General features: G+C 46.2%; 15 protein-coding genes, 1 long non-coding RNA gene, 1 other non-coding gene and 2 pseudogenes across 33 annotated transcripts; 13 read left to right on the top strand and 6 right to left on the bottom strand.

Moving 5' to 3' along the window:
- The first annotated feature begins 2,455 nt into the window (after positions 1-2,455).
- On the top strand, positions 2,456-6,494 carry Hjv (hemojuvelin BMP co-receptor). 2 transcript variants are annotated; one of them, XM_005084241.4, is made up of 4 exons: positions 2,456-2,638; positions 3,736-3,906; positions 4,309-4,856; positions 5,337-6,494. In XM_005084241.4, the coding sequence occupies exons 2-4, from the start codon at positions 3,822-3,824 to the stop codon at positions 5,952-5,954; spliced, it is 1,251 nt and encodes a 416-aa protein (XP_005084298.1). In that variant the 5' UTR covers positions 2,456-2,638; positions 3,736-3,821; the 3' UTR covers positions 5,955-6,494. The 2 variants fall into 2 exon arrangements, with proteins under 2 accessions (XP_005084298.1, XP_012979218.1); XM_013123764.3 differs by having other exon boundaries at positions 3,718-3,906.
- On the bottom strand, positions 5,114-8,384 carry LOC110343559. Of its 2 annotated transcripts, XR_005879409.1 has the most exons (5): positions 8,327-8,384; positions 7,494-7,612; positions 6,496-6,534; positions 6,079-6,225; positions 5,114-5,840 (listed from the first exon to the last, which is right to left on the bottom strand). It is a non-coding gene; the product is annotated as an uncharacterized LOC110343559 (long non-coding RNA). The 2 variants fall into 2 exon arrangements; XR_005879410.1 differs by lacking the exon at positions 6,496-6,534.
- A 17,658-nt stretch (positions 8,385-26,042) lies between these two features.
- LOC101842562 (thioredoxin interacting protein) lies at positions 26,043-29,999 on the top strand. The gene is made up of 8 exons (XM_005084239.4): positions 26,043-26,562; positions 26,998-27,070; positions 27,175-27,322; positions 27,421-27,523; positions 27,651-27,907; positions 28,018-28,174; positions 28,266-28,417; positions 28,544-29,999. Exons 1-8 carry the CDS (start codon positions 26,313-26,315, stop codon positions 28,586-28,588), a joined length of 1,185 nt encoding a protein of 394 aa, XP_005084296.1. The 5' UTR covers positions 26,043-26,312; the 3' UTR covers positions 28,589-29,999.
- A 15,707-nt stretch (positions 30,000-45,706) lies between these two features.
- Positions 45,707-62,366, bottom strand: Polr3gl (RNA polymerase III subunit GL). 2 transcript variants are annotated; one of them, XM_040752199.1, is made up of 9 exons: positions 61,974-62,366; positions 52,589-52,650; positions 50,212-50,379; positions 49,800-49,929; positions 48,821-48,889; positions 48,462-48,518; positions 47,792-47,865; positions 47,593-47,706; positions 45,707-46,271 (listed from the first exon to the last, which is right to left on the bottom strand). In XM_040752199.1, the coding sequence occupies exons 3-9, from the start codon at positions 50,335-50,337 to the stop codon at positions 46,185-46,187; spliced, it is 657 nt and encodes a 218-aa protein (XP_040608133.1). In that variant the 5' UTR covers positions 50,338-50,379; positions 52,589-52,650; positions 61,974-62,366; the 3' UTR covers positions 45,707-46,184. The 2 variants fall into 2 exon arrangements, with proteins under 2 accessions (XP_040608133.1, XP_040608134.1); XM_040752200.1 differs by lacking the exon at positions 52,589-52,650 and having other exon boundaries at positions 61,974-62,365.
- Positions 47,239-47,338, top strand: LOC121142485 (annotated as a pseudogene).
- Positions 62,367-63,208: 842 nt separating the features above from the next.
- Positions 63,209-67,082, top strand: Ankrd34a (ankyrin repeat domain 34A). Of its 2 annotated transcripts, XM_013123760.3 has the most exons (3): positions 63,209-64,126; positions 64,229-64,292; positions 64,660-67,082. In XM_013123760.3, exon 3 carries the CDS (start codon positions 64,776-64,778, stop codon positions 66,261-66,263), a length of 1,488 nt encoding a protein of 495 aa, XP_012979214.1. In that variant the 5' UTR covers positions 63,209-64,126; positions 64,229-64,292; positions 64,660-64,775; the 3' UTR covers positions 66,264-67,082. The 2 variants fall into 2 exon arrangements, with proteins under 2 accessions (XP_012979214.1, XP_005084295.1); XM_005084238.4 differs by lacking the exon at positions 64,229-64,292.
- A 1,487-nt stretch (positions 67,083-68,569) lies between these two features.
- Positions 68,570-87,621, top strand: Lix1l (limb and CNS expressed 1 like). The gene is given in 7 exon segments (XM_040752198.1): positions 68,570-68,770; positions 68,772-68,952; positions 78,415-78,578; positions 81,821-81,961; positions 82,537-82,632; positions 83,482-83,559; positions 84,948-87,621. Coding segments are annotated over 7 exon segments (1,014 nt in total). The 5' UTR covers positions 68,570-68,659; the 3' UTR covers positions 85,191-87,621.
- Positions 87,622-92,596: 4,975 nt separating this feature from the next.
- Positions 92,597-95,314, top strand: Rbm8a (RNA binding motif protein 8A). Of its 2 annotated transcripts, none has more exons than XM_005084237.4 (6): positions 92,597-92,718; positions 92,979-93,038; positions 93,154-93,228; positions 93,651-93,787; positions 94,053-94,189; positions 94,277-95,314. In XM_005084237.4, exons 1-6 carry the CDS (start codon positions 92,652-92,654, stop codon positions 94,320-94,322), a joined length of 522 nt encoding a protein of 173 aa, XP_005084294.1. In that variant the 5' UTR covers positions 92,597-92,651; the 3' UTR covers positions 94,323-95,314. The 2 variants fall into 2 exon arrangements, with proteins under 2 accessions (XP_005084294.1, XP_005084293.1); XM_005084236.4 differs by having other exon boundaries at positions 93,151-93,228.
- A 3,653-nt stretch (positions 95,315-98,967) lies between these two features.
- Pex11b (peroxisomal biogenesis factor 11 beta) lies at positions 98,968-109,229 on the top strand. Of its 3 annotated transcripts, none has more exons than XM_013123762.3 (4): positions 98,968-99,228; positions 100,145-100,260; positions 100,604-100,805; positions 108,438-109,229. In XM_013123762.3, the coding sequence occupies exons 1-4, from the start codon at positions 98,993-98,995 to the stop codon at positions 108,835-108,837; spliced, it is 954 nt and encodes a 317-aa protein (XP_012979216.1). In that variant the 5' UTR covers positions 98,968-98,992; the 3' UTR covers positions 108,838-109,229. The 3 variants fall into 3 exon arrangements, with proteins under 3 accessions (XP_012979216.1, XP_005084291.1, XP_040608130.1); XM_005084234.4 differs by having other exon boundaries at positions 98,983-99,232; XM_040752196.1 differs by lacking the exon at positions 98,968-99,228 and adding an exon at positions 99,321-99,413.
- Positions 109,230-110,610: 1,381 nt separating this feature from the next.
- On the top strand, positions 110,611-129,767 carry Itga10 (integrin subunit alpha 10). Of its 4 annotated transcripts, none has more exons than XM_013123751.3 (30): positions 110,613-110,812; positions 112,203-112,314; positions 112,506-112,615; positions 112,820-112,911; positions 113,116-113,230; positions 114,133-114,260; positions 114,608-114,756; positions 115,494-115,644; positions 116,170-116,335; positions 116,443-116,516; positions 116,767-116,911; positions 117,072-117,220; positions 117,431-117,574; positions 117,718-117,921; positions 118,519-118,649; positions 119,320-119,486; positions 119,575-119,717; positions 120,112-120,225; positions 120,419-120,504; positions 120,792-120,933; positions 121,110-121,202; positions 121,771-121,847; positions 121,994-122,080; positions 122,551-122,635; positions 122,791-122,904; positions 123,062-123,142; positions 123,223-123,336; positions 126,390-126,485; positions 127,145-127,258; positions 127,555-129,767. In XM_013123751.3, exons 1-30 carry the CDS (start codon positions 110,761-110,763, stop codon positions 127,624-127,626), a joined length of 3,507 nt encoding a protein of 1,168 aa, XP_012979205.1. In that variant the 5' UTR covers positions 110,613-110,760; the 3' UTR covers positions 127,627-129,767. The 4 variants fall into 4 exon arrangements, with proteins under 4 accessions (XP_012979206.1, XP_012979205.1, XP_005084290.1 ...); XM_005084233.4 differs by having other exon boundaries at positions 110,615-110,812; positions 121,991-122,080; XM_013123752.3 differs by lacking the exons at positions 127,145-127,258; positions 127,555-129,767 and adding an exon at positions 126,975-127,138 and having other exon boundaries at positions 110,611-110,812; positions 121,991-122,080.
- Positions 129,768-134,395: 4,628 nt separating this feature from the next.
- Ankrd35 (ankyrin repeat domain 35) lies at positions 134,396-154,953 on the top strand. 3 transcript variants are annotated; one of them, XM_040752192.1, is made up of 15 exons: positions 134,396-134,460; positions 134,744-134,859; positions 142,327-142,457; positions 143,501-143,589; positions 143,955-144,019; positions 145,204-145,261; positions 145,396-145,466; positions 145,729-145,835; positions 146,443-146,627; positions 147,214-147,251; positions 147,392-149,377; positions 153,012-153,101; positions 153,266-153,331; positions 154,144-154,248; positions 154,748-154,953. In XM_040752192.1, the coding sequence occupies exons 2-14, from the start codon at positions 134,821-134,823 to the stop codon at positions 154,201-154,203; spliced, it is 2,985 nt and encodes a 994-aa protein (XP_040608126.1). In that variant the 5' UTR covers positions 134,396-134,460; positions 134,744-134,820; the 3' UTR covers positions 154,204-154,248; positions 154,748-154,953. The 3 variants fall into 3 exon arrangements, with proteins under 3 accessions (XP_040608126.1, XP_040608127.1, XP_040608128.1); XM_040752193.1 differs by lacking the exon at positions 134,396-134,460 and adding an exon at positions 134,502-134,520; XM_040752194.1 differs by lacking the exon at positions 134,396-134,460 and having other exon boundaries at positions 142,327-142,461.
- Positions 140,111-141,106, top strand: LOC121142391 (40S ribosomal protein SA). Its single transcript, XM_040752195.1, has one exon. It carries the CDS (start codon positions 140,153-140,155, stop codon positions 141,038-141,040), a length of 888 nt encoding a protein of 295 aa, XP_040608129.1. The 5' UTR covers positions 140,111-140,152; the 3' UTR covers positions 141,041-141,106.
- A 6,351-nt stretch (positions 154,954-161,304) lies between the features above and the next one.
- On the top strand, positions 161,305-170,441 carry Pias3 (protein inhibitor of activated STAT 3). 3 transcript variants are annotated; one of them, XM_040752190.1, is made up of 14 exons: positions 161,305-161,445; positions 163,933-164,350; positions 164,492-164,576; positions 164,736-164,786; positions 164,981-165,071; positions 165,763-165,897; positions 166,081-166,186; positions 166,721-166,794; positions 166,903-167,063; positions 168,033-168,166; positions 168,245-168,413; positions 168,564-168,697; positions 168,813-168,850; positions 169,318-170,441. In XM_040752190.1, exons 2-14 carry the CDS (start codon positions 163,936-163,938, stop codon positions 169,582-169,584), a joined length of 1,860 nt encoding a protein of 619 aa, XP_040608124.1. In that variant the 5' UTR covers positions 161,305-161,445; positions 163,933-163,935; the 3' UTR covers positions 169,585-170,441. The 3 variants fall into 3 exon arrangements, with proteins under 3 accessions (XP_040608124.1, XP_040608123.1, XP_040608125.1); XM_040752189.1 differs by lacking the exon at positions 161,305-161,445 and adding an exon at positions 161,970-162,112; XM_040752191.1 differs by lacking the exons at positions 161,305-161,445; positions 168,033-168,166; positions 168,245-168,413; ... (1 more) ...; positions 168,813-168,850; positions 169,318-170,441 and adding an exon at positions 161,970-162,112 and having other exon boundaries at positions 166,903-167,067.
- A 112-nt stretch (positions 170,442-170,553) lies between these two features.
- Nudt17 (nudix hydrolase 17) lies at positions 170,554-172,915 on the bottom strand. The gene is given in 8 exon segments (XM_040751468.1): positions 170,554-170,952; positions 170,955-170,986; positions 171,361-171,416; positions 171,572-171,624; positions 171,627-171,669; positions 171,913-172,029; positions 172,173-172,466; positions 172,615-172,915. Coding segments are annotated over 8 exon segments (1,017 nt in total). The 5' UTR covers positions 172,885-172,915; the 3' UTR covers positions 170,554-170,800.
- Positions 172,916-176,048: 3,133 nt separating this feature from the next.
- On the bottom strand, positions 176,049-192,707 carry Polr3c (RNA polymerase III subunit C). Of its 2 annotated transcripts, XR_005879408.1 has the most exons (16): positions 192,403-192,707; positions 191,171-191,336; positions 189,767-190,022; positions 189,483-189,668; positions 187,784-187,869; positions 185,808-185,912; positions 185,590-185,682; positions 183,888-183,968; positions 183,617-183,668; positions 182,668-182,728; positions 181,951-182,101; positions 180,390-180,491; positions 180,242-180,291; positions 179,603-179,752; positions 177,545-177,756; positions 176,049-176,109 (listed from the first exon to the last, which is right to left on the bottom strand). XR_005879408.1 is itself a non-coding variant. In XM_013123815.3 (15 exons), the coding sequence occupies exons 2-15, from the start codon at positions 191,315-191,317 to the stop codon at positions 177,675-177,677; spliced, it is 1,602 nt and encodes a 533-aa protein (XP_012979269.1). In that variant the 5' UTR covers positions 191,318-191,336; positions 192,403-192,707; the 3' UTR covers positions 177,304-177,674. The 2 variants fall into 2 exon arrangements, 1 of the variants encoding a protein (XP_012979269.1); XM_013123815.3 differs by lacking the exon at positions 176,049-176,109 and having other exon boundaries at positions 177,304-177,756.
- Positions 190,260-190,395, bottom strand: LOC121142503. Its single transcript, XR_005879546.1, has one exon. It is a non-coding gene; the product is annotated as a small nucleolar RNA SNORA5 (small nucleolar RNA).
- A 235-nt stretch (positions 192,708-192,942) lies between the features above and the next one.
- Positions 192,943-246,019, top strand: Rnf115 (ring finger protein 115). Of its 2 annotated transcripts, none has more exons than XM_040752187.1 (9): positions 192,943-193,171; positions 215,173-215,231; positions 218,841-218,898; positions 234,191-234,402; positions 238,834-238,905; positions 240,010-240,082; positions 240,961-241,054; positions 243,487-243,602; positions 244,815-246,019. In XM_040752187.1, exons 1-9 carry the CDS (start codon positions 193,070-193,072, stop codon positions 244,944-244,946), a joined length of 918 nt encoding a protein of 305 aa, XP_040608121.1. In that variant the 5' UTR covers positions 192,943-193,069; the 3' UTR covers positions 244,947-246,019. The 2 variants fall into 2 exon arrangements, with proteins under 2 accessions (XP_040608121.1, XP_040608122.1); XM_040752188.1 differs by lacking the exon at positions 192,943-193,171 and adding an exon at positions 215,970-216,009 and having other exon boundaries at positions 215,207-215,231.
- Positions 210,007-210,106, top strand: LOC121142489 (annotated as a pseudogene).
- Positions 246,020-258,148: 12,129 nt separating the features above from the next.
- Positions 258,149-271,633, bottom strand: Cd160 (CD160 molecule). Its single transcript, XM_021235460.2, has 5 exons — positions 271,529-271,633; positions 265,335-265,475; positions 262,815-263,141; positions 260,038-260,169; positions 258,149-258,529 (listed from the first exon to the last, which is right to left on the bottom strand). Exons 2-5 carry the CDS (start codon positions 265,411-265,413, stop codon positions 258,522-258,524), a joined length of 546 nt encoding a protein of 181 aa, XP_021091119.1. The 5' UTR covers positions 265,414-265,475; positions 271,529-271,633; the 3' UTR covers positions 258,149-258,521.
- Between the last annotated feature and the right edge of the window lie 8,306 nt (positions 271,634-279,939).

Below are 279,939 nucleotides of genomic sequence, written 5' to 3'. Positions count from 1 at the left end.
AATTCCTGGCCCCAAATGGGGATGAGCTGTTTCTCCAAAGCATCCTGGTTTGTTTCTTTCTATCTTCCTTTTTTGGCTTTTGTTTTGATTTTCTAGTCAGACTTTCTCTGTGTAACAACCCTAGCTGTCCTGGAACTTGCTCTGTAGACCAGGCTGTTCTCAAACTCACAGAGATCCATCTGACTCTGCCTCTCAAGTGCTGGGATTAAAGGCATGTGCAACCACCACCCGGCACCTTTATTGATTTATCAAGACAGGGTTTTTGCACTTATTTTTGGTTTTTGAGTATATTGTAATACAAATTATTTTTTTCTGGTTTTTCAAGACAGGGTTTCTCTGTATTGTTTCAGAGACTGTCCTGGAACTCGCTCTGTAGACCAGGCTGGCCTCGAACTCACAGAGATCCTTCTGCCTCTCCCGAGTGCTGGGATTAAAGGCGTGCACCACCAACGCCCAGCTTTGTAGCACAAATTCTAATTAGTATTAATAATAAAAACCCAGAGACAGATATCGGGGTTAAAGCTGAAGATCAGAGAAGCAAAGCGACAGCCATTAGAGAGTTCTCACCTGTACCAATGCGCAGACTGAAAGGGCGATGCTGTCCTCAGACTGCATCTCCAGACTGCATCTGTCTCCTCCAAACCTCAGACTGCACTGAGCTCCTGACTTATATTCCCCTCTCCTACCAGCCATATCACTCTAGTCTCCACCTCCATAATGATGGGAATAAAGGTGTGTGATCCCAAGTGCTGGATCTCTGTGAGTTTGAGACCAGCCTGGTCTACAGAGCAAGTTCCAGGACAGCTAGGGCTGTTACACAGAGAAACTCTGTGTGAGCTCTATTTCTCTTCTAGACAGATTCAATCTTGTGTAGCCCAGGGTGGCCTTGAACTAACAGAGATCCCTCTGCCTCTGTCTCTAGAGTCCTGGGATTAAAGGTGTGTACCACCATTGCCTGGCCTCTATGGCTAAATAGTGTGGCTAGCTTTGCACTCTGATCTTCAGGCAAGCTTTATTTGTTAGATCATAAACGAATATCACCACAGTAAATGCCACTTTGCATATTATAGACAAATTATTATGTCTTAAAGTCACCTGATTAGTTTAGCTGGGGGGCCTTTCATAGAATAAAAGTTCTTGTGATGTACACTTGTGAGATGGCTCAGCAGATAGAGACACCTGCTGCCAAACCCAACATTCAGTCGCTAGGACCCATGTAATGGGAGGAGAGCTGACTCCTCTAAGTTGTTTTCTGACATCCACATGGGTGTACACACACACACACACACACACACACACACACACACACACACACACGGTGCTAAATCATGTAAACATTTATGGTATAGTCTTGTGTAGTTGAAAAAACTAAATTTATTGTTTTATAAATATGCCTGCATGTTCCCCACACCTTCTGCTTTGTAGACTGTATGCTTATAGTAGTATCTGGACCTGTAGACTGACTGAATTGGGTGTAGAGCTGACAGGGCCAGAGGCTTTGGTGACACAATTTGTGAGCAGTCCTGTGCTGCTTTCCCTTGGCGAGTAATGAGGGGTGGTGACCCCAGAAATGCCAACAGGTGCAAAAACAGGACACGAATCAATTCCTTGCTTCTAATAATATCTTCAGGAAGTCAGAATCTTTCTACAGAAGTATATTCTTGACTCTTCTTTCCCCATCCCCCCCACCATGGATCAGTAGTCTTCAAAAGTTTCTCCTCCAATTCCTCGCCTTTGCCTCTGTTATTGTCCCCCGACTCCCTGCTTTGCCTCTGTTATTGTCCCCCTACACCCCCCACACACCCCAGAAGCTTAGGATTTTTGTGGGTATTGATGAGGGGGAGGGAGGACGGATTGTTGCATAAACTAGCATCATGGAAACGGTGGAGATGGCGTAGACAGCTGCAGAGATCCCTGCTGGAGAGACAAAATAAACCCTCCTCCCAAACAATTGTGCTCTCAGATTTCTCCTCCGGACAGCTGAGCCTTTCAGCTCCCGCGATACTTGGCAGAGACAGGGAGGGACCCTGAATGAGGCTTGCTGTTCATCCTCAAAGCCAGACACCTCCACATACCACCCACAGCAACTCAATGGGATACTCAGTATAGAAAGGACAGGGACAATACCAAAGGCAGTCAACAACTCCCTGCCATTCCTAAAGGCCAGGAGCGCATTACTGAGGATGCAGGAGGAGCAGAGCCACGGCTAAAGGAGATAATACGAGTTGGCTATCTGACTTGGCTGTCATGTTTCTTTACGCTCCCCCTCACTTGGTACCCAACATCCTATACTTCATCCATTCTGCTTCTCGTCCTCGCTGCCTTCACTCCCACACCCTACTGTCACCAAGGTTCCTGGAATTTTGGACTTAGCTATTTTTAAAACTGTCAACTCAGTGGCCACCTCCCTCCTCCTCTCAGCTGTTGAGTCCTTGGACCAGCCTTACCCGCTCCCTTCCCCCTCTCTCCACACCAAACCTTCTCTGGCTCTCTGACCTCAGTGAGATTACAGCCAGTCTGGGGACCCAGGAGAGACATGGAGAAAGAGATGGGGGACCCCTGGCTGGAACAGACCAACAGATTAGGCAACTATGGCTGGAGAATCCGGTATCAGAGTAATGTTTGACCTCGGGAAACAGTAAGTCCAGACGAAATTGCAATTGCTTTGATAAGCTTTGGGTTGAGGCTAGAATTTCATGAAAGTACAGACATCTGTTCTGAAAACTCAGATTTCTCCTTACCCCATCGCCACTCCTCCTGCCTCATTGTTGTGGTCTCCAAGCCATGTCTGCTTGGGGTTTAATGCTGCCTCTCCCCCGCTCCTCTCATTTCCCTCTGCATTTTATCACACTGAGACTTTGGAGTGGGGGTGGGGATAGTGCTGGGGACTGAACCCTTGAGCATGGTAAACACTCACCTACTACTGAGTTACACTCCCAGCCCCTAACTGAAGGCCTCTCAGACCTCCTGCAGGACTCTTGCCCAATTATAGACTTACTCCAAAGAGAGGAGTTTGACAGCAGAAAGGGAGACAAACCCTCCCCAATACCTGTCCTCCCTAAAAGACCAGGAACTTCTGGATTTGCAAAGGTGGGGAGGGGGTACACTCTTCAGGTCTGGAAAAACACATGGGCTGTTGACCAGGAAAAATAATACTAATTTGAATGCTTGGTTTGTATCCTATGCGGTGAGAGAGGGATCGTAATGTCAGCCCTCTAGGGTGGCCAAGAGACTGGTTTCCTTTTCACTGGAAAAGCGACATTCTAGAAGTCACTTGCCTACAATATTTATCCTTTGTGCCCTTCTAACACAATGAAGAAAAAGAAATGGCAGATGGTTGGCCTCTCGTGGTTGGTAGTAACACATAAGAGGTGTGTTTTTAAAGCAGTTTCAGGGGAACCCGCTAAGATGATCCGGAACTTACTTCCCCCAGGAATCCCTATATTTCTGACACTATTTGGTAGTCAGGATGGGGCAATACTGTGGACTCTGCCCACTGAGGTCATTCAACCTTCCCTCCACCCCCACCTAGGGGTATTGCACAAGGGATCTGAAGGTGGCCACAGGAGCGGGGCACAGAGGCTCACCAGCCGCGCTCCCCATCTGGAAGCCTCCTGCTTCCCAAACTCCAGTCTGTATAGTTCTTGTCTCCATCTCCCCAGATTCTCTCCACGCCATCTTGACCCGTCTTCAACCTTTCTCTTTCCCCACACCCAGCCAAATTTCTTTTTCCAGTCACAGAACTGCCTGTCGAAATTCACTAAGTAGGAGGTTCATCAGCTGGGAAGAACCCGCGCCTGGGGGAATCTGGCTGGATAGGTATGGGGGATCTTAGTCCCTGGCCCCCCCATGGCGGTCCCCCAACTCTAAGCATCCTCACTCTACTGCTGCTCCTCTGTGGACAGGGTAAGGAAGGGTTAGGGAAGGGTTGGGCACATCTAGAGGTTAGGCTGCCGGGTAGGGGTGGGCAGGCGAGCATCAGTGAGTGAGGGCGAAGGGGTGCTGATCCCAGTCACTTGCCAACTCTGTAAGAGGCCTGTCTTGTTTCCCGTTTAACTGGAGGAAGGACATATATGGAGTCCTTGGACCCTAGGGAAAAGAGGTCCGATTGGATTACACGCTTTTTAGTAGAGAAAAAGAGGGAAGGGGGCAAGGAGTCGGGCTGAAGGTTGGGGCTGAAAAAGCGCCCACGCTGAGTGGCAGGAATGGCTGGGATGAAGGATGCCTTTTGGCAATTAGGCGCGTACTGGACTTGGCTAGAACCTACATCTGGGCACAGTCTCACTGTCCTCTCCCTTCTATCCTCAGTTCACTCCCAGTGCAAGATCCTACGCTGCAATGCCGAGTACGTCTCGTCCACTCTGAGCCTTCGGGAAGGGGGCTCTCCGGGCTCGCCGCGTGGAGGCGGCCGTGGTGGGCTGGCCTCAGGTGGCTTGTGTCGCGCCCTGCGCTCCTATGCGCTCTGCACTCGGCGCACAGCCCGCACGTGCCGCGGGGACCTCGCCTTCCACTCTGCGGTGCACGGCATCGAGGACCTGATGATCCAACACAACTGCTCTCGCCAGGGCCCCACGGCCCCGCCCCCGGCCCGGGGCCCCGCCCTTCCCGGAGCTGGCCCAGCACCCCCGACCCCAGACCCCTGTGACTACGAGGCCCGGTTTTCCCGGCTGCATGGTCGGGCCCCGGGCTTCTTGCATTGCGCCTCCTTCGGGGATCCCCATGTGCGTAGCTTCCACCACCACTTTCACACGTGCCGAGTCCAAGGAGCTTGGCCCCTGCTGGATAACGACTTCCTTTTTGTTCAGGCCACCAGCTCCCCCGTGGCATCGGGGGCCAACGCTACCACCATCCGGAAGGTCAGGGAATCAATTTTCCTCCTAATCCGCCTTCTGAAGTCCTCTCCGGGTCCACCCGACACACCTCTCCTAGTTCTCTCTCTTCCTCCGCCACCCAGTTTCTGGTTCTTTGTCTTCCCTAAATAGTCCCTCCCATCTTGAATGGCTTCCTCCTATCAAACATTGCTCCTGTAAATCAATTCCTCTTGATGGGGACTTTATTCAAATGCAGGTAACCCAGAGGAAGAAGCCGGGGTGGCACCCAGAGCTACAAGAACTGAGGAGTCAGAAGGGACACTTTATTTCCTTGGGAGTCGCTGTGATTGAGAAAAACAAAAGACCAAGGGGTTGAATAGGGCTCGGGTGCTATTGGAAGGTCGTAGGGGATGGGATCAAGGACACTGTGCATCTGCTGGGATCAGATCCCTGACAATATATGCTGCTTGACTGGGGGGGGGTGCATTGAGTCCTAACGAACTATTTTCCTCTTTGCCCGCACAGATCACCATCATATTTAAGAACATGCAGGAATGCATTGACCAGAAAGTCTACCAGGCCGAGGTGGACAATCTTCCTGCAGCCTTTGAAGACGGTTCTGTCAATGGAGGCGACCGACCTGGGGGCTCGAGTTTGTTCATTCAAACTGCTAGCCCTGGGAGCCATGTGGAGATCCGAGCAGCCTATATTGGGACAACTATAATCATTCGACAGACAGCTGGGCAGCTCTCCTTCTCCATCAGGGTAGCTGAGGATGTGGCGCGGGCCTTCTCCGCGGAGCAGGACCTACAGCTGTGTGTTGGCGGCTGCCCTCCGAGTCAGCGACTGTCCCGCTCAGAGCGCAGCCGCCGTGGGGCTATAGCCTTCGATACTGCCAGAAGGCTGTGTAAGGAAGGGCTTCCGGTGGAAGACGCCTACTTCCAGTCTTGCGTCTTTGACGTTTCAGTCTCTGGCGACCCCAACTTTACGGTGGCAGCTCAGACAGCTCTGGACGATGCCCGAGTCTTCCTGCCGGATTTAGAGAAATTGCATCTTTTCCCCGCAGATGCAGGGCCTCCTCTCTCCCCAGCAACCTTCCTAGTCCCACTCTTTTCGGGCCTCTTTGTTCTATGGCTTCTGTAAGTAGGCCAGCAACCCCGTGACTAGTCTGGAACCGATTTGAGGGTAGAGCTTGGCGTGAGAAAACACTAAGATGTGCCAGAGGAAACAGTGGGGACAGGGAGATACAGGAGACAAAGACACTCACCTAGAATCAGATGGGGCCCCGCAGTCAGAGCTGCCATGATCCCAGAATAAGAATTCTGGGCCATGGTTTTGCATTCCGGACCGTGGTAGGAGCTCGTCACCATGAACTTCCCCGGCCTTACATACATCTGAAGTCACTCCTACAAACCTAGATTGTAAGAGTGCTGGTAATCAGCAAAACACTCAAGGGTTGGGATCTCTTAAAGGCAGTAACTAAAAGTAGGAAGATGAGATTGTCTTTAAGAGAGTCCAAAGAGAAGAAAATAATTAAGGAGAGCTTTTGGATTCAGAAATTAAGCGGGCATTGTGTAGCTCTAGGACAAAGGAAGTCAACTTTTGGAGACTAGTACCAGTACAGAAACTGGCATCCCCACCCCCTACCAATCTGTTATTAAAGCTATGAATTCTCCACACTGACCTCTGTCACCTGTGTTGAATCCCTTTACGGATGTGTGACCTGGGGTTGAGACAATGAAAGAAGTCTCAGAGTTACCAGCTATCCTACCCACACTTTTGGAGCCCACGGATTATTAGACAAAACTGCTTCACAGGAGGGAATCATGAGTATTATTATTATTTATTATCATTTGCTTTTTATTTTCAGTGGAACCTCATGTAGCCCAGGCTACCCTTGAACTGCTGGTCTGACTGTCTCTACTGTTTTTTTTTTTTGTTGTTGTTGTTGATATCTTCCTCCTTTAGACACCAACCAAAGTCTTGGTTTTACCAAGAACACCCTGGGGAACTGATGGATTTGTAAGGCTTGCCTACAGAGGTTACCTGGGGCATTCAGGACAGATTTAGAGCTGCTGTATTGATTGGGAATTCTACCTAGTATTGGTTTTTGTTTTTGTTTTTTGTTTTTTTTTTTGTTTTCCGAGACAGGGTTTCTCTGTGGCTTTGGAGGCTGTCCTGGAACTCACTTTGTAGACCAGGCTGGCCTCGAACTCACAGAGATCCGCCTGCCTCTGTCTCCTGAGTGCTGGGATTAAAGGCGTGTGCCACCACTGCCCGGCGGCCAGCTCTTTCTTAATTATTAACCCATAACTTCTAATCTACATATTTCTACATGGCCCTATTTTACCGGAGAATACCTGGCGAGTCCTATCCTTCGGGAACCTCCATGGTGACTCTCTCGTTTCCTCTCTGCCCTCCTTCCCCAGAATTCTCCTTTCTCCTAGCGCCACCTATCTCCCTGCCTCCATTGGCCAAACAGTGTTTCATCAACCAACAAGAGCAGCACTTACACAGGAGGACGTCCCCCTTCACTCTGGCCTCTGAGGGGAGAGCGCACAAGCCGTGCACAGTCAGGCACGCAGACAAAACACCCATAACATAAAATAAAGCATAAAACCTGTAAAGGTGAAAAACTAGATTAAAAATAAAGAAAAGGTGGTGACCTAGTGAGAAAGTTACCTGACAACAGCCTCTGGCTTCCACAAGTGAGGAGAGACGGGCAGATCTCTAGAGCTTTGGAGCCAGCCTGGTCTACATAGTAAGTTCCAGGTCAGTCCAAGCTGTACGTGAGACCCTGTCTAAAACAAACAAAAAAACAAAAAAACACTACAAGCTCAATATTTTATTAAAAGTCTGACTATTCTAAGTATGGTCAAGATGTTCCAGATTTGGTCGGAATGTAAAGTGATGAACTACTTTGTAGAAGAAAAAAAAAATCCACTTTGTCAGGTTTTGGGAGATTTCCAGTGGGGAAGGGTGCATTTGTTGGCTGGAGGCTAATCTGATGGTCCTTTCCCCAGGAGCTGTCCATCCTGCTTTGTTTTGTCTTTGCTTTAGTTTTGAGACAGGACAGCCTCACTCACCGGCCTAGAGCTCACCGAGTACCAGGCTGGCTGACCCCAGGGAGATCTGCCTGTTTCTGTCTTCCTATCATGTGGTTACAAATTGCACCAAATTCAGTTTTTAGAACAAATGTTTGTTTATTTAATGGGAAGGGCCACGTGTGTCAGCATATGTCACAGCCCACACACGGAGGTCAAAGAACAGGGTGGAGACCGTCCTGACCTCCATCGTGTGGACTCTGGGGATCAAAGTGAGGTCATCAAGTGTTATGAGAAGCTATTTCCTTGAGTGAAGCCGTCCCGCCAGCCTGGTTCCAGAGCCACATTAGTCCCAAATAAACACACAGGAGGCTATATTAATTATGAAGCTGTTGGCCTTGCTTGTCTCTTACTGGCTAGCTCTGCCTTAAGTAATTACCCCATAATTGTTAATCTAAGTATGTCTCTTACCGGAGAATAGTTCCCGGCTTCCTTCCCCATGGCGTCACATCTCGAACTCTCTTGTGTTTCTCCTACCCAGAATCCTCCTGGATTCCTAGCCCCACCTATCTAGATTCCTATTGGCCAGCAGTACTTTATTGACAAATGCACAGGCATATAACAGGACTTCCCCAACAATCAAGTTTGCTGTCAAGTGCCCTTACTGAGCTATTGCAAACCCCCCACCTATTCTTTGAAATTCAATTTTTTATTTCTATCCAGCTTTTTTGTTTTGTTTTGTCTTGAGACAGGGTCTCTATGTAGACCAGGCTGGCCTCGAACTCACAGAGACCCACTTATCTCTGATGCCCAAGTAGTGGGATTAAATGTGTGTGATACCTAGTGCCCTGCTTTTTGTTGCTGTTTGTTTTTCGCTTGTTTGTTTTTGTCTGTTTTGTCAACTTGACACAAGCTAGAATTATCTGGGGAAAGGAACTTCAATTGAGAAAATGCCTCCTACAACCTGTACACAGGCCTGTAGAGCATTTTCTTTCTTTCTTTCTTTCTTTCTTTCTTTCTTTCTTTCTTTCTTTCTTTCTTTCTGTTGTTTGTTTTTCAAGACAGGGTTTCTCTGTATTGTTTTGGAAGCTGTCCTGGAACTCACAGGATCCGCCTGCCTCTGCCTCGGAGTGCTGGGATTAAAGGTGTGCGCCACCAACATGGGCTATAGAGCATTTTCTTGATAAATGATTAATGTGGGGTACCACACCTGGGCTGTAGTCCTGAGTTAAATAAGAAATCAGCTGAGCAAACCACGCATGAAATCAGCTCCAGCCTCCAGGTCCCTCCCTGAGTCGGTGCTCTGACTTCTCTCAGTGACAGGGTGTGATCTGGACAAACCCTTTCCTTCCTAAGTTGTTCTTTGATTATGGTGTTTATCACAACCACAGATACACTGCAGATCCTACTCAGCCTTTTAAAAGATCCATTTCTGTTATTTTTAATTGTGTGTGTGTGTGTGTGTGTGTGATCCTGAGTCTGCAGATGTGTGCATGCAAATGCAGGGTTAGTTGGATCGCCCTGGACTGGAGTTACAGGCAATGATGAGTTTCTTGACATGGCACTGGGGATTGAACTGTCCTCTGGAAAATCTGAATGTGCTCCCTGCCCAGGCTTTGGTTTTTAGATTTCCTCATTTTTATTATATGTGTGTGAGTGTTTTGCCTGCTTGTATGTCTGTGTGCCAGATCCCCTGGAGCTGAAGTTATGGATGTTTGTGAGCCGCCCTTGTGGGTGCTAGAAACCAAACCTGAGAACTTCCTCTAATTCTCCTGTGGGCAGAAAGATGCCCACTAAGGTCCATCTCTTACACATCCCCCTCTTCAACACTGCCACAGTAAAGACCTTCAACATTCAAAAGACAAACCACATCAAAGCCAGGGCAGAGAGTCGGGCCAGCCGTTCTGGAGGCTGAAGCAGAGGATCTCAAGGTCCAAGGTCAACCTGGACAACTTAGACTCAATAATTCAATTAATTCAACATGGCCTGGTCAGCTGGCGTGAGTCTATAATCCCAGCACTTGAGAGGATCATTTGTTCATTGACAGCTGGACTACAGAGAGACATCGGATGTGAGAGTACTATTGCTATTTTCTTCCATGTATATAAAAACAGAAGATGCAAGCTGACATGTAGTTAGAGAAGATCAGTGGATGCTTGGAGATGACCAAAGAGAAGGAAGGAAGGGGGAAAGAAGATATTGATATCATAATAATTTCATGAACATGTATATGTACATACCTACTTTTTTGTTGTCTTTGTTTTGTTTTTTTGAGACATGGTCTCAATATATAGTTCTGACTGTTCTGGGACTCTGTAAACCAGGCTGATCGTGAACTCAGAGATCGTACCTGGCTGTTGAACATACATATTAAAACTCATAAAGTTGGCCCGGCGTTGGTGGCGCACACCTTTAATCCCAGCACTCGGGAGGCAGAGGCAGGCGGATCTCTGTGAGTTCGAGGCCAGCCTGGTCTACAGAGCGAGTTCCAGGACAGCCTCCAAAGCCACAGAGAAACCCTGTCTCGAAAAAACCAAAAAAAAACAAAACTCATAAAGTTATATCCTTTGGATGTGTGAAACTTATCATAAGTCAAGCACACCTAAATAAAGTTGGAATTCAAAAGGGGGAGGTGCTTGGCATGGTGGCTTACTCCAGCACTCAGGGCTACACAGAGAAACCAAGTCTCAAAAAACAACTAAAGCCCAAACAAATAAAAAGGTAGTCCACATTTTCCTCTTCCCCGGGCAAATGCGATGAGAAGCATACATATTTAACCCTGTGAGTAGTTCCTGCGGTCCACAGGTCAACAGGTGGCACTCATGACTAAAAGTTACTCAAAGATGACTCAAGCAATTCTTCAGAGGGAGGAAAACCAATTTTTTTTTCTTTTTGTTTTTCAAGACTGGATTTCTCTGTGTAGCCCTGGCTGAAGTAGAACTCACCTGATTGCTTCTTGAGTGCTGTGAGGGAAATCAATTTCTTTTTCTTTTCTTCAAGACAGGGTTTCTCTGTGTAACAGCTCTGGCTGTCCTGGAACTCACTCTGTAGACCAGGATGACCTTGAAAGAGATTTGCCTGCCTCTGCCTTCCCAGTGGGAAATCAATTTCTTTTTTTAAATAATTTATTCTTATTTTATATACATTGGTGTTTTGCCTACATGTATGTCTGTGTGAGAGTGTCAGATCTTAGAGTTACAGACAGTTGTTAGATGCCATGTGGGTGCTGGGAATTGAACCGGAGTCCTCTGAAAGAGCAGTCACTGCTCTTAACCACTGAGCCAGCTCTCCAACCCTGGGAAGTCAATTTCTAAAGAGCGTCTGAGGCCCCACCCCACCCCAGCAATACAGGCTGATGTCATTGCTCTTGGTTGCACAACATAACTAGGTTTCAAGATCCTACTCCGGAGGACATCACGAGTTTCAGTTGCAGAGAGCATAGAGAAATCAGTCTTGCCAAGTCCTGCTTCAGCAGGGTTCATGTCTCAAAGAAGATGGAAGGGACGAATGCACATCCGAAAGTCCAGCAGCAGCTCCCTCTCCCTCTCCCTCTCTCTCTTTCTCTCTCTCTCTCCCTCTCCCCCTCCCCCCTCTCTCTCCCTCCCTCCCTCCCTCCCTCCCTCCCTCCCTCCCTCCCTCTCTCTCTCTCTCTCTCTCTCTCTCTCTCTCTCTCTCTCTCTCTCTCTCGTGACTCTACTTTCATAGCACACTGACTACACCGGTCACTGACAAGCATCAAAGCCCCGGATCTCTTTTTCACTTCCCCATTAAATGTCCAGGGTGAAAAAAGCCGATTACAAAACAGACAGCCTTATCTGCAACATCATCCTTGGACAGTGTCAAATCAGGAAGTTACAAATTTCCCGGGGTCTGCAAAGCCTAGGACCCTCTCTTTTCACACACTGTGTCTTGGCTGGCTGCTCAAGGTTACAATATGTTAGACAGTCTGATATTACTTTTACCTTAACCAAGTTATGTGTAGAATCATTTGATGTTTTCTAAAATGCAAGCTTTACAAGATAACTCACAATAAGTATTTAATTGGCTGATTATGGCATTTTTCCATTCCTCAGTTTTAGCAGTTTTCATATGCTTCCAGAAAGGCTGATTCTGGTATCTCATTCTTTTTCCATCAGCCCACACTATTCCTTTTTTTTTTTTTTTTTTTTTTTTTTTTTTTAGACAGGGTTTCTCTGTATTGCTTTGGAGGCTGTCCTGGAACTCGCTCTGTAGACTGGGCTGGCCTTGAACTCACAGAGATCCACCTGCCTCTGCCTCCAGAGTGCTGGGATTAAAAACTTGCATCAACAATGCCCGACAGCCCACACTATTCCTATTCCCTCTATATAGGCTCCAGTATAGGGCACTAGATATACTTGTGACATTCTTGTATTCAGAGCTGAGCAAGAAATTTCTCAGAATCTACCCTATTGGTACCACAATCCTTGGGGCACAAGGAAGACTTTCCCTACTGTGACGTTCATTTCACGCTATAACCCCCCACCCCCCATCTTCAAAGTTTCCCTTGGCAACAACATGAATCTACTCCCCCTGGGGCTGTATTAGCAGAAAACTCACCTTATGCCAACAACTGTTCCTAAAAGTGAGGGCAAAAGCCAGCACGCCAGCTACTGAGTCCCTTGGCGAAGTTTCACTGGAACTTTGTCAAGCAGCACACCCCCACACTCCTCAGGACTCAAGCTATCCCTTGTGCTATGGCCTGCGTCACAACCTGCAGCTGACCAGGAAATTTCTAGCTCTGATGGTGCCAGAGGGTGCTAGGCAGGTCACTCTGGAAGAAAAGACGTTACTCTGTATCTACAACATTGATACAACAGCGGCATGGCTGCTTGGGGGTAACCAACAGCTTTCTGCTTGGATTTGAAGGCTGCTCCTCAGGAGGAGCTCATGACTGACGTGGCAGTCATTTCATGGAGACACATTTTTTTTCTCATGAAGCTATACCCTGTAAATATGTGCTCTTCATTGTACATTGAGTATTCTGAAATAAAGCTGTCATTTTTAAAAAGTGGTCTACTAAAAAAAAAATACTTCTTAGCCCTGTCAAACATCCATTGATTTCCTGCCTTAAACTATGTATCAGTTTGAATCTTTTGGTTTTATATACACAACAGAAAACAGTATTTTCCTTCATTCTATTTCTTTCTTTCTTTCTGAGACAAGATGTCTCTGTGTAGCAGAGCTGTAAACCTGGTGGAAAAACTTGGAGCTGGGAGGTCCTAGAGGGAACTTGTAGCTGTTGGCTGATGGATAATGCTGTCAAACTGCCTTCTAATAGTTACCGCAGATCTGTGCACTCGCAGGCTCCCCATGCTTCAGTGGATGGCCACAGGCCCATGTGTGTATAGACAGCACTAATCAACTCATGGGTTATTGGAGAAAAAAAACAGTCATAAAGCTGTGTGTGTGTGTGTGTGTGTGTGTGTTGAGGGTTGGGAGTTGGAGGGAGGGAGTGCAAGGATGAATGTCATCTAAAAAAATTAATACACACATTATATTCTCAAAGAATAATTTTTAATAAAATTGTCTGGCCAGCCGGGCGTTGGTGGCGCACGCCTTTAATCCCAGCACTCGGGAGGCAGAGGCAGGCGGATCTCTGTGAGTTCAAGGCCAGCCTGGTCTACAGAGCGAGTGCCAGGACAGCCTCCAAAACTACACAGAGAAACCCTGTCTCGGAAAAAACAAAAAAAAACAAAAAAAATTGTCTGGCCAGTTGTTGGTGGCAAATGCCTTTGATCCCAGCATTTGGGAGGCAGAGGCAGGTGGATCTCTGTGAGTTTGAGGCCAGCCTGGTCTACAGAGTGAGTTCCAGGACAGCCAGGGCTGTTACACAGAAAAACCCTGCCTGGGGAAAAAAATATTATGTGGTGCTGGCTGTCTCTGTAAGTGACCTGAGCTGATCTGTGAAAATGGTTCAGTACAACCAAAAGGCCCTACAAGATTATGTAAATCAAGGGGTTTGAATCATTGTTCACCTCAAGGACACTTATATTACTGCCTGGGCTGTCAAAGGTATGCATGTCCCAAAGCCACCAAGTACCTGAAAGATGTCTTAAGGAAGCATTGTGTACTGTTCAGGCAGTGGAAGGTAGAGTCGATACATGTGCCCAGAGCAAGCAGTGGGACTGGACAGGGTCGGTGGCTGAAAACACTGCTTAACAGTGCAGAGAGTGATGCTCAAATAAGGGTTTAGCTGTGGATTCTCCAGTCATTGGACGTTCCCAGGTGAGCAGAGCACCCGCTATTGGGACTCGTGACCATATTAACTCACATGAGCTCCTCCTGACACATAGAGGTGACCCTCATTGAAAAGAAACAAATTGTTCCTAAGCCCGAAGAGGAGGCTGCAGGGAAGAAAGAGACATCACAGACACAGTAGTTCTCAACCTTCCTAACGCTGCAACCCTTTAATACATTTCCTCATGCTGTGGGGACCCCAACCGTAAAATGACGTCATTGCTACTTCTTAGCTGTAACTTTGCCACTGTTATGAATCATAATGTAAATATCTGATATTCAGGATATCTAATACGTGACCCCCCCCCTTTAAAGGGATCATGACCCACAGGTTAGAACCACTGTCCTAGAGGAAACTGAAGGAACAAAAACTTACAGCCTGGGAATAAATTCAACAAAAAATAAATGCAAATAAAAGTCAAAAAAGATAATCTGATATATTTTTACACTCTGTCTTCTGAAGAAAACAAGAAAATGGAAATATACATGTATATAATAAAACATGCTACAGTTTTATTTTATAAAGCCAAGGTGGTGGCGAAGCCTTCAGTCCCAGCATGAAGAAGGCAGAGGCAGGAGGCTCTCTGTGAGATCCAGGCTACATAGTGAAACCCTGTCTAAAACAAACAAAACATATAAAATCAGAAAGATTAAGAAACAGAGAGCCGGGCGGTGGTGGCGCACGCCTTTAATCCCAGCACTCGGGAGGCAGAGGCAGGCGGATCTCTCTGAGTTCGAGGCCAGGCTGGACTGACAGCCACCAAAACAATACAGAGAAACCCTGTCTCGTAAAAGAAAAAAAAAAAAAAGAAAAACCAAGCAAACAAACAAAACAGACATAGTGGTTAGTTTTTGCCGACTTGACACAAACCAACGTCAAACCGGAGGGAAGAACCTCAATTGAGAAAAGGCCTTCATCAGATGGTGCTGTAAACCAGTCAGTGGGGCATTTTCTTGATTAATACTTGATGAGGAAGAGCTCAGCCCTCTGTGGGCGGTGCCGCCCTGGGCAGGAGTAAGAAAGGCATTTCAGCAAGCCGGTCAGCGGTCAGCAGTGTTCCTCCATGGCCTCCCTCCAGGTTCCTGCCCTGACTTCCGTCGGTGATGAACTACAAGTGTAAGCTGAAACAAACCCTGTCTTCCCCAGTTGCTTTTGGTGAAGGTGTTTATTGCAGCAATAGAAGGTACACTCAGAGAACTGACAACGAACTACTCAGGAGAGAAGCTTCGGGACAGCCGCTTTCTGAACACATTTAATATAGCGTGATTTTAAAAGATTTTTTACTTTTTACTTTGTATATTTATCTTGATGATTTTTGAAAGAATTTAAAGTATTTTCTTTAAAATTATGTGCGTCTTGAGTGTGGGTTTAATCAAGGTGAATGTGACTGCAATGCCTATGGAGGCCAGCAGAGGGCACTGGTCGGATACTGGAATAACAGTTGTCGAAAGTCCACTCGATCCTCTGCAGGAGATGCTGTTTGTGCTCTTAATCCCTGAATCATCCCTCCGACCCCACATAACGCAATTCTTAACTACATTACATTTCATTCGGGAGCGAGACATTTCCACCTTGGCTCGAACGTTCCCACATAATCCCCGTAGCCAGCAGCGGGGATAAACTCTGGCTCTTAGCTTCAGGCCTGCTGGGTAAGCCCAGCACCACTGCAGAGCCACATCCCCAGGCTACCCCAGTCACCACCACTCCCTACTGTGGCCAAGGCTGGCCTGTAACGCATGACATATACTAGGCTATCTTAAATTATTCTGCTACTACGCCTGACTCCCTTTCTTTTCTGTTTGTTTGGTTGGTTTTTGTTTTGAGGCAGGGTCTCCCTATGTAGCCCTGACTGTTCTGAAACTCGCTATGTAGACCAGGTTGGCCTAGAACTCACAGAGATCCGCCTGTCTCTGCCTCCTGAGTGCTGGGATTTAAGGTGTGCGCCACCAACGCCCGACCCTTACTTTTTAAACTTCTGACCTCAACCATTTTACAAACCAACCTGAAACATCTCCCTCCCTGCCCCATCCACATGTACAACATGGCAAGTTTCCTCCCCCATCTCAAGGAGAAAAGATAATTTCCAAAGCCAGGTAATTGCAGTTCTCAAAATCAGAGTCAGAAAACTGGAGCAGCCACAGCGAAGGGAGAGAAGACTGAGCATTCAAAACCGACACTTTGCCCAGTTTCTGCCCATTTTCAGGACAAAGTTCATCATCACTAAAACAGTGAAATTACATGCTTCCTGAAATTAAACTTGTGTATGCCCTCTCATATATGCAATCCGTGTGTGTGTGTGTGTGTGTGTGTGTGTGTGTGTGTGATGACTATGCGACAAGTTAAGGTGAACCTGTGTAGCAAAAAATAAAAAAATCTTTTTTTTAAACAAACAAGCAAAAACAAACACCCCCCCCCACACACACACACACAGACTTGTGTGAATGAATGTAAGCGCTGGGAAGCTGGGAAAACGAAAGAGAACCGAGGAAGAATAGTTAAAGCTGGCTTCATTGTGATGTTAACTGGCCTCATTGTAGCTTTGCTGCTCTCACGTGGACTAGGCCGTGCGAGGTCTTCCCTGCTAACTGTTAGCTCACAGAACCAGTGCTCCAGTACCAGGGTTTCATGTGCCTGTCTTCAATATGGAGTATCTCCTACCTTCAGGCAATTCTTCAGCCATGTGAACATACTTGTGTTTTTGTGTGTGTTTGAAACAAGGTCTTACCCTGTAGCATAGATCAGCCTAGAACTCATTCTCACTGTGTGGCTTAGTTTAAGTTTGCTGTGAACAAGAGGTGATCATCCGGCCTCTGCCTCCTGACTACTGCGATTACATCTATATGTCACCTTGAGAGTCTTATTAATTAAATTCTCTCTCTCTCTCTCTCTCTCTCTCTCTCTCTCTCTCTCTCTCTCTCTCTACCTATCTATCTCATTCTATAAACCAAGATGGCTTTGAACTCACAGAGATTTGCCTGCCTCTGCTTCCGGAGTGCTGAGATTAAAGGTATGTGCCACCACTGCCTGACTTAAATATGCATGTTTTAAAATTGGGTTAAGTGCTAGAAAGATGTTCAGTGATTAAGAGTACTTGTTGCTCCTACGCAGAACCTGGGTTCTGTTTCCAGTACCCACCTGTGGAAGCTCATGATTGTTTATAATTCTAGTTCCAGGGGATCCAATTCCCACATACCTAACCAATTATTTTTTAATTAATTAATTATTTTTAGTAGCATAAAAACAGTAGTTTCTCTAGGCACCAGCCATGCACATGGTATACATACATACATACATACATGCATGGAACCAAAATACTCATACACATGAAATAAAAACAAATCTTCCATTTTAAAAATTAGGTTTAAACAGTCTTTCCACTCACTCTTCCCTTCACCCCACTGCAAACAAGAGCTGAAAGTCCTTGTGCTAAAATTAGGTCATCTGAAACAGAAAGAGGTCCTGTCATGGTTTTATCTTCTCTTTGTGAGGAAATGCATTGTCTTTCTTCTGTCACAGCCACGTCTACAGACAGTCAGAAGGGTCTAGATTGGGTTAGATTAAAAAGCAAACAAACAGCAACAGCAAAACCAAATGTGGCTTACACTGCAATTGTAGTAGTCAGGAAGTGGAGGCAGGGGAATCACCTCTTGTTTGAAGCCAACCTGAGCTACATTAGCTGATCAGGCTAGAAGCCAGACTAAAATATTTCATGGATTTTGTTTTTTGTTTATTTGTTTGTTTTAAGACATGTTTCTTTCTGTAGCCCTGGCTGTCCTGGAACTCACTCTGTAGACCAGGCTAGCCTCAAACTCACAGAGATCCACCTGCCTCTGCCTCCCGAGTGCTGGGATTAAGTCCAGGTTGGCCTAGAACTCAGAGGATGACCTTGAACTTCTGATCCATTGCCTTCCATCTCCCCAAGTGCTAGGATTACAAGCGTGCACTAACAGGTCTACTTAGGCACTGGAGATCAAACCCAAGACTTCATGGATGCTAGGCAGTGCTCGCCAAATGAGCTACCGTCTCCCTGGCCTGTGACCTGTGCTAAGATAGGGTTTCACTCTGTCCCAAGCTGGCCTTGAACTCCTAGTAATTCTCCTTGCTTCAACCTTCAGGTATAAGGATTGCACTTATTCTTTAAGTAAGATTTCTGACGGCCCTAAAGTTAGGCCATGTGATAATACAGTTTGAACCTTTGAGGGCGTCCATTTAGTGAGGAGAGATAAGACAAACCACTACAAAGTTGGTAATCAATACACACATGAAAGGTGCTTAGCCTGCTTCTGGAACAGAGAAGGTTAGGGTTGAGTCTGTTTGGATAAATCACAGGAAATGACAAAGGAGGTGATGTTTTACCATTTAAAGGATCAGAGAGACACTAGTTTAAAAAGTTTTTGATCCATATGTCAGTGGTGACAGATGATTCCTCTGAGAAAAGAATATTTTGTTTTTTGGGGACAGGGTTTCTTTATGTAGTCATAGCTGTCTTTGAAGTCAACTATCAACCAGGCAGTGGTGGTACATGACTTTAACCCCAGGAATTGGGAGGCAGAAGCAGACAGATCTCTGAGTTTGAGGCCAGCCTGGTCTACAGAGTGACTTCAAAGACAGCTATGACTACATAGAGAAACCCTGTCCCCAAAAAACAAAAATAAATAAATAAAAGTCAACTGTCTTGCCCTTTTTAACAGGGTCTCATTATGTAGACCAGGTTGGCCTAAACCTTACAGACATCCACTTGCCTCTGCCTCCTGAGTATTGGAATTAAAGGCCTGTGCCACCACCCCCAGTTTACAACTATTTTTTAAAATTATTTTTGTCTTATTTTTATGTGTATTGGTGTTTTGCCTGAAGATATGTTCAAGGGTGTAAAATCACTTGGAGCTGGGTTACAGACAGTTTTGGGTGCTGAGAATTGAACTGTGGTGCTCTTAATTGCTGAGTCATCTCTCCAGCCCAGAACACAAGCTAAGAAAAAAAAAGTGCTGCTAAATGTCACCTTTGTGGAAAAGATGGGAAACTGCTTTAATGTATAGTTTCTTCCTCAGCCATGAACACTGTTTCCTTCATTTATTCCTTCTTTTCATGTTCAAGAACCATCTCTGCCCTTCAGGGGAATGTTCTAGACCAAGTGTCAGGTCGCCCCAAAAGCGCCCGTGTTACAACAATTGCTAGAGCAAGAGTCTTGCTAATGCACCTAACCACCCACTGGGTGGCAGGGCTGAGCCAACCGAATTCCAGAACAAGTGAAGAAAGAATTTCTCAGAAAAGGGCAAGTTTTCAGGAAAGGCTAGGGACGTAGTGTCCCGTCTCCCTGGAGTGTTTACATCAACACAGTGCAGCTGATCAACACACCATTCTCCCCCGCCGCCTCACCCCTTGTTCTGATACATAATTGATCTATCCGTAGAAATTGAGTCAGGAAGAAGTGGAATTGAGATTTTTAACGATGACAACAACAACAACAATAAAAAAGAGTAAAGAAAAAAAAGAAACTAAAGGCCAACCTTGGCATGAAACAACACCAGGTTCCGAGTCGTGGCACAGCCTCCTCTAGAGGGGTTCCCCATGCCATCAACTCAGACGCTGTGAGTCGCACACTAACAGGCACTTGGAGACCGCAAAGCTACAGAAAGGACAGCCGTGCTCTCTAGAAACTCATTATCTAGGAAAAAAAAAAAAGGCAACTTACCTGTGAATGGACCTGAGAAACATAAACAACACACTAAGGAGTATTTAAAAGATGATAATAAACTAGTATTTAGTGATAAGCCAAAAATGAGACTCAGGACTTGGACTCAGGACTTCAGAGAAGTCCAGCTGGCAGGGAGAGGGGGCGCAGTGTCGAATTCCAAACCCCGGGGCTGGGGCGGGAAGGCAGCTGCTCCAGGTAGAGAGAAAAGCATAAGCAAAGACTTCACACAGGAAGGGAAGATGTAAGAACACTGAGCTCCCAGGTATGCCCAGGTATGCCACGGTGTAGGCTGTGAAGATCAGGAAGCAGTGGACAATGAGACAGGCGGGTTTGGCCAACCATTTTGTGAAGGCTTTAGATACCAGGATGGAGCATTTGGGTGAGCTCAGTAAGCACAGGGTTTTAGGAAATCACAGGAGCCTGCAGGAAAGAAATCCTCTTGGTTTACTCTAGTTGTGACCTCTAGATTATAGTGTGGAGGTTAGACAAAGAGTCTGAGGTGGTGCTTGGGAGATGGAGGTAGGAAGGTCAGGAGATGGAGACGCCCCCCCCCCGCAGTGTCCTGCCCTCTCCCCCATGTTTTAAAGGAAATATGCTAATGAATGGGGCGGGGAGAGGGTATGTATTAATTATGGATAAACTGAATTTGAGTGGCTGCCTAGAATGCTGGAGACTGGCTAATAACACTGCACAGTACTTTTCTGTTTATTTTTAAGTTAAGCTCTCAAGTCATCCCTGAAGGCTTTGCCTTGAACTTCTGATCTTTTTTTTTTTCCTGGTTTTTCAAGACAGGGTTTCTCTGTGTAGCCCTGGCTATACTGGAACTCAGTCTGTAGACCAGGTTGGCCTCGAATTCACAGAGATCTGTCTTCCTCTGCCTCTTGAGCGCTGAAATTAAAGGTGGGAGCCACCAGCTGCCTGGAGTGCTCCTTCCCTCGCGTCTCGAATGCTGAGCACACCTAAGGCTTCGTGCACGCTGGGCTGAAATTACATCCCCAGCCTCGTTTGGGGGTTTTGGTTTGTTATTTTTTTTTATTTATTACCTTTATTTTATGTGTATGGGCATATGCCCATGTACCATGTGTACACAGGTTCTGATGGAAGCCAGAATGGGGGTCAGACTCTCTGAAGCTGGGGGCATAAGTGGTTATGAGGCCCACGTTGTTGCTGGGAATGGAACCCTGGTCCTCTAGAAAAGCAACAAGTGCTCTTAACCATTGAGCCATCTCTCCAGCTCCCTGCCGCCCACAGAATTAGTGTTATTTACAGAAGAATAATGTACACAGGGATGGAATGAAAAGCAAAGAGAGAAGAAGCCCAGTGGACTGGAGAGTTGGCTCAGTGGTTAGAGCACCCGTTGTTGCAGAGGACCCTGATTTGGCTCCCAGCGCCCACATGGAGGCTCACCACCTCCGGCACCAGGCACGCATGTGGCAAACAGATGTGCATGCAGGCAAAGCACACATAGACGTAACATAATAAATACAAATGTAAACATGAGAGAGAGAGCCAGGACAAAATCTTTAGGAAAGGCTGTGGAAGTGTAGACAGAAGAGAAACAAAATTGAGTTGCTAGCAAGGAGAATAGAATAAAGTCCAAAAGTTAGGATTGATGCCTCATTCTTTAAATGGTGGTTTTTAAACTATATAGTTGTAAAACCAAAACAAAAAACACTTTCGTGTCTTTTAGAAGCCTAAAAGAAAACTTTCTACAACAGTGGTTCTCAACCTTCCTAACACTGCGAACCTTTGATACAGCTCCTCATGCTGTGGTGACCCCCAACCAGAAAACTACTTTGTTGCTACTTCATAACTGTAATTTTGCTACTGTTATGAACTGTAATGCAAGTCTCTGTGTTTTCCAATGGTCTTGGGCGACCCCGTGCAGAGTTTGTCCAATCCCCAGGTTGAGGACCACTGTTCTCGAGGGAAGAGAAGAAGCCAAACTACAAAGGGAGAAGTTTAGTCAAACAGACAAAGTTGACTTAAGATATTCTCTTCCAGGTCTCAAGCCAGCTGTGGTGTAGCTTACACACTTGGCACCACTTGGGAGGTGGGGGCAGGAAGATCAGCTGTGCTCCGGAACTTCCAAACTAGCCTGGGCAGCCAGGCCAGACCTTGTCTCGGGTGTCTAAAGGAAAAGGAACTCAGTACCTCAATAACCCGTGTGGACTCCCAGATGAGGGGTTTCATGCAGGAGTCCTCCCATTCCAGGCACCAGCAGGTCCTACCAGACATTAGCTGGTTGTCAGAGGGGAAACCATGTGACCAAAATAAGGGAACTATTTAGAGTCCTCTTTAACTCTAAAACTCTCACAGTCTTGCCCTGCATCCTTTACAATGTCTTTACAAAGATCCAACAAGACGCATGTCAAAGCACCGAGAAATAATGTCACACCATAATCCAGGCTGGCCTGCGGCTCACTATATAGCCCAGACTAGTCATGAAGTGGTGGCAATCCTCCTGCCTTACTCTCCTAGTGCTGAGAGTGAGTCACCTGCCTGGCACAGAACAAATAGACCCAGGTTTAAGTTCTGGATATAATTACAAAACCTGTGACCTCAAGCAAATCACTACGCCTTTCTGTGCCTGATTTAATTAACCCCCAGCCACAGCCACAGGGTTATTGTAAGAACTAAATGAAATAATGCAACTTCAAATTCTGTTTAGAACAAGATGATACGTGGCCTTGCAGGTAAGTAGCCTTGACATAAGCACCAAGAGAACTGGTCCTTGGGCTGGGGCTGAGTCTCAGTAGGGATAGTGCTTGATCATGTATTCAGTTCCAGTGTTGGGGAGGCAGACGCAGGTGGATCTCTGTGAGGTTGAGGCTAGCCTGACATCCATAGTAAAGTCCTCTCTTTAAAAAAAAAAGTTTGAAGTCATCCTTGACTGCAAAACAAGTTTGAGGCCAGTCTGGGATTCATTCAACCTTGTCCAAAAAAAAGTTTCTTGGAATTCTTAAGCTATCATATAATTATTTAGGTATTCTTATTTATCTATAACTTGGAGTCATGTATGCATCTGGGCAAATCCCATAGTCGCATTTAACGTTTTTTTTTCCCCTTCTGAACTAACATTCCTTAGGAAAAAACAAATTTACAGAGTGAAGGGTCCTGACAAGAGATTAAGAAAACACGTAGTTTTGCATTCCCAGCTGAGTCCTTCAGCCCTAAAATGTCTGTAATGCCAGAGGTGAAAGAAAAGAGACTCAGGGTCCCGGCCTCGCCTCCTTGCGGCCCCTGGGGCTTTCGGGCTGCCATCCTTGGCTATCAGGTCACCTAGAGTAAAACAAACACAGGACAAACACCACTGGCTTCCTACTGGCACCAGGAAGAAGAGGGTGGGAAAGGGGCAGGTAACCGATGACCTCACTGGCAAAACTCCCGAGCCAAGCCCCACCTTTCTGTTCCTCCTGGGCACATCTGTCCTTGTCCTTGTCCCCAAAGAGTTAGTACGGTTTGTAGGGCAAGAGTTTATAAGGCTTTTCTTTTTTCCATCCAAGAACTGAGGTGTGTGTGTGTGTGTGTGTGTGTGTGTGTGTGTGTGTGTAGGGACAGATTGTTATCAGAATACCAGGTGAAAGGTCATAAACAGCCTGTCCAGAAGACAGCCAATTCAGAACATGCCTTGGCTATAGGCCCGGGAAGCAGCTGCCACTGCCAAACTTGAACAGATTTTTGGCCTAATGCAGAACAAACAAGTGGTCTGCACTAACTAAGTGTTGCGAAAACGAAAAGAAATGACAGGCATACAGGCAGCAAGACACAGAACTGTCCACAGCATTGTTTTTGCTTTTGCTTTTTGTTTGTTTGCTTGTTTTTTCGAGACAGGGTTTCTTTGCGTAACAGTCCTGGCTGTGCTGGAACTCCGCTTTGTAGACCAGGCTAGCCTCAAGCTCAGAGATCCACCTGCCTCTGCCTCCCAAGTGCTAGGATTAAAGGCGTGCACCTCCACTGCCCGGCACACAGGATTGTTTTAAATTAAAAAAAATTTAGTACGCCGTAGACAACCTCAAATAAATACCAGCATTACCTTTTCTCTAAGGCGTCCTAAGTCAACACCCTGGGGCCTGTTAACAGCCACTCTTCCTTTCTTCTGATCTCCTCAAATCTTAAACAACAACAACAACAGTTGTTTACATTTCATTTATTTTGTGTTCTCTGGGAGTGAGTAGTTGGGTGGGGGAGATCAAATTGGTTCTCTTCTACTTCTGGGGTTCTGGTGATTGAACTCAGATTGTCAGGCCTGGTATCATCTCCTTGCTTCTCCTCAAACTTACGTAGCTGGGGCTGAAGAGATGGCCTGGTGGTTAATAGTATCAGAGGACCAGGGTTCTAGTCCCAGCACCAGAATAGCAGTTACAACTCTGTAACTCCAATTTCCAGGGCATCTGATGCTCTCTTCTGGACTCTGCCTACAGCAGGCACTCATGGGGCAAACCACCCACACACACAATAACTTTTAAATCCCATATTGCTACATACCATACTATTTAACAATATTGATATATACACTTTTGGTAAACATTTTATGTTTTATAACATCAAGCTATTTTTTTTCCCGAGATACCTGCTACAATTTGGAACTAAAATTAGTGAGAGTCTTATCTCCTTTGTTCTTAATCAATACTGTTAACTCGAACCTAGTTACCTTTCTGGAACAAACACACACCCCCCAAGGATCAACATGTTCCTAGGCTTTGGTGTTGTGTATGTTTTTCAGCCCTGTGATGTCCAACTCTGAGCTTGCTTAACACTGAGGTTGAGTTGTAACTTGTTAGCCTGAGGATGTTAACCCAGTTAAGGCTTGTGAGCAAGGGGAGGGTGCTGTTTATTAAGAACAGTGAACAGGCTCCCAATTGTGCAGAAGGCAGAATTTTATGTATGCAAAGGCTTTTTACTTCTCCATCTTAAAATTCAGGACCATTGTCTTCATTTTCCAACACAAGGAACAAGGTGACAATCTCCTAGTAACTCTGCCCAAATATGGAAGGAGTCTTAGGACTCAATGACAAGGCGGGGGTTGGGGGAGTGATCCCTCTTCTACACACAAGGTTTACTTAGCACATTCAAGAGTTACTTCTTGAGTCAGCTCCTGGAGGCATCTCTGTCAGCCTGGTCTACCAGATAGCCAATACAACCTGAGCAACAGGCTTAGGGATATGCATTTCATTTAGTGACTCTGGAGAATGAAGACAAAAATAAATAAATAAAAAGTGACAGGAAAGTTATGAGTGATGGGTCTTCTCTTCTTCTTCTTCTTCTTCTCCTCCTCCTCCTCCTCCTCCTCCTCCTCCCCCTTCTCCTCTTTCTTCTGTACTCCTCACCCCTTGTTTCCTTTAGAAACAGGGACGGGGCGGGGGGGGGGCGGGGGGGGAACAGCAGTGTATAGTACACACCTCATGAAGGCTGCAATGAGGTAAATGAGGGAACATATACAAAGTGTTCCCTAATTTCACAGGTAGACTGAAGAGACAGGGGAAAGGCAGCAGGATGTGGGCACTCCCTTACTGCTTCCGTTCCAGAGAACAGAGTGTACATGGGTGAGGCGCAGTCGCAGCCCATGGGGCCTGAGAGGAAGGGGACACCCAGAACAATGTACCGGCTTTCCCACGAGGACTGAAAGGGGACGTAAAATATCTGACACACACGTTTTGTTCTTCAGTAGACATGCAACGGGAAGACACTGGGGTGGGCTTTCTCACGAACACATCTGCACCCTCACCCTCCACCCAATGCTGAAGAATCCTTGGGGCAATGGGATTGTTTTTCACAGACTTGCAAATTTGGAAGCCAGGAATAAACAGTCGCCTCGAAATTAATTGCGCTGGCTAAAACCAGGCACGAAATCCTCTCCTAAGCACATTTTCTTTTCCTAAAAAAAAAAAAAAGAAAGAAAGAAAAACACCGACACACCCAAACAACCCTGCACCCAGGCCGAGTCCCTGGATGGGGTTCAGGGTCGCGGGGCCAGCGCCTTCGATCTCCGGGGGAGCCGTCCGCGCCCCGAGCCCCGCCCCTCCTCCCGGCGAGGCTGCACACCCGAACAACAACCGTTTTCCCCGCTAGAGCACACCGTGTCCACGCGCCCCTGCGGCCTCGCTGATTGGCTGGAGGCCTGGTAAACAAGGACCAAGCAGCCAATGGCAGAGCTGTACACGAGGGCTGCACGAGCCTCTGAGCCAGCGCTCGCGTGGTGCCCGTGGCAGGCAGCTATAAAAAGGCGTTTCCGGCTCCCGATTGACACTCTTCCTCCTCGCATCTCCTGGGTTTCCTGCGCTGCTCCTGCTGCCGGAGCGAGACAGCTGCTGTTGCTTTCTTCTTGAAAGCGTTTGGCACAGCCAGAAGGTGGAAGCTCTCAGGCACCGTTTCGAGAAGTTGTTAGGGCTTGTTGAAGGACTTGTTTAAGTTTTTATTTGGGTTTTCCAAACCCTGTCTGTCTTCATTTGCTCACTGTGAAGGGCTCTCCGAGTTTTATCTTGAACCCGCTGAACCCAATCATGGTGATGTTCAAGAAGATCAAGTCTTTTGAGGTGGTCTTCAACGACCCGGAAAAGGTGTACGGCAGCGGGGAGAAGGTGGCCGGCCGGGTGATAGTGGAAGTGTGTGAAGTGACGCGGATCAAAGCCGTCAGGATCCTGGCGTGCGGAGTAGCCAAGGTCCTGTGGATGCAAGGGTCGCAGCAGTGCAAACAGACCTTGGACTACCTGCGCTATGAAGACACGCTTCTCTTAGAAGACCAGCCAACAGGTGCAGACGTAGCTCCAGCTGTTCGGGTGGGGGTGGTGTAAAAAAGCCTCACCAGGTGTTTTGAGTCGTTCATTTAATAGTTTGAATTGTGTTGGTCCCGATACATTTAAGTTTTAATTCGCAAGTATTTCACTACACCGGCCCCCAGGCCAGGGTGATTTGCAGTTTCTGAGGTGCTGTTGGCTGAAGGTGTTTGCCTTAGCTACTTAGAGATTAATGTATTCACAGTCTGCACGCGATTCCTGAGGCAACTGTGCTGGATGGGCCTTTTAGTAATTGTGGGCTTTGCAACTTTCTGTCCAAGAAAGTTGCATTGGAGTCCACCGGGCCAGATATGGAAGTAAAATAACCTTCCCTGCTGCCCAAACAGTTTTCACGGATGCCTTTGAAATGTAACAGGAAACCTAATGGACCCTGGCCTTTGTTTCCCTGCAGGTGAGAACGAGATGGTGATCATGAGACCTGGAAACAAATACGAGTACAAGTTTGGCTTTGAACTTCCTCAAGGGTAGGCATCCGCCGAGTGCATCTTGGACTCTATTTCTAAAAGCACCCCCCCACCTCTTACTGTTCTTAGAGAGCATTAATTTTTTTTTTCATTGTTTGACACAGGCCTCTGGGAACATCCTTCAAAGGAAAGTATGGTTGTGTCGATTACTGGGTGAAGGCTTTCCTTGATCGCCCCAGCCAGCCGACTCAGGAGGCAAAGAAAAACTTTGAAGTGATGGATCTAGTGGATGTCAATACCCCTGATTTAATGGTAAGGTTTAGTTTAAGGTTCTGTTGTCCTTGGTCGGGGATGACAAATTAGATGCTTGGGGCATGGAAATATCTCAAAACATGTGTTCTCCTGCACAGGCACCCGTATCAGCTAAAAAGGAGAAGAAAGTTTCCTGCATGTTCATCCCTGATGGGCGTGTGTCTGTCTCTGCTCGAATCGACAGGAAAGGGTTCTGTGAAGGTAATATCCTCATGCTTAAAATATAGCCAGGGTAGCCAGAGCTGTGGGCTGGGACGGGGCGTGGAGGAGAGGAGAGGAAGTGCCCTTAAGTTAATGGATGTTCATCCCTCTTCCTCCTTAACCCCAGGTGATGACATTTCCATCCATGCCGACTTCGAGAACACGTGTTCCCGGATTGTAGTCCCCAAAGCAGCCATTGTGGCTCGACACACTTACCTTGCCAACGGCCAGACCAAAGTGTTAACTCAGAAGCTGTCCTCCGTCAGAGGCAATCACATCATCTCGGGGTCCTGTGCATCATGGCGAGGCAAGAGCCTCCGTGTGCAGAAGATCAGACCATCCATCCTGGGCTGCCACATCCTGCGCGTGGAGTACTCCTTGCTGGTGAGTGTCACTTATAGGGGCTTGGTTCTAGAAGAGAAACAATTCTTGTGTTACAGTTTCAGTGCTCTCCCTACACCCATCTAATCTAACCCTGCCACCTTCCTTTCTAGATCTATGTCAGTGTCCCGGGCTCCAAGAAAGTCATCCTGGACCTTCCCCTGGTGATTGGCAGCAGGTCAGGTCTGAGCAGCAGGACCTCCAGCATGGCCAGCCGAACGAGCTCTGAGATGAGCTGGATAGATCTAAACATCCCAGATACCCCAGAAGGTGGATGTCTTTGCTTTCTTTGACCTGATCTGGCTTGTGAGATTGTGGTCATTTGGCAGGTCCTGGCTGACTTCTCGTTTTCTCTTTGTAGCTCCTCCTTGCTATATGGACATAATTCCTGAAGACCACCGGTTAGAGAGCCCCACCACTCCCCTGCTAGAAGACATGGACGGTGCTCAGGACAGCCCTATCTTTATGTATGCCCCCGAGTTCCAGTTCATGCCCCCACCCACCTACACTGAGGTGAGATGTGCCATTTTTACCATTGACTTTTTGTCTCAGGCCTCCTGAAGGAAGGGAGGGTTATTAAATGCGTGGTTTTTCTACTACTTACCTAAAAATGCTCTTTTCCCCCTCTTCCTCCGCCAGGTGGACCCCTGCACGGTTAACAACAACAACGACAACGTGCAGTGAGCTGTGGGAGAAGAGATGTGTCTGTACTCACTCCTTTCTTTCCCTCTCTGCTTGGACGCCAGTGTTTCAGAGACTTAGTCTGGAGTGGAGAACGGGTCCATCCAGCCCCTGACTCCACAGCTGGGTGCTGATCAGCAAGCCAGTCCCGTCTTCAAGTGGCGCAGACGCAGCCCCTGCCCGTGCTGTGGTATAGGAGCGTTTGCTGGGTGGATAGAAGAACACTCTAGAAAAATTCAGAACCGGTCCACTTTCTCTCAGATCTTGGAAATGAAGACATTGTCGGCAGTTTTTGAGTCTGTAAACGACCTTCTGGCATGGTCTTTCCAAGGTTTTTTTGTTGTTTGGAGGAGTTCTAGATTAACAGCAGACCATGAACTTCTGTGCCCTGGGGGACAGAATTAGTTTCACATACTAGAAAAAGGAAAATCATGGCCAAATTTTGGAAAAGGTGTTTTTTATTATTTTTATCAGTGTTCCCTTTTTATGTCCTTAAAAGGAAAAGGAAAATCTTGTAAGGCTGGTGTGGTTTAGGTTGGGAGATGGTGGGCACCCTGTGACTTCCAGGGCAGCTGCTCCAGTGAACTTTACCCTGGGCTCAGCAGTTGTGGCTGCGCCCACCAACAGCCATAAAAGCCATTTTACAGCCGGGTGCACTGTGTTCTCCTGTAAACTTAGCTGGGAAAATCTGTTGTTTGTGTGACTCCTTGGAATTGATTCTAAGGTGATGTTCTTAGCACTTTAGTTCCTGTCAGTTTTGTGTTATCTCGATTGCAGATGTAAACTCTACTAGCATGTGTCTTAAGGGTTAATCCCAATGACAGGGAAAAAGGGTTTGTTTTTTTTGAGACAGGGTCTCTAGCCTCTGTTAGCCTGGAACTCTACATAGACCAGACTGGTCTCAGAGATCCTCTGTCTCTGCCTCCTGAGCGCTGAGATTGGAGACTCAGCTTGGTTATTTGAGACTTTGTCCCAGTGTGCAGAGTTGTGTGATTCTGATTTGGATATGAAGGGTTGCCGCCCTGTGTGTAAGCCTCTGCATCGAGATGCCCCAGCACTGATCAGGGCCTCCTGGCATTGCAATGAGAATTGCAGGGTTTCACGAAAGCCCCAATCCCATTTTCTGTCCAGTGTTAGGAGAAAGGACTCTAAACTGCTCTCCCTGTGGCCACTGGTTGCGCTCGGCCATAGCACTTTGTCTGCTGTCCTGTGTCCGCACTGAGTTCCAGTCTTCCCTGAGAACTATGCATTCAGGAAGCATGTGAGCTGATGGTGGTTTCACTTTTGTTGTTTTTGTATTTTGTGTATCCTTTTTGTATGACAAAAACTATATTTTGTACTTACCCAAATATATTTTCACCCCAAGGTGGGGATATCCTTTGTAAAAAATAAAATAAAAAGTTTTTTAATGACATGTTTTTTTCTTGTCTGTGAAATGACATGAGAAAAGTTACTATTAAACAGGTGTGTCTGCATACTAGCTTTCCTCTGCTTCACAAGGCTGAAATCCCTGTGGAGAGAGCAGTCCCTCTAGACCCTAACGTTGGAGTTGAAGAGGAACAGCAGCCCTGTCAGCTGTTTTGGTTTCCATTCAGGCTAAATTGGTGGGATCTGGTGATGGAAGCTAATTAACACACATCCCCCAAATTCCTTCAGACTTTTCCTGTAGCTGAGGATGACTTTGAACTTTGGTCCTGCCTCTCAGGTGCTGCTGGGACTAAAGGCATACATTGCCATGCCCAGGTTTTTCTTTTAATTTGTATTATGTTGTATGTGTGTGGATGCAGGCAGGAATGTGGAGCTTAGAGCCCACATTGCAAGAGTCTGTGGGGCCCAGAGCCCAGGTCCTCAGTTTGAAGAAAGTCTCTACCTGCTGAGCATCTCAGGAGACAGTGCTCCATGCTCACTCAGTTTTAGGGATTCTTGAAGGGAAAGGATTTCTTTAGGGTATTTACTTTTTAACCAGTGTGAGCAGCTTTTTACACAAAGGCAGGATCTGGGGAGAAGGGACTGGAGACTAACGTGAGGGAAATAAACAGGCGTTACTGGGGAGGGGGGAGGCAGGACATCGGTGCTGGAGCCCAGTGGATCTCCTTATGGTCCCTACTGTTCAGCGGACACTAAATCCAGAGTGAGAATGGGTCCGCAGAGGCCTCATCCACCTACCCTAAGGATGGTTTGTGGCACTGGAGTTTTGTTGAGACAAGTCCTCTGTAGGTCAGGCTAGTCTCAGCCTCCCAGACACTGGGGTTAGACTCACACACCGCTGGCGATTCCTGACGGACATTCTCTTTCATAACTTGGTTTTTATTGTAGAAATGCACCCCCAATATCAACCTGCTTTATACGCTGAAAAGAATAACTGTTTGGGACGGAAGACTTTTAGTGCCAGCTGTTGGATGCTTTAGAGGTAGCTACAGTTTCCTAATTTACAGTTCTTAACACAGAACTAGAAGGGTTGTTGACTATTTAGCCTCATCCTTATTCCTTGGGACCTGTTTTGCTTAGGCAGTTTATTTCTCTCAGGGAACTGATGACTGAGAAGCCGTTTCACAGCTAGCTGAAAGCGTTTTGTTCCCTAAGAAGTCACACGCTGAGGAACAGAGTGGCGGAGGGTATCATACCGTTCTTCCTGGGTTCGGGTTCATCTAGTGCTTTTTCTTTTCAAAATGGGGTTTCCATTGGCTCTCTCTATATTAATACAGTCCTTGAAGCCCTGTATGAGATGCCAGGGCAAAGCCTGCTGCGGTGGGGCGCACCTAAAACCCAGCATTTGAGAGGGAGAGGCAGAAGGATTGCCAAAAATTCAAGGCAGCCTGGGTTTCAAGCACCACCAGGTCTGCTAGGACTATGTGGTAAGAACGGGTATCCCCCCGCCAAACCAAAGCCACAAAAAAACCTGTGAACCCTGAACTAAACAGACAGTGAGAGTGACCACGGAGTTTTTTCTACTCCAGTAATTGACCTCTATCATTTATTCTCTCTGTCTCCTTACTTTTCTGCCTCACTTAAAAAAGTATCATATGTGTTGGTTCTCTCCTTCCACCTCTATGTGATTCCAGAGATCCATCAACCTCAGGTCACCAAGCTCACACAGCCAGGGCCTCTATCCACAGCCTGACGACTTTTTCCTGGTCTTTTGATACAGGGTTTCCTTTAGCCTAGGCTGTGTCCTGAGGATGACCTTGAATTTCTGATCCCCTTGCCTCCACCTTCCTAGTTCTGGAATTACAGGCATGCCTGGGTTACCATGCCCAGTTTCCATACCATTGGCGGCTGTTCTGGCTTCTGTCTGTTTACAGTGTGCCAGTACCTAGCTCTCCCTGTTGCTATCAAGACTCTCACCTGCAGGCCTTCCCGGTTTCACACCTGTTCAAACGTTTGGTGGCTCCTCCCCTTTAAATTTATGATCAGGAAAGTAGGTCAAAGTTGGCAGAAAAGTTGTTTTTTTTTTTAATGCAGCTTGGTATTCAGGGACTTGAGAGGTGGAGCAGGGAAGAGGGAACAGAGTAGGGGGTGGAGACATGGGACAGGCCTGCAGCCGGGTATTTGTGAACAGTCTAATTACTCAGACTTGATATGAGTGGCCAGGAGGAGATGACCACAGCCCAGGCCACTTAAGAAGACATTCGCACTTGGAAGAGGCGGAACAGACGCACCCCTTCCTGATACCCTAACCCCCCATTCCCACCCACCTAGCACTGTCTACAAGATTTTAGTTTCTTTCGGAGATTGGACTCTGTCACCCAAACTAGCCTGGGACTCATTGCTGGCAATCCTACTGCCTCAACCTCTGATCAGTGGGCTCACAGGTGTGAGTCACCACACCTGGCCAAAGGAGTTTTCTCTGGTGATGGAAGTGCTGTGTGCGCCTGTGCTGCAGAGTACAGCAGCCACGAGCCACGTGGAGCTGTCAGACCACGGCTGGAAAATGCCGTTTTTAATTCTGTGTAATTAATTTAGACTTAACTAGTCAGCGCCGCCCTATCCTGCCTGCAGCACCGCTAACTCTGAGGAAGGAAGTTGCCAGAGGAAACCCGTCCCGCTGAGAGCTCAGCAGGCTGCACCCCACTTCCTTTCTGCCTACACAGCTTCTGCCTGGCGCTGGGACACCGTGTGCCTGCAGGCTCGCTGAGCTGGGCTTCCTCAGCACTGCTGCAGCTGTTTCCCCACATAATACTGCGTCGCCTTTGCCAGGCTCATCTCAGAAGCTTTCAGTCTTTAAAGAACTACAACCTGCATGTCCAGCTCTGAGTGCTACTAGGTCTAAGAAGAAAATTAAAGAAAGAGAGGAAGAAAAATACCCTGAAGAAAACAAAATGAATAGCAGGACCCTGTGGCACGAGCCTGCAATCCTATCCCTTGGTAGACTGGGGCAAATGGATCAAGGGTTCACGCTAGGTTGGGCTACACAGCCTACACAGCAAGCCTTTTTTGTTGTTGTTGTTTTGTTTTCCGAGGCAGGGAGGGTTTCTCTGTGGCTTTGGAGGCTGTCCTGGAACTCGCTCTTGTAGACCAGGCTGGTCTCGAACTCACAGAGATCCGCCTGCCTCTGCCTCCTGAGCGCCACCAATGCCCTGTGACTTGTTTTTTTTTTTTTTAAAGACTAGTGATGAAGCCCAGCTGGTGGAGTGTTTGCCTAAAATATGCAAAGCCAAAGCCTTGAGTGTGACCCTCAGTTCAGTATAAGAAGGCATGGTAGCCTCACACCAGTAATCCCAGAACTTTCCAGGCAGAGGCAGAAGGATCACACATGTTCAAGTCACACTCAGCTATATAGTACCTTTGAGACCAGCCCAGGACACATGAGACCCTCTCTTAAAAAAAGGGACAGAAGGACCAGGAAATCCAGGCCATCCTCAGCAACATAGTAGGCCAGCCTGGGCTACAGAACAACAGCTACAGGTAGTTACTTCAAAGACCAAGGGCCCATTTTGAACATAAGGAAAAAGCAAGGATTCAACTAGAGATGGGGGATGGGGCATTGAGAGAGAAAATTGTGGAGAGAGGATGTAATATGGTCTGCAAGAAATGGGTAATGACACTGACTAATTGTGTGTGTGTGTGTGTGTGTGTGAGAGAGAGAGAGAGAGAGAGAGAGAGAGAGAGAGAGAGAGAGAGAGAGAGAGAGAGAGAGAGAGAGAGAGAGAGAGAGAAAGAGTGCTTTGGGTGCTGTTACCTTGCCCACAGGTTTTTTTGTTTTTGGTTTTTTGGTTTTTTGAGACAGGGTTTCTCTGTGGCTTTGGAGGCTGTCCTGGAACTCACTTTGTAGACCAGGCTGGTCTCGAACTCACAGAGATCTGCCTGCCTCTGCCTCCCGAGTGCTGGGATTAAAGGCGTGCGCCACCACCGCCCGGCTTGCCCACAGTTTTTTAAGACAGGGTGTTTCAGATAGGGGGCCCCAAGGATCCCGTGTCTCCACTTCTCCCCCACTGGGATTACAAACACTAGCCACGTCCTGTTTTATAAGTAGGTTTTGGGGAATCTAACTCAGACACTCATACTTGTGTGGCAAGCATGTTACTGACTGAGCTGTCCCCCCAGCCAGCCTTTGACTGGTTCTTTGAACAATCCAGAGTCCTGCTAGTTTTTTCTTGAATCACCTCTAGGTGACAGATCACAGAAAGGAGACAAAGAGTGCATTTAACTGGCCCTCCTGTTCTAACCACCTGACAGAAAGATAGTACACACTATTTCTGAGGTTGAAAACTCCTTCCAGAGACGCTGCAGATCTAGGGTTGCAGGCCTTGGCCCAATAAGCAATGAATCTAGAACATGGAAGAAGTTTAATGAGGAGTCTTCCGGTACAGCCCATCTTAGTTTGTCTCCTGTTGCTGAGATAAACACCATGACCAAAAGCAACTGGGAGAGAAAAGCTTCTATTTGGCTTACGTGTTCAGAACACAGTCCACCATTGAGGGGAGTCAGAGCAGGAGCCGAGGGGCAAGGACTGAAGCCATGGAGGGTGCTGCTTATTTCGCTTGCTTTCTTATAAATCTCAGAACGGCATGCCCAGAGATGGCCCCACCCACAGTGGGCTGGGCCTCCCACATTAATCATTAATCAAAACGCCCCACAGACTTGCCTGCAGGCCAATCTGATGGTGGCTTCTCCTCAATTAAGGTTCCCTCCTCCCAAATGACTTCAGTTGGGGTCAAGATGACAAAAATACTAAGCAGCACAAATGCTTAGGAGAAATAGTTATTAAGAATGCGGACCCTAGAGCCAAACTGAATTCTCCACCTCCTGCATCCCCTGCGGGCCGCGGGCCTCTCCATGCCACAGGCAGTTCACCCGCTATTACTTAGCTTTACATTTGTATCTGCTTGCTGTGTACGGCTGTGTCTGCATCTCTGTGCTCTGTGTGCCTTCCTGATGCCCTTGGAGTCCAGAAGGGAGCCTCAGATCTCCAGACAGGAGTTATAGATGCTTGTGAGCTGCCATTGGGAACTGGGAATCCAGGCCCGGTTAGCGCTCTTAACTGCTGCCCCATCATTTGCCTTTTAAAAAACACATAAGGTGGCTGGGCATTGGTGGCGCATGCCTTTAATCCCAGCACTCGGGAGGCAGAGACAGGCAGATCTCTGTGAGTTCAAGGCCAGCCTGGTCTACAGAGCGAGGTAAAAGACTAGAGAGGTGTCAAATTTTTTTTACATTCCTTTTAATATATTTATTTACTTACTGGTTTTTTGAGACAGGGTTTCTCTGTGTAGCCCTGACTGTCTTGGAATTCACTTTGTAGACCAGGCTGGCCTTGAACTCAGAGATCCACCTGCCTCTGCCTCCCAAGTGCTGGGATTAAGGGGGTTCATGACCACTGCCTGGCTTTAAAAATTTCTTTATGTGTATGTTTACCTGCTTATATGCCTGAAGAGGTCAAAGAGAGCCTGGAGCTGGAGCTACAGATGGCTGTGAGTCACCGTGTGCATGCTAGGATCAGAACGGGGCCTCGGCAAGGCCAGCAGGTGCTTTAGCCTCTGAATCCTCTCTCCAGCTGAGCTCCTTTTCCGAATGCACTCTGATCTTTTCCCAGAGGTGGACTGATTGGGTAGTCCAAGGTCAGCGATATCGAGACTTCTTTTGGGGCCCAGGGTAGTTGGTCTAGATTGTTCTTGTCCCGTCCTGACCTTTCACTATTCTTTCCTATTCTTTCTTTAGCCTGTTGCGAGAGGAGAAAAGACTGAACAAACTCAGTGTGCTGGGATTTTTCTGCGTACTGATGGCTTGGTCATCTCTAGGCAACAGGGCGATGGAGGGAGAAAGGCAGCACATGGGGACAGGATTGTGAATTCCGCGTGACCTGCGTCTTAGGCTGTCAGTGGAGGTCCGTCCTGTCTTCTTTGGAGTGACGGAACTGCTGACTAGACATCTTCGAGTCCACCAAGCGGTCAGTAAACAGGTTCTTGGAAATGTCTGGCTAGGTGCTTGCGGTGGCTATTTTTAACCTCTTGGACAGATGGAGACAGGAAGGGTTTCAGTCGCTGGGAGAGGAGGGGAACTGAGGGGCTTCTTTTATGACTCTGTGGATGAGGACCCCTGACATCCTCCTCCACCCTCCCGGACTTACTCCTGCTCCGTCCCTTTCTCCCCGTGGTCTTTCACCCCTGACCCACCCTCCAGCTGCACAGACTTTGCTCCTGTTCCACACGCAGATTCTCTCCTCCCCCAAGTCAGTGAGAGTGGGGCTGGGCAGGGAGCAAAGACTTAGTGTGTGTGTGTGTGTGTGTGTGTCCCGTGGAGGGAGAGGTAGCCTGGCTGGTACGTCTGAGTTTTCTATGGTCTGGCATCTGGGAGGGCTCCAAAGTCTCCTGAAACCTCATGGGCCCTACTGTCCCTATTTCTGGGAACAGAATTTAAGACTGAAAACCCAGGTTTGGGCTTTATATACCTGTGAAAGTCAGAGAGATTGAAAATGGTGACATTCGACACCGCGGCCTAGAAAACCAGGAAATGGGACTTGGGAGGGCTGAGAGAGCAGTGGATCAATGCAAACCTAAGAGATCCCGTTGGCTGGGGGGGAGGGGATCCTGGAAATTGGGCATGGATGTGAGGGGAGGAGAGAAAGATTATGGAACTTTTCAATGTGACCCTCATCTTCTCTTGGCCTTCCTTTTAAACTGTCCACCTGCATCCTCCCCCCTTTGCTCCTTCCTGTGTCTGAGTGTCTCTTCCCATACTCCCTACCCTGTAAAGAAAGGAATCCTCAACATAGATGCTCCAAGTTTTCTGGGAAGCCTGCAGGGAGATAGAATTTCAGTTTGTGATAGAATCCCTAGCACAAACACACTGTGTTTCTCTTCCTGTGTCTTGATTTTAGCTGAAGTCGACAAAACGGAGCACAAACAGAGGAAACACTAAGCCAGAGGCAGAACACTAGCCAAAACAGCTTGCCGATGTTTAGAAGCCTGTATGGTTTTTCCCCTAAAGGTCTGAATTGGTTGTAAATATTTAGAAACTATATTACTAAGTCTTAGGGGCCTGGTGTGGCATTGCATTTCTGAAATCCCAGCATTTGGAAGCATGATGAAGGAGGATTAATAGTTACAGGCCATAATTGGCAATGTATCAAGCTGCTCTCAGATGCTATTGAAGGGGCTGGGACAGGAAAAATGGTGAGGTGGCTCAGAAGTAAAGGCACTTGTCACATGAGTCTGGTGACCGAGTTCAGTCCCTGGAACCCATGTAAAGATGGAAGGAGACAACGGAGTCCATAAAGTTGTCCCCTGAGCTCTGTGTATACACTGTAGCATAAATGCACAGGTACCTGCACTTCCTTAAAACACACACACACACACCACACACACATACATACATACATACATGCATACATAACACACACACATACATACATATATAACACACATACACACATCACACATACATACATAACACACACACACCACACACACACATACATACATATATAACACACACACACCACACATACATACATACATAACACACACACCACACATACATACATGTATAACACACACACCACACATACATACATACATACATAACACACACAACACACATACATACATACATAAAACACATACACACACCACACATACATACATGACACACACACAACACACACATACATACATGACACACACACACCACACATACATACATACATACATAACACACACACCACACATACATACATGTATAACACACATACACACACACCATACATACATACATAACACACACCACACATACATACATACATACATAAAACACATACACACACCACACATACATACATAACACACATACACACACACACCATACATACATACATAACACACACACCACACATACATACATACATAACACACATACACCACACACACATACACACATACATACATAACACACATACACACACCACACACACATACATACACACATAACACATACACACACACCACATATACATACTACATACATACATACACATCACACAAACATACACACCACACATACACATATACATACACACCGCATGCACACACACACCACACATACACATATACATGCACACCGCATGCACACACACACCACACACACACCACACATACACATATACATATACATACACACCGCATGCACACACACACACCACACATATACATATACATACACATCGCATGCACACACACACACCACACATACACACCGCATGCACACACACACCACACATACACATATACATATACATACACACCGCATGCACACACACACACCACAACACACATATACATACACATCGCATGCACACACACACACACCACACACACACACCACACATACACACCGCATGCACACACACACACACCACACATACACATATACATACACATCGCATGCACACACACACACCACATACACACATATACATACACATCGCATGCACACACACACACCACACACACACACCACACATACACACCGCATGCACACACACACACCACACATACACATATACATACACACCGCATGCACACACACACACCACACATACACATATACATACACATACACCGCATGCACACACACACACCACACATACACATATACATATACATACACACCGCATGCACACACACACACCACACATACACATATACATACACATCGCATGCACACACACACACGTATACATACACATCACATGCACACACACACACACACACACACACACCACACATACACATTTACATACACATCGCATGCACACACACACACCACACACACATATACATACACATCACATGCACACACACACACCACACACACACCACACATGCACACCGCATGCACACACACACACCACACATACACATATACATACACACCGCATACACACACACACACACCAAAATCCGAAGGGGAGGGCTTTGGGGGGGAGAATCTCAGCACTAGGGCGGCTGAGACAGGCAGATCAGGAGTTCAGGGTTATTCTCCGCTGCACAGCAAGTTTCAGGTCAACCTGGGTTGAATAAGATGTTATCTGTCATAAAAATAAACAAAACAAGAGGAAAAGTATTTGAAGTACCCCGAGGACTGCAAGCATAAGTCCGAGTGAAAAGGCCTTTCTGTCCACAGCCATCTCGTGGCCAGGCCCGTACTTCTCCTGAGACGTCGGTAGACAGTGCTGACACCCTGGACAGGTGCGAGAGTGGCGAGCTGGACTGGAAAACAAGACTCAAAGCAGGATCCAGGCCAAGTAAGGGAGAGGTGAGGGGCTGAAAGCCGCCAGATCCAAGTATGGTCAGACAGGAAAAAGTGCCTGGGTGCCAGGAGAGAGGCCTGGGGAGGAGATGGACTTTATGAAGCCCTGCTTCTCTCTCAGAGAGAGACTGGCCTCTCCCACAGAGCGCCTGCCCGCCAGTGTTCGCTTAACTTCCTTTTACCACGCTGCCTGGTGAAAGCGTTAACTGGAGGAGGGAGTTTCCTTTCAAAATGGTTGCATCTCTGGCCACAGCAGAACAAAAGGACAGCAAACATCAAGGCTTTTTCCCATGTCCAAAGGGGACTGGAGGAAAGACCTCTAATTTAGAGGTTTGCTTATTTCCTTCCTTTCTTTTTTGTTTCTTTTTGAGACAGGGTCTCTTACAGCCCAGGCTGACCTCAAACTCACCATGTAGCCAAAGATGATCTTGAACTCCTGGTTGGCCTTTGTTCTACCTTTACCTCACAATCACCTACCCTTTGTTAGATAGGTTTTACTTGCTGGGTGTGGTGGCCATGTTTTTAATCCTAACCCCAGCACTCAGGAGCCAGCCTGTCAAATTTGAGACCAACTGGAGTGGAGATCCAGTCTCAAAAATAAATAAATAAAGAAACAAACAAATAAATAAATAAATAAAGCTGAGAAGTCTGGGGAGATGGCTCAGTCAGAAAAGTGCTTGCCATGCCAGCCTGAGGACCCCAGTGTGGTTTCCATTCCCTGCAATCCCAGGGCTGGGGACATGGGCACAGGCAGATTGTTGAGATCAGTGTCCAACCATCCTATACTACTTCAAAAGCTCAAAGCCTGTGAGAGATCCTGTCCCAAAACACTAGGTGGATCATACTCGAGGAACAACACTTTGGGGCGACTTCTACCATTCATATATAGACACACATGAGCTCAGGCATCTGTACACATATATGAATACGCACGCAAACAAAACTTCAGCACACCAAGACAGGAATAAACCAAGTGTGGTGGCACAAACCTATAATCCCAGCACTTTTGGATGTTTCTTTTTGTTGCTGTTTGCTTTTTCTTGCTTTTAAGACAGGGTTTTTCTGTATAACAGTTCTGGCTGTCCTAGAACTCCATCTGTAGACCAGGCTGGCCTCAAACTCAAAGAGATCTGCCTATCTTTGCCTCCGGAGTTCTGGGATAAAAGCATGATCCACCATGCCAGTCTTGTTTGTTTTTTTCAATACAGGGTCTTTCTGTGAAGCTCTAGTTGTCCTGGAACTCACTCTGTAGACCAGGCTGGCCTCAAACTCACAGAGATCCACCTGCCTCTGCCTCCTGAGTGCCGGGACTAAAGGTGTTGGTTGAGTCACTACATCTAGCAAACCCAGCACTTGGGAAGCTGGGTCAGAAGAATTATTCCATGTCTGAGATTAGCCTGAACTACACAATGAGCCCCAAGTCTCTGTCTTAAATAAAATAAAGCAAAAACAAGCCAGAAACAGTGGTGTGCCTGTACTCTCAGCATTTGGGAGATGGAGGCCCAAGCATTATGAGAGTAGCAGTATTTGGATTTTTTTCTCACTTCTTTACTATAAACTCAGAGGGGTAGACTCACAGGATTGTTGCCACTCAGGGACGGGAAGGAGTCTGAGCTGTAGGGAGAAGTCCCTAGTTGGTGATCCTGGGGTAAGAGGAGGTTTGAGAATGTAGTCATAGACCCTGTGATCATGGAAACGTAGGGTTAAATCAGCGTGTGTCTACTAACTCCCTCTGGGTGACCCAGTTGACAAAAGAGACACCTTAATTCCCATTGGATTAGGCAAAGTGTTCTCCGTGATAATACTAGAAACTAGAATTCCGCACTGGGATTTCAAATTTCTATATTTGTGATTTCGGGGAGGGGGGGATATGGGTCTCAGTAGGGGAAAAGTCAGTGGAGAAAAGGTCATTGCTAGTCTGGTCAGATTACCTAACTGAACTATTCCTGTCTAGCCCATTTATCTCCCTGGCCTCCAGGCCAGGCACATTTGAGGACAGACAGGAAGGACTGGTATCAGCAGTGCCTTCTTTGGTCTCATCTGTGTTGTCGTTGCTGTATGGCCTGACGTGCAACTTGTGACCTTGACTTTTCTGCTGCAGGGGTCTTCTTCAATCTTACTATCTGAAGGAATTGCTGATCCCCAGCTACTCTGGCTGAAGAGGTTCTTGGAAGCAACTGGTGATATGCCTGATTTATCTTTAGCCTGCCTGGCCGAAAATAAGGCGGGGAGATCAAGGGGATCGAATGAGCTTGGCAAAGTAGGGACATGCCCCGACATTTGGAGGACCAAGGTTGGAGTGGCCATTTGGAGTCAGTCGTACTGCCTCAAAGACAAAATATCATAAAAATCAGGTCATGTTTGAACTCTGCCCTGCCTGGAGTCTTGCTTTTCTTAGCAGGTGACCTTGCTGGACGAAGCCAATAACACCACTTGTACCTTTGCAAGTGGATCTACATCAACTCTATTGGGTAGTAGGGTTCTCTGGAGACATCTAGTCCAACTTCATATGTCAGACAAGAAGAAACTGAGGCATGGAGTCTTGGCAGGACTTTCTGAAGGGTACAAGACTATGGAGTAGGGAAACTAAAGCAATGAGATGATGTTTGGCTTATCTGAGATGACAATTATTCCCCTTGACTAAGCTTTTGTTACTGCCCCCCCCTCAAGTCTTTTGAGACAGTGCCTCCTATCAAATTTTCCATGTAGCCAAGGGTTGTAGGCATATGTCACTGTGCTCGGTTTATGTCCTGTTGGGGATAGAACCAAGGACTTCGTGCATGCCAGGAAAGTGCTCTACCTACAAAGCTAAACCCCAGTTCCCCACACCCTGCTTTGTTCTTGACAGCCTACACTCTTCTCTTTTTTTTTTTGAGACAGGGTTTCTCTGTGTTGTTTTGGAGGCTGTCCTGGAACTTGCTCTGTAGACCAGGCTGGCCTCGAACTCACAGAGATCCGCCTGCCTCTGCCTCCCGAGTGCTGGGATTAAAGGCGTGCGCCACCAACGCCTGGCTCTTCTTTATTTTCAAAGGTCAAACAACCATACAAATGAGTTGCAGAAACCAGCTAGTTCTTCATCCCCAAACCATAGGTGCCTGCCTAATCACTCTATTTACCTGCCTCCTGGCTTTCTTGGTTCTCCATGCTCAACCAAAACTGCATGTTGTATCCAGCTCTCTGTTTGGGCCTCCCTCAAACTACTGGAGTCCCTGCACCCATTTGCTGATGTCACATGTCCTGCTCAAGTAGGAGAAGCCTGGGAGGGTAGGGGTGAGGCATGGGTCAGGCAGAGTAGGTTTCCTGCCAGAGAACCTACTGTGCAGTCCAGGCAGTGGGCACGGGGACAGTTTAGACAATAAAAACTGTCCCTAACGGGTATTATGTACACAGGTGACAAGCACTGCCTGGGTCTGATGTAAATGTTTGTAAGCAGGGCCTCAACTGTTAGGGTGCCTCTCCATGAAGAATGGCTTGGCCCTGGCTCCTGGACCTAGCCTCCAGCCTCTGTCTGTTTGCGAGTGCTTATAGGAAGTTGGGGAAAGGTCAGTGGAAAAAGTTTAACTCATGCTTGGAACAGCTTAGGAATCTGGAGAAGGTGCCGGGTCTCGTGTTATCGGCTTTGTCCAACAAGGTCATCTGCCAGCAAAGGCCGGCGTCCAGGCAGGCAGAGTCCAGGAATGGCCTGATCCTTATGACACTCTGTGTTTGAGGCAGTACAACTGATCCCAAGTGGTCACTCCAACCTTTGTCCTCTGTTCTCTCTATCATGGCGAAGGGACGTGAAGGAATGTGAGTGTGGAGAGCTGGCTGGAGATTTCATTTCCTGCCCTTCTCTTCCACCGCTGTCTGTCCCGTTGCTCTAAGAAGTCAGAGAGGACCGTGAGATGGCCCAAGGATGCCTGCCTGCAAGCCTGAGGACTTGAATTTGAGTCCCAGGTCCATATGGTGGAAGGAGAGTACTGACCCCTCAGGTAGTCCTCTGCTCTCCACACACGTGGTATTCCTGTCCACCCTCCCAATAAATGAGGTTTAATAAAAAGGGAGTTTCCAGGGGAGCACTCGGTGGGCTAGCAGGGGCAGTGCTTACCAACACAGCTCTGAATTTAAGTGATGAAGTTAGGAGAGTGTGTTCCCTCGTGTGTGTGTGTGTGTGTGTGTGTGTGTCTGTGTCTTTGTGTGTGTCTCTCAGTGTGTTTGTGTGTCTTTATCTGTGTCTCTGTGTGTTTGTGTGTCTCTCTGTGTCTGTGCTTGTGTGTATCTTTGTGTCTGTGTGTTTGTGTCTCTGTGTGTGTGTGCATGTGTGTGTCTGTGTATGTGTCTTTGTGTGTGTGTCTGAGTGTCTCTCTCAGTGTGTGTGTCTCTGTGTGTATGTCTGTGTGTATCTCTGTGTGTCTGTGCTCGTGTCTTTGTGTGTGTGTCTGTGTGTGTGTCTTTGTGTGTGTGCATGTGTGTGTCTGAGTGTCTCTCAGTGTGTTTGTGTGTCTGTGTGTATGTCTGTATCTCTGTGTGTGTCTGTGCTCGTGTGTCTTTGTGTGTTTGTCTCTGTGTGTGTGTGCATGTGTGTGTCTGTGTATGTGTCTTTGTGTGTGTGTCTGAGTGTCTCTGTGTGTGTGTCTCTGTGTGTGTGTTTGTGTTTCTGTGTGTGTGCACGTGTGTGTCTGTGTTTGTGTGTGTGTCTGAGTGTCTCTCAGTGTGTTTGTGTCTGTGTGTGTGTTTGTGTCTCTGTGTGTATCTCTGTGTGTGTCTGTGCTCGTGTGTGTCTTTGTGTGTGTTTCTCTCGGTGTGTGTGTGTGCAGGGAGCACCGGGGGCAGAAGGGGTCTTAGTTGGGAAAGACAAAAGAAAACCTGTCAGGATCTTTCTCTTGTTTTCTGCTGTCCCCTCCCTAGCTACAGTCACCAGCTGTATAACTGTGGGAAACCCCGGCAACAAGTGGCCTGGCTCCACCCTTCACTCGGGGAGCTAGAAAAGGAAACACATTAATCATCACAAATTGCTCAATAACTCTGGAATGTTCCTTTCTATTCCTGCTACCTTCTCGTTTCCTTGGCCGGGCTTCTCTCTAACACTTGCTCCCACATTTAAACGAGGCTTTTAAGGGTGCTTCCCCTCCATGGAGTCCAAGCCCACTTCTCCATGTACAGTGGGGTCAGAAACACCTGATTGCGGGTTTTGCGTCTGTAGCTCTCGGTGCTGTAGGAAATTCAGTCAATCTGCCTAAACGCAATGGAGCCATTTGTTGCCACTTCTCCCACATTGCATCTTACGACTTTTAAATACTCAATGGGGTCCCGTAGTAGCGCCCCAGATAGCTAACTAAGCAGGCCCCACTCCGTTTCTATACTGGACACGCAACTTACTCGTGGCTGTGGCATGTCAAGTGCATGCAACCAATCAGCTTGAGGAAGGCTTTCTCAGCAGCCAATCAGAGCGTAGGGAAGTGACCTCAGCCAAGGGATTGCTGTGTGGGCGAGGAAGCATCTCTTAGAGCTCTGTCCCTGAATCACTCCCTTCCTCCCCACCCTCTTTACTTCCTGTAGGATAACACCGCCTACCCCTCCCCAAAGTAGAGTGAGAAAGGCCAACTAAATTCCACAGAGGAGAGAACCAAAAGAGAAACTGCAAGCCACACACTGACTCTGGGTGTGGAGACGAGGGTACATACGTAGGGTAAATAAGCCTTACCAAGTGGGCTCCCCAGGTCCCAGAAGAGACCTGTGCAGCTGAAAAGTTTGCTCTCTCTGGCCCCTGGCTTTCTTGACTCCGCACAAAAATAGCTGCAATCATTTGTAAATAAGGACACAATCAAGGTCAAGTGCGAGAAAGAGAGGTTTGTGTCCTTGAGAGCATGCCTGAATATACTGCACATACAGGGGCACGTCCCAGTGCGGGACTTCCCGCCAAAGGCCGGGGTGGGCAGCTGGTCTGGGGAGACCCCGCGCTTTCCCCCACTGCTTCCAGGCAGCACTGCGGATGAATCCCTGGATGTGCCCCGCTTGTAGGGCTGAGAGGCAAAGAGCAAGGTCCCAGTGTCACACTGGACAAGCCGAGGGTTGACCTGGTGGCACACGCCTGGCATCCCAGCGCTCTGGAGGCTGAGGGTGTAAGGCCGGTTTGGGCTACAGAGTCAGTTCAAGGCCAACTAAGGCAACTTATCAAAATACTATCTCAAAGTAATATGTAATATATAATACACACACACACACACAAGAGCCGAGGATACGGCTCAGTGATCCCACACTGGTTTAGCATTTGTAAGGCTGTAATTTCAATCCTTGGGGCAGGGTGGAGGGTGGGGGGTGTGGGAAAGACCTGACTGGACATCCCCTTCAGCCTCTCCTCCACCCCCACCCTTTCCTGGTAGACAACACTCTGAGACAGATACAAACATTTTATTTAAAAATACAAAACAGGCCTTACTCCTCTTAACTGTTTCCACCCCAAGGACGTCCATAAGGGCTTATAAAAATCAAGCAGAGGTGTACACAGCTGTCTCCATGCTAGCAACCCAGCTGCACTTCAAGTCTTCTTTCATACTAAGATGCCAGCCTTTTCCCCGAATGGGGGAGGTGACACAGATTTGCCATTGCTGCTCGGCAGGTCCCCTGGACTCTGACTGATTTTCCCCCACAGGGGTAAGTGATAGGAAGTCTGCGGTGATGGTGCAGGAATCTCAAGACTTGGACGCTGGAGGCAGGAGGGTAAGAGTTCAGGAAACCTCAGTTACTTACTGAGTTCCAGGCCAGCCTGAGCTATGTGAGATCCTGTCTCAAAAACAATAATAACAAAAACAGGAAAAACCCTACATAATTTTAGATCCTATATCGAAAATCAAGGATGTAGGGGCCCAGATTTTCAGTATATAGCCTCGTCCATATTGTCATCACTGTCACCTCCAAAGTCCTCTCCATTGTCAAAATATGACATGATGTAATCAGTTTCCTGAAACGTAGAAAGAAGCAAAGATCAGCAATGGTTTCAGAGTTTTTCTTTCCCTTTTTTCCGGGTCTTTCTTCGAAGACATACCTTTCCCAGTCTGGACACCCAAGCAGCTGTTAAAAGTTTATTTTAGGTGTACAAGTGTTTGTCGGCACCTACGTCTGTGTGCTGCTTGCATGCCTGGGACCCTCAGATCCCCAAAAGAGGCATCATATGTTCTGGAACTGGAGTTACAGGTTGTGAACCACCACTTGGGCACTGGGAATGGAGCCTGAGTCTTCTGGAAAAGTAGCAAGTGCCCTTAACCATTGACCGATCACTCCAATCCCATGCCATGCATTTTAAATTACGTTTGTTTACTTGTTTGTGTGACTATGAGTGTACGGGTGTGTATGTATGTGTGTATGCCCTGATGTATGTGTGGAGGTCAGGAGACACTTGCAGAAATCAGTTCAGTCCATCACGTAGTGGGCTCCAGGGATTGAATTCAGGTCAAAAGGCTTGGCGGCACACACCTTCACCCTCTGAGCCCTCGCACCTACCACGTTACAGGATTCGAGAATGGGCCAGAAGCAGAGGAAACGGAGCCATTGGTGGCACTGTCACTCTAGGCCCTGGTCTCTGAGAACATCTCCTGTGTAAGAGTTGAGAGCCAGGTCCATGGGATGGCTCAGCACAAGAAAAGCTTTCTGCCAAGCTGGAGGACCAGAGCCCAATTCTTACAAGTTGTCTTCTGATCTCCACACATATGCCATCATACACACACACACACACACACACACACACACACACACACACACACTAAAGAACAAATTAAAAAAACCTCTTTTCTATGATAAACCTGGTGGTGTACTCCTGTAATCCCAACATTAAGAAGTAGACGAAGGAGGATTTCTGGGGAGTTCCAGGCCAATCTAGTTTATATAGTGAGGCCCTGCCTCAAAAACAAACAAACAAACAACAAAAAAATGTGCTCGCTTTGGCAGCACATACACTAAAATTGCAATAATTATAGCAAAAATTAGCATGGCCCTTGTTCAAGGATGACATGTAAATTGGTCCATATTTTTCCCACTTGAGCATTTAAAACAAACAAAAACAACAACAAAAAAATATTTAAAAGACAGAGAGAGGCCGTCTCCAAAAAGCCAAGAGAGAGAGAGAGAGGGAGAGAGAGAGAGGCAGAGAGGGAGAGGGAGAGAGAGAGGGGGAGAGGGAGAGAGAGGGAGAGAGGGAGAGGGAGAGAGAGAGAGAGGGGGAGAGAGGGAGAGAGAGAGGGAGAGAGAGGGAGAGGGAGAGGGAGAGAGAGTGCAGATGCCCTCACCTCTTCATGCTCTTCCTCGTCGTACTCCTCTTCTTCCCCCTCTTCCTTCTCTTCTTCTTCTTCCTTCTCCTCATCCTCCTCTGAGGTCACTTCCTCCTCCTTCTTCTCTAGAGTCTCAGGTGAGGGTGAATAGGAAGAGAAGCTCACACTGGGCTCTAAGGGACCTGGAGCCCAGCTGTCTACCACACCTCCTCCTCACCTCCAGCTTCTGTATTGTTTCCTCCTTGTCATCCGCGGTCTTAGGGGGCCTCTTGGGGAGTATAATGGTGGCCCCTGTTTGGAGGATCAAACAGCGAAGCCTTAGGGAGCACATCTCCTGACTAGCTTTCCTTCCAGTTTTTAAGTTTGGGGCGTGTGTGTGTGTGTGTGTGTGTGTGTGTGTGTGTGTGTGTGTGTGTGTGTAAGTTAGAGTAGGTTCTCTCTACCGTGTGTGTGTGTGTGTGTGTGTGTGTGTAAGTTAGAGTAGGTTCTCTCTACCGTGTGTGTGTGTGTGTGTGTGTGTGTGTGTGTGTAAGTTAGAGTAGGTTCTCTCTACCGTGTGTGTGTGTGTGTGTGTGTGTGTGTGTGTGTGTAAGTTAGAGTAGGTTCTCTCTACCGTGTGTGTGTGTGTGTGTGTGTGTGTAAGTTAGAGTAGGTTCTCTCTACCGTGTGTGTGTGTGTGTGTGTGTGTGTGTGTGTGTGTAAGTTAGAGTAGGTTCTCTCTACCGTGGGTCCTAGGAATTGGTGGCAGGTGTGTTTATCAGCTGAGCCATCTCTCCCTCCAGCCTAGCTCTCTATGCATTCCGGCAACAAACATGCTACTCTGCTGCCCCCATGTGGTTATTATAGCATCAGCAGGTGAACCCTCATCCTTTTCTAGGTTCACTTACGTTCCTTCTGTAGTTTCCGAACTCGAATCTTGAGCTCTCTGGGTAGACGCCTCCAATCTGGGAACAGTGAGAGTGTGAAGGTCAGCAGGACCTGGGGCCTCCCTGAGTGGGGACTGGCACTAAAGGGAAGGTGGGGGCTTTAAAGGACAGGAAGGAGGGGTTGGCTTCAAGTTATTCAGAAACAAGACTGTTGACTGGATGCCTCTGGGAGGTGGCACTGTTAGTAGGTTTCTGTTGAGAGCACATCTAAGACTCTTGTTTCTAGATGCTGTACAGGAAAGGGAGGGTTGTGGTTCATGGCACCCAAGCAACTCACGGCCCCTCTGGGGAAGGCCATTCAGTGAAGTCCCGTCACCTACCAGGGTTCCAGTCGATGGCATTGTCCATTGGCCCAGACATCTGGTACTTGTCTGAGTACCGTTCCACATCTGAGGGGCCAGAGGTCACGAGTCAGAGTTTTATCCACAGAATAAATTTGTTCCTAAGAGTCTACCCCTCTTAATTCTAGGGAATTACTGATTGCCTCACTCCAAACCCAGAGCCCAGTGGTGCCAACCTCAGTGAAGACCTTGTCCCCTCCACCCTGCCTTTTTGTTACTCTGCCCTTCTGCTCCTCTGAGAGGCAGGGTCTTCCCTGGACAGTATATGCCAGGATGAAAGCCAGGCTTCGCCGGGTGGTGGTGGCGCACGCCTTCAATCCCAGCACTCAGGAGGCAGAGGCAGGCGGATCTCTGTGAGTTCGAGGCCGGCCTGGTCTGACAGCCTCCAAAACAATACAGAGAAACCCTGTCTCATAAAACCAAAAAAAAAAAAAAAAAGCCAGGCTTCAGGCTTCAGTCTCCTCTCTTCCTCTTACTAATGGGGTAAGGTTGGTAAGTCTCCCATCTCTGCAAGCCCTCGGCTCTCAAGGCCTCCATATAAAAGCATTAATTGTCAATACTAAAATACTGTACTTCCTCACCATGGGTAAATATCTGCTATCCCAAGTCTGCCTGTAGCACTGCCCTCTCTAGTCTCCTGCTCTCACTGTGGAGGGGAAATGCTCGGCGGAGGTGGGGTGCTCAGAGACCTAGCTAGATCAGGGGCCCTCCAGTCAGCTACGAGGCGCTCAGGTGTGGTAGAGTTTGTTCTGCGCCCCACTTATACATACGAAGTAAGACGCTAACGCTTTAATGTCAACTCAAACCTTGAATAAGGTATACTTTTGGGACACAGACGGGAATTTTAATGCTCCCTCCATTAGACAGTAACCTTCCTGAGTCTCTCTGGTCCCGAGGATGCTGAGCACGGGCGCTGCGCACAGAAGGTTCTAAACACGATGCTCGCCTTTCCACTGACCTCTCTTGGGGACAGCTGGCCGGATGAAGTACGGCAGCTGCCTCATGGCCCCGCGCAGCTCCTGCTTCAGTGCCAGAACATACTCCCCTTCCTCTCCCGCGGGCAGAGGCACCGGGTGGAACTCTAAGGGCTGAGAGGCACAATGGTTAGTTTAGGACAAAAATGCAGTAAGAACCTTAAAGGGCCGTTCCCCTAAGCTGAAAGCCGGAGAAACCGGAGGGTAACGCAGCATCTTTTGAAAGCTGGGGAGTGGGGGGGTGAAGAGAAAAGATAAACACTTGTCTTCTGTGGGCCGGAACTCTGGAGGCAGGGGTCAAGATGAGGGTGGCTTAGGACGGGCCAGGAGGAGTCTGTGGCCACATGTAGTCAGTGAGGGGCACATGGGAGTCTTAGGGAAGGAGGGGACACTCACAGGAAAGAGTGGAGAAGGCTGTAGAGTGGGCGGGGGTAAAGCATCACCCTTCCCAATGCCCACAGCCTCCATGTTGAAGGTCAACTGGCCTCGGCCACGACCCCGGCCCCCACCCCGGCTGGCCATGGTGGAGGGGGCCTGGATACTCCGAGATCCAGTGAGAAAAACCTAATAAAGACAAAAACAAAGAGATAAAGATGTAAAGGAACTACATGACACCCGGTATCCTACGGCTGGAGACATTTTTCTCAGTGCTAGGGTTCAAACCCAGGGTCTTTCTCATGCTAAGTAAGTACTCTACCTCTGAGCTATATTCCAAATTGTTTCTCTGTGACACTTAAAAAAGCCATTGGTGCTGGGCAGTGGGGCATGCCTTTAATCTCAGCACTTGGGAGGCAAAGGCAAGCAGATTTCTGAGTTTTAGGCCAGCGTGGTCCATAGAGCAAGTTCCAGAACTGCCAGAGCTATGCAGAAAAACCCTGTCTTTAAAAAAAAAAGCAAAATAATAAATAAAATATATAATTAATTAAGTAAAAATAAAATATGAGGTTAGGAATGATGCAACAAAAGTGTAATCCCAGCACCACACTTGGAAGGCTGAGGCAGGAGGATTGCAAGCTTGAGGCTAGCCTGGTCTACATAGAGTTTGAGGCTACTCAGAGCTCAATAGCAAGATCTTATCTCAAAAACAAACAAGCAGGGATCTGGAGAGATTGTTCGGTGCTTAAGAGTATGCACTGCTTTTGCAGAGGCATGGAGTTTAGTTACTAGTACTTGTGTCTGGTTGCCCACAGCCATTTGTAAACCCAGCTACAGGGAATCTAACACCCTTGTCTGGCTTCCATGGATGCCTGCTCTCCCTCTCTCTCTCTCTCTCTCTCTCTCTCTCTCTCTCTCTCTCTCTCTCTCTCTCTCTCTCACACACACACACACACACACACCACAAAATTTTAAAATATTAAAATCTTTAAATGCATGTGCATTAGTGTTTTGCTTGCATGGATATCTATGTGAGGGAGTCAGGTGCTCTGGCACTGGGGTTACAGACAATCACGACTTGCCACGTGGGTGCTGGGAATTGTGCCCAGGTCCTCTGGAAGAACAGCCAGTGCTCTTAACTGCTATCTCTCGAGCACCCTGTAAAGTTTTAAGAATATTTTTAACCAGGCGGTGGTGGCACATGCCTTTAATCCCAGCAGGACTGGCTTGGTGGCTAAAAGTATGTGCTGCTCCTGCAGAGGACCAGGGTTTGGTTCCAATTCCCAAGCCTTTTACAGCCTCCATAGACGTTTCATATACACGGTACTCCTACAGGCAAGCAGGCACACACAGATAAGTAAAAATAAGTAATATTTAAAAGACTTTAAGGCACTAAAAATAATAAATTTTGGCTACAGAGTTGTCTCAGCGGTCAAGAGTGGGCACTGCTCTCCCAGATGACTTGAATTTGATTCTCAGCACTCACAAAGGGTGGCTTATAACCACCTGTATCTCTAGCTCCCGGGGATCCAATGCCTTTGGCCTTCATGGCACCTCAATTCATGTGCACACACAGACACAGACCCATCATAATAAAATAAATCTTTTTTTTGAGATTTTTATTTTATGTATATAATTGTTTTGCAGACATGTGTACATGTGTGTAGTGCCCACAAAGGCCAAACGAGGGCACTGTTTTGCCCAAGACTGAAGTTACAGATGGTTGGAGCCAGATGAGGTGCTGGGACTTGAACAGAGCTCTAAATTACAGAGCGGTCTCTTTGGCCCCAAGTAAAACAAATCAACATTAGGTTATAATCCCAAAGTATGAAGTAAATGTCCATGAGTACATAGCAATAAAATGACTGGGAAAAGACAAATGTCCCATGCAGAATTCTAAACAAATTATGCAGACAGTCCAAGCTAAAACATAAGCTAAAGCATGCAGATATCCCTCCCTAACGGGACAGGAGCATAATTCCTGCTTCTTAAGTATCAGTTTTATAGGAAATTTTGTCCCACATGCTTTTGGCAAATTGGAGGGTATGGAGTAACTTTCTAACGGACATCATGCCAGTCAGGGAACCAAAACCCATGTCAACAGCGGTAGCTCACGTGGGCAATATGTCTTCTTAACACGATATAAAGACACTGCTTCTTTTCTCGTTCTGTGGATGTGGGATCTCCTGTAACCCAGGCTGGCCTGAAACTCACTATGCAGCCGACAGTAGCAGTGACCTGTGACCTTCAGACCTGCCCACCTCCACTCTGGAGTGCTGGGACTGCAAGCCATGCACCGCCTTCCCTTCTCTCTCCTCTCCTGTCCTGGAACGCTCTGCCTCAGTTTCCCAAGTGCTAAGCCTCCATGCAGGTGCTAGACTTGAAATGGTTATTTTACCTCTGTGTCATCATTCCAGAAGAGGGCTAGCCTACAGCATGTCTGGCCAGTTCTCTTCAAAACTGTCAAGATTATAAAAAAAGAAACTGAGACACTGTCACAGCTCACAGGAGTCCAAGGAGATAGGACAAAATGTAGCAGGGAATTCTGGATGGGATTGTAACACATGAAAAGACCATTATATAAAAACTAAAGCCGGGCGGTGGTGGCGCACGCCTTTAATCCCAGCACTCCGGAGGCAGAGGCAGGCGGATCTCTGTGAGTTCGAGGCCGGGCTGGACCCACAGCCTCCAAAGCAATACAGAGAAACCCTGTCTCGAAAACAAAACCAAAAACAAAACAAAACAAAACAAAAAAACAAAAAAAACTAAACTAAAGAAATATGGATGGAATATGAACCTTGAAAAATAACAATATGCCAGGCAGTGGTGGTGCACACCTTTAATCCCAGCACTTGGGGGGCAGAGGCAGGCGGATCTCTGTGAGTTAGAGGTCAGCCTGGTCCTCAGATCAAGTTCCAGGATAGCCAGGGCTACACAGAGAAACCCTGTCTGGAAAAACCGAAAAGGAAAAAAAAGAAAGGAAGGAAGAAAGGAAAAAATAATGTACCAATAGTGGTTCACTAACTGTAACAGATTCATTATAGTAACATACATTAATAATAGGGAAACTGTGTACCGGGGATGTATGGGAACTCTGGGGGTTATCTGCCCAGCTTTTCTGTAAATCTATTTTTGTTTTATTTTATCTTGCAGGACTGGAAGCTGAATCCAGGTTTTTCCACATTCTAAGAGAGTACTCAGTTACTGAACTACAACCCTGTAACATTTACACCCTGTAAACATTGTTTTCATTCAGGTGATGGACTTTCATGATTGTTCCTCTTTTTTCCTTTCTGTGTATTCATTTCCCCTATAATGTATGAATACTTCTTTTTATAATAAGAGAAAATTATTAGGTAGGCTCTGTGGCTTGAGCTTGTAATTCCGGCACTTGGTGGGGGTTGGGGCTGAGGAAAGAGGATGGCCAAGGAGTCTGGGGTTAGCCTGGGCTACACAGGTATTTCCAAACTCAGGAGCCTCCTTGCCTTTACCTCCCAAGTTCTGAGATTACAGTTATGAGCCAACATGACTAGCCAATAAATAAAATCACTGATTTAAGATTTTAACCACAGGTCCAAGGAGAAGTCTCAGTGGGTAAAGGCCCTTGGCATACAAGCTGACCACCTGCGTTTGAGCCACAGAACCGACGGGAGGCAGGAAAACTAACAGGAGTTTATAGGCTGGCTGGCCTGAGGTTCACTACTCAGTGGTTAGAGACCCTTGCCTCAGCAAGGTGGAGATCAGGGACAGACCAGGTCAGAGAACTTTGGGGACTCTCTCCCCCCACCCCCCCCTCACACACACACATACTAAAGTAATAGTTTAAAAATTGAACTAAATGTAAATATATTATGTTTTATATACAGGATCCTATACAAGAATAATCTATAGCAGGAAAAAGATGGAGGTCTGAGGAGTTAGGAGCGTCTAACTACCATGAAAAAAAAATGGAATGAAAAAATTGCTGTTGAGACTGGATGTTTGACAGTGACTTAGCAGAGTAGCTTGTCATTAGTCTTTAGCTCCTTTCAAGGAAGAGGACTACGCAGCCGGCTGAGGTCTCCTTCCCTTTGACAGATACGTTCCGGCTGTGGAGGAGAAAGTGGTTCTGTGGGGAGCTAAGGAAAGGCCATGAACTTGGAGGATAGACAGTGCTAACCCCATTTCCACACACTCATGCATGAAACAAGTGATCACCAAAGGGCAAAGACCACAAATGCCCCTTAATGCAGGCATCGAGCTGCGGCTCAGAAACTGGACAGCACGGGTCTTGTCCTTTCAGCTTGGGAGTCTGTAACAAATCCATTTACGATTGTAACAAATGGTACTGTAAACGCACTCAAAAGCTTCCAGCTATGGAGATCAAAGGTCCACATGGGAAGCTACTGCTGTTGCTCTGCTACACATCTTCTCAGTAACTGTTTCCAATCATGGATTAGTGCTGTTGTCAGCTTTGGCAGAGAAGCTTCTGTTTGTTACAGTCAGCGGTGACACTAGAGACTGGTCAAAGTACAGAGAATACAGGACTGCCTGTTGTCAAGCCATAAGACACCAGTGTCGCCCCCTCTAAGGTTTCAAGGACTTCACAGAGGGGAAAGGTTGGTGTGCGTGGCACACTGGTTTCTGGACATGGCATGGCTGCCGCCCGAGCCTTTGTGGTTAACTACACAAGACTGGGTCTGTTCACATCCTGTCACTGAAGGAGGGGATCGTGGGGACTACCCCTTCCGAAGAACTTATAAGATCTTAGCAACTGATGGGAGAGGGAGAGGCATTTTTTTAGTGGTGTAGCCACTGATAAGGTTCTCAAGCTGCTATAAGGAAACCCTCCCTGAGCCCGGCCTGTGGCGCACACCTTTAATCCTGGCGCTCGAGAGGCAGAGGCAGGTAGATCTTTGTGAGCTTAGGCCAGCCTGGTCTACAAAGGGATCTCACATAGTGAGACCTTGTCTCAGAAAAAAAAAAGAAGAAAACAAAAAAGAAATAATTTCCTATGCTCCGTAAACAACGCTACTGAAACTGATTGCATCACACACTGAAAAGACGCAGGAGAACAAGGGGCTCTAACTGGGAAGAAGGGGGTCAGCAGGAATGGGACAGGGAGGAGAAAGGGTAACTGTGTGTGTGTGTGGGGAGAGACAGACAAACAGAGAAACAGACAGACAGACAGAAAGGATATGATTGCAATTCACTGTACATCGATGAAGTACATGTATGAAAATGTCATAAGGGAACCCATGTTAGGTAACACGCACTAATAAAAGCATTAGGAAGAGACTCTTGTGGACGTTTCAAGTCTCCTATCGTGTGGCCCAGAGCCGCTCTATTACATCAGCCCTCCCTAGTGCTCATCAGCGCACTGCTGTCCCCACACACCAGGTCACGCACCCGGGCCCGGCTTACACAGCTCTGTGCTGCAGTGAAAGCTCATTTCAACAACGCACACAAAGCCCACCAACAAGCACATGATGTTCAAGCACGGCAGAGCTGGGTGTGGGAGCCAAGCCTGTGATCCTAGCCCTTGAGATGTAAAGACAGGATGCTCCGGAGTTCAAGACCATCCCAGGCTACGGAGTAAGTGCCAGGCCCTCCTGGGCAACACAAGTCCCTGTCTCAAAACACCAAAACCAACCAACCAACCACACTAACAAAAGTTCAGTTTTGTCATTTTTCTAGCGACATAAACCTTGGTTCTTTGTCTGTAAAATGAGAATAATGGTAATAATAAACCCACCATCCTAATTACTTTTAAATTGCTTTGAAGACACACTGTGACCAAGCAACTTGTAGAAGAGACTTTATTGGGGGCCTACAGTTTCAGAGGGTGAGTCCATGACCACCATGGCAGGGATGGCAGCAGGCAGGCAGGATGGCACAGGAGTGGTAGCTGAGAGCTCACATCTCATCCATAAGCATGAGGCAAAGAGAGAGAGAGAGAGAGAGAGAGAGAGAGAGAGAGAGAGAGAGAGAGAGAGAGAGAGAGAGAGAGAGAGAGAGAGAGAGAGAGAGAGAAAGCCAACTAGGAACAATGAGGGCTTTTGAAACTTGAAAGCCCACCCCCCAGTGACACACCTCCTCCAACAAGGCCACACCTTCTAATCCTTCCTAAACAGTGCCACCAACTCGGGACCAAGAATCCAAATATATGAGCCTCTATGTGCCCTGAAGTTGCTGAATGCTGATGATAAAGCAGAGGGAAAAGTAGGCAAAGTAAACAAAAACTAAACTCGTGTGCACCCCTGGAGCTTCCTACACAGAGTATATACTGGGGGGGGGGGAGTCATCAGCTTACAAATAAGAGTTTAAGCCACAGAGTAGGCGAGGTCCTGAAAGGAGATGGTGCAGTGAGCAGTCCTGGGGCACTCTAATTCTGTATTTGTAGTAAACAAGGTAAGAAGTAATTCTATGTTAGAATTCTTGGAGATCTAAATGGAAAAAACTTCATTCTCCACAAAAGAAATGATAGCTGGGGATGCGTCTCCGTGATCTATCCCTTCCTCAGGTGTAGGGCCCCAGGATCAAACCCTGGAACTAGAGGGGGAAAACAGCAAGTAGGATGGGCCTGTTGTACACGTCTGTAATTGCAGCATTAGACAAGCTGAGACAGGGGGATTGTAAACTCTAGGCAAGCCTAGGCTCCACAGTAAGATGTTGTCTCAAAAAAACCCAAACTAGACAAATAGAAAACAAAATACACAAAGGCTGAACATAGTATCAAGTACCTTTAATCCCAGCACTTGAGGCAGAGGCAGATGGATCTCTGTGAGTTCAAAGCCAGCCTGTTATACAAAAGAGTTCCACACCAACCAAGGCTACATAGTGAGACCCTGCCTGCCTCAAAACAAATAACAACAACAAAAAACGGACAAAGTATATGAACAGAAAATTGACAAAAGAATGGCCAATAAAACCACATTAAGATATCTATCTATCTATCTATCTATCTATCTATCTATCTATCTATCTGAGACAGGCTCTCTTTACAAAGCACTGGTTGTTCTAGAACTATGTAGACCAGGCTGGCCTCACACCCACAGGGATCTGCCTACCTCTGCTTCCCAAATGTCTGGTCTCTTTCTTTCTTTCAAGACATATCTACCTATCTATCTACCTATTTATCTCCAAGATAGGGTTTTTCTGTGGCTTTCGATGCTGTCCTGGAACTCGCTCTTGTAGACCAGGCTCACAGAGATCTGCCTGCCCCGGTCTCCAGTGTGCTGGGATTAAAGGTGTGTGCCACCACTGCCCAGTATTTTTAATTATGGGTATTGTGGATTTGTGGATTATGCGCATGTGAGTCCTGGTGCCCATAGAGGTCAGAGGGGTCAGATTCCCCTGTAGCTGTAGTTGCAGATAGGCACTGGGACATAAACTTAGGTCCTCTGTGGGGGCAGTATACTCTCCTAACCCTGAGCCTCTGCTTTAAAACATATGTTTGCATGTTTGTGTGTGCATAATGTACACATGCACATGTGTTTGTGTATGAAGGTGCATGTGGGCTGTGATGAGTGTAGAGGTCAGAAGACAACTTTGGGTGTGGTCTTCACCCTCTGCTTTGTTTCAGAGGCAAGGTCTTTCTTGTTGACCATAGCTGGCCCGAGAGCTTCTGTGGTATTTTCTGGTCTTCACCTCACATCTCATCATAAGAATGCTGGTATTACACCACAGGCCACCATATCTGTCCAGCTTTTATGTAAGGGATATGATCCTAATTTTACAGCTTGAGATGAAAGTATTTTTTTATGGATTGGGCCATCTCCCTAGTCCAAAAAAACCATTTTCTACCTAACAAAGGAACTAACAAAGATGTAAATGTAAATGTAAATGATAATAACCAGGCTGTGGTGAGATGCCCCTCAAATGGACCTTGGCTGCGCTGGTTAGTTTTTTGTCAAATTGGCACAAGCTAGGGCCATCTGGGAAGCAGGAATCTTAATTGATAAAATGATTCCATGAGATGGGGCTGTGGGCAAGCCTATGGGGTCGTTTTCTTCATTGATGATTGTGTGGGAGGGTCCAGGTCACTGTGGGTGGTGCCATCTCTGGGCAGGTGACCTTTTGTTGTAAAGAAAAGAAGCTGGGAAGCCTTGGAGAGCAGGTCAGTCAGCAGCATGCTCCTCGGCCTCTGCTTCAGTTCCCGCCTCCAGGTCCCTTACTCTGGGATGTGTAGGCCAAGTGAACGCTTTTCTCCCAGGTTGCTTATGGTCATAGTGTTTCATTGCAGCAATAGAACGCCAACTGAAACATGACCACACCTCAATGGAAAGACAAACAACCTCTCAAGGTTTTGAATGTTTTCTTCTCAATCTAGAAATCCTCCCGCTGAAATGTGGACTATTCCTTTACACTGTGTGAATGTGTGTCACTGTGACTGGGTTAATAAAGAAGCTGACTGGCCAATAGCTGGACAGGTAGAGGTTAGCTGAGACTTGCAGACAAAGAGAGAGCTCCAAGAAGGGGAGGAGTCTCGCAACCGCAAGGCGACTCAGAGTGAAGGAGATGAACTTGCTATACGGAGAAAAGGTACTGAGCCATGTGACAGAGGTAGATAAGAAATATAGGTTAATTTGCCGGGCAGTGGTGGCGCATGCCTTTAATCCCAGCACTCGGGAGGCAGAGGCAGGCTGATCTCTGTGAGTTCGAGACCAGCCTGGTCTACAAGTTCCAGGACAGCCTCCAAAGCCACAGAAAAACCCTGTCTCGAAAGTACCTCCCCCCCAAAAAAAGAAATACAGGTTAATTTAAAATGTAAGACTTGGCTAGTAACAAGTCCCAGCTATTGACTGAGCATTTATAATAATACATCTCTCTGTGTGGTTATTTGGGAACTGGCTGGTGGGACAGAAAAGTACATCTGCATAAAATCCATCCTAAATAATCACATATTCTGCAATAAAAATATCCACATGTTTGTTAAAGAGCTATTTATGGCAGCAAAAGTTCTGAAATAAACTAGGTATGGTGATGAACCCCTATAATCCTTGCACACAGGAGGCTAAGGCAGGAAGTGGTCAGCCTGAGGCATATAGCATTCCAAGCCAGCCTGGGCTATATAGTGAGACCTTGTTTCAAACAACTAATTGTGAAATGATATAAGTGGTCTAATAACATATGGTTTAAAAAACAAACCACTTTAGAGCATTATCTGTTATCATAAATGTCATGACCAAGTTAAATAGAGGCAGAAGGACGTCCATAATATGGAATGTGAGTGGTGAGGGGGGAATATGACAAAAAGTCACGTTTATTTGTTATTTTATTTTTGTGTTTTAATTCTTGGTATAAAGTTGAATTTATTGTGTGGTCTTATTTACTTATAAAACACACCAATTTATGCATAAATACAGAATAAACTAAGAATATAAATCCAGATCCTAGTAACGGGCAGGCAAGATGGCTCAGCAGATAAAGGCACTTGCTGCATGACAATGCAGGTCTGAGGACCTGAGCTCCATCCCCGAGCCACGAGAAAGTGAAATGGAGATATGGCCTTACAAGGCTGTCCTCTGATTGTGACATGCATGCTGTGGCATGTGTGTATACATATAATAACAATAAAGTTTAAAATTGCAAAATACTAATCAGTAAACACTACGTTAGGATTATGGAATAATGCACACTGTCCTTATATTCCTATATTTGCAAGTTGTATGGAATAAATGTATATCCTAATGAACAAGTAAAAAGGATGTTTTGTTTTCAAGAATGCTAGGGAGGGCTAGAGAGACTGTTCAGTGGTTGAAAGCACGGACTGCTCTCCTAGGGGACCTGGGATTAGATTCCCAGCCCCCACACAGTGACTCACAATGGTCTGTAACCCTGGCCCCAGAGAATCCAGCACCCTGTTCCGCTCTCCGAGGGCTTCGGGCACACAAGCGGTGCAAAGACATACATCAGACAAAACGCTCACACACAAACAAAAAAGCAGAGGGTGGTGTTACACCCTTACCTAGCAACTCATGAGGTCAAAATCCAATCTTAAGTCTATATTTTTAAAAAAAGGTCAAAATCCAAAATAATTACAAATAAAATCCCACAACAAAAATACATAAAAACTTGCTTAGAACAAAGCCATGGGCCAATCCTGTCATTCAGAAGTTTGAGTTCATCTTTGGCTCTAAAGTGAGTCTGGGGCCCGTCTTTGGGGGAGCCTGAGCTCTATGAGACCCTGTCTTAAAAGGGGGGCTCATCAGTTAAGAGCATGGTGGCTCTTCCATAGGACCCTGACGGGTTCCCAGCACCCACATGGCGGCTCACAACTGTCTGTACTCCAGTCCCAGGGGATCTGATGCCTTCTTTTGGATTCTGCAGGCACTGCATATACAAACATGCAGGAGACATAAAAAAAGAAAGTGTGATGTTGGTGCAACGTTCCTGTTGCAACCTTCCAATGGAAATGTAGAGCATACTTCATTCCCCTGTCCTCCACGAGTGGGCCCCACCCACAATAAAGTTAAGTTGAACAAATATAAAGAAAAAATTAAATGGTGGGGTAACCTGAAAAGAACTAGTGAGTTCTTTTATTAAAGATGCTGGCACAGGGGTAGGGGTATAGCTCAGGGACAGAGTTATTGCTCAGTGTTTGTAAGGCTGGATTTACTCTTCACAGTTTTTTAAAATTTGGAGTGCAGTGGTGAAAGCCTGCTATCCCAACCTTTCAGGCAGTGGATCAGAAGTTCGAGGCCAGCCTGCTTGCATAGCAAGAACCTGTCTCAAAATATTTTTCCACATAACAATTTACTGGGTAGATTTCAGTAGAGGGTTCGCTGTGATCCTCATTGTCCAGCATTGTGTCCGGCATGTAGTCGGCTCTCAGTAAATAGTTGTTGCTTGAACAAATGGCCACATGAGTCTACAGACCTTCTACACTTGAGGCCTTGTGAGACATAAAGCCTGCCTTCCCGTTCTCTTTGCTGTTTTCCTTCTCTGGTCTGAGAGTAATTATAAAACATTAATGCAATAAACCACCAACTTAAAGGCCCTTAATTATATACCATGCTGTCTTCTATTCTTCCCTAATTATATTAGGAATTTAAATTTGTCCTCCTTGACAAGAGCACTGGTTCCCACAAATCAATTCCATTCAATTAACTTTTATTGAGCACAATGTATTAAGTACCACAGTCTGTCCCCCCAAAGCTTCCATCCAAAGAATAGAAACTTCAAAAGAGAACCTGCAATCCTAGCACACAGGAGTCTGCCAATAAAAACGATGGGAGGGATGGAGGGACAGTGCGGGCCTCACAAAACGGTGAATGCTCTTGCGGCCAAGTGGCCAGGAAAACTGACTCAAGTTGTCCTCTGATGTCCACGAGCAAGCCGTGGCGCACACGCCCACACACAAACACACAAAGAATGTGATTTTAAAAATTTAAGAGATTCCAATAGTGCTGAACAGGCAGGGTCAGGCCGGGGCTCAATTAATTCAAGAAAGGAGGTGGGTAGGGGAGAGCGTTTCAGCTGACCTGATGGCTAGCAGGAGTCGGTCAGGCTATTGCCGGGGGCTGATGTTAACAGATGCGCGAGAGGCTGGTACTGTAATAGTCTGAGCTACAAGAATGAGCCTTCCCCGCCTTCTGCTTTAATGTCTGTCCCCAGGCAAGCCCTGTCTGTGATGCACAGTCAATACAGCAATGGGAGCCCAGGGAGAAAGGGAAGGATCCAGAAGGGGGCTGATCCGACAGGCTGACGGGAAGCGTCGTCTATCCTGCTGTAGGCCACGGAGGACTAATTCGGGAAGTACCGGACCAAACCCGGTCAGAGTCACCAAGTCGAAGCCTTACCTGCCGTCCCTCCCCCACTCGGGGCCCACGCAGCGGCCGACTTGAAACGCGCTTTTCTTCCTCCAGCCCGCGTTCTAGACCCGCCTCCCCGGGCTCCCCATTGGCGGGTTTCCCGGCCAATCTTGGCGAGCGGAGGAGGGTGAGGCAAGGAGGAGGGAGAGGCGAGGAGGCGGAGGGAGCGGGCTAACCGGAACTGAGGCTCGGCCCGTGGGGCGCGCTGAGACCTGCGGCTGCAGACTCTGGATGGCAGGAGTCGGCCAAGGGGGCCTGCTCCCCAGAGCTCACGCAGGCACGTGGCTGAGCCCGCCGAGGAGAGCCGCTGCTGGGAAACGTCCTCCTGGCGGGAGAGACTAGACTGTTCCCAGCACCCGCCTGGAGGCTCCCAACCGCCAGACTCCAGCTTCCAGGGGCTCTGGCGCCCTCTTCCGGCCTTACGACGTGCGCGCCAGTCTCCCACCCCCACTCGCTCTGTCTTTGGGTGACTTTCCGACCCTCTCCTTAATCTTATGCAGTCTCCAGAACCACCAATAAATAATTAAAAAAAAAAAAAGACGGTCTGGTTACCCAGTCTAGGGTGGCCTTGAACTCATGCTCTTGCCTCTGCTATTACTATGTACTAACCAAACTCAGCCCAAAAATGCCCTCCCCAACACCCCGTGGATTGCAGCTGTGTCTCAGAAATGGGCTTGGGGATCAGAGAAGTCGTTGGGGGAGAGAAGGCAGGAACCCAGTGCCCTTCAAGCCCCTGGTTAAAGGTTGGGGAGGGTGGGTGTTGTGCTTTCACGCAGTAGAAAGAGGGAAATGCTTCAGGATGGAGAGAAAGCTATGGGCAGTCAACAAGAATATGCCAGATGTCAGAGGACTTGCTTCTCGTCATTACCGTTTATTACAAGAGACAATAGTTCCCACCTTATAGTTGTGAAGGTCGGAGATGATGTATGCGAAGCAAGCCCTCGACACACATCAATATCGAGTATAAGTGGGTGTTTTCCCTACAAACATTTCTCTTCCTTTTCCAGTAGCATTTTGTTTTATCTGTATACGGTGGCCTCCATCATTTGAATTCTCTAGGATCCTTGGTAAGCCTTCCAAACCCTTAGTACCCATTCAGTATCCCCGCTTCCCTTGCTACCTTCCAACTGGACACAAACTCATCCCTAAAATATGTAGATGGAAGCCTTGGTAACCATGGAGACAGGGCAGGTGGCACGGAGAGGCAGAGGCAGTGAGAGCAACAGATAGGAAGAGACGAGGAGTGATTCAGGCAGGGCCCTTCAAGCACGGGGAAATGGAGTAAAGAGGTATAATGAGAGCACCCTGTAACAGGCAGGGTTCAGTCACCGCTCTGCCCTTTCCTCTCTCCTGTGGACATCCCTTGAAATACGGAGGCGAAGGGAATCCGAGAGTGCCCCTTGCCTTAAAAATGCTCCGGGAGAGCCACCGACCGTCCTCATATTCCTAAGGGACTCGGGAACTGAGATCCAAGTGTCCTTGAGGTGTGGGATATCCTGCTGTCTGATTCCGGCTATACTCTGCCTGACAAACTACGGGAAGAGCTACATCTCCTGCCTCTCTCTGATCTGTGCGGACGCCACTGCAGATCCCAACCGCCTCCCTACACCGCTCTGCACAGTGTGCCATATGCCGTGTGTGGCAGTCAGGTCTGGCATACTGGAGATCATGTAGGTCTGCTGAAGCTCAAAGAAGAATCAGAATCGGGATGACGGTTCCTGAATGGGTCGCGAGAGAGTCCCCTAAGGAGCGCTTAGGTTTGCTGGGGCTGGGGGAGGTGGGTTAAGAAAGGGACGTCAAGATTGGAGGCACCAGATGATTTTTTTTTTTGCTTATGTGTGTGCGCATGGGGGTGGGGAGTGGCTTGGTGCCGGACGCCCCCACCCGCAGAGACTGGGCTATAAATAGCACAGCAGAGCTCCGCCCCCACCCCCCCTTCTCTCCTCCGGAGCCGGCGCTGTGCCCGGGGCGCACCGGGAGGAGGGACCAGGATCCAGCGCTGGGGCGCAGATACTGACACCAAGGGAATCCGGGTGCCCCCCCACGCCATGTGGGCCCCCAGGTACCCGGCTCCTCCACCCCGGAGGCCCCCATGGTCCCGGCCTCAGTCCTGGCCAGGCAAAGATTATGCGGACATTCAGGTATCTATTTGGGGGTACAGCCTGGGAGGGGGGAAGAACAAGGAGCAACGGGGAACAGAAGCAGGGGCAAAAGAATCCCTAATTCTTCCTCCACCCCTTTAGGTCCCAAATGCAAGCTGCTTCCTCCCCCCCACTCAATTTTTGGGGATGTGGCAATCTAAAAGAGGTTAGGAATAGAAATATGTGTATGACTGTACGGGTGCATGTGTGTGGGTGGCGTTCAGTATCCCAGAGAGGGGGATTCCAAGCGTGGATAAGAAAAGGGGGATGTTGGAAAGGTCTGATAAGCCGTGGGGTGCGGATGGGGGGTGCGAATGTCTCTGCGCGTGCATGTACGTATTTGCACGAGCCCTCATCCTTCAGTGCGGATGCTCCCTTCCCACCACCTCTGGCATGCGCTGGGGGGGGGTGCTCAAAGCCAAGAGTCTGTGCATTGGAGACGACCACCCCCCCCGCCATACACCAGGCACCTTCATCGGTGCCTCAGTTTCCCTGCTGAACCTGTCAATAAGCTCTCTTCCTCTTTTTCACAGGGATAGGCTTTACCACCAAGACCTCAGGCCTCTCCCAACCCCCACCCCCACACTCCTAGCCATCTTCGGCAGGTCCCATTCCCGGCTCCATCGGTGCTTTCGCCAGAGCCGCAGCTATGCTGCACACTGAGGGCCACGCTCTTCTTCGGGCGGTGGGTCAGGGTAAGCTACGCTTGGCCCGTTTGCTTCTGGAGGGAGGAGCCTACGTGAATGAGGGTGATGCCCAGGGGGAGACTGCGCTAATGGCGGCCTGCAGGGCCCGCTACGACGACCCTCAGAACAAGGCGCGCATGGTACGCTACCTCCTGGAGCAAGGTGCGGACCCCAACATCGCAGACCGTTTAGGACGCACGGCGCTCATGCACGCTTGCGCCGGGGGTGGGGGAGCCGCAGTGGCCTCTCTGCTCCTTGCCCACGGCGCAGACCCCTCAGTCCGAGATCACGCTGGCGCTTCGGCGCTTGTCCACGCCCTGGACCGTGGGGACCGCGAGACCCTTGCCACGCTGCTGGACGCCTGCAAGGCCAAGGGCACGGAGGTCATCATCATAACCACGGATACCTCGCCCTCGGGCACCAAGAAAACCAGGCAGTATCTCAATTCCCCACCGTCCCCGGGGGTAGAGGACCCTGCACCCGCTCCTCCTAGTCCGGGGGTCTGCACGTCGCCTTCGGAAGTCCAACTGCAGACTGCAGGAGGGGGACGGGGCTTGTTATCCCCTCGCGCCCAGGAAGAAGAGGAGAAAAGAGACATATTTGAATTCCCCCTTCCTAAGCCCCCTGATGACCCTTCCCCTTCCGAGCCTCTCCCCAAGCCTCCTCGACATCCTCCAAAACCACTCAAAAGGCTCAACTCGGAGCCCTGGGGCCTTGTGGCTCCTCCTCAACCGGTCCCCCCTGCTGAAGGGAGGCCGGGGATGGAGCGCCTGGCCGCTGAATTTAACGGCCTGACCCTGACGGGTAGACCGCGTCTTTCTCGGCGTCACAGCACTGAAGGCCCGGAGGACCCGCCTCCGTGGGCGGAGAAAGTGACTGGCGGGGGTCCTCTCTCGCGCAGAAACACAGCGCCCGAGGCTCAGGAGTCTGGTCTGCCTTCAGGGCTAAGGCAAAAACTGAGCCGCATGGAGCCGGTGGAGCTCGATATCCCTGGACATTTTTGCCCTGACTCTCCCGAGGCCAGCCGATTAGCCCTGGAGCGCCGGCGATACAGCGCCTCTCCGCTGACACTCCCTCCAGCGGGCTCAGTTTCTTCCCCACGCCAGTCCCAAGAAAGTCTGCCCGGTGCTGTCTCCCCGCTCAGCGGACGGAGGCGGAGTCCCGGGCTGCTAGAGCGCAGGGGCTCCGGGACCTTGCTCCTGGACCACATCTCGCAAACACGACCCGGTTTCTTGCCTCCTCTCAACGTCAGCCCCCACCCTCCCATCCCCGACATTCGCCCCCAAGCCGGAGGTCGGGCACCCTCACTGCCTGCCCCTCCTCACTCTGGGGCACCAGGGTCTCCCAGGACCAAGCGCAAGTTGGTGAGACGCCACTCCATGCAGACTGAGCAGATTCGCCTGCTAGGGGGTTTCCAGAGTCTGGGCGGGCCAGGGGAACCAGGGCGCTGAGAGAAGCCAGAGGCATCCAGGATGGGGAGGGTCAGGACCCTGATGGCGGGAGAACCAGCTGATACCTCGGACATGGGATCTCTTGCATGTGCTCACGGCACTGTGCACGCACACATGGGTAAGCATGTGTCCACAAGCACAGTACATTTACTAGCGAGGATGGATACATACTGTGTTTACTGGGCATATAGACCCACGCATTCGAGTCCTGGTCATTTCACACGCACACGGCATTACTTGGGTACCCAGAGGCACAGCACACCAACAAACAGAGGACCACTTGTGCTAGGGTCCCAGACTCACTGGCATTTGTTCAGAAGCAGCAGGGAGCCCCCGCTTACGGCTGCTCTCCTGTATCTTGCTCTCCTGAAAAAGCAATCCCTTGCTTTCTGTGTACGCCCTGAGAGGTGGCCTATCATACTTTCGCATACTCTACTTCCTCTCCGTGAATATCTCCTGCCATTCTGCAGGTCTTGCTTCTCCATGCCTGGCTCCTTGCTCACACCCGGCTTCCATCCGCTTTTCAGGATGTCTTCTTCACCTTGCTTAGGGTTCCTGCGGCAGCTCCCAGTCTGGGTTCTGTTGCTTGCCTCTCATGCTCTCAACTTCCTGCTTTTTATCCCCACCTTGCACCCCCCCGCACCCACACAACACACACCACTACAAATCATCTTGTTTACCCCAGGGGGTGGGTCATGGGCTCTAAGTTGCTCCTTTGTGTGTGTGAGCTTATGAACACCCCCTACAGGTAGAAGTGGGGAGTAAGCCCAAGTCAGCCCTCTTACCACTTGACATGTCAAATAAACGTGTTCAGAAGTCTCTGTCTTGTCACTGCTCCCTGAAGGTGTGGGGTCCGGGTAAAGAGGAAGGGGATGGGGAGGGATTGCTAACTTACAATTACAGCTACCCAGGGAGGGCATCTAGAGGTTATAGCCACTTTCTTTCCAGGAGACCAAATGACCGATTGTGGTTGTAGAAGAAAAGACAAGTTCAGGTTTTGAGACCTTCCTTCCAGACTTCCCATGCCTGGCCTTTAGTGATTTAAGAGTCTTCTTTTTTAGTTAAGTTACTTTAATTTTATGTACATTGGTGTTTTGCCTGCATGCATGTTTGCATGAGGGTATTGTATCTTCTGGAACAGGAGTTACAAGAAAAGTGTGAGCTGCCATGTGGTTGCTGGGAATTGAACCCCGGGTCTTCTGAAAGGCCAGCAGTGCTCTTAACCACTGACCTATCTCTCCAGCCCACCATTTAAGCATCTTACAGGGTGCCCCCTTCTCCTGTTTCTTAGCATTTCTATAGTTTTAGTTTTTTTAAACACAAAGTTTAATTTCATTTTACCAGGTTTGGCTCATCTGTTTTCTTTTCGCCTCCATGTTTAATCTCTGAGTCACCCTAGGAGAGAGGGTGGGGCTAGTAACTTCACCCAAGAAAAAATAAGGATTGATAGTCAATCAGCAAAAGGGTGTCATAGTGTGTGAGTGTGGATGTCTGTGTGGGGACGATGGTTGGGACGCAGCCTGAGGAGTTCTGTGAGCAAAGTTACCCTTTCCAGTCTAAGTCCTGGATTTCTCAGTTTGATAGGTTTCTGCATGTATCCTAGCTTTCTTTCTGTACGGTGATAAACACATTCTGCTTTATCTCCCTTAGAGAGTAGCAGAAGTCAGAAAGCCATCCCTAAAAGTAGCACGGTGTTGGATCAGAACACTTATGTCCAAGTCCCCCTTACCAATGAGCTATTTGATTTGGGACCGTGAGCCCAACCTTCCTGCACATAACTTTCCTTGTTCGTAAAATAATAAAATCTGGTTTGTGCTTGCGGTTATTAAAAGGACACTGCACTAAAGAATACCACATAGCATGTTCTCATTAAAGTCAGCATCATACTCCGTTTTAGCTTCCCCACCAATTGTTATGAATTGAGACACAAGTCATCTCTCTTCTCTGAACCGCGTCTTCATCTAGAAAGTGAAGTGACCAGACAAGGGATCTCTAAGAATCCTTTCCAGCTACAAGTCTGCCCAGCCTTGCTTCCAGGCCTATTTTTCCTTCAAGCTCCGCCCCAGGGGTCTGGCCGGATTTCTAGCGTTTGCCACAGGATTCCTAAAGATGCTCCGAAGCGCTCCCTCTTAGACAGTATCGCCTTTTCTCTTTGTAATTGGTTCCCGCAGCCTCCGCCTTCCTCAATCATTTGCCTAAGGTGGCTCAGGGGCCCGCCCCTTCCCTCCCTCTCCACCAGTGATTGGCATGGCATCTGGCTGGTCCCCGCCCGCTCTTGACTGACAGCTGAATCCCGGCACCGCCCTCAGTCCCTCGGCTCTGGCTCACTAGGGTAGCTGGGACCGTTAGCTCGCCAGGCTGGCTAACAGCGGGGCCCCGCTCTGCCGTCTGCCGGGATGGAGACGATGCGAGCACAGCGGCTGCAGCCCGGCGTAGGTGCCGGCGGGAGAGGCACTCTGCGAGCGCTGCGGCCGGGGGTGACCGGGGCCTCGACTAGCGCCGCCACACCCCCCCGCGGGCCCGCCGCCCGCCCCGCCGCCCCCCGCCCCGCCCCCGCCGCCGTTGCTCCTGGCTGGGGCCCCGGGGCTGCCCCTGCCCCCCGGCGCCTCGGGGAGCCCTGCCGTGCTGCGCGAGGCCGTGGAGGCGGTGGTGAGGAGCTTCGCCAAGCACACGCAGGGCTACGGCCGAGGTGAGTGTGGGGGGCCGGCCTCCTGCGGGACACGCTCGAGGCAGGAGGCTGGCTCCCACTGTCCTCCCGGTGGCTCCGCTTGGCATCCAGCCCTCGCATTCATTTCCTTTTGGGGAGTTTCCTTCTGGACACAGACACACACACACACACACACACACACACAGACACACAGATACACACACACACACACACACACACACACACACACACACACACACACAGTGAGTTATTCATGTATTCCCCAGGAGCTCCTTTTTTCAGATGCAGTCCTCTTTTCTTTTCAACTTTTTCTGTCAGCAGCAGACCTCCTGAAGGCTGAAGGTTGTAACGTCTGTCTTTTTCCCTTTGAGAACGGGACCCTATTGTGTGGAATCCTGCCCTTTATCTCGGTCCCAGGGCATGTCTCATATCCACCCTTCTCCTTTCCCCTTTGACTTCGGCAATTCCTGTACTCCGGCTCCTACGCCCTGACTTTGTAATTCTTCACTTACTTATCCACCCCACCCCAGTCCCTCCATGAAATTCCCACCGTGACTTCAGATCTGCTGGGGAGTGCTTTCAAAAGTCACTCACAATAATCTTTCTTTGAATCTGGACGCACACACTGGGGCGTGCCAGCTTCCTGTGACTTGGTGCTCACTTTAGTGTCTTTCAGTTTGGAGCCTCACAACTTGGGCCTCTGTCTGTCTGGCTCTGTGTTCCTGGCCCCTGCCCAGGAATTGAGGATAAATCTCAGGCCTTGGCTCTCTCAATGCTAAATTCTGTGGAAACGAGCCAGAAGCAACCCTATTTTGCTTAGAAATCTCCAGCTTAAAGATGCCTAGTTTCTGGGAAGAGGGATGTGAGGATTTTCTTTGTTGTTTTTGTTTAGGCAATGTTAACCAATTTCCTGTCAGAATTCTGGTTCCAAATTCAGTTTAAGTGACAAGGAGCACACAGTGAAGGGTGTGTGACTCAGACTTTAAGTCTGGAATTTCAAACACATCACTTCTGTTTGCTTGATCGGGTCCTCCTTGGTCTGAAAGCAACTGTATCCTTTCTCTTTTAACGGGAGAGAAGTTGCACAGCCTTCTCCTACCCTCCTCCAGCTCTCCCTGCTTCCCCCTCCTCCCCTTCCTCCCTTCCTTCTTGAGGAAGCTGTAGTGAAAACAGCATCAACAGGCTTTGGAGACCTGCCACTTACCAACTCTATCTTTGGGGGAAAGGATTCCTAACTTCACTGAGCATCAGTTTCTTCAAGGGTTGTGCTATGGATTAATTAAGACTCGGCTACTGACAACATAATGGGCACTTAAAATGATTGCTGGCTCCGATTTTCTGGTTGGCTCTTCCTTAAGAGCATGTTTCATTTTCTCCTACTCTTAAATATTTGTATTATAAAACCAAAGATTTCAATGGAAACAGATGTTCAGATCCACTTTGCTGCATGTCTGATGGTTCGTTTATTATTAATTTCCCTACACTCTTTAACCAGTTTGAGCTCCAACCATGGCTAGGACTCTGTAAGGCTCTGAGGATACTGCTGGATACATTTCTGAAACTTATGAGCCAATGTAGTTACTTCCCAGATGGTTTCCTAGGTTAAGGAGGTTATATGACAGAACTGCCATCAACTCTACCCTGCTGCTTTAGGTCTTTTACTTCAATTCCGAGGGAAACATTTTGCCTTGGAGTGGAGTAGCAGCCAGTAGTCATCCTAATTCTGAAGAGTTCCTTTTGGAAATGTCCGGACATTCCATCACCAGTATAGAGAAGTGTACCCTTTTTTCTTGCAGTGTTTCTCTGCCCTGAAGAGCCTGTGGCTTGACTTCTAAACTGGGTGTCTAGAAACCCTTTTTAGTGTCCTTATAAAGGATGAGGGAACAAAGGGACTGCACTGACAAAGAGCAGTGAGCTAGGTTTCATACTCTGTGGTGAGCCTCTCCTTAAGTCTCCCCACCTCCCAGAACAGTCTTATTATTCTTGAGTTTCTTGTTTCCAGTTGGGGTGTCCAGCTAGTGCTGTAGGAGAATTTGGCTCTGCTGATTTGGCTCAGAGTCCTTCACCACATGGAACCATTTACTCTGCTTCAATTAATAGGCAAAGCTCCCACTGGCATGCACCCATATGCCCTTGTGACTGATGGCATGATAGTCAGGGGACGGCTTGACTGCCCTGAATGTAGTTTACTTTGGTCTCTGTCCAAGTCACTCTTTCAACTAGCAATACCTCACACATCATCTTCCGTCCACATCCTTCATCTTCTTCCCGACGACTCTAAGCACTACTTGCTTCTTAGATTTATCTCCACCAGTATTGGATTCCAGCATACACACACACACACACACACACACACACACACACACACACACTCTTCCCTCTTCTGCTGTTTCCCTTATCTTTCCCAATCCCCATTCCCCTACCCATACCTGCTCAAAAGCTACACTATTGTGCTGGCTATTTTGATTTGGTTTTGGTTGTTTTGGTTTGGTTTTTGAGACAATGTCTTGGTAGATAGCCCAGGTTGGAATGGAACCCACTGTGTAGGTCAGGCTTTTGAATTCATGGTGATTCCCCTGCCTCAGCCTCCTAACTTCTGGGATTAAAAGCATGTGCTATCATGCTTAGCTTGCTGTTGGACCTCAAGTCACCTCACAGTATATAGAATTTGGATTGGGGATCTGGCCCTGTCACACAGTGGCTGTGATCTTGACAATATTGCTTACTCTCTTTATGCCTTGTCCGTTTCATTTATTCATTTAACAAATATCTACTGCTCACCATATGCAGTGGTGAATAAGGCACATATTTAGTCTCTTTCTTGATAGAGCTCAATCCACGTTAGAGCATGTGTGAGGATTAATGGTGCAATAAAACAAAACAGTACAATAGAAAGAGGGCTTGTCTTGAAGCCGAGTGAATTATTATTTCTTGACCCTGGTTCTGATACTTCTGGTCTGTTCCTTAAGTTGTATGCCTTTGGCAAAATGGGTATTATAGTACTTGTCTTAAACTTTCAGTGTATATTGGTGTTTTGCCTGCATGCATGTCTGCATTCTGTGTTCATGCCTAGTACCCACAAAGATCAGAAGAGGGTTACAGATAGTTCCCAGCCACCATGTGCATGCTGGGAATTGAACCTGGGTCCTCTGGAAGAGTGGCAAGTGCCTTAAATCAGTGAACCATCTCTCCGGCCCAAGAATAAATGAATTTTGTGTGTGACATTTTCTGCTTAGATACTCTTTGTCATCAGAATCACAGACAGATTATTTTCCTAAGAATGTCACTGGAGCTAAATTGGTATGTGTGTTTACAATTTTAGGAAATATTGGATCAGCACCCCTGTTAACTTCTTGTGGCTATCGTAACAAAGCATCACAAATCGTGCTGCTTAACACAACAGAAATGAAGTGGGCGTGGTGGTGCACATTCTGTAACTTCACTTGGGAAATGGAGACAGAAGGGACAATGGGAATTCATGGCCATCTCTGGCTACATGGAGTGTTTGAGGCCAACCTGGGTTATGTGAGTCCTTGTTTCAAAAAAGTGAAATAAAATAGTGTGTGTTTTACAGTTCTGCAGGCCAGATGTCAGCATCAGTATCACTGGGTCAAGCGGGTGTTAGCAGGATCCTGTCAGAAAGTCTAGTCTCCCTTGCCTTCTCCAGCTTCTGGTGGCAGCAATGTTCCTGAACCCTGATCGTGACCACATCACTGCCTGCTTCTATGCCTTCTCCTCTCCTGTGTTTTGTCAACTCTGAGCACCTCTTGACAATTTTGTTGTTTCTTTTTTGTTTTTTTGAGACTGGCTCTTACCTGTGTAGCTCTAGCTGGCCTGAAACTCATAATGCAGATCAGACTAGTCTCAAAGTCATAGTGATCTGCTCGCCTCTGCCTCCCCATGCCACCAGTATAATCCATGATTTCCCTGAGTCAGATCCCTTAAACACACCTGCAAAGTCTTTGTCCCATGAGGCAACATCCACAGGCTCCAGGTACTAGATAAGTGGGATGCACTGGTTAGCTTTACTATGTCCCTACCAAAGTCTCTGCTACTTCACAGTGCTGCCCTTCCAAAAGGTCTGTGCACCACAGCCTAGCCATGGTCAAAGGAAATCGTAGATCAAATACTGTTAAGCAGCTTCCCTATTTTCCATAATATTTTTGATGAGCCTCTGCCAGCTTATTCTTACAAACCTGTACGAACAGGGAACACTCCTTACCTTTCCATGTCATTACCTATTTGCTATCTTTTAATTCCTTCATCCTTGCCACCATACTGTCTTTATTCTTTTTTATTTGGGTTTTTGATTGTCTTGTTTTGGGAGGTAGGGTCTCACATAATCCTGGCTGACCTCAATCTTGCAATCCCTTGGCTCAGCCTCCTAAGGGCTAGATTTATAGATGTGTGCTTCTGCCCCGGCCCTGTAATTATTCTTTTATTACCACTGCTGCTGTTCCTATGTTACTCCTCTCATCCACCATGTGTTTGGGAATGAAACCCAGAGCTAGAGCTCTGTGCATGTTAGGCCAGCGCTCTACAACTGAACTGAACTACATCCTCAGTCCCTGATTTACGTCCGTTTTATGAGGTGGGCGTGTGTGTGTGTGTGTGTGTGTGTGTGTGTGTGTGTGTGTGTGTACACACGAGTACCTCCGTTCATGAGATCCCTTAGAGCTAAAGCTACAGGTGTTTACGAGACATCTGGTTTGTTCTGTGGGTGCTGGGATCTGAACTTCAGTCCTCAGCAAGTGCTCTTAACTACAGGGTTATCTTTCCAACCCCTCTTCTTAGTCTCATGATTTCACGTGTTATTTAGTTTCATGGTTTCCTCGTGGAGCTAAAGGAAAGATTGGAGCTGAGGCTTGTACCAAGGTTTCAAGGAGACTAAGCACACTCTTAACAACTGAGATACAATTCTAGCCCCAGCATGTTATTTTAGTCTCTATCCTTGTGGATATTATTTGTCACTAACATTTTATTTACTGTTTTATTGCCTACAGGTAAACCCCTAAGCACCCCCTTAGTGTTCTCACACCACAGTATAAGGATTTAAACACTCTTCACTGCCTTGGACGTTAGCTCAAGCTAGTGTCTGTCAGTAACTTCCACGAAGCATTGCATCTGTCAAATATGGGTTCTGCTTGGCACTTCTTCAAATGCCTCATAGAAACCATCATGCCCATGATTCCTCACTAAAAATCTGATTAAAAAACAAAAACAAACAAACCTACCATTCAGTGGGAGCACATGCTTGTAGTCCCAGTAGTCAGAGGCAGAAGCAGGTGGATTTCTTGAGTTTGAGACCAGCCTGGTCTACATAGCAAATACCAGGACGGCCAGGACTACACAGAGAAACCCTGTCTGGAAAAACAAAACAAAACAAAACAACCAACTAATAACAAAACAGAAAACTTATGGGCTACTTACTTATACATGTATAAGCTCACACAATACACACATAGAACTTTTTTGTAAGTTTCAGTGGACTTGTGAGCCCCTTTGAAGTTCAAACATGGATTGGATCTTGGGTTAGGTTTCCCAAGCTGGAAAGAACATCAGTTTTAGGATATACAGATTCATGCTGCTACTCTGTCAGGCTCTGAGTCCTGGAGTAAGTCATCTGCCCTTCCTTAAGCCTAGCTGAGATACTCAGGCTCCGGCTTCCCCCACTGACAGCATCACTCTTTGAGCATTTTCAAATGTAGAACACAATTGCTTTAAAACAAAACAAACAAAAAAGCCTCTTCCCTAGTCTCTCATTTCAGACTCAGTATTTATGGAGTTAGCTCCCATTTGACTTTGAATAATCATTAAAGAAAAAACAGCCCCCTGCTATAAGACAGTGATTAGTTTAACTAGATAGGGGCAGACACAAGCTTTTGGATAGGCCCTTCCCCACGGTGGCCTCTTCCTTTTCTTTCACTGTGTTCCCTGTCATTTGCATGTTAGGGGAGCTGTCACTTGTCTCAAAGAGGGAGCAGAGACCGAAAAGATCTCAATGGCAAACACAAAGCTACCAAAGCTCTCTGGGCAGGAGACTGAAGAGCCTCGCCAAGCCAGGGACGTTCCAGGGAGAGAGCCTCTCATTTTCACGCAGTCTTTTGATAGAGGAATGAACATTCTATGAAGTCAGTGACCTGTGGGATACAAGAAAAGGAGTCATGCTGCTTTCCAAGATGGCTGCTGGCAGTTGTGGGGGGTAGGGGGTGTCTTTGTTTTAGTTTGCCGAGTTTGCAGAGCAGGTAAGAGCTGATTTATTGGCTGTTTGGTTGTGATCATCTTGCTAGCCAAAGTTATGCGCTATTCTTTCCCTCCTTAAAGACAAGTTTTACTTAATGGAAATGTTTAGGTCAGATCCCTCTTCAGAAGCAGAACTGACTCCCAGCGTGGGCCCTGCCCCCTCCAGGTCCATCACCACAGGCTGTACACAGCTCCTGTCAATATCCCAGTCAATGACTGAGCAAGACAAGGATGTTAGTGCAGGCACCTGGTGTCAGGTACGGAATTCCTTTGACATAAAGATGCCTTGGCTTGGCCAAACCTTCCTTGGAGCTGCATTGCAGTCTGAGTATCTGAAATTAAGTGAGCCTCTTTCTTCCCTTCCCACGTCAGACCGGCATTGTGATCTGAAGGCCGTCCCTTCCTCTACTTCTCCAATGAACCTCTCTCATGGCTTTTTGTTTCTTTTGATTCTGCCAAGACAGGGTTTCTCGGTGTAACAGCCCTAGCTTTACAGGAACCCACGCTGTAGACCAGGCTGGCCTCAAACTGCCTGCTGATGCCTCCTGAGTGCTGGAATTAAAGGTTGTGCTACCACCCTGCCCAGTTATCTCTTGAATGTTTATCTCATCTTAGTATCCTCTTACCGGACCAAAACCAAGACAACTGGAAAAAATGGATGAGTTTTTGTGGTGTCAGGAATGGGAGAGTGGGTTAGGCTGTGAAGTGACAGAAGGCATGTTTGATGATTTATGAGGCTTCAGTTAAAGCCATTTGACGTGTTTGAAAGCCTGGAGACCAAGTGGTTCATTCCAAAGCTGAACTGACAGGATCCGCCTTTCTATAAGAAATCCATTGCTTTGAATCTTGCCCTAGCAAGGCCCTGCTCAGTCTGGTCACTGCCTCCTTTTGCAGCTGCACCCTGCATTCAGATGCCCTCACGTTCCTGTAGCCACAGTGGTCTCTTATTCTGCATGTTTGCTATGCTCCATTCTTGCTCACAGCCTTCATACCAGCTGTTCTGTGTACCAGAACCATCCTCTTACCTTCTGCTCATACTTCAGCCTAGCCATCACCCCCTCAAAGTGGCCTTTTTGATCTTAACACAAGATGACAGCTGGGTGTGGTGGTGCACATGGGAGACAGGACTGGTGAGTCTGTGAATTTGAGGTCAGCCAGGACTATACAGTGAGACTCTGTCTCAGAAAACAAAACCAACCAACCAACCAAAATCCCTCAAAAAAACGAGTCAGAAACACCCACTATCACCCTATAGTACTTGTCAGAGTTGCAGTTGTCTCAAACACTTGAGATTATCTGGCTAATGCCTTTCGCCTTCTTTACCACGCTGCCCAAAAGAGAAGGAGCCATTATCTCAGCCTAGGTAGCTCACCATCAGCCACAGGTCAGACACTCAGTAATATATTTGTGGAATTATGGAGCCCAAACATCAAGGAATGGAAGGGAATGCCCTAGAATACTGTGTCATGTCTGGAGTTTGATATTACCCTTCTTACAACTAATAACTTTGCCAGTTTCTAGCTAATGAATGCTAGAAGCACACATTTCTGAATCAGAGATAATGGATTTTGACTCCTAGCACAGCAAGAAGCATCAGCATCTTAGGTGCTTCAGTTTTCTTTCTTCCTACATCTGAACCAGAAGGCTGGGTGGGGGTCTCATCATGAGACCAGAACACAGCTCGGAGAACCTCCATTTTATAATAAGCACTAAGTAACCTTGTTCTTTTTATTTATTTATTTTGTTACCATCATCATCATTCATTTTGTGAGACAGGTCTCCCTCACTCAGTAGCCCAGGATTGCTTGGAACTTACTTTGTCTAATGTCTCCCTGGCTGGCCTCAATCTTGAGGCAGTCCTATTTCCTCAGTCTTGCGAGCCCCTGTGCTGGCAGCAAGCTTGCTCTTCCTTGTGGGAATCATTGCATCGCTCTTCCTGCAAACACAGCCCTGAGAAGTGGCCCACAGAAAAATTAGGCAGGGCTTTGCAGGGTTGCCACAAACCCAGCAAGGTGTGGAGGAGCGAAGAGACCCACAGGGAGTGTTGCCCAATAAAAGGTTCCTCAACAACAAACAAACGCGAAAAACCATTTATACCTAGACAAAGCCTCAGAAGAGCACCCATCCCCTCCGCTCCCTCTCATAATATACAGAGAACATTCTAGAATAGAAAGAAACTGATCATTGGTTTACTCATTTGAAGCATAAGTTTGAGTGTCTCATTTCCTTGAATGGCAGTTTTACCTAAAGTTTTAAGAACACCATAGGCTAGGTTGGCTATGCCTGTAATTCCAGAATTTAGGAGCCCAAAACAAAAATATCTCAAGCTCTGGGCTAGCTTGGGTTACACAGCAAGACTATTTCTCAAAAACAAAGAGGCTGGAGAGGTGGCTCAGCAGATGTGGGTCCCAGTACCCACATGGTGGCTCTCACCATCCGGAGTTCCAACTCCAGGGGATCTGATGCACGCTTCTCATACCTCACACATGTGCACAGGCATACATTTAGGCAAAAACACTCACAAACATAAAAGAAAATGAAGTTAAAATTCAAATGCTCTTAATGGCCAAACCATCTTTTCAGCCTCACAAAACATTTTTTTAAATTAAACATTGTAACAATACAATCCAAAAATACACTAATTTTATAATTACGTGCTAGGGACTTATGGGAAAATATTAAGTCTTTGTTTTCCACAATTAAACTGTTTGTTCCCATAAGATCTGAAACTCTGTGTGACAGACACATGTTGTGAAGTTCGTGCCATGCAAGGGTCTCCAATCTGAGTAGAAGTGTTTCAGCCATCTTTGTGGCAGGGTGAGGCACCAAGGCTGCAGTGCCCTCCCTGCAAGACTCTCCACCAGCAGCCTTGTCACAGACACCTTGGGTTCACTTCACATTTGATTTTGAATTAATTTTTGGTCACAGCACATAAGAAGCCTTTTACTCTTTTGTTTTCCACGGTCTCATTTATTTACCTGGCCCCATTTAAGGTCACATCCCCACTGTTTAAGGAACTGGGGCTGGAGAACTGGGGAGGAAGGACGCCCAACTTCGGTATGCCGGGTTACCAGTCTATATTTACTAATTTGTTTTTAAGTGGCCAGCAGAAGAGACCTGATGCAGGCATCCAAGCCCATCAGCTTTTGGAGCTGTCCTCATGCTGAGCCCAGTAGCTCTTGGAGCCCCCCTCCCCCCCCCCTCCCCTCCGTGCTGAGCTCTCTGCCTCTCCTCCTGCAGTGAATGTGGTGGAGGCCCTTCAGGAGTTCTGGCAGATGAAGCAGTCCCGGGGCGCCGACTTGAAGAATGGGGCTCTGGTGGTGTACGAGATGGTCCCTTCCAACAGCCCTCCCTACGTCTGCTACGTCACTCTGCCTGGGGGAAGTTGTTTTGGGAGTTTCCAGGTAAGTTATAAGGCAGCAGCAGTAAGGATAAGTGCGGAAGTGCCAATGAGGACTTTATTGCTTTGGCCATTAAGCTCTGCCTGAAGTCACAGATTTGAGTCACCAACTCCGGGAAAATCCTCCCGGCAAGCACCTGAGTCTCATGGGATCTCCGGGGAACCTCATCTGCACACTTCTTTCAGCCTGCAAGAACTCAAACCCATCTCAAATCCAAGCAGTTACGATTATGCCCTTTCTTAATGTGTTGGACTCCCGCACCTGACCTTTGTAGGCGATGCTGGAGCCTGAAGATGATGGGAGATCCCCTGGGGTTAGTGTTACAGGTGGGCGTTATCCTTGTGACGTGGGCTCTGAGAACTAACTCGAGTCTTCTGGAAGAGCAAGAAGTGCTCATAATTACCCAGCCATTTTTTTCCCCAGCCCCTCTTCCCCACCTCCCTGCCCCAAAGAAAGAGTTTCATGCAGCCCAGCCTGGCCTCAAACTATATAGCTATATAGGGATGGCCATGCTGAACGTTTGATCCTCCTGCATCCATGTCCCAAGTGCTGGGATTTTCAGCACAGCACTATCACTTGCTGTTTATGCAGTGTTTAGGGGCTGATCCCAGCGCCTCCTGCATACTAGGCAAACACTACAAATGAGCTCCATCCAGCTCTGTCCCCAGGTGACACTGTTCTGAAAGTTTTCCTATTGCTAACATTCTATATAGATATGAAAGACTGACAGTGGTGAAAAGAACAACTACTTCAGTAGGCTGGTGAGAAGTTACAGGGGCTGAAGAGATGCTTCAGCCATTAAGAGCACTTGCTGCTCCTTCAGAGGTCCAGGGTTCAGGACCCAGGACTCGCATCAGACAGTTTGAAGCCACCTGTAACTCCAGCTCCAGGGACCTGACACTCTCTTCTGGCCTCCACAGGCACTCACACCTATGACACACGCAAACAAGTAAAAGTAAAAACAAATTATAAAAACTTTAAAAGAAATTATTGTGGATTGATATGAATATAACCTTCAAGATTTGACCCCCCCCATTTCAGACAGGAAGGCAGTTGTCCAAAATGTCAACTTAAGAGTCTGGATAGGAATTTAAAGAAGATGATAGACCCCTGTGGTTAGTTTTCATGTGATTGTGCCATCTTTAGATAAGGCTGGAATTCTGCTGTTTCCATAGCACCTTAGGATTCCCTATCATATAACTTAACAAGGAATCATTACTGATTGTTTCTTCCAGGGTTCCAGGGTGTGTCTGTTTTTTTTTTTCTTCTGGCTCTGTGTATATGTATACTTGTGTGTATAAGATAGGATTGGACCCAGGGCCTTGCAAACTGTCTTCTTTCCTGTTCGGTATTAAACACCTGCCACCCACTCAGACCCCTAGCATAGAAAATTTATGAGTAAGAGCCTTTGCAGCTCTCAGTTCTTGCCTCAAACAGAAAGTCCCAAGGAAACCTTGCTTTATTTATTTATTTTGTTTGTTTTTCTGAGACAGGGTTTCTGTGTAGTGCTGGCTGTCCTGGAACTCCCTCTGTAGAACCCATGGAGATCTATCTGCCTGCCTCTGCTTTGGAGTACTGGGATTAGAGGCATGTATTACCACACCTGGCTTGGAAGCTTTGTTTTAAATCACCGTCTAAATTTTTTTGGTTCAGTATTTGAGCCATTTCAGATAAATAAATATAAGCCAAGGATGACTAATGTTTGCATTTAGCTTTCCATTTTCATGTGTGTGGTGTGCACATAGTGGGTGATATACATGTTTATGTGTACATGTGGCATCCTAGGTTGATGTGGGCAAACATGATCATTATCTTCCTCCTTACCCACTGAGGCAGTCTCCCAGTCAAACCCAGCTTACCGACATGGCTAGTCTCAGTAGCCAGCCTGCTCTAGGGATCCCGTCTCTGGTGTCCCAAGGCTGGAATTTCAGGCAGGCATTCTGTGGGTTCCAGAATCCAGGGTCTCAGTTCTGGCTTTCATACTTATGCAGCAAGGACTTTAACCACTGAGCCCTCTCAGCCCCCATGTTCCTTTACTAAAGGATATGGCTCCTCTTTCTCACCTCGTCACAATTTGAAGGGCAGCTAGAACTTTATGATGCTCATTAAGGAACCGGGTTTGTTTGTTTGTTCTTTGGTTTCTTATTTTCTGAAAGTGAAATTATCTGTTCTTGGCCTCTTTTAGCTTATGATTTTATATCCACCTTGGCAGGTGAAATTCTCTCAGGTGGTTTTCTTCACGGCTGACTTTTTCAGTAGTAGTATTATGGGGTAAAGTGGTAGAAATAGGGAAACTACAGAAACAGAAAGCGTTGATGTGATTGTATCAGGCTCCACATGCTGTCTCAGAGGGAACTGTCCACGAAAGGAAATTAGGAGTAATCAGCAGATAGTTCAGTGACAAACCTCGCCCGCTCTATTAAAAGCTGAAATATCAAGCCAATGCAGAAGCACCATGTCTTTAACCCCAGCACTTGGGAGACAGAGGGATCTCTGTGTATTCAAGGCCAGCCTGGTCTACATACTGAGTTCCAGAACAGTCAGGGCTACAGAGACCTTGTCTCAAAAAGCAAAAAACCACTCCACTCCTGTTAATCATGAATGGCAGAGGGTCCAGAGGCACTTGATAAGAAGACTAATTGTACCAGAGCAGCGTGATGGCAGGGATCTGACGTTGGGATGATCTAAGATTTCTGAAAATCAAATTTGCTCTTGATTTCCTCAGCCTGTCTTCCTTGCATCTGCCGTGGAGGGAAGAGTCATCTTCAGACTTAGAGCCCATTGAGGTAGCTCCTTTGCCCTGCCTGTTTACAGCTAAGAGTGAAGAGCAAGAATCCCAGACGGGTGCTCCTAAGGGCTCATGGCAGGGTCTTAATCTTGGGTTATCTAGAATCCAGACACCTGGCCTGAAAAGCTGGCCACGAGCTGGCTTTTGAGTAATTAGTTCTGTTGACAGTTTAGAGGCATTTTTCATGTCTTCAGGTTATATGCTGACTTCAGCAGCCTTCCTCACTCTGCATTCAATTTGGTATGAGTTAATCATCTCCAGTTCTTTAATTACTTCAGGATGTTGAGTCAAAGTTCTGTTTTCAAACACCCCAGCCATTTCACAGCAAAGTTCCGGAAATCGTGATGAACGAAGCTGATTCATCCATGGTATCCAAACGTCGTCGTCCTCAGTGGCTCCCTTCCTGCTGTTTCTTCTCTCCTTAGATCACATGTTGTTACTCTTTCTCCCTGCCTAGTTTTGCCCCACAAAAGCCGAGGCCCGGAGAAGTGCTGCAAAGATTGCGCTAATGAACTCCGTGTTTAATGAACATCCATCCCGAAGAATTACTGATGAGTTTATTGAGAAGAGTGTCTCAGAGGCCCTGGCATCTTTCAATGTAAATAACTTGGAGACGGGAGGAGGGAGAGTGGGGGGGGTGAGCCAGGGGAACCCATGCGTTTTTGTTTTTTTTCTGTCTGCATTTCTATTCTGTTTAATCTATCAAGGGGATCTGCTACTTTCTTCTGGCCTGTTGGCATTTATACATCACACACATACACACACACACACACACACACACACACACACACACACACACACACTCACACACTTTAAGAAGGGCTGGGGGGAAGGGTTAGCAGGTAAAGCATTTGCCTTACAAGCAGGAGGTCCTTAGTTTGATCCCCAAAGGCCATTTAGAATCCTAGTGTGGTGACTCACAAGTGTAATCCCAGAGCTGGGTATCCCTAGGGCTCTTTGCCAGCCAGTCTAGCATAATTGGTGAGCCTCAGGCCAGCAACACTTCTCAAAGGGGTGGTCAGTGTTTCTGAGGAGTAACAAACACTTGAAGCTATCCTCTGGCCTCCAGACAGAACACACACACGAAAATGTTACTAATTTCTTTTGGGTAATGCTGGTCAAAGTGATAATTCTGATTGAAAACCTACTTGTCTTTTTCATTCCTGTCACCAGGGTAACAGAGAGGAAGCCGACAACCCAAATACAGGAATTGGTGCTTTCCGATTCATGCTGGAATCTAATAAGGGCAAGTCAATGCTGGAGTTCCAGGTACTGTCCCACCTACCTCCCTGACAGACCACCTCCTCATCACTACCTCAGTACTCTGAAAAACAGATGGAGGGGGACATGGTTAGATTTTCTTCCCAAAGGGCACACCAGAATTGGTGATTGGCTATTAGATGCTTCCACAAATACATTTTGTAAGAAGTTTCCCATGTTATTCTGCTGCAGTCAAACTTAAAAGCACTGTCCTGGTTGTATTAGCCAGATTCCCTAGAGAACCAGAACAGGTAGAACTCACACTCTCTCTCTCACACACAAATTATTAGAGTGGCTTATAGGCTGTGGTCTGACTTTTCCAGCAAAGGCTGTCTCCAAGAATCCAGTAGTTGTTCAGGCCACGAGGCTGGATGTCTCAGCTGGTCTTCAGTATACATCGGATTCCCAAAGAAGTCGGCTGTAATGCCAGTGAGGGAATGGACTCCTGGGGAAAGCAAGCTTCCCTCTTCCTGTCCCTTGTATTGGCGGCTACAAGTGTGGCCCAGATTTAAGAGAGGGGTGTGTGGGCTCGTCTGCTGTCTTCCCACGTCAAATTATTATTATTATTTTTTTTTTTTTGGTTTTTCGAGACAGGGTTTCTCTGTGGCTTTGGAGGCTGTCCTGGAATTCGCTCTGTAGACCAGGCTGGCCTCGAACTCACAGAGATCCGCCTGCCTCTGCCTCCCGAGTGCTGGGATTAAAGGCGTGCGCCACCAACGCCCGGCCTACGTCAAATTATTTGATCAGCAAAAGTCCCGCACGGTGTACCCAACAGCTTGTGGGTTAGTTAATCCCAGGTGTGATCAAGTCAACAGCCAAAATCAGCCATCACACTGGTATTTCATCTTCTTCCCTCAGGAGCTCATGACAGTTTTTCAGCTGCTGCACTGGAATGGCAGCCTGAAGGCCATGAGGGAAAGGCAGTGTTCTCGACAGGTAAGAGCTGCGGGAAAGGGAGAAGAGCTGCTTTGGGCTGAGCTAGCTGGGTACCAGGCTGTAACTGCAGCCTCTTTGCTCTTGTATTCTTTTGTTTCTCTAGTTTTTAGTGTTTGTCTGTGTAGCCCTGGCTGTCCTGGAACTCACTCTGTAGACCAGGCTGGCCTTGAACTCAGATCCGCCTGCCCCAGCCTCCTAAAGGCACCCAATCTGCTCTTGTATGTTTTGCTGCCTGAATGTCATTGTGGTCCTTTCACCTTGCTTCCCCACTATAAAGTTTCCCTTAAAAAACTCTTGGGCTGAATTGGGCTTGGTAGCTCATAACTTTAATGCAAGGCACTTAGGAGGGAGAGGCAGGCGGATCTGAGTTCTAGCAAGTTCTATGCCAGCTAGTGCTACATCGTGAGACCCTGTCTCAAAACAAGACAAAATAACCCACCTTGTTGGCCTGTTTCCTAGTTGCCGTGACATGAACTAGTCTGCCTTGCCCTGGCTCTCTTCCAAGATGAGCTGACAACTCTGAAACTGTCACATTCTGGGTGTCCTTCTCACTAAGAACCAGAAAGGACCAAGTCTATCACATTAAATCATGAATCAGCCTTCAGTGTTCCATGGAGGCTTCTGTTCCTTCTAGAACAAAGAGCTGACTGGAACAGAGGAGATGAAATAATCATTGCATTTGTAACATAATTTTGCCAAGTTATGGGTGTTCCTACAGACCCTTGAATACGTGTTTATGGTGACTTGAGTGTGCTGAGGTTTTCACACATTTAGGAGATTTTGTTGTCTTTAAAAGATGACCACATTTTGGGGCTGGAGAGATGGCTCAGAGGTTAAGAGCACTGACTGCTCTTCTAGAGGTCCTGCGTTCAATTCCCAGCAACCACATGGTGGCTCACAACCATCCATAATGAGCTCTGGTGCCCTCTTCTGGCCTGCAGACATACATTGAGACAGGATGTTGTATTCATAATAAATAAATAAATCTTAAAAATAAAAGATGACCACATTTCCCACCTAAGTTGACACCTTTTGTATGCTGCTGGGTCCTGAAGGTGTTCCAGAGCTCAGAGACTTGCTGGTCTGAACTTCACTGTGCTCCCCATGGCATAGCCCCATGCCTCCCTGATCTGTGCATATATTCAACCCCTCCCCCCTCTAATCTACTTAAACTCTTATAAAACAGGGGAAAACAAAAACGAATCTTTGTAGGTCATATGCTAACTTCAGTTCAGACATCAAGGCTATGTAATGTGTATGGCATGTACCTGTCTATTGGGGTCCCTGTGCATATGGTACACATGACATGTCTTTAGCCATTGGGGTTCCTGGGCTGTATGGTATGTTTTTACCTTCTCAGTGATCATTGCATTCCTCTTTCTAACCAGGAGGTGTTGGCTCATTATTCGCACCGGGCTCTGGATGACGATATTCGCCACCAAATGGCTTTAGACTGGGTGAGCCGGGAGCAGAGTGTGCCAGGGGCACTGTCTAGAGAGCTGGCCTCCACTGAACGGGAGCTGGACGAAGCCCGGCTGGCGGGCAAGGAGCTGCGTTTCCACAAGGAGAAGAAAGACATCCTCATGCTGGCTGCTGGGCAGTTGGGCAATATGCATCCTTCCAGCTGCTGAGCACATGCCCTCTCCTGCCATGCTCTGCAGCCCTTTTTTGTATGTCTCCTTTCTAAGACGTAGGATGATTTCTGTATATACTTTCTCAATTTTATACTTTAAAATATAGACATATATGTATAAATTCTACACCTGAATTCCTATTTGCTGGGATCCCTTTTCTAACTTCCAGTTTGGGGATGTAGTTACCTTTGAAATATCACTGTTCCATTTTAGAGCTTTGTTGGCACTTAACCCTTCATTTCAGTAGTACAGTTCAATTTACCAAGTGTTCATGTCTTTTTTTCTTAAAATAGCAGTCACCCAGCCAGGCAGTGGTAGTGCACATCTTTAATGACAACACTTGGGAGGCAGAGGCAAGTGGATCTCTGTGACTTTGAAGCCAGCCTGCTCTACAGAGCTAGTTCCAGGACAGTCAAGGCTATACAGAGAAACCCAGTCTCAAAAAGCCAAAACTAAAAACTAAACAAAGCATTCGGATGGGATGACTCACAGCTGTAATCTCTGCTCTCAGAAGTCTGAGACAGTATTGCTGTGAACGTGAGGCCAGCCTGACCCACACAGTGAAATTACAGCTCAGCATGGTCTACAGGGTGTAAGACCATCTCAGATCCCTCTTTTCCTACATATAAAACAACAGTCAGTAATAAGGAGTATGGGCCCCACCCTCATCCATATCCTTGCTTTCTCTAGACTAAAACAGGGTATGGCCTCTGGCTTGAGGTGGACCTTCTCACACTCTTCTGCTTACTGTCCTCCTTCCTTGCCTCCACAGGCTCCTTTGTTTGGGGACTTCCCTACCTTATCCAGAAGGCACAGGAGATCTGGCGTCTTTTTGTTTTGTAGGACATCTTACTAAGTAGATATGGCTGGCCTGAAACTCATTCTGTAGACTAGGAGGACTTCATACTTGTGGCCATATTCTTGTGGAGATCATAGGCATAGGTCAGCAGGCCTGACCTGGTTTTTATTTTGAAGTCACTCCTGAGAAACTGCCCAAGAACAAGAGAATTCATATGGAGGGTGGGGGGTAGCACTACCGACACTGCCTCTGGGATTAACGATGCTCTTCCAGCCGTCTAGATTTCTGGATGCAAGATCGCCATTCCCTGCCATCATTTCTCTCTTGCTCACCATACTTAGTAAACACACACACACAGACACACAGACACACACACACAGACACACAGACACACACACACACACACACACACACACACTCTGCATTTCATTTCGTTTATGTAGCCCAGGCTGGCCTCAATTTCTCCCTGTGGGTGAGAATGACCTTGAGCCCCTGTGCCTTCCATGTGCTAGGACTACAATGGAGCATCATTCATCTGTCTGAACTCTTCCTTCAGTGACGGGAAGAAGCACTCTGTTCTTTAGAAACTGCATCTGTTCTGGTTAGTGAGAACCTGAGAGGAGTCTTAGGCCCACCGAGTTGTAAATGTATACACCTTAGCTTCTCATTTCCTGTGTCTTCCTTCTCTTCCTCCACATTGACTGTGAGAATGAGTTCATGAACCGTGGATGAGAATGTGGTTCTTCCTAAGCGGCACCTGAGAAGCCTGTACAGAGGGAAATGACCTGGAGGAAGGCAGAGCTCTACTTCCCCCTTGTTTCTGTGACGGCTGCTATACTTTCTCTCAATACACTGCTACTATAACTTGACTTCCCATTGGACAGTTGCAGTTCGCTTCTAGATTAGGAACTGGGCCTTGGTGGTGCAGGTCTGTAATCCCAGTTGCTCTGGAGGCTAAGGCAAGAAGATCAGAAAGTCAAGGTCCATCCTAACTAGAGTGAGTTTAGAGGCAACCTGGGTAACTTAGCCAGACTGTCTCAAAAATATAAAATAAAAACAGGGCTGGGGATATAGCTTAGTGGTAGGAGTTTGACTGGCATGAGGCCTGAGTTTAATCTCTACTGCAGAAAGGGTGGGGGGGGGGGAGTGGAGATTTGGAGGGAAGAGGAGAGAGAGGGAGTAGATTAGTTAAATTAGCTCACTTGGTAGGGGAAAAGCAGCTTTCTTGCTTTTTGCAATTATCTTTGTGACAAGGACACATGGGATCAGGTAGTGAGCCCAGTTACAACAGTGTCAGTGCTTAGAAAAGGGTTCCTTGATCCTGCTAGCCTCCCCACCCCACCCCCGCCCCGCAAAGCACACTGGGTTGGCAGAGAGGCTCCCACGAACCCTCCCCTTTCTCCTGTACTCCTTCTTCATGTCAGACCTGTTAAGGGGTATGAGTTTGGGGAAGAATTGCCCTTGCACCTCCTGTATTTACTATTTTTCTCAAAACCATACAACTCCAAAGAACATAAGAAAAATTGTTCTGTCCACTTTTGATGTTGAAGATTTTAGTTACCTTTTTGGTACTTTGTATGTATTTTATATGTAAAATTTTACACAATTAAAATGGGTTTTGTCTAGTAAGCCAGAATGCCTTTTTTTTTTTTTTTCCTGCGATAGGATCTCATGTAGCTTCCAACTTGCTATGTGTCTGGAGCTAGCCCTTGCTATGTGTCTGGAGCTAGCCTTGAACACTTCACCCTCCTACCTCCACGCCCAGGCCACGGGATCAGGGCCACGCGCCACTCAGCTGATTGGTGCTTTTTCTGTTTGGTGTTTTGAGGCAGGGTCTTACTACAGAGTCATAGATGATCTGGGACTTGCTATGTAGATCAGGATGGCCTCAAACTTGCAACAACCTTTCTGCCTCTGCTGCCAGAATCTGGAATCACAAACACGTGTCACATCCTGCCAGAATGACTGAGACCATCCATTATCAGAGGAGCTCTAACATGACCTCAAGCACCCACACACTGACAAAGGTTTTGAGGCTTGTGGGAACAAGATCATATTGCTGAGGGAAGGCAGCTGTTCCCCTTCTCCAAAGAGTGAGGCAAGCCTGGATTTTATCCAGGGCCCTTTTTTTGTTTTGTTTTTCAAGACAGGGTTTCTCTGTGTAGCTTTGGAGGCTGTCCTGAAACTCGATCTGTAGACCAGGCTGGCCTCGAACTCACAAAGATCCACCTGCCTCTGCCTGCCTCTGCTGGGATTAAAGGTGTGTGTCACTACCGCCCGGCTTGTTTTGAGTTTTTATATCTGTATTTCTACATACTGGCCATCACGATCTAGACATGACAGGAACACTGTGAACTTACATATCCATGATGCAATCCATTTCTCCACTTGCTCCTCCTTGACATCCTAGATAATTATGAATTATTATTCACCTAGCTATTTAAGGTCCCTCCTCAACTCTTCCCCATCATCATCCAATTATTAACTGCCTGTTGGGTTTGCATTCTATGTGAACTCCAACCTGTTTGGTCTGTCTTTCCTGCTTTATTCAGTCCGTCCTCACATCTGAACTAGACCACTGTAATCACTTCCTAACTGACCTTTGCATTCAGTCCTGTTACTCTCCCCGCATGATGGTTTTACTCCTTGTTTAAACCATCATTAAGCTATCTTTACCTGTAACAGCATTTCCCAAAGTTTTATATGTGAGCCTGGGGTAGAATAAGGTAGGAAAAAAACAACTAGTAGATACTGATTTACTAGTGACTTACTTAAAGCACTGCTTGTACTGCCTATTTGCCAATCATGACTTCATTTGCTACCCGATGACCTGGAGAAATAGCCAAAACAACCTGCTGACTGCCTGTCCACTCCTGTGAAGTCCTGCTTGCTTGCCTGCCCATGTGTGGTTTTAGAGCATAAAATGAGAGTACAAACGGGACCTGGGACAGAGTCCTTTCAGGAACTGTGCTGGCTGCAGTCCCCTGACGACATCTCCATCCCACTCTTACTGGTGTTGAAATGCTTATCCCATAAGATTCAACATTGTATTCTTCAACAAGCTCTTGGTGTCAGCTGAGATGATTTTAGTAGTAGACCAACACATAAAAAAAAAAAGAAAAGAAAAGAAGAGAAAAGAAAACCCAGCCGGGTGGTGGTGGCGAATGCCTTTAATTCCAGCACTCGGGAGGTAGAGGTAGGCGGATCTCTGTGAGTTCAAGACCAGCCTGGTCTACAAGAGCTAGTTCCAGGACAGCCTCCAAAGCCACAGAGAAACCCTGTCTCAAAAAAACAAAACAAAACAAAACCACAAAAAAGGACAACAACAAACCCACTTAAGCTTTTAGTATATTGGAGGATGGTCTTGAACTTGTAAGCCTTCTGCCTCTGAGACCTGGGATTAGGCATGCATCAAAATACTAGGTTTATGTGGCCCTGGGGACCAATACAAGGCTTCACACATGATAGGCAAAACACTTTTTACAGTATATTTTTGTGCAAATTTACTGTAGAAAATCTTGCTTTTCCAATTATAGTAGTGTGATTAAATGTCCTTTTAGAGTAAATTTGTGTTTAAAAATCTGTCTTGGCATTAAGAAAAATAATGCCAAGCAAAAAATAATTTAGAATCTATTGGGGTAGGGAGTATTTCCAAATGTTAAAAGTCTTAAGTACAGAGCTGGAGGGAAGATGGCTCAGAGGTTAAGAAGCCTGGGAATCTGATAGCCTCTTTTGACCTCTTCAGGAACCTTACTCAGGTTCCACCACCACAAAGACACAAATAAGGCAGGTGAGGTGGTTCATGCTGAGGCATGATCACTGTAAGTTCAAGGCCAGCCTAGTCCACATTGGGTTCCAGTCAGGACTACATAACTTGTCTTAAATAAATAAACCTTAAAAAAAACACAAACACTCAAAATATTTGAGGAAAAATTTCTTATTTTAGGATTAAACTGCAGAAAATCCTTAGTATGGCAATATGATCCTAAACTGTCATTTACAGATTTATTTCCCAGTCACATAACTTTAAGCATACAAAATTCCTTCTCATTCTGAAATTCATTCATTTCTTCTCTCCCATTGGGACAAGCACCAGATACAAGTTTTGGAGATAATTGCAAAGAAGCATCTTTACATCATAATGAGTGGAAAACAAGTTAAAAACAAAACAAGATAATTAAACATCTGTTTTTAAATTCTAAGGAGGAAAGAAACAGAAAAGAAGGATAATAAAAATGCCTTCAGTAAGCCCGGGCAATGGTAGCGCATGCCTTTAATCCCAGCACTTGGGAGGCAGAAGCAGGTATCTTGGGATACATAGAGAAACACTGCTGAAAAACAAAACAAAACAACAACAAAACCAAAAAGGCCAGGCCGAGCCCACACCTTTAATCCCAACACTCCAGAGGCAGAGGCAGGCCTCTGAGATCCGCCTGCCTCTGCCTCCCGAGTGCTGGGGTTAAAGGTGTGTGCCACCACTGCCTGGCTGGTAAATCCATTTCTAGTCCAGACCATTGAGGAAAGGCACACACCTTTGATCCAGATCGTGAGTTGGGAAAACACACCTTTAATCTGGGCCACACCCTCTGCTGGCAGCATATATAAAGACCTAGGAAGAGAAAGTCTTTGCTCTTTGCTGCTTGCACAGCCACTTGCCAGACAGCTACTAGAAGTTTGGACGTCCCACTCACAGCTAACCACTGTTTGCATTAGCTGGACTGCAGCCTGTAAGTCATTCCAACAAATGGTGTGTGTGTGTGTGTGTGTGTGTGTGTGTGTGTGTGTGTGTGTGTGTGAGAGAGAGAGAGAGACAGAGAGACAGAGACAGAGAGAGACAGAGAGAGACAGAGAGAGAGAGAGAGAGATTCATTCCATAAGTTGTTGACTCTAGAGAACCCTGACTAAGGTGCCATACTATCATCAAGGATGTTAAAACTGATGCCTCCTTCCCTTCCTGTCTAGCTCTGATTTGTGCCATGCTGGGGAGGAAATCTGGGGTTTCATGAATACTATTGTAAATATATTTATCAATTAAGCTCATTCTCAGCTCCAGGAGACTAACCTTTAAAAAAAATTTGAAGCTGGGTGTGCTGGGGCACATCTTTAATCCCACTACTCCAGAGGCTGAAGCAGACAACTCTCTGTGCATTTGAGGCCAGCCTGGTCTACAGTGAGACTCAAAACAAAAAATTTGCTTTCTGCCTGGCCAATCAAATTTCAATGTCCTCATTGAATATTTCCTTTTTTTGTTTTTCAAGACAGGGTTTCTCTGAATTGCTTTGGAACCTGTCCTGGAACTCCCTCTGTAGACCAGGCTGGCCTGGAACTAGAGATCTTCCTGCCTCTGCCTCCCGAGTGCTGGGATTAAAAGTGTGGGCCACCAACACTCAGCCTGGCCTTTTTGGTTTTTTGTTTTGTTTTTCAGCAGGGTTTCTCTATGTATCCCTAGCTACCTGCTTCTGCCTACCAAGTGCTGGGATTAAAGGCATGGCTTGTCTACTAGTTTCCCTGAGATTCTGTGCCAGGCTTGATTTAGCTTAGTTTTTAATGTTTCCTATAAAGATTAAATGGCTTCTTCAAACAGTGTATATATGCTTAAATTACTTTGTAGTCTTAATTCTGCCCCCCCCCAGGGTTTCTCTGTGGCTTTGGAGGCTGTCCTGGAACTAGCTCTTGTAGACCAGGCTGGTCTCGAACTCTCAGAGATCCGCCTGCCTCTTACTCCTGAGCGCTGGGATTAAAGACGTGTGCCACCACCGCCTGGCAGTCTTAATTTTTCTTAACATTAACTTGTATGTGTATATGCATGTGTTTACAACTTGTTTGAAGGCAGGCACGTAGAGGTCAGAGGACACCTTGTAAAAGTCGTTTCTTTCCTTCCACCTTGTGGGTGTTAGGGATCGAACTCATGGTGTCACACTTGGCAGCAACAGCCTTTCCTGCTGAGCCATCTCATCGGTACTAACTCGCGTTTGAGATTAAAAACAAAAATTTAATTCAACTGCCATTTCCTAGCATGGAGTGGGGAGAAGGAAAACAAGCCTCTAATAAGGAAACCAATACGGCTTTATAATGACTTCTTGTTAGTTGAAGGTTTTAAGAGAAAGCCAATGACTTCACTCACCCTTTGAATTTGTCCCAACGCGGAAGCGCTCGCGACCTGCTCAACATGGCTGGAGGAGCACTTCCGGCACCGTTTTATTTTACTATAGTTTGTATTCTTTGTAGGCTCTCATCCTGTAGCTTTAGAGCTCGACCTGGTGGCACATGCCTTTAATCCTAGCACCTGGAAGTCCGAGGCAGGTGGGTCTCTGACTTCGAGACCAGCCAGGACTACATAGAAAGACTGTCACAAAACAAAACACGCCAAACTAAGTAGCCTTGGCTGGTCTGGAACTCACCATATAGACTAAGATGGCCTCGAACTCAAAGCGATCCACCCGTGCTGCCGAGTGTTGGGCGTAAATCGCGCAGCCACGCCAAATTGACAGCTCCACTTTAAAGTAGCCCCGCCTGCCTTTGAGACTTTTCACACGCCGAGGGCGGGGCTTGGAGCCAATCTTTGATTGGTTAGCCTGACTGTGACGTTTATCCTCTGCGACAGTTTCCCGAGGTGCCTAGCTCGCTGCAGCGCGGACGAGAGCTCGGAGAGAAGCAAGATGGCGGACGTGCTGGATCTTCACGAGGCCGGTGGCGAGGATTTCGCCATGGATGAGGATGGGGACGGTGAGGAGAATTGAGGCGGCTGCGGGAAGAGGGGAAGGAGCGCGAGAAGAATGTAGTAGGAGGGAATTTCCTGGGATGCGGGCTCACGAAGTGGGTCTCGACTGGAGACTCCGCCCCCCTGGGAAGGAATTAGGGGCGGAACCGGGAAGGGACTGAAGCTGAAGTCCCTGTTTTAAGCTTCCAGATAGTCTTGGGAACGAGACAGTTTTTTTTAAAAAATGACTTATTTTTGTTGCTTATTTTCTCTTCTGGAACTCTAGAGAGCATCCATAAACTAAAAGAAAAAGCGAAGAAACGGAAGGGTCGCGGCTTTGGCTCCGGTGAGTGTGGGGAACAGAATAGAGTGGTCTAATAAGAAGTGTGGGAACTTTGTGGTCTGATGGGAATACATATGAAGGACAGTTTTCGGTGATCTAGTATGTGTTCTTTTAGAAGAGGGGTCCCGAGCGCGGATGCGAGAGGATTATGACAGTGTGGAGCAGGATGGCGATGAACCCGGACCGCAGCGCTGTAAGTAAATAGGACTTCTGGGGAATCTGTGTGTACTGGCACTTAAATGGGAATAAAGTAAGAGACAGTTTGACCAATCTCTCGCTGTCTGTCTCTCTGTCTCTTGCTCTCTTTCTTTCTCTCTCTCCCTCCTTCCCTCTCCCTCCTTCCTTCCTCCCTCCCTCCCTGTCCTAGAACTCTCTTTTTAGACCAGGCTGGCCTCGAACTCTCAGGGATCCATCTGCCTCTGCCTCTGCCTTCAGGAGTGCTGGGATTAAAAGTTTGTGCCACTATGCCCCTGCCTTTTTTAGGTTTGTGATAAGAGTCTCACTGTGTAGCCTTAGTTGACCTGGAACTCACAAATCTGCCTGCCTCTGCCTCCGCTTTCTAAGCACTGGGCTTTTTATCTTTGTGCTCATACAACACCCTCCCTTACCCAACAGCTGTCGAAGGCTGGATTCTCTTTGTCACTGGAGTCCACGAAGAAGCCACTGAAGAAGATATTCATGACAAGTTTGCTGAATATGGGGAAATAAAAAACATCCATCTCAACTTGGACAGACGTACAGGATACTTGAAGGTAGATTTTCCTGCTTCCTTCAATAACTCTACGTTGGAGGTTATTTTGTATTTGTAGTGGTTGTCCAAGAACAGGGATTAAGTGAAATGACATTGAAATTGATTTTGTTACCTACAAGAATGGAAACAAAATGGGCGTATAATGGGGATGTATGATGTAATTGTCACTATATAGAGCTGGTAAATTTTTCTGGTTAGGTATGCAGTTCAGGTTTAAGGAAGGGGTACTTGACGGTTGGTGACGTAGACTTTTGAACTTTCCACAGGGGTACACTCTAGTTGAGTATGAGACATACAAAGAGGCTCAGGCCGCCATGGAAGGACTCAATGGTCAAGATCTGATGGGACAGCCAATCAGCGTCGACTGGTGTTTTGTTCGGGGTCCTCCAAAGGGCAAGAGGAGGTAAGACAGAAGGGAGGGCAGACATGAACGAGATAAACAAGGGTTTTGTATTGTCCTTTGGTGAATCCTTCTTTTCATTTTCCTCAGAGGTGGCCGAAGACGAAGCAGGAGTCCAGACCGGAGACGTCGTTGATAAATCCTCTGTTGCCCAGGTGGTCTCTCCACGAGTCCATTTGGTGTTACTGCCTTGCATAAATAGGGCTAGGGTGGAACTTGTGTTTATATTTAATTTCTTACCCTGTCTACTTTGTATTGCTTTGAGTTAAAAAGTAATAAATGTTTTGTTTTCTACATTTAAAGTTTTACTGTTCTGGAGACTGAAGAGGTTTACAGTAAGGCCTTCTGAGTCACTGGGAAGACTGTGTCTGGAGTGGGATTCTGAGTTTCTAGAGGCTCCAATAGAGACTGCTCACATTTCTTTTTCTTAGAAGACCAGAGAGCAGGGGTAGTGAGGTTTTTGTAGCATTAAGGAATGATTCTTACTCTTGTGAGCAGATACTGTATTAGTGCTTCTCTTCTCACACAGTCTGATGTAGCCCAGGGTGGCCCAGAACTTCTGTTACTTTGCCTTGGTGTCCCAGGCGCTCAGATTCCAGGCATGGGCCACCATACCCAGTTTATGTGGTCCCTGTGACTAAAACTTGGGGACTTTGCATGTGCTCAGCCAGCTCTGCCTTGAGTATGGTGCTGAACATAGTTTGTTAGTTCCTACAACACAAAAGAAACCCAGCTTGATTACTATATAACAGTACACTTCTGAGAAGGACATTGCAGCCTGGCAGTGGTGGCACACACCTTTAACCCCTGCACATGGGAGTCAGGGGCAGGTGGATCTCTGAGTTTGAGGCCAGCCTGGTCTACAGAGTAAATTCTAGGAAAGCTAGGGCTATACAAAGAAACCCTGTCTAGAAAAACAAAAATAAACAGAAAATCACATTGCTAGCCCTTTCTCATAGTTTTTAGTTGAAATGATTTTTTGATATGTCTGTAGTAACTTTGTGGGATTATTTTTGCTGTTGCTTTGAAGTCTTATGTGGGTCACTATGTGACTCACATTGGCCTCAGACTTAAGATACTCCTGTTTCTCTGATGTATAATGGCAAATATTAAACATTTTTTCAGATATTATTGGTTGCCCTGTCCTTCTTTTTGGTAAATTGCTGGGGTTTTGGATTGAATTGGTTAAGAATATATTTTAGTTTATATTTGCAGGGTTAGAGTGCTTTGGTTCTTTTTGATAATGTAGATTGAATAACTATTAGTTTGACAAAAGATTTCTAGATTTTGAAGTATTTGAGAGAGTAAGTTGAGCAAGCATTAGGAATTTTAGAAAATAGTATCATCCAGAGAGACATTAGATGAACTGCTTAGATATGACTTGGCTATTTTGAATCAGTTGGGAAGATCCTCTTCTATAACTGATGTTCTTTTTGCTTTGTTTGAGAAATATAAAAATAGCTCAGAGGGGTAGGGATGTGGTTCAGCTGGTAGAATGCCTGTCTAGTATGCACAAGCCCTGAGTTGTGTTGACCAAAACCGCATAAAATGGACATGGTGGCTCCTTTCTGTGATCCTAGCACTAACTTGGGAGATGAAGCCTGAAGAAAGTTGACTTCATCCTCAGCTACATAGGTGGTTGTCAGTCAGCCTGGGCTATATGAGATCTGTCTCTGGGGAGAGGAGTTGGAAGGGGAAACTCACTGGTTGATTTGTATGGCTTTCTAACTTTCCTTTCTCCTACAAACTTAACCATGTGCAGTAGCAACCCTCCTTTTAACTACTACAACTTTGAAACTTGAACTTACATAAATAAGTAATTTCCTGCTATTCCTAATGTCATTCTTTATACCATAAAAATTTTTGTCTTTGTGTCTGACTGTATGCCACGTGTCCCAGTAGTCTTCTTTTAATATGTAGCTGTTTATGAGTGTTTTGCCTGCGTGTGTCTTTGTACATCACATATGTGCCTGTTGCTTGAGAGTCAGAACAGGGCTCCAGATCCTTTGGGATTGGAGTTACAGATGGTTGTGAGCTACCATGTGGGTTCCCAGATTGAGTCTATGTCCTCTGAAGAGTAGCCAGTGCTTTTTTTTTTTTTTTTTCTTCTGAGACATGGTTTTTCTGTGTAGCTTTATAGACCAGGCTGGCCTTGAATTCACAGAGATCCCACCTGCCTCTGCCTCCCAAGTGCTCTTAACCACTGAGTCAACTCTCCAGCCCTAGGTGCCTTTTTAATAATAGGTGGTGGAGATCTTGTTTTCCTGCCTTAGAACTATAAGTCAGGCTTTTGCTGTGGCTGCTGCTACTTTTTAGGCAAGGTCTTAAAACTAATTAGATCAGGCTAGCCTAGAACTCAGCTAACTGACTGCATTTCCCTCCATTACTGGGTTGAGATAGGTCAGGCTTGTGTTAAATTTCTGATTTTTATGATTTGAGATTAAGTCTTAAGCAACAATGTCTTGCTATATCGCCCTTTTGGCCTGAAACTTCTGACAGACTACTAGGCTGACATTGAAATTGCGGTCCTCCTACCTCTTTCTCCAGTGCTGGAATTACAGGCATATACCACAATGTCCAACTTACTTTCATAGCTATAAAGTTAGAGTAAAAGTCACAAGCTTAATATGTCACCCTCCACCTTGTATGTAGTGTGTCTGCTCTTGCCTCAGGACAAACAGACTCTGACCCACCTTTGTCTTGCACATACTCATTTTCTAATCTTCAACTTTATAAGTAACATGTGAGACTCGCATGCACTTGTAACACCTGTCTTCAAGACTTTTCCTGGATTTCAAGAGTAGGTTAGATATTCCACTCTTGTGTACTGCTAACGTGGCTGGGCATACCAGGCTGGAAGTGCCCATAAGTACCTGTCAAGTAGAGTATACTCAAGAGTTGATGGACATTGTTTCTTAATGGAATAAAAAACTACAGAGGTTAATTCACAGCTCCAGATTTAAAAAAAATATGAATTGTGTTTTGCTTTACATGTTTGTATCACTTGCATACCTGTACCTACTGAGGTTAGAGGAGGTGTCAGATCCCCTGGAATTAGTTACAGGTGGTTGTGAGCCCTTGTGTGTGCTGACAATTGAACCTGGGCCACCTCCAAGAACACGTGCTCTTCTAGTCAACTCTAGTCAGACCTTCCCTCCCTCCCTCCCTCCCTCCCTCCCTCCCTCCCTCCCTCCCTCCCTCCCTCCCTCCCTCCCTCCCTTCCTTCCTTCCTTCCTTCCTTCCTTCCTTCCTTCTTCCTGCCTTTCCCTCTTTCCTTCCAGACAAGCAAGGTTTCTCTGTATAGCTCTGGCTGTCCTGGAACTTGCTCTGTAGACCAGGCTGGCCCTGAACTCAGAGATCCACCTGCCTCTGCCTCCCAAGTGCTGGGATTAAAGGTGTGTGCCCACTGATGTCATTCTTACTGACCTCCTCTGCCCTGTAGTTCTTATGTACCAGTGTCTTAGAGGAGGTGATACCAGGATGCAAAGAGGTGGGAATCGAGCACTGCAAAGCTAGCCTGAGGGAAGAGACAGATGCAGATAATAGGCTACTGCGTTTAAATAACTGTTACGTGTATTAATGTCAGCTTGGTGTGTACACATGTGAACCACGTGCATTCCTGGTGCCCATGGAGGCCAGAAGAGAGCATCGGATCTAGAACTGAAGCTAGAGACAGTTGTGAGCAGCTATGTGCGTGCTGGGAATTGAACCAGTAAGCACTCTTAACTACCAAACTAGCACCTGCCCCATCTCTTAAAAGTCAGGGTCCAGCTCTGTCTGGACCGAATGGAGCTCTGTAAATAAAATAATTTAAACTTGCATTGGTCTCCTGCCTCTGCTTCATGAGTGTTGGGATTTCAGGTATTTGCCATCATACCCAGCAAAATGTAGGTCTCTAGCATGTCAATAATCTTCCCAGGAGGGAGCAGAGTCTCCCTCCCTGAAGATCCATGACCTGCAGCCTTCGAAGGATGCTGTGCAGTAACTTCCCAAGCACCTACTGTGTAGCCAAATACCTTTTCAGCCCAGCCCGCAGCCCTGACAACTCACCTAAGGCAAGCAAGAAGCCAAGGTTTCCTCCATACATTTCATTTACACCTGTTTACACCTTTCCACCTGAACGCTGGGTTAAAGCCAGTCGCAGGAAAGCCACCCACATGACAGTTTTTAGAGGTATGGGGTCTAACATGCGACGTCTCCAACTAGATACTGGACAAGAATATTTCAGGTAACATCTAGGGGCATAACCGCAGAAATGACCGTTAAGTTGGCAACGGTTAACGAGTCAAGAGTAGCGGAGCTGGGAAGGGATGGAGCTGGCTGCATTACTGGTGCACAGCTAGGTTTCTTCCAGCAAAGTCACTCAGAGCACAATGGTCACTTGCATTCGGACCTTGCTACCCCTGAGAAAGTGGGCATCTCTGACCTATTTCCACTCCTGTAATTTTGCCCAGCCGTCCTTCACTACTGATGACCCCGAAAGTGTGCCGGGGCCTGCAGATGTGGTAGCCTGTGAATTTCGTCCACTTGATTCTGCCCCTGGATTCTACATCCTATCTATTCGGGAGGAGTTGCCAAACGGGATCTCATCACCCCCTTTTCCCTTGGACCCTTTCCCTTTCCCTTTCTGCTGCCCTGGGCTCTTCGTTGCCCCCAGTGGGATAGGGATAGGATAGATTGCCTTGGTCGACATCCTACAGAGCCTCCGAGTTCCCGCAGGCCCCGCCCCTTGCTGCTGAGACTTTAAAGCAGAGTGTGCTACTGAGAGAGCGTGCTTAGAGGCTGGAGACAGTCCCAGAGGGGGCGATGTGCCGGAAATGCACCCACGATCTCGCTTCGAGCCTTGAAACTCCGCCACAGGGCCGGCTCCGGCTGGTTGACTTTCCTGCCGCCGTTTGTCCCTCGCGAAGCCCCGTTGCTCGCCCGGGAGGCGTGACTAGGGGCTGGAAGCAGGCGGGCGGCGGCGCCGTGGGCCCGGGCTGCCGCTGTCATGGACGCCTGGGTCCGCTTCAGTGCGCAGAGCCAAGCCCGGGAGCGGCTGTGTAGGTGCGGCCGACGGAGGAGCGCGGGCGGGAGGGCAGAGCAGGTGCCCGCGAGGCAACGGGCGCGCTACGGGGTCCCTAAGGGTCAGCTGTGGGTACGGGGGCCCGCGCGGCCCGGGAGGCGCACTCTGCAGCCGGTTGTGAGATGATTCTTTCCTGCTCACGGGAAAGATGGGGAAACTGAGGCATGAGTGGGCCAGCGGGGAGGCCGCCCAGGGTTACCGTGTCCACAAAGCGCAACAGTTTCCTCACTGCCGTGGTGGCTTGAGGGGCGATCTTCCCGGTTCTGCGTCCTCTCACCGGCTGTCACCTAGGAGAGCGCTGTCTCGGCTCTCCTTCGAGTCCCATACGGGTCAAGGACCTTAATCTCTTAGTTCACCTATCCGGAGGAATAATCCGCCCCTCAACTAGCTCGCCCTCTGTGGTGTTTCCTATATAAACCCGCGCGTGGACGCTTGTGATGGATCCCGGCTGGTTTCTGGCCCCTTTAGGCCTCACCATTTTACTCTCTTAACCCCAAATAGTGCTCTCCACCCTCTCAATAGGCTACATTTCCCCCTTATGTCGTTCTCTTCTCCTGGCTTTGAGGAAAAACGGAAAGACTGATGTAAAAAGGAGGAAATGTCCCCGGCGGAGTTTTTGTTTTTGTATTACTATTTGTCTGAGCTTTTGTCCGCAAGTGTGTATGTGCACCGCATGTGGTGTCTGGTGCGTGAGGTCAGAAGAGGGTGATTGATCTCCTGGAACTGGAGTTACAGACAGTTGTGAGCCACCATGTGGGTGCTGGGAATGCAACCGGGGCTCATTGTCCTCTCCAAGAACAAGTGCTCCTAACGGCCTCACCGTCCTGCTGGAGGGCATTTTTGGCAGAGAGGTTAGTGGGCCAGCCCCTTACTTTTCCTGTCCTCCCCTCCAGGGCTGCCCAGTATGCCTGTTCCCTTCTTGGACACGCTTTGCAGAGACATGGGGCTAGTCCCGAGTTGCAGAAACAGATTCGACAGCTGGAGGGTCATCTGAGCCTCGGGAGAAAGCGTAAGTGAACCAAACCTTTCTATTAGCCTTTGCCTCTCCTTCCAGTACTTTCCCTTTCTGCTGGTTTGCCATAATTTGGCTCTTCTGCATGCCTCCAGCTGAGATAAGACAGCAGGTAAAGATGGTAAACACGGCTTGGAGAGAATGGGGCAAGTGGGAAAAAAAACTAAACTGGGACAAACATTAATTACAATTTGATTTTTTTAAAAAGAGCAAATTATTTTTACTCTTTCTTATTGTATGTTGTTCTTGCTTCTCAACTTTTGCTTTTTTCTTTCTTCTCCACCCCCACCTTTGCCTCTGTACTTCAAATCCCTTGCTTTCCCGCGTTCTTCTCCACCAGTGCTACGCCTGGGTAACTCGGCAGATGCTCTTGAGTCCGCCAAAAGAGCTGTGCACCTATCAGATGTTGTCCTGAGATTCTGCGTCACTGTTAGTCATCTCAATCGAGCCTTATACTTTGCCTGTGACAATGTTCTGTGGGCTGGAAAGTCCGGACTAGCTCCCCGTGTGGACCAGGAAAAGTGGGCGCAGCGTTCATTCAGGTTTGATTTTTGTTTTCTCCTACAACACTATTTGTGGCCTCCGTTCCTTATTGCACACGCGTGTGTGTGTTCGCGCGCACACACACACACACACACACACACACACACACCCCAACATTTAAATATTTTACTTTATGCGTGTGGGTGATTTGCCTGCATGTCTGTGCACCATTTGTGTGCCTGGTGCTGGCAGAGGCCAAAAGAAGGCACCAGAACTGGAGTTACAGATGGTTATGAGCTGTCATGTGGGTTCTGGGCATCAAAACCCAGGTCCTTGGGAAGAGAGGGTTGCTTTTACACACTAAACCATCACTCTAGCCCCGAGTGTGTGTGTGTGTGTGTGTGTGTGTATGTTTAAAAAGAATGGACTGGAGAGATGGCTCAGAGGTTAAGAACCCTGCTTGCCCTTCCAGAGGTCCTGAGTTCAATTCCCAACAACGTGGTAGCTCACAACCATCTATAATGAGATCTGGCGGCTTTTCTGATGTGCAGACATAAATGCAGGCAGAATACTGTGCACATAATAAATAAATAAACTGCATCACACATGTGTAGGTCAGCACGCAGTGGGCTTTCTCTGGCCACTGTGAGTCCCAGGTACAGACTCTGGCCATCAGGCCTGTGTGGCAGGTGCTCCCACCCCTGAGCCGTTTCCCCAGCCCATAACTTGCTGTTTACAAGATGGAGGTAACTCAGGATGTTCTGAGTATGCAATTGGATTTTCACAGCTATTGTTTCCACTTCTTTTGATTCAAGCAACCACAGATTGAAAATGTCAAGGGGAAAAGTGCATCTGAACTGAATGTGTGAAAGTGTTTTGTGTCATTATGCCATAAACACTATAGTTGCATATATATTATATTAGATATTTTAAAATATCTGGAGGTGGATACAGAGGATTGTGTAGGTTATATATAAATGCAATACCATTTTATCTGCGGGATTTGAGCAGCTGTGGATTTGGGTAGGATTTGGGTGATTGGGCTGAGTGCAGGATCCTGGAATTAATCTTCCATGGATGCAAGGACAATATATTATTAATTTTTTGTCTGTTTTTTTTTTTTTTGGTTTTTTGAGACAGGGTTTCTCTGTGGCTTTGGAGGCTGTCCTGGAACTCACTTTGTAGACCAGGCTGGCCTCGAACTCACAGAGATCCGCCTGCCTCTGCCTCCCGAGTGCTGGGATTAAAGGCGTGCATCACCAACGCCTGGCTTTTTGTCTGTTTTTGAGACAGGGTCTTACATATATATCCCTGGTTGACTCACTATATAGACTCTCCTGATTTGGACTCACAGAGATTTACCTGACTTTGTTTCCAAAGTGCTGGAATTAAAGATGTGTGCCACCATGCCATGACAAATATCTACCTTAATTTACCATTTGGTTTCCAATCTTCATTTGTATCTTAAACATAAAAGAGTAACACTATCAGATGGATGTTAGATTTGCTATACCATAATAAGTGGCTGAGATTGGAGATGATAAATATTGTATTAGTTTAATTATATCTAAACCATAGATAGTCTACCCTCATTGCCTTTCTACTCATTTATTCATGTTTCCTCTTAAAATTTTTTATTTATTAGTTAGGTGTTGGTGGCACACGCACCTTTAATCCCAGCTCTTGGGAGGCAGAGGCAGGCGATCTCTGAGTTCAAGGCCTAACTGATCTACAGAGAGAGTGCCAGGATAGGCTCCAAAGCTACACAGAGAAACCCTGTCTTGAAAAAAACACAAATTTTAAAAATGTGTTATTAGCGTGTGTGAGGGGGCAGGTGGCATTGCCACACTGTGTGGAGGACAGTTTGCAAGGGTTGGTTCTCCCCTTCCACCATGCGGATCTCAAGGTTGAACTCTGGTCATCACATTTGGTGATGGAGCCTTTGCCCTGCTGGGTCATCTTGCCTGTTTTTTGTTTGGTTGGTTTTTGTTTTATTTTATTGTTGTTATTTTTGAGATAGATCTCACTACATAGCCTAATTTAGCCTTGAACTCAGGATTCTCCTGCTTTAGACACCCCCTCCCCTTCCCCAGTTTAGGAGAGGATTATGTGATACCATGTCTAGTGTCCTTTCATTTCATGATCTAGGGTCTCATAGGACTAAGATAATACAGTTCTACAAGCATGAAGACCTGAGTTTGGTTCCCAGAACCCCGCCCATACACACACAACCCCCAACACACACATAAACCAGGGATGGATGCACTCTTATAATCCCAGCAGTGTGGAGGTTAATCAGGAGGATTCCTAAAGCTCTCTGGCCAGCCAGCCCAGAACAATGAGCAAGTTTCAGGCCAAGTGATAAATCCTGTCTCAAAAAACAAGGTGGGTAGCACCTGAGGAGTGACCCCAAGGCTGAACTCTGGGCTTCACGTGTATGTGCACACATATGCATACATAACCACAAATGTGCACCCACACACGTGTACTCAGGCTGGTACAGAGTTCCTGGGTTCAAGCAGTCCTCCTACCTTAGCCATCCTAGTAGCTGGGACTCCGTGAGCATGTGCCACTACTGATGTGCTTGGCTTTTACAAAAATATTTCTTAATTTCTAACTATGGGTCAGGACATTAGGCAGAAGCCAAACAAATGTGGTTCCTGATCCATGAACTTAAGGTCTGCAATGAGATGACTTGATGAGTAAAAGCAAGCAGACCAGATGATCTGAGTTGCATCCCTGGGACCCAGGTAAAGGTAAAAGAAAAGACCCACTCCACAAAATTGTTCTTTGACTTGAATATGCATACCATGCACTTGGGCCCCCCATATCCGTACTACTACACATAATAGTAATAAATAAAGCAAATAAATTTAAAAAAAGAACCAAGGTTCATTACTGTGTAGGTAGGGATCCAGTTATTATAACAAATAATTTTACCAGTGAGATGGTTGAGTGGGTCAAAGGTGCTTGCTGGGTGAACCTAATGGCCTGAGTTCAATCCCTAGGGCCTGTGATGGGAGGAGAGAATTGAGTCCTGCAATGGGCTTTCCAGCCTCCATACATGAGCCATAGCATACCTGTACCTGCACGTACGCACGCACGCACGCATGCACACACACACACACACTTTTAAAAAACAGGAGGCTGCAGAAATACTTCAGTGGTTAAGAGCACTGGCTACTCTTCCAGAGGACCTGGGTTTGATTCCCAGCCCCCACGTGGCAGTTTAGAACCATCTCTTAATTGACTCCAGGTCCAGGAGAATCTGATACCCTCTTCCACTGGCAATGCATGCACATGGCACACAGACATATATACAGGCAAAACAACTATATATATATAATAAAAATTAGCCGGGCAGTGGTGGCCCTCCAGAAACAAAACTGTCCTTTGGTCTCTCAGACACATGCATACGCATCTGCCCACACTTTCATCTGCACACACACATACACACACACACACACACATACACACACAGTTATGGAAAGAATGATACAGGGTAAAGTTAAGAGGGGCTGAGGATGTAGCTCACTGGTAGAGTGCTGTCTAAGGTACCTAGGTTTCACTGTCACTAGATAAGAAGAAAATGAGTTGATAGTTTAAGAGCAGATGTAATGATTTACACTCATGCTACTACTAGCTACTTTATTAAACTCAATGGTTGGGGAAGGGACAAGAATGACCACAGAGAGACTGGTTAAAAGACCAAAGTGAGCTGGGCGTTGGTTGCACACACCTTTAATCCCAGCACTCGGGAGGCAGAGGCAGGCAGATCTCTGTGAGTTCAAGGTCAGCTTGGTCTACAGAGGAGGTTCCAGGACAGCCTCCAAAACAATACAAAGAAACCCTGTCTCAAAAAACAAAAAGCAAACAAAACAAAATAAAACAAAAAGACCAACGTGATAGTCTAGAGATGACTGTGGCTAACACTTGGTGGTAGAGAAATATCCTTATATTTTATTTCCCAAAGGGATAAAAAAGCCCAGTCTTTTAAAACATTTATTTATATTCATTTTAGTTATGTATTTATCTGTGTTGGCATGTATACACATGAGTACAGAGGCCTATAGATGCTAGAGGTGTTGGATCCCACTGGAGCTGGGTTTACAGGTGATAGTGAGCCACCATAGGTGCTAGAAACCAAACTTAAATCCCCTGGAAGAGCAGTACAGACTCTTAATGGATGAGCTGTCTCTCTAGCCTCTCAGAATAGGCTTTAAAACTAGGACAATTTATTGCGCGTAGATCACTGTTGCTAGAGTGGATTAAAAACAAAACAGACTGTAGAGATATCAAGTCAAGTGGTTGCATGTAAAGATGAAGACCTGAGTTTGGGTCCCCAGCACCCACATAAATCCCTGTCTGGGAGGTGGAGACAGGAAGATCCTGGGGTCTTTGTCCAGGTAACCAGTCTAGCCAAGGGGAAAGCTCCAGCTTCAGCAAAAGACCCTGTCTCAACACAGGTGGAGAGCAGCAGGGCAGTAGTAGAGTCGACCTCTGATCTCTGCAGGTTCGTACCTTGTAACACACACACACACACACACACACACACACACACACACACACACACAGAGCCAACATGACAAGAACAACAAAAAAACTCATAGGTTTTTGTATTTAAGACTTAGCTATGTATGCCTGTAAATCCAACACTAGGAAGGTTTAAGCCACATGGGGAATTCATAACCAGCCTGGACTACATAGTAAAACAAATCTTGTCTCAAAACATAACAAAAATGAGCCAGGCATGGTTGCACATGCCTTTAATCCCAGCACTCAGGAAGCAGAGGCAGGTGGATCTCTGTGAGTTCAAGGCCAGCCTGGTCTACAAAGTACATTCTGGGATAGCCAGGGCTACACAGAAAAACCCTGTCTTGAAAAAAGAAAAAGGTAAAAAAATTGTTCTGGGCTGGGTATGGTGGTATATGCCTTTAATTTCAGCACTTGGAGACAAAGGCAGAGGAATCTCTGTAGGTTTGAGGTATGCCTGGTCTACATAGTAAGTTATGACAGCCAGTGCTACAGGGTCAAAAAGAGTATTTTTGTGCTTAAGGAATTTATAACCTAACAACTCTAGCAGCCAATATCTCTGGGCCTATTCTTAGGGAAGGGGGTCTTTGCTTTTTTTTTAAAGATTGAATTTAACATATGTATAAATTTTTTTTCTTCTCTCTTTCTTGAGACAGGGTCTCATGTAGCCCAGGTTGTCCTTGAACTCCTAAGTGTTGGGATTATACGCATGAATCACCACTTTAGGCTATATGTGTCTCTTGAGCAACTAAATTTGTTTCTTCAAAATAGTTTGCATTATTGGGGTCAGGTGAAGTATGGTGTGTGTGTGTGTGTGTGTGTGTGTGTGTGTGTGTATTCACAAGTGTGTGTGAATGCCTGGGCACATGTATGCACCTGAGGCCCACACTTGGCTTTGGAAGTCTGTGTGTTTCTCCACCTTAGTCATTGAGGCAGGTCTTTCAGTGGAATTCAGAGTTCACCAATACAAGACTAGTCAGACCAGCCATCTTGTTCTGAGATATTCCCTATCGTCATGCCTACCAGCATTTACATAGGTTCTGGGGATCTGAACTTGGGTCCTTACCACTGACATCTCTCCAGCTCAGTGTGGTGTGTTATAGGGATTGTCTCAAAAATGAAATTTGAAGTCAATCTTGGCAGGTTTCATAACACTTATGAATCCTAAGCCAGAATCTTAAGGAGTATATAAACACATAATAATAATAGAGTAGTAGGAGAGTTCTTTCTTCTTTATTGTTTTTGGTGTATAAATATATGTATTTAAGTATACAATGTGAAATAATCAAGACTGTTAATATAGCTATAATGAGGCTGGAGAAATGACACAGCAGTTAGAACTCTGCTTGTCTGTCTTAGTTTGGGTTTATTACGGTGAAGCGACACTGACCACGACAGCTATAAAGGAAACCATTTTACTGGGGTGGTTTACGGTTTCAGAGGGGCAGGACATGGCGGCACGCAGGCAGACATGGTGCTGGGAAAGGAGCAGAGAGTCCTGCTTGACCCATGTGCAGTAGGAGGAATCTGTGTGCTGCATATGCAGTAGGAGGAATCTGTGTGCTGGGGATAGCTTGAGCATACATGAGACCTCAAAGCCCACCCCCATAGTGACACACTTCCTCCAACAAGGCCACATCTCCCAATAGTGTCACTCTTTATAGGCCAAGTATTCAAGCACATGAGTCTGTGGGGGCCACTCCTATTTACACCACACTGTTTCTTCAGAGGACACGGTTCAACTCCCAGTGCCTACATGGCAGCTTACAACCACCTGTAACTCCAGTTCCAGGGGATCTGACACCCTCTTCTGGTCTTCTTGGGTGCTAGGCATGCACATGGTACACAGACATGCATGTAGGTGAAACACTCAAATATGTAAAAAGAATACCTTAAAAAATGATCATAACCTTATAGTGACAACTTTCTAATTAAGAACACCTGATCTGATATCTAGCCATTTAGAAAACTTCAAGTATATGATGCAGTTGTATTAGCTGTAGTAACTAACCATGCTGTATACTAGATGTACAGAACTTATTTTGTAGAACTCAGTGTTCACCTTGTTGGCTAATGTCTTCCTGTTTCTCATACCTTCCAATCCTGGCAACCACCATCTTATTCCATGCCTCAGTGAGTTAGGCCATTTAGATTTAACATGTAAGTGAGATCATGTGTCTTTCCGTATCAGATTTATTGAACCTAGGGTATTGTCCAGAAGGAAGGACAGTTCTGTTCTTGGTGTTGCTGAGATTGAACTCAAGGACTCATGCATGCAAGTCAAATATTCTTACCAGTGAGCTATATCCCAACTTCTAAAGCAGTATAAAGTTTTTTTTTAAGATTTATTTATTTAAGCCGGGCGTTGGTGGCGCACACCTTTAATCCCAGCACTTGGGAGGCAGAGGCAGGCGAATCTCTGTGAGTTCGAGGCCAGCCTGGTCTACAAGAGCTAGTTCCAGGACAGCCTCCAAAGCCACAGAGAAACCCTGTCTCGAAAAACCAAAAAAAAATTTATTTATTTATTACATATACACCAGATTGAATTGCAGATGGTTGTGAGCCACCATGTGGTTGCTGGGAATTGAACTCAAGACCTCTGGAAGAGCAGTCAGTGCTCTTAACCTCTGAGCCATCTCTCCAGCCCCCAGGATAAAGTTTTAACTTAAAAAAATTATTTATTGCCAGGTGGTGGTGGTGCATGCCTTTAATCCCAGCACTCGGGAGGCAGAGGCAGGTGGATCTCTGTGAGTTCGAGGCCGGGCTGGACCAACAGCCTCCAAAACAATACAGAGAAACCCTGTCTCGTAAAAAACCAAAAAAAAATGTATTTGTTTACTTATGTTGTGTATGTGGGTACATGCATGTGCCATGGCGTCTGTGGAAGTCAGAGGATAACTTGAGGACAAAAGTTCTATCTTCCATGTGGGTTCTTGGGGTTGTACTTAGATCTTCTGGTGTGGTGGCAAGTACTTTTACCCACTAAGATGGCTCACCAGCCCAGAGCGGACATTTCCAGTGGTGGGTTATAGCATTTGTTTCTGATGTTCTAATGGGGAATCCCTTTGCAGCTCATGAAAAAAGTGTTCTGTTTGTGTAGGGTATGCAGAGCGGATGGAGTGTCTTCCTAACCTGTGCATCTGTCCTGTCCATGTCAGGTACTATCTGTTTTCCCTCATCATGAATCTGAGCCGCGACGCTTATGAGATCCGCCTACTGATGGAACAAGAGACCTCAGCTTATGGCAGGAGAATGAAGGTTTCTGGAGTCCCAGGAGGAGTGGAGACTGGGGGACCTGGGGAGCCAGGGACTCCAGGGGCATGCCTGCCACAACTGGCTCTCAAGTTTCGACTCCGAGTCCTGCTCCTCGCTCGTGTCCTTCGAGGTCACCCCCCTCTTCTGCTGGACGTGCTCAGAAACGCCTGTGACCTCTTCATCCCACTGGACAAACTAGGCCTCTGGCGCTGTGGCCCTGGGATTGTGGGCCTCTGTGGCCTCATCTCCTCCATTCTGTCTATTCTTACCCTAATCTGTCCCTGGCTACGACTCAAACCCTGATATTATAATGCAGGATAAGGAGGGGGCCTGGAATTGTGAGATGGAATATTAGATTGTCCCCCATGTGCCAGCCTCATTCTAATTCGACTCCCTAATTGAAGTCACAATCCAGATACTCAGGACGAAGGGAAGAACCTTGCCAAAGACAGGTCAGGAAGGCGATGCCAGTGGAAAACTCAGACAGGCCTCAAGAGGCATTTGGTCTTCTCTGTCAATGCCAGAATCTCTTTGCCCTCTTCCTTGTATCTGTCCTGAGTCTGGTTACGAATTCGTCACTATGCGACAGAATTGTCTTTCTTAGTCCCCTGACCAGATACTTAAACAGAACTGCTTTTTGGTAGGGGAAGTGTAAGTTTTGGGTGGTAAAGTGCTAATTGTATTCTTTGTCTGAAGCAGCATGTAGCATATTTTTTCCTTCACACTCCATAATTTTTGAGGCTTTATGTCATGTCCCAGCAGACTCTTCCCTCACCTGTCTGCACGCATGAAGGCCGTTTGACTCTCCTCCTGCTGTGTGCACCTCCCCAGTCTCCCTCCTGATTTGTTTGACTCTCCTCCTGCTGTGTGCACCTCCCCAGTCTCCCTCCTGATTTGTTTGACTCTCCTCCTCCTGCTGTGTGCACCTCCCCAGTCTCCCTCCTGATTTGTTTGACTCTCCTCCTCCTGCTGTGTGCACCTCCCCAGTCTCCCTCCTGATTTGGCGCTGCCCCTTCTCTCCTCCTCCTGTGTGCACCTCCCCAGTCTCCCTCCTGATTTGGCGCTGCCCCTTCTCTCCTCCTCCCGTGTGCACCTCCCCAGTCTCCCTCCTGATTTGGCGCTGCCCCTTCTCTCCTCCACACTCTCCAGTGTCGGCTTGGACTTGGGGATTAGCGTTCCCTCCTCCGCTGCCTCTTCCCCTTCCCTTCACCATCCACATTGATACTGTGTCTGCCTCTCGCTGTAAATACTGCACAATGAATCTGTAAATAACTGTGGTCCATGCCCACAGTACAAGGAAGCCTTCCGGGTCAGCAAATTAAAGACGAGTTTGCTCACTGAGTTACTTATTCAGTTTCAAGAAGGGGTCTCAGCTGCTACCCAGGCTGGCCTGAAACTGAGTTCTCTTGCCTCAGACTTTAGAGCGGCTAGGAGACCAGGCATGCGCCACTCTATCCAGCTGGTCACTGACCTCTGGTCTGGCCTCTCATGCTCTGGTCATTTTAAGCCTTAGTTCCTATGACTATGGATGGGTTTCTATGGTATTGGCAACTACCATCATTACTACAGGTTTTCATTGAAAACTTCAGTGATAGGGGAAATTAATTGAATAGTGGACAATAAAAAGTACTAAGATGTTTCTACCAATTTTGAGACATTTATAGCCTTCTTAAATTGGGGGTGGGATATCCTGAACCAAAGCAATTATATTGACACTACACAGACAAAGACTCTCCAAAAGTTATAAACATGACCAGAGTTCAATGGACTGGCAAGGTCACCCGGTGGGACTACCTTTCACACAGTAGGCAGGAGAACACTGCTGTCGTGGCTGTCAGCTTTTATTTTTGCATATCTCAGGTTCAAATTAATAAGGCAAAAAGAATTTGTCTCTAACTTCTACCTTCCTTCCAAACGGGAGGAAATCACTATTAACAGATAAACAGAGGGGAAAGTAGCCTCAGAAACGGTCAAATCTGTGTTCTCATTGAGTGTTAGCCGAGACCTCTAGGGGGCAGCACCGGGGCAGAGACCTGGACTAAGATCCCTCTGTCCTCTTGGTCTGGGGCTCCCCACAGTTCCCCACCACCACCCCTCCCATTCCGTTCAACTTTATTTTTAGCTGCCAGTGGGAGGGGGCAGGCTAGGAGGGAAAGTAAAGAAAACAGCCAAGGCGAGGGACAGAGAGGCACAGAGGACTTCTTGGACAAGACAGCACAAGCAGGCATGGGACGCCTCTCCTTCCCTCACCTGCTCCTGCCCCTGGCGCTGCTGGCAGGTGAGGGAGGCAAACTTCCTGGTTTCCGTTGGGGATGGAAGATGTGTGCGTTGTCTAGAACTGGGACATGGCGGTTAGATTATGAGGGAGTTCGGGTCAGAGGTTAATACTGATACGACATTTCGTGTGTGCGCTCATATTTGTGTACTCCCACCCAAATGACAGGAGTTGAAGATGCCTAGGGCTTGAGTAAGATTTGTACCTATTTATCTAACACCTTTGCCCTAAACTCCACAGAAATGAGGATACAGGATAGAAACACGTTTCTCCTCTTCCGTGCAGTGAGTCTGGTCCCTACTATTACCGTTGGCGCTCGCCGGTGCCTGAGGCATAATTGCCTTACTATGTGGTCAGAACTCTGGGTTCATCTAAGGAGTGAGCTACAGTTCCCGGTCTTATAACCCTGCCAATTTCCTGGATGCAAAAAGGCTCACACACAAAATACCTTTCTGAAAGGGAGCAGAGTTTGAGTTAGAGTTACAGATGCAGGGGGTGGGGGAGCAGGGCTGAGAGAGGGTTGCTTGGATGCAAGGGCAAGACAGTGGAGAGGAGAAGCATGGGGGGGACAAGAGGCCTGGAATTTTCCCTGCCGGTACCCTATAATCTTTGTTTCCTAAAATACCAGCTCTGATTTTATGGGAATTGGGGTCAGAAGAAAGGGATCAGCAGGACACAATTGGGGACCCCTTAGAGTGGACTAAAGTTGGAGGGAACTATGGGAGTGGGCGGGGGTAGTTGGGAGGTGGAGGAGATAAGCAGCAGGTTATGGGCAAGTATTTTGGGGGGTTGGTAGGACCCTTAACCAGGATAGATGGTAAACTATGTGTGTGGGCAGGCTGGTGGTTCCACCCAGTTAATTGGCACTGAGGTTTGAAGGGCTGGAAGCAACCAGCGTCCTAGGCCTTGGAGAAAGAGTGCAAGTGTGACAATGTCAAGAAAGAATGGAAAAAGGAGACACCCAGACTCCTCGCCCTCCGCTTCTTCTCCCCATGGCCCTGGGTTTGGGAAGAGTTCGGAAGGGGTGGCGATTGTGTGGCTGCAGAGAGGTCCTCTCCCTTTCCTGACTCCCATGGCTTAGAGGGTGTGTAGGAGGACCGCTGTGGAAAGAGTAACTCAACCTTTCCAGATGTGTCTGTGAATGAGATTTCAGGGGTGAGAATCGAAACGCAGCTGTGCTTCAGCATGGCAGAGGCCTTAGGACCCCCACGCAGGAAGAGACTCGGCCCATCTGGGGCTCTGAGTACAGGACATTAACAAAGACCAGGAGCACTTGCGAGTAGTCAGGCAGACACATCGAGATGGAAGTGCGCCCTCCTCTCTGCGCATCGCGCACCTCTCCAGGCCTGCTTCAGTTGACCAACTGATGCTAATTATGGTCCTGGCCTCCCAGGTCTCTGCTCCCCGTTTAACCTGGATGAGCATCACCCACGCCTGTTCACAGGGCCACCAGAGGCTGAATTTGGATACAGCGTCTTACAGCATGTTGGGGGTGGACAGCGATGGTGAGAAGGAACCAGAGGACCATGGGATTGGGACTGTGGTAGAACTGGTAGAGAGGGAGGCGGCAGATGGGTCTCTAAGTTGGTCTCTGAAAGTCCCTAGGACTCTAAACTTGCCACCTCCGTGCACTGTCCCTCTTGCCTATAGTAAGAGTCATGTTCACCTGATGCCTTTATCCATATTCCTCTCCCAGGATGCTGGTGGGCGCCCCTTGGGATGGGCCTTCAGGTGACCGGCGGGGAGATGTTTATCGCTGCTCTATAGGGGGATCCCACAGTGCCCCATGTGCCAAGGGTCACCTGGGTAAGATGTCTGACCCTTCCCTGCTAATCCCTGACTTTGACACCCAGAAACCGAGTCATCAGCTTCTTTGCTCCCATACCCTGCACAGCTCTTGCCTTCAACTTGATACGGACTCCTTTTCACTCTCTTCCCTAACTACCCTGAACTAAAGCGCCCAACCTTTGACCCCATGACTTCATTTTCTTCTACCCCTCCTCCAACCAGGTGACTATCCACTGGGAAATTCATCTCAGCCTGCTGTAAATATGCACCTGGGCATGTCCCTGCTGGAGACAGATGGTGATGGGGGATTCATGGTGAGCTAAAGGGTCTCAGAAGTTCAATGGCAGGGAAAAGAGCATTAAAACTAGTCTATACAGAAGAGTTATAGGAATGGGGGGAAAACCCTAGAGAACAAGATAGGGCGCCCATGGAGAGAGCTCAGTGTCTTTTTTAACTAGATGCATGTTCTCAGGGGCCCCTATCAGGCCTGGGAATAACTGTTTCCCCTGCCCTCCCAGGCCTGTGCCCCTCTCTGGTCACGTGCTTGCGGCAGCTCTATCTTCAGTTCCGGGATGTGTGCCCGTGTGGATGCTTCGTTCCAGCCCCAGGGAAGCCTGGCACCCACTGCCCAACGTGAGCCAGGCCTGAGAACTCAGTTCCCAGATGGGGGCGCTGGGTGGGAAAATGGGACCACGGCTTGGCAGAGGGCCTGCATGGCTGTCCTCATTCCCAGCTGTGCTTGAAGCGGGGTCTGCTGTTTGCTAACAGATTAGAATCCAGAATCCTTTCCAGAGCCTCAAGGAACCAGAAGCTGGCTTAATCAACTTAAAAAACCCAGCTTGTCCTCCCCACATCCTCAGCCATCATGCTTACATTTTTATTCCTCTGTGTGTTATTTCTTTTTGGACCTCTATTTTCCTTTGCTTATAATGTTCTCTACCCCAATGCATTTTCTCGGAACTTTCATTACCTTATTTTTGTGGATCTTACGCATGCCCAACGAGCACTCGGCCATTGAGTTCTCTTCCAGTCCTTCATATACCTTCTTCTTTGCCGTCTTTTAGGGGATAGCTTCATTATGTAGCCCAGGGTGCCCTTGAACTTGGGATTTGCCTGCCTCAGCTTCTCAAGTACCAGGATAATAGACATGTACTGTCACGGGTGGCCTCTGCTGCCTCTTTGGTTTACCACTATCAGAAATGACCCTCTGGGCTGGACCTGCCCCTTAGTGGCACATTGGTAGTGCATGAGCAGACCCCTTAGTTCAATTCCTACACACACATACCCATACAAAAGCGATGCTCCCTCAGTCTCCCATGTCATAGAGTAGTGCCTATTTCCTTCTCCACACTTCCCCATCTCTTCTTTCATCCATTTCTACACTTAGGCCTGGCATAGTCCTTTCCTTGCATGTAAGAAAGAAGTCCCTAATAAATGCTTACTTTGAAGCATGCTCCGGTGACATTTTCCCTTGTGGACTCCACCCCAGCATCCTTCCATGTCCTCATTTCCCATCACTATATTCCCCCTTCTAGGCTGTCCTACATACATGGATGTCGTCATTGTTTTGGATGGCTCCAATAGTATCTATCCCTGGTCCGAGGTCCAGACATTCCTTCGGAGGCTGGTAGGGAGGCTGTTTATTGATCCGGAGCAGATACAGGTAAGAGAAGGATGCATGGATGGGCTTGGAGTGAAAGAAATAAATACTCACGGTCCTTCAGTGTAATCCGGCATGTCCAACCTCTTGACATCACACCAGGACGCTGCCTTCCCATGCTCAAGAAGAATTGTGCAGTTAAGTTGCCAAAAAGTCACAAAAAGCTCCTAATGTTTGAAGTGAGTTTTTGGTTTTGTGTGGGCCGTACTCATAGCTGTCCTTTGCTCCATGTGGTTGCCTGGGTCCCACAGGCTGCAGCTGGGCGTGCCTGAGAGGTGTTCATTCCCTCCATCCTTTGTTCTCCATCCCCTACAAACATCCCGTTTGGGTACACAGTTTATTGTTTTCAGGTAGGACTGGTACAGTATGGGGAGAGCCCTGTGCACGAGTGGTCCCTGGGAGATTTCCGAACCAAGGAGGAAGTTGTGAGAGCAGCGAGAAACCTCAGTCGGCGGGAGGGGCGAGAAACGAGAACTGCCCACGCAATAATGGTGGCATGGTGAGGAATGGGGAAGAGGGTGTGGGGCATGAAGGACCGAGGGGCTGCGAGAGGGGCTGGGGTGTAGCGTGTACATCACAGGATGCTCTGTGTACTGATCTTTACCTTTGTGCCAGAAGCTCGTGGAGGAAGGCTTGGTCAGCTGCTGCGGTCGCTGCCTCTCCATTACTGTATTTTACCATGTCTGTGGCTGTATCTCTCCTTGTCTGTCTGATTCTGTGACCAGAACCCCATTTCTTTTCCTCTACTCCTGTGCCAATTCTGATGCTTGACTTTCAACCACTAATGCCCTGGCTTTCTTTCCAAACACAATCCTAAACTAACTTCTGGGGAGATTGCCTGACCTGAAGTGTCCATTCCCTTGATCTTGTCAACCCAAATGCAACGTTTGCTGAATAAATCTATGGATGAATAAAGTGTGTTCTTATTTCCACTGATGGTAACAGTGTAACATAACACTATATGTTATGTGACATTCAAGTGGTGGCTTTGTGCCAGTTTGCATGTTAGACACCGTTGGCCTGGAAGACACAGCATCTGACTTCAGTGAACTGCTGACAGTGTTAAATGCATTGTGTGTGTGTGTGTGTGTGTGTGTGTGTGTGTGTGTGTGTGTGTGTGACAGTGTGTGTGTGTGTGAGTGTGTGTGAGTGACAGTGTGTGTGAGTGACAGTGTGTGTGTGTACTCACATGCATGCTTGTTCGCATGACCGTATCTCGTTCTTTTCTCTTCTTAGCACAGAAGGGTTCAGTCAGTCCCGGGGGGGCAGACCTGAGGCTGCAAGGCTGCTGGTGGTTGTCACTGATGGAGAATCCCACGATGGAGAGGAGCTTCCAGCAGCACTAAAGGCCTGTGAGGCTGGGAAAGTAACACGTTACGGGATTGCGGTGAGACTTGACTCTGGCGCTTTTTGGTTTTGTTTTGTGTTGTGTGCGTGTTTGTATGATGTGTGTGCATGAGTGTATGCCCATAGCATGGTATGTATTTGCAGGTCAGAGAACAACCTCAGATGTTAGTCCTAACCTTCCACCTTGCTTGAAACTCTATACAATAAGTGAGGCTAGGTGGCCCACAGGCTTTGGGCAAGTCTTCCGACTCAGCTTCCTGTCTCCTGGTAGGGGCATGCTGGGATTGCAGATAGGCTTGCGCTACTGTGCCCAGCATTTTATGTGAGTCTGGGGATCTGAACTCAGGCTTGTGTGACAAGCACTGTACTCACTGAGTCATCTTCCCAGACCAAGAACCAACTCAATCTAGAAAGACAGATGTGGAAAGGTTTTCAGGATGTGAAACATAGAAAATAGTATTGGCTACTGCCTAGACATCAGTCATTATTCTCTTTTCTTTAGTTGGCTCTGCTCTGTATCAGTTCTAACAACTTACTTCAAGATACACCCCTATCTTGAACTCAGGTCCTTGGTCACTATCTCCGGCGACAGAGAGACCCCAGCTCTTTTCTTCGGGAAATCAGAGACATCGCTAGTGATCCAGATGAGCGATTCTTCTTCAACGTCACAGATGAGGCCGCACTGACAGACATTGTGGATGCACTGGGGGACCGAATTTTTGGTCTTGAAGGTAACGGTTATCCTGGTGAAATGGAAGACTGGGGTTAGGGGCATCCTAGACTGAGTTTGGTAGAACGAGCTCCCCTGAGAGTGCTTTGCAATTTTCGCATGCCTAAGGGTCCCGTGGAGAAAATGAAAGCTCCTTTGGACTAGAAATGTCTGAGATTGGCTTCTCCACGCACCGGTTGCAGGTTGGACAGACCCTGACCCTCCACAATATTCCCAAGCCCTTGATTTCTTTATAATCCTCTCCAGTCTCTGACTCAGATAACTTCAGTCCTAAAGCCCTTCCAAATTTCTCCTTTTACCCGCCTGCTTCCCGGCCTTCCTTGCTTTTCTGACCACAGTGGACTCTTAAGAGAGCACCTTACTCCTGGAGAGTACATTTTTCTCCTATTTCCCACTGTCTTCTCAGTGTCCTCATTTGGTTCTGCCCCTCAGGATGGGATTCTCTTTGGGATGGTGGGGGCCTATGACTGGGGGGGCTCAGTACTATGGCTTGAAGAAGGTCGCCGCCTTTTCCCCCCTCGAACGGCCCTGGAAGATGAGTTTCCCCCTGCATTGCAGAACCACGCAGCCTACTTGGGTAAGTAACAGAGCTGCAGGAGGGTGGGGGAGATCCGGTAGCGGATGTGAGGCACTCCCTCTTAACTGGGCAGTTTTCCCCTGGACTCTGAGAATTTGCCCACCCTCCACTCTCGTCTCATCCTCTTTCCCTTTTACGTCTGACCCCTACTCGCTTCTAGGTTACTCTGTTTCCTCCATGCTTCTGCCGGGGAGACGTCGCCTCTTTCTCTCGGGGGCACCGAGGTTTAGGCATCGAGGAAAAGTCATCGCCTTCCAGATAAAGAAAGATGGGGCTCTGAGGGTTTCCCAGAGCCTCCAGGGGGATCAGGTATGACCTCAAGGGAGGGTGGGACCCTGGGCTCCCCAAGACTTCCAGGCTGAAGGAGAAGAGTGAGAAGGGAAAGGGCGGAATCTGGTGGGCAGACTGTCAGGGACCTAAGGACCAGACTGGCAGAGTGGAGAGTGCTTCCTGCTGAGTCCAGCGGTCCTCAGTGACCTTCCCTTTTCTTTGGGGTCATCACCATCCCTCTACACCCAGATTGGCTCATACTTTGGCAGTGAGCTCTGCCCGTTGGATACAGACAGAGATGGGATAACTGATGTCTTACTTGTGGCGGCCCCCATGTTCCTGGGTCCCCAGAACAAAGAGACAGGACGTGTTTATGTGTATGTGGTAGGCCAGGTAAGAATTGATGGGACCCCCTAGGATGTGTGTGGGGTGATGGGGGGAGGAAGGGAAGAGAGAGAGACACATCTATTTGAGAGCTTGCTAAGGGGTGAGGGTCACCAGATAAGCAACTCCTTCTGTCTCCTCACCACTACAAGCAAATTTTGCTGATGCTCCAAGGAACTCTTCAGCCAGAACGCTCCCAGGACTCTCGATTTGGCTTTGCCATGGCTGCTCTTCCTGATCTGAACCAAGATGGTTTCGCTGACGTGGCTGTGGGAGCACCCCTGGAGGATGGGCACCAGGGAGCACTATACCTGTATCATGGAACTCAGAATGGAATCAGGCCCCATCCCACCCAGGTGAGCAGTGCTGGAATAAAAAAGTGTGGTTCCGTGTGCCTTTCAATCCAGAAGGCGCATCTCTGTGAGTTCAAGGCCAACCTGGTGCACATAGGGAATTCCAGGCTAGCCAGGACTACATGGTAAGATGCTGTCTCAAAAACAAGACGGAAACGGACAGTTGAAAATGGGGCACAGTGGTAGAAATGAAAGGGAGTTATTTTCTTTGCTTATTTATCATCCACTTGGCGTAAGAGTCAAACCACGTCAGCGCCTTATTTATAGGTTGAAAAGTGAGATGGTGAATGAGGGATTCCCAAGAGAAGCAATTTTTCTTATTCTCTTGATGGATGGAAATGCTAGAAATAACCTGGCCTGGGCGTTGGTGGCTCACGCCTTTAATCCCAGCACTTGGGAGGCAGAGGCAGGAGGATCTCTGTGAGTTTGAAGCCAGCCTGGTCTACAGAGCGAGTGCCAGGATAGGCTCCAAAGCTACACAGAGAAACCCTGTATCAGAAAGAATAAAAAGGAAGAAAGGAAAGAAGGAAGGAAGGAAGGATGGAGCTGCAGAAGAAGCAGGTGCGAGCCCCTCCTCAGTCTTTCTCCTCCTCCTCTCAGCGGATCGCTGCTGTGTCCATGCCACAGACCCTCCGCTACTTTGGCCGAAGCGTGGATGGCCGGTTAGATCTGGACGGAGATGATCTTGTAGATGTTGCTGTGGGTGCCCATGGAGCAGCCATCCTGCTCAGGTGAGGGATTCAGCTTGGGTAGCAGTGAGCTGTAAGAACAAGGTCACAGATTTAGATTTGCGTTTCTTGGCCAGCTACTCTGATGCCCAAATTCCTAGTTCATAGAATGAAAGTAACTGTCACTGTCTTACTGGTTTAGTGTAGATATCAAACAAGATAATCCACATAAAGATTTTTAGTAGTGCTTATTTATTTTTATTTATTTTATGTGTATGGCTGTTTTGCACGGTGTCTGTGCACTGTGTATATGTGCAGTGCCTGCGGAGACCAAAAGAGGAACTGGAGTTTTGTAGCTGGCCTTGACCTGCCTTGTGGGTGCTGGAAGTCAAACCTGGGCCCTCTGGAAGAGCACCCAGTGCTTTTAACCACGGAGCCATCTCTCCAGTGTGACATTTGTGCTTGTCAAATCGAATGTATTGTTGTGTGACTTCTGTCATAGGCTTCTGGGAAGGGTGACATATTCAGACCTTACCTTTTTCACGTGGGGAAGCAAGTACTAAGGCTGCAGCTCCTGTCTTTTTCTTTGCTTCTGGTTCTGAAGTGCAAGCTCAGGTCCTTGAGAGCTCTACCACTGGCTGCACCCCCAGTCTAGGGCTGTCTTGGGGGTGGGGTGGGGTGGGGGTGGGGCTTACCTACCCCTTTTAGCATTTCGTTCCCACCTTACTCCCAGCTCCCAGCCCATCATCCACATGCTTCCAACCCTGGATGTGGCACCACCGCACATCAGCGTGGTTCAGAAGGACTGTAGGCGAAGAGGCCAGGAGGCCGCCTGCCTGACGGCAACCCTGTGCTTCCAAGTGACCTCTCACACTCCCGGGCGCTGGGATCGCAGGTTCTGTGAGTGACTGCAGAGTATCCAAGGCAGCTCTCAAGCCCACCCGATGTCTGCATCTGCCTCCTGTCTCACACTGGCCTCTCCCTTCAGATATACGGTTCTCAGCATCTCTGGACGAGTGGACAGCTGGGGCTCGTGCGGCGTTTGATGGCTCTGGCCAGCGGCTGTCCCCTCGGCAGCTCCAGCTCAGCGTAGGGAATGTCACTTGTGAACGGCTGAACTTCCACGTGCTGGTGAGGACGGGGCAGGCACTGCTTTGCATCAGGCCTGAGAGTGAGGGGAAACCTGGGTCCCAGGGAGTTTCAGTCAGATCAGCAACAAAACTGAAGTAGAGAGATTGAGACCATTCACATTCTGGGGTCAGGGTGATAACCCTGGCTCTATAGTTTGTCACTATGAACCCTTGCCAAGTCACTTGGCTGCCACATCTCGGTGTCCTTGACTGGAAGGGATGGTATATACTGATAGCTGTATCAAAGGAGTTGTATCATACTGTGACAACCTTGGGACAGTGCCCAGGACACAGAAAGTGCTTCATGGATGATCACACTTAATGTATTCTGCAGAGGCCTGGTGTCTGCTCTGATCCTGGTTCCCTGGGATCTGTTCTTCTCTGCTTCCCCATAGGATACATCGGATTACCTCCGGCCAGTGGCCCTGACTGTGACCTTTGCCTTGGACAACACCACAAAGCCAGGGCCTGTGCTGGATGAGGGATCGTCCACTTCTGTACGAAAGCTGGTGAGCAGTGCCGTGTCCTGCTCTGTCTAGGGTCCTGGGCTGCCCTCCCAGTATACTTAAAAGAAGGGGGTGTCACATACAAATGGTGAAATCTGATCCAGGCTCTGGTGATAAAAATATACCCTCTCTTCTCCTCACTTTTCCCCAATTCCAGTCCTTTCTCCCAGCCCTCAGACCATTAACTCTCTTCTAGGTCCCCTTCTCAAAAGACTGTGGCCCTGATGATGAATGTATCACAGACCTGGTGCTTCAAGCTGACATGGACATCAGGGGCTCCAGGTTAGACAGAGATAAGCTAGGCAAACCAGAAGGGCCTCCAGGGAGCTAGAGAGTTGTTTTGTTTTTGAGACAGGTTCTCCCTATGTAGTCCTGGCTGGCCTGGAGCTTGCTGTGTATACCAGGCTGGCCTGGAGCTTGCTATGTAGACCAGGCTGGCCTTGACTTCACAGAGAGTCACCAGCTTCCACCTCACAAGTGCTGGAATTAAGAACATGTGCCACCATGTTGGAAGTAAAACTTCTGACTTTCTTTTACCTCTTAGTGTTTCCTTTGTCTCCCATTCTTAGGAAGTCCCCATTTGTGGTTCACGGTGGCAGACAGAAACTGCTGGTGACAGCAACCCTGGAGAACAAGAAGGAAAATGCCTACAACACTAGCCTGAGTCTCAGGTTCTCTAGAAACCTCCACCTGGCCAGTCTTACTCCTCAGGTACTCTTGGGGGAAGGGCCACGGGCAAAGGAGATGAAGGAGGAGGAGGAGGAGGAGGAGGACTTCAGCACTGGCTATGGGATGCTCTGGAGAAAGGATCAGTGTTAGCATCTCAGGGAGTGGAAGAGCAGCCCCAACCCCAGCTCTGACTGCCATCTCCATCCCTCTGCCTTCAGAGGGCCAAGTCAGTGAAGGTGGAATGTGCAGTGCCTTCCTCACATGCCCGGGAATGCATCGTGGGCCACCCAGTCTTCCAGGCTGGGGCCAAGGTGAGTGTGGGCCCACAGTGAGGAAAAGTTGCGGTGTGTGGCCGTGCGCATGCACGCGCGCGTGTGCGTGTGCGTGTGTGTGTGCGCGCGCGCGCGCTGTGGTGGTGGTGAAAGTTCAGGCATCATACTAGCCTGCCCCTCTCACCTGGCAGAATGCACTCAGGCAGCACTCAGGCCAGACCCGAGTTCCAGGAGTACAGCCTGCATGCAGGTGCAAAGGACCCCGCCCACTCACACTCTCTTACACTCTCTACAATGTCAATTCTCTTACCCCTTCTTCTCTCTACCCCCCCTCTCTCTCATGTCTGTCTCTCCCGCTCTCGCTCTCCCGCCGCAGTAATAAACTATGGCTCCATCGCACCGGTCCCCGGTTCTGTCTTGTGGCCTTTATGCCTTTTCGCCTTCTTCTAATTTTAAACTTTTACAAAAGAACAGCAGGGGTGGGGGCAGGACTGGGGTCCATGGGGCGTGAAGCTCTGGGGGGAGGGGTGGACATGGTTCTTTTCCTCTGTGGGCTTTTCCACAAGGAACAATTTATCATTATTCCGTCCACGTCCTTTGCCCCCAGGTGACCTTTCTGTTAGAGTTTGAATTTAGCTGCACCTTCCTCCTGGGCCAGGTCTCGGTGAGGCTGACTGCCAGCAGGTGAGAACAAAGGCGCTTCCTCTAGCCCTCTCCACCCCTTTCAGGGGTCTTGACTGAAAGTCAGAGAAGTGGGCGGCTAGCAGTAGAGAGGGTCGATCACTGGGGAGGCCTGGAATGTGCAGCTCTCCCCCTTGACCCTACAGCAGCAGCCTGGAGAGAAATGAAACCCTTCAAGACAATACAGTTCAGACCTCCGCGTTCATCCGATACGAGCCTCACCTCATGTTCTCTAGGTATGGCTGGGCTCCCTGGCTGCCCCCACCCCCCCTGCGCACCTCCGGCTGGGACCTGCACTGTCCGGACACACATCCTTTGAATCTCCTCCCTGTCCTTCCTAAGCGTCAGTGTTCCCAGGAGCACAACTCACAACTCCTTGGGCTGCTCAGTCGTTTGGTCCTCACCCCCACTTGTCCCTTAACCTTTGCTCTTAAGCACCTTGCTTTCCTGAGCCTTGTCAGGTCCTGAGCATTGGAACTAGGATAACTAGATATGGGGATACAGCCATAATTTTTTAAAATCAAGTTTGTGTTATATTCAATTTCCTTCTTGGTCACAAGTCCCTATCTCATTATCCATGTGTTGACCCTGCCTTCCTGAAATCCATGTTTGTATGCTGGTCATGTGTTCTGTGTCGTTGTCATGGGACTTTACACCTCTTGGCCTGGTGTGGGACTTTACACCTCTTGGCCTGGTGCCTACACAGCGAGTCCACTCTGCATCGATACGAGGTTCACCCTTACAGGACTCTCCCAGTGGGTCCTGGCCCTGAATTCAAAACCACTCTTCGGGTGAGAAGCTGGCGGTTGTGGTGGGGTCTTGGCATGCTAGGGGTGGGCTGGGGGAAGAGGAGAGGATAAGAAGAGTGTCCTTGAGTGGATGAAGGGGAGGAGATGAAGCAGGCCCGCTGTTTCTTGCCTCTTCCCCATTTAAATTCCGCTCCCAGGTTCAGAACCTTGGCTGTCACATGGTCAGTGGCCTCATCATCTCAGCCCTCCTTCCGGCTGCAGCCCACGGGGGCAATTACTTCCTGTCACTCTCTCAAGTCATCGCCAGCAATGTGAGTCTGGGCTGGAGCCGGTGGAACCCTGCAATCTCTTAACTAGTGGAGTCCTATCTGCGGGCCCACGGCTCTGGGAGCTCCTCTTCCTGGGGCTTGGGAGGAAGGAGAGGGATCACGCACAGGAGGGTTACAGGAGTGGCTGGTCTTCCTTTAGGCAAGCTGCACAGTGCAGAACCTGACCGAGCCCCCAGGATCCGCTGTGCACCCAGAGGAGCTACAGCACACAGACCGACTGGTGGGAGTCCCTGGACGGTGTCTGGGTGGGAAGTGGAGATGGGACCGCTCTGGGGTCCTGATTTGTCTCTCTTTGGATAGAACGGGAGCAACACTCGGTGTCAGGTTGTGAGGTGTCACCTTGGACAGCTGGCAAAGGGGACTGAGATCTCTGTTGGACTGCTGAGGCTGGTTCACAATGAATTCTTCCGGAGGGTAAATCTTTCATTTTCTTCCTTTCTGCTTCTGTCAGAAACACGAACATGAGGTTGTCAGGTAGATAGGCTGTTCAAGTTCAGCCTGTCTCTGTTTGACCATAACCAAGTGATTTCATCTCTCTAATCGTTCTTCCTGACCTTTTTTCGTTGTTTGGGTTTGTTTTTGTTTTGTTTTGTTTGTTTGTTTGATACAGGGTTTCTCCGTGTAGCCCTGGCTGTCCTGGAGCTCACTCTGTAGACCAGGCAGGCTTTGAACTCACAGAGATTCACCTGCCTCTGCCTCCCAAGCTCTGGGATTAAAGGTGTGTGCCAGCATGCCTGTCTTTTTTCCTGGTTTTAAAATGAGAACAGTGATTCCCAGCTTGTGGAATTGTTATGAGGTAATGAGATGGACACATGGAGAGCCCTTGGTATGACATAGCAACCACCTTATGGTTACCTCTACTTAGCATCCCTTAGTTCCATCATAGGAATCAATTAATAGAACGCCCACATGTAATCATTAATTCATCAGACTAGGTGTGGTGATGTACATCCTAATCTCAGCAGACACAGAGGCAGATGGATCTCTATGAGTTCAAAGTTCACGGCTAGCCTGGTCTATATAGCAAGCCCCATGCTAGCCAGACATGAGCACACAAACATTCACATTCACATTGCCTGTTATAGACATGATTCTGTGTGAAGTCAACAGTGGGGAGGATAAGACCAACTCATTGCAGGTGTTCAATACTTTTTTTGTTAAACAAATGAATACAATAATTGTTTTTATTTGCAGGATTTTATGGGACAGTGGAAAGTAAAACTGCACAGTTGAGAGGGATCTAGATTATGAGAGACTCTGAAGCTGGGGAGATGAAATTGAATTTATTATGACAGTTGGCACACAGAAGTCAGTGTGAGCAGGGAACTGGCGTCTTAATTGTAAATGTCTATTTAGCACTAAGTGTTTATATTGTTTAATATAATACATGTAACTGCTACCTTCAATATTGCAAGATCTCCGGGCTATCAGCACAGGTGAATTAAGTCTGACGAATCGTTCCTCTCCATGACTGGTACTCTCTCTAGCTGTCTTGGTCATTTGTCTGATTCAGCTGTGTGTGTGCGTGTGTGTGTGTGTGTGTGTGTGTGTGTGTGTGTGTGTGTGTGTGTGACTGAGGATTGTATCAGTGGCCTCCAGGATGTGATGTAAGCATTCTACCACTGATAACCCCTGGACATTTTTATTATTTTTAATTTTTTCAAGATTTATTTTTATGTGTGCATGTGTGTCTATATGTAAGTGTGTGCACTTGTGCGTGAGTGCTCACAGAGAAGGCATTAGGTGCCCTGGAGCTGGAGTTACAAGCAGTTACCTGGGTCCTGGGACTGAACTCTGGTCTTCTTTGAGAGCAGCAAACACTTGCTGGCTCACCCATCCCCCCTCCATCTCCAGGATTTCAGTGAGTTGCTCCAGTTAGTCTTGACCTGATTCAGTCTCCTGAGTGGTATACACCCTCCTGAGTGCTGGGTTACAGGTGTACACCCTCCTGAGTGCTGGGTTACAGGTGTACACCCTCCTGAGTGCTGGGGTTACAGGTGTACACCCTCCTGAGTGCTGGGTTACAGGTGTACACCCTCCTGAGTGCTGGGTTACAGGTGTACGCTCTCCTGAGTGCTGGGGTTACAGGTGTAGCCCTCCTGCTGAGGGCATAGGCCACCATACTGGCTTATTTACTGTAATAGCAAACCCTTGTTAAGAAGCCACTAGAGGGCTGGGGGGTAACTCAGTAGGTACAGCATGAAGACTTGAGTTCAGAACCCAGGACCCACATGAGCTTCAGGGCCCTGGTAACTGCCATGGAGCTTCCACGTTGCTCTTGGAATTCCTTACCACCAGATGATGGCTCAGTTGAAATGTTTCCCATCTGCTTGGATGCAGTGACATGTGCTTGTAGTCCCAACGATGGTGACATAGGAGAGTGATTTAGGTGCACCCCTGGGAGCTTACTGGTCCCCTAGTCTTGCTTAGCAGACAACGTTAAAACACGCACACACACACACACACACATCCCAGCACTTGGTGCAGAGACAAGCTGATCTCTGTGAGTTCAAGGACAGCCTGATCTACATAGTGAGTTCAAGGTCAGTCAGCCAGGTTTATACAGTAAGAACCTGTCTTTAAAAAAAAAGTGTCAAGCCAATGAGAGTCCTTGTCTTAAACAGAAGGACAACAGGTAGAAAGTTATCTAATAACAACACCCAAGATTGTTATCTTGACCTCCACACCTGCACACACTCACACACCTGAACACACACTCACACATCTGCATGCACATATATGCCTGCACACACACCTTGCACACACATGCACACACTTGTTCACACACACACTCACACACGTACACCACCATACATTTGTCATAGACCCTGGCAGCACAAAGGCTGATCACACATGGTCCTTGACCTCAGGTATCTTTTAGGCCAGTGGATAAAGACAAAGGTGTAAACTCCAGGTGTGTTCGGCTCAGGGACACCTGTGCTCTTCTCAGCTCAGCTTTGGAAAGGGTCCCTGTTGTGCCTGGCCTTACTCGCTCTTCTTTCAAAGCCACCAGGATTCAGTCACGAGGCTCCACTGAATGACTCTCATCCTAAGCACTTCCCAAAGGCCCACTGCTAAACACAACAGTTGGATAAAGTTTCTTCCTCTTAATATCTTGCAGCAGACACCAAGATTGGGCACATGGAGGCTTAAGGACACTCGACCCATACTGGGATCCTACTAGCAGGGTTAGTGGGGGTTGCTAGGAAACACATCTCTAGTTTCAGAGGAGAAGGTTTCAGCCCCACGGAAGTCCATGGAAGGGAAGGGGAGTTGGACATCATTGTGAACAGTGTATTTTCAGAGCAGGCTTGCTGTTTCCCTTCCTCTTTTTTCCTATCGATTCCTATCATCTTCTGGGCTTCAGGGCCCTGGTAACTGCCACGGAGCTTCCACGTTGCTCTTGGAATTCCTTACCACCAGGCGATGGCTCAGCTGAAATGTTTCCCCATCTGCTTGTTCCACAGGCCAAGTTCAAGTCACTGACAGTGGTCAGCACCTTCAAGTTAGGAACCGAGAACGGCAGTGTCCTACAACTGGCAGAAGCCTCCTCCCGGAGTGAGGTAGGACCGGAGCTGGGGAAATAGTGGCGACCGGATGGGTAAAGGATGGATGGCCTTTTTCTTTTTTTAATTTAGTTTTAAAAAATTATGTGTATCAATGCTTTGCCTGCATGTGAATGTACCATGTGAGAGGAGGTCAGAAGAAGGCGTTGGATTCCCCCAAAACAGAGATGGTTTTGAGCAGCCATGTGGGTATTGGGTACCAAATCTGGATACTTTGCAAAAACAAGTGCTTTTAACTACCGAGCCATCTCTCCGGCTCCACAGTGGGATTTTTCAGAACAAAACTGTAGCCATTAGGCAGCAGTCCACCAATCAGAAGCGGCAGGTCTACTGCCCTGCTCCTTGCTTCAGGGTTTTTAAGTAGAAAGAGGTTTCTGTTGTTTTGTTTTGTTCTCTGTCTGGGAGCTGGCTTTGTTATAATGTTGTGTGTTAAAGGACACATATAAAACGCAAGTCAGGTGTGGTGATGCATGCCTGTAATTCTAGCACTGGGAGGCTGAGAGAGAAGGCTTGCCATGAGTTGAAGGGCCGTCTGGGACACACAACAAAACTCTGCTTCAAAAACCAAACAAACAAAGCCACAGAAACCTGCCTCAAAAGCAAAGCATGGCAAATCAAACCAAAACAAACCCAAACAAAGTCTCCTTGGTATGCAGAGCCTGCTGGAGGTGATTCGGAGACGCACTGCCCTCATCTCCCTGTGGGTCCTCGTGGGCAGTGTCCTGGGAGGGCTGCTCCTGCTTGCTCTCCTGGTCGTCTGCCTGTGGAAGGTGAGCCCAGCGCTTGTGGGTGGCAGGGAGCAGCGTGCCCACAACCCGAAGCATCTCACTGTCAAGGATGGGCTCTGCGTTAGGCAGTTAGCAGGCTGGGGAGGCGAGGGTCATGCTTGGGTCTCCTACACTCTGTTCATCCCACAAATGTTGCTTGGGTTGAACTAAGCCAAAGAAAGTAAATTTGAATCCATTTTTGGGAGCAGAACAAACGCGAAACCTCAGATAAACTGGAGGGCTATTAGCAAGGCCCCTGTCAGGGCATCTGGCAGTGACTCGAGTCTTTCCCTCCACAGCTTGGCTTCTTTTCACGTAAGAAAATCCCCAAGGAAGAACAGGCTGATGAGAAGCTGGAGCAGCGCAAGTAGGAGGAGGCTCAGAAAGCCCTCTTTGGCAGCCTTTTCAAAGAGTCTCCTGTCCAAAAACAAGGCTGGGGGCCAAGGGGGAAAAGATGCTTCTGGAATATGGCTCCAGAGCTGCAGCCTGACTTGACTTTTGAGCCAGGGGCACACAGCTGGCAAGAGGTGAGGCTTTGCCTCAGACACGAAGGGCTGGCACAAAAACGTAACGGTCCCACCCCGTACTTTCCTCCTCGCTCTGACGGGTTCCACAGCCAACATTGGGTCTTTGTTTGGAGCCCTATCCCCCATTACCAGGGGCCAAAAGATTTTTCTCCTGACTCCTTTCAGATTCCCTTTGTCCTCCCTCACGATTCCAAAAAGAAGGTTCGCCTCCCCACTCCCTCCCCCACGTACGCACACACGCTCACCTTCCTGCCTGCTCCCCACTCTGCAGGAGAGAGCTGACGTTGACTTAAAAGAAGTAAAGTCAACATCTGCTGCTTTCCTGTGGAGTCCAGTGATTCATAGAGCCGGATGGGGAGAGTCAACAGGAAAAGAGGGAGGAGAAAAAGCCACAAGAGACATTCTGTGCAATTCCAAGGCACAGAGAAACGTTCAGACAGGCAACTGCCAGCCGCTCTGAAACCTGAGACTTCACAGGACGCCAGCCCTCAGGTGCTGGGGAAACCCAGCTGGCCCCGGGCTTTCTGGGCTCGGGCGTCCCAACCCTCGTCGTCCTTTGGTGCTGAATTTTCTGGAGCCAGGAGCCTCCTGGTGGTTCAAGCTGGAATAGCAGGGAAGCGCATTTGGCAGTTTTCTCCACTTAGTCTTTGAGGCTTCCTTAAAGAAAGCTACTGGATGGAGGAAAGCCCTTCCACCACAGCAGCTTTGGGGAACAGCAGCCACGCCCCGAGATCCGAACAAGGGAAATCTGCATCAGGAGGCCTGAGTGGTTGGCTTGTGGTCTCTGGGGAGTAAGCTCCTACGTGTGCAGCGTCGCCTGGCTCTGCAGCAGTAATCTTCCCGGAAGATGTTTCTGGGACCCCACTTGTGTGTTGTGGGTTTCTCTGCTGGAGTGAGTTTTTCAACCCTTACTTGATGTTTACTGGAAATTTCAAGTTAACTCTGAATTCCCTCCCTCTTGTCCTATGTTTTGGTTCATGGGCGACTCACAGTAACTGGCTGGGAAACTTTCTATTATTGTAATTAAGACTTTGATTTGAGAAGAGAGAAGATCTGATTGGGCAGCTGCCACAGAACCTGTCTTCCCAGGCTGTTCCAGCGGCCTGTCTGCAGTTTATTTTGGAGTCTTCCGCAGAGCCTCTCTCCTGGGTGCTGTCGTTTCTATCACGGTGATCGGATGGTCAGAACAAATAAAATCCAGTATCAAATACTTCTGGGGGCTGGAGAGGTGGCTCTGTGGTTAAGAACACTGGCTGCTCTTCCAGAGGACCCAGCAACCACATGGTGGCTCACAACCATCTGTAATAAGATCTGGTGCCCTCTTCTGGCTTACAGGGATACATGCAGACAGAACATGGTATACATAATAAAATAAATCTTTAAAAAAAAAAAAAGAATATTCTTCGAATGACTTCAGGCTCTGTTTGAGTTTCCTAGGTTTTAGACTGCTCAGAAACGAAAGTATTGCAAATGTTTTCTGTGACTCTTCCACAGGCGATCCCATCTACTGTCCTGCAATTCTTACCTACTTATAGGACCGTATAAAGTATTCTGGGAACACTGAACCCAGATCTCTCTCTTTCTCCCTCTCTCCTTCCCCCGCCCCCCAGGGTTTTTCTGTGTAACAGCTCTGGCTGTCCTGGAACTCACTCTGTAGACCAGGCTGGCCTTGAACTCAGAGATCCGCCTGCCTCCCAGTGCTGGGATTGAAGGCCAGTCAGTGCCACCATGCTCAGGTCTTTCATTTGTGCTGTATCTTCTTGAACAAGTCTGAATTTCTCATAGATTTTGTGGTACAGGATTAGGAATAAAGGCAGATTTGGGTGTATAGGTCACCCTGTTTCAAATGCATATGACCCGGGACAGATTTAACTTGTGTTAGCTTTCTCATGTTTAAACTAGAGGTTCCAAGAACTAAATGGGACATTCCAGGAAAAGTGAACATGTAGTAAAAGCTTAATAAATCATAGTCATAATTACAAAAATGTTTTGTTATAAAATAGTCTATCCAGCCAATGTGCCATGCGGACTAAGCAGGAGGTATACTGAAGTATCTAGTGGTTCCCGCCCCAGTTTGGATCCTCTTCATGCTGTTAGCTCCCTCCACTAATCCCTACCTGAGCCTCAGGCCCTTTGAAGCTTCTGTAGTGTTAATTGACTGCTGGTTAACTCAGGGTTCTGATGGTAAAAGTCAAAAGTACTTGGTTTGCTTAAATACCTGGGTGGTTTTTGTTTTGTTTCGTTTTTGAGTTTTTGGGGGTTTTTGTTTGCTTGGTTTTTGTTTGTTTGTTTGTTTGTTTATGGTTTTTCGAGACAGGGTTTCTCTGTGTTATTTTGGAGTCTGTCCTGGAACTGGCTGTGTAGACCAGGCTGGTCTCAAATTCACAGAGATCCTCCTGCCTGTGCCTCCCTAGTTCTGGGACTAAAGGTGTGCGCCACCCACACCTGGCTATGTTTGGGTTTTTTTGGCTCTTGTTTATCTGTGTATTGCTGTGGTGACGGCTTCGAGAAGGGGTCTCCTGTAGTCCAAGCTAGCCTGAACTTGTGTAGTCAATGCTACCCTTGGATTCCTGATCCTCTTGCATCCACTTTCCAAATGCTGGGATTATAGGTGTGTACCACCACCCCCGGCTTTTTCTAGGTAACTCTTAGGACACCCAGGGTGAGGTGGGATGGCCTTCTGCACGCTGTGAATATATGTTGTTCCCATTGGTTGATAATTAAAGCTGCTTTGGCCTATGGCAAGACAGAATATAGCTTGGCAGGAAATCCAAACAGATAAACAGGAGAAGAGAAGGGTGTAACACAAAAAATAAAAGATCCAGAGGCTGATCCTGGGGTTCAAACTTCAAGCTGAATACCAGAAAAGCACAGCAGCTGCCACTAGCTCTCACTTCTAGCTCAGGCTGCAAGTGCTGATCTGCACACGGGCTTTTCACTGAAAGGGGTAAACTAAATAAAGGGACCAGACCCTCCCTCAGCCCCTGCTTAGGCAGCCAGGACAGGCTACAGAAAAGACAGGGCCAAAACTGAGCACAAAAAAACTCCAGACCACCACCTGCCCCCAGCCTTCTAGATACTGGGTTCCTGGGAACTGTTTGGTCACAAAAGAAATTCCAGGGGGACCAAAACCTCCCCTATAGTCTCCAGGATATAGTTCTGAAAACTATTGGCATCTATGTACTACCTGCAAGTAACAAGACAATGTCATAGAAACTACAGAATGTTCCCTCTCAGCACTAACCAATGAAAATAATTGGTACACAGGTATTTCATGCCAAAATACTCCTAATTGTTCCCAAATGTCAACCAATCAGAAACCATCTCATATCTACTGATGTAATCCTGTAACTTTTGTCTTTATTTATTTTTTATTTTTTTATTTTTTGGTTTTACAAGACAGGGTTTCTCTGTATTGTTTTCGAGGCTGTCGGTCCAGCTTGGCCTCGAACTCACAGAGATCCGCCTGCCTCTGCCTCCCGAGTGCTGGGATTAAAGGTGTGCGCCACCATCGCCCGGCAACTTTTGTCTTTAAATCTAGCAGTAGACAGGGAACTTTACTCCCTCTGGAGGCTGCTGCATCAGCTTGCTAGATAGGGTCCCTGTTATGGGTGGATGAACAATTAAAACCTTGCTTTTGCAGTTTGGTGGGTCCTGTCTTCCTGGTGGTCTCTGGGGACTTTGCAACTTGGGCACAACATTCACCAAGTCTCAGTGTGGCTGGAGAACAAATGCTTCATCTGAGACCTTGCTTCTGTCTGATATACCTCCCTAATGTTGGGATTAAAGGTGTGAGCTATAATTCTCTTTTACACTGATTCACTCTTGTATAGCTCTGGGTGGCCTTGGGCTCACAGAGATCTGTGTCTCTTAATCCCGAGTTCTAGGACTAAAGGTGTATACCACTACCTCCTCATTTCTGGCTGCTGGGATTAAAGGTGCATGCCTGACTTCTGTGACTTGTGTCTGACTTTGATTTTCTGAATCCTCAACAAGCTTTAACAAATCATAAATAATATATCACTACAGAGGTATCAAGAATCAAGCCAGCCACCCAAGAAGAGAGATGCCAGCATCAGCCTAAGGAGAAAGATTCCAGACCAGAGGTACCACAGCCACATGTCCATACACAAATTAGTAGAAATGGGTTAATTTTTATGTAGAGATAGTAAGAAGCCTGAGCCATCGGCCAAACAATTATAATTAATATTAAGCCTTAGAATGATTATTTAATAATTGGTGGTGGGGACCAGTGAGCAGGAGAGAAACCTGTCCAGTGTTCTTGTATCCCCAGTGAGCATGCACACCGAATCAGTTGCTTTCTAGAGATGATGATTTTCGCCTCTGTTCCCTATTCCTGAGAATGGAAACCTGTCAGGCAAGGACATCACCGTTTCAAACTGCCCAGTGGTTTAGTGATAGAAAGTGGCCCAAAGCAATTCCTCTTTGTACTTCATGTGAGCTATTATGTCTGGAACATGGACCAAAGCCATACTTACATTGAAAACATTCCTCAGGGATGGAGAGATGGCCCAGTGTTAAGAGCACTTGCTTTGGGCTGGGTGGTGGTGCACACCTTTAATCCCAGTTTGTGGGAGGTGGAGGCAGGAGGATCTCTGTGAGTTTGAGGCCAGCCTGGTTTATAAAGTGAGTTTCAGGACATCCAGGGCTGTTACACAGAGAAACCCTGTCTCAGAAAAACAAACAAACAAACAAACAAAAAAATATGTGCTGCTGTTGTAGAGGATCTGGGTTTGTTTCCCAGAACCCACGTGGTGACTCACGGCCATCCTAACTTCAATTCCAGGGAATCCAAAGATTTCTTCTGACTTCTGCTGGCACCAGGCATGCACCTGGTACACATACATACATACATATATACATACATACATGGAAACAAAACACTCATACACATAAAATAAATAATTTTTAAAAACTTTGAGAGAGAGAGAGAGAATGTCACCTCTTTACTCACAATGAGTCTCTAAAGGGAAATGGGTGTTATTGAAGGCTGGTTTGTCTCTATTTTGGGGGACGGTTATTTGTATTTTTTTATTTATCTATATATGTGTTTGTCTATGTGAGTGTATGCTACATGTGTGCTAGTACCTTCAAAGGCCAGAAGAGGGCACTGGAGACCCTGGAGCTAGAGTTACAGGTGCTGTAAGCAGCCCAGCATGGGTGCTGGGGAACAAACCGGGGTCATTGTGATGGCTGTTCTCGGAGGTCAACTAGACTATGCCTGAAGCCAACTACGGTGCAGAAATGGAGGGCACACTTGTGATCTGGACCTTGAGGCAGGAAGACACAGGCTTTGATCCAGATGTTGAGGCTGGTTGACACACTCCTTTAATTCGGATCTTGAGGCTCTGAGAAGGTGCACCTTGAATCTGGGCCACACTCTCTGCTGGAAGCATACATAAGGACAATGGAAGAAGGAAAGGCCCATTTGTTCTTCACCTGCCTGCCCTCGTCTTGTCAACACATCCATTCCTTCACTGGCATCGGAGCCTACTCCTTCAGGGTCCCGGCAGGTATAGAAGACCAGCTAAGACACCCATCCTCGTGGGTGAACAACTGGATTCTTGAACTTTCCATTCACAGCTAGCCATTTTTGGATGGTGGCCTGTAAGTCATTCCAATAAATCCAAGTATGTATTATGTATGTGTGTATGTATGAATGAATAAACCTATGAGAGAGAGAGAGAGAGAGAGAGAGAGAGAGAGAGAGAGAGAGAGAGAGAGAGAGAGAGAGAGAGAGAGCGCTTCATTCTGTAAGGCCTGTGTCTCTGGAGAACCCTGACTAATACAGTCATCTGGGAGAGCAGGAAGTCGTCTTGACTGCTGACTCCCTCCAGCCCCTTTTTCTTCATCCATGTGATAAAAGAACACTCTGGGGCTAGCAGGTGGCTTAGCAGGTAAAGGGGCCGCATGAGTTTGATCCCCAGGATGCATTGCCCCCAGGTTGCAGAGGGAGGGAGGGAGGGAGGAGTAAGCCCCTGCAAGTTGTCCTCTGATCCCCACCACCCTGCCAGGGCAGCAGCCCCCACATACATGCGCATGTACACGGAAATACAGAAATGTGATCATTTTTTTAAAGAAAACTTTTATTTTCCCTTTGTTTCAAAAGCTTTAACCTTCTGGCTAATATCAAACGTATTGAGTCCTCCTATCAAGGACGCATCTGCTTCCTCTGCACCCTGAGCTCTAGAGTAGGGCTTTCTCTAACTGCAACCTATTCCTCCGAAAGCCCATTAGTCTTTTGAAGCAAAACCAGTGCCGAAGCAACGGTAGAAGCAATGGTCTCTTCTACACTAGACTGTTCCTTTCTTGTTACTCTTTGGTCATTCATTCATTCACTCACTCACTAACTCATTCATTAATTCATTCATTCATTTACTTAACAGACATTAAAGACCTAAAATGTACCAAGCAAGGGGACTAACCAAAAAAAACAAAAAAAAAAACCAAAAAAAAACAACAACAACCGCTGCCATCAGAGGACCTGATAGGAACATCAAAGAAGTAACCCCACAACCGGCTAAAGACCTCATCACAGACAGGTAAAAGGGACCGTTGGGGACAGAAGCTTGTGGAGGTTCTTGGGCGGGCTGAGTGCCGGAAGGGCGGGGAGGGGGCAGAATTTGGGGCGGAGCTCCACGCAGAAAGGCGAGGAAGGTATGGCCTGGAGGCGCCTCTGCGGAGGCTGCGAGCATCCTTCCCAGATGGAATAGATAGGTGTGGGGGCGGGTTCAGGATGGCGAGCGAGTTTTGAGGCCCAGCCGGGGCGGCCGCTGAAGACTGCGGGATTTTTCCCTCTGCAGGGGCGGGGTGGGGCAGGGCCAGGGGCGGGGTTTTAAGCCCAGCCTTTGGGTCCATGCCTCTGATTGAGCGGGGTGGGATCTGGGGCGGGGCCGAGGGCGGGACTCCTTGTGCCTTTTGACAGCTGTCTCTCCCACAGCCGCAGCCGAGAGGGGTTGAGAACCTGTGGCCCGGCTCTCTGCGCGTCCCCGTCCCCCCGTGGCCCTAGCCCCGGCCATGAAGCGCATCTTCTCCTGCTCCAGTTCACAAGTGGCGGTAGGTGCCAAATGCGTGCGAGGAGGGCTGGGGTGGGATCCAAGTTCTGTGTTGACAGAAGTCCCGAGTCCCATCTCCATGGACGATGGCATTAAGCCTGCTTCGGTCTTTTCCGCGCTGCTGCTCCGGGAACGCGACCGCCAGCTCTACAAACTGAACTTACGAGTGTCTCCCAAGACCTGTCCCTCAGCCCTCCTAACCTCTTCCTCCCCGCGGTCTTGGCTCCTTATCCTCCCAAGGTTTGTGACTTTCAGTTTCTGGTGTGCTTTCTGAAGGCCTGTCCTCTTCCCATGACCCTTTTCTCTACTTCAGCCCTGGCTCCCAGTACCAACCCACCTCAGACATCTGCCCCACCCCGCCCCTAGCCTTTGCCTCCATTCTTACTTCCACCCCTAATTCCTGCCATAGCTTCGTTTCCATCCCTGCCTTCTGCCCACAACTTTCTCCCCCATATGGCTCCCTTTTTACTGTTAGCTTCCTGCCCTCAGAGTGCTCTCAGCCTGGTGCTTTCTCCTGGATCTTCACAGCCTCCTCCACCCCGTCCTCTGATCCACACCATGACACATCTATCCCTAGTCTCCCAAACACCGCTTCAAACCTCTTTCCAACTGGCCGTCCACCATGGCGCCTCCGTTTTCCCTTTCATTTCGGGCCACCTTTTCCTCAACATACCCCCCCCCACTTTTGCCTGGACCTCCTGCCTGCTCACTATGGCTTAATCTTGCAAATCTAGCTAAGTGGACAGGCACTGTCGGGGACGATGCAGTCGCCTGGCCAGTCCCCAAGAGCCTGGTGAGTTGCCTGCAGCATCGATCCTGGCCAATTCACTGCAGTCCTCACTGCAGGTCCTCAGGCTGGTGCCTGGAGCCAACCAGGTCTCCCTGCCTGGTTCTTTCTCTAACCATGCCTCCGTCTGGTTTAGGGTTTGTGCTCATTTCCTTTGATTGAAATGGGATGGTGAGGGATAAGAAGATGGGATGGACTCACGATGAGAACTCCGCTGACAGACGTCACCCTCTTCGTGCTGCTCCCTCCTCTAGAGCAAAGCGAGGATCTCAGAAGATGGTGGTTCAGGGAGGGTACAGCCTCCCTTCTCTGAGGAGCTCTTGTGGAGTGACCCCTTGTGAGAGGGTGGTATCTTCTGTGGAGGGTGGGGGTGTGAGATTGTTGGTACTAATATCGCTCAGCTGACTTGTCACTCATAAAGGAACGTGAGAAACGTTTAGTTATCTCACTGTGCATGGGCAGGCCACAGAAAGTTGTGAAGCAAGAGTAGGAACTGTTGAGGCCTGTCTCTGTCCCACTCGCATTGGCTTCCACACGGGGTTTCCACACACTGACCAACCAGGCAACAGGCATTTACTATTAGAGTAACAGAGACTGCAACTCCCTAGGTTCTGTCTTAACCCTCGGTGATTCTCTAACCCATGTCTACTCTTCCCTAAATATGAAAGTTCCCAGAATTCTTCTCCCCTTTCAGACTTATGGAGTCTGTGCTCTCCTTGGGAAGGGGACTATTTCATTCTTTTTGGATTCTCCTACCCAGGCCCAACCCTGTCTAGCTTCTAAATCAGGCAAGTTCAAGGTGACATGACCACAGGCTCCTCCTGATTCTCTTATCCCTGGACAGTGCCTCCTTTCCTAGATGCCGGAATGAGCAGTGGGCTATGCTGGGATCTAGACCCCTCCCTCTTTCTTTATGACCCCAGTTCTCCACATGTTTGAATCTGAGGACTGTCTACTCATTTAAATAAACTCAGCATCACAAGATCTTAGTATATTAAGAGTGTAGGGATGTAAAGTTCACACTCAGAGCTACATACTTAGAATGAAAACTTTTTCCCCTCGGGTCAAGCCTACAGAAAACTTTAAAATAGGTTGGCTTCAGCTGCAACTTATTTCCTCAAGAAACTCCCCTTTAGAAGTGGTGGTGCACACCTTTAATCCCAGCACTCGTGAGGCAGAGGCAGGCAGATCTCCGTGAGTTCAAGACCAGCCTGGTCTACAAGAGCTAGTTCCAGTACAGCCTACAAAGCCACAGAGAAACCCTGTCTTGAAAAACAACAACAAAAAAGGAAGAAAGAAAGAAAGAAAAAAGGAACAGAAAAGAAACTCCACCATAATAAGACCCAAAATAATGTCTTCCACTTACGAGACTGAACCTATTTGCAGACAGTGTGGCAGCTTTGCTGGACACTCCCAAAGCCTGGCTTCCCAGTTATGCCAGCCGATCATCTCTCTTTATCTGGATTCAAGTCCTAGAGTGAGGAACCTTCATTGGAGGCAAGAACTGAGAGATCTGTGGTCCGTTAACAGTTAATCTCATTGGGCTAGGCTTGTAGCCCAGTTGAGAGAGTGCTTGTCTCGGCTGCATGGAGCCCTGGTCAGTCATCAACTCCATGTAAACTGGGCATGGTGGCACATTCCTGTAATCCCAGCACTCAGGCAGAAGGATCAGAACTTCAAGGCCACCCTCTGTTACATATGGAATTTGGGGACAGCCTGGGATGCATGACACCTCTCTAAAAAAAAAGAGCAGTAAATCAACAAAATCCAGTGTACATCACCTACTGTCTAGGGAGACAACAAAAATACAGCTCCTCTGCTTATTTAGGTCAGGGTTGGTGATGTCTTCAAGGGTGGCGGAACCCTCAGTTTACTCTGCCTGGGCAGGACACAGATGAAGAGGTGGGCTGGTAATTAGCTTTCCCCCCTGAATCAGATCAGCACAGAGGATTTCTGTGGCATTTAAAATGTTAAGCTCCCGGTCCTCATCCCTTAAAGGCACCCTTTCCATTTCCATTCACCGGATTCTGCACTGCCTGTGGGTGTCTTCCCATCTTGATAGGAAGCCTGAGAGCTGACCGTCTGAGATAGGAGAAGGTAAAATTACTTCTACCCAGGTTCTCTAATCTCAGTTGTAGAAATAACAAAGACTTTCCTTGATGAGGAGTCTGCAGGTTAATTTGGTGATTACCCCCTGAGGCTGTGATGGAATCCAGTGCCTCCTCTCCAAGCTGTTCACAGCCAAGTCTTAGACTTGAGAAGCACTCCTCTTGTCCTTTCTTTTCCAGTGGTTTCATCATGAAGAATGGCTACCCATTCTAAACTGGTCTTGGTGTAATGAAACCACAGGAAATAAAACAGGCGGCGTTAGAAGGACCTAGCTGGAAAGAAATACATCCACATTGCTAAAACACACTTTACCACCTACCTAGCTTGGCTAACTCAAGGAAGTGTTACATGCCTTACACTCATGAAGACTTTAAAGCTGACACAAACTTAAGATCCCAACACTCCGGAGGCAGGGGGATTGCGAGCACCAGGCTAGCCAAAGATGTACACCAAGAACAAGAACTCGTGGGAAGAGGGAAGAGAGCTGAAGAGTCTGAATGGAGAACTTGAGGTTAAGGTCAGCTGGTGAGCGCTATGTGTGAAGGCTTTGCTCCAGCTCTGTTTTCCATCGGGTGACCTGGTTCCCAAGGGCACTGGAAAGCGTGTTCTTGCGTGTCAGGGCCTGTTAGGATGGGGAGGAGTCATTTTGCTTGCTTTGTCATTTGAGAATAAACCTGTTTGGAGACTCTCCCATGCAGGGAGGAAACGTCAGAGAGTGAGTAGCTCTGCCCTAGAGGCGTTCTCAAACTTTATCTGGAAGTAAGTAATCCTTTTCCCATAGCTCTGCAACAGTGTGGTCTGAGGTGGGAATTAGGTCTGGATGCAAGAGGCCATGCTGTTTCTAAAGCCAACTGTGACTCTTTGATGTGATCCTGGACAGATGTTTGACATACGTGAGCTCCCACTTCTTTTTCTGAGAAAGACACAAGATAATATCATCCCCACTGTTTCTCGGGGCTACCTGAGGCTAATGGGAAGGACAAGGAGAAGTTATGAGTGTTTTACAGGAGTGTTACATCAGAATTCATCTATCCTGGGCAATTTTATGACTTGAACCTTTAAATCTTTTCTGTGTTGATGATTAACTATTTGTCCTGGCTATATAAACAGTACTTGGAAATGAATTATTGGGCTTCCACAGACTATTTTTTTCACCCTTTCTTATAACCTCTTTCTTGTTGAGATTATACCTCAGAACGCAATGGGCCACCCCCGATTTCTCACTACTTCCTGTTTTGTTGTAAGGATGCCATGCATTTATGTGATTCTATCTACATTAACTTGTTTAATGCATTGTGGTGAGGTGGTTATTATTGCCTACATTTTATGTGCAAGAAAACAGGTTAGAGTGTTTAATGGCTTCCTCTAGGTCATAGAGCTGAGAATGTAGCTGAACCAGGTCCCAGACTCTGTCCTGATGACAAAACACTCATCTCGAGCACTTTTCCTCCATACCAATGATCTTTGTGGCCCTCCCTTCTTTCTTTGTGTTTCCTCTCTCTGGACCAAACCAGACTTTGCTGTGCTTGCAGCCCTAGGTGTTTTTATGCAGCTCTCTCTTTTATGCCCTGCAATTCTTCAATTATTTTAATTACTCCTCCACCCCCAAAACCTGAGCTGGAAGGATGGAACAATGCATGCTGAGGTGTGGCTGCTGTCTGGGACAGCTGCTCCCTGGCCGGGGAGGAGAGGGAGGATTCCCTTTCTGCCTCTTCTTCTTGCTGCCTCCCAAAGTACAGCTAGAAACTGGCTTGCCTCCGCTGGTTGTTTGACATGAGGAGGTTTAGAGACCAATGGGAGAGAGACATAGCCAGCTATGATATAAGAAACTCTATAATTGCTGCCCACTGCACCCCCAATTTGGGGTCCAGAGTCAACAGCTAGAGATGGCTAGGTGACTGTGACTGGAAGATAGGGACCTTGATTTACTTTGCAAGCCACTAAAGACAAAAAGCAGAGCATCCAGGCTAGGGGGGGATGGGGGGCATTGTGAACCAGTCTGGAGAGGTCAGGTTGGTTCAGTTTTCTCTAGAAAGACTTACGGAGCACCAAGGAAGGGGTTGCTGCTAGGATTGCCCTCAGGTTGGGCATCTAACAACAGTAGTCATAGTAGTGATTAAAAAGAGTCTTGCCAGGTAAGGTGGTGCACACGCTTAATCCTAGCATTAGGAAACAGAGACAGGTGGATCTCTGTGAGTTCAAGGCCAGACTGGGCACCATAGTAGTGAGTTCTAGGCTAGCCGCAGCTACATAGAACCTGTCTCAAAACTAGCTAGCTAAATAAACAAATAAATGAGTCTCAAAATGCTAGACATTCGCCTTTCCCGCGCTGCCCTGGGACGGGTCCATACGGCGTTGTTCTTGATTCCCGTCATAACTTAAAAGGGAAACTTACACAATGTCCGGAGCCCTTGACGTCCTGCAGATGAAGGAGGAAGATGTCCTCAAGTTCCTTGCTGCAGGAACCCACTTAGGTGGCACCAACCTTGACTTTCAGATGGAGCAGTACATCTACAAAAGGAAAAGTGATGGTATCTACATCATAAATCTGAAGAGGACATGGGAGAAGCTGTTGCTGGCAGCCCGGGCCATCGTTGCTATTGAGAACCCGGCTGATGTCAGCGTCATCTCCTCCAGGAACACTGGGCAGCGAGCTGTGCTGAAGTTTGCCGCTGCCACCGGAGCCACTCCAATTGCTGGCCGTTTCACTCCTGGCACCTTCACCAACCAGATCCAAGCAGCGTTCCGGGAGCCTCGGCTTCTGGTGGTCACTGACCCCAGGGCTGACCACCAGCCCCTCACAGAGGCGTCTTACGTCAACCTGCCCACCATTGCTCTGTGTAACACAGACTCTCCTCTGCGCTACGTGGACATTGCCATCCCGTGCAACAACAAGGGAGCTCACTCAGTGGGTCTGATGTGGTGGATGCTGGCCCGGGAAGTACTCCGCATGCGTGGCACTATCTCCCGAGAGCATCCATGGGAGGTCATGCCTGACCTTTACTTCTACAGAGACCCAGAGGAGATTGAGAAGGAAGAGCAGGCTGCCGCCGAGAAGGCTGTGACCAAGGAGGAATTTCAGGGCGAATGGACGGCGCCAGCACCTGAGTTCACTGCTGCTCAGCCAGAGGTGGCCGACTGGTCTGAAGGTGTGCAGGTGCCCTCTGTACCCATCCAGCAGTTTCCTACTGAAGACTGGAGTGCCCAGCCAGCCACTGAGGACTGGTCAGCAGCTCCCACGGCGCAGGCCACTGAGTGGGTTGGAGCCACCACTGAGTGGTCCTGAGCTGCTCTGGGGACACCCGAGCAAAGGGAAAAAAGGTGGAAGGAAAATAAAGTTTCTACAAGCTGATAAAAAAAAAAAAATGCTAGACATTCAACATTATTGATCACTTTGAAGCTATGTGTGGTGGAGAACTGCCAAGCCAGCATCCAAGGGACTGAAGCAAGAGGGTCTTGAGTTTGAGGCCAGTCTGGCTACATAGTGACTCTTAGCTAGCCTGAACTAGCTTGACTCTGTTTCGACAAAACAAAACATTTTTGTTTTCAAGACAGAGTCTCTATGTATATCAGCTCTGGCTGTCCTGGAACTCACTCTGTAGACCAGGCTGGCCTTGAACTCACAGAGATCATCCTATCTCTGCCTCTGAGGCTGGCTTTAAAGGTGTGCACCACCACCACCTGGCAAAACAAAATAGTTTTAAAATAATAAAAGTAATAATACTTTTGTTGTCGTTTATTGAGAGAATCTTGGTTGGCCTAAAAATTGAGATTCTCTTATCTCACCCCCCTCAAGTGTTGTGATTACTATTTACCACCACGCCTGGTACATATATGCGCACTCGCGAGCACATGCGTGCACGCGTTTGCACACACACACACACAGTTGAGACTGGACTTGAACTCCTGAACTTCCTGGGGTGTATTATATAATAGGTCCACACCAAGTTTCATAATTTTTTAAAATGATTTATCTATTTATTATACAGTGCTCTGCCTGCATGTATGCCTGCAGGCCAGAAGAGGGCATCAGATCTCATTACAGATGGTTGTAAGCCACCATGTGGTTGCTGGGAATTGAACTCAGGATCTCTGGAGCCATCTCTCCAGCCCCACAAGCTTCACATCTTTTAATTAAGTGATTCCCCTGGGCACCTTTAGGTTTGTGGTGGACAGTTGCTGTCGATAATTCTTGGTGACATATGGAGTGGTTAGCATTTTGCTGGTTCACTTAAGAAAGATCTGTTGTGGTTAGGCAGGTGGTCGCACATGCCTTTAATCCCAGCACTCAGGAGGCAGAGGCAGGTGGATCTCTGTGAGTTCGAGACCAGCCTGGTCTACAAGAGCTAGTTCCAGGACAACCTCCAAAGTCACAGAGAAACCCTGTCTTGAAAAACAAAACAACTCAAACAAATAAACAAAAAAGAAAGCTCTGCTGCTCTGTGCCTAGAGATCAGAAGCAGCGAGAACCTCCAGGATGCCCCTTTCCTCTGGCCGGGCATCTAATATCACTTTTCTCTCCCCGCACCATCTCCAGCGCCCATATTCATACAATCTGTAACTCCTGACTAGGTGGAGAAATGGAACCGTCGAGACCAGAAGCTGCTGGAGGCAGTGCAGCGGGGGGATGTGGGGCGCGTGGCTGCCTTGGCCTCTAGGAAGTCAGCCCGACCCACCAAACTAGACTCGAATGGCCAGTCCCCGTAAGTAAGTCTTCTTGACCCCACCCTGGTGTGTGGTTAAACTTCAGGATGACCAAAGAAGGCCTGTAACTTCAGAGCCCTTTATTGTTTGAATTGGCGAGTAGATGGATAAACCTTTACTGTGTACCAAGCTCAGAACAAATGAGGGAGGAGGATATTTTCCCTGAGTTCCAACCACCCCACAAGCCACAGTGACTTGAAAAGGATGTAAAGCTCATTAAACCAACAGAGAACTAATTGCTAAACAAAGTTTCCTCATCACAAAAGTAGGAGGGTGTGCATGCTTGAGAAATTAGGAATGAAGGAGTAAGTCTTGGGTGTCATAGGGCTAGAGGAGGTGACTAGGAGGAAGGCCATCCCCTGCCAGCCTCCTGCTCTCTTCCAGCTGACTCTTTCTATGACGTTTTCAGTTCTCTGAGGGTTCTGTGTCCCCCAAACATCCCTGCAATCTGAAATCCCCTGAGACGTGTAGCTCTTCCAGCTTTTCGTAGCATCCTCTGACTTCATGACTGGAGGTCCTGAAAGTAGGGCCCCCCTCTCGTTTTTTGTTTGTTTTTTCTAGACAAGGTTTTTCTGTGTAGCTTTGGAGCCTGTCCTGGAACTCGCTCTATAGACCAGGAGGCTGGCCTTGAACTCACAGAGATCCGCCTGCCTCTGACTCCAGAGTGCTGGGATTAAAGGCGCACGCCACCATCGCACAGCTGGCAGGCTTCTCTCTTAGCAAGACAGGCTGGGAGAGCTTCCCTCCTTGCATGGGAAATTGACTTTGGGCTATGGAGCAGAGGGAGAAGGGCTTGTTACCGCTCCCCCTTGTCAGCTATGCTGGCACCTGCTTATAATCCCAGAATTTGGGAGGTCAAGTCAGAAGGATCTAGCCTTCAAGGCCAGCCAGGCCTGCATAATGAGATTCTATCTCAAAACAAACAAAACCAACTGATCAGAATAATTTAGAATATTAAACATGATTTTAAAAAAGAAGAACTTCTCCCATTTTATCCCTCGATCTTTCATCCTTTTCTGTCTCTTGGCTTTGACACTGGCAGATTTCACCTGGCAGCCTCCAAAGGCCTGACAGAGTGTCTGACGATACTGCTTGCAAACGGGGCTAACATCAACAGCAAGAACGAGGACGGTGAGTCAGCTAGCGCCGCCTGCCATTAAGCTGCAAGATTGTCTCTGTGGCCACAGAGGGGCCAGTGCTGGGCTCTGATGGAGGCTCCCGCTGTGGGCCTTTGCTTCTCTGCTTACTAAGCCTTGGCCAGCATCTCTCCCGGGTTCCCCTCCCTGTAAGCTAGGCACACACCTCCCCCTTACTCTGGCCTCCATCGAAGTTACCAGCTGCTTGGGGAACAGGAATTTCTGGCCCAGATGCGGCCTAGAGCTTCTCTCTCTAATCTCCCTCTGATTATCTGTGCGTCTCCTGCCTTCCCTCCCAGTGAGTCATCCGCATTCACGGGGCCACCCACCCTGTCTCTTTCTCTCTTTCTCTCTTTCCAGGAAGCACCGCCCTTCATTTGGCCACCATCTCCTGCCAGCCGCAGTGTGTAAAGGTCTTGCTTCAGGTAAAAGCAGTCCTCTGATACTCCTGTGCAGGCGGGAGACAGAGGCGCCCCAACTTGGTCTCGCCGGTCTCATTCCCAGTTACACGACTGGTAGCCATTTATCACTGCGTTTGCAAACGTCTCTTTGGCGTCTGCTCTGCGTGTGTACCATGCTTCATGCTGTCTTTGGGGGCAAGTCAGAAGCCAGAGCACCCGAGGACTGTGGAGCTCTGCTGCTGGTCGGGCCACTGTGGAGACTGGCTGCTGTGTGTATGGCAGGTGGAAGAAAAGCAGGGATGTTCAAATACAAAATGTCTTGGGGCCGGGCGTTGGTGGCGCACGCCTTTAATCCCAGCACTCGGGAGGCAGAGGCAGGCCGATCTCTGTGAGTTCGAGGCCAGCCTGGTCTACAGAGCGAGTTCCAGGACAGCCTCCAAAGCCACAGAGAAACCCTGTCTCGAAAAACCAAAAAAAAAAAAAAAAAAGAGGGCTCAGCAAAGGGCTTGCTGCCATGTCTGATGACGTGAGTCTGACCCTAGAACCCACATGATGGTGGAAGGAGAGAACTGACTCCTGCAAGTTGTCCCCTGACCTCCACACACATAACCACACCCCTTCCCCCAAGAAAGTGAATAAATAAGTTAAAGTGTGGAGGAGGGCTATAGCCAGGTAGCACACACAGAGTGTACACGTGCAATGACATGTGGGTGATCTGAATCTCCGGTAGACCATGAGCACATGCTGACCGTCTACCCCCTAAGACTGGGTTTCTCTGTGTAGCCCAGGCTGTCCTGGAAGTCCCTCTGTAGACAAGGCTGGCCTCAAACTCAGAGATCCACCTGCCTCTCGAGTGCTGGGATTTCAGACATGGGTCACTACCACCTGGGGACTGTTCTACTTTTATTACTCCTCATCTTTTCCAAATTTTACATAGTGCTCTCAAAACCACAGCCAATTCAGGTGTCATCTCCTTCCATATGTTTATGTACTGATCACCTGTTGCTTCTTTGACCTTAGTTAGGAACTAGGACTGACTTTCAAGGCTGCCCATCAACTGAGCTTTCATAGTAGTTGGGTTCCTCTTAGAGCCATGGTCCTCTTGTTTCTCTTCATATTACCATGGAAACTGGCAACTTGATATGGGGTGTGGGATGAGGATGCTAACTCCAAGCTCCATTGCTGCTTCTCTCTGTGGCTGTTTGCAGCATGGTGCGAATGAAGATGCCGTGGATGCAGAAAACCGTAGTCCATTACACTGGGCAGGTGCGCGCCTGGGGGCTGGTGGGAAGCAGGCTGGGAGACAGGATGGGTGACATGACGGGAGAGATGCTGGGTTATGGAGCCCGAGTAGCCATCTTCACGCCTCTTCTTAACCAACCACCTTTCAATCCTTCCAGCCTCCTCTGGCTGTGCCTCAAGTGTCCTCCTGCTGTGTGACCACGAGGCCTTCCTGGATGTGCTGGATAACGTGAGTATCAGATAGACCAATAGGCAGTGTCTCACGCTGACCAGGAGGCTGCTGCTTTCTATGAGATTAACTGGCCAGATTCTGTGATCCCACCTCCATTCCTCCTCATCATTTGGGAGCTCCTAACTCCTGGTGCAAGAGTGTGTAGGCCCAGGACCGAGCTTGTTTCAGCAGGGGTTAGGAGTTGGTATAGGGTTGAAACATCCAGTCCATACTTCTCCCCAGCTCCTCATAGCCTCTCATATTTCCACAATCTCTGCAGGATGGACGCACACCCCTGATGATTGCATCGCTGGGCGGTCATGCGGCTATCTGCTCACAGCTGCTGCAGAGAGGTGCCCGAGTTAATGTCACAGACAAGGATGACAAGTGAGCTGTCTCCATCCTCCAGCTCTTTACCATGCACTGGAAAGAACGGGCTAGTCTCTGTTCTTGGGGGCCTCCTTCCTTTCCATGAATGACTCAAAAAGGCTTTGCCTGGTGCCCCGACTAGCTAGTCATGCTAGCACAGATGATGCCAGAAGTAGGAAGACTACCTCTAGGATCACTGCTTTAATTTACTACTTTTCAAGCTATTTCCTAAAGAGTGGAGTCCTTTACTTTCAAATTTATGTAGAAGAGGAGTGTGGTGGTGTACACTTATAGCCCAGTACTCAGAACACTGACGCAGGAGGATCATGAGCAAATATGCTGCTGGCTGTGTGTGTGTGCGCGCGCGCATGTGTGCTTTCATGCAAAACTTTAGCATTCTATAAAGCAGACAAAAGTGGGGTCCTCCCAGTGGTTCTGCTTTCTGATGCTGCTGCAGCTCCAGATCCCAGGAGTGACTTTGGAGAAGTCCTGCTCTGGTCTAACTCTCTGTCCTTGGCTAGCGTCGCTGTGTTGCTCTGACTCCACCGAGTGAGGGCTTGCCCTATACTGAAATTTCTTAAACTATGAGGGAAAGCTGGTGTTCCAGATTTGTCTCCACCCACAGATCAGCCTTGATCCTGGCCTGTGAGAAAGGCAGCGCTGAGGTGGCTGAGCTGCTCTTGAGCCACGGAGCAGATGCTGGAGCAGTGGACACCCTGGGGCACAATGCTTTGCATTACGCCTTGCGTACACAAGACAAGGAGCTGTGGAGGCTGCTACAGCAGGCCCTGAACCGGCGGCGAAGAGGAGGTAAGAGTCCCTTTGTGCCTTCAGGATTCTCTTCAATAACAAATGAGAAGCTTCTCAGTATCCTACTGCCCATGGAAGCAGTCCTTTTGAAGAAATGGCCTGCCACCCTAGTCCAGGGTTTACTAATTTAGTACTGCTACATCACAAGATCCCTCAGTGCACCCTTTGCTCATTGAGTGCAACTTTGGCTATTGCTATCGGGATCTTTATTTATTTATTTTGCTTTTTTCTCTGTGTATCCCTGGTCATCCTGGAACTTGATCTGTAGACCAGGCTGGCCTTGAACTCAGAGATCCGCCTCCCTCTGCCTCCCGAGTGCTGGGATTAAGTGGCTATTGCTATTGTTATCATCCATGGGATTTCTATTTTGCCCACCATTGCTTGATGTCCCAGTGCCTTCATAGTACCAGCACAACGGTCACTAAAAGAAACCTGTATACAAAATAAAGGAACATTCCTCCTCTAGGATAGGAAGCCAAAGTTGCTGGAGAGTTAGGGATTCGTAATGAGCGGCTACTTTTCTCTAACGAAGTCTGAAAAGCGGATGAGAACTGAGTTGTCATTTGTTCCATGTCTTCTCTTATAGGGCACGGACTGGTTCAACACCCAGATCATGCATCTCAGGTATGACCCCAAGTGCCTCCCCTTTTCCTTTCTGACCTACTCCCAAGCTATCCCAGTAGCCTGTGCGGGCATCAGGGCAGTCACAGACTCAACGCCCATGCAGAGGCTAGACTCACCTCACTTTTTTCTTTTGGACATAGGCCTCTCCGCCTGAGCCTCAGGTGGGATCTCCACCTAAGAGCTCGTGGAGAGCAGAGCCTGGGGAGGAGGAGGAGGGAGCGAGGTGCTCAGAAGAGTGGAAGCGGAAGTATGAGGAGGAGCAGAAGAAAGTGAGTGATCTGGAGCAGGAGCTGGAGCGAAAGACGGACGAGTGTGAGGCTCAAGCGGCAGCCTTCTCAGGCCTGGAGAGCCAGATCCGAGAGCAGGTCCAAGAACTAGGGCGTCTCCTGCTGCAAGAGCCTGGCGCCCCGGGAAGACAGGGCCCGGGCCTCCGGCCTGGAGGGGATGGCATGGAGCAGGGATGTCCCCTGAATCTTCTGGCTGAGCGAATTCAAGAGCTAAAGAGGCAGCAGAAGGCAGCAGCCACAGTGAACCCCACAGTAGTTCCCGGGAGAGCTGAGGAGCTGACCCCAGCAGAGACCCAGTATGGAGTTCATAGAGCGTCCCAACCAGAACGGGGGCCGCCCCAGAGTCCAAGGTCTGAGACCACCGGGAAAGCCACAGGACAGCAACTGAGCACCAGTGGGGGTCAGACCCTTGGCCTGGACAACACCGACCAGGTGGTTGTTGGCCAGAAAGAGAGATCCCCGGATCCAGGGATTGAGCAAGCTGGCACAGTGGGAGAGCCAGGGGGCGTAGCAGCCCTGAACCAACTCCTGCTACAGCTAAGGGAAGAGCTGGCTGCAGTGTGGCGAGAAAAGGATGCTGCCCGAGGGGCTCTGTCAAGACCAGTTCTGGAGGGAGCCCTGGGGACTCCCAGGGCGGAGGCTGCAGCAGCGGCCTGGGAGAAGATGGAAGCCAGGCTGGAGAGGGTGCTGGTGAGGCTGGATCGAGCAAAAGCAGGACTGCAGGTGAAACCTGAGGTTCCTGCCCAGGGGTCCAGGCAGGGAGCCCCCAAAGCAATTCCAGGATGCACTAAAGAGCACCAAGAGAAGAGGGTTCCTGGAGCCAGAGGAGAACCCCAAGGGGCCCCTGGAGGAGAACAGGCCTCAGTAGGAGGCCTGGCAAAGGGCCACCTGGAGAGAGAGGTGTCAGCGTTGAGACTCAGCAACAGCAACTTGCTGGAGGAACTGGGAGAGCTGGGGCGCGAGAGGCAACGCCTGCAAGGAGAGCTGCAGTCTTTGACCCAGAGGCTACAGCGGGAGTTTGTGCCCAAGCCCGAGGCGCAGGTCCAGCTACAGCAGTTGCAGCGGAGCGTGGGGCTGTTAGCGGATGAACTGGCCGCGGAGAAGGAGGCTGCAGAGAAGCTGCGCAGGCGACTGGCTTCCCAGAGCAGCGGCCTCCAAGGACTGTGGAACTGCCTGCCCCCAGACCTCGTGGGCAAGGGGGGTGCACAGAGTACAGCTGCAGAACCCCTGGAGGAGCTGCAGACCTGCATCAGCACCCTGGTAGCTAGGCACCTCGAGGCCCAGCAGGCGCTGGCTCGGTTGGAGGAGGAAAACCAGCAGCTGAGAAGATCCTTGGCCCCCCATGGGGAGCCAGAGGCCTCCCTGAAGGCTACAGCATCCCCCCAAGTGGCCGCCCTGGAGCAAGATCTGGGGAAGCTGGAGGAAGAGCTGCGGGCTGTGCAGGCCACGATGAGCGGGAAGAGTCAGGAGATCAGCAAGCTGAAGCAGCTGCTTTACCAAGCCACAGAGGAAGTGGCCGAGCTGAGGGCCCGGGAAGCAGCCAGCCTGAGACAACACGAGAAAACGCGAGGCTCGCTGGTGGCCCAGGCGCAGGCTTGGGGCCAGGAGCTCAAAGCTGTGCTGGAGAAGTACAACACGGCTTGTCAGGAAATGGCTCGGCTGCGAGACGCTGCGGCAGAGGAGCGTCGCCGCAGCGAGGACCTTGCGGCTCGGGCAGCCGAGCAGGAGCGCCAGGCGGGCGAGATGCGCGGGCGCTCCGAGCAGTTCGAGAAAACCGCCGAGCTGCTGAAAGAGAAGACAGACCACCTCATCGGGGCTTGCAGAGACAAGGAGGCCAAGGTGAGCGCCAAGGTAGCCTTGAGGGCATGGCAGTGGCAGTCAGAGTGCCTAGCGCTTGCAAGGACTGCTCTGTGCTTCCTAGGACGAGAGAGGTTTGGGGTTGAGATTGGTGCTCAGGGGCACACAGATAGAAGAAAGAGATGAAAATAAGCAACACGGTATAGGAGAGAAGAGGACGTAGGCACTAAAATTTAGTACTCAGGGTTCAGAAGCTATGTATGCCCCCAGGGCTATACATGGGAACACCACGGCCAATTAGCATTTCATCTTAATCCTGTATTAGTCCAGCCTAGTAGTGCAATGTGTTCTGCGGTTTTGCTGAGGTTCTGGGCTGACTCTGAGTCTGATGGGTTAACTGTAGCTGCTGTTCCCTTCTGCTCCATTCAGAGTGGGTCTCCATTGGCCGAAAGACACTGAAGCAAACTAAACAAACAGCAGTTTGAAGAAATACCCACTAAGTTATAAATTCAGATTTCTTGTTTTGGTTTTTCTTTTTTTTTTTTTTTTTTTTTTTCAAGACAGGGTTTCCTCTGTATTGTTTTGGATGCTGTCCTGGAACTCACTCTGTAGACCAGGCTGGTCTCGAACTCACAGAGGTCTGCCTGTCTCTGCCTCCCGAGCACTGGGATTAAAGGTATGCGCCATTACCACCTGGCAAATGCAGATTTCTTATTAAAACTTCTATACATGTTCAATATGAGAACGATGGAAGAATATAAACAGTATTTGCCTAGTGTACCATGTACCATGCATAGACAGAAGAAATGTCCAAAATAGGCATCATCATGGAAGGGAGTTAAAGGAGCCATTTTGTCAATAAATGGCAAAATGTCAATAAATGTCAAAAAAGTCAATAAGCGGTAAAATAAAAATTGGTGTAGTACTTGAGTAGTTATGGTCTCTAGTACTAGACTGTCTGGATTCAGTTTCAAGATTTACACTGGGGAGTCGAGTGTGATGGTACATGCCTGTAACATTAACAAGTGGGTGTGTGCACACACATGCACACACATACACACACAGTGGGGGGTGAGGGATATAACTTAGGTTGAGGGATATAACTCAGTGCCAGAATGTTGACCCAGCCTTAGGTGTCATCTAGAACTGATAACAAAACAATACATAAAACCTAACAGCTGACTGATCTCGGACAGCTTTTTGTTTTGTTTTGTTTTGAGATAGGGTCCATGCAATGTTTGCTGGGCTAGAGAAGTGGACCAGGCTGGCCTTCAAGTCTTAGAGGTCATCCTGTTTCTGACAGAGCAGTGACATTAAAGGCTTGTGCCACCACACCTGGCAACTTTCTTCACCTCTCCAAGATTAATTTACTGAGCTGGTGAGATGGCTCAATGGTTAAGAACAATGGCTCCTCTTCCAGAGGACTAGGGCTCCTGGTATCCATGTGGTAGCTCACAACCATCTGTAATTCCGGTCTCAGGGGACTCAGGCACCAAACACACACACAATGTCCAGCCATACATGCAGGCAAAACACTCATACACAAAAAACAAAATGAAGCTACTTATGTGGTGGTAGTTGTAAAGATTTACTAGACATTAAGTTGATCTGGGGCTTGGGAATGTAGTGTATTTGGTAGAGTGCTTCCTTAGCATGCACGAGGCTCTGGGTTGGATCCCCAACACCACAAATGGAGTTGCAAAAGGGGCTCAGCAGTTAAGAGCTTTTACTGCTCTTGCAGAGGACCTGAGTTGGGTTCCCAGCACCCTTGGGCAGTTCACAACTGCCTATAACTGCAGCCCAGGAGATCCATGGACTTCTGGACTCTTTGGGGCCTGCACTTATATGTACCTACTCATATATAGACACACACATAAATAACTAAAAAATAAAATCTTTTTTTAAATGTAAAGGGTTGGAGAGATGGCTCAGTGATAAAGAGAACTGACTGCTCTTCCAGAGGATCCAAGTTTGATTCCCAGCACCCACATGGTGGCTCACAACCATCTGTAACTTCAATTCCAGGGTTTCCGAGGGCAGCAGGCATGCACATGGCACATAGACATACATACAAACAAAACACTCATATACATAAAATTAAAATAAATAAAAGTTTAAAAAGAGGTTGATGTAGGAGAATCAGGTGGTCAAGGTTATCCTTGTATTTGAGACCAGCCAGCTTGATTTTTATGAAACCTGTTTAAATTATTATAAAATACTCAGAATAGAAGTTTTAGATGCCAGGCGGCGGTGGTGGTGCACACCCTTAATCCCAGCACTCTAGAGGCAGAGGCGGAGACAGAGGCAGGAGGATCTCTGTGAGTTCTAGAGCAGCCTGGTCTACAAGAGCTAGTTCCAGGACAGCCTCCAAAGCCACCAAGAAACCCTGCCTCAAACCGCCCCCCAAAAAAGAAGTTTGCAGGTATGGAAGCCAGGCATGGTGGCACACACCTTTAATCCCAGAATTTGGGAGGTAGAAGTGGGTGGATCTCTGAGTTCAAGGCCAGCCTGGTCTACAGACTGAGTTCTAGGACAGCCAGGGCAGCATGAAGAAACTGTCCCCGGGGAAAAGTTTAAGGATATGGCTTAGTGGCAGACCATTTGCCTAGCAGGAGCAAGGCCCTGGGCTCAACCTCCATCATCACTGGAAAAAAAAGAAAGAGAGAAAGAAAATAAATTGCCTTATTGGGCCTGGAGAAATGGCTCAGCAGTTAAGAATACTTGCTGCTCTTGCAAAGGACCCTAGTTCAGTTCCCAGTACCCACATATTAACTCAGAACTCTCTGTAATGTAACTCCAATTTTAAAGGATCTGAAGTCCTCCTGTGGTCTTCACAGACACTGACTACATAGATTGCACACTTATACACATGCAGGCAAAACACTCATACACACCAGGTGTGGTGGTGCTAGCCTTTAATCCAGTACTTGAGAGGCAGAGGCAGGAGAATCTCGGTGAGTTCAAGGCCAACCTGGTCTACAAACTGAGTTCCAGGACTGTCAGCTATGCAGAGAAATCTCGTCTCAATAAGACCAGAACCCCCTCCTACACACACACACACACACACACACACACACACACACACACACACACACACACACACTCATATACATAAAAAATAAAGTACTAAGGATAATTTTGGGTACATGTGTTCAGTAAAAAGTTGCTATAGCTAGGTGTGATGGCACATACCTTTAATCTCAGCACTCTGGAGGCAGAGGCAGAGGATCTTTGTGAGTGTGAGGCTAGCCTAGCCTATGTAGTTCAGGCCATCCAGGCCTACACAGTGAGACCCTGTCTAAACAAAACAACAAATACAAAACAAACAAAACCTAACAAAAGATCATGAGCTATAGAACCAAAGAGATATTGGTTTGAACCATTATTTATTGGCTGTATGGTTTTGTTTTTGTTTGATTTTTAGACAGTCTCACTGAGTAGTTCTGGCTGTCCTGGAACTTACTATAGTGACAAAGCGACCTCAAACTCCCAGAGTTCTGCCTGCCTCTGCCTCCTAGCTGCTGGGATCGCGGCGTGTGCTCCGCCACACTGGTGTAGCTGCCTGGTTTTGAAAATTTATTAAACTCAGGCTCCTACCCACAAAATGTGGACAATAGTCCTCTCTTGGGTCATCTGGGGAAAATGACCTGGGTCCCTTCTTTCCTTTTGGCCTTAGATCAAGGAATTGTTGAAGAAACTGGAGCAGCTCTCAGAGGAAGTTCTCGAGGTCCGGGGTGAGAACACCCACCTCGCCCTGCAGCTGCAGGTGTGTTTCAGTCTGCAGGGAAATGGATGGTGACAGAGAAGAGGGTGGGTAGGGGAAGAGGGGGGTTTCAGAAAACTAGCCAGGCAGTGGTCCAGGCTAGACCACTGATGGACCAATGGATCCAGCCTTGGGTGAATGTGACTTCCCACGGTGCTCCCTCTCAGGATTCCCAGAAGAACCATGAGGAGATCATCTCCGCCTACAGGAATCATCTGCTGAATGCAGCTCAGGTGAGCATGGTGGCGTCTGGGAGGAATCAGGGGCACAGAGCTTTGTCCCTTCCTGTTTCTGACATACTTGTCAGTTTTTTCCAGACCACTGACCCAGTGGCGGGTCTCTGGTTCTCCTTAAGTAGATCAAGAGAAGCCGGGTGCGAACGTGGGAGTAGTGTTTGCATCTCCTTTCACGTCCCTAGTCCACCGTGAGGCTTGTCCGCGTCCCCAAAGTCCCCAAGCCATCTCAGTTTCTGCTGAGGTGACTGCCCTAATCATGGAGGAGTAGGCGGGGCTTAGGGTTGCTAGCTGCAGGGAGTGTAATTACAATAATGCCCCAGGCGATGGCTTCATAGTCATAGTTTGGCCCGCACAGCAATTCCAAGAAGTAGATGTCATTCTCTTCCTTGTGAAGGTGGGAAAACAGCCATGGGAAAGTCAAATATTTAAAGTTACAAGTGAGGGCTGGGGCTCGAGCTCGTTGACAGAGCACTTGCCTTGTAGGCAGGAAGCCAAGTACTGCAAACCAAAAACATAATGCAACAGACAAACAGCATTTGTTAGGGATTATGCAATTATAAGAGGTAATGACTGGCCCAGCACTCAGGAGGCAGAGGCAGGCGCATCTCTGTGAGTTCGAAGCCAGCCTGGTCTACAAGACCTAGTTCCAGGACAGCCTCCAAAGCCACAGAGAAACCCTGTCTCGAAAAAGAAAAAACCAAAAACAAACAAAAAAGAGGTAATGTCTTGTTTTTCTGCTGTACTACAAAAATGCTCCCTCACCATGTTCTGCTCTCCATCATCTTTTATGTCATTCCGGCTACCACCAGGGCTACATGGAACAAGACGTGTACAATATCCTACTTCGAATCCTCAGCATGCAGGAGTGAGGCAGACTCACTGCGTACCCTCAGAGATAATGGCATTTTCCTTTTGTGAGTTGTGGGTGGAGGTAATGAGTACTGGGGCTGGGCAGAGAGGATGTTGTGGAGGGAGTTGGGACGGTGGCTTGTACCAGGGAGTCCTGTAGAGCACAGAGCATTTGCAGTAAAGTCACTTGAGAAGACCAAGCATGAGAGTCAGTAGGGGGAGTCAGGACTCTGCGAGCAGGTGGCATGAGAGTAAAGGGGATGACTGTGGATGGAACAGATGGAAAAGATGGTTAGAATGTTTTCCTAAAGTCTGGGGTAAGGAGATGCCAGTGAGGGATGAGGGGTGGTGGGCAGCGGTGCCGTTATTCCCGAGGGAGGGTCTTTGTTCTCTTTCACTTCCAAAGTCTTCATTCAGAAGCTAGCTGTCTCCCAGTCTGCTTCCCACCCCTTTGTGGGCAGCCTCCTCCCATCTGGAAAGACAGCATCCGCCTTGGCACGTTGGTGTGGGCAGGAGAGAGGGTACAGAGTTGCATGCATTTCCTCTCTGAATTTCTTCTTGCAGGGAATAAGAGCGCGGCCTGGTTCACAGAGGCTCTATCAAGCTGTGATGGGCGGGTGGGAGGGTGGGTGATGGCCCACTAGGGTGGTGTGGGTAGGGCTTCACTGGACTCGGTGGACCCCAGACCTGAAAATCTGGGCCCTAGAACCAGCACAGAACAGAATTGTGGATGTAAACCAGCCCCATGGAAAATAAAGCAGGAAGCAGGATGGTCCTGGGTATCATTGTGGTTTTTATCAAAAAAGGGTGGAGTGGGGAAGAATCTGGACCAAACAACTTAAAAAATAAGCTGGGTGAGGTGGTGCACACCTTAATCTCAGTGCTTGGGTGGTGGGGGTGGGGAGTGCAGAAGTTCAGAGACAGCCTTGGCTACTTAGTGAGTCCAAGGTCAGCCTGGGCTACAGTTGCCACTCTGTCTAAAAACAAGCAAACAAACACTACATCCTTCTTTGTGTGTGTGTGTGTGTGTGTGTGTGTGTGTGTGTGTGTGTGTGTGTGTGAGACAGGGTTTCTCTAAGTAACGGTTCTGGCTATCTGGGCATTTGCTTTGTAGACCAAGCCTCAGACTCACAGAGATGCGCCTGTCTCTCTCTGCCTCCCAAGTGCTGGGACTAAAGGCGTGTGTCACCACTGCCCAGCCCTCTACTTCATTTTTTGATAATCCAATCTGCTGCTACTTCCTCATTTTCAAACTTTGATTTTGACCCATAGTACATGCATTTTACATTTGATATGTACATATCTGAACTAGTATTTACCCTTACTACCCTTACTGTTCTCTGTGATTATATTCCAATGAAAAATGATTGGTACGATCCATTCATTAAGGAGTCAAGACTCATGGTTTCAAAACTAGCCTTGCATGAAAACATTTCTCCTTTGGTCTTTCACAAACTGTCTTTTACCCACATGGCACTGACCTCCCTTCTCCCACCCATCTACCCTCCTCCTTCTACCTCTAGTATTTTTTTCTTTGCCTCCTGAGTCCATGATCTTTTCATGTGTGTGTTTATGTGTGTACGTGTGGGTGTGCTCCTGCCCTTGTGTGTGTAGAGGTTGGTGCTGGCTGTATTATTTGTTTCCTTTATACCTCTTTTTTTTTTTCCCTCCTTGATTACAGTTGCCCTCAAGCCCTGCTTCTCATCCTGGCCAAACCTTTCCACTCCCAGTGTGTCCCTCTCACGCTTGACCTATTGACCTCCCTGTCACACATCTCCTTAAAGCCTCCCCCAGCCCTCTCCCGGGGCCCTTCCTAGTTTCCTGCACCCGCACTATCTCTCTCCCATGCAAATACACACATATAAAAAGAAGCTAAGAGCTGCAGAGGACGCGGAATATTATTGTTGTAATTACTTACCTGCCTGTGTGCGTATGACAGTATGCCACACGCATGTTTAGAGGTCAGCGGACAACTTATAGGACTGGGTTCTCTTCTCCTACCTCGTGGGTTCCAGGGGGATCAGACTCAAGTTGTCAGAAGTGCCTTAGCCTGCTGAGCCATCTGTTCCGCTCTAATTTATTCGCTTATTTATTATTGATTTTGAGACAGGGCTTCTGTACTGGTTAGTTTTTATTGTCAACTTGACGCAAATGAGTTACGTAGGATGACAGAAACTCAATTGAAGAATTGCCTAGATCCCATTGGTCTTTGAGCATGTCAGTGAGCATTTTCTTGACTGCTGGTTGATGGATAGGACCAGCCCACCATGGGCTTGGGCTATTTAAGAAAGCTAGCTGTCCATGAGCCAGAGAGGGAGCCAGCAAACTGCATTATCGCTCCATGGTTCCTGCTTCGGTCCCTGCCCTGACTTCCCTCAGTGGTGGACTGTGACTCGGTAGTATCAGCCTAATAAACCCTTTCTTCCCCAGGCTAGCTAACACTGGGCAAATATCTCAGTAGTTAGCACACTTGTTGCCGGTCTATGGCGGAAGGAGAGAATCAATAAAGTTGTCCTTTCACCTCCACAAATATGTGTGTGAGTACACACGGTATAAATGTAAAAAATGAATAAATAAAAAGTTTTATCTGTTAAACACATGGTCTCCTGTGATCACCATTCTTCGTTTCAGGTGCACATAGGAATAAAGAAAAAAAGCTAATTTTAAGAAAATGGTGCACATACATCCTAAGGCAGCTTTCAGTATACAATTGACTCCTAGGTACACAGTGAGAGAAGTCTGATTCTTGAAAGAAGGAAGCAACATTCGGGTTCTGTTCTAGGGCAGAAAGATTTGCTCTCTCAGCCACCTGACGGTCCTCTTGCCTAGTTACAACATGGGAATGAGTTCCTCCAAACTCTGGAACCTAGGCCTGGTGGCCTATGAACAGACCCCTGCCAGGGTCCTGGTGGCCTATGAACAGACCCCTGCCAGGGTCCTTCCTCCAGCCCGCGCCCCTGCTGGGTTAAGCCGGGTCAGACAGGGTCTGGCTCCAGAGAAAGCAAAGAGAGGCTGCTGTGGAAAACTGGGGCTACACAGGCTACAGGAACTGGTCTAGAGCTCAGGCTGAGGCAGGCAGACACGCAGCTGCGATTCGTGGGGGAGATCATAGAGAATGGACAGCTCGGCTTTGAGATTCATGTGGACAGGAACTGTTTTAAGGGGGAGGAAACCAGAAAGACTGATAAGAAGGGGGCTCTGAAAGGGTTCAGTGCTTTCTAAGAGGAGCAGAATCTTTCCCCCTTCCTCTCATTACCAAGGACTGGTACTTTCCTCATATTTGGACGTTTGGGTGGGGAAACTGAGAAACTGCAGAGAGGAAGGTCTAGAGGGAGAGTTCATTTGGCTACGTTCAAGTGTGTCAGGAAACAGTTGAGGTTAGAAAACCAGGCCTCTGGCTGATCCCAGGATGGCGGCCTGGAGGAGTCAGTTATACTAATAATGGAGCAGAGCCCTCCCTAGCGCCTGCCTTTCTGACAAAATTTCCTGTACAGTCTCTTAAACTGTCACTTCAAATGCTAGTGGATTTTCCTTGGCATCATAATCCCTGCCCACAAGCTGCTCTAGTCCTGGTGCTGGCTCCTTTCCCCTGGGTGGTCTAAGCAGACTCTGGTAGGGATGCGTTGCCTCATCGTCCCTCATTTTCCGGGTTTGGTTGTAGGGCTGTATACAGGTGAGAGTGGGTGTAGCTTTTGGTGGCACTGATGGTATCACTCATACTACTTTTTAAATCTTATGTGCATGTGTCTGTCCACACCTGTGCCCATGGAGGCAAGTGTTGGGTCCCCTAGAGCTGAAGTTACAGGTGGTTGTGAGTGCTAGGACCTGAAACTCTGGTCCCCTGAAAGAACATTAAGTGCTATTATCCACTGAGCCATCCTTCATCCCCCAACATTATTATGTCTTTGAAAGGTTCCAATGGGCAACATTAATTTATTAAACACATATTTAAGGAGTCTACTATGTGCCAACCATTGGGATAGAGTATAAGAGCAGAATGGATTAAAAAAAATGAAACCAACACTGGGGAGAATACCCAGGGCCTTAGGCATTTGAGGCAGGTGCTCCACCAAAAGCTGAAGCCTCAGCCCGGGTTCTTTTTTTTTTTTTTTTTTTTTTTTTTTTTGGTTTTTTTCGAGACAGGGTTTCTCTGTGGCTTTGGAGGCTGTCCTGGAACTAGCTCTTGTAGACCAGGCTGGTCTCGAACTCACAGAGATCCACCTGCCTCTGCCTCCTAAGTGCTGGGATTAAAGGTGTGCGCCACCAACGCCCGGCATCAGCCCGGGTTCTTACCAAGAGAGCTTGCACAGAGGATGAGATTGAGGTGCCCCAGTGCTCTGTCAACCCCTTATGACACTGGGATGTGTATCCTCACATTCCCACTGAAAGGGGACCAGGGTCCAGGCATTGTCACTGAGCTAAACCTCCTACCCCAGTCTTCACGTAACTTTCATCATTTTCATTTAAACATTTACTACATGTATATTTATCTTGCATGCCCTGGCATGTTTGGAGGTTAGAAGACAGCTTTTGGAAGTTAGTCCTCTCCTTTTACCGTGTGGAGAGTGGGCCCAAGTTAGCGGGCATCTCTACTGACTGAGCCTCTCACTGCCTCCAGCACCTCCCCCAACCCTCCCCCTTTTCAGGCAGGGTTTCATGTAGTTCAGACTGGCCTTGAACTTTTTTCCCCAGACAGAGTTTCTCTGTGTAGCCCGGGCTGTCCTGGAACTTGTTCTGTAGATCAGGCTGGCCTCCAACTCAGAGATCCTCTGCCTCCTGAGAACTCACAGAGATCTGCCCGCCTCCACCTTTGGAGTACTGAGGTTATAGGTCTTCACCACATCTGGCTTGGCCTTCAATTCTCACCTATCAAGTGCTGGCTGTCTTGGGACTCACAGGAATCCGCCTGCCTCTGCTTCCCAATTGCTAGGGTTAGAGGTGTGCACTACCATACCTGGCTGATTTTTACTTTAGTTTTGAGACTGAGTCTCGTCACATAGTCTTGGCTGGAGTGGAACTCACACGCAGACCAGGCTGGCCTCAAACTTGAGTTGATTTGCCTGCCCTTGGTATGCTGGGATTACAGATGGGGGACATGTCTAACTTTCAAATTAACACTTTAAGGGGATCTTCTTTCATTATATCACTAACAATTAAGATGAGACTTATTTTCTGTGGCACATTTTTATAGCATTGCTGAGGTATAATTGACATAAATTTCATGTGTTGGCAATGTTTTTTTTTAACTGTTCAGACAAAACTTTCTGTTCTTATAAAAACATAATGGATTAATTATGGGAAATAAATATTTTAAATGTTTTCTTATCATCACTCCTTAGAATGTGTTGAATTAGTATATCTTTGTATTATATTGTTAGAAAGGTTGGTTTTTAAAAAAATTGCTCTTTGAGTTTCGAACTTGAGTTTCATTAAAGCAAACAAACAGCTCTTTATTCAAGGCATGGGCCACCACACATGGCTGCTTTCATCCTTAATAAATGGTAAAGTTATATGCATACCAAAGAATTAGAAATTTCTCTATGGTGGGCAGTGGTGGTGCACATCTTTAATACATCACTCGGGAGGCAGAGGCAGGTGGATCCCATCGAGTTCAAGGCCAGCCTGGTCTACAGATTGAGTTCCAGGATGGCCAGGGTTATTACACAGGGAAACACTCTGCCTTGGGGAAAAAAAGAGAAAATTTCTTTATGGTTTATTGTCAGTAAATGCTTGATTATAAAATTACTTTTCTATACCTATTTACCTGGGGCCTGGTGTCACAAAAAAGTCTTGGACAAAAAGGGATATCAAATTTAAGAAGAAATAAAGTGTAAGGATCAGCAGTGAGCTCAGGTGGCTGTACCAATGAACTACACCACCTCCAACTCAGATAAAAAGCATCAGGGCCTGATTAAGACAGATGTGGGAGGCAGCAGATCGGACTTAGGGCCAAATACTTAGCCTCAGTTTAGCTTGAGGGGACCATCATTCCAGGCGGCAAGGACCATCCCCCTCCTATCCCCAGTGTGGTGGTCATTTCCCCAGGAACAAAGTCCGGGAGGTAGTCAGGGGCGGTTTATCAGGTACCTGGAAATATTGTTAGCACCGTAAGGCTTGCAGCTTGGGTTGGTGCTGATGGAAAGGATTACACTGAAGGCTTAAGTAAATGGGATTATTCCTAGTATTTATTAGAGCTGTTTATTTTTTTCATGCTCATTGTTTGTATAACAACTTGCCTCTGATGTAGACTGAGCTTTTGAAAGGTTTTAAGCCCTCAGCACCTAACAATCCCTGATTAGCACTTTAAGATTTACCTCCCCCCTTGTCAAATATTTACTGAACAAATGACATTATCCCTTAGGCCCCAAACAACTATAAAATTGTTTTGTTTGCTTTACAATAATTAGTATATAAGGCACACTGCCCTAAAGTAGCTATCTTCATAAATACAGAAATGAATTACTCAAGTCTGCCAGTGAGTGGCCAGCTTGGTTGAGTCAGGGCCCACTGAGGAGGGCAAAGCGTTGGGGGAGGGGTAGGCATTTCAGTAAGGGTCAAAAGTGTTTCCTATGTACGTGTTCCTCCCCTGTGTTCACTTTGAACGACACCAAAACTGTGGGATACCTAGTTACTGTAAGCATATTTGAAGGTCGGGTGATAGAGGGCCATCTGTTAGGGTTTGGGTTGTTTATTTTCCATTTGTAGCCCAGGCTTTCCCTTAGGCAGATGGAGATTTCATCCTAGAACCTCTTTTTTTTTTTTCGAGACAGGGTTTCTCTGTGGCTTTGGAGGCTGTCCTGGAACTAGCTCTGTAGACCAGGCTGGCCTCGAACTCACAGAGATACGCCTGCCTCTGCCTCCCAAGTGCTGGGATTAAAGGCGTGCGCCACCAACGCCTGGCCCTAGAACCTCTTTAAACACACAATCTTGCCTCCCTGCCCAACCCTGTCCTTACATTCCCGCTTAAGGGAAGCACAGGGTTCCTGAGAACTCTGAATGTCCAGAACCTCTTCTCTCCTAAGTGCTCCCAAGAGTTAATATCTCCCGCCGGGCTCCTGCGCTCCGCCCTTCTCCCCTCTCCGAGGTCCTGGCGGGCTTGTCCTGGAGGGGGCGGCCGCAGCAGCAACGCTCGGCCGGGCGGAGCTCTGTCCGGGCGGAGCTGCGGCTGCAGCGTCCAGCTGCCGGACCGACCTCCGGCTGTGCAGGCTGCGGGAGCGGCGCGAGCCCTTTCCGCACTGGGGCGCACTCCCGCAACTCTGCAGGTAAGTCTGGCTCTCCGCACCCAACTTCGTGGCTGTTCAAGCCCTGAGTCGTGTGGCGCCAGCAGGAGCTGCGCTTGGAGTTGCTGTGTGTTCGGGGGAGGAGGTGAAGGACCGGCAACAGCCGTCCCCAGCTGTTCACAAGTCCCCAACTTCCCTAAAACGGGCCAGAGCGTCTCGCTCCCGGAGTTGGCAGAACTCTGGGGTTTCGCTGGCTAAACTTGCAGCTCCCGGGGACACGGGCTGCAACTTCGCCGCCCCTCCCCCATGCCTCGGAGCTCCGGCAGTTCCGGATACTTTTCCCTCCATCTTTCAAGTATCCTCGGCTCCCCAAAAAGCCCATCCCTCCGGGCCCGCCTCCTCTGCGTTACCCGCAGGGGCTCGCGATCCCCGAGCCGCACACTCCCCGCGGGGCCACCGCGTCCCCCGCCGGCCGGCCGGAGGCTTGCCCCGGCGGCGGGGCTGCGGAAGAAGGGGCGAGGCCGGCGGCGGTCCGAAGCCCGGCGGGCGGGGCCGGGAAGGGGAGGTGTAGGGGGCCGGACGGGGCGGAGCAGGCGGCCTTTGCGGCCGGCGCTGGGGCGGAGAGTTTGCGCCGGTCCCTGGGCCTGAGCTCCGGCTCGGGCTGGGGCGCCTGCGATGTCTCAAGATGGCGGAGCTGGGCGAGTTAAAGGTACCTGCCCCCTCCCCCAGCGCCGTCAGGACTCGCTCGGCGGCGCGCCGAGGCGGGGAGGCGACCCGGCTGGGCGCCGCGGGCTGGGGTGGGCGCGGGCGGCGTGTCAGGCGCGGGCTGCAGGGATGCGCGGGCAGCGGCCGCGGGAAGCAGGGGCTGCGGCGGCACCCCGGGGGCGGGGCCGCAGGGCAGATGCAGGGGTGGGGCGGAGGGGGAAAATTGTCGCCGCTGGGGGCCGAGGCACAGGGGGCGGGGACGCGGGCCGTAGCGGCTTTTAGTAGTAGGTGGTTGCAGGGTAGTGCCCGGCGAGAGACAGCTGCTCCAGAGGCGGAGGGGCGAGTCCATCAGGCCGGGAGATGCGGCAGTCAAGGGGGAGATGTAGGGACGGGATCCGAGGGCCAGATGTTGGCAGGCTCCCGCGGACATGCTGCTTAGGATGGAGGCTTTGAGGCTGCGGTTGGCATCTGAACCTTGGGAAGTACCAGCTGGCCTCTGAGACGTAGGGGGCGGGGCTGTATGGGAGTGTACCTGAAGGGGTGGGGCAGGAGCATCCTGGTGGCCGAGGGGAAGGAACTGTCTTGAGGAGTCGCTGTCTTTGGAGAGGTGGAGGGGTGTGAACCATAGGATAGGAAATAAGTTATAAAGCCAATGGAGGAATAAAACCAAGTAGGAGGAGGTAAGAATGGAAAGCTAGAAGGACAAGGTTTTCATCACATTCCTGAAAAGGAGTCCAAGAGGAAAAGAACTTGGAGAGCTAACGACCTGCCCCTGAGTAGGGCTTGTAGACATTCACAGAAGGGAGTCCTACGAGGAGAGAGCTCTTGTCCCGCCCTCACCTCTGAGCCAGCCCTCAGAACCTTGGACCTTCATTCCCCCATCTTCCGGCTTTGCTCCATCCTCGTCCTAGACAGGCTTGAGTTCTAGCTGCTGGGTCATCACCCTTTAAGAGCTGGTTTTTCGAGAGGAGCAGAGGTGGCCAACACTAGGGAGGCAGAGGCAGGCGGATCTTCGAGACCAGCCAGGGGCAGTACACAGAGAAACTCAAAAGCAAACAAACACAAAAGAGCTTACTTCTGTGCGGTGGTCCGTGGACATCAGTCTCTTTTCTCCTGGCATCTCTTTTGAGAACTCTACCCTGGTTTCCACCCCTGTGGGTGTGTATATCACGTGTGAGGGAGAGAAGCGAGATATTAGTTCCTGATGGAGTAAATCAGGTCAGTTACCAAGACATATGGATCACCCTTCTCTCCTACAAGTTTTGATAGCTTCCTTCTAGTAAAACAGGACTAAAGGAGTGTGGGGGTGTAACTAATATAAAAAGTGTGGGGGCGTGGGTGGGATGATGATGATGATGGAGTGTTGAGCTTGGACCTAAAATTGCTGACCATAGAAGCTTCAGTTTAGAGATGTGTGGACAATAGAGGTGGATTAGGTGATCAGGAGGGGCGGGCTGTGGGATACAACCTCTAGCCACCTGGCCTCTTTCTCATGGGGCTGTCTGCCCTGAATCCTTTTCTTCCTCCTAGTCTCCTATCCTTTTCCCCGAAGGCTAGGAACACCCCGAGAGTCTGAACCCTGGAGAGACTATAATCAGCTTAAGGGAATGTCTGGGTCAGGGGTGGGGATGGGGCTGAGTGGTCTCCGAGGGCTCAGCTAGTTAAGTCAGCTACTTGGAGGTAGTGCACTAGTTTTAGAGAACCTTTCAGCACTGGGGGTGGAGGGGAGAGGCACTGTCCCCCAGGAGCTCTGCTTCTGTCGTCAGCAGGACAGGCTTCCGTGACGTGATGTGACGTGGGGTTATTTCTGTGCTCCTCTCCCAGCACATGGTGATGAGTTTCCGAGTGTCTGAGCTCCAGGTGCTCCTTGGCTTCGCTGGCCGGAACAAGAGTGGACGGAAACACGAGCTCCTGGCCAAGGCCCTGCACCTCCTCAAGTCTAACTGTGCCCCCAGTGTCCAGATGAAGATCAAAGAACTCTACCGCCGGCGCTTTCCCCGGAAGACCCTGGGGCCCTCTGACCTCTCCCTTCTCTCCTTGCCCCCTGGCACCTCTTCTGTAGGCTCCCCCGGCCCTCTAGCCCCCATTCCTCCCTCCCTTCTAACCCCTGGTACCCTGCTGGGTCCTAAGCGCGAGGTGGACATGCACCCTCCTCTGCCCCAGCCCGTGCACCCTGATGTCACCATGAAACCGCTGCCCTTCTACGAAGTCTATGGGGAGCTCATCCGGCCCACCACCCTCGGTATGGCTGGCTGTGGCCCCTCAGAGTCCCTTTCTGGACTCTGGTTCATTTTAGTCCTGTAGAATCAGCAGTCTGGGATGGGAGCAAGTTGCTTGTGAGGCATGGGCTTGGGAATGACTGTGCATTGGTTTGTGTCCTCAGCATCCGCCTCCAGCCAGAGGTTTGAAGAAGCACACTTCACCTTTGCCCTGACGCCGCAGCAGGTGCAGCAGATCCTCACATCCAGGTCCGTCTCTCGTCATCCTGCCTTGTCTCCGGGGACTTCCTCCCGGCCTCGGCCTCTCTCCTCTGCTCTCCTCTGCTCTGTGTTGCTGCTTATCCTTTTGCCTGTCTTTCTCTCTGCCTAGCTGCACCCCCTGCACTGACGTTTCTCTTTCCATTGCAGGGAGGTTCTGCCAGGAGCCAAGTGCGATTATACCATACAAGTGCAGCTAAGGTGAGCTGCTCCCTAGCAAGGGTGGATGCTACCCAAGGGAATGGCATGCTGCTCTTTTTGTTCTGCCCAGGTCACTCTGGATGCTGGGCGCTGCAAATGATCTCTGACTGCTTTTTGTCTAGAGTTCCCCGCTTCAGGGATAGAGTCCCCTCAGGAAACTGCCACTTAGCATTCACCCTGTCCTTTCTCACCAGGTTCTGTCTCTGTGAGACCAGCTGCCCTCAGGAGGACTATTTCCCCCCTAACCTCTTTGTCAAAGTTAATGGGAAACTCTGCCCCCTGCCGGTAGGTAAAGATTCTTCCCTTTTGGCAACAAGTAAATATTAAGTAAAAACCTCTTAAGAAAAGGTATGCTGAGTACAGTGCCCGCCCTGTAGTAGTTGCTCAGTTTATCATTATAATCTAGAGAGACCATGCTTCTGTGGCAGGCCATACACCCAAGAGTATATGGGCAGCACAGACTGTGCCTGACACGTTAATGGGGGGCTCAAAGTTGGGTGAGTAGAAAAGCGGGGAGTCCTGGGAAGAATCGAGGATGGGAGTGAATAGGATCAAAACACATGGTGTGGAATTCTTAAAGGGTCAGAAAAAAAAAGTAAAATAAAATAGGGCTGAGTAATTTTTGTTAGAACCCAGAAGAGGGACACTAGTTAAATACAAAGGTTTAGAAAAGACTTCTGAGAGGTTACGGCGTCTGATGAGAGTAGATGAGAAATATCCATGTTGTTCCCTGGGATTCACTTGATGGGTTCCTGGTTCCTTAGTTAATAAATAAGCTCCCCTTCTCCCCAGAAGTCAACCCTCAGGGCCCTGTGTAGGGCCCTTGTTTTGCATCTCCGAGTGGATCCTACTCTTGCTCATGAGTGAGCTGGCCTCCCTCCAGAGAGTAATTCGAGACAGGATTTCTGTTGTTAGAGTTGAACTCCTTCCCGGTGCTGTGTCTCCTCTAACAAATCCCTCTCCCTCCCTTCCTCAGGGTTACCTCCCCCCAACCAAGAATGGAGCGGAGCCCAAGAGGCCCAGCCGTCCAATCAACATCACATCCCTGGCTCGGCTCTCGGCCACGGTTCCCAACACCATTGTGGTTAATTGGTCATCTGAGTTTGGACGGGTGAGTGCAGCTGGAAGGCCAGCAGAGGCTGCAGGGGAGCCATCTAGTTTGGGGTTGGGGGTTCATTTGTTCTTTTGGGCCCCTCTGCTCAAGACCAGTCTCTGGTCGTTGTGAGACAAAGTATGCCGGGAAGGGGGAGGGTGGGAAGCGGAAGCTAACTCTCCCTTCCCGTTCCCCAAGTAGAATTACTCCTTGTCTGTGTACCTGGTGAGGCAGTTAACCGCAGGGACCCTTCTACAAAAACTCAGAGCGAAGGGTATCCGGAATCCAGACCATTCCCGGGCACTGAGTGAGTACCTTTTCCTCCTTCTACTTTGGGCTCAGGGGTTCCTGCTCTCCCCCCCCAGGCTTTACCACAGGCTCTCTTACGTGGTCTCCAGCCCTCCCCCAACCCCTATGCTTCTCCTCAGTCTCTGTGGTCGAGAAAATAGATCCTCAAGCAACGGGAATAGCCTTGCATTCCCAATCATACAACAGTTCTGTATCTCTAAGACCCCAATTCCACCCTACTAAGAAGTGAGCTCTCTACTGAAAAGCCCTAAAGGCCGTTCCAGCTAACCCTCACACGATGCTTTCCAGCTAACCCTCACACGATGCTTCCTTTCCGTCTAGATCATCCCTGATGTAGCCCACATTTCACCCTGAGGTGTTGCAGCGTCTTCAGGGATGGAGAAATCACTTCTCCACGCCCAGCCGTCTTGATACAGATCCACTCCTGTGGCATGCCAAGGGGCCCCAAAGACTCTGCTCAGCTGCCTCTCAGCTGGGGCCGACTGCTTCCAGCCTCACTGACCCCATGGCTTTGGTCTCCCTCTCGTTTCAGTCAAGGAGAAATTGACCGCTGACCCTGACAGTGAGGTGGCTACTACGAGTCTCCGGGTGTCACTCATGTGCCCGGTGGGTACCTGGAGCGAAAGGAAGTGGAGGAGGGTTGGGTCAAAGCCTGAAGAGGGTCCCTAAGGATACTAGAGCAAGGTTTTCTATAATGGACTCTCCTCTCGTCAGCTAGGGAAGATGCGCCTGACTGTCCCATGCCGTGCCCTTACCTGTGCCCACCTGCAGAGCTTCGACGCTGCCCTTTATCTGCAGATGAATGAGAAGAAGCCAACATGGACGTGTCCTGTGTGTGACAAGAAGGCTCCCTATGAGTCTCTTATTATTGATGGGTAGGGCTTTGCTGCTCCCTCTCTGCTAGGACAGTCTCGTAGATGCCCTCCCCACTGTATGGCTTACTGCTCATGAACTGCAGCTCTCACGCCCGCGTCTCCTTTAGTCATCCACCGTGTGTGACATCAAGGACTAGCTAGGACATCATACTCAGCATTTGCATGCATTTTCTCATTGCGTCCTCGTCATAGCCCCGTAACACATCGCAGATGAGGAAAGACACTAGCGCTGAAGGTCACGTTCGTGAATGGCAGAGCAGAACATTGAATTGCTCCAATGTATTGCCAGTAACGACTACCTGAACTTCCCACAGCGCATAGCAGCGAGGCTCCTTTACTTCTTTGCCTTGTTACTGTTGCAAATAGCATTCATTAGATTGCCACAATAAGGGTTTTTTTTTTCCTTTTTTCTTTTTTTTTGCGGTCCTGGATATATTATGTAGCTAGTCTTCTACCACCCCAACAAGCAAATAATTTTTTTAGTCCCCTTGCACAACCTCCAGTAGGGCCCTCACATTATCTTGTGAGAAGGCTTACACCTGCACCTAAAATTTGTGAAGTTTTCTGGGCCTGGTGGAGCACACCTTTAATCCCAGCACTCTGGAGGCAGAGGCATGGGGATCTCTGAATTCAAAGCCAGTCTGGTCTACAGAGTGAGTTCCAGGACAGCCAGGGCTACACAGAGAAACCCTGTCTCAAAAAAAAAAAAAAAAAGAAAAAAAGTGAATCTCTTTTACATACTTCCCCCCACGGTGCTGGGGCTCAGACTCGGCCCACATGCTAAGCAAGTGCTCTGTTCCTGAGCTACAGGGCCAGCCTGTGCTTTACTTCTCTTCCAGCAACAACTCAGAGAGGTCCAGGAGGGTGGACAGTGCAGACGGGGAGACTGAGGCACGGGAAGTGAGTCTTAGAACACTGCTCTTCTGGCCAGCTCCCAGCCTCATGAATTCCTGTGTCCTCCTCCCTTAGCTTATTCATGGAAATTCTTAATTCCTGTTCGGATTGTGATGAAATCCAGTTCATGGAAGACGGATCCTGGTGTCCCATGAAACCTAAGAAGGAGGCATCTGAGGTTTGCCCCCCGCCAGGGTATGGGCTGGATGGTGAGTGACCCCCTGCTCCCCGACTGAGCTAACTCATGGATGGCCCTTTTTCTGAGACACAGCCTTACCCACCCACAGGCCTGCAGTATAGCCCAGTCCAAGAGGGCAGTCCGTCAGAGAGTAAGAAGAGGGTTGAAGTTATTGACCTGACAATCGAAAGCTCATCAGATGAAGACGATCTGCCCCCAGCTAAGAAGCACTGCCCTGTCACCTCGGCCACCATCCCAGCCCTTCCTGGAGGCAAAGGGTATGAGGCAGGGCTGCATCTGGAGCAGAAGGGGCAGGCTGGCAGGACTGCTTTCCTGTCACAGCAGGCCGTGGGACAGGGAGGGTGGACGGAATGGGACCTAAGACGTCTGTGCTCGGTGAGTTTCTCCAGCTCCTCCTCTCCATTCAGAATCCTGACATCTGGTCACCAGCCATCTTCGGTGCTGCGGAGCCCCGCAATGGGCACACTGGGCAGCGACTTCCTGTCTAGTCTCCCACTACATGAGTATCCTCCTGCCTTCCCACTGGGGGCTGACATCCAAGGTATAACACTGATCCCAAGGTCATACTCTTTGCAGGGCCTCAGGGTAGGGGCATTTTTTTTCTCGTGGTGAAGGGATTAGAAGGGGGTTGATCTTGATTTTTCTTTTCCCACCAGGTTTAGATTTATTTTCTTTCCTTCAGACTGAGAGTCAGGTAAGTGGTCTCTCCCAGGAAGGTCTAAGCTCTCAGAAGAGCCCTTTCTAGACACCGATGGGGCTGGCTTTCCCTGCCCGGTTTCCCTGGGGATTTCCAAAGGCTTTCTGTGAGGGGAGAACGGAGCAGCTCGGCTCCCCCCCCCCGGCACTTCCTGTTCCTGTGCCTTCCAAGCCCCTTTCCTGTAGTTCTTTCTGCCCGCTCCTGCCCACCTGAACTTAGAGCCTTCCCAGTGCGTGCAGCATACTTTTCAGACACCCGCGAGGCCGAGGGCTGGGTGTCTGGAGGGACTGTCTCCAAGGCACAGGGGAAGGGTCCAGGGAAGTGAGGCAGAGTCGGAGAGGTCCCTGCTTTTCTGCTCTAGAACGCCTTGAGGTCCGGGAGGGTCGGTGCCCACAGCGAAGTTTCAGGATGAGTATTGGGAGGGGGAGTGAGGTAAACCTGAAGCTTTGCTCTTCCTCCCTCAGCACTATGGTCCTTCGGTCATCACTCCGCTAGATGAACAGGACACCCTTGGCCACTTCTTCCAGTACCGGGGAACCCCTTCCCACTTCCTGGGCCCACTGGCTCCCACATTGGGAAGCTCTCACCGCAGCTCCACTCCAGCGCCCCCTCCTGGCCGTGTCAGCAGCATTGTAGCTCCTGGGAGTTCCTTGAGGGATGGGCATGGAGGACCCCTGCCTTCAGGTCCCTCTCTGAGTGGCCGGCGGTCAGATGTTATTTCCTTGGATTGAGTTACTTGGATTATGTAACCTTCATTGGCCCCCAGCACTGAGAGATGTGCTATGGGTTTCCAGCCCCTGGCTACCCTGATCCCTCAGGGTCTTTGTCCAGAGGCCAGAGGCCAGACTAGGCCTTCATGGATAGCTGCTTTTGGCCTTATCTCTGCCTGCCAAGGCCAATACTCAAAGGGTTAACATTTAACCTGTTTTAAAGGGTGTTGGGGTCTGTTTCTGGAAGTGTTCTTCAGTGGTGGCACATTCCTTTGGGTATGGTGACCTAGGCAGTGGGAGGCAGACGGAGGGATAGGAGCTGAGGGAAGAGGGGAGAAAAGGCACTTTCCTGACCCCCAAGATGCTGCCCCTTCCTAAACCCAAGCATCTGTCCTTTCATGTCCATTCCGTTCTTCAACCACACAGTCCGGTGGCAGATGAAGTGTCAGAGACGGACAGAGAACTCTATTTTGGGTTACAGATTTCTTTTTTGTACATAAGTAAGAAAACCCAAAATTATCCAAAGATGACTTCCCCTGCCTTTTGCTTCCCAGTATGACTTGAGGAGGAAACAAGGCCTTAGCTGTGATTCCCAGGGGTGTGGGAACAGTGCTTGGCCTGCCTACTGTCTGGGTTTCTCTATTTATATATTTAAGTTCACAATGTTTCTTATGCTAAACAACCAAGGGCCTATGCTTCTAGTGACCTGTGCTCAGGCCTAGATCATTCTGCACCTTTTGTGGGATGTGGGGGCTCTGTGTTCACCTTCCCAATACTCCGGCCCCTTTAGGGCCAGGGCCCTATGTTGTGATTTTATTTCCAGAGTTGTAGCAGAGTTCTCACCTACAATAAAGGTTGTGAATGTTCTGTGACCGTCATGGAGGAGTAGAAATTTTGTACCCCCCTTTCCAGACCCCTGGTTTGTGGGGAAGAGGGTCTATGTTCCATCTTTTCACTTTTAGAAAACATGTGCAATTTTCCCTACTGTGTATATGGGCACATGTGCCTGGCTTTGCATGTGCACGTTAGAGGCCTTTATGGAGCAGGACCTCTCCTGCCACCTTGAAGGAGACTACAGGCATTGAACTCAGGTCTCAGGGTTTGGCATCAGAAGCCTTTACATGCACCATCTCACAGACCCCCTCCTTGCTTTGCTGGTCTGGGCTTCATGTAAGCTTCCCTTTTACCTGGAGGTAGTGTGGGCATTCACAGCAAGCATGTGGTGTCCATAAGAGCACTAGACCATCCCGGCCAAGTCACTCCTTACCTGCAGCGGCCCAGATGTTGCAGCCAGAGCCAAGAGCAAACCTGGCTCCAGTGCTGACCGTCCTTTGTCCTCTGCTATGGTTGGGGTTGTCCTCAGGAGTGTGGACATGGGCAGGACTAGAGTTGGGTCCCTCCGTCATCCTTCAGTTCGGATGCACTGGATTGGAACAACTATTGCATAAGGCAAGTGAGTGTTACTTAACAGAAAGGAGACACACTCAAGGAGGGTTAAGTGACTTTCTTCTATGGGAGAGTAGGGGCTCAAAACAAGGTCTTCAATGCTAACCAGTTGGCGCATGAACGCTTAACACTTGGAGTCTTTGATCTCAGGTGATCTTTTAATTATCAGTAGACTAACTCACTCCCCAAATCTGTTCCACATCCTGCAACTCCAAGCTGCAACATCCCCATATATGCATATGCATGTGTGTTGTTATATGCCAATAGCTAAAGTAAAGTTCGTACCTGAGAGAGAGTGGTAGGCCCTGGAGAAGTCTGAGTGTCTCTGTCATCCTCCCTGGCAGCCTCTACGTCTGGCTCCAGCATGGAAAGGCAGTCACCTCCTTTGGATTTATTTGGATCCGGGCCTGGGGTTAGACATGTTGATTCACCACGAGGCCACAGGGGGCAAGGAGACAGACCAGGGGCAGGGGCAGTCTGTAGCTTGGTCATCTCCCTTTGTCCTCTGGGACACAGTCAGAACCATGTGGTATATACTGTCCTCCATTACTGCCAAGCCTACCTGGAGCTGCTGCTGTGACTCCTGGGAGATTACAAGTACATAGAGAACGAGGGATGACATCTGGGGAGACCCCAGCTCAGCCTAGGAGGGTAGGCAGACTAAAACAAAGCAAAGCCAACAGATTGACAGCATATCGACAAACTTCCAACTTTTGGGACTTTGTAGATAGAGCTTTAGGGAGACAAAATGCTGGCCCAAAGCCCAAAGAGTGGGTAGCAGGTAAGAGGGACATAGGTGAGGGCCATGGCCAGATCCCAGCCCATCCACACTTTCTTTCCCCTGTGGCCAAGGCAGAGAAGGGTTGTTCAGTGGGAGTTAGGGGTCGTTGATGTCTGTCTCACCTCCCTCAACCCCAGAAGGACACAAGAAAGCTGGTTCTGGGGCAGCTGTAGTCCACACTCCAGTATCTGGGAGTCAAAGGGAGAAGGCCAGAGTGTCCAAAGCTTAACCCCACCAAGTCATTTCCCTTGTCCCTCAGCCCACACCCAAGGTGACCCCGCTCATAGGTCTCCTGGTTGGGTCCCAGCCTGGAACCTCCTCATCAGATTCCATGTGGCCACCAGCAAGAAGAGGATCCAGTAGTCTGTGGTGGTTGCCTTCACCAGGGACCCCATCCTCCAGCAGCAGAGGAAGTTTGTAGCTGTGGATACACACCTTGGGGCGCCACCGGACTACCCAGCAGCAATGTGAAGGGAAAGGGCTGTCTTCCGTAGTCTGTTCCTAGGAGCTCACCTGGAGGGACCCAGACGTTGGGGGAGATGCGGAGAGTGCATGGCCTTCGGGTCAAGACAGTCTGGTCAGTGGACTGAAGAATGACGGCCACACCCACATCCACACCTCTGTTTGTGGGCAGCTCGCTGCTGGCCCAGAGCCGCAAAGGACAGAAGGGGGGTCTCTGACAAGAGGGAGTTGACTGGACTAAGGCTTTGAAGCAGGGCGGGATTTCCAGAGATTAGGGGTGCCCACGGTGGGAGCTGGCCTGTCACCACCCTCCCGGCTTCCCGTCCTCCGCCCTCACTTTCCCAACGATTCCCTGTCCAGACCTGGATTGGAAGCCTCTCCGAGGCGCCGGGGAATGAACTGCTGGAGAGGACGAGCTGTCCGCGCTCCAAGCTGCAGTGTATGTACCACGGCCCGGGTCCCTGCCCTGCGCCCAGGAGGCTACACACACTTTGCGTGAAGTTCACCGACTCCAGCCGCCCGGCCAGGACCAGCAGCAGCCGCGCGGCAGCCATCCTGCTGCTCTGGTCCCGCTTGCCTGGCGCCCTCTGGTGGCCCAGCGCCATGAGCGGTACAGCTTCCGGTCTGCCCATGCAAGGCAGATTTTCCAGGCCGGCTGGGAAATTTAGGCACAACTTTTGGGGGCAATCCCTGCATGTGGATGCTCATAAGCAAAGAAACCCACTACACATTCTCATTTCCTCTTGAGTTCTTTCTGACTTCTCTGTTTTGGGACAATAATCCCCAGGCTGAATGATTTCTGGACAGGCGTGTTATTCCCCTGCCAGCCCTAGCTTGAACTTCACTTAAGGCCTGGACTACCTCTCAGCAAGTAAACACCTTAAATTAATTACGTCTCCACATCAAACGTCTAACAATTTTTTAAAAAATGCTAAGCAGGGTCTCATGAAACCCAAGCTAACCGAAACAAGTGTTGACCTTCCGACCAGCTTCCAGTCCCGTTTGTGCAGTTCTGAGGGTCAAACCCGGGGCTTCTGTGTATACTTAGTAAGTGATGGTGAGCAGCTCGAAGGCAGAGACGATCTTTTATCTTAAAAAAAAATACAATCACGTTTATTTATGTCAATATGGGGGTGGGTGGGCATGACCTGCCATGGCAGGTTTGTGAGGTCAGAGAAGTTGGTTCTCTCCTTCCGTCATGTGGTCCAGGGAAAAACCTCAGGTTGTCAGTCCGAGTGGAGTCAAGACCTACTTCATGAGATGCAACCCATGCCTGACACTTCCTGGATTGGCCAAGAACCTGAGACTAGACAGGCCGTGGATCTAGGGGAAAACCAACTACTGTCTGTCAAAGGAAGGTAGCAGTAAAATCTCCTACCGGCACTCTGGTATGCCTGTAGGTCAGGGTCTTGCCCAGCCACCATCAGCTTCCTCCTGCAGCAGGTGGGAACGAACACAGAAACTCACAGCTGGACAGTGTGCGGGCAGTGAGAGACCTTGGAACATTTAATCCCAAATGGGATGTCTTCATCAAACCCCTCTCCTCATGGCTCAGAGAACTTTGTGGAAGAGGAGATGGGAAACATGGCAAGAGCCAGCAGGGGTGGAGCACCCCAAGGAACCTTCTAGGTACAACAGGAATGGTTAATATGTGAGCGGGCAGAGGCCATGGCTTCATGCATATGAGCGGTACAAGTCTAACGCAGATGGGGTCCCAGCACTGAGAGGGGAGTGGACACATGACCCATCTGTAACTCAGAAGCTTGCAAAGGAAGTTTTCACCACTGGACTCTCCCTAAAGACAAAGCACACTTAAGGGCAGGCCCAGCAGTAGATGGTCACCACAAATCAAATTCAATGGTATTTTTTGTTGTTATTTTTGTTTCATAATGCTTTGTCTGCAGTTTTTTCCCTTACAGATTTCTTGTTTTATACATTATGGCTTCCAATTTTGTTTTTATGGGTTTTCTATGTATGTGTATGAATGTATCAGTCTTAGCATCTGTGTTTCTTTTGTTCTTTGACTTTTTGTTGATTGCTTGTCTTGTCCTATTCTGTGTTTTTTTTTTTGGTTTTTCGAGACAGGGTTTCTCTGTATTGTTTTGGAGACTGTCCTGAAACTCGCTCTGTAGACCAGGGTGGCCTTGAACTCACAGAGATCCACCTGCCTCTGCCTCCCAAGTGCTGGGATTAAAGGCGTGTGCCACCAACGCCCGGCGTCCTATTCTGGTTTTATTTTATCGTATTTATATTATTTTCAGATGCTTGGTTTTTTGTTTGTTTGTTTTTGGAGACATGGTTTCTCTGTATTGCTTTGGAGGCTGTCCTGGAACTTGCTCTGGGGAACAGGGCGGCTTAGAACTCAGAGATCCACCTGCCTCTGCCTCCCGAGTGCTGGGATTAAAGGTGTGTGCCACTAACACCCAGCAGATGCCTGTTTTCTAATGAAAGAGACAGAGTATGGATTTCAGTTGGTGGGGAAGTAGGGGGAATCTGCAAAGAGCTTTTTTTCTTTTTTGAATGTTTTGAGACAGGGTCTTCCTGTGTAGGTCTGGCTGTCCTGGAACTCACTCTGTAGACCAGGCTGGCCTTAACTCTGAGATCCACCTGCTTCTCCCTCCTGAGTGATGTGACAAAAGGCATATGCCATCACTGCCTGGCTAAAAACAATCCATTTTCCATAAAAAAAAATTCAAGTTGTCAAGGTTGGTAGCAAGGAACTTTGGCCCCACTAGGTCCCAGGCGAGGGCCCCACTTATTTTGGTACTTTGTGTTTAGCATAGAAACTGGCAATATATTGAAACTCAAATGTTGAAAGAATTACAACATTGGTAGGAAGAAACTAAAGGCCTGGTGAGCATCAATTAACACATTAAGAGAAGTAAAGCTCTGGGGCTGGAGAGATGGCTCAGCGGTTAAGAGCACTGACTGCTCTTCCAGAGTTCTTGAGTTCAATTCCCAGCAACCACATGGTGGCTCACAACCATTTACAATTCAATCTGGTGTATATGTAATAAATAAATCTTTAAAAAAAAAAAAGAGAGAAGTGAAGCTCCCAGAGCAAACTGTATCCAAGATACCGAAACCATCAAGAGTGGACCCAGAAGGAGGAGGATTTTTGTGTTTATCACGTCCTAGGTATTATATTCAAATGCTCTACATATATAATTTCAGACGTGGTCGAAGCCTGACCTGGCAAATGTCTTTTGTTTATATAGTCAATATAACTGCTTGGGCCACGTTGCCTGTCAGTTCTTGCTGGGTGTGCAGTGCATTTTTAATCCCAGTGTTTGTGAAGCAGAAGCTGCAAGATTGCTGGAAGTTACAGGCTCACTTGGTCTATACAGCGGGTTCTAGGCCAGTCTGGCTATAAAGTAAGACCCTATCTCAAAAACAAACCAAAACCAACAACAAAAAGCCCCAAACAAATAAAAAAGTCTTTTTCCTCCTCCCAAGCAGTCTTTGGCATTCTGTATGCTGAGTACACATGTTAAACAGTAGCTAAGTGAAACACGTGTAGACTTCTGTAAATGAATTAACTACTTAGGAAGAAATTTGAGAGACTGTGGTGGTTTAAATGTGTTCCATAGTTTCCCTTGGGCATTTGAACGCTTGGTCCCTGAATGATGACAGTTTGGGAAATTTAGGAGGTGTGGCCTTGTTGGAGGATGTCACTGGGTATCTTAGTTAGGATTTCTATTGCTGTGAGGAGACACCATGACCATGGCAACTCTTATAAAGAAAACATTTAATTGAGGTGGCAGCTTACAGAGGTTCAGTCCATTATCATCATGGTGGATAACATGGCAGTGTGCAGGAGGACATGGTGCTGGAGAAGGAGCTGCTACATCTTGATCCTGCAGACAACAGGAAGTAGTCTGAGACACTGTGCAGGGCTTGAGCATATGAGACCTCAAAGCCCACCCCCACAGTGACACACTTCCTCTAACTAGACCATATCCACTCCAACAAAGCCACACCTCCTAATAGTGCCACTCCCTTTGGGGGCCACTTTCTTTCAAACCACCCCACTGGGGCAGGCTTCCTGCTCCAGCCACCATGCCTACATTTTGCTGTCTTCGACTCTGATCCTCTGGAACGATAAGCCCAGGTAAGAGCCTTCTGTAAGTTCCTTGGTCATGACATTTTATCACCATAGAAAAGTAACTAATTCAGGGATGTTTCAACATGAGTTTGGCTGAGTTAATTTTTGTTTCCTTAAGATAGGTTCTCACTCTATATTGCCCACACTAGTTGAAACTTATCAAAAGGACCTGGGTGACCTTGAACTCATGCAGTCCCCTCGCTCTTAGCTTCCTTACTAGTGGGATCACAGGTATGTGCCTTCATGCCCAGCTTTGCTGGACTTCTTTTTGTATGTGTGGTGTGTGGACGTGATGTACGTGTATGTGCATGTGTGTCCAGAGGGGAAGCCAAGTGTTGGGTGTCTTCCTGGATTGCTTCCTACCTGTCACTTTTACGTTTGCATGCCTCCAGTGTGCCGTGGTCCCATGTAGAGGATGGGACAGTTTGTGGAGTTTGTTCTCTTCTACCGTCTGGGAGCGAGGTCATCAGCCTCGGTGGCAAGCACCCTTATGCACTGAGTCATCTTGCTGGCCCTCCACCTTATTTGTTGAGACAGGATCTCTCACTGAACCCAAAACCCATCAACTTGTCTAGGCTGGCCAGCCAAGGCACTTCTGATACGTGCCCATCTCCAGGGTTAGGGTTACAGGCATCACCTCCTGGGTTTCATCTGGGCACTGAGCTTCTAAACTAAACTTAGGTTCTTTTATTTTTTTGGTTTTTTGAGACAGGGTTTCTCTGTATTGTTTTGGAGGCTGTCCTGGAACTCACTCTGTAGACCAGGCTGGCCTCGAACTCACAGAGATCCGCCTGCCTCTGCCTCCTGAGTGCTGGGATTAAAGGCGTGCACCACCACTGCCTGGCTAAACTTAGGTTCTTAAGCTTGAGCAGCAAGTATTTTGCCCAGGAGGTAAGTCATCTTGCTGGCCCCTTGCTGACTTCCTGATAACAACTGATCCATATAATTTATGATTAATCTCATTTATTTAGGTTCCTCCCACTGTGAAGATCTGATGAGAGAATATAGTGATGGATATGAGTCTATTAACAAAGTTTACAAAATATGTCAAACTCTGGTGTATCATGGACAGCTAAGGTTACACAGAGAAACCCAGTGTTGAAAAACCTAAAAAACCAAACAAACAAAAAATAAAATAAAAATAAAAATCTGCAACTTATCCCACTACAAAGAATGCATCCAAGCACCTCCTTTGTCTTTTTTTCCCTATCTCCTGGATCTTTTGGGAGGATGCTGGTTTCCGGTTGGAGATATAGCTCAGTGGTACAGCAGGTGACTAGTGTGTGAAAGCTGGATCCCAGCACTGCTTCTTCTGGGTCACTGTCTCTTCATGGTGCTCTCGATGTACGACTCCAGCAAGAAGACCGTTTCATCTACCTGGATCTCACTGGCATCCAACCTGAGTGAAAAGTGAAAGCATTTGCTTGGGGTTACTTCTCGTTAGCATATTCAAGATTAGAGGCTGGGCTGGGTGTGGCCATGCAGAATTGCTTGTTTATTCCTGAGCATGTGGCAAGAGAGAGAACCAGGAGAGCCTGCACTTGAAAGTTTTACTTAGAACCCTGAGAAAGAACAGCATGTATATGTAAGAGTAGAGGTAAAGGATAGTGTGTTTTAAAGCCATGAGAAGTGAAGAGTCAGTGCTAACCAGGAAGAGTAAGTAACTTCCCCAAGCTGATAACACAGCTAACCCCACACTTAATAGTGAAAAACTCAGTTTCCCTCCTTAGATCAGGAACAAAGCCCAGATGTCCTCACAACCCTCTACTGGAAGTGTTAGTCAAGGCAATGAGGCAAGTTTAAAAAAAAAAAAAAAGCAATCAGATTGAAAAGAAAGGAGTAAGACTATTCACAAAACGACACAGGAAATCCCTAGGAACCTATAAGAAATACTAGGACTAGTAAATTTACAATTGCCCGACAGTGGTGGTGCACACCTTTAGTCCTAGCACTTGGTAGGCAGAGGCAGGAGGATCTCTGTGAGTTCGAGACCAGCCTGGTCTACAAGAGGTAGTTCCAGGACAAGCTCCAAAGCCACAGAGAAACCCTGTCTCAAAAAACAAAAACAACAAAAAATTTACAATTAACAGTCCCTGCTAATGAGTAAAAGGAAACAAAGATGGACGTTGTAGGGAGAACACCTACGAAGCTGCAGCTGGCTCTGGAATTTCTGAACACAGCCTCAATCTGCCCTTTTGTCTCAGCATTAACATATATGAATTGTGTCTAAGAGTTTCCCAAGGGTACACAGCCTAAGCAAAACTTGGTTGGGAAAAACCCAGCACACTGTGATATTCCTTAATGAAGAATTTGCATTTGGCATTGTCCCTTTGGAAGCTTAGGATATCTGGAGATAAGGAAATCAACTAGCTAAAGGTGTAAGTTGGGGAACAATAAAAAAAGGCCCTTTCCTAAGGGAAGGTGTCTCAGTCCCCTACAGGCAGGGTCCCCCTGCAGCTGGAAAGGCTAAATAAAATCATCCCAAAAGGGTCCTGCGTCTTCTTCCACAGACTTCTGTGAACACATACCTGTCTACAACAGGAAGTACACTGCTATGAAACTATGAAAGGCCTCATGGCACAGCAATGAACTGGATTTTATACTGTAAAAAATAAATCAGTAAATCATCTCAGCCAGGTGTGGTGGTATACATTTGTAATTCCATCACTTTGGAGGTGCTGGAGTCAGTAGATTCAGTTCAAGGACAGTATGACTCTATGAGACCTTTAGTCAAAAAGCATAACTTTCCTTCCAAATCAAAGGATGAGTGTGAGCACACACACACACACACACACACGTTAAGAGCACAGTGACACGTGGTTTTTGGATAAGGTTACTGCAAAGCTCTAGGCAAGAGGCAACAAAGGACCAAGATGAACCGCCAGACTTGAGACTGAAGTAAAGTCCTTAGTAACTGGTGAATGACAGTACAGAAAGAAAGCATGAGGGCCTCAGAATGGCTACGTAGAAAAACAGACAAGTTCAATACTTTCGTTTTTTGTAGACAGGGTCTCTCTATATAGCTCTGGCTGACCTGGAACTCATTATGTAGACCAGGCTGGCCTCAAACTCATTGAGATCTATTAAAGGCTTGTGCCGCCAAGCTTGGTAGGTTCAATTCTTTTAATTAGGCTAGGAAGACCATGCTGCGCTTAGGTTTGCTCACTGAATGGGAGGAGTGTAGGCTGTGAAGCACACTTGCTTGAAAGGCATCGTCAAGTGCAGTCTGAATTCCCACTACTTACTTGTTAACGTTGCGTTTCAGAGTCTCCAGCTGCTGGCGCTCAGGGGCTGTGATCATCTCCTCTATCTCCTGAAGCTGCACCTCCTCTGCACCTGTGGCCTGCATTGATGCAATGATGGCTTCCACCCTCTGAGACTTTTCTAGTAGCCGCCTATCAGACAGACACAACTTTGAGTGTGTTCCTCAACTTTGAGATTCTTTTGCACTCCATTCCAGAGACCCAGCTCCCCCCTTTCCATGTTTCATCTAAAGACAATGTCCATAAATTAATCACAAATATCACCGTGTCCCTGAAACCTGACCTCTGGGGTCAAGCACATGCCTCATAAATTTGCAATAATTATTTAATTGGGGGTATAGCCAACAAGTGTTAGCTAAGGCATGGTTATGCCAATCCAAACCTATGACTCAATGCAACTATACTCTGTATTGGGCTACTGTTGCCATTTCTATAGCAAGTTTTCCCTCAGGCTTTGGACCTTGAAAACTGTAAACGAAAGTGTTGGGGCCCACAGGTACCAGAAAAGCAGAAGGGCCACCATATATTCTCAAAGTGTTTTAGTTATTGGTTCAGTGGAAAAAATAGTACAGAAAACACGAGATGTCTGAGGAGCGAGGGGTGGGGGAAGAGTGCACTCACTTGTTCTCTTTCGTTTCAAACTGCCGCCTTTCTATCAAGTTGGCTATGCTCTGAGGAGAGAGAAGACAGACTAGAATGTGAACAAGGGCGGTGGAAGGGCGGGGCTGTGTGTCTGGGCAGGATCAGGAGAAAGGCCTCGTGGTGTTACCTTATAGCACCTGTGCAACAGCATTCTGGCAGCCGACAGCACATTCACAGTGTACAGATAGAAGGTCCTGGATGGGGCATGGTCTGGGGTTTTAGGGATTTCCTGTTTGTCCACAGAAATAAAGAGAAATTGTTCTTTGGAACTGGCAAAGTAAACACCCATCCACTGGCACTGTCAGCCCTCATGTTTACTGATACTTCTTTCTTTCCTAGGCAATCAGTAGTGATGTTTATGACATAATCACACATGAAGCAAGCTGCCTGGCTTCCCATTTTTCTATCAGCGTCCTGAAAAAAAAGGAAGGCTTCTAGTATTTACTGAGTCAACTCTACACGTGCCAGGACTGTGTTTGATTTTCATAAGGCCTTATTATTATTAATTGAGACAGTGTGACACTGTGAAGCCTATGTTGGCCTCAAATTTTCAATCCTTCAGCCCTAGTTTCTTTTTTTTTTTAAGGCGTTCTTTTTTTAATTAATTAATTAATTTTGTATACATTGGTGTTTTGCCATGGGTGTCAGGTCCCCTGGGCCTGGAGTTACAGACAGTTGTGAGCTGCCATGTGGGTGCTGGGTCCTTTGGAAATGCAGGCAGTGTTCTTAACCACTGAGCCATCTCTCCAGCCCCAGCCCTAGTTTCTTAAGTACTGGGTACACATTACCACAGCTGGTCCAAACAACACTGTTTTGTTTTGTTTTTTGGTGTTTCCAGATAGGGTTTTTCTGTAGCTTTGGAGACTGTCCTGGAACTCGCTCTGTAGACCAGACTGGCCTCAAACTCAGAGATCCTCATGCCTCTGCCTCCCGAGTGCTGGGATTAAAGGCATGTGCCACCACTGCCTGGCCCCACACTGTTCCTTTATTATTATTTTTGTTTTTGTTTGTTTTTCGAAACAGGGTTTCTCTGTGTAGCTTTGGAGCCTATGCTGGCACTTGCACTGTAGACCAGGCTGGCCTCGAACCCGAGTGCAGGGATTAAAGGTGTGTGCCTCCAACGCCCGGCTCCCCACACTGTCCTGATCTCATCATCCACCACCATTTTACAGACATGAAAATGATGGTAGTTGACTTGCTTGGTGAACTGACCCCAAAATCCATTCAACCTGCTTCCTCAAAGAGTCCCCAACATAGCTCTACAAGAGTTCAAGATATGTTGAATGAGTTATTAAAGATTTAAGGCTCTCAGAAGGTCAGATGGGCTGGGGGGTTGGAAAGTTACAGTTGTGAGCTGACTTCTCAGTGTGTTCTGCCTGTTTCTCTTACTAGGTCAGTTTTAAATCCTCATGACACATCGAGTACTATTTCACTTCTCATGATGAGGGTAAGATTGTTTTCTTCCCTGCACCTATGAAATTGAGGTTGTAAAGCAGTGATTCTCAACCTTCCTTATGCTACAACCCTTTGAAACAGTTCCTACTATACATGATCCTTCATGGGTTTGCTATGTCTGTGCTAATCTTTTTTTTCTGTTTCAGAGGTGGCTGTAGTGTCTGTCTTGGAGATCCAGAGTAACTTCCTCAGGAGTTTTCCCTGCCTTGGCCAGGCAATAAAGTTGTGGCTACCTGGAGTGATATGAAGTTCTCTGAGAGCATCTTATACAGCATATCCTTAGCCTCCTTTGCAGGAATCATGGCAAAGTCCTCCACCTGCTTCTGCTCCAGGTGTTTCTTCTGCAATACCAGACGGAATATTCTGGCACATCGAGACCCGAATCTGGGAAGGAATAAAGAAGCACATGGTATATTTATCTCAGAGTATGGATGTACTTACTATTCCATATGTGGGGTCAGAACAGAGAGAGGGACAGTGATCAGAGTCCTTTCACAGCTCCAGAAATTGGTGATGGCATTCTTTTTTTTTTTTTTTTTTTTTTTTTTTGGTTTTTTGAGACAGGGTTTTCTCTGTATTGTTTTGGAGGCTGTCCTGGAACTCTCTTGGTAGACCAGGCTGGCCTCGAACTCACAGAGATCCGCCTGCCTCTGCCTCCCGAGTGCTGGGATTAAGGGCGTGCGCCACCAACGCCCGGCCGGTGATGGCATTCTTAATCATAATTTGTCACCAAATGCCGAATCCTTTAAGTGCCATGGCTATTGTATTACAGAGCTTTAGGATGGCTGGTTAATTTACTAACTAGGAATAAGTTTTTCAGGGAAGAATAGTTCCACTGGAAGATGAGACCAAGTGTGCATGGCAGGGTATACCATAAAAACCAAATTACCTGTTCAATGGGGTGTGGCTATAAAGTGTCTGCGCCCAACCCCAATCAGAGAGCCTCTTACCTCTCCTGGATGACAGACTCCAGAGTCGCAGTGGCTAGGGATGCCAATGCCTTATGGAGGTCTTTATTGTAGAGGTTAAAGGCATTCAGAAATGTTTGGCCTGGTCATTGTGACCTTAGTTTTGTGACTAAATTCCTAACTTATAACTAAAAATTAAATAATTTTTTGCTCTTCACATTTCATGTATAAGTATATTAACATTTATAAGGGTTTTACTTAAGTAAACTTATTTCTTAGTTTTACTTTATGTGCATTGGTGTTTTGCCTGTATGTGTGAGGGTGTCAGATCTTGGAGTTACAGTTGTGAGCTGTGCTGTGGGTGCTGGGAATTGAACCTGGGCCCCCTGGAAGAATGGTCAGTGCTTTTAAGCACTGAGCCATCTCTCCAGCCCCTCTTTTTTTTCTTTTCTTTTTTCCCCCTTTTATGAGACAGGGTCTTACTGTGTGTCCCAGACTGACTGTTCTGTCTGGGTCTCTGTAAGCGCTGACCACCACACTCGCCTTTCCTTCCCTAGCTCTCTGCCCTGCCTCTCCCTCCTCCCTCCTTCTCTGCTGCAGTGCTGGTGATCTGGCCCAGAGCCTTGTGCAATGTGAGGGAGGTGCTACCGAACGATGGCAGTCCCAGGCTTTACAAAAATTTTCATTAATGTAACTCATTGAAAGTTCACAGAAAATTAATAGAAAGTTATTTCAGTTTTTGAAGTTGTTTAGTGTATTAGGCATTGATAAACTCCTTTCCTGGGGTGGCACATGCCTCTAATCCCAGCACTTGGGAGGTAGAGGCAGGAGGATCAGGGGTTCAGTGCTAACATCTAAGCTACACAGTGAGTTCAAGGCTAGCCTGGGCTACACGAGACCCTCTCAATGAAAAAACAAAACAATCTTTTCTAGGTCACCCTTCTGCTTCCAGACTCAGGGGTCCTGACACACAGGCAATTGGCAAGGATACTGATGACATACATTCCTCCTCCGCTGTCACCAGACTTTCCAATAAACTCTAGCTGTAAAAAAGAAAGAGTAAATGGTGTTAACTGAATGTAAAGTCCAGTCATTCTGCTTGCCATGGAGCAAATCTGGCCAAGCATCTGAAGCAGGTAGCTCCTGCTGGATGATGGGGACTTTGTCTGGGATGGCTAAGTAGACAAGAAGGCTATAGGAAAATATTAGGATTTAGTGGTAGAGACAAATTATAACCAGACCAAGGGGGTGAGGAGACTTACTGGATCATCAGCCAGCAGTGTGAGGTACTGATCGAGGACTTGCTTAGAGATGTTGTAGCCAACAGGCAGGGACCTGAAGATCTGTGAACAGAGGGCATGCTGGGAGTGGGGCCTGGGAATGCAGAACTACTAACACGACTGAAAACAGATGTCCTAATTTTAGATTTCAAAACATAAAAATGCCTTTAAAATATTCATATATCATTGTTTATAAGAGTAAGACAAAGGCCAAGAGGGGTGCACGTCTTTAATTCCAGAACTCAAGAGGCAGAGGCAGGTGGATCTCTGAGTTTGGGGCCAGCCTGGTCTACAGAGTGTGTTATAAAAAGTCAGTGCTACATAGTCAGACCCTGACAGAAACAGAGTAAAATAAGAAAGAACCCAAATGTCCAATGATAAGTAATTAATTAAAGGAAAGTACAACCAAGTACAGTGGTACATGCCTGTAATTAAACCAGCTATCTCAGAGGCTGGGTCAGGAAGATTGTGGGTTGTTGTATAGCCACAGCCTCCAAAGTTAAACCTTCCATTCTGGAGGGAGGCTCTTAAGACTCTGGGAGCTAAAACTTAAAAGGCTCAAGAAACTCATAACATTTACAAGGGTTAAGAACTCAGAAAGCAGGGCCTTTAACCATAGCACTAGGGAGACAGAGGCCAGCCTGGTCTACAGAGCAAGTTCCAAGCCAGCAGAAACCCTGTCCAAATAAATCAACCAACTAAAAAAACTTAGAAATAATATAAAAGCATAACAACAACATTTAAGTAAGTATAATTATAAAAGTAGTAGACATGTAATGTTTCAAATGCTAAGGCTTTTATGAGAAAGCCCAGCCTAGTTTTGAACTCCTGAGCTCAAGCAATCCTCAGCAGCTGTTTAAACAGGTAAAATCCCATGCATGTGCCAGCACACCTGGTTCTTAGATTCTTAAAACAATTAGAATAAATTGTATTTGACAGATATTTAACTATAATAATGACTTAACACTTTTTTTGAGACAGGGTTTCTCTGTGTAGCCCTGACTGTTCTAGGACATGCTTTGTAGACCAGGTTGGCCTTGAACTCAGAGATTCACCTGCCTTCGCCTCCTGAGTGTTGGGATTAAAGGCGTGTGCTACCATGCTTTTTTTAAAAATTTCCTTATGTGTCTGTATGTTTTGCCTGCATGAATGTGTGTACAGTGTGTGAGCAGCGTCCACTGAAGCCAGAAGAGGGAGTAAGATCCCTTTGAACTGGAGTTACAGACTGTTATGTGCTATCTTGTGTGTGCTGAGAATTGAGCCTGGGTCCTCTGGAAGAGCAGTCAAGTGCTCTCAACCACTGAGCCATCCCTCTAGCCCCCATTGCTTATCATTTTAAAAAGCCAGATCCTAAGTGGCCAAACATTTTCGTGCTTACCACTTCCAAGAAATCTTTGCCCCATTCCAACAACAAAACCCCTTTTTGCCCCGAAGGTGCAGGCATCAACATAACCCTACGAGCTATGTCTAATAACTGTTATAATACCTATTAGAGAGCTAGCACAAAATAGAAAGCTAAACCAGGGGTGGTGGTACAGACCTCTAAGTGCAGCACTGGGGAGCGGAGGCAGGAGGCTCTCTGTGAGTTCAAGGACAGTCAGGGCTACATAAAAAGACCAAAACAAAACAAAAATCCCAAACAGAACAAAAAAATCCCCCCCCCAAAAAGGAAATTGAAGTGTACCTCATTGGAGGACAGTGGCTGGGTAAACGGGGCACTCGAGGGAGTGGTTATCTCACTCATGCGGAGCATTGTCCGCACAATCTCGCTGCTTGTCTGAAAAATAAGCAAGAATTCAGAATTCACTGTTGCTGCCTCTGAGCTAGTAGCCACAGCTGACAACCACCTGAATGATTGACCTTATTTCTCCCTGAACACTGGCTGACCCACTTAGATATTACCTGATCCATTCGGTTTGCAACTGCGCTCACAATTGCTTGGTCACGGAAGTGCTGGTGGAATCTGTCAAGATTGACTTGCCAATAAATCCCATCGTCTGGAATGGGCTGAGGTGAGAAAAGGATTAGAGAGAAACATTGAAATACAGTGCAGTTTCCTAGTAAGTTTAGATTTTAAAGTTCCATTTGTTTCGAGATACTGTAGCAATCAAATGGGTGAAGAGAAAAGGAAATATGTGAACTAGTGTGTCCTGACACAGTCACTTCAAGTTCCTTGAATTCAACTTCCTCCTCCTCCCTGGTAATTCTTCTCCATTATCCTCAAATCTCTCACCTGACACCTCCCTGACTCTCTGCAGATGACTTTCTCCTTGATGCCATGGAGATAATAGAAGCCAGAACTCATCCAACATTGTGAAACCACCTCCTTTCCTTTTCCCTCCCTCGGGAAAATGTTTCTGTCTTTCCCTAAGGGCACTGGCCACAGTGTGACTTCAGATTGTGTTCTCTCATGGCTCTTGGGACCCAGACCACATTTGCTCTCTGTCCTTTAAGCTTGCAGCCTTTCTGTTTCTGCTTTCTTCCCATCAGCTTTTACCCTGCTCGTCTCTTCTAGAATTCCCCTTCCTTCCTTTCCCTGCTTACGTCTCTTTCTAGAAGGACTCCCCTCCAGCCCCTTTCTTCTCTCCCTCCCTCCCTTTTCTTCCTAGCTATACTCTCTGACTTTACTCAACCCGCCTCCATCTCTGTACGAAATGTCAGTGCATGTGTGCACAGGCACGTGTACCAACACATGTACATATAATCCCCCTCTATACACACACAAAGAGATAATATGGTCTCTTAAACTAGGGAGAGAACAGGAAAGGTAAGAAATAACTGAATAGGAGATAATTTTAGAAATTGGGCTGATAGGGAATAGTGAGATAGAAGAATTTCAAGGAATTTTGCCTAAACTCATGGTAGTGGGCATCTGTTACTAAGAAAAGGCAGCTTAGGAGGTGGTAGATATATAGGAATGGGAAATCAATTATTCTGTGTTGGTCATGTTAATTTCTTTTTCTGGAGTGTGTGTGCTTAATTCTGTGTCTATGTATGAGTGTATGATGTGTGTATGCATGTGTGGGAGTATGTGTGCCATAGCATGTTGTGGAGGTCAGAGGACAGATAAAGGGGTCAGTCCTCGAATTCTATCTTGGTTTGAGACAGGATATCTTTGATTCTCTTGCTCTACCTTCTGAGTGCTGGAATTATAGTTGTGCATCACCACTTATGGTTTGTTTGAGACAGGGTCTCACTATGTAGCTCTGGCTGTCCTGGAACTCACTATGTAGACCAGGTTGACCTCCAACTCACACACCTTCCAAGTGCTTTGATTAAACGTATGAGTTATCACACTGGGTACCACTTCTGGTTTTATTTGGTACTGGGGAACCAAACCCAGGGCCTCATGCATGCCAGACAAGTTATCTACCAACTGGGCTACACCCCTGGCCAAAGTCTCTCTTTCTCTCTCTCTCTTTTCAAGAGTTTCTCTGTGTAGCCTTGGCGGTCCTGGAACTCACTATGTACACCAGGCTGGCCTTGAACTCATAGAGATCTGCCTGCCTCTGTGTACCCAGTGCTGAGGATAAAGGGATGCAACAACACACCCAGCTCTACTTCCTCCTTTGTATAAATTAGTACCATTATTCAGTGACATAAGGTAAGCCTCAGAAGGGAATGGAACATTCCTTCCACAAAGTCCCTCCCACTCTCAGGAGTTCTCACTGTTCCTTAGTAAAAAGAGGGCAGGGAAGAAGTGGGCAGAGACGGTAGTAGCATTGTTTCTATTGGTCTATTCCTGACCAACATTTACTCAAGTTCATAATCCTACTTCTTCTTATCCAGGAGCATTTAGGTTCTGTTGGAGCTTGCTACCTGAGGGCTATTTCTGGACTGCTCTAGAGTGAGGACTGCTAATCAGGAAGCCCCATTACCTCTTTGTTATCTGTGTATTTTGTTTTCTTGGCCTTGGGCTCCCCAGAAGCATCTTCATCAGATGATCTTCTCCTCTTACCTTTTCCTGACAAATAAAATATTGAGCAATTAGACTAGATATCATATAATGACAGGAAATAAAGCCCAAATACATTTGTAGCTGCCTCAAGTTAAGAGTTGGTTAGAAGGCTGAGGAGCTCTAAGAAACTAAAGTCAATGAGGGTATCATCTAAAATTCAGTATGTTTAAAAAAATCCAGTCATGAAGCTGAGTTCCAGGTCAGTCTGGTCTACAGAGTGAGTTCCAGGACAGCTGGAACTACATAGTAAGAACCTCACTTGGAAGAACAAAAACAAAGCAAACAAACAAACAAGCAAAAAAACTGCCACAAAAACAAAAAAGCAAACCAAAAGAAAATTCTAGGGCTGGAGAGATGGCTCAGTGGTTAAGAGCATTGACTGCTCTTCCAGAGGACCCAGGTTCAATTCCCAGCACCCACCTGGAGGCTCACAGCTGTCTGTAACTTCTGTTTCAGGGGATTGGACACGCTCACACAGACATACATGCAAGTAAAATACCAATGCACATAAAATAAAAATAAATTATAAAAAAAATAAAAAGAAAATCTATAGTCTTTGCCCTCAAACTGCTTTTCTTCCTAGGCTTCCTCTCAGTGAATGGCACCACCATGCTCCCATGGGTGCAAATGTCACTCTTGATACTTATCTTCTTACTGCTTCTATATCTACTTTTCCCTAGTCTGTCTCTAGTTCCCTTTGCCCTGTCCCTTCAGCCTTTAGTAGATAATTTACAATGTAAGTCAGATCATGTCAAGCTCCTACTTAAAGCCAGAGCAGTCTCCCTTCGCTCCGAGGTTAAGGAACAGACACTGTACTCGGCCTTGTTTACCTCACCCCTCGCTCTCCAGCCTCTGTGAACTCTGACCACCTTGCCTCCACACCGACCTTTCACTTTCTCTGATGCTCTCATTTCTTTTTCTTATTACACACTAGTTTTAAAAATACCCATCTTCGCCGGGCGTTGGTGGCGCACGCCTTTAATCCCAGCACTCGGGAGGCAGAGGCAGGCGGATCTCTGTGAGTTCGAGGCCAGCCTGGTCTACAGAGCGAGTTCCAGGACAGCCTCCAAAGCCACAGAGAAACCCTGTCTCGAAAAACCAAAAAAAAAAAAAAAAAAAAAAAAAATACCCATCTTTTTTAATCCCAGCACTTGGGAGGCAGAGGTAGGCAGATCTCTGTGAGTTTGAGGCCAGCATGGTCTACAGAGTTACACAGAGAAACCTTGTCTCAAATAAACAAACAAACAAACAAATAAATAAATAAATAAAATCAATCTACTTTACCCACTGCATAAATCTATTCCCCCATACCTGGCTTCTCTATAGTCCTTATCACAGTATGTGACACATCTATGTGACTGATGTCTTGGGAAGGGATCATGGGGTTTTCCATGATTACATACTACAACGACTTTCTCCATAGTCCTTAACACAGTGTGTAACATATCTGTATGACTGACATCTTCTGGGAAGGGATCATGGTTTCCCATTATTACATACTATAATAACTGACACACAGCAAGTAACTGGTAAACAATCAGATGCTCATTCACCTACCAATCAGTGAATAAGAACCCACAATTAGGGCAAATCACAGTCGCAGGATGAAAACTCCTTACCTATTAAGCTCAGTTTAGGAACCAGGTACATGTCCTTCTCATTAATGACAAGGGTTGGGGCAGGTGGTGGTGGCCCAGGGTCAGAACTGCCAGTGGCAGGAGCCAGGGGGCAGCGCTGTAGGAAGTGAGTATCTGCCAGTCGCACAAATGCATTCGATACCTCAGCGTAGTCCATGGTCTTGCCATCTGCACAACAGGAGGGAAGAGGCAGGTGAGACGGCCTAAGAAGTCAGAGCAGTCAGCCAACCTATGCCTTTTGCTAAGAGCTGTGGATCCAGACTGACCCTCCATGGTCTCTGTGAGTCGGTCTGCGACTTTCTTCACAACAGCTGACATTGTCATTTTGCCATTCAGCAGGAGCTCCTCAACAATCAGCTCTCCAGTGTCACTGTACAGCGTTTTGGTAGTATAGATGTACCGGGGATACCGAAGCATTCGCAATACCCGGCTGCACTGGGCTTCATACTCCACCACACTGCGTTTATGCACACGATACAGCACCAGGTTATGGTGGATGAGGACACAAAGGGCTTTTTTCACCTAGACAGGACCCAAAAGAAAGAGAAGAAAGACCTGGAGCTGTATAGCTCATTACTGCTGGGATTGCCACCCCCCATCCCCCGGCAGTCTAGTGTATCACTAGCCAAGAGACTTCTGAATCTTTTTATAATTAAAGAAAAAGTTTTTTAAAGCAACCAGGTCTGAGTGGAAACAACACAGGCCCATCTGAACAGGACCTGTCCCTTGTCTGACCCACGGACTTCTGTGTTTACAGTATAATGTCTGCAGCTAAACTTATCCCCAGGTCCCAGGACAGGGGACCCAGGGCCCATGAGCAGCAGGACTTGTTGTGGCAGCCATCTGGGCCAGTTCCTGCCATGACAGGACAGGGACTGAATTTGACTTGACTGCACATAGAATCTTACTTCCTCTGTGTGTTAGTGTAGCTAGTAACAATCAAATGTCAATGGAAGAAGTCAAGACAGCCCCTAGCTATGATGTTCATATTATCCTGATCTCTATCGGGTTTCTGTGTAGTCCTAGCAGTCCTGGAACTCACAGAGATCCACCTGCCTCTGCCTCTGGAGTGCTGTGATTAAAGGCGTGCGCCACCACTGCCCAGCTAATTTTCTGTTTTGAACCAGGGTGTCATGGAGTCCAAGGGAGCCTTATACTTTTTAATGTAGCTGAGGATGACCTTGAACTTCTGAGCTTCCTCCTCTCAAGTACTGGGATCATAAACCTAAATCATCACACCCAGTTTTATGTCATGTTAGAGACCAAACTAGGACATCCTATATGCTATGTAGTCACTCAACCAACCGAGTTACATCCTTAGCCAGGACCACGATAGAAAATCTTTCATATCTCAATTACCTGTTCTTTTCTATCATTTTATCCCTTAAAGGCAGTATTAGATTAGTAGACTTATCGTGAATAAATGAGTGTGGCATGGGAACAACAAATATTACTTACACAGCAAAGATGAGCTAGGAACATTCTGAGAAGCAGTACTCCGGGGCCTAAGTACAACACCACACCCCTACCCCACCCCATAGTGGTTCTGAGCATAGGGCAGGCTTTCTTTATTTCTATTTTCTAGAGGAAGGAGTACCATTGTCAAAAGGTAGCTGAAGGAAATGAATTAAAGATGTTAAAGAGAACGGATTGATATTATCTAAACATACCTGGTCCAGTGATGTTCCCGTGTCGTGGGCAATTACTCTAAGAGGCTGGCTGCCAGTTCTGATTAGGTGGACTCCAATTTTTTCTACAATCTCACCAAAATGCTCTTGCAGCAATAAAGAGCACAGTTTAATTTCTGCTTGAGTCATTGTGCCCGGGGTCTCAGAACTAAGAAAGAACAACAACATAAATTCACGTATCTTTTTCTGGAAGGCAACTTGACAACACACATCAAAACCTTAAACTCTCAAATATATTTGCTTTAATACTTTAATTTCGGATCCTTTGTTCCAAGGAAATAACAATAAAAAATGCCATTAGCTCTCTTAATAATACTGGCACTGACATACTAAAAGAGTTCAAACACCTATCAATAAATTATAGTATAACCTTAAATGAGTATACACTACACCAATATTTTAAATTACCCCACAATTCAACTAGCACAAACTTATTTGTTGTTTGAGCCCGGTGTTGGTGGCACATGCCTTTAATCCCAGCACTTGGGAGGCAGAGGCAGGCAGATCCCTGTGAGTTCAAAGCCAGCCTGTGTTAGACATGGAGACCCTGGTGAGTGATTTATCCGCTCATCAAAACAAGACTGGAAAACTAGACATCAAATATATTTTCTAAAGCCAGGTATGGCGGTTCATGCCTGTGGTTTAGCAATTGGGATGAGGAGGTAGGAGGAGGGCCTGGGGTTCAAAGTTACATACTGAGTTCAAGGCCAGCCTGGCTACATGAGACCCTGTTTGGGGGGCGGGGCATTTTCCCCATTATCCTATTTCTTTTTATGGATTATATGTGGTCTCCTTATCTTTAAAGACTGGATTAATCTGGGTGTGGTGACTCCCATCTGTAATCCCAGCACTAAAGCAGGAGGACTGCCATAATAAAAACCAAGCAAACAGTCCAGAGTGAGACCTCTGGAAGGGGGCGGTGCACATGATTTGTAAAATCTGTAATAGTCACAAATAACCAAGGTTCACGGCTCTGTGGGAATACAAAGTATCATTCCCCAAGCTATAAACCACAAGTTAGAAGCGAAGTGAAGAAGAGCTTCTCAGCGGGGTGTTTCAATCAGGATAAATTATGCTCCCTTGAGAACCATATTAAATTTCTACATCTTGACAAATGGGACACAAGCAGAAATGGATGTAGTTGACTTATGAATTACCTCCCTATCACAAGGGGTGCCTGCCATTATTCATCTAATTTTCCAACGCTTTAGTACCTAAGTCTTTGTCCTTCTTGCCACGCTGTCGCAGGGGAGACTATTTCACTTATCCGCCCGTCTTCGGAGAAACATCCCTAGATCAGTTGCCATCCTTGAAAAGCATTTCCAAGGCGCCTGGCTCCTTTCCCTTCATACACGTTCCTGTTTCCGACTTCGTTTCTTGGCCCTGAGTCAGGGCCTCCACATTCCGGCGGCGCTTCTCACTAACCTCAGGGTCAGTGCTTATGTAGAAACTCCAAATGAAACCTTCCGGAGACTAGGAGCCCAAACTCACTGCCCCTTCTGGAAAGCAGAGCGCCATGCAGGCGGACGCGGAAGGGGTCAGAGCAGGGGCCGCTCTAGCCGACAGCGTCGGTGGTTTCCGGGGACGCTCTTTCTTTCCTCTCGGTGGACGGCTGGAGGACCGGCCGGGGGCTGTCTGAGGTGCTGGCGGGCGGTCTCTTCCCTGCCTCTGGTGCCGGGAGGCGGGCCTCGGGTCGCGCGGCCGCTGGCGGGCGGGCCTCTTGGGGCCGGGCGGACTCACGTGACCCCTGCGGGCCCTGCTGGAGCGGCCGGCCGCGCAGAGGAGGCGGCGACGGCGGCGGCGGCGACCGCAGCCCGGGAGGTAGCGGCCTGGGTAGGGACCGCCGGCCGCCCTTTCGGACACCCGCGGCCGAGGCGAAACATGGCGGAGGCATCGGCGGCGGGGGCGGACGCGGGCTCCTCTGTCACCGCGCACCGTTTCTTCTGCCACTTTTGTAAGGGCGAGGTCAGCCCCAAACTACCGGTAAGAGCCCCGTGTGTCCCGCCCTCGGGCGCCGCGTAGGTCCTCGGCCCCAAAGGCTGGAGCCTGGGTCTTAAGCTGCCTGCACACCGGCGGTTCCCCCGACACCGGTGTCCTCGGTACCTGCCGCCCGCTGTCTCCTGGCACTGGCAGCGAGTGCCGGGCGTCAGGGCCGGGGTCGGTCACTCCTGCCCAGCCCTCGTTTCCGCGGCCGCTCCAACCTGCCCCTCATTTCGCTTCCGCTCTTGAACACCACCCCCATCTTTTTGTCTTTCTTCCTCGGTGAAGTCTCCGTTCAGCTTGCTGGCAGTTCCCTTCCTCGTCTCCTTTCCGCGATGACCTATCCCCTGTACTCTTTTCGTGGTTGCGTCTCACCTTCCTCTCTTTCCCCCCCCAACCACTTCTCAACTAGATCCTCCCCCTTCCGCATCCCCAGTGAGACAAAATAGCGGGTTGCTGAGGACTCCCCGGGAGGTTGTGTGGAAAGAGGAGGTTTGGAAGGTTAACAGGGAAGCGGGGATTGTGTTCTTCAGGGATTCTTGGGTTCTTGTGAAAGTGAAAATAGCAGTGTACTAATATGACTTGCAGCCAGTCTGCGCTCCCTGTTGCTACTGAAGGAAATGGCTTTAGGAAGAAACCCGGACGCACTGTTTCGACTTAGTCTATTTCAGATGTCACGCTGCCAGCGTCTTTAGCTCTACTTTCTCAGCCCATCCCTTCATTCTTTCTGTTCTGGGAAAAAAAAATACAGGACACAATGTTGGGGGCTGCTTTCCCCTGCTATAAAATTGGTTCCTACTCGTTTCTGCCGGGCTGTCAGCCAATAGAGAGGAAGGGCTACGGTTTGAGAAGAAAACGCTTCTGCAGAAAGCTAGCCAATGCCAGCACCCCAAACCAGAAGCTCCTTTGGGTTGGATTGTAGTTACTGTGGAGAGAATGACAAGGTGAATGTTAATCATGCGTTTAACTAATTGTCTTTGTACAATTATAGTTCTTTTTTCTTGGGGGTGTCAAGGTTCCTTCTTAAAACGGATGGCTATATCATAATTATTTTATATTTATGGTATATTGAATGCACTTCTTTTTTTTTTTTTTGGTATTTCGAGACAGGGTTTCTCTGTGGCTTTGGAGGCTGTCCTGGAACTAGCTCTTGTAGACCAGGCTGGCCTTGAACTCACAGAGATCCACCTGCCTCTGCCTCCCAAGTGCTGGGATTAAAGGCGTGTGCCACCAACGCCCGGCTCTTTTTTTGTTTTTTATATCAAGGTCTTACCATGTAGTCCCCGTCCTTGAGCAGGAGTTAAAGGTGTGTGCCACTGAACCTGGTTTTGAATGCACTCATAAGAGTGGGCCTACTAAGTTTATGGTTTTTTTTATTTATTTACATTTATTTTATGTGCATTGGTGTGAAGGCATCAGATCCCCTGACTGGAGTTACAGACAGTTGTGAGCTGCCATGTGGGTGCTGGGAACTGAACCTGGGTCCTCTGGAGGAGCAATGAGAGCTCTTAACCACCAAGCCATCTCTCCAGCCCCTCTATCTCATTTCTTAGAAGCACAAATGGAGTTCAGTGAATAAGGACTCCAATGAAAAGTTGTGCTATTGAGACAACTAAGACATTTTCTTTCCTGTTCCACCTCCAGCTTCATAATTAGCTATACCGAATGCCGACTGGCTTCACTTGCTGCCTTGGCTGTCTTCCGTATTTCAGTTTGGGAAAGAACTTTCCAAACCTATTTTTTCCAGCAGATATTAGAACTCTCTCTACAGAGAGGGAGTCTGGAATTCAGACACTGGGTGTGTAAGACTGGTGACATGTTATTAAATGTGACTGATGTGTGGAGATTGCGTTCAGCGAAAGCAGGCACAGAGGCGCTCACTCTAAGGATGATCTTTAGCCTCTTCCAGCTGCAGGGGCAGGGAGGGGACTCAGCCTCTCGAGGACTGAGTCCTTCTCCCTTAGCCAAGGGCTTTTTTTTTTCTTCCTGAGACAGGGTTTCTCTGTGTAACAACCCTGGCTGTTCTGGAACTCATTCTGTAGACCAGAGATCCGCCTGCCTCTGCCTCTCATTCTGGAATCAAAGGCTGTGCCACCACCTCAAGGCTGCCCAGGGCTTCTGTATTGTTATCCAGTTTATATCTTTAGCAAGTTAATTTCCATAACCCACAACAATGCTTCTCAAAGGGACAATACCAAATGCAAAATCTCCATCAAGGAATCTCTTGGTTTGCCGGATTTTTCCCAACCAAGTTTTGCACAGGCTTTGCACTTTTGGGAAACTCTCAGACACAGAAGGTACTAGAGACAAAGGGCAGATTAAGGCTAGGTGCCGATACTCCAGAATCAAAGCAGCTGCAGCTCTGCAGGAGCTCTCTGCTCTAGGGCTGTAGCCTTCGGATGTGTAAGTGTGCAGTCACCGGTTTGCCTTTCAGAGTGAGAAGACACACTCTAAATGTCTTTTTCTTTTGATTACCTGAAGTCTTTACTTCAAAGGGATGATTTACCTGAAGTCTTCACTTCAAAGGGATGATTTAAAAGCTTTCTAGGTATTTTTCTAAGCCTTAGTTAGATGCATGGGTGATCTTTGTTGGTCTTTTTACTCTGATTTATTGTTTGTCAGGCCTGACTTGTAAATGGAAGTTGATCAGTGTTAATACAACACATGCTGCCCACGTACAGCCAGGGTTCCCTGCTAGGTGCCTGGAGGCGAGGTGAAAGTATACATGGTTCTTGTTCTTAAGGCATATGTGATTTTGTTTGGAAGACAAGGCAAGCATAGGAATTTAGCAGTTATCATGCATTGCTTAAGGATGGGGATAAGTTCTGAGAAACACAGTTAAGTGATTTTCATGTCTTGAGACCTTTGCAGAGTCTACTTAGATAAATGAAAGTGCATCATGGCCTCGAGGATTGAACCAGGAGGCCTTTATACATGCTAGGCAAGTAAGTGTCTACCACTGAATTGTCTTTTTTTTTTAACTTTTATTTTTTCACTTTTTCCTTTTTTAATTTAAATTAGAAACAGCTTGCTTTACATGTCAATCCCAGCTCTCTCTCCCTCCCCTCCCCCCACCAAACCCCCAGTCCTCACCCTGTCCCCTCTCCCCTCCCCAGGAAGGGTGAGACCTTCCATGGGGGAATCACCAAAGTCTGTCATACCATCGGGGCAGGGCCTAGGCTCTCCCTCAGTGTCCAGGCTGAGAGAGCATCCCTCCATGTGGAATGGACTCCCCAGTATGTCAGGGATAAGTACTGATTTACTACCTGAGGCCCCATAGAATGCCAAGGCCTCCTCACTGATACCCACGTTCAGGGGCTCTAGATCCCATGCTGGCCTCTCAGTCATCAGTCTGGGGTCCATGAGCTCCCTCTTGTTCAGGTCAGCTTTCTCTCTGGGTTAAACCAGCCTTGTCTTGACCCCTTTGCTTATCACTCCTCCCTCTCTGCAACTGGATTCCAAATTTGGCTCAGTGTTTAACTGTGGGTGTCTGCCTCTGCTTCCATCAGCCACTGGATGAAGGTTCTAGGATGGCACATAAGGTAGTCATCAATCTCATTATCAGGGAAGGGCATTTAAGGTAGTTGGTGTGATCCTTGTAGATATCTGGAAATCTCCCTAGTGCCAGATCTCTCCTCAAACCTATAATGGCTCCCACTATTATGGTATCTCTTATCCTGCTCTCCCCTTTTCTTCCCCTGACTCAACCTTCCTGCTCCCCCATGTCCTCCTCTCCCCTCCTTCCCCCCCCTCATTATCCACCCCTCCCCATGCTCCCAATCTGCTCAGGAGATCCTGTCCCATTCCCCTTCTCCAGGGTACCATGCATATCTATCTCTCTTAGGGTCCTCCCTGTTTCACAGACTCTCTGGTGGTGGAATTGTAGGCTGACACTCCCTTGCTCCATGTCTAAAATCCATATATGAGTACATGCCATGTTTCTTCTAGTGCCATCCATTTGCCTGCAAATTTCAAGATTCCATTATTTTTTTCCGCTGAGTAGTACTCCATTGTGTAAATGTACCACATTTTTCTCTATCCACTCTTCAGTTGAGGGGAATCTAGGTTGCTTCCAGGTTCTGGCTATTACAAATAATGCTGCTTTGAATATAGTTGAACAGATGTCCTTATTGTATGAATTTGCATCTTTTGGGTATATGTCTAAGAGTGTAATTGCTGGATTGTGTGGCAGACTGATTCCCATTTTCCTTAGCAACCTCCATACTGATTTCCAGAGTACCTGTACAAGTTGGCACTCCCACCAGCGGTGGAGGAGTGTTCCCCTTTCTCCACATACTCTCCAGCATAAACTGTCACTGGTGTTTTTGATTTTAGCCATTCTGACTGGAGTGAGATGGTATCTCAGAGTTGTTTTGATTTGCATTTCCCTAATGGCTAAGGATGTTGAGCACTTTCTTAAGTGTCTGTCAGCCATTTTAGACTCCTCTATTAAGAATTCTCTATTTAGTTCTATACCCCACTTTTTTTGTTTTTGTTTTTTGTTTTTCGAGACAGGGTTTCTCTTATTGTTTTGGAGGCTGTCCTGGAACTCGATCTGTAGACCAGGCTGGCCTCAAAACTCACAGAGATCCACCTACCTCTGCCTCCTGAGTGCTGGGATTAAAGGTGTGCGCCAACACCAGGCTCTATACCCTATTTTTTAATTGGGTTATTTGGTGTTTTTGGAGACTAGCTTCTTTGTAAGTTTTGGAGATCAGCCCTCTGTCAGATGTGGGGTTGGTAAATATCCTGAACAGTCTTAAGGTATTTATTTATTTCTCTTTATATAGAGAGCTCTGGCTAGTTTTGAACTCAGTCCTGTCTAAGCCTCCTGTTACTGGAATTACAGGCAACACCCTTTTATTCCCACCCCAGCAACATGATTCTTTTTTGTTTGTTTATTTTTATTTTTGGAGACTGGGTTTTTCTGTGTAGCCCTGGCTGTTCTAGAACTCAGTCTGTAGATCAGGCTGGCCTTGAACTCAGAAATCTGCCTCCCTCTGCTTCCTGAGTGCTGGGATTTAAGGCTGTATGCCACCATCACCCAGCTAGCAACATGTTTCTTAATGGAACTATCTTGTAGTCTATATGAAGTCAGTGATTCACAGAAATGCTATAATGTATGGCAGCAAAGTAAATGAGGACAGATAATATGTGCTTTCAGTTTTAGAGAGGAAGATATGGTTGCATTGGTGTCATTGGACAACTGTGCCAGATGAGTAGAGTTGACTTGAGTTTTGAAGAGCAGGTATAATTCAGCTTTGAGAGTCTGCAAGACCTGGAGATAGCAAATGAAAGTATAGGTTGAAGAAGAAAGGAGACTACTGAGTAAATCTTTGTTGTCTTTAGCTGACAAAATTGTAGTTATGGGGTACAATATGATGGAATGACTAATTGAGTTTGACATAAGTTATCTCACATTTTTCGATTTGTTTAGTTTTATTTCTTTTTTTTTTTTTTTTTTTTTTTGCAACAGGGTTTCTCTGTAGCTTTGGAGCCTGTCCTAGAACTCACTTTGTAGACCAGGCTGGCATCGAACTCATGAAGATCCGCCTGCTTCTGCCTTCATAGTGCTGGGATTAATGGTGTGTATCACCACCGCCCAGCTACACTTTTTTTTTATTATTTATATTTATTTGTTTATTGTATGTGTGCATGTTCATGAATGGGTACCATGGTGCCAGTGTGAAGATTAGGTGACAACTTTTGTCAGTCCGATCTGTCCTTCCACCACATGGATCCTGTAGGGAGGTAGGCTTGGTAGACTTGGCAGCAAGTGCCTGTACCCACTGAACAGATCCCACCTCACTTACTTTTCATTTGTGGACACTGAATCTGTTGTGTTAGCTATTTTATTTTTTTTAAAACAATATGTATAGCTAACTTTTTATTATGGAAGTTCTCAGTACATAGAAAGATTTTTTAAAATTTATTTTATGTACATTGGTGTGGAGTTACAGGCAGTTGTGAGCTGTCTTTGAACTCAGGTCCTCTGGAAGAGCAGCCAATCCTCTTAACTGCTGAGCCATCTCTCCAGGCCTTTTTAGCAATTTGAAAATTCTCTGTTAATTGTAGTCACTGTGGTGTACAGTGGTTAGTGTTGTTATGTATTTTTAGGAAAAGGTGTGGTGATATCAGAGTTAGATTTTTTTTTCTTCTTTTTTTTTTTTCTGAGCCAGGACCTCTGTATTTGGTTCTGGCTGTCCTGGAACTTGCTCTGCAGAGCAGGCTGGCCTCCAACTCCCAGAGAAATCTTGCCTCTGCCTCCCAAGTGCTGAGGTTAAGGGCATGTGCCACCATGCCAGGCTGTTTTTTTGTTTTTGTTTTTTGTTTTGGTTTTTCGAGACAGGGTTTCTCTGTATTGTCTTGGAGGCTGTTCTGGAACTCCCTTGGTAGACCAGGCTGGCCTTGAACTCACAGAGACCCGCCTGCCTCTGCCTCCCGAGTGCTGGGATTAAAGGCGTGCACCACCAACGTCCGGCCAGGCTGCTGTTTTTTGAGAGAGAGTTTCACTGCATAATCCTGGCTGACCTGAAACTTAATAGGCAGACGAGGCTGGCCTTGAACTCATAGGTCCTCTTGCCTCTGCCTCCCCCAGTGCTGGGATTAAAGGTTTTCACTACCATATCTGGCCAGATTTAGTTTTGATTTATTCGGGAACTAGTGGTGACTTTCATTTTGTTTCATGGGCTTTTTTTTGGTTTTTTTTTTTTTTTTTTTTTTTTTTGAGACAGGGTTTCTCTGTGGCTTTGGAGGCTGTCCTGGAACTAGCTCAGGCTGGTCTCGAACTCACAGAGATCCGCCTGCCTCTGCCTCCTGAGTGCTGGAATTAAAGGCATGTGCCACCACTGCCCAGCAGTTTCATGGACTTTTAAAATCTGTAATCTCAGGCAGTTATTTTGGAGATGCTTATCAGAAGAACTGGTCAATTAAGTTTACTGTTCAGTACAAAATTGTCTCTGCTATTGATAAACCACCTCAAACACTGGTAACATGATCTTCATATAATTATATCTATATAGGACTACATGGAAGGTTTTAAACAGATAAATCCTAATGTAAACTTGAGATTCTGTTATTGTGAGAACCCACATAAGTAGGCATTCATAATTCCTTGAACTGGATGAATGATGTGGGAAATCTGACAGTCGTATGAGGATAAGTAGACTCAGTTTATCATGGATAAAGTTTTTCATTGTCTTCACTAAATTCACAGCCTTAGAGGGTACTGACTCCTGCAATAGCTGGATGACCAGAACTGTCACTTATTAGTGCTGTGCTTACTGAACACCAGCTTATGTTAGCCTTGCCCCTGCTTTTGTGGGGGTGGGGCTGCGGATTGAATTCAGGGTCTCAGATGTGCTACTACAATTAAGAGGTTGTAAGGTTTCCCAGCTCTTGTTTCTTCTCCTTTCCCAATCCGGGATGTAGCACTTTTTGATATTTGCTTGTCTACCTTCCTGCCTCCTCCCTTGTTTCTTCCATCCCTCCCTCACCCTCCTTTCTTACTTCTTTACCTGAGAGAGAGAGAGAGAGAGAGAGAGAGAGAGAGAGAGAGAGAGAGAGAGATTGAGATTCTCACATAGCTCAAGCTAGCTTCAAATTCTCTGACCTTGAATTTCTGATCCTCCTGCCCAATCTCACACAGGCTGGGATTCAGGTGTTAGATAAAGCATATATGCCATTACAGCTTGTGTGGTTCTCAGGGCCTCATTCGTGCGAGGCAGACATTCCACCAACTGAGTCTACATCTTGATGTAGTTTTAAGTACCCAAAGGCAACTGAAATAGCTTATCCAGAGTCTATCCCTGAAACTGCTCTTAGTTTTTGTTTATCATTTTCCTCTGAAGGCTACATGGGCCTAAGTAACTTGAAGGTTCATGACTGAGAGTGAAGTATGCCCAATGCTATGTAATTAAATGACTTGTCAGCTGAAGCACATTCATTTGGTGGAGAAACACTTCTCACTGCTTCTCCTGGTCTCTCTTTCTTTTAGCTGGGTGTCTTTAGTTTGTATCATCCCTGAGAAGAGAACAAAAGGTTCATTTAGAAAGAGGATACCAAGAAATGAGAAAGTATTGAAGGGAATGTAAAACAAAACTCTACTCAGTGCCACTGTTACTTCTTTATGCCTCAAAGAAGAATCTCCAAGTGAATCCCTTAGGAATTGCTTGTAATAGCAGTGTTTTCATATTAATGATGAAATAATTCTAGTAAAAAGTGGTGAGTACCATACTTGGGATTGGAAGTGGGTTGTATTTTTGTTTGAGACAGGATCTTAGCTGTCCTGGAGCTTAATATGTAGATCATGCTGGCCTAAAATTCAGCCTTCTGAGTGCTGGATGGCAGGGCTCCTTTAGCATAGGCCTTTATTTATATATTTATTTATTTACTTATTTTCTTGTTTTTTTTTTTTGTTTTTTTTGTTTTTTTTGTTTTTTTTTGTTTTTTTTTTTTTTGAGATAGTGTCTCTCTCTGGTTGTCCTGGAATTCACTATGTAGAACAGGCTGGCCTCAAATTCACAGAGATCTGGTTGCTTCTGCCTCCCTAATGCTGGGGCTAAAGGGGTGTGCTGGTATGCTCAGCTTCAGAATTTTAAAATAAAAGGTTCTGATTACATTGTCTGAAGAATTCAGGTTTATATTTGACAAGGTAGAATGGCATGTATATTTTTGGTCATCAGATGACAAAAGAAATACTTGAAGGAAATTTCCAGAAGCTTTTACTTCATCTGACCATTTTATTGAGAGACAATGTGGGCCCCAAACTAATGGGGGTAATTATACTGCATTGAAAGGATGACTGGGGCTGGAGAGACGGCTCAGCAGTTGAGCTGGCTGCTCTTCCAGAGGACCCAGGTTTGGTTCCCACCACCACATGGCAGCTCACAGCTGTCTGTGGCTCCAGTTCCAGGGGATCTAATACTGTTATAGCAATGGCACACGCACACACACACACAATGTCTGGACAGAATCCCACAGATGGCTGTTTCAAGGAATGTAAGGGTGTGCTGTACACCACAGACTACTGTCCACCCCATTCTCTTTTATATAGAGGTCTTACAAGGTTGAATCTGGTAGTGATAATTATATAGTAGAGTAGCCAGCTTTGGATATTGATGAAACTAGCTTGGCTCTTAAATGTTTCATGGAAATCAGGACATTTCCCAAATCTAGATGACAGACAAGTTTAGTTACAGACTGCTGGGATATTGTTTACCTCTGACTCAGCTGAAAGGGACTAGTGGGTTCCCTTTCAGTTCCTAGTTCTCTGTTATAGCATCTTCTTTGTTATAATAAATGTCCTTTTTGGTAAGTAATGTTACCTCATTTGGTCGTTTGCTAGCTACTTATGAAGGGCAAGTATTAATAATTGTGTTGTATTTACAATGGCTCCAATATAGGAAAACATTCTGATCATCTTGTAATAAAGGTGGCTAAATGGCAAATTTCTTAAGAACTGGAGGATAAATTAGTGATTTGAGATAAGTTTCAAAGATGCTAACCATTAAATTACCTTACTTTGTTATCTGTGACTTAATATCTGTAATGTCTACATGATTAAGGAGTGTTTCTCGAAAGTTACACAAAGTATTTCCTCATACCAAGGTCCCTAATTAATTAACTAATTATTTTTTTTTGAGTCAGGGTTTCTCAGTAGCTATGGAGCCAGTCCTGGGACTCGCTCTGTAGACCAGGCTGGCCTTGTACTCACAGAGATCCACCTGCCTTTGTCTACATAGTGCTGGGATTAAAGGTGTGTGCCACCACCTTCTATCAAGGTCCCTAATCTTTTTTCTTTTCTTTCTTTCTTTTTTTTCTTTCCCTGAGACAGGGTTTCTCTGTATGGTTTTGGAGGCTGTCCTGGAACTCGCTCTGTAGACCAGACTGGCCTCGAACTCACAGAGATACCCAACGATACCCAACTAAAGTTATTAAGGATTGAATGCAAGGCCTTTCACATGCTAGGCAGGAGCTCTGCTATTGATCTATAGCTCCAGCCCTTATTATAGCTTCTTAGAGATCTCAAAGAGCATGGTGTGACAGTGGTGGTAGCACATCTCTAATCCAAGCAGGAGATAAGAGAATCAGGAGTTCTGAGCCACCCCCAATATACAGTTTGGAAGCAGCCTAGCTACATGAAACCTGCGATCAAAAAAACAAGACAAAATATGGACCAGCAAGATAAAGGCACTTCACCAAGTCTGACAACCTGATGGTATAGGGATTTAGCAGAATCACTGTATGGGGTAGATATTAGCTGGTTTTTAGAAGTTCTTTGACCTTGAAGAATCCTTGTGGAAAACAATGGTTGTTTTGCTGAAGAGGCTTTGCAGCCATCCCATGACTTTGGCCACAAGATGTCTCAGACACACCTGAGGCTCTTCTGAGGCTCTTGTACTATTGTGGATTGCACATGATACATAATAAAAGACTAGAGTTGTGGAGGCAAGTGATGCTTTTCTTCATTAAAACATTAAATTAAGATTAGGGACCTTGGCTAGGTGTTGGTGACGCATGCCTTTAATCCCCACACTTGGGAGGCAGAGCAGGAGGATCAAGAATTCAAAGTCATTTTCTGCTATATAATGAGTTCAAGGCCAGCCTGGGACACATGTGAGATTCTGTCCAAAAAAACCCAAAAAACAAAAAAGGTCCTAGTAATATTAAATGCAGTGCTATGTTTGAACATAAAGTGTCAGTCAACAAGTGTGCTTTATGTAAGATTAAGAAATAACATTGTTTCATTTTATTCTAAAAATTTTATTTGTCAAGTGCGTATGTGCGTGCGTGTGTGACATAAGTATATGGGCGTGTACATCATGGTGCCTGTGCAGAGGTTTGAGGACAGCTTTTGGGAGCTAGTTCTCTCATTCTACGATGGACTCCAGGGATTTAATTCTAATCATCAGGCTTGTGTGGCTTCAAACTCACTGAGTAACACAGGATAATCTTGACCTTCAGATCCTAGTGCTGGGTGTTGGATTACAGATGTGAGATATATTCTACTTATTTTAGATAGTGTTTCACTCTGTAGTCCAGAGTGAAACTTGTTATCTCAATATGTAGCTTAGGCTGCCTTGAACTCTTAGCAGTCTTCTTGTCTCTGTTAGGATTACTGGTATGAACTGACTTGCCTAACAAATTTGTATTTTTTTATTTTTTGGTTTTTCGAGACAGGGTTTCTCTGTATTGTTTTGGAGCCTGTCCTGGATACAAATTTGTATTTTTAAGGATGGGAGATTAGTTATAGCCTCAAAATTCAGGTTAGCACATATGTATATACTGGGGAATTTTGCAGGACTTTCTTAGTATGAGGAAGGGAAAAACAAAAAAACCCTTAAGCTTATTGCAGATAAAGTTCCTTTGGGAGCATAAATGCCTACAGGATGCGAACACTTTGCGTTTCTTTATGTTTAGTTGACTTTTTAATGACCTTTTACTTTTGTTCAGGTTCAGGCAGACAGCTTGTAAGGAGAACTGGGTTGCTTCTTTTTCTGTATTGTCAAGTTAGAAGGGATTTAATAATAATAGTGCATTTCATCTTTCCACAGCTCAGTTCTAAGAAATGAAGGAGAGATGTATCACAGTGGAGTTTGATTGGGGCCATTTTGCTCTTCAGGGAACATTTAGCAATCTCTGTAGACAGTTTTTGATTTTACAGCTGGGGGCTGGGGGAGGACTGCAGCTGTCATCTGGTAAGTAGCAGACAGAGCTGCTGCTAAACCTGCTGTAGGCCCACATGTCAAGAATGCTGAGGCTGTGAGAAACCCTGAGAATGAACAAAAGGATGAATCGATGGGCATTGTCTTTGTGTACTGGTGGTGCTTAAGGTTTTGTTTCAGGGCAGTGTTTATTTCTAGCTTTGGGATCTTGAGGTGAATTTTCAGTAAGATAATTGAGACAGTATAATGTTAGCCAAAGCCCTCATGGGAAAGGATTGTTTAGAACGGGGACTAGAGTTGGGTAGCTGCTGGCTGCCATTTCATCAGAGCAGATCTGTTAGGCTCACTTTCTCTCTGTGGTTAGTGAGACCAGAGGCATTAGATTACTCACCTAAGGTTACACACTGTAACCTAAAAAGTATCCTTTTTTTTTGGTGGTTGGATATTTAGTAACAATGTTTGTATTTTAGTAAAACAGTTGGGATTTCAGTCTGAAAACAAAAGGAAAAATATAACAATCCTTTTTCCTGTAACTCACCTTGGTATTGTTTTCTTTTGTCTCTGAGATGTTTCATAGTCACAGACTATCACATTCTTGAGCTGTTCCTTTTCTTTTTTTTTAAGTTTTAGTCTCTTTTTAAAAAAATATTTACTTATTTTTATTTCATTTGCATTGGTGTTTTGCCTGCATGTATGTCTGTATGAGTATGTCAGATCTCCCAGAACTGGAGTTACAGTCAGTTGTGAGCTGCCATGTGGATGCTGGGAATTGAACTCAGGACTTCTAGAAGAGCAGTCAGTGCTCTTAACCACTGAGCCATCTCTCCAGCCCCAGCACTGTTCGTTTCTTTAAATTCCTCCTTGAACGGTCGAATTGAAGTTCTCAGTCTTCCTTTTACCGCTTATCCTTCCTGAAGTCACTTGCTGAGGGGGTCTTTCCTCTGCCTGGATAATAATAGTGAGAGGCAAGTAGTTCCAGCAGCTTTTGTGTTCCCAAAGTGTCTGATAGATAGCAGCAAGTTGTAGTAGTCGTTAGACAGAAGCATTGGCAAGTGGCACCTGCAGTATTACAGCCCATGCAGGCTTGGGTATTGGAATCCTTGGCTCTTAGCGTAAGTCAGTTGAAGAACTCAGGTTGGCATCTGAGACCCTTGGCCTGGAACACTTTGACAGTTCTCTAGCACTTTCCTGCTGGCTTCTCCAGTTCCTTAATGGCCATTACCTGCTTCCTGTCTCCTGTGGTCTTCCACTTACTTTCCTTTTACCTTGACTGCTCTTAAGTTGTTTAGTTGTCAGTGGCTGTTGCCAAAAGGACTTCAGGTTCTAACTTCTGTTGAGACAGCACTAGGTAGGCAGGATACCTGCAGGGAGTCCTGTATACGACTGGGGGCTGTCTAGGAACTGTGTGCAGCCAAGATTGCTTAGGTGCAAGTATACCCTCCTACCAGTGCAGGATCTTGATAGGTGAATGGCATTCCAGACAGAATCCATGAGCAGCACAGTATGGATACAGGTCTGTGGATGCAGCCAGTGCAGTTCTGAGGTCTCCACAGGCAGGTACTTCTTTGTCTCTGCCATTTCTTCAGCTATCAAATGGTTGTGGGTACTTTGCACTGGGAAGCCAGACTCAGTGTGCTCAGAAACCAGATGCTGGTCCTATTACAAGCAGGCTGTATAGGAAACCCAGCATTGGTGATCAGAATGCTTGGAGCTCAGAGGTTAGGGTCAAGGTCAACCTGGGAGTACAAACAGCACCCCGGTACAAGCTGTACTTCAGGCTTGGTGGCATTATTGTGTTGGTTCAGCTGCCAAACACTAGGCAGCTCTTAGTATACCCAAGGACTGGTTTTGTCCGTGCTGCTTGTGTCTGCTGCTTTCTCATTTCCAGCTGAGCTTGCACCGTGCAATAGAGCTGGTTTTTAGATCGAACATTGGAACACCAGAGGGAGGTAGCATAGGAATGTTGCTTATTGGACTACTGAGTGAGCTTGTACATAGTTTAAGAAATAATTTTTAACAGTCACAGCTGTTTGTTTGGCAGATCTCACCTTTCCTTCAGCACTAATCACAGTCATTAATGCGCATATTTTGATCCAGTCATCAGTGGAAGTACTGTTTGACTGACAGTGGGTTTGCTCAAGGCAATTTGAGTGTTAAGAGAGGGTGTAAGAATGACTAATTAGTGAGTGAAATTGTTCTATCCCTAGTTCTTGCTTATTTGCAGGAAATAAACATAGAGAAAGAGTGCTTATAATATAAACACAACTTACTATCACTAGGAACAATCATAACAGATTTTGAAAGCATTTAACAGTGCTGTGTACCTGCCCAGTGCCCAGAGACAAGTAGGAATGGAGCTGTGTAGTTCTGATTGAAAGGCAGTACATGAACACTGTATAGAAAGAGAGCTTTAAAACAGGAGAGAGACAGAGAGACAGAAAGAACCCCTATCAAAGGTTAGATTATTTTTAGAGTTTCAAATATATAAGGTTAGAGGCTGAAAGATTTACTTAATTTTTTTTTCATTTTTAAAATTACATTTACGTGTGTGTGTGTCTGTCTGTCTGTCTGTGTTGTACCCTTTGTTCTTATTTCAGATTTTTTTATGTATAAGTAATGTATGTATGTGCACCATGTGTGTGTTTAGTGTTCTCAGAGATCAGAAGAGGCATCAGAACCTCTGGAACTGGAGTTGTGAATAATTGCAAGCTCATATGTTAGAATAAGCCTGGAATACAGCAGGCTCCAATAAAGTCACTGCTCTGTTTGTTTATTTATTTATTAATATTTGGGAATTTCACATCATATATCCCAATCCCACTCATCTCCCAGTCCCTCCATATCTACCCCCACTCTTGTAGTGTTTCTGCTTTAAAGGAAAGCTAAAAAGTAATAAAATTAAGATAGAAATAAATAATAAGAAAAGAAAAAACACTTCATTCCTCTATCTCTCTGAGTCCATAGAGTTGTTCCCTGACCTCCACATGGATACCATGGCATATGTGCTCACATACACGTTAATAATAAATTTAAAAAGTTAAATCCTGCCTATGTCATGTTATGTAAGACTAACTTTTTCTAGGTATGTATGTGTATGTGTGTGCTCACATACCAGTGGAGGCCAGCTCCAGAAATCCTCCTGTCTGTCTCTCTAGCACTGGGATTACAGACATACAATGGCGTCCTGCTTGCTTGCTTATTTGTTTGTTTGTTTGTGTATTTATTTATTTTGCGTGAGTGCTAAGGATCTGAACTCAGTTCTTCCACTTTACTGACTGATCCATCTTTTCATTCTCAGGCTGCCACTGTAACCTCTCATGCTGTAGTCAGAGATGTGTGCCACCTGCCTGATATTTTTTGTCTGCTTTTCTTCTCTGATTAGTTCTTACCATTTAGCTTTTTATTTTATTTTATTTTATTTTATTTTATTTTATTTTTTGTAAAGAAAGTTTGCATTGCCAGTGGTGATGGCGCACCTTTAATCCCAGCACTCGGAGGCAGAGGCAGGTGGGTCTCTGCGAGTTCAAGGCCAGCCTGGTCTATAAAGCAAGTTCCTGGACAGGCTCCAAAGGTACACAGAGAAACCCTGTCTCAAACAACAACAACAACAACAACAACAAAAATAACAACAGAAAAGGAAGAAAGAAAGAAAGAAAGGAAGAAGTTTGGTTTATTGTCTGTCTGTCTGAGCTTGTATCCAGTAACACTCTGTCCTGTTGCCTGCTTTTCTGTCTTTCTACACAGAGTTAAAGGTTGGTTGATCATACTGTCTTGTTTTAGAGTCCCTGATGTCAGTGTTCAGTCATGTCCTGGAATGAAGAAATAAAATGAAGGTTGTGAATGTTATTATTTCTAGCGTGTCAGACCAAAAATCAAGGCATGGAACAGAATGACAGCTCTGACGGCACTTAATCTCTCTTGTTTCCACTGAGGGCCCCACAGACAGCAGGCAAGCACTCTGTTGCTATGCCACATCCGCCTGCCTCTGCCTCCTGAGTTCTGGGATTAAAGGTGTGCACCACCAATGCCTGGCGGTATATGATCTTCTTAATGAGTTCTTTAGTTCAGTTTGCAAGAAATATTAGAGAGAAATTTTGTATCTATGTGTAGCAGTCTTTCTTGGACTGCCAGCCTCGAAATCATGACAAGGAGAGGTATTACTAGTTATGAATGCTTTAGCCTTAGTTTAGTCTTGTCCCACTAGCTCTTATAACTTGTTTTATAACTTATTTTAACTTGTTTCTCTCCATCTATGTATTGCCTCAGGGATTTTTGTCTTTTTTCATTCTGTTCTTTCCTGCTTCCTCTGTGTCTGACTGGCGACTGCCTGGGTGGCCTCAGGCATTTACCTCTTTTTCTCCCTTTTCTCTCTTCTCTGTGTCCTCCAGCCCTGCCTATCCCTCCTCTGTCTATCTATTGGCTGTTCAGTTTTTTTTATTAGACCAAACCAGGTGCCTTAGACAGGCAAGGTGAAACAGCAACATGCGTACATAGTTAAACAAATGTAACACATCTTTATATAGTTACTTTGCAATGCAAACAAATGCAACACATCTTTACATAGTTAAACAAATATTCTAGTCTACAACATCTATTTCCATTTCCCTCAGGAAAATTGGCCTGTAGTTTACTTTTTCTGTTGTGTTCCCCCCCCCCCCCCCTTTATGTTTTTTGAGACAGGGTTTTCCTGTGTGTAGCTCTGGCTATCCTGAAACTCATTCTGTAGACCTGGCTGGTTTCAAACTCACAGAGATCTGCTTTCCTCTGCCTACTACATTCTGGGGGCTAAGGTGTGCACACCAGCACCTCCTGGCTTCTGCTGTGGTTTTATCTGGTTTTAGTATCAAGGTAATATTAGCTTCATAGAATGAGTTTGATAGTGATTCTTACCATTCTGTTTTATAGAACAGCTTTGGAAGCATTGGCTTTAGCTCTTCGTTAAAAGTTTGGTAGAGGTACTAGAGAGATGACTCAGTGGTTCAGAGCACATGCTGGAATTGAAGAGGACTGAACTTGGATTCTTAGCACCCATGTCAGGCAGGTCACCTGTAATTTCAGTTCCAAGAGATCTGACACTCTCTTCTGGTACTCTGGGTACTGCAGTCATGTGTATTTAAAAAAATGCACATAATAAATAAGATACATCTAAAAAATAAAAGTTTGGTATGATTTGTGTTTACTTTAACAGCACATATATAAAGTTTAATGATACAGAGATCAGCATGGCCCCTGTGCAAGAATGACACTCCTTTTATATGCTCTGCTTGTTGCTGTGCCTCCCAGTCATGACGGGCTCTTTCCCTCTCAAGCCATAAGCCAAGACAAACTCTTACCTTCATAAAATAAATAAAGAAAAGTGGAAGAATTTGGCTGTTAATTTTTCAGGTTCTGAGCTTTTTTGTGTTAGGAGACTCTGTTACTTCATCAGTTTTGTTTATTAGTGCAAATCTATGTGGTATCTTATTGATTTTATTTTGGGAGGTTATATATGCCTTATATAAACTAGATTTTCCAGTTTTTTTCTAAATTTATGTTTTTAAAGTATTTATTTGTTATCCTTTGGATTTCATTGGACCAAATTTGTTGTAATTCTCATTTTAATTTTATTAGTTGAGGTATGCTCTTTCAGTTAGTTTGACTAGGGGTTTGTCCATTTTTTTTCTTCAAACAACTAACTTTATGTATTGTTCCTTTATACTATGTTTTATTAATTTCTGCCCTAGTTTTGCAGTTACTAATTTTGAGTTTGGCTTTTTTTTTAAAGACCTTGACGTATATTGGTTTTTTTTTTGAGATCTTTCTGATTTTTAAACAAAATATAAACATCCATAATTGTAAACTTTCCCCTTAGAACTGGTTTTACTGTGTCATAAAGGTTTCTGATAAGTTGTGCTTTCATTTTTGTTTTACTTTGGGAATTTTAAAATTTCTTAAGTGCTTTCTTCAGTAACTCACTGGTCTTACAAAAGTGTATTGTTCAATCTTGTGTATTTGTATAGTTTCTATGGTTTTTCTTATGCTGATTTCTATCTTTATTCCACTATGACATGATAAATTATTTCAAGAAGGGCATGGTAGCTCACACTCAAATCTCATCACTTAAGAGATGGAAGCAAGTAACATAGAATGTTTGAAGCCAGACTGGGCTACAGTGTAAGACCCTGTTCACATTATTTATTTTCTTTTGTATTTGTTAAAAGTTGCTTTGTGTCTTAAAGTATGATCTATTCTAGGCAAGTTTCATGAATTGGATGGAATGTTCTGTAGGTATCTTTTTTTTTTTTTTTTTATTTTACGAGACAGGGTTTCTCTGTATTGTTTTGGAGGCTGTTGGTCCAGCCCGGCCTCGAACTCACAGAGATCCACCTGCCTCTGCCTCCTGAGTGCTGCTGTAGGTATCTTAATCCCTCTTATCTATGGTCCTACTGAATGTCTCTTGGGGATATGGACAGAGTACTTTCAGAATCACCTCTAATTTGGTGGAAACAACTGGATTCCTGTTTCTTTTCTCAGTTGGTAAATTAGGTTTGGTTGATAGGCTTTTTTTTTATAGCCAACTATAGAAATAACTCATGGAATGTTTTTTGATAAGATTTTATAAGCAGGGCTGAAGATGTGTAGCTCAGTAATTTAGTGCTTCCCTAGCCTGTATATGACTCTGATCCCCAGTACTTGGAGCAGGTGAGAGAAAAAGCACAAAAAAATGACCATGTTGGCCCATTTACAGTGGAAATATTGGGGGGGGTGTGTGCAGTGGAAAGGTTGGATAGAAAGAAACTTTGCTGTATTAATGTGTGAGCAAACACAAGGAAGATTTCCACAGAGCCAGGGAATTGGCTTTGCTTTGCCATCCACTCACCAACATATGCCCTGTATCCCTACAGTTCACAGCTCCATATATGAAAATATCAGAATGGTCCTAAGGCCAGCACCTGGGTAAAAGAAGGAATGTGGAGGAAGAAGACTGTGTTTAATTTCTGTTTGACCCATAGTCTCCTCAAGACACAGAAAGTTTGTAGTTAAAATTACCTTTGAAAAATATCAGAAAATGTAGCCAGTAATTTTTAGAAGTAATATGCTAAACACTTAAAGTACAGTGTACTTGCAGTCAGTTTAGGGCATGACTGTGTTTTGATTATAACTAAGAAAACAACAAAGTAATTGCATTATATTTTTTCAGGGGGAAATGTGTACAATTAAATGGGGGCGTGGGAATTGAAGGTAGCAATAAAACCATAGAAGAGGATGTTAGAGGCTGACATAAGCTGTGATCTTCTTGGCATTGTCCAGAGAAGTGGAACCTGGGGGCCCGGAAATCTGATTTTGAAGATGTGATATATACTTATCCAAGATTACCCTAGCAGTATATGTTCCCTTTTTTTATTTTTGGTTTTTGAGACAGGATTTCTCTGTGGCTTTGGAGGCTGTCCTGGAACTCGCTCTGTAGACCAGGCTAGTCTTAAACTCAGAGAGATCCACCTACATCTGCCTCCTGAGTGCTGGGATTAAAGGCGTGCACCACCAACACCTGGCAGTATATGTGCTTTTAAAAATTATTATTTTTAATTATTTGAGACAGGCTCTTACTTTGTTGCCCAAAATGTTCAGTCCTCTTGCGTCTGCCTTCTGAGTGCTAGGATTACAGATGTGTGCTATCATACCTACTTAAAAAATGTGTGTGTATGGTTTATGTACTTCTTAGTGTGGGCTTGTGTGTGTGTGTGTGTGTGTTTGTGTGCATGTATGTCTGTGTATCTGTGTGTATGTATATGTGTGTGTGTATGTATGTCTGTGTGAATATGTGTGTATGTGAATCTATGCGTTTGTGTGTATGTATGTCTGTGTGAATGTGTGTGTGAGTATGTGTGCGTATGTGAATGTGTGCTGTTTGGGAGATGTGGCTTTGCTGGGGAAGCAGGTCACTGCTGGTAGACTTTGAAGTTTCAGAAGACATTTTGCGTTAGCTTTTTCTGCCTCCTGTTTGTGGATCAAGATGTGAGCTCCCAGCATTACCTGTTGCCATGCTTCACCATCCTGGACTCCATCCCTATGAAACAATCAGCACAATGAAGCACTTTCTTTATAGGTGTCCTTGATCATGGTGTTTGTCACAGCAATAAAAAACTAAGACAAGCATCTTTATCTGCAGAGCCGTCTCATTGTCCTTAGTTATTTGAATCCTTGTTCCATAAAAGAGCTGAAAATATTACATTTTATTTATTTGCAGCCATTGCTAATCAGAAGGCTTATGTATTTTAATTCTAGCTCTTGAAAGACTGAGAAGTGAGGCACTCTGTGAGTTTGAGGCTAGCCTTCTCTTCACTGGAAGCTCCAGGCCAGCCAGGGCTGTATAGTGAGACTCTGTCTCAAAAAACAAACACACAAACCAAAACACTAGAAATATTTAAGGCATTTAATTTCCTGGGCTATAAATTGATTTGTGCTGTGATTCAGCTTATCACTTAGATACATATACTGCAAAATAGTTTCTATGTTCATCAATACTATTATTTTGTTGTTTTGTTGTTGTTTCTCAAGACAGGATTTCTCTGTGTAACAACTTTGGCAGTCCTGGAACTCACTTTGTAGACCAGGCTGTCCTGGAAATCAAAGAGATCTGATTGTCTCTGTCTCTCAAGTGCTGGGATTAAAGCTGTGTACCACCCCCGCCTGCCTAATAATACTAGATGCTTTGCTTTTTTGTTGTTGTTTTTTGTTGTTGTTGTTTTACTACCTTGATAAAAGCATTGTAGCTGCAGGTTTTTGTTTGCTTGTTTATTTGTTTTGTTTTGGTTTTTTAAGACAGGTGTCTCTGGCTGTCCTGGAACTCCCTTTGTAGGCCAGGCTGGTCTCAATTTGAAAAAGATCCACCTGCCTCTGCCTCCCAAGTACTGCTTTTAAAGGCTCTGCCCAGTGGAGCTGCAGTTTTTTTATTGGCTTTGAAGAGAAAATTAGATGAGTAATTCTTTCTAGTTAAAGAACTATTAACTGTCTTAGTTAGGGTTACTATTGCTGTGATGAAACACCATGACCAATCAACTTGGGGAAGAAAGCATTTATTGTGCTAATGCTTTCACTGTTCCTCATCAAAGGATTCAGGGCAGAAACTCAAATGGGGCAGGAACTGGAGGCAGGAGCTGATGCAGAGGCCACGGAGGGGTGCTGCTTACTGGGTTGTTCCTTATGTCTTGCTCAGCCTGCTTTCTTATAGAACCCAGGACCTGCAACCCAGGGGTGGCAGCACCCACAAAAGCTGGACCCTCTCCTATCAATCACTGATTTAAGAAAATGCCTCCATAGGTTTGCCCACAGCCTGTTCCCATGGAGGCGTTTTCTCAGTTGAGGCTCCTCTCTGATGACTCTAGCTTGTGTCAAGTTGTCATAAAACTAACCATCAACCATCCAATTTTTGCCATTCTCTCTCTTAAATAACAAACCAAAAACATTAAAAAAGAAATAAGCCCAAACCATCCCAAATTAAAAACCAGAACAACCAAACAAACAAATCTTTAATACTCTCCCTTATTCTCTCAGTGAGAACCATCTAGGTAGCTGTGAAACCATTTTGTCAATTTCTTATGAAATCATTTATTTTCAGAGTACATTAGAAAACAAACAGCCTGAAAATTAGTAAATACATATATTTGAAAACCAGCTTTAATTTTTTTTAATGGGGCAGGAGAGATGGCGGCTCAGTTGCTAATAGCACATATTACTCTTGCAGGGGCCTGGGTTCTGTTTCTAGCACCACATGGTTCACAACCATCAATAACTTTAGTACCAGTGTCCTCTTCTGACCTCCATGGCACCAGACATGCACTTGGTGAACAAACACACGTGCAAGTAAAATACCCAGGCATAAAATAAGTAAACACATGTACAGATATTTAAAGTCTTATTATGTGTTTGTTTATTGTGTATAAGTATGTGCATGAAACAGCACAGGGGTGGGGCAGGGCAGTTTTCAGGAGGTCTGTTCTTTTCTGCTGTGTGGGTCAAACTTGCATTATCAGGCTTGAAAGCAAAGGTCGCCTATCTTCGAGTCATCTTGCCAGCCTGATCATCAGCTTTTGTACCTCATGATATTCTTTTTATTTTTTATTTTTTGGTTTTTCAAGACAGGGTTTCTCTGTGGCTTTGGAGGCTGTCCTGGAACTAGCTCTTGTAGACCAGGCTGGCCTCGAACTCACAGAGATCCGCCTGCCTCTGCCTCCCGAGTGCTGGGATTAAAGGCGTGTGCCACCAACACCCGGCTGTACCTCATGATATTCTAAAGCCACGTGCTTAGACTCCTAATGAAATGAAAAACTTTTATTTACTTATTCTTTTCTTTTATAGGAATATATATGTCCCAGATGTGAATCAGGCTTTATTGAGGAAGTGACAGATGATTCCAGGTATTGTATAAGCTTACGAGTAAACCAAACATTCTAGTGTTAAAACTGTTTTCTCTTAGTGTTGATTGAGTGGATGGAAGGAGCCTGTATTGTAGCTTACCCTCTGCTGGAGTAGAGACTGTGTGGGTGTGAGTGTGCACGTGCACATACACACGAGGACAGAGGGCAGGAGTGGGAAAGGAAAGAAAATCTGGAGAGCAATGTGATGATACGACTTCATCTGCTGCTTCTGATTGTCACACTTAGAAAACCTCTGGAGCCATATCAAAATAAATCCACTAAGTCTTCCTTTATTTCTTTGGGAGTCCTCTTGGATTTTTAATGACTTTTTTTTTGCCTGAAGTTAAATTGCTGTTACATATATTTAGTGGGCTGTGTAGACTTCTGATAAGAACTCTAATGAGGCAAACAGTGTAATCTAGCCAGGGAAACTGAGTTGTTTCTTGGTCCATGTTCAGATGAAGATTAGTGTTATCAGACTTTGCCATCTTGCTGCTGTAATATTAATATTTGGGTTTGTTCTCTTTGCTTTGGTAAAGGTATCATATTGGTAAAAAGAGGAACTATTTTCTCTAAGTGATATATTTCTTGATTTTTATGAATAAACCACATTATAGCATTTGAACAATTGACAAAATACCAACTGCTTAAAAAAATTTGTAGTCTGAAGTTTCTTAATCTTGGAGTGACTTTGGAGATTTATTCCAGTTCATAATTCCTGTACATTGCTATTGGCAGAACCTAGAGTTGAAGGTCTTCTCCACAACCAGAAAAAACTGTATGTACTGTTAGTTTTAATGTACTAATGGTTGATGGTTATATATGTAAATGCATTGGAGCTTCTGGGACAGTGTGTGGCATGGGATCTAATTTGGTATAAACACTTGAATGTTAACGTAACAGTTTTGGTTTTAAATAACAATGCCAGCATTATGCCTGTAAGATTAGCATGACAACAAAATTAGCAGTGTGTGGATGGCATGTTAACTTTGGATTTTTTCTTGTTTGTGTTATTATAATTGCACTAAATATGTATATAAGGCACTTATGTTCTGCATGTGTTGAATAAAGAGTATACTGTTGTAGGGGAGTAACTTATGGATGTTACCCTAAGTTTAAAATAGTAATTCTGATTTCTTTAGACATGGAGAGCTTTTTTTTTTTTTGATGAAGAAATCTAAGCTTTATTTCTATGATGTTAGCACAATATACTCACGACATGGAGAGCTTTTATACAAAGTACAGTTATACCTGAGTATAGTGACTAGTTGCAAGTTGAATTTTTTTCTTCCATGGATTCTGTTTTCACTAAATTCTTATATTTGTGCCTGTATAGGTCAAAAATTGTCCTATATATATGCTGTTGGTGGCAACTATTTAAATGTCAATATTTGGGGTTTTGAATGAAGTCAGTGTTTTTAATGAGGGAAGAAATCTTATTTTTAGATTCACAGTCTTTTGGGCAATGAATTATTACACTATTCTATAAAATTTGTAAGTATTTGCTGGCTTTAGTACTTAGCAATTACAGTGATTAGTATTAGATGGTAAAAATTATTGGAGCTGAGCCTGATGCTGTAAGTCAGAAATTCTAGTTACTTAGAAAGATCATAAGGCTTGCCTGGGCTTTAGGGTTCACAGGCCAGCCTGGACAATTTAGACCTGCTCTCTAAAGAAAAAGTAAAAAAAAATGCAGCTCAGTGATTCAGCCCCAGTACCAGAACAACAAATTACTACTAGGAAGTCTTTGCGTGTAAATGTAAGATAGGAGCCCCATCTGCCTCCACACATACTAGAGGACAGCTTGTAAATTTTGTAAAACTTTGTAAGTTATGTAAAATTTATTAGAATGTTGTTTTTATTGTCCCTTCTCTATGTTTAGTTCTTAAAGTACAGATTTTTTTTTCAAGAGGATTTCTCTGTATTGCTTTGGAGCCTGTCCTGGAACTCGCTCTGTACACTAGGCTGGCCTCAAACTCACAGAGATCCTCCTGCCTCTGCCTCCCGAGTGCTGGGATTAAATGCATACTCCACCACTGCCCAGCTAAAGGATTTGTATTTTTTTTTTTTTTTTTTTTTTTTTTGGTTTTTCGAGACAGGGTTTCTCTGTGGCTTTGGAGGCTGTCCTGGAACTCTCTCTGTAGACCAGGCTGGCCTCGAATTCACAGAGATCCGCCTGCCTCTGCCTCCCGAGTGCTGGGATTAAAGGCGTGCGCCACCAACGCCCGGCTAGGATTTGTAACTACGCCCGGCTAGGATTTGTAACTTTTAATACAAACACAGTATCAAATGATTTCTCAGAGTAAGGCTTGCAAATGAGTACCACAAGGATAATATTTGCTCTTGGTTTTAGACTAACTAGGGTGTGTTTGTTTCCCTAATGAACTCAGCAAAGTGCCTGGACTGGTATTGTAATCCTGAAAATGAAAGTAATTTGTAGTAGTTCAAAGGTTTTATGATAGGGCATATGCTTGTATTTATTGCTTGAAGAGCTATCTAGCAGTTTTTATGATTCAGTCCATCCTCCTTTCTCAAAAGTGTTAGTCAGTTTCTTCTCTGCAAATTTCATATGGGCAGTGGGATTTTATCTCTTCCTGTTCTTTTGGGTCCTTGAAAAAAGGTATTTTATCACTTAAGACACATGCTATACAGAGAAACCCTGTCTCAAAAACAAAAAAACAAAAACAACAAAAAAAGACACATGCTATTAATTCAACAACTTTTGGTATTAAAGTGATGGTAAGGAATGCCTTTTTTAATAGCATCTGACAAATAATAAATGCATATATATGAAGTATTAATAATAAAATACAGTTTTTGACCTTTCAGTTTATATTTATGAAAGGAGGAAAGAGTTGAAATGGTTGAGGCAAATCCTAGCTATTTATAACATAACAGAACTTAGAACCAGAGTCAGAGTACAGAGGGATGTAGAGGAGTCATATTTGGTTGGTGAGTTCAGAAGCAATTAATGGAGGATATAGCCTTGAAGGGTGTGTAGGATAGTCTAAGTCTAGGATAACCTATTCAAAGAAGACATTTGGGGAAGGTTGTTTTTTGAGGTAGCTCTGGCTGCCTCTGTTTCCTTAGTACTGGGGTTAAAGGCATGTGCCACCATTACTTAACTCAAAGAAGAATTTGGTATAGAACTCTTCTAATATACTAATCTATACCAGGGCCTTTAGATTGCCAGAACATACTAGCTCAGTTGTCTTGATTATTTATTTGGTTGAATGGTTTCATAGTGAAGCATTTTTTTTTCCTTAGACTCTCTGAGGATACATACTTACTTTTCTTCCCTTGCTACACTAACTTTGGATTGTGTTACTGGCTGATTGTGTTGAGTCTTTCTTTCTGTTGGATGTAGCTGTAATTCATTTGAAAGTCACTTGGTTTTGTTGTTTGGTATGGCAATTTTCTTTTGCCTATCTGTTACCGTTTTCTTTGTTAAGATATTCCTGCAGACACAATGTCTTCGGCAGGTGTCCTGTAGGGATGAGTTGCTTTTCCTTATTGAGCTCTGTTCTCATTTTGCCATTCTATATTTAGCTTCTGGGAAGGGAGCTCATTCCTGGGAACAGAATCACCACCATTGCTTTTTCTCTTTAGTTTTTTAGGTGGTGGCGGTAGCCGGATAGATGATAGCACGTCAACACATTTTGCAGAGGTAAGTTTTCCTTTGACTGTAGAGATTGCTTAGGAAGTGGTGGGGATTAGTGATGACAGGTAATCACCTAATGTAGCATTACATGTAAGATAAACTGAATGTGTAAGAAAAATGTGGTACCCAAGGAAAGGTCTGTGTCCTCGAAGAAGTCATAGCCTGTAAGCTGTCCTACTTCAAACCTGGTTGTGTTTTCTTTTTCTGCTGCAGCTTTGTGTATGTGAATAAGAAGCATGCACTGTTTGTGAACAGCTGTTTGGATGAGTTGTTGTCCAAATTAATAAAGTAGTTTTCAACATTGTATAATACCAGTTTTTAGAATTTACCTTTTGTTAACATAGTAGTATGGCCTTTCAGATCCTAAGATGGAATCTTTAATTAATTAACTTCTATTTCTTTGTATAATATGGCATCCATTTATTGAATCAATCTCTCTCTCCCTCTGTCTCTGTCTCTGTCTCTGTTTCTCTCTCTGCACCTGAGACAGGTTTCACTATATGGTCCAGGCAGGCCTCATACTCACTTTGTAGCATTGACTGTCCTTGAACTCATAATTTTTTTTGCCTCAACATCCTAGGTACTAAGATTTATATAGGTATATAGCACCATGGCCAGTTAGAAGAACAAAATTCTGAACTATTATCTGAAAATAGAAAACTAGGGTGTTAATCTATATTCTTGAATATAACATCATTTACTTTTAATTCAGAATACTTTTTTTTTACATGGTTTTCATTGACTTTTTTGGGGGGGTTGTGTAACTCTTTGTACCTCTTGTTTCTTTTGAGAAGGGGTTTTATAAGGTTTCACTACATTTCCTAGGCTTGTCTTGAACTCATGAGCTCAACCAGTTCTCCTGTCTTAGCCTTTGGAGAAGCCAGGACTGTAGAAATGTGCCGTTACGCCCAGCTCTCAAACCGTTTTTAAGTGTACACTTCAGTGGCATTCATACTCCATGCTTTTAGTCACTTAGAGACTGTTGACTCTGTGGGAAAATCCAGTTCATTGCATAGCAAACACTTTTACTTTCTTCTTTTACTTGTGTACTTCTGTTGCCACACAGCTTGCTGGGAACAGAAAGCTGATATATAGCCAAAACAATTTCTAAATGTTAAATCCCATCATCAGAATTATGGGATTAAAAATTATTATGTATTCCTGCATGCCAGAAGAAGGCACCAGATCTCATTGCAGATGGTTGTGAGTCAGCGTGAGCATCCAGTGCTCTCAACCTCTGAGCCATCTCTGTAGCCCTTGTTTTTTGTTTTTATCTATGTATTCTTTTTGTTTCTGAATCATAGTCTTTTCAAATGTAATTGAAGTGCCAGGAGAGCTAGCCAAATATTTTGATGTCTGTGTGCAAATTGAAAATTTATTGGTAGTGTGCTTGAAGAGTAATAGTTAATAAGCCCATAAATCACTGAATTTTTCTCCTTTTGAAAATTATCTTAAGACCTGTGTCTCCCTCCCCTGCTGATGAAGTTATAGTTAAGAATTCTGTTAAGGATGTTTCCTTTTGCTTATAGCCTATGATAATTTCTAACATCTAGTTCTGAGGTTTTAGTAGACTCTGAACTGCTTTAAGACAAGTTGATGTGAGTGTGACTCCACACAGGTCATGTATTTGATCACTTATTTGCATTTTCTTGTTGATAGATTGAGAAGCATTTTAAGTATACTCTGTGTGAAGCCAGCATTGATTTCAGCATTTCCTAGGTGTGCTATTCCTGGGAACACAGACAGTTAGTTTCTGATTGTGCATATACAGAAGAAACTTCACTTGATTCTCTTTAAGCATTTGTTCTCCTTTAGGGAATTGAAATAGATGGATCTGTCAGTTTTGCATGAGGAGATGCATTGAGTAAGAAGGAAAATAAACATATGTGGTCAGCATTCTAACTTTAGTATCGCTGTATCTGACACTATGGCGTGGGCCACCCTTAATTTTGCAGAAGTGATGGTTGTGAGTTCATCTTCCTTAGTTAGCAGTGACAGACAAAGTTTGTAGCAAGGGTATAATCATGCCCAGTTCTCCCTCTGTAGAATTCTCTTGTCATCATGCCTCAATATTTAATTTACTTTTCTCCCTTCCCCTTCTCAAGACAGTGTCTCACTATGTAGCTCTGGCTATCTTGGAACTCATTATGCAGACAAGTTTGGCCTCCAATTTCCAGAGATCCACCTGCCTCTGCTTGGGTTAACTTCCTCCTTTTAAAGTGATGTTTTGTATTTTATAATTGACAAAAAGTCTTTGTAATATTATAGAAGTTCCCAGAGATCTTAGAGAATGAAGTGAGAACTGTTTTTGTACATAGCACTTCTGTTAGAAGTAGGAGAAGAAAACCAGTGTCTGGTTGCCTCCCCTGCACGGCATGGATATATTAGAAAAAGCTTAGTTCAAGAAAAATTCCCGCCGGGCGTTGGTGGCGCACGCCTTTAATCCCAGCACTTGGGAGGCAGAGGCAGGCGGATCTCTGTGAGTTCGAGGCCAGCCTGGTCTACAAGAGCTAGTTCCAGGACAGCCTCCAAAGCCACAGAGAAACCCTGTCTCGAAAAACCAAAAAAAAAAAGAAAGAAAGAAAAATTCCCAAATACTTAATATTTGTTTATTTTCCCTTCAGGTGAGGCTGAAGTGGGGAGGGTAGCTGGGTGGGAAGAAGGCAGAAGAAGCTTATCAGTTACACAGAGAAAGTGCTTGAGTAACATGCTGAGGTTTAGTGGAGGGGGGGTGTCTAAGATGTCCCGATGTCCCAGAAGTTTGGAGAGTGAGAGGACACTGCTATTCTGAGATTGCTTATGAAAACCTGGTAAGTGAACTCACAGTTCCCCCAGGACCCATTGATTACATGAAAGTCCCTGACTAATGCCTGGTGACAGTGAGGTCACTTACCAAGACAGGTCACTTCAGAGCAAGAAAGCCTTTGGGGCCAGATATGTAAGGCTTAGGTAAGGCCTTGGTTCAGTCTCCAGAACACACACACACACACACACACACACACACACACACACACACACACACACACACACACACACACACACGAATAAACAAATAAATAAGTCTCATGTTGTTAGCCAGTCTTCAGATATTTTTGAGGGTCCCTTTTCTCTTATTATTTTGCTATTACACACATTTTAATTTTTATGTTCTTTTTAGGGGGAGAAGCATGGTCGAGAACATCGTGTAGCTCAGGCTGGTCTTGAACTTTCCATGTACAAGGACTGGCCTTGAACTCATGATTCTTTGAAATGCTGGGCTTGCAGCAGACCCTGCTTTTATTTACCTTTTCTGTTTGTTTGTTTGTTTGGATATTTGTTTTTGAGACTCTGGAGTCCTTAGAGCTCACTGTGTAATGCAAATTGACTTCAAGCTCACCTTGACCTTCCTGCTTCAGTCTGTAGTGCTGAGGGAGGGTACGGTATAGCTGCCATGCCTGACTCCATTTGCCTTTTGAATCTTGTGTTCCAGGAACCCCAGAGCTGTATTTTTATTTTCTTTCACTATACCATTGTTCTTTTTCTGCAAGTTATTCTAATGCTTATTGTGAAACTATTATTTAGTCTCTCTCTCTCTCTCTCTCTCTCTCTCTCTCTCTCTCTCTCTCTCTCTCTCTCTCTCTCTCTCTCTCTCTCTCTCTCTCTCTCTCTCTCTCTCTCTCTCTCGTCTGTGTGTGCACACACATGTGTTTAAGACAGGGTCTTGCTTTGTAGTTCTGATTGTCCTGAAACTCTTAGAGATCCTTCCATTTCTGCCTCCAAAGTGCTGGTATTAAGGTGTGCGCCACCACACCTGGCTTTTCCTAAAAATTTTGGGTAAGTTATTTTCTAGAGATAGGCCTTTTAAAGTTCAAGTCTTTTATACTTTTAGCTTTTAAATGGTTTTATTCAACTTTCTTCCCAACCATTGCTAAGTAGAAGCTTTTTTCTTGTGACAAATGGGGTCTCCTTGCTTCTTCACTTATTTGCTAATAAAAACCAGATGTGGTTTTGGTTTCAAGTATCTAAAACTTGACTGAAGAATTAGCTTTAAAAAGGCTCTTTGGGTTCACATGTAGTTTAAAATAATGTAAAAATAAATTTGAAGTATGGACTAGTTACTTTTCCTGTGGCTGTGATAAAATGCCCTGACAAAACTATTTAAAGGAGAAAAGGGTATTTTGACTCCACAGTCTATTATGCCGGGCTCTTGTGGCAACTGATCAGATGATACACACCTGCACGTTGGTGCTGCTGCTCAGTTTAGTCTGTGAAATGGTGCTGACCTCCTTGATTAACCTAGTCTATATAGTGCTTCAGAGAGATGCCAGAGGCTCATCTCTTAGACACTTTTAGAGCCTGTCAACAGTCAACATTAGCTATTATAGAATAGCTACTCTAATGCCACTTAGCTCACCTTAAGCTGTCTTCTAATGCTTCTATAGCCATTATAATGACATAGTAATTACAAAATTTATTTTATAAGCTGGGATACTGTGATGGTTTGAAAGAAGAGTGTCCTCCATAGGCTCATATATTTGAAAGCTTGATACAGTCAAGGGAACTGTTTGGGAAGGATTAGGAGGTGTGGCCTTGTTGGAGGATGTGTGTCACTGAGGGGTAGATTTTGAGGTTTAGAAGCTCTTTCTCTGTCTTGTGCTTGTGGATCAGATGTAAGCTATCAGCTGCTGCTCTAGTGTCATGCCTACCTGCCAATTGCTATGTTTCCTGCCATGATGGTCAAAGACTCTAACCCTTTAGGACCAGAACCCCAAATTAAATGCTTTCTTATATAAACGTTGCCTTGGTCATGCTGTAATTAAAGATACAACTTGGTACCAGGAAGTACCGTATTGCTTTTATAGGGGTTACAATTAAGAGATTGCCTTGAGTCTCAGAAGAGACTTTGGACTTTTAAACAGGGTTGAAACTGTGGGAATTTTTGAAGATGGACTGAGTGCATTTTGCATTATGACATGTCTCCAAGCCTACGGGGTCAGGGAGTGGAATGTGATAGTTTGAATGAGAATGGCCCCATAAGCTCGTATATTTGAATGCTTGGTCCACAGTTGGTGCAACTGTTTGGGAAGGATTTGGAGGGAGTGGGTTTTTTTGTTTGTTTGGTTTTGGTTTTTACGAGACAGGGTTTCTCTGTATTGTTTTCAAGGCTGTCGGTCCAGCCCAGCCTCGAACTCACAGAGATCCCCCTGCTTCTGCCTCCTGAGTGCTGGGATTAAAGGTGTGCACCACCACTGCCCGGCTGGGAGTGAGTTTTGAGGTTTAAAAAGCCTGTGCCATTCCCAGTCAGTCTTTTTCTCTTTCTCCCTTGTGCTTGTGGATAAGATATAAGCTCTCAGCTACTGCTCCAGCACCATTCCCAGCTGTTGCTATACTTCCTCCCATGGTAGTCAAGGACTTTAACCCTTTGGAACAATGACCCCCCAAATTAAATGCTTTCTTTTATAAGTTGCTTTGACTATGGTAGTTTGTCACGGCAATAGAAAAATAACTAAGACAGATACTTTGAATGTGGAAGGATACACTGTCATATATATATATATACATATATATGTATATATATGTATGTATGTATATATATTTAATATATATTCCTGTATATATTAGATGATGAAAAATTGGTTTTACTCTGTTAGGGGACTTTAAGTACTTTTCAAAAATAAAGAGGTAACTTAGTTCCTAAACTTTAATACAGACATTGCAAGGAAAATATAGACCAGTAACTGTTTAAATATAGAAGTAAAAAAAATAAAACATAGATAAAACTTTAACAAGCAACATATAAAACCAAGCAATATATAAAATTATCAAGTATAATATATCTACCTCAAGAACATAAGGTTGGTTCAACAATCAAAAATAAGTCAATATAATTCACTATATTAATACTCTAAGTAAAAAAATATTCTTATTTCAAAACTTGCAAGAAAAGCATTCTACAAAATGTAACATCCATTCTTGATTTTCAAACTCTGTGGCTGAGGAGACTGCTCAATGTGCAGCATGCTGACTGTGCAGGTATGAGGAGCCATGTTTGGATCCTCAGGGGAAAAAAAGTCAGACATGCATGGTGGCATCTATCGGTAACCCCAGTGTTGGGGAGGCAGAGATAGGTGGATCCCCAGCCTTCCTTGGCCAGCTAGTCTCTCTAGTTGGTGAGTCCTGGATTTCATTGAGAAACATTTGTGTATGATGTGGAGACATTATTTCATAACAGAGTATATAATAATAAAGAAAGACACTCTGTGTGGTGGCTTGAAAGAAAATGAACCTCAAAGGAAGTAGTACTTTTAAGAGTTGTGGCCTTGTTGCAGTGGGCGTGGCCTTGTTGGAGGAAGTGTGTTAATGTGGAGGCAGACTTTGAAGTCTCATATATGCTCAAGCCCAATGAGACAGTGCACTTCCTGTTGCCTTTGGATCAAGATATAGAACTCCCCACACCATGTCTGCCTGCATGCCACCATACTCCCAGCTGCCATTATCTCCACCATCATGATAATGGACTAAACTTTTGAATCTGTAAGCTGCCCCCTTAATTAAGTATTTTCCTTTATAAAATTACCATGGTCATGGTGTTTCTTCACAGCAATAGAAACCCTAGCTAAGGTACCCTGTTCAACTTCTGGCAAATGTACCCACAAACATATGTCATGCACAAAACACCCCTCTCAGTAAACTAGAGATCAGTAAGAATTGCCTAATCAGACAAAATGCTAAAAGTCTACAGTTCATACAGCTACTGGTGAAAGACTAAGTGCTTCTCATCTAAGATTGAGAAGACCAGGGTGCTCCCAACCCCTTTATTCTACTTAGTACTCATTGTAGTAGTGCAACAGAGTAGCAAGCTGGCTGTACAGATAGAGACATAGTGACATTACCTTGGAAAGAATGAAGTAAAACTGTCTGTCTTTACAGCAAAATGTTCTGGCTTTATTTTGTTTTTTGAGACATAGTCTCAGGTAGCCCTCACTGACCTTGAACTACTTCCTGTGCAGCCGAGGGCTGGCTTTGAACTCCTGATCCTTGTGCCTCCTCTCCATATGCTAGGATTACAATTGTACGCTACCACATCCATCTTTGAAGTGTTCTTTTGTATATAAAATGTGATGGAATTTACAAGAAAGCAATTAGTACCCGTGAATGAGTTTATCAAAGTTGTAGGATACATAGAAAAATAAGTTTGGGCCAGTTAGATGATTCAACAGGTAAAGTGTTTGTCATGCAAACGTGATGACCGGAGTCCCTGGATCTCATGGAGGAAAGAGAGAACCAGCTCCCAAAAGTCCTTTAACTGACTCATGCACACTGTGGAATGCACACATAGATATACACATGCACACATGCACGCATGCACGCACACACATGTCACAATAATAAATAGTAAAAATTTTAAATCAGTTGTGTTCTTTCTATACACTACCAATGGACAATTGAAATTACAAAATATATAATTTATAACCATATGTAGTATCACACACCTTTAATTCCAGCACTCAGGAAACAGAGGCAAGTAGATCTCTGAATTCCAGGCCAGCCTAGTATACATAGTGAGTTCCAGGACAACCAGAGCTACATAATGAGGCCTGTCTCAGGGGAAAAAAATGTCATTTATAGTAGTATCGAAGTATGAAACATTCAAGTGGGAAAAGTATAAAATATTTCTTATAGAAATTAAAAAACATTGAAATAAATGGAGAAAAATCTCATTTACGAATCAAGTAGCAGTATTTTAAAGATAGAATTTATAAAGCCTGGTATTGTAGTGTACACATGCAGTCCAAGCACTTAAGAAGCAGAGAGGCAGGTAGATCTCTGTGAGTTTGAGGCCAGTTTGTTCTACATGGCCTCTTTCTACTGGTCTCTTTCCTCTTCCCAAACAGTCTCCTTAATTCATCTACTTTCATGTCCTTAATTTTGTTTTTGGTGTTTTGAGAAAAGGTTTCTCTGTGTGTAGCCCTCGATGCCCTTGAACTTAACAGAGATCCGTCCAACAAGTGCCTCCTGAGTCCTGGGATTAAAGGCAGGTGCCACCAACATCTAGTGATGTATGAGCTTCTTAATGTGTATTTAAATTTTATTGAGAAATGTTGCATCTGTGTTCATCAGGGAAATTGATCAGTGGATTTTTTTCTTATATTTATTCCATTTCATAGAATGAAATTGGTAATGTTCCCTTTCTGTCTTATGGATTTTTTTAAAAATCACATTTTTATTTCGTTTTTAAAATTTTTATGTATATAGAAGTTTTGTTGGCAGGTACACTTGCACAACAGAAGAGGGCATTGGGTCCTATAGGAAGGAATTCAGTTATAGATGATTGTGAGTAAATACGTGGATGCTGAAGATTGAACGCAGGACTTCTACTAGTGTTCTTAACCTCTGAGTCATCTCTCCAGTCCTATTGGTGGAATGTTTGAGGAGCATTACTTTTAGTTCTTCAAAGGTCTGCTTTGATTGAGTGAATTTGTCTGGTCCTGGCCTTTTCATTGGTGACACCTTCTTACTGTTTCAGTAGCATTATGCTACATGAGTGATTAAGTCTTTTTGCTTTTTCTTTCTCTTCTTTTTCTTTTTTTCTACAGGGACTCCCTAGTTGAGACTGTACTAGAATCCACTTTGCAGGCCATGTTGGCCTCAAACTTATGGAAATCTCCCCTGCTTCCTGCTCCCAAAGGCTGAGATTATAAACCTTGTCACACCTGGGTTTACATAGCCTCCTGGTTTAATTTTCATCCACAGATATCTAGAATTAATTTCATCTAGATTTTGCAATTTATTGGTTATAAGTTTTCAAATATTTCACAGTGAACCCCAAGGTTTAATTGGAATTTGCTGTAATATTCCCATTTTGTCTTTAATGTTATTTATTTGGATATTCTCTCTTAATGAGTTTGGCTGAGGGTCTATCAATCTTGCTTATCTCCCAAAGAACTCTGTTTCATTGATTCTTTGAATTGTTCTTTGTTTCCTTTTTCTGCCCTCATCTTTATTATGACTTCCTATCTACTGATTTTGAATTTATCTTATTCTTTTTTCTAATAACTTGAGATGCATCATCAAGTCATTTGAGTTCTGTTCTTAATGCAAGCACTCATAGCTGTGTGACCTGCCTAGAACTGCCTTCATAGTTTACTGAAATTTCTAGTGAATTGTGTTTTCATTTACTCATAGGAACTTTTTATATTCCTACATGATTTTTTTAGTGAGCCACTGATCAATCAAGAATGCTTGTTAATCTCTATCTTTTCTATAGAATGTGTAGTTTCTCCTGCCATTGATTTCTACTTGTATTCCATTATTATCTGATAAAATATAATAAATTACTTAATTTCTTTTGTATTTGTTAAGGATTTTTTAATAGTCTAAAATGTGATCTGCTTTGGAGAAAGTTCCATGGCTACTGAGAAGAATGTATATTTTGCAACTGTTGGATAGAATATTCTGTAGAGATTTAATGAGTACATTTGATCAGTGGTACAATTTAACTCTCAAGTTTCTTTGTTGATTTGTTTAGATGATATCTGATGGTGAGAGTAGGTTATGAAGTTACTAGTGTTGAATCTGGACCTGTGTATGTCTTTATGTCTAGTGATATTTTCAAATTGAGAGAATTTACATACAATACAATTCATGCTCTTAAAGTATGAAATTCAGTGGCTTTAGTATGTTCACCCCATTGTAAAACCATTCCAGAGTACTCAGATATCACACTCACATATACATATCTCCCTGCCCTGCCCCGCCCCACCCCGTGTGTGTGTGTGTGTGTGTGTGTGTGTAAGATGTGTGTATGTGTTGTTCTTCTGGCACTGTCCACATTTCTTTTGAGACAGGGTCTCCTACTAGCCTGGAATTCACCAAATAGGCTAGGCTGATTGGCCACCAAGCCCCAGGGATCTGCCTATCTAATTCCTCACATACCAATCTTGTTGTCCCCCCCCACAACCCCCTCCCCGTCTTCCCATGCCCCCCCACAGCCCCCCATTCCTAGGCCCTCCCCAATATCTAGGCTGAGAGAATATCCCTCCATAGGGAATGGGCTCCCAAAGTCCGTGCACTAGGGATGAATACTGTTTCCAATGCCAGAGGCCCCATGGACTACCCTGGCCTCCCAACTGACACCCATGCTCAGGATGCCTGGTTTGGTCCTATGCTGGTTCCCCAGCTGTAGACTGGGCTCTGTGAGTTCCTACTTGCTCAGGTCAGCTGTTTCTGTGGGTTTCCCTAGCATGGTCTTGACCCCTTTGCTCATCTCTCCTCCTCCTGGATTCCAGGAGTTCTGCTCAGTGTTTAGCTGTGGATCTCTGCTTCTGCTTCCATCAGCTACTGGGTGAATGCTCTAGGATAGCATTTAAGATAGTCATCAGTTTCATTGCTTAGATTCTTAGCTGGGGTCATCCTTGAAGATCCCTGGGGGTTTCCCTAGTTCCAGATTTCTCTTTAAATCTATAATGACTCCATCTCTTCAGGTATCTCTTTTCTTGCTCTCCTCTATTCTTCCCTCGACTTGACCTTCCTGATCCCTCATGTTCTCCTCCCCTCCCCCCCATTCTCCCAATTTGCTCAGGAGATTTTGTCCCTTTCCTCTTTCCCCAGTGACCATGTATGTCTCTCTTGGGGTCCTCCTTGTTTCCTAGCTACTCTGGGGTTGTGGATTATAGGCTGATTATCCTTTGCTCTATCTCTAATATCCACTTATGAGTGAGTACATACCATATTTGTCTTTCTGTGTCTGGGTTACCTCACTTGGGATGGTTAATGTGGGTTCCTGGGCATTGAACTTAGGTCCTTTTGCTTGTAAAACACTTTACTGATGGAACTTTTTCATTAGCCTGTAATCTTTTAACCATTTAATGTATACCTAATTCTCACAGTTCCACTGCACCAATCAACCACCAATCCATTTTCTGTGTCTATGTAGGACAGTAGCTATAAATGGACTCATATAATGTGACCTTTCTGACTGACTCTTTTCGACTTAGTGTAATGTTTTCAAGTCTCATCATGTTTAGCATGCATCACTACCTTCATTGTTGTGGCTGCACGATGCATTGTCTATGCACTCCCTTCTTTCCTCTTGGTGCTGGGAATCCCCAGCTTTAATATGCAGACTGGCAGTCTGCTAGCTGAGCCCTAGCTCCTTGAGACTATCCAGTATTGTGTGTTTCTCTGTTAGCTGATGGCCACTGGACATTTACACTGAGGTTGCTAATATATTTCTACATGTTTCTGTGATATACTTATAGTTATTTTGATTTAATAACAGTGAAATTCTTGTGTCATATAACTAACCGTTTAACTTTGAGGAACTGACTTTAACATTTTAAGTATGTGGATGTGGTTGTAGTTGGCTCAGAGAAAGTTCTGCCAAGTGGAAGATACATCTATCCTCTTGTTTATTTTTATTTATATTTTAAGAGATTTATTTATTTACTTTTGTGTGTCTCTGTGTGGGTGTGTGTATTGTGTGGAGGCCAAAAGAGGACCTTAAGTGTCATCCTCTGTCACTCTCTGCCACTTTCTTTGAGGCAGAGTTTTCCTGGCTAGGCCAGAAGCCAGCAAGCCCCCCTGATTTTCCCTCACTGCTGGAGACAGGTGCTTGCTGGATGTCCAGTTGTTACATGAGTGCTCGCATCCAATCTCCAGTCCTCATTGCGGGGCAGTGTGTTCGCTCTCTATCTTGTTTATAATGACACTGGAAACTTTGTCCTTTTACTTCTACTCAGACTAGCTTATTTTGTTGTTTATCAAGACCAAGTTTGTCAAACTGTGTGGTTCTTTTGAGTGTTGTACTAAACCTCTGTAGTGTTCACTGTTAGATTCCGCTTACATAAGTTGTGTCCTGAAGACCCAGTTCTGTTAATGAGCTTTCTCCCCCTTCTGCTTGTGTAAATCTGCTCTGAGACAGGTGACCTGAAGCTATTCTTGATGTACTCTTTTATTCTTTGTTCTACAGCTAGGGCACGCTGTCATCTGGGGATGAAAGTAGGCTAGAAATATACTATTGTTATTAGTTTGTACAAATTTGCATTTCCAATCAAGTAGCAAAGTCCCTTAGCTGATGCTGAAGGTGCTTTGAATTTCCTACTTTATTAGTTGTGATAACAATTGACAGTAATGTAGAGAGTATAGTCAACTGAACTAGGAGATGGCTCTGTGGCTACAGTACTCAGTAGACTAGAGTTGGGATCCCTTGAAACCCATGTAAAGGGAAAGGGAGAAGCATTTTCTTCAGTGGTGTAGCTATTGGCAAGGTGCCCATGCCCCTAAAAAACTGCAAATAACCTCACTTCTGCCCTTTTGAGCACCCATGCTGAAACTCAGTGGGTTACCAAAAACACACATACAAAAGAGAACAGTAACAAAACAACAAAACACAACAACAACAACAAAACCCAGAAGGGGCATTAAAGAAGAAGGGGGCTGGTTGGGAAGAGTACGGGGACAGCAGGAGTGGAAGAGAATTTAATGGGGAGCGTCTTAGTTAGGGTTTCTATAGCTGTGGAAAGACACCATGACCATGGCAACTCTTAAAGGAAACATTTAATTAGGGTGGCAGCTTACAGTTCAGAGGTTTAGTCCATTATCGTCATGGCAGGGAGAATGGCAGCATGCAGGCAGATGTGGTGCTAGAGGATTTGCTAAGAGTCCTACATCTTGCAGGCAACAGGAAGTCAACTGAGACATTAGGCAGTACCCTGACGATAGGAAACCTCAAAGCCTGCCCCTGCAGTGACACACTTCCTCCAATAAGACCATACCTCCTAATATGGGAGTTATGGGGGCCAATTACATTCAAACTACCACAGGGAGTGTGTGTGTGTGTGGTAAAAAACACATTATCTACATTTATTATGAATGTATGCTAACAAAGATTTTATTTAAAGTAAAAAAATATTTAAAAAGCCAGTGAATGTAAACAAAATATGGATAGCAGATATTTCTGGAGGTTGTGAAAGGGATGCATAAAAAATTTCAGTAGCTTTAGAGCTATAAACTAAGAGAAATTTATGAACTTATGATGTTTTTTCAGCATCTTATATATATTTTACATGTATTGAATATATTATGATGGTAATCTTAATCAATAAAATATCCATGACATAGCACTACTGAAAAGAATGCTATATAGCAGTATCCTGAGGTAATGCAAGCCTTTATCTCCCATGATATTTGCCTTCAACTAATATATTATAGTCTCTGTATTAGTTACTTTTGTATTATATTAGTTATCTGTGTGACTACAGTTCCCAACAGAGACAGTTTAAAGGGAGAATGGTTTATTCTAGTTCGTGATTTCAGAGTGTTGTAGTTCATTGTGACAGGGAATGTACAGAGGGACAGCTCAGTGTATGGTAGTAGGAGCATGTAGCAGAAACTGTTCACTTCATCACAAAATAGGAAGCAGAGAGACAGCTGGCTTCACAGCCACCCCCAGTAGCTCCCAAGAGGGCTGTGTGGGATTTTTCAGCTTCTAACCATAGCAGTTTCTTCTTCCTTTCTGGGGTGGGGGTGTTTTGGGGGGATTGGTATCTATGTCTTCCTACTTGAAAATAAAATTCTTTTGACGCAGAAGAGTCTCTTTTTGAAAGAAAAACTTTTGAACTGGAGTGATGGCTGTAGAGAAAAGCTTCTGGTTCCCTCCCCCCACCCCCACCAGTCACCTGGGCTCTGCCACGTTGTAGTCCCCAAATAACACACAAGACGCTATATTAATTAGGAAGCTGTTGGCCTTGCTTGTTTCTTACTGGCTATCTCTAACTTAAGTATTTACCCCATAACTGTTAATCTTAGTATTTCTCTTACCGGAGAAAAGTTTCCGGGCTTCTTACCCCTATGGTGGTTACATCTTGACTCTCTGTGTTTTCCTTCCCAGAGTTCTGCTTGACTCCTAGTCCCACCTATTGGCCAACAGTGCTTTATTGGCATATATGCAGGAACTCCCCCATCAGTTGGCTCAGCAGTTAGGAACACCTGATGTTCTTGAAGAGGCCTGGTAATGGGTTCCCAGCGCCTGTGTTTTGTGGCTCATAACAGCCTGTAACCTTAGCTCCAGGGGATCCCATGCCCTCTTCTGACCTCCTTCAACACTGTACTCATGTATGCAAACCCACTCACAGAGAGAGATACACAAAGTTTTAAAAAAATCTTTCCTTTTCAATGTTCTCCTGGTTTCTACTTGATTGATTTCAGCCCTCAATTTGATTATTTCCTGGCGTCTGCTCCTCCTGGGTGAGTTTGCTTCTTTTTGTTCTAGAACGTTCAGCTGTGCTATTAATTCTCTAGTATGACTGTTCTCCAGTTTCTTCATGTGGGCACTTAGTGCTATGAACTTTCCTCTCAGCACTGCTTTCAAAGTGTCCCATAGGTTTGCGTATGTTGTGTCTTCATTCTCATTGAATTCCAGGAAGCCTTTAATTTCTTTTTTCATTTCTTCCTTTACCCAGGGATGGTGCAATTGTGCATTGTTCAATTTCCATGAGTTTGTAGTGTTTCTGCGATTTGTGTTATTGTTCAATTCTAATTTTAATGCATGGTGGTCTGATAAGATACAGGGGGTTATTCCAATTTTTTTGTATCTGTGGAGATTTACTATGTGTCCTATTATGTGGTCAATTTTAGAGAAGGTTCCATGTGGCGCCGAGAAGAAGGTATATCCCTTTGTGTTTGGATTCTCCTCCCCAACCTAGCCTTTCTCCTACCCATATTAATGATGAAAATGTGTAATGGTATAGCCACACTGCTCTGCCACAGTATTGACACAGCCTCTCTCTGATGTGAGTGCTAAGTCAAGAGAAGTGTTTTATAGACATCCGTCTCTACTTAGTGGTGATGATGTGTTCTTTACAAGTGCAGAAATATACTTGTTTTGTTGGAATGTAGACTCCACTTGTGACAAAACACAAAGGTATAATATTGATATGAGTTTTGCATGAGATGGATGTCCTTGCTTACCTTTAGCTCATACTATATTTCTGAAGGAGAGACTGGTCAGAAGCATATGGATATGGGGACCAGGTTAAGGAAGAGAGCTAGGAAATTGCTTCTTACATAGGAAGAGAATTAACTATTTTAAGTTTTAAGTTATTTATTTGATTATTTATTTATTTACAATCAACCAATGCTAGGGATTGAGCCAAGAGCCTTCCTCATTCTAGGCAAGTACTGTCCTATATAGAATTAGGGAAGTATATTTCACTATTTTGAAGCTGTTGACATCTTAAAGTGTTAAAAGTGGCTCCTTTCTTTCCTTTTCCTAATATGTGCTTCTTCCCCCCCCCCCTTTTAAACTGGTTTTTACTAGTTCTGGGACCGTCTGGATCATACAATGTTTTTACAAGATTTTAGATCATTTCTAACTAGCAATCCACTGGACCAAGATAATAGAGCCAATGAGAGAGGTCACCAAACTCACACTGACTTTTGGGGACCAAGTCGGCCTCCAAGGTTGCCAATGACGAGAAGATACAGGTCTCGAGGAAGTACTCGTCCCGACAGGTCACCAGCTATTGAAGGGTGAGTTGTTGTTTTGAGTTCTTAAGGGTTATTTCATGAAGGGCATACTGGCATAATCTAATTTTTATAAGGTCTTCAAACTTGTTTTTGTGGATAAGACAGAAATATAGACAAGATTAAATGAAATTAAGTTGAATGTCATATTCAAGTATTATCAGTTAAGGATTGGTGATAAAGTAGAGAGTGATAAATCTTTTTTTTTTTTTTTTTTTTTTTTTTTTGGTTTTTCGAGACAGGGTTTCTCTGTAGCTTTGGAGGCTGTCCCGGAACTCACTTTGTAGACCAGGCTGGCCTCGAACTCACAGAGATCCGCCTGCCTCTGCCTCCCGAGGGCTGGGATTAAAGGCATACGCCACCAACGCCCGGCTGAGAGTGATAAATCTAATACATTGCTCTGTAGCATTTTTATTAATGTTTCAGATTAACACAGAGGGGATTTATCAACAAGACCAACCTGGGCGAGAGAGAGAGAGAGAGAGAGGGAGGGAGGGAGGGAGGGAGGGAGGGAGGGAGGGAAAGGGTTTGAATGATAGTAAGAGGTATAACAAATTATATAACATTGGGATCTGTCTTTTCATTTGCTGTGATAAAACACTATGATCTAGGCAACTTATAAAAGAAAATGTTTAATTGGGCTTATGGTTTCAGAGGACTAAGAGTCCATCATGGACGAACAGTATGGCAGCGATCAATAGACATGTTGGTGCATCTGAATTCACATCTTGGTCTGCAAGTAGGAGACTGAGAGAGGGTGCAATGGGAGTGCCTTGGGCTTTTGAAACCTCAAAGCCTGACCCTAGAGACACACCTCCTATTGCTTTCCAAACAGTTCCACCAACTGGGGGCCATTCTTATTCAAATCACCACAGAATACAAAGATCATAATTTAAATAGATGAGAACAGAGAGCTTAGTATGGAACTTCTCTATCATTCTTGCTTAAAACTAGTTTTCTGAGGCTATTTGTATCTACCCAGTGTCCCAGGCTGGCTTTGAACTCCAGTCTTCCTGCTGTCGCCAAGCCTGCTTTATATTACATTTTTGTTAAAGGAAAGGGAATTTTTTTTCTACTGCCTCATACATTCTGTGCTAAGAATATTCCCTGTGTCGCAAGCATGCTTCCTGCCCACAGATGATAAAGAAAGCTAGATGAGTAGATTGAACTTTCTATCCTTTGCTGAGAGGTGGCAAGGAGAATGATGTTGAGGATGGATTTATGATTAGTCATCCACAATGTCTACTAATCAGTGACAGTGGAATAAATGGCATATTTGTGCAAGGTGTGGTGGCATATATTTGTAACAACAGCTCTTGGGAGCTGAAAGCAGAAGAATCTGGAGTTCAAGGCTAGCCTAAGCTGTATAATGAGTTTGAGGTCAGCCTCGATTACATGAGCCTTTTAACTAAGAAGAAAACAACAACAACAAAAAACATGTGTCAGATGAGTTGCACTGTACAGTCAACACTTGTTCATGTATAGCAGTCTTTTGAGGATTTTATTTTATTTATTCTCACTATGGGTGTAAGTTAAAATTTTAGTTCTCAAAATGTTTTGTACATTTTGGTCATTTAAATTATTTCTTGATGAATTCTTTCCTTTGTATAATCACTGTTGTATTTCTTTAAATAGACGCACCTATTTTTAATTTTATTTAGATGTTGTATTGTGAAATGAACCTGCATGCTTTTAGATGTTCAAGCATCATTGACTGTATAGTCAGTAGTATTTTTTTTCACTTACTTTTCTTACCAAGTAGAGATTATATCTTGAAATATGATCAGAAAATACCAGGTTACTTTCTGGGGGTTCTTGAAATGGGGAGTAGTTGTGGAGTCCATCTCTCACTGTTGGGACTCGACATGTCCACTGTAACAAATCTGTGTGCATTTCCCAACACACACATACTTTCTTATAGATACCCAGGTAGAATTCTGCTCTTTTACTTGGTAGAGATGCTATGCTTGCAGCTGCTGCCGTCTGCCCTGCAGTTCGCATGGAAGGCATGGCTGATGCCAGTGACAGCAGAGTGGAGGATGAAGGGGACATTCTCTATTGCCTTCCCAGCCTCTAGCACTCATTGCTCATAATTTACCCAGGTTGTGGTATTGGAACTGAAACACAAGGTTATTAATGTCTTCTGTCCTGTTAGACTTAAGTTCCAAGAAGAAAGGAACCGTTATTCCTGCTATAACATAATGGTGTTTTTGTTTTAAGGCAGAATGTTGCCATGTCTTGCCTGGAGTGGCCTATGTAGCCCCTTATGACCACCAGGTTGGGGATGGTTGCGATGGTTCTGATTGCTGAATTTGGGGGACACTAGCAAAGGCACCTGCCTTCTCTGTATGAAAAGATGCCATTCCCCACCACAGGTGTAGTAAAGGAGGCCTCCAGCCCAAAGCAGTCCTAAAGAGTCACAGGGCCCTGCCCACCCGAGGCTGGCCATGGGAAGACTTCCTGACAAAAGCCAGGTCTCCACCCAGCTCTGCCCTGGGGAACTGGTGAAGACAAGGGAGATGGTCTTTTCTTGCTTTCTTTGCTTTTGACAGGGTTTCTCTGTATGGCCCTGGAATTCACAGAGATCCTCTGGCCTCTGCCTCCCAAGTGCTGGGATTAAAGGCGTGTGCCACCACTGCCCTGCTGAAAAGATGGTCTTTTCTAAGAGGCCACAAACTAGAAAAGAGAAGGCTAAAGCCCAAGCCACTTTGGCAATCAGGGCAATGACAGAAAACAGAGGACACTGGGGAGAGTACAGCTCTCCACTCAGTATCTCTGCCGTCCAGGTGGATAAGGGCAGCTGGATCCCCAGCTCTCCCTGTGGACACAGGAGCCCCGTGTCTTCAGTGTACTCATGGCAAACAGCAACTGATATGGAAAGAAGCAATAGAGGGCTGAGGATGCTGCCCCCAGGCCTGGATGTGGCTCTTTGCAATGAGGACTAGGTAGTAGATGACCGTGCCGATTACTGCAGCCAGTGCTTCTGTGGAGACACAGGCCTCAAGACCTTTCAATCCTCCTGCCTCACTCAGCCTCCATGTTACTGCATTGTAGGGATGAGCCACTATATCCTGGAAACTAGACTTCTCTTTACAAATAATAGGACATAGATTAGGAACTATATTAGTTACTTTGTACAAAAGCAATGTAAGGGAGGAAAGGGGTTTGTGGGTTCACAGTTCAAGGTGCAGTTCATCACAGAGAAGTCATGGGAACAGGAGCCTGAGGCGGCTGGGCACAAGGAGGCGGAGGCATGAGTATTCATTTCATGCCATCATCGCATGTCTAGGATGAATCTTTCCACCTCAACTAAATGAACCTAATCTTGAAAGTCCCATACCCAAAGATTTGTTTCCGTGGTGATTCTAGAGCCTGTCAAATTGTCAGTCAAGATTAACCCTCTTGGGAACCAAAAGCAAACTTGCTCTTAAAAAGAAGCGGATTCATTCTCACTAAAATCAGGAAGACTGCTACTAAATACCTTTCAACAACTAAGAGTCAGTGCAGGACTGGAGACCTGGCTCAGCAGTTAGGAGCACTGACTGCTCTTCTAGTAGATCCTGGTTCAATTTCCAGTGCCCACATGAGGCTTAGCTATGATGTAACCTAAGTTCCAGGGGATCTGATGCCCTCTTCTGGTTTTATGGACACTGTATGCCCAGACATCAGGCAGGCAAAACACCATATACATAAACAAATTAAAATTTGTCAGTGTGACATTGTGGATGTAGTCACCTGAATACTTGAACTGGGCATGGAAAATCTGCTTCCATGGGTGGCTCCTTCACTTGAGGATTTGCGGGCTGCCTTAGTTTACTCACCATATGGCTTTCCCATGGAGCTCTTTGACTGTCCCCTTGACCTGGCAGCTGGCTGCATTAGAGTAAATGATCCAGTATATAGACAGAGGTAGAAGGAAAATCATGATCACTTTTATATCCTAATCTTGCAAGCCATATAGTCACTTCTGCCATATCTTGTCTGTAAGACATGAGTCACTAAGTCCAACCAAGTTTGAAGGGAGAGAAGTATTGAATAATTTGTAGACATATTTGTCCTATGGTCTAATATTGGCTATTGTCAGACTTGTTAGCTTAATGTCCTTGTTTAAAAGGAAATGGGTCCAGAATGCCCTTGGGATAGCATCCTTTGAACTCTTTCTCAAATTAGTATCGGACACACAAGGAAATGTTTTGATAACTACATCATAACATCAGGCATTTTTAAAATCTAATTCATAAACAGAAGTACTAATCTGTAAGGTGGAAGAACGGACACACATACTCCAGGCAGTGGGCTGATTTCTGCTGCTATCTTTTGTATAATGACCAGTTGAAAACAATTGTATTTTAGGGTATTGGTAGTTGATTAGTCAGCCATGATTGTCTGTAGAATATTTCTGTGTGTTACTTTATACCATTTTTTCTCCTTTAACAGAATAATACAACAGATCTTTGCAGGATTCTTTGCAAATTCTGCAATTCCTGGATCCCCACATCCCTTTTCTTGGTGAGTGACCATGCTTTGTCTATATTATTCTGCTTGAGTAGTTCCATTTTAGATACTATCATTTCTGTACCACAGAGAAAGGAAAAACTGATTGGTGAGTATATGGATGTGCCTGGGATGCTAGACCACTATTGCTTGCAGAATCCAAGCTCAGTCAGAACTGACTTTTCCTTGAGGATGCTCAGGACAGCTGTCCTGGTCCCTTAGGATACTGGCTGGATATCCCTGGTACCTTTTCTGTCTTGGTCTGAGGATAATGTTGTGGTGGGTGATGACATGGTCCCTGCCAGGTTTGGTATCTGTTTGTGAGTTTTCCTTATGGGCCACACAGGAAGATGTGCTTCAGTCATTTCTGAAGTTGAAAACGTAACATTCTACTTTGTTTTCTCAAAGCGAGGAAGTTTCTCAACAAACAAAGACACACATAGTTCAGTGTCAGAGTGACACTTAGGCATGGCAGGGATTACAGACAATGTCTTCCAAGAACCATCTTTCCTCTAGTTACTTGTCTTCCAATGTTGCGATAGGTGGGTTTTCTGTTCAGAGGTAACTCAGTTCTTCCCCACATCTATCCCATTTTATAGCCTCTAGTTACATTAAGTGTGGTCTAGCTATACCCTATGCCTTCATCCAAGGTACTGAACCAACTACACCAAGACAGAAATGGCCAAGACCCTTTGTAAGTGCTGGGTCATAATTCACAGGAACTGTTGTGGTTGCTTCTCTACCAGGAAGACTGTGGGAGGACTCATGTGGCCTCTTTGAATCAGGGAAGCTGCTATTGATTTGGGTCAGACAAAATGCAAACCTTTCTTAACCCATGGGCAGTGAACTCGTTTTTTGCTCTGGGGTGTTACGTGGCATTTTAGATGGCATCATATTTTGTTCCAGTTAGGTAAAATTTGTTGAAAATGGAAGCATATCTCTAGATAATCTGGTTGACCTTTCAAATACAGAGAATGTCTTTGCCTCTCGATTTTAGAGGACTAGTGACTTTTTACCTCCGAGAGAGCATATCCCATTGCTAGTCCCCCCACCCCCTTTGTGGTATAAGGCAGAGCCTGGTCGCCCCACCTAATCTTGTCTGTCTCATCTCACGTATAGGAGCGGGATGCTGCACTCCAACCCTGGGGACTATGCCTGGGGTCAGACAGGGCTTGATGCCATTGTAACCCAGGTGAGGAGCTGCCGTTTGAGAGGGTGTCTGTTCAGGGTGTCTCATGGGTCCACAGCTTCCTGCATTCCTTCTGCTACTCTCTGCAATGGCAGTCACTCTGCTTTCACTGACATTTTGAGCTTTTGGGTTTCTGTTTTTACCAAATGGATGGATGGGCTATGGGTTTAGCCTACTTTCCATGTTCCTGTTAGGCATCAGGGATTTTCTAGAAGATCATTTTACCTCTAGAGGAAGTAAAAACTTCTCCTGTAATGGTATATTGTAATTTTGTCCTCATTCAGTCCTATGAGGGACAGGTGCTTCACGGAACAATAGGGTTGCACACGTTGAAGCAGGGGCTTTGCTAGATGGAGCAAAGTAGAGGAAGGAAGCAGAGAAGATCTTTCCATGCCGTGTATAATTGCTTCTGCATGGTTATGTTCATTTCCCTGTGGACTGCTGAGAATAGAAAGCATGTTGTTTATTCTGAGTCTTCTTATAGACACTAATATACCCATTTCTTGGCTTTTTGCTGTTTTTCATACTCCCATGCCTTCCTTCTGACTGAAGGAAATTTTGAACTGGTTAGCTGTTGATTTTTATTAGCTGTAATTTCATTCAGGACATCACGAATCTTGGTATCTTAAGTTTGCTTTGTGCCCAAAGATGAGCCTTTCAGTTAAGAGTCTGTCTTTTAATCATGGCTTACACTGGTGTCACTCTGACACTGTGAAGCAGCTGTGAGTGTTCCATCACCCGGGAGGGGAACCCAGCCTCTTGGAGTCCTGCAGAAATTAAGAGCCGTGAACAGTCTTAATGCCTGCCCTGTTTGTTCTCAGCTGGAACGGTCCATCTGCAGGTACTGAGGTAACCAACATTGCTGCATTTTCTTTTTGTAGCTTCTAGGACAGCTAGAAAACACAGGTCCCCCTCCAGCTGACAAGGAAAAGATCACTTCTCTCCCAACGGTGACAGTAACTCAGGAACAAGTTGGTAAGTTGTTTTTACATTTGTTCTGTCATCCTGTCAGATCTAACATTCAGTGCACTTCTGTTCTAAAGCTATGGTTTCCTAACATTCCTGTCTGGCTGCCAGCTGTGGAGGACCTAGTTAGCACGCCTGCTTCCTAGGTCCCACTGGAAATAAAGAGATACAGCCTTTTGTACAAAACTTGATTATAATTAGTACATGAACTTACCATTGGAAACAAATTTACTAAATGTTTCAAAAAGCTGTTGGAAATAGTGTTGGGCACATGATAACATAGGGAGAGGAGAAGAGGACAAATAACCAGGCTAGGGATTTGTTTCAAATGTGAGATGTGGTCAGGTCTACAACCTAAAACATCTTGAAACTTCTCTAGCAGTTTGAAGTTTTCTGCAACAAGCCTGTCCTTTCCCTGTCTGGTCAGACGCTGTCTACCTCTCACATCAGAGTCCACTCCAGAGCTAGTAAGGGTTTATCAGGGAAGGTGTGGGGATACTGGGAGGAGTGAAGGGAGAGGAAACTGAGGGCAGCATGTAACGTATGAGAAAAGAATGGAAGACCGTGGATTATATCATGACTGTGTTGGTGTCCTCACCCTTCTGAAAGGCTCCTCAGATGGAGGGGTGAGGGATGTGAGAGATCTTTAGGAAGGTTCTCTGAAATAATGCGTTTGATAAAATGGGAAGGAGAGAAGGTGGGGACAAACTAGGGAGGCTTTTGCTGTAGTTCAGGTGGTATTCTAGTGACAGTGCTAGTATTGGCAGAAAGGAAAAGGTAGATTTAGAAGTGCAATTTTCAATTAGGGCATGGAGGTGCACACCTTTAATCCCAGCACTAGGGAGGCAGAAACAGGCAGATCTCGGAATTCAAGGCCAGCCTGGTTCACAGAGTGAGTTGTAGATTATCTAGGCCTACATAGTGTGACCCCCCCAAAAAAGAAAAGTCCAATTTTGAAAAAAAAAACATTAGTTTTATTACTGTTACATAGTAATATGAAGGAGGCAAAAGGATTATTAAAGGTATTATGAAATTCCAGAGGGCTATAAAGGCTTGGGTAGTGGGCAACCATGAATTGGCTCTGGTCTGCATAAGGAGATGCTGTGATGGTTTTAATTCTGAATTTATTGATTTTGAGGTGCTAGCTGAGAGTCCAGGCAGAGATAAATTGGAGGTTATCCTGAAGCTGGTTTAGGGCAAATTGGTTGGAAGTGAAGTTTGGATATATTTGGATTGCTAAGGGTTAAAATTGGGTGCTGCCTAGTAGACTGTTGTAGTAGACTTGACATAAGAAGTGGAGCTCATTCTGTAGACCAGGCCGGCCTCGAACTCACAGAGATCCGCCTGCCTCTGCCTCCCGAGTGCTGGGACTAAAGGTGTGTGCCACCATCGCCGGCTAGGAAGGGATCTTTTCTCCAAACGCCTTGATCATGGTTAGGGCCTGGAGCTTAGCTCAGCCATTAGATACTACTAACCAGATTTCTGAAATTCAGAATTTGCCACTTAGAACTTTGAATATAGTAGCCATTTTCTCTGAAGGAAAAGCCTTCTGTTGGTTGGTTTGGAATCCTGGGTGCACTTGCCTCCTGTAGTTCTGTGGCATATCTCCTGGTACAACTTTTAATTAACAGCTTCAGAGGACCCTGGACAGCCTTCTGAAGAGAGCATAGTGAGGACAAGAACAGGGTAAGGGTGGTTAAAACCCTGGCTAGCCCTGTGGAGGTTGCTGAGATAAGCCCCTTGCTTAGGGAACACAGGTTGTCACTGTTTTCTAGGCAAAAACTGGCTGACAGAGGCTGTCACACATTTGGGAGGATGTTTTCCCTATTTTATTTAATAGACAAGTTTCTGCTCATCTTTTACATTTTAAGAATTGTTTTTATTTTGTAAAGTAAGAGGATAACTTGTGGGAGTTGATTTTCTTTTCCCAGGATGTGGGTCCCATGGATTAAACTCAGGTCATCAGGCTTGGTATCAAGCTTCTTTATTCTCTAAGCCACCTCACTGGACCAACTCTGCTAAATCTTCGAGTTTGTTGCACTAAAATTGGGTCTACTATATGATTCCTGTTAGGTCTATTGGAGTTAGCCCCATTTGTTTCAATGTCTATTGCCATATCTGTTTCCATTTTGAATAGAATTCATACTTTTTATCTGCCTATCACTTAGATATAATCCCACACACACACCCATATGTGTATGTAGGGGGAGAAACCTTTTGTTAATGCATTTCTTGGGTTGTTAGAAACAGATTAGTTGGCTTTGTTCTTTTTTATTTGTTTGTTTTTGAGGTAGACTTTGTAGCCCACGTTAGCCTTGACCTTCCATGCTTCTTGCTTTCCAGTGCTGGGCTTATAGACCTGCACCATATGCCTGACTCTTGGCTGTCTTCCTGCCTTCCTTTTTGCTTGTTTCTTTAAAGTGCACTTCTTCCTCCAACAGATACGGGGTTGGAGTGTCCAGTGTGTAAAGAAGATTACACAGTTGAAGAGCAAGTCCGGCAGTTACCCTGCAACCACTTCTTCCACAGCAGCTGCATTGTGCCGTGGTTAGAACTGGTGAGTACGGTGGGCTCTCATGTGTGACCAGGCAGCTGGCGAGTTACCTATAGCTAGGATGAGGCTGGTTCAGAGTAAAGATGTAGTTGGAGTTCAGAGAACCAAACAAATCAGAGTTTAGCCTTCCTGACTGGCTCCTGGTGTCATCTATGCTGTTTTGTTCCATTGTTATCCCTCTGCAGTGCTTCTAACCAGAGGATAGTATGCTCTAGTACACAGGCCTCGGTGACATGCCAGCAGGTCTTGTAAATAGTGTTTCTGGCACATTTAACAGACCGTGGCTGTTCCCGTGCTAGCTAGACAGGGTGTACAAGAGTTGGTATAGCCTGCAAAGCCTTAAGGATTTAGCTTTTAATTAAGTCATGTATATATATGTGTTGTGGGAGTGGGTATGTACACATGAATACAGATGCTCTCAGTGGCTAGAAGAGGTATCAGAGTCCCTGGAGATTGGGCTACAAACACTCGTAATACATGGGTGCTGGGAACTGAACTCGGTCCTCTGCAAGGGTAGAGCATGCTTTTAACCACTGAGCATCTCTCCATTCTCTCTCTGTCCCTTTAAAGAAAAAGTTTGCTTAGCCTCATCTAGAATCCATGGGGAAATGACTGATAGTTACCTTTGTCTCATAATTCAGGGCACCGATAGCAGTTTGTTTTGTTGGCTGTTATGTGTTGCTCTTATTAGCTTCTTGACTTAGAATTTTGTCCATTGCTTAAAATTCTATTCTGGAGATATCCTGGTATGGTGTCTTTTTCATTGTAAACTCATTATTTTACTAATAGTTTTGGTGATACTAGAGATGAACCTAGGGCCTCGTGAATGCTAGGCAGTTTCCCTTAACTCACTATTGGGGGTGAAGTGGCATGTGGGTACACAGGCTATATGTGCATGGGGAAGCCAAAGGTCAACCTTAGATGTTGTTCCTTAAGAAGTATTTGCTTTGATTCTTGAAATGGTGTCTCTTGTTGGTTGACTTGGGACTCGACAGATCAGGCTGGCCACAAACCCCAGGGGTCTGTGTTTCTGCCTCTCCAGAAATGGGATTACAAACATGTATCACTGGCATTTTATATGGGTTCTGTATTTTTGTTTGTGAGTGTTTTACTGACTGAGCTATCTCCTCAGCTTACTTTGGGTTTCTGGAGTATTTGGTATTCCTGGCTTCTCAGGCCGTGCTGTTTATGTGGACTGATATCATCTTGTTTCAGCATGACACATGCCCCGTATGTAGGAAGAGCTTAAATGGTGAGGACTCTACTCGGCAAACCCAGAGCTCTGAGGCCTCTGCAAGCAACAGATTTAGCAATGACAGCCAGCTACATGACCGATGGACTTTCTGAAACAAAGACCACACCTGAACCAGGGCTGCCTGTATTAGTCTTCTTATCATAGCTGTAAATTGTATAAAAACTAAACAAACAAAATCGTAGATGGATTTAGGAATCATGTAAGAAACCCCAATCCATGATATTAATGCAATGAGTGTATTTCTCTAAATTTAAGGTTAGGACCTACAGATGGGATTGTATCTATAACCAAATGCCCCTTGTTCCTGAATTCAGAGTGATACTTTTAAAAGTGTGAAACTTAATAATGTCCATTTTGTCCTGCCTAGTAGAACAGTTCCTTTAAAGTCTGCCTAGGGTTCTGCTGTCATATTGTCTTGTAATGGATGTCTCTACCTCCTCCTCCAGTCCTATCCCACCAGTAATGGACATTGCAGCAAATACAGAGGAGCCTGAGCCCTAGGGTCTTGTTATATAAAGTCTTTTTTTTTTTTTTTGTCTTAATTGTACAAGAGTACCTACTCTTGGCTATATTAGCAAGGTAGAACAAATTAAGGAAAATTACAGTGGGAAGGGAAAGTGGCCTGTCATCTTCACTTTGATTTTCTTATTTTAATTCAGGAAGTGCAGTTTCCCTAAAAAACCAACATGGAATGTCTTAGTCCTGGGTTGGAAAAAATCTGATTTTGGTTCCTTTTTGGCATTAAGTTAGGCAGCATATAGACACAGAAGGACAGATGTTGGAATTCTTTACTACTGAGATGTTTTTAATAACCCTCAACTCATTCTTTACTGTCTTTCATACTAGGGACCTTACAAGAATTTCCCTCATAAAAATAGGATTTTTTTTATTAGTGCTTCTATACCAGTTTACATTCTTGGTAAACTTATTGTTATTTAGGAATTGAAATTTTATGTTGTCTGTTTTAGTTTGTAAAGCCCATTTTCCGTGTGTGAAACTTCCTGTTCAGTTCAGTTCTAGCTATACTTGGAATCAATCTGATCAATGTAATCATGCCCAAAACAGCTTATTCTGGGAAAGGTAGACCTCGCTCTATGTTCTAACGATGCCATACACATGCTCTGCACATGTTCAAAGCCGAATGAATAAATGGAGATTGTTGAGAGCGCTGTTGAACTTTGGTGTCTCAGAAGGACATCTGTCAGCTATTGGTGTACCAGAACCAGCACTGAAGGTATGCAGGCGTGACATCAGCCTTTCATAGTTCATGACAATCAGAACAAGATCACTACAGTTTGGTGTGTCTCTTTCTTGGCTAGAGACCTCCCCCAGTTTTTGATGACTTACACCTTGGTTTGGGTTAAAGATGTCCTTGTATTTTGTTAGAGAGGATAAAGAAACTGGGAAGGGAAAGGAAAGAAAAAAAAAAAAAGAAAGAACGGCCTGCTGAGTAGCCTGCCCCTAAAGGTTGTAGTCAGAGTATGGGTCAAACTTAGTTCTGAGGCGTGGGTCCTGTAATCCCAGCTGTTCTAAGACTGAAGCAAGAGGTCCACAAGTTAAAGGTTTGCCTGGGCTACATTGTGAGTTCAAAGCCAGCCTAGACCACTTAGTGCGAGTCTGTGTCAAAATAAAAAAATACAAAGAGGCTGGGCATGTTGATCACTGTGGAATACTTGCTTGGTATGTATAAGGATCTACGGTCAATCTCCAATATTTCCAAAATGTGTGCTCCATGTACACACACACACACACACACACACACACACACACACACACACACACACACACACACAATTTAAATAGCTTTGAGGAAATGAGAAATATTTTCTTATATCCTCTCATGTTATGCCTTCATATTGGGTGTGTTGAGGAATACTAGTTTAAGATGTGTTACATTCATTTATGCTGTGGAATATTTGTTTAGTGATGCACAGATGATGGGGGAATGAGTTCCAGCCTTGATGTCCTCTCAGGGTCCAGGTTAGGGGCTTAACAGTAAGCTGCTAAGGCTTGGCTAAACAGGTCTGAGGGTGAAGGGAAGTAAGCTGGCTCACACAAACATTCCTCTTATTGCTTCCAGTTTATATGCCAGGTATAGATACAATTAGCAATTTTTTTCCCTGACAAAAGCAAAGATACCAGGCATGCGTATCTTTCAGAACCAGGAAGGCAGATAAAATCTTGAGAAAAGCAGGCACCTCACATCTGGGGCAGGGGGGTGAGACAGGATGGACATGACTTGTGAAGTGTCCCCTGCAAAACTCTAGAGATGGGGGAAGGCTTAAATGGAGTAAGGGGCTTATTATCGGTAAAAAGGAAGAAAAGTATTAGTTCATAAAACTACATTTATGTGGTTAGTTAGACTAGAAGTCTATAATTGATAAGTGTAAAACAAGGAAGAAACACTAGAAGTTTACAATTAATAAATGTAAAACAGGAAGAATCACTGTATGCCTTGTGCTTTGCTTTCCCTTTTGAAGTAGCTGGAAACACAGCATCATGATAGCCATGGCAACTTGCTTAAGTATATTGGTAACTTGTTAAGATAGAGTGGGGACCAGTAGGCTGCACTCTCCTGAGTTGGCTGTTAGAGGAATCTGTGCCACCCAGTCCTGCTTGTCAGTGGAGACAGACAGACCTGTCTCCTACTCAGTACCTGTCTTTTGAGCCTCTGAATGTAGTTTGTTTGCAAGGCTTCTCTCCTTGTTGGGTGCCCTGCCATAAGAGACGAGCTAGCTTCTAAATTACATAGATTTGACTATAAGAACAGAAGGTTTCCTTGACTATGTGAATACTTCCACACCAGGGCCCCACAGTATGGGGGAATTTTATCCAGTTTACCAGTACAACAGGGAGTTGTACCCAATAATTGATTAATACACTGCTGGAGCTTTAGGGGACGAATCCTACTATGTAAAACGTGGAGTGCTATGGTATCATAAGTTTTTTACAGGGATGACAGTGACTATTCAAAAAGCAGGTATCCCCAATGCTTTGCAAGTGGGGATTTTTCTCCAACAGTATTCTGATGGGTTAGCCTAGTGAGTTTGTCAACTGAAATCTCACTGCATGATCTTGTGGACCACAGCACAAAGACATGCTACATTTGTTTGAGTAAATAAAATTAACCTGCGGTCAGGGGATTGAGTCAGCAACTAGCTGACAGGAAGTGGTAGGGAGGAACCATATGTAGCAAGGGTTCTTAAGAAGGGGCCAAGCGGGGGCTGGAGAGATGGCTCAGAGGTTGAGAGCGCTGACTGCTCTTCCAGAGGTCCTGAGTTCAATTCCCAGCAACCACATGGTGGCTCACAACCATCTACAATTCAATCTGGTGCCCTTTTCTGGCGTGTAGGCAGAACATTGTATATGTGATAAGTAAATAAATCTTTAAAAAAAAAAAGAAGGGCCAAGCAGAAGGACCCCCTGTTTGGGGGGAGACACAAGATAGGAGAGGAGGTTAGTTACTTGCTATTCAGCCTCTGAGTGAGCAGAATTTCACCTCAACCTTTGAATTCTGAGTTCTATAGAGGAATAGAGATCTAGAAAAGTTTCCTCTGGCTACCTTGATAGAGCTGGTGCCTGAGGGAACAGAATTCCTGACTGACTGGTGACTGAACTGGTAGCTGTGAGTTGCAGTTGCCTATTAGGACTGCAGTTGCTTAAGGGGCAGCTACTGAATTTAATAGAAACAGCGTGGCTGTTTCTTCAGGGGTGATGTGATCTGTTTATTATGGATAGGCCATAAAATGTAGCCTGAAAATACACAATGACTTTGCATTGGGAGGAGAATAAGAGGAAATAATTCTGTTATGAATGGTCACTAACGTGGAGAAAGCTGTATTTAGTTGGAACACATTGCAGTTTTCAAGTAAAACATTATCAGTTGTTTCAGGAAGATTATAATAGCTCAGAAGTGTTCATCTGCTCACTCTGTCCAGAGATGCCGAGACAGGCAATTGTGTTTCCAGTTACAACTGAGGAGCTAGAACTAGAAATTAATTTTACACAATATAGAAACCAAGTGCTAGGCAGAGGTCTGCCTCTCTGATGATAGTATAGCACATAGACAGCATTACTTTAATTTCTTTATTTTCTCTGAGAGAGGACATGAGGCATTTTGCTGTTTCCCAGATGTGTCCTACTCAACTTTTAGCGTTCCTATAGTGGGAGGTACCTCAGACTTCTGGGTAGTTTATTCTTCAGACAAACAGAATCAACCGGGTGATTTAGAAAGTGATGTAGTGTAAGAAATTGGCTTATATGAAGATGATGGCTAAGTGGTCCCGGGATCTTCAGTGTAAAATCCAGTGAGTACAGCTCTAGTCATGTCTGAAGGCCTGCACCTCAGGAAAGCCAGCACTCCACAGCTTAGACTGAAAGCCAGCCTGTGGGCGGAGCCGCCTGCTCGAGGGAGCTGATGAGTTCCAGCCCCACAGGCAGGGAAGACAGATCTGCCAGCTTAGACACTTGGACAGGCTAAAGCACCCCTAACTTGAGAGAGAGCCGCCTTTTTGTTTGATTCAAGTCCTCAATTCTTTGGGCTTCAGAATAATTTGCTGCTTTTCAGCCAATTGAATCAAATGTTAATGAAAGAATGAAAGATGGGTCAAGACAGAAATAAAGGAATGAAAGACTTTCTAGAATTCAGGGACGATGAATATGCAGCATATCCAAACTTACGGAATTCAATGAAAGCGGTGCTGAGGAAAGATCATAGCACTAGGTACCTGTTAAGGGAAGCCTTTTCCTTGAGAGAAGCCTTCCCGCCAGCCTGATTCCAGAGCCGCATCAGTCCCAAATAAACACACAGGAGGCTATATTAATTATGAAGCTTTTGGCCTTGCTTGTTTCTTACTTGATAGCTCTGACTTAAGTAATTACCCCATAATTGTTAATCTAAGTATGTCTCTTACCGGAGAAGTTTCCGGGCTTCCTAACCCTGTCTTTCTCCTTCCCAAAGTCCTTCTGGACTCCTAGTCCCACCTATCTTGGTTCGCTATTGGCCAACAGTGCTTCATTGACAAATACACAGGACTTCCCCCAACAGGTACCTACATTAAAAAATTGGTGAGATCTCACACTGGCAGCTTAACAGCATGCCTGAAAGCTCTGGAACAAAAAGAAGTAATCACACCCAATAGTGGTAGATGGCAAGAAATAATCAAACTCAGGGTTAAAGTCAATAAAATAGAAACAAAGAAAAATATAAGAATCAATGAAACAAAGAGCTGGTTCTTTGAGAAAATCAACAAGATAGACAAACCTTATCCAAACTAACTAAAAGACACACAGAGAATATTCAAATTGACAAAATGGGAATTGAAAAGAGGAACATGCTGACAGCACCAAGGAAATCCAGAGAATCATAAGGACATTTTAAAAACCAGTACTCCACAAAATTGAGGAATCTAAAAGAAGTCGATAATTTTCTTGATGGGTATCACTCACCAAAGTTAAATCAAGACCAAATAAACAATTTAAATAGACCTATAACACTCAGTGAAATAGATATAGGCATTACCCTCTGCCCTCCCCCTCACGCACAAAAAAAAAAAAATCCCAGGCAGATGGTTTAAATACAGAATTCTGTCATATTTTCAAAGAAGAGTTAATACCAATACTTCTCAAATTATTCCACAAAATGGAAACAGAAGGAAAGTTGCCCAGTTGATGTTATTAGGCTACAGTTACTTTTACCCAAACCACATAAAGACTCAACAAAGAATTACAGACCAATTTCCCTTATGAACATAAATACAAAGATACTCAACAAAATACTTGCAAACCAAATCCAAGAACACTTCAAAAAAATCCACCACGATCAAGTAGGCTTCATCCCAGAGATGCAGGGCTGGTTCAGCATGTGTAAATCACCAAATATAATTCACCATATAAACAAAGTGAAAGAAAAAACTCCACATGATCATCTCATTAGGTACAGAAAAAAACTGACAAAATCCAACATTCCTTCATGATAAATATTGTGGAGAGATTAGGGATATGAGGGCTGTGCCTAAACATAATGAAGGCAATTTACAGCAAGCCTATAGCCAGTATCAAATTAAATGGGGAGAAACTTAAAACAATGTCACCAGAAATGAGGGAGAAGACAAGGTTGCCGACTCTCCATATCTACTCAGTGTGGTACTAGAAGTTTACCTACAGAAGTAAGACAACTAAATGAAATCAAGTAGATACAAAGAAGAGAAGTCGAAGTATTTTTATTTGCAGACGATATGATAGTATACATACGTGACCTTAAAAATTCCACCAGGGAACTCCTACAGCTGATAAACACTTTCAATAAAACAATTGGATACAAATTTAACTAAAAAATAAGTAAATAAATAAAATTAAAATGAGTAGTCCTCCTATATACAAATGACAAATATACTGAGAAAGAAATCAAAATAGCCTCAAATAATATAAAATATCTTGAGGTAACTCTACCCAAGCAAGTGAAGGACTTGTATGATAAAAACTTCAAGTCTTTTAGAAAGAAATCGACCATGATATCAGAATGTGAAAGATCTCTCATGTTCATAGATTGCTAGGATTGATATAGTAAAAATGGGCATCCTACCTAAAGTAATTTACAGATTCAGTGCAATTCCCATCAAAGTTCCAACACAATTTTTTATACACTTTGACAGGACAGTTCTCAACTTCATATGGAAAAGCAAAAAACCCAGAATACCTAAAACAAACCTGAGTAATAAAAGAACTGCTGGAGGTCTCATAATTCCCTATTTCAAGTTATATTACATTTACAGTAATAAAAATAGCAAGATATTGGCATAAGAATAGACACATTGATCAGTGGAATTGAAGACCCAGACCAAATCCACACATCTATGGACACCTGATTTTGATAAAGACGCCGGAAATACACACTGGAAGAACGACAGCATCTTTAACAAATGGTGCTAGTTAAGCTGGATGTCTGCATGTAGAAGAATGCAAACAGATCCATACATATCACCCTCCACAAAACTCAAGTCCAAATGGATCAAAGACCTCAACATAACACTAGACACACACTGAACCAGATAGAAGAATAGGAATAGCCTTGTACTCCTTCTCACAGGAGACCATTTTCCAAACAGAACACTGATAGCAAAGACACTAAAATAAACAATACATGGGACCTCACCAAACTTGTAAGCTTCTGTAAGGTAAAAGACACTTAATTGGACAAAGCAGAAGCCTGTAGAATGGGAAAAGACTTTTTTTTTTTAACCAACTCTGCATTCAATAGAGGACTAATATCCAAAATACATAAAGAACTTAAGGATATAGGGAAACCAAATAATTACATTTAAATATGGGGTGCAGATCTAAACAGAGAATTCTCAGTAGAGGAAACTCATATGGCTGAGAAACACTTAAAGCAATGTTCATTATCCTTAGCCATGAGGGAAATGCAAATCAAAACTACTTTGAGATTCCATCAGAGTGGTTAAGATAAATAACACAAGTGACAACTCATGCTGCAAGGAGCAAAGGGGACACTCTTCCATTGCTGGTAAGAGTGCAATCTTGTACAACCATTTTGGAAATCAATATGGCCAAGATCCAGGTACACCACTCTTGGGCATATACCCAAAGGATGTTCCACCATACCTCAAGGATCCACCCTGTTTATTGTGGCTTTATTTATAATAGCCAGAAACAAGAAACAACCTAGATGTCCCTCAACAGAACGGAAAAAGAAAATGTGGTATGTTTGCACAATATTGCAAAATGACATAATGAAATTTGCTTGGCAAATGGATGGGCCTAAAAAAAAAGTCATCCTAAGTGAGGTAATCCAGATCCAGAAAATTAAGTATGGTATATATTCGATTACAAGTGAATATCATCCATTATGTAAATGGTAATCAAGCTACAATCTGTAGAACCAGAGAGGTTAGGTAAAGAGGAGGGGGTCTAGGGGGATACATGGGTCTCTCTGGGAGGGGGAAATAGAATAGATCTTACAGGTGAACTGGGGAGGGGTGGTGGGAATATGAGTGGAGGAGTAGGATCAGGTGATGGGGAGATAGGATAGAGGGAGAGAGTGTGGGCAGAGATGGCTGGAATTGGGAGGCACTTGGGGGGTGATGAGGAAACCTAGTGCAGTGTAAACTTCCTGGAATGTATGAAGGTGATTCTAATGAAGACTCCTAGTGATGGGGGATATGGAGTCTCAACTGGCCACCTCTTGTTGCCAGGTGAGGTTCAATTGTGTTTTTGGTTAAGGGGATCCCATGGAAAATCTTTTTTTTTTTTTTTTTTTTTTTTTTTTGGTGTTTTTGAGACAGGGTTTCTCTGTGGCTTTGTAGACTGTCCCGAAACTAGCTCTGTAGACCAGGACGGTCTCGAACTCACAGAGATCCACCTGCCTCTGCCTCCTGAGTGCTGGGATTAAAGGCATGTTCCACCACCTGGCCCCATGGAAAATCTTAAGCAAGTCAGGCTGTTGTTAAGACAAAGGGTTGCTCTCTGAAAAGTAACAGCAGGAGCTCCATTGCTGAAGGCGACACCCACACAACTCCTTGAGTGGGAAAAAGTCGAGCTGGTACCTACACGGAGCCTTTGTCCCTATGTCCCAGTCTGTTTGCTTTAGGAAGGTACTCTACAGGCTACCAAGATAAAAATATGGACACCAACCCAGCCACAAAACCTTTGGCCTACAACCTGTCCTGTCTGCAAAATATGATAGAGCAACAGCGGCACAGAACTTGTGGGAGTGACCAACCACTGATTTAAGCCCCAAGCAGTGTCAGGCAAGAGGGAATTCATGCCTGACACTGATTGGGTAACCAACAACCAGAGACTAGTTAACCCAGAGACCTAGGGTAAAACCAAATACTACTGATCCAAAACAAACAAACAAACAAACAAACAAAAAGCCTATCAATAAAATGATCCCTAATGATGTTCTGCTACACTCATAGATCAGTGCCTTATCCAGTCATCATCAGCAAGGCTTCCTCCTGCAGTAGATGGGAACAATGCAGAGGCCCACAGCCCCCCCACACATACACAGAGTAACACAGTCCAAATGGGAAGTTTCCATCAAATCTCTCCCCCTCAGAGCTCAGAGAATCCCTCAGAAAATAAGACAGAAAGATTGTAAGACCCAGAGTGGATGGAGGACACCAGGAGAAAAAGGCCTTTGAATCAACTAAGCAAGACACATTGAAACTCACAGAGATGGAAGCAGCAAGCACAGGGCCTACACGGGTCTGCACCAGGTCCTCTGCGTACATGTTATAGCTATTAGCTTAGTATTTCTGTGAGCTCCTGACCATGAGAACCAATGGGACTCTGACTCTGTGCCTGCTCTTGGGACTCTTTTCCTCGTGTTGGGTTGCCATGTCCAACTTCAATATGATAGCTCTTGCTTCATCTTATTACATTCTATTTTACCATGTTTGGTTGTTATCTCTTGGAAGCCTGTTCTTTTCTATTTAGAGACAGAAAGGGAGTGAATCTGGAAAGAAGGGATAATGGGGAGGAACTGAGAGGAGTGGAAACTATAATAAGGATATATTGTATGAGGAAAGAATCTAATTTTGATGGGCAGTGGTGGCGTACACCTTTGATCCCAGCCTGGTCTACAGAGCTGGTTCTGGGACAACCAAAGGCTACACAGAGAAACCCTGTATTCAAAAACAAACAAAAAAAAAAAAAAAGGAAAAGGGGCTGGAGAGATGGTTCAGAGGTTAAGAGCACTGACTGCTCTTCCAGAGGACCTGAGTTCAATTCCCAGAACCCACATGGTGGCTCACAACCATCCATAATGAGATCTGGTGCCCTCTTCTGTCATACAGGGATACGTGCAAACAGAACACTGTATACATAATAAATAAATACATATTTTAAAAAAAAGGAGAAGACCTCATATATTCTTGCAGAGAACTCAAGTTCAGTGTCCATCAAGAGACTCAGCTGCCCTTTACTGCAGCTCTAGGGCAGGCTGTGAACACCTCTTCTGGCCTCATCAGACACCCGTATATATGCCTATGGCAGATACTCATAAAGATGCAATATACACGTAATTAAAAAGAATGATTGTAGATTAAGTACCTTATCTCAATATAAATTTATCAGCATTTGATATATGACAGTTTTGTAAGTTCTTCTCAGATACCTGGCTTTGAACATTTCTCTGGTAATATAATCTGGATCTTTTGAGGTGTGAAGATCCACCTTCAATCTGGGCCACACCTTCTGGTGGCAGCCTGTATAAAGGACATGGAAGAAGGAAGCTTTTGCTCTTTGCCTGCTTGTCCTTGCTCTTGATGGCAAGTTCATTCCTTCACTGGCATTAGAGCCTACTTCTTCAGGATCCTGGCGTATAGTGAAGACCAGCTGTGACATCCAACCTGGTAGACTGGGTGACTACTGGATTCTTGGACCTTCCATTGGACAGCCATTATCGGACTACCTGGACCACAGCCTGTAAGCTAATCTAGTAATCGCACATATGTACATACGATGAATTATATATGTGAATTATTGTACATTATTTATATGAATATGTACATATATGGATGTATTTATTCTATCAGTTCTGTTCCTGTAGATTCTCTAGACTCTAGAGAATCCTGACGAATACAATGCTGTTTGGAGGTTAATGGAATTGTGAAAGTTGGGTAATACTACTTTTGAAGTTTGCAAAATGAATCTCTGGCGTTCTGTGTATGGAGCTTGGGAAAGATTTAATGGAATGATGTCATTCCTGTAGGAGGAAATCCTGTTTGGTACTAGTGCCCTTGTTTGGGCACACAAGCTAGGTACTGCAAGGCTGCCCCAGAGATTCCTAATGGAAATCAGAATACAGTGTGCATGTTCCAGGACCAAGGGTAGCCCTCAGCAGAACTGGAAGATGCCCTAGACAAGAGGAACTGCAGACATTCAAGCTTGAGATTTTTTTTACATATAAATTTTGCTTTCTGACAAATTAAATGGTATCCAAATAAACAAAGTTATTTGTTGTAGCATTTCCTTTTCACTAAGATCCTTAGTCCTATGCATCATGGGTATGGCTTATGATGGTTATTTTTTCTAATCAGAAGTGCAGTTATTTTTGTTTGTTTTTTTGAGATAGGTTTCTCTGTGTAACAGTTCTGGCTGTCCTGGAACTCACTTTGTAGATCATGTTGACCTAGAACCCACAGAAATCATCCTGCTTCTGCCTCCCAAATGCTGGGATTAAAGTCATGCACCACCATGTCCAGCCAGAAGTACAGCTTATAAGACCTAAAATTCATTAGAGATTCTTCCAACAAAAAGAGAGATAGATATATTTCTATAAATTTTTGATGAAAGAATATAGCAAAAGGCTGCTATGATTTCTGTATTTAAATCAATTTTGTTTTGTTACATTAGTTACATATATATTATTAGTTATATCAGTTACATATATACATATGCCATGTACATATAAGTATATGTGCATATGCATATGTATGTACATGTAACTTGATATGTACATATATCTAAGATATTTGAACAGAAGAAAAATAGCCTTGTAGGTTCTTTGTAGTAGCTCAGTAACTTCACAAGTTGTGAATTATACAGATTTTGGGGTTCATCGGTAAAAATTATGGGCTTATTTTAAATTGAAATTGATTGTGTCAGTACATTTTAAAAACCAAGGCAGTATTTCCAATTTCTGCTTAACTGAATCTTGAAATAAGCAGAATAAACAGATTCTTTAGGCATTTGCTTTATGGTTGCTTATTTATTCTGCTTAGTTCAATGCTTGTAAATGTCTTGATAAATGAGCAGAGATTGTATGTCTCCTGTGTAGATCTGTGTGTGCACTCTAGTTGATGCAATATGGTGTGTAGAACCTTCCCTGCAGTTGGCTGTCATGCTGAAGTTGCTGTGTTGAGCTGAGTAGTTACAGAAAGTCCTCTGAAGTGTAATTTTAAGCTAATGTGAGCTTCACATTTAGTTAAAACCATAAACACATGAAAGAGATTATAGAGAAGGTAATGGAGTGGAGAGAGTTTTGGAAACCTTGAAGTCAGGATTCAGATGACTCTGAATTTGTCTGTCAGGAAACCACTGCAGGACAGGAGATCTGATGGCCTCTCTGTGGTGCACACACATACATGCAGGCGAAACGTTCAAACACATGAAATAAAAATGTTTCACTTGCCCAAAGTCATGCAGTTATTTCATTGCAGTGCCAGAATTTGGCTCCAGATTTTTACATCACAAAGTCAAAAGTCCGTAGTTTGAAATTCACCCTATTAAAGATATTACTGCAACATGTCAATCTTGGGTCTTGGTCTCCACAAATCTTAGTTCCCACATTTGGTAGGTTGGTATCAAAAAGATGATTGGCAAGATGTCTATTTTGATGGCTTGACACTTAACTCGAATCAATTGTCTGTCCCTATCTTTTTTCATGTAGTCCCTGCTGTTGGAAAGAGTATGCGGCCCTTGTTCTGCATGTGATAGGAGGTTATCTGCCCAGAATCAAAGAGGGTCTGTGAGTTTAGGAACAAGAAAAGCCTGCAAATAACTGCTTTGAGCATCCTTGAAAAAGACTCATGACCAAAGAGGCTGTAGGTCCTTCGCTGAAGGTAGACAATTGCAATCCGTAGTGTCCCTGGCCCACATGATGCCCCGCCTCTTCTAGCAGCGCGTGGGGCACACTGAACACCAGCATCTGCCTTGATCTTTCGTTTTCCTTCCAAGCAGTCACTGTACCCAGTTCTCTTCTCCCTGTCCCTGCCAAAGTGCTTGTTTTGTCTTTTTTTCCTTTACAGTGTTAAATAAAGTTCTTTTTAAAAATGGCAGTTTCCTTTTTAAAGATTTATTTGTGTGTGTGTGTGTGTGTGTGTGTGTGTGTGTGTGCAGGTGCAGGTGGAGGCCAGCAGAGGGCATTGGGTAGCCTTCATCATTCTCTACCTATTCCCCTGAGGTACCATCTCACATTTTCTCCACTAGGCTGGAACTCAGCAAGCCCCAGTGATCCTCATATCTCTGGTCTCTTGAAGCTGAGGTTCCAGGTGTTTGGGGGAACTCCTGACTTGTCACGTGGGTCCTGAGAACCAAACTGCAGACTTTGTGTCTTCGTGATTGCACTTAACCAGAACTCACGGTAGAAGGAGAGGACCAACTCCCGATAGTTGTCCTGTGACCTCCATATGTTCAGTGTGCATTCACCCAGGCATCATGCACTCACATAAAATTAAAACTTGTTTGTTTTACTGCGTTGCAGAAGAGATGAAACATTACTTTGTGGTCTAAAACATACCTGGTATTTAAGGACAGCATACCAGCCACGTTTGCAAACTGTTTTCTTTATTGGCACCGGGGTGGGAGAAGGCAAGCTTGCACTGGCAGGAAGGCGGGGAGACCCAGGAGTGTGCCACGTGCCCCGAGGATCCTTGGAGTGGTTTTATTTATTGGGGTGGGGCACGGCAGTGCCGTGGAGGTCAGAGGACAGCTTGTGGGAGTCAGTCTGTCCTTCCACCTGTGGGTACGGAGGTTTGAGCTGCAGCTTGACAGGCACGCCCCTGTCCTGGTGTGCGCCATCTTACTGGCCCTCCGGATTCCCGGACTACTTAGCATCTGTTCCCGGTACCATTTTTCTCTGTGTGCATTGTCAGATTTATCTTGCTGTACCTTTTGAAGGGTGTCTTTTTTTGTCACAAGGTTTATAGAGCTGTAGAAAGAAAATGAATGGTTTCTGTTATTACCTCATAACTTAGACTAGCTGTGAAACAGAACACCTGATTTGGGAGGTCTCGCCTGTCCTGAGATGTGTGTTTGACAGGCTCTTGTGACTAGAAAGGGAATGGGGAAAATGTATGAGCATAATATCTGTGTTGTGTGGGGGACACAGGGAGGCACAGGGACCCGGGAAACTCCTTCATCTTTAACCTCACGTGAAAGAAAGCATCGTAACTTGGTCTCCCTGATATCGCTAAGGCCCAAGGAACTGTGTGCATCTTTCTGCTGAACACACCCTCTTCCATCATTCTACTAAGCCTTGAGTTGGAGGAAAATGAAGAAAAGGAAAAGCTTAGTGGTTGTTCACACCTGTAACACGGTGGTCGGATGCCTGGGGTAGGTCTGTGAGTTGGAGGTCAGTCTGGGCTGCATGGGGAAACCATGTCACAATCTCTCTCACACAGTTTCATAACAAAAGTAGTATATTTGGGCTGAAGAGATGGCTCAGCAGGTAAGAGCAGTGGCTGCTCTTCCAGAGGTCCTGAGTTCAATTCCCAGCAACCACATGGTGGCTCACAACCATCTGTAATGAGATTTGGTGCCCTTTTCTGGCCTGCAGGAAGAACACTATATTCATAATAAATAAATAAATCTTTTTAAAAAGTAGTATATGATTTAGCTTCATTTTTTTTCTTTTGTGTACCTTTAAAGCTCCTGGAGCACAGGAGAAAATAAATAATTGAATTTAAAGTTTCATTCTTGACTAGAAAAGGGGACCGGGAGCAGAGACTTTGCTGTTCTGGGTTACTCTGGAGTCAGAGTTAGTGGTCAGTTTCCCCTTTGAGTTTGTACTGTGCCTGAAGAGATAACATTTATTAACAAGCATATAGCTTCACCCACTAGAGAACCTTGTATTCAGTACCAGTAAATGGTCAGTCTGCTCCATCCCCAAATACCCCATGTGGAAGCTGGTCCCTTTGACTGCCAAGGACAGTCAAAAGCTTGCATCAGTTATTTGTTATTCAAAAGCCTGGTGACAAATTATTAAATGTCTCAGTCTTTTAAAACTCATTATGGTCATCAGCTTTGTGGAGGAGCTATGTTCAAATCCCATCTCAGACCGGCCCGGTCTCCTGCCTGGTTCATCTTTGTATAGCAACTAGAGATCTGTAGCTTGAGCTGGCAGTGCTGTGCTCTGTGAATGAGTGGAGGCAACTGTGTTTATTGTCCCACAGGCCTTCCCTAAGAAGTCTGACCTCTTACCCAGAGGAAAGTCCGACTCATCTGCCCCCATGTAGATAGAGAATTACGAGGACTTTAGTCCCTTTAATCCAGTTTTACCCACACACTGGTTTGCACTTTTCTGCAGATAGCCAGGGCTTGGAGAACATTTTCCCCTCCCTCTGAGCTTCCTTTCTGTACTTTCCCTCCTAGGAAATAATACAGCTGGCAAGGATACAAATGCACAGGTTGGAGTGTTGCACTCTCTTCTGGACATACCTTGAAGGGCCACCAGGCTTGCGATCAGCAACCCCCCGGCCTTGACTTGCAGGAAGCCGGAACTGAAGATGCTGTCAAAGCTGCTGAAGCCAGGGTGCTGCCTTTGTTTCTGCCTTATCTCGGTGTGGTTCCCTGTTCCAGGTTCAAAAGAGAATCATGGATCAGGAGAGCGTGTCAGAGTCAGAACTCCCTTTGTAGTGTTTCCCATGTGATCTCAAAGAAGGCTCGGCAGCAAAATTCACTTCCTGAGTAAATTTCCTTGATGTCAGTGGGCTATGATGATAGACTTAAGACAGAATCTAGCATTCAGCACATACAGAGATGCAAGGAGCCCTGGGAGGAGCTCTAGAGTTTTGACAGAAAGGCTAAACAGCTTACCTTGGACTTGGGTTTCCCTAGATTTCAGTCATTATAAACAGTCTTCTAGAATGGGTTGAGTAATTTAGCATAAGTTAAAATCTCGGGTGCTGGAATATGGCTGGAACTGCTGTCGTTGCTGCTCTGAGTGAGCACTGGGTTATAAGGAGCAAGGACTGTGCTCCCTGTTCTGTTGTCCAGCGCTGGGCACTGTGCTCAGGGTGCACTGTGGGTACTCAGTAAATGAATGAAGAGGGGGCAGGGGAATAGCCACTCTTGCAGTTTAACTGGAGCACAGAGGCTCAGTAAATACAATGAAATTGCCTAGAGCAGTGGTTCTCAATCTTCCTAATGCTGCGGCCCTTTAATGCAGTTCCTCATGTTGTGGTGACCCCAAACCAGAAAATTCGTTTACGAGATGGGTGAAGAAAACGAGGAGCCAGGGTTTTGGCTCATGGGCAGATGCTAGTCTCGGGGAAACAGTGTGAGGGGATGGGCGCTGCCAGGAGTGGTCCAGCTGCTGGCAGGTGCTTAGTTAAAGCGTAGGAAGGAGGTAGAGCAGGGGAGGGTGCCTTGTGGGACACTTGCAAAGTGCAGGTTTGACTCAGAGCGGATGCACACTCGGGGAGGGCCGGAAACGTGGACGAGGTGAGGACTTGCTAGATGGGAGGAGGAAATAGAGGCAAAGCAGATGAGAAATTAAACAATTCGAAGAACACTCTCAGAAGCCAGAGGAGAGGATTTCATGGACGAAAGAATAGTTACAAGTGCTGACAGCTCGTGTAGGCAGGTAGCAGCAAGCGAGGAAGGGAGAAAATACAGAGCCAGCTGGAGCATGTGAAAGATTAGTAACCAGAGAAGACAATGGGAACGTTTTTATTTACTGTGGGTAGAAGGCTAAGGTGATGTTTATTTGTTTACCGGCATGGTCCAGCTATGTAGTCCAGGCCCAAAACTTACAATCAGACTCAGTTTCCTGAATGCTGGTTTGCTGTATCCTTTAAACAGATTGTATGAGACTTTAAATCAGTTTCCTGAATGCTGGTTTGCTGCATCCTTTAAACAGATTGTATGAGACTGGCATGAGGTTCAGTGGTGAGCACTGGCTTAGCATGCTCTAGGTCCTGGGTCCAACCTCCAGCATTGAGAAATGCTCACACAGACAGTGTGTTTTCTATGTCATTGCACATCCAACAGTGTCACTCTTCTCACACACGTGGGTCCTTTGGCTGGATATAGAATTCTAAGTCAAGATAACATGACACACAGAATTCTGAAGGCCCTTTGTAGAGGTTGGCTGGAGTCATCACATTTGGGTTTACTGAGGTGGTAAGGGAGCAGGGGAGGTGTGCACACCGTGAAGGACATGGGTAGAGATAGAAGCCTTGCTCCTGTGTTGGGCCTAAGAAAGACTCGGATGCGAGGCCCAGTGTAAGCTCCTGAGCCTGGCTAGAGTTTGTCGACCTGTCTCTAACCTATAACCCCCACGTGGGTGTGACTCAGCCAGACCTGATGCAAGATTGCCCCCTGCCTAGCTACCTGCCTGCTTGGTGGAATACTATTGGCCCTTACTCCTCACATCACCTTACCTATCCTAAGATTCCCATCCCATACCTCAGCCCTATATAAGTTCCTGCCTGTTGGAATAAATCGAGATCCTGCTTCGACAGACTCCCGACTCAGTGTGTATCTCCCCACTCCCCCGTAAGTAATGGGGGGAGGGTCTGAGTAGTCAACACTAACCATCCTGCTCAACCCCAGGAGACTGGCCTGCCGAGAGGACCTGACACTCTGGGGGAGCTTGAGACCCAGAATGACAGTTTGGGGTTCCATCGACTTTATGACTTCTGATTCTAAGAAACTGAACCCATGGGGACTATCCATACTTCTTGCTTTATCTTTCTGTTTTAGTCCAGTAGCTTGACTAGCTTCATTTCATAGAGCCAGGTGCTTCTTAGGCAGTCATTAATTTTATTTTAAACCCATCTCTGTATTTGAGGAAATAGAGCATCTTCTCTGGGAGAACTCCAGAGTAGGCATCCAAAGACCTGGGTTCTAGACCTGTAATTTTACTAGTCCATCTCTTCACCTCCTGATGAGAAGACCTGGGTTCTAGACCTGTAATTTTACTAGTCCATCTCTTCACCTCCTGATGACTCAGTCTTCTAATGAGAATGAAAGGAACGTTCTACAAAGATGCTGAATAGTAAAGACAAAGATGAGATTACCTTTGTAAATGTACTTCGAAGAAAGGTTTAACATAAGGTATGTCAGCCAGGGAGGAGCTGGCAGAGGACTGGGTAACAGGAAGGAGGGGCCCTCAAAGGGATTGCTCTCTAGGACCTCAAATTGCTACTTGAAGCTCCCACTGTCAGCCCTGCTCACTGCTCCCCCGGGGCATTTGGTTATTAGGCACTCACCTGTAACTAGGACAGAGAAGAAATGGCCATGAATGTGGATTTCTGGCTTCTGGCTTCTGGCACAGCACTGGTAGGTCCCGCTGTCTGATGGCGTGGCTTGTTCTATGGTGAACACCAACTGTGATGACTGTTCAGTGATGCTATCCGTCCCAGGATCCCTTTTAACCCTTAGCTGCTCTAAGCTGGTGTCAGGGGAACAGTCCCAGGACATGTCTTTGCACCAGAAGAGTACGAGCCCCTCCGCTTCCTCTTTCTTGTGCCACAAAGTACAGGTGAAGTCCAGTCGCCCTCCTCTCTGGGATGCTGAGCTGGTGACCCGGATGCAGCCTGGAATGGAAATGCAGGAGTTGCCCGTGAGAATCCAGGGGGAGTTCCTCAAGTCATACCTAGCTGGTTCCTGTCAGTAGAGTACAGTCTTTGACAGTGACACTGGCAGATGGGAAACCCAACTTCTGGTTGTCCCTGTGATAATAAGCACATTGCCTGCCTCTTCTAATTCTCCTGGGAGATGAGACTTAAGGGACAAGATACATGTAAAGAGTCTACACCATGATGCTGGGGTACATGTCTTAGTTACTTTTCTATTGCTGTGACAACACACCATGACCAAAGGCAACTTATAAAAGAAATTGTTTAATTTTTCAGGGAGGGTTAGAATCCATGATGGCAGAACCAGGGCATGGTGGCAGGAACAGCTGAGAGCTCACATCTTAAAACCATAATCAAGAAAGAGAGCACACTGAGAATGGTAAGAGGATTTTGAAACCCTAAGTCTGTCCCCAGTGACACATCTTTTCCAACAGGGCCATACGGCCTAATCCTTCCCAAATACTGGGGACCAAATACTCAAATGCCAAGACTTATTCAGGACATCTTATTCAAACCATTAAAGCTCTACTCTCAAGTGTACAGCCCAGTGTAAAAATTAGCAAATTATAAGCCAGGCAGTGGTGGCGCACGCCTTTAGTCCTAGCACTAGAGAGGCAGGGACAGGCGAGCTCTGTGAGTTTGAGGCCGGCCTGTTCTATGAGGAGTTCCAGGACAATCAGGGATACACAGAGAGACCCTGTCTCAAAAAACCAAATAATAATGATGATGATTGTAATAATAATAGGTAAAATAAATTTTAAAAGATTCAAGAAATACTGCACTCCAGATTCCAGGCAGTAACAGAGCAGCCACGGCTAAAGGCAGAACGTGCAAACCCCTCTCGGTAGAGGCAGTGGCGGTGGTGTCCCTGGGTCTGGGTGTGGCAGAGTGGATGGGTCGGGGAGATACCCCGTACCAATGGGAAGAATGTGTCTACAAGACACAAGTCCATTCTTGTATGACTGCAGACAAGAGTCTGAACGTTTTCCTACTTTAGGAAGAGAAATCAGTTGTACATCATAAAATCAAATGTGTGGCAAGGCCTTAGTGGGAGTGTACAGGAAGTAAGGAGGGGAAGGAAATGGTGTGGGCATGAAATGGAGCTCCAGGAAGGTAGCACAGGAGACCAGCGTGCCAGGAGAGCGCCTCAGGCATATCTTCAAGCCAAAGGTCAGAAGCAATAAAGCCTTAAAAACTCTTCTTTCATGGTTCGAGTCTACCAATGTAGCTGTGGCCAGCAAGCCCTGCAGCTGCTTTGAGAACTTACATCCACAGTGCCTTTGCGCTCTGTAAGTGTTGTACAGAGTTCCAAAGGTAGATCTGAACAGATGGTTTATGATTACCAGAAGTCTTATATCCTAATTAAATCCACGAGTTGGATGTTTTTATTTTCCTTTCGTGTGGTTAGACTCAGTACAGGTTTTAGAGGAAGGAATCAGACATGAATGGGGATGCCCCAAGTCAGTGCCTGAGAGTTTGAACCCATGTTCCACAGGGTCAAAACCCGTTGGTTGTTATTTCCTCTGTAGCCTTGCTGGGATGCCTGCAAGCACTTGTTCTCCTTACGCCTTGACAGGCACATGACAAAGTGTCTGAATACTATTCTTAAAGATTTCTCAGGAGGTTGGTCTTCCATTCTACTTTTTTAAGGTTTACAGGCACCAGGGTTTGAAGGAATGTGGTGGGCACAAATCTCTTCCTCACAGGTTGCAGCTTTCCCTGGCATTGCAAAGCATTGAGGTGGGTAAAGCAGATGGCATCGCAGAGCATGGGAGTGGGTAAAGCAGGCAGGAAAGTGCTTATTCCCTGACTCACCAAGTGTATTTAAATCTGTCTGTCCGTCTGTCCGTCTGTCAGTCTGTCTATCTATCTATCTATCTATCTATCTGTCTATCTATCTTCTATCATCTGTTATCTAGCTATCTATTATCTATCACCACAAAATAACATATTACTACCAAATTATGCAATTACTATAATTGAGGGCGCTTACAGGTTCCTGTGCATGCCTGAAAGAATCAGGGAATCTTTACAGAGAAATCAGTGCTTGTGTTGAGACTTTTCCCTACAAGAAAACATGCATTGGAAGCATCCTTCCCCTGAGCCCTGCATTCTCCTAAAGGCTGTCTCTGTCTCGGGACCTATCCTCACCGCCACGTTGGAAGTCCACCATTGCCAGCAGGATGGCCAGGGCACAGCAGCTTCGGCCAGGTGACATCAGGATTCCCATGTTGTCGGCAGCCCCAGGAATTTCACATAAATGTTGGCTTTGCTGGTCCGTGCCTCACACTCCTGAAAGCACAGAGACGCGTTAGGTGAAGCCTCCCAGGCCTCTAAGACTCTCTCTACTTTAAGCACTTGTTGGGTTGCTCAAAGTGTGCCAGAGATGAAGAGAGCCTCAGGGTGCAGAGAGTTTGGAAGGGATTTAAAAGGTCAAGTGAGCTATAACTGAGAGATGTTGCCTATTTTTTCTGGGCTCATTTGGCAGATAGCTCCTGTTACATACACACACACACACACACACACACACACACACATGTATGTATACATATATGTGTATATATAATATGTAAAAAGGAGAACAAGAGAGGATAAATATTAGGGAATGAGGAAGGACTGAATTCAGGTAGAAGGCACTTGTGTCATGAAAGAAGATATAAAATTAACAATGTTTTCCTTTCAACTCTATCATGGATGTTTTGGTGATGGGTAAGTGCAGGAAAACGTATTGGGTAGTGAAAGTGTAAAATCCGATGTGAAGGCCGCCAGTGTCAGAATGCCTGTGTCAGTTCCATGACGTTTACGGAAATGCATAGACATGGATGTAGAATCTTGACATATTCTTCTCTACCATTGCCTTCTCTTACCCCTACCCCCGTTTTTTTCCAGACAGGGTTTCTCTGTGTAGCTTTGGAGACTGTCCTGGAACTCACTCTGGCCTTGAACTCACAGAGATCTGCTTGCCTCTGCTTCCCTAGTGCTGGGCTACCACCGCCGGGCTTATTCCCCTTTTCAACCCAAGAAAGCCCAACTACAATTTTTCCATTCTTATTTTACTTGTATGGGTGTTTTGACTGCATGTATATTCATGAACCACAGGCATGTAGTGCCTGTAGAGGCTAGAAGAGGATATTCCCCCTATTGCTATTTTGAAAGATAGGTTATGTTCAATTTATATTTTACTTAGGGAGAATTGAAATTTTTGTGACATTAATTCTTCAGATCCAAGAATATGTTCCCATGTTGTGTAGTAGTTACTTTTCTGTTGCTCTGATAAAATATCAGTCCCAAAAGCAACTTATTGAAGAAAGTTTGAGTTTACAATCCAGTGGAATATGATGTCATCACAGCTGGGCATGTGGTAGCTCACACTTGGAAGACAGAGTCAGGCGGATCCCTGTGAGTTGGAGGCCAGCCTGGTCTACATAGTGAGACCCTGTCTCAGACCAAACAAAATTCAACCATATACTGCATGCAAGAGGAATATTGAAGAGGACTGAGGGCTGGAGAGATGGCTCAGAGAGTAAAGGCACCTGCCACCAACCCTGATGCCCTGAGTTTGATCCCCAGGACCTATGTGATAGAAAGAGAGAGCCCACTCCTGAAACTTGTCCTCTGACTGCCACACAAGTGCTGGGGCACACGTGCCCTCCCTCAAATACACCCTAAAATAAAAATAAATGTCACTAAAAAGAGTAATGACGGGCCTGGAGAGATGGCTCAGAGGTTAAGAGCACTGGCTGCTCTTCCAGAGGTCCTGAGTTCAATTCCCAGCAACCACATGGTGGCTCACAACCATCTATAATGAGATCTGGCGCCCTCATCCGGCCTGCAGGCATATCTGTGCATGCAGAACACTATATATATAAAAAATAAATAAAAATCTTAAAAAAGAGTAATGACATGGAAATTCAAAACTATAAGGATGAAAATGGTGGTTAAGTATTGTTGGCATAACTAAATTAACACGAGGCAGGAGGTGTACAGTTTATGAAGAAGTACATCTGGTCACTGACGCCCTTTGCTGGCGTCTACACCCACTGCACCACGTGGTGCATGAACACACTTACAGGCAAAACACCCAGATGCATAAGAATAAATTATCCGAAACTGTGTAATAAACCTTAAACTGTACAAAGTAGAATTTGGAGAAACTTCTGGAAGACATGAGAACTACATTGATACCCAGCTTTCTCAACTGTTAAATGATTTATAAGGTATGGACAGAAGATTTAAAGAACAACCAACCCAATGGAAATCTAGTAGACTTTCCATCAAATCATTGCAGAACATATATTCTTGTAAGCAAACCAAACAGTTTAAAAATAGTGTACTAGCCAATAAAGCGAATCTCAGATTCTGTTTCACTTCAAATTAACTTAGTGTCAAAAACAACATGGTACATCTAAACCGTATTCTGGGGTGTCATCAAACTTCCCGGGCTCCTGTGCTAGACCCTAGGTTAAGCCCTTGAGAAATGAAAACATCTGACTAGTACTTCCCGTCCAGCACGTGGCACATATGTGGGGGACAGACAGATCATTCATTACACAGGACTCTACTACATGTGGCTGGATGCCTCCTAGTCAGGTCAAGTTTGAAATCTGGCTTGACAATTACTAGTTCTCTAATGTTGGAAAAGTTTACTGATGAATGAAAAGTTGATAATAGTGTTCTCTTCCCAAGGTAATTATGGGAGTTAATTGGCAGCCTTGTGAGCATAGCATGGTGCTTGGCGTAGCTCAACTGCTCAATAAACGTTAGCTGTGATTATTCTTATGGCCACACAGTAGGCTGCAGTTCATACCCACATACACAGTTGTATTTAGTTCTTACAAAACTCTGAGCTATCGTCAACCACGTGTGTGTACAGTAGTCTTGGAGAAGCTGTGTGACTTGCTTAAAGTCTCACAGACTGGGGGGAGCTGGGATCCTAACCCTCTGGGAGTCAGTCTCTTTGGTGCCTCCCGTTACAGACATCTCTCTCCGCTCTCAAACAGTGACGCATAAAGGGCTGTGACAAGAACAGAATTGGGGATGCAGTTTACAAGGTTAAGAAAAGGAGAAAATCAGGCCTGGGGCTCTGGGAAGGTTGCAGGATGGCAGTGGAGTTGGGCCCCGGCCGTTTTGCTGGCTTCAGGTACCCGAAGGACGAGGTGGGAGAAGGGCGGTGGAGAACCGGCTGGGAGAGTTGTGGCTGTGAGGTGCCAGAAGGTTCTGCCTCTTCTCCAGGACTGTGTCCTCAGGGACTGGTGCAGTGGGGTGCGAGGGGCGGAGTAGGGACTGCTTCCAACTCTAGAACGGCCAGGCAGGCTGGCCTGCTGACAGAGGGTCACTCCGCCGGAGTGGCTTTGCGGTGCTGAGGTCCTGCTGGACCGGAGTGTGTAAGTCTGTTTGGGCTCCTCAGCCGGGCTGGGGGTAGGCGGGAGTGGGGTGGGGAGGAGGGCAGTGGGGTGAGGACTCCCTTGGTAGACGTGGCCTTGATGCCCGGAGCATCTGGTGTGTCGCGGGCAGGCACAGCTCACTAGAGCTTTCGCCGCTAGAGGGCGATGCCTCCCAGCCCCGCGTGTGACCGCCATGGTGTTGCAGGCTCAGTCCAGCCCCGACTCCTCCCGGCAGAGGAGTGGGAGAATGGCGGGGGCACGAGGTCGGAGGCGGGGACAACCTTAACTAGGGGTGGAGAAGAGGAAGAGAGTGCCAGATTGAGTTTGGTGGGCCTAGTAACTTGGACGGCGCTCGAAGCTGCAAATGGCTCTCACGCATCAAGAGAGGTGGGGTATGGGAGGGCGTCCAGGACGCCCCAGCCGCAGGTCCCGCCTCCCTCACTTATGCGGTGGACTCTGGAGGGTTCAGATAGGGTTGGCATCCTCGCCTTTAAGTCTTCCTTGAACTGCTCTGACCTTAGGGACTTCTGGACTCTCAGGAATCTTTGATAAGAGGTGGAGGACAGCAGTAAACGCCCTCCTCTCTAAATTCTGAGAAACCAGAGTTCCGGGGACGCCTTGGCGCACTTGGTGTTCTCAGCCAGCTCTTCCAACCCGGTTCATTGAGCTGGAGCACAGCTCCCTAACCTCAGCTCAAAGGAAACCATGGAGGGCGAGAAGGCTCAGCTGGTAAAGGCGCTCGCCACATAGCCTAAGGACTTGAATTCGGCTGAGACTCACGGTGGAAAGAGGTAACCTCTGACCTTCACATGCACCTACACACACTAAATAAGTATAGTGAAAATTGTACTTTAAAGGGGACCAAGGAGCCTTTTGAAGACCCCGTGAAGCACGCGAGGCTTGTGTTCATAAGAGTGCCGTCAAAACTCTCCAATGATGGTTTTAGCAGAGTCGAATCCCTTTTTCCTTTAATCCTGGGTATTTTGTGTCTCTTTCCGAGATTGTATGGAAACACTAGAGAACCCGCAGTCCTGTAGAGTTTATCTGCAAACCTGTACAGTTTTTACAGTCACAACGTACTTTTGCTACCTTCTAATTTATTTTGCAATACATTATTGTGTGGTAGTAAATTCCTTTCAGTTATGTGTGAAGGAATAAATTAGTTAAAATGCTCTTTGTAGAAGAATTAACAAGCTGGGTTGGAGAAATGGCTCGCTGCTCTAGCAGAAGACAGGACTGGGTTCCAGCACCCACAGGGCCGCACCATTCCAGCTTGAGGGCACCACCCAACACCCTCTTCTGACCTCTGTGGGCACCAGGCACACATGCAGTGCATATGTGTGTGAGGGCACATGTTGTTCATGTGTATGTGTAGGCAAAAACTCATAACATATAAAATTAGAAAAATCAGCCTAGCATTAGAAAAGCAAATCATGTAAGAAAAAAGGAAACAAATTCTATAGAGACAGCTGTTAGACAGCTATAGGAATGCATAACAGATAACACACCCTTCTTTGCATATAGTGTCTATCTGATAACACAATTTCTCTTTTTAAAAATATTTAAAATGCAGTCAAATGCTGTACATTGGTGGCGCACGCCTTTAATCCTAGCACTCGGGAGGCAGAGGCAGGCGGATCTCTGTGAGTTAGAGGCCAGCCTGGTCTACAGAGCTAGTTCCAGGACAGCCTCCAAAACAATGTAGAGAAACCCTGTCTCGAAAAACCAAAAAAAAATTTAAAATGTAGGTTTTCAATATTTTATTTGATGTGTATAGTTATTTTGCCTACATGTTTGCTTGTGTACCATTTGTATGCCTGGTGCCCATGGAGGCCAGAAGAGGGCGTTGGATCCCCTGGAACTGGATACAGATGGTTGTAAACCTCCATGTGAGTGAACCAAGGCCTCTGCAGGAGCAGCTGGTGATCACTCCAGCCCTTGTCTGGGCCAGTGAAGTGTAACAGCTGCTAAAAGGTTTGAAGACACTGGGCTCTCTTCTAACGGCGGGTTCTACTGTGGCCCTTGTCTTTTTTTTTTTTTTTTTTGAGGCAGGTGTCTCTGGGTAACAGTTCTAGCTGTCCTAAAGCTTGCTCTGTAGATCAGGCTGGCCTCAAACTCAGAGATCGCCTGCCTCTGCCTCCTGAGTGCTGGGATTAAAGGCGTGGCCCACCACATCCAGCTCCCTACCTGCATTTTTAATGGAAGCAAATACCAATTACCCAGTAGCGACTGACAAAATCGAAGATGCGTTTTCTCCCCAGATTCATAAATCCTATTTGTGGTCTGATCTTGTGGAGGGTCACAACACCCTAGGTTAGCAGCCATCTCTGATTCACAGGCAGAGGGTTCTTCCCACAGAAGGATGTAGCTGGAACTGAACTTAGAGCAAATCACTACTTTTTTTTTTTGAAACCTCGGAATTTAGAGTTTTACTGCCCTTGTTGGTGTCACCTCCAGTGCATACCATGTAGGACATGAATGTCCCTCAGAGATGCCTCACAGAGGCAGCTCACAACTCAACCCAGACCCAAGACAAGAGCTTTGGCAAAGGCTTGACAGCCTTTGGTGATTTTCTTGCTGGAATTCTTCACCTCCTTTACATTTATAGAAACGTGTGTCTTTTACCCACTGTCTTCTCGTGAAGACAGAACCAAAGAGAGCAGCCTGAAGGATTCAGCGTGTGTGAGTTAAGCTGGTCACCGAGACTTCCCTCCCAGGCGTGTGCTGTGGTTCTGATCCCCTTGAAGGCATGTCTGAACCAGACAAGGGCTTGAAGCCCATCAGAAGGAAGGGTGAGCACACTAGCTCACCGCCGTAAGTAGCCTCTCTCTTTCTCAGGCCTCTGAGGGCAGAGAACATCTATTTCCCTCTGAGAAGCCAGTGGCCTAACTGAGCTTGGCCTCCTGGGAGCAAGTGTCCCATCTCTCCTCCCAGAGCCCAGGTTCCCCACAGCCTCTTTACCTCAGGACAGAAGCTCTTCCCTGATCTCTGCTGGGGCTCCGCTGACTGCTCTTGATTCCTATACTCTTTTTCTTTTCTTCTTTTTTTTTTTCTTGCTCTTGTTAAAAACCCCACTTCCGTCAAAGCTCATACTCTCATATTTGATCTTTGAAAAACCACAGGATGGGTTTTTAGCAGCGAGGGGGTCTTCCTGCCTTTCTTTCCACCCCTGTAGTTTTTCCTCTCTGCTTTCTCTCCCTCATCTCCTTCTGTATTATTAGAAATTTCCTAGGAAATGGAGTTTTTTTTTTCACTTGTTAACTGATAAGGATGGCACTGGTAATAATAGAAATGACCAGAAGGTGTAAATACAGAGCGTTCTCTTGGAGATAAAGGTCCTACGACTTTTCCTGTGAGTACCTTTTGATTTGGAGTAGTTTAGAGGGGACTGACCTGTTCCACTCTGAGCACAGAGCAGTAGGGAGCCCTGAGGTTCAGAAACACCTGCCACAGTTGCCGGCTAGGGCCAGGCTGGCCACAAGGAGTGGCGTTGGGGAAGTTTGTTCATGGCTGCTAGAGAGCACTCCCGCCATTGCTGTCCCTGCTCTTGTGACAGACAGTCTGGAGTTCTACAGAGAAGTCCTCTGGCACTTGCGGTCCCACCAGTTGCCTCGCTGAAGCTGTCTTCAGATGAGACAGACTTCAGAAACGTGTCAGTCCATTAGTGCTTGGCTTTCATGGCATGATGAGATTCTAGGGAACCCACATTAGGAAGGAGAATCTCTCATCTCATCTCCGTGTTTCATGAGCTGCTAAAGTAGCCCAATATTCTTTTATTATATTTATTTATCCATCTATTATGTATAGAGTGTTCTGCTGGCATATATCCCTGCCCGCCAGAAGAGGGCACCAGATCTCATTATAGATGGTTGTGGTTGCTGGGAATTGAACTCAGGACCTCGGGAAGAGCAGCCAGTGCTCTTAACCGCTGAGCCATCTCTCCAGTCCCAGTCCCAATATTCTTATTCTCCATCCCTGAGATAGTGGGTAAGTTCAGTTATATGCTTTTGCCAATGTTGCATTGTTGTCAAAAGAAAAACAGTTAAGTGTTTTGCCTGCTTTTAAAAAAAAGGAGGAAAAAATAGAAAGAAATGAACTGAGTGGATGTCAAATCATATTTTTATTTTTTATAGAATTATGGGGTTCCCGAATTGGAAGGACACCTGTGTGTGTTGGCACAGGCTTGTGATCATAGCATTTGGGAGGCAGATGCAGGAAGACTTTGAGTTTAAGGTCTTCGATCCTATCTTAGAAACAAAATAAGTAAATAAAAATCAAAAGACAGAAAGCCATAGTCGCCTGCTAATTCAGCCTGTAATGATGTATAGAAATGTCTGTGTTAGTACTTCTCAAATGCAGGTGTGTCCAAATGGCCAGGAGGGCTTGTTAAAACAGTTGAGGAATTGTAGTTCAGCGTTCATGCAGAAACACAGTTCTCACCACAAAGGGGTTCAACGTTTATTCTGGAACTAAATATGAGTGACCATGGCCTGGGGATGTGGATTTAGGTCACCCATCCCAAGTCCTATGTTCTGGTGTGGAAAATGTTTCGTGAAGTTTTTATAGAAATAGAAAGTCATAAATCAGGGTACTTTTCAAGTACATTGGTGGAGGCCACAGGAAGGCCAGGAGAACAGTTGTGGTCCTTAGGTGCTAGCCCACAGCATTCTAGCCTCCTTGATTGGTGGAAGCTGGGGTTCTGTGATGTTAATTCATTCCAAGAGGCTTTAAGATGTCAGCCTGACAGGGAATTGGGCAAAGAATGGCTATTTGGGAAGCCAAAGATAGCTCCAGATACGTTGCAAATTGGCTCTTGATTTGTAACATCCCAACTCTACAAAATCACTGAAGTTCTAATCTGTCAATCAGCCTTGAGGAGGTTTCAGTTTCAAGGTAGTGACAACTTCTTTCTGGAACTTTACAACGGTGGTTGAGGGCTTGTCTGCCACGTTCAAAGCCCCAGGTTTGATCCATACATTGCATAAATCAGGTGGGACAGACCGTAAACCCTAGCACTGGAGGAGGATCAGAAGTTTACCGCCAGTCTGGGCCAGAGATCCTGCCTCAAAACAGCAATAATAACAGCATTGAAACATCATAGCTGGCCTGGCGTTAGAGTTACACTGATGGCTAATCAGTTTGTGCTCACCTGCAGCTTCCCAGCCACCAAGGAGCAGCTCACTGAGAGCTGGTTGTGAGCCTTAGAGTCCCAGACTTCTTCCTCAGATTACAGCCCATCTGCAGCCCTCTACTATCCTGTAAATTCTGGGGTCCCCACTGCCATAGGGAGATATAGAAGAGCCTGTCTACGAATCAGTAAACACACTCCCTGACATCATGCTAACACACACCCCTGCACAATGGGTACCCTTCAACTAGAGTACCCCTTCCCCATACTTCCCCCACATCCTACGATAAGTCTCACTATGTAGCCTTGGCTGGCCTTGAACTCACAGAGATCTGCCTGCCTTACCTTCCCTAGTGCTGGGATTAAAAGCGTGCGCCATCACTAGGGTCCCATGTCTTGCATCCTTTCTTCGGTCCCTCTAGTGGTATAGCTCATTACCCTCAAAACCACTCACCTGTTGTTTTCTCTCTTTTTTTTTGATTATTTTCATTCAATATATTTTAATCATGTTTTTCCCACTCACTCCCAGATCTTCCCCACCTCCCTACCTGCCATCTTCATGTTCTCATGCTCTCAAAAAACAAACAAAATAATAATAATAATAAAAAGCCCAAGAAAAACAAAATGAAACAAAACATCGACAAAAAATATCATTGACTCTGTTCTGTGTTGGCCAATTTCTCCTGCGCTTGGGGCCTGTCTGGAAGTGTAGTTGATATCCCAGTGAGACTCCATTAGAGAAAACAGGTTGCCCCTTTGCCAGTGGGTAGCAATTGTAGATGGTTCTTGGTTAGGATGGGTGCTGTGTTCACTTTCCCACCCAGGGCTTGGGACCTCTGCTTGCTTGAGCCTATAAAGGTTGTGTGTGCTGCCACATTGTTCCCTCGGTGTCATCTGTCACCTCTGGTTCTTACTCTCATCCTGCCCCCTCTTCTGAGTCCTGAGGGGAGAGGCTTGGTGAAGACGCTCATTTAGGACCGGATGCTCTCAGGGCTCTCCCGCTCTGCACACTGTCCCGCTGTGGGTCCCTGTGTTAATTTCCATCTACTGCAAAAAGATGATGATCTGATCTGGGCCGACTAAGGCACTGATCTCTGGGTGTCACAGTGTGCCGGGAGGAGTCATTGTATTGCTGAGTCCCGTTAGCAGAATGATAGTATTAGGTTTTCTCCTATGCCCACCACCTGCTTAGTCTCAGGTTCTTAGCCACTTTAGCAGTTTCAGTTATGAGATGTATTTCATGAAGTGGGTCTTAAGGCCAGCTTTTAAAAGGAGGTTGCTACACCCGTGACGTTTATGACACTGTTGCAGCAGTATGTCTTGCAGGCATGTCGCTGTTGTAGCTGCAGGGTTTATAGGTGGGTAATATTGGTATTACCTTTCCCCTCCAGTAGCATGCAGGGTACTGGTCAATAGGGGGGAAGCTTCTAGCTAGGCACCAGTTCCACTTCTACATGTTAAGGACATAAGTATTTTCAGAATAGAGCCTTGCCATCCGAGAGTGGAGAACAATTGATAGACTCTGCAATAGCCTGTGATATTTGGGAGTCCCTGTGGGGCCCCTTTGGCCAACGACCCAACAACATGCAACCTATTCCTGCTGTTGGAAGTTTTACTTGATGGCATAAGATGTTTGGTTGGAGCAATCTCTCCCCTATTATTTGGTGACTCTGGTAAGACTCCTTTCATATGTGCATATATGTTAGGATGCCTTCTGTTAGTTGTCTCTCCCCATAGTCCCTTCCTGTTCAATCCTCCTATTCTTAGTTTCTCCTTTGTCTCTCCATAATGCTTTATTCTATTTCCCCTTCCTTGTGATCTCCCCTCCTCTCCTCCCCTCCCCTCCTCCTCTCTCCTCCCCTCTCCTCCCTTCATCTCCCCTCCCTTATGTAACACAAAAAATAAGAACCCAGAGATAGATATTGGAGTTTAAGCTTCAAGCTGAAGATCAGAAAAGCAAAGCAGCCGGCCACTGGCTCTTACCTCTACCTCAGGCTGAAAGGGCTGTCCTCTCCTCAGCGTGGCTGGAGAATAAACGTTTCCACCAACCTTCAGACTGCAATCCTGTCTCCACTAGACCTCAGACTGCAATCCCAGGCTGCTGCCTCTTCCTTTTATTCCTCTCAAATCCGGGATTAAAGCCGTGTGATCCCAAGTACTGATATCACCTTTGTGTGATCTGTTTCTCTTTAGGACTGGATAAATTTCATGTAGCTCAGTGTGGCCTTGAACTAACATAGATCTGTCTGCTTGTCTCTTGAGTACTGGGATTAAAGGCATGTGCCACCACTGCATAGCTCTATGGCTAGCTTGTATGGCTGCTGGGATTAAAGGTGTGTATCACCATTGCCTGGCTCTATGGCTTGTGGCTAGCCTTGCTTTCTGTATCCTCAGGCAAGCTTTAATAAATCATAAAATATCACCACACCCTTACTAGGTAACTAACCTCTGGTTATTCCAGTAGTAACACACATATTGGAAAAAAACTAACATCCATAATATTTCTCCTTTTGGGTCTGGCTTACCTCACTCAGGATAATTTTTCCAGCTCTATCATTTACCTGATAAGTTTACTTTTCCCAACAACTGAATTATCTTCCACTGTAAATGTGCTACATTTTCATTATCCGTTCATCAGTTGATGGGCATTTAGGATGGTTCCCATTTCTAGGCATTGAGTAGAGAAGCATTGGTTGGATGAGCAAGTGTCTCTATAGGTCACCTGATATTCTCTGTTGAATTCTTCAGTTATTATTGAAAACTCTTCCTCAAGGTATTGTCTTATCTCCCTTGGACTTCTGAACCTGGTCCTAATTCTGCTGAGGGCTCACTGTCACATTGTGCTTGATGGTCAGTCACGAACTTAAGGGTCAGACTGTCTGGGTTTCTGTTCCGCCTCTACCACTTTACTGTATGACTTTGGGCAGGTCATCCAAGTTTTCTGGATTTTCCTCACCTTTAGAATTGGGATAATGATTGATATTTAGATAATTGAGACAAAGCATGGGAAACAATAGGCCTGGTCCTCAACAGGGTAAGTCATCAGTGGGTATTGGCTGTTATAATTACTTCATTTCAGAAGTAATTACTTTCAAACAGTCTATCGAACCTCTGAAGAAAGTTAATTTTTCGCAATGTAGGCACAGTAGCAAGTACCTATCATTTTAGCACTAAGATTATTCACGTGGATGCAAGAGGCTCTTGAGTTTGAGGCCAGCCTGAGCTATAATGTGAAACAAAAACAAAATAAGAATTTATTCTCCCGAATGTTTCTCCTTCGGAGGTTAAATATCTCTAGCTCTTTTTGATTATTTCTTGTGGGTTTGTTTTCTTCAGGGCTGGGGACTGAACCTCTAGCTTTATGCATGCCAGGAAAGTGTTTTACTGTTGAGCACACACGTAGCCCGATGGCTTGGTTTTAATGTCTTCTTTCCCTTGTAATGCTCCTGTGGACAGAGTCCAGACTGCCATGCTCACTCATTAATTGCAGGAGTTCACGCCTGCCTCCTGCCTTCTTTTGTCACTGCTTCCAAAGATGCCAAAGTTAATCTCTGCACTTCATTGGATGTCTCAGACTTGTAGATGGCCAAGGCCTACCCAGTCTATGTGTGAGGAGTAAATGATGCTGTTCTGCATTTTTCCCCCTCAAGGCTCCCTTGGCTGACTCCACGAGAGGCTGTGTGTGTGTGTGTGTGTGTGTGTGTGTGTGTGTGTGTGTGTGTGTGTGTGATATTGGACTGATCTAAGCAGGGCTCCCACCCACAGCCATGTGCTGTTTTGATGGTGATGGGAAGCAGGTGGGCCACACCGGGTAGAGGGGATAGAAGACTCTCCTGGCTCCAGGGGCTGTCAGGAGACGTGACTTTTTCCATAGAGAGGGTGACCTGCTACCTGGCACAGCCAATGGCTTTCTGGATGGAAGCCAATCCTCAGGGACCAGAGGGCATTTGCATCAAAGCAGTATGGGTATTTCATCCCCACCCCTGTCTCTATTGGCCTGTAGCCCAGAGTTCTTGGTAATATAAGACAAGGAGGGAGCCAGGAGGTCTGTGTCACCGTAGAGACAAGGATGGAAGCTTCAGGGGTTTGGGCAGCATCTAGACAGAGCAGGTCTTGAGAAGGATGTCTCGGCCTTGGTTCTGATCTCCAGTCTCTACTGAATGCTTCACCAAGAGTTTTGACCTTAATTTCTGTTCTTTTAAGCTGGGAAGCAGAATATCTGCCCAATACTGTAGTGTCCTGGACAGTCTGTGCTTTCTTCCTGGACCATAGAGGGTATCAGGTCCTGTTCTAATTAGGTCTCCCACTGAAGCGAGACCAGCATGAGGAGGCTGGTCTCAGTGGCTCAGCCACTGCCCCCCCCCACTCCACTCCACACACTTGAGTTTTTTTCACAGTGTCTCAGCCTGGTGGCAGAAATGGCCACAGCCAAGGCTCTGTCCCACCAGTGGACTCTGCAGCCCTCACTATTACGAAGTCATATTCTGCAATGCAGATAGAGACATGCCTCGGTCCAATCCAGGGCCATGCTGTTTCCTCATACCAAGGTAAGAACATGTAAGGTCATCCGCCCACATCTGCTCGATGCCTGAGTTTCATCCAGCCTGGAGGCTCCTCTCTCAGGCTCCTTCTAAACTCTGTCCTCAGAGAAGTTGGGGAGACTGGCCTACTGAACTTTGTGGATTCACGGGTTCTCATCTTCTCACCAGGAAGGAGGCCCAAGCTTTCTTGATGCTGAATACCTTGGACTCAGGATGCATTATTTCACTCTCCAGGACATGTCCAGTGGGATCCATGTGGAAGGAAAGTCAGTATTCAAGCAAGGGTTCACTGTGAGCTCCAGTGTCTGTGTGCACGCCACCCTCCTCACAGACCTGAAGGAGCGTCTTGGTCCTGACTGACAGGCTCCGAGGAAGTGCGCCCTCTTGGGGCCCAGTGAAAGTAAGAGCTAATTTTCCCTTAGTATATTAGAATTATTATTTTTTATTTATTATATTTGAGTCTGTGGTGCTGGAGATAGAACCTCATGCATGCTAGGCAAGCGCTCTAGTGATGAATGATATTCCCAGAGCTTTGATTTATTGACTGACTGATTAGAAACACAGTCTCCCTACATTGCCCAGGCTTGATTTAAACTTGCTGTGTAATCCAGGCAGACCCTGATTTGGAAATCCTGCCTCCACCTCCTGAGTAGCTGAGATTACAGGTGTGGATTGCCACGTTCTACTCTGGCATGTTAGGATTCTAAGCACTCTCTCTCTCTCTCTCTCTCTCTCTCTCTCTCTCTCTCTCTCTCTCTCTCTCTCTCTCAAAGAACAGATACAGTTAGTTTGTTCACTGTAATGCCAGGGTGCTGGGAGCCCACCTGGAGGCCATACTCTGAAGGAAATCTTCCTTGCAGTCACGCCAGAGGGGGGCCGTTGGCCCCTGTTCTTTCTCACAGACCCTTGTCTCTGGGCGGGGGTGGGGGTAGGGGGGTTGGGGGGTTATCCTCAGTCTCTCAGCGTGTGTCCTCGTATTCCCCCCCCAGCCTGTCCCTTTAGGCAGTGGCTCTCAACCTGTGGGTCATGACTCCCTTGGGGTCAAATGATCCTTTCATGGGGGTCACATATCAGACATCCTGCCTATCAGATATTTGCATTATGATTCATAACAGTGACAAAATTACAGTTATGAAGTAGCAATGAAAATAATTTTATGGTGGGGGTCACCACGACATGAGGAACTGTGTTAAAGGGTCCAGCATTAAGAAGGGGAAGAAGCACTGCACTAGGGAGTCTTGAGACACTGACTCTTTAAGATGGAATCCAGGCAATTCACTGTCTCTGTGTCCCTCAGAAAAGTAAGCAGAGGCCCTAAAACCTGCATTCCAAAAGTCATGACATTACATTCATGGCTATACTCTTTCTCTATGCCATAGTTTACCTTTGGTGGAACCAGACTCTGTATTCTGACCCCTCAGCTGGGAAGAGGGAGAGGGAATGACTATAAACATATTCTTCATGGGGCTGGAGAGGTGGTTCAGCAACTAAGAGCACCGGCTGTTCTTCTAGAAGACCAGAGTTTGATTTCCAGCCCCTACATAGTGGCTCACAACTGTCTATATTATAGTCCCAGTGGATCTAATACATGCAGTGCATGGACATACATGCAGGCCAAACATATACTTTTATAAAATAAAAATAAAGAAAAAGATATTTCATAGCCAACTTACAAGTTTTACCAACTCATAGCTCTCCAGGGG

This window comes from Mesocricetus auratus, unplaced genomic scaffold, assembly GCF_017639785.1.
Source record: "Mesocricetus auratus isolate SY011 unplaced genomic scaffold, BCM_Maur_2.0 Super-Scaffold_100009, whole genome shotgun sequence".
Taxonomy (NCBI): domain Eukaryota; kingdom Metazoa; phylum Chordata; class Mammalia; order Rodentia; family Cricetidae; genus Mesocricetus; species Mesocricetus auratus.
This window is presented reverse-complemented; position numbering and strand designations above follow the sequence as displayed.

Coding starts and splice junctions, on each gene's coding strand:
- Hjv (XM_005084241.4), top strand. CDS start 3,822: ATGGGGGATCTTAGTCCCTGGCCCCCCCATGGCGGTCCCCCAACTCTA. Junction 3,907..4,308: donor GCTGCTCCTCTGTGGACAGG/GTAAGGAAGGGT, acceptor TTCTATCCTCAG/TTCACTCCCAGTGCAAGATC. Junction 4,857..5,336: donor ACGCTACCACCATCCGGAAG/GTCAGGGAATCA, acceptor TTGCCCGCACAG/ATCACCATCATATTTAAGAA.
- LOC101842562 (XM_005084239.4), top strand. CDS start 26,313: ATGGTGATGTTCAAGAAGATCAAGTCTTTTGAGGTGGTCTTCAACGAC. Junction 27,071..27,174: donor GGCTTTGAACTTCCTCAAGG/GTAGGCATCCGC, acceptor TGTTTGACACAG/GCCTCTGGGAACATCCTTCA. Junction 27,524..27,650: donor CAGGAAAGGGTTCTGTGAAG/GTAATATCCTCA, acceptor CCTTAACCCCAG/GTGATGACATTTCCATCCAT.
- Polr3gl (XM_040752199.1), bottom strand. CDS start 50,337: ATGGCCAGCCGGGGTGGGGGCCGGGGTCGTGGCCGAGGCCAGTTGACC. Junction 48,890..49,799: donor GCCAGCTGTCCCCAAGAGAG/GTCAGTGGAAAG, acceptor CTGGCCCCTCAG/ATGTGGAACGGTACTCAGAC. Junction 47,707..47,791: donor AAACAATACAGAAGCTGGAG/GTGAGGAGGAGG, acceptor CCCTCACCTGAG/ACTCTAGAGAAGAAGGAGGA.
- Ankrd34a (XM_005084238.4), top strand. CDS start 64,776: ATGCTGCACACTGAGGGCCACGCTCTTCTTCGGGCGGTGGGTCAGGGT.
- Rbm8a (XM_005084236.4), top strand. CDS start 92,652: ATGGCGGACGTGCTGGATCTTCACGAGGCCGGTGGCGAGGATTTCGCC. Junction 92,719..92,978: donor CATGGATGAGGATGGGGACG/GTGAGGAGAATT, acceptor CTGGAACTCTAG/AGAGCATCCATAAACTAAAA. Junction 93,229..93,650: donor TGAACCCGGACCGCAGCGCT/GTAAGTAAATAG, acceptor CTTACCCAACAG/CTGTCGAAGGCTGGATTCTC.
- Pex11b (XM_013123762.3), top strand. CDS start 98,993: ATGTGCCGGAAATGCACCCACGATCTCGCTTCGAGCCTTGAAACTCCG. Junction 99,229..100,144: donor CCAAGCCCGGGAGCGGCTGT/GTAGGTGCGGCC, acceptor CCTCCCCTCCAG/GGCTGCCCAGTATGCCTGTT. Junction 100,806..108,437: donor TGGGCGCAGCGTTCATTCAG/GTTTGATTTTTG, acceptor TGTCCATGTCAG/GTACTATCTGTTTTCCCTCA.
- Itga10 (XM_005084233.4), top strand. CDS start 110,761: ATGGGACGCCTCTCCTTCCCTCACCTGCTCCTGCCCCTGGCGCTGCTG. Junction 117,922..118,518: donor TCAGGCCCCATCCCACCCAG/GTGAGCAGTGCT, acceptor TCCTCCTCTCAG/CGGATCGCTGCTGTGTCCAT. Junction 122,905..123,061: donor CTCAAGTCATCGCCAGCAAT/GTGAGTCTGGGC, acceptor GTCTTCCTTTAG/GCAAGCTGCACAGTGCAGAA.
- Ankrd35 (XM_040752192.1), top strand. CDS start 134,821: ATGAAGCGCATCTTCTCCTGCTCCAGTTCACAAGTGGCG. Junction 149,378..153,011: donor GCAGAGACAAGGAGGCCAAG/GTGAGCGCCAAG, acceptor TTTTGGCCTTAG/ATCAAGGAATTGTTGAAGAA. Junction 153,332..154,143: donor ATCTGCTGAATGCAGCTCAG/GTGAGCATGGTG, acceptor GGCTACCACCAG/GGCTACATGGAACAAGACGT.
- LOC121142391 (XM_040752195.1), top strand. CDS start 140,153: ATGTCCGGAGCCCTTGACGTCCTGCAGATGAAGGAGGAAGATGTCCTC.
- Pias3 (XM_040752189.1), top strand. CDS start 162,089: ATGGCGGAGCTGGGCGAGTTAAAG. Junction 165,898..166,080: donor GGTCATCTGAGTTTGGACGG/GTGAGTGCAGCT, acceptor TTCCCCAAGTAG/AATTACTCCTTGTCTGTGTA. Junction 168,851..169,317: donor TCCTTCAGACTGAGAGTCAG/GTAAGTGGTCTC, acceptor TTCCTCCCTCAG/CACTATGGTCCTTCGGTCAT.
- Polr3c (XM_013123815.3), bottom strand. CDS start 191,317: ATGACTCAAGCAGAAATTAAACTGTGCTCTTTATTGCTGCAAGAGCAT. Junction 185,683..185,807: donor TTGCAAACCGAATGGATCAG/GTAATATCTAAG, acceptor CTTATTTTTCAG/ACAAGCAGCGAGATTGTGCG. Junction 183,969..185,589: donor AGCCACTGTCCTCCAATGAG/GTACACTTCAAT, acceptor CTCTGTTCACAG/ATCTTCAGGTCCCTGCCTGT.
- Rnf115 (XM_040752187.1), top strand. CDS start 193,070: ATGGCGGAGGCATCGGCGGCGGGGGCGGACGCGGGCTCCTCTGTCACC. Junction 193,172..215,172: donor AGGTCAGCCCCAAACTACCG/GTAAGAGCCCCG, acceptor TTTCTTTTATAG/GAATATATATGTCCCAGATG. Junction 243,603..244,814: donor TTGTGCCGTGGTTAGAACTG/GTGAGTACGGTG, acceptor ATCTTGTTTCAG/CATGACACATGCCCCGTATG.
- Cd160 (XM_021235460.2), bottom strand. CDS start 265,413: ATGGGAATCCTGATGTCACCTGGCCGAAGCTGCTGTGCCCTGGCCATC. Junction 263,142..265,334: donor GGTGGACTTCCAACGTGGCG/GTGAGGATAGGT, acceptor TTTCCATTCCAG/GCTGCATCCGGGTCACCAGC. Junction 260,170..262,814: donor CTTCTCTGTCCTAGTTACAG/GTGAGTGCCTAA, acceptor AACCTGGAACAG/GGAACCACACCGAGATAAGG.